Source organism: Leuresthes tenuis, unplaced genomic scaffold (genome assembly GCF_036924035.1).
Source record: "Leuresthes tenuis unplaced genomic scaffold, fLeuTen1.0.hap1 SCAF_7, whole genome shotgun sequence".
In the NCBI taxonomy this organism is placed as follows: domain Eukaryota; kingdom Metazoa; phylum Chordata; class Actinopteri; order Atheriniformes; family Atherinopsidae; genus Leuresthes; species Leuresthes tenuis.
Genome location: NW_027325361.1, coordinates 11,545,079 through 11,788,871, shown reverse-complemented (window position 1 = coordinate 11,788,871; position 243,793 = coordinate 11,545,079). Strand labels below are relative to the sequence as shown.

General features: G+C 38.9%; 1 protein-coding gene across 11 annotated transcripts; it reads right to left on the bottom strand.

Moving 5' to 3' along the window:
- Positions 1-1,260: 1,260 nt before the first annotated feature.
- Positions 1,261-218,512, bottom strand: ptprsa (protein tyrosine phosphatase receptor type Sa). 11 transcript variants are annotated; one of them, XM_072389314.1, is made up of 38 exons: positions 218,254-218,512; positions 176,068-176,152; positions 161,943-162,041; positions 120,474-120,685; positions 105,644-105,789; positions 103,372-103,513; positions 86,139-86,327; positions 78,379-78,396; positions 71,858-71,968; positions 69,495-69,506; positions 61,863-62,132; positions 61,066-61,647; positions 60,340-60,476; positions 60,099-60,243; positions 53,416-53,736; positions 51,576-51,769; positions 50,450-50,476; positions 49,232-49,349; positions 42,980-43,573; positions 41,852-41,946; positions 41,333-41,583; positions 41,018-41,105; positions 40,077-40,289; positions 39,684-39,847; positions 37,750-37,865; positions 33,311-33,358; positions 29,672-29,769; positions 27,209-27,332; positions 24,895-25,070; positions 22,934-23,053; positions 20,366-20,520; positions 19,200-19,485; positions 13,280-13,458; positions 12,909-13,035; positions 12,665-12,790; positions 8,225-8,379; positions 5,544-5,679; positions 1,261-5,431 (listed from the first exon to the last, which is right to left on the bottom strand). In XM_072389314.1, the coding sequence occupies exons 4-38, from the start codon at positions 120,568-120,570 to the stop codon at positions 5,363-5,365; spliced, it is 5,829 nt and encodes a 1,942-aa protein (XP_072245415.1). In that variant the 5' UTR covers positions 120,571-120,685; positions 161,943-162,041; positions 176,068-176,152; positions 218,254-218,512; the 3' UTR covers positions 1,261-5,362. The 11 variants fall into 11 exon arrangements, with proteins under 11 accessions (XP_072245415.1, XP_072245405.1, XP_072245409.1 ...); XM_072389304.1 differs by lacking the exon at positions 33,311-33,358; XM_072389308.1 differs by lacking the exons at positions 33,311-33,358; positions 50,450-50,476.
- Positions 218,513-243,793: the final 25,281 nt, after the last annotated feature.

The following is a 243,793-nucleotide window of genomic DNA, read 5'->3' as shown; positions in this document are numbered from 1 at the left end:
CAATTTATAAACCCAGTAACTACACTAAAAGGTAAGAGTAAGAACCATTTGTTTGCTGTCGGCCAAACAAACTATATGCACATTAGGGAGTGATCATCATACACAAGTTGTGTCATTATTCTAAAAAATGTAGAGATATTTTAAACTGCTATTGTTAATGTCCCTGGTAACTAATAAATATTTTACTCATAGACCTAAATATCAAGCTATGAGAAGAAGGTTGTAATCGAAAGCAACAGGAAAGCTTGAATAAGTCAAATGTTTGGCTCCAACATCAACCTAACCCAGACATTTTACTTGAAGGTTGACAGGTATCTGAAGAGTCTCTCTTGAGGACAAATGAGTGAGCAAATATCACCAGGTGAGGGTTTACCTCTGCTCCAATATAAGCCCGCCAAGGTGGCATTTATCAAGCTTGAAGAGGGGCTTGAGAACACACCAGGATATGTTTGCGAAGAGGCTGATGGATAAATATAGGAGGGAGCTAATCAAGCCAACTATCAACAAAAGGATGCACCATCTGTTTGCTTCATCACTTGTCCTGTGGCACAGATTTCTTTTCCAAATGCATGTTCCAATGCAGTTCCAGTATTGTAGGTAAAGAAAATACCTTATATGCGATATGAAAACATTTCCAAAAAAAGTTTGTATGCTGTGTAAAATGTAAAATGAAAAGAATTGCAATGAATTGCAAATATCTTACATCTATTTGAAAATGGCACAAATGTATGAAATCTTGAAACTGAGAAATGTTTGATCTTTAGAATAGATTTGAGAGAGGATAAGATTAGGTGATTAGCACTGTACCTCACAGTCCAAATACATGCATGTTAGGGTAATTGGTTATTCTAAAGTTAACCTTGAGCATGAGCATGCATGGCTGTCTGCCTCAGCAGCAACCCTGCAACAGACTGTATATCTCACCCCATGGCAGCTGAGATAGGCTACATCTTTCAGCTATCCTAAACAAGATTAGGCTATTTGAATATGTCAACAATAAATAAAAAGTCGGGTCAAGAGCAACAAAAGAATGTAGAAGTCAAATAAAGGAGAAAAAAGTGGTGAAACATCTATACAATACCATTAAAATCGATATCAAATAAATAATAGTCCTCTGAAATAAACTCTGACGATTTTATATATACACACAAATATGTATATATATATTTGTGTGTTTTTGTCACGTACTGGCTAGGTTTGAAATACTTAGCTAGGATAAGAAAAGAATAACAAAAAAACAATACAGACAATATGACAGAGTTTTCAGACAACATTTCTTTAATACAAAGTCAACATATCTACATACACAGTGGCTTTAAACCAATTATTGTTTCAGTTAGAAGTAACAGTTTGAAAGTGATAGCACTTGGCCCTCATACAAAGGAAAAACTGTTGCTGAGTTTGAGTTGTTTTACACATGTTGTTGGTATGTACCGTATATGTTCAATTCTTTTTGATGTCATCTTTTGTTAGTGTTGTCCTTTCGTTAGTCCCTCACCTCCCCCCGATTTTCAGCGACATGTTCCAGTAAATTTGGCAGATGTTTTCAAAAGTCTAGCATCTTTACACAAAGTCAAAAGAGTAACACATTGCACAAGCTTTGAACGACTCCCACAGATTCAGTTTTGGCATGGGCCTCTTTATCAGTCTGTTTGAATCCCAAAGGATTTTAGTTCATAATGAAACATCTCAAGGTTCCCATTGTTTGAGAATGACATGCTGGAAATGTGAATTTGCAGCAAGTTTTTGGTTTTCTCTGTCTGTCCTCGGTTGCATCACACACCTAGTTTTCATTGAGTCTTGATTTCTCTCTGCATCCCATAATGAATCATGGTTTGACAAAACACAGAGTATGGTTCTATACAAGCTAAGAAAATGCCCTTGGAAGAAAAAAAAATAAATCAACATGTCATGTTGCAGCTGAACCTTAGCCTTTAGCAAAGCTGTATTTCAGCTAATGATACATTTCTTGATTAACACCTTGGCATTATAGGTAATGCATAGGTTTGGACAGCTGGAAATTTTCTAGAGATTTGTCGGTAACTGTTAGAGTGAAGAAAAACTTTGGGTCTCATAGTAGAATAAGCACTAAGAGTCTACCCCGTTGTAATTTATCATCTTTTCTAACTTTAGAAGCCTAAATATTTTAACACAATGGGTTTTTGAAACTCTCTAGTTACTACTGTGCATACTAAGAATGAATCTTGAATCACATGGTTAGCATCGGCGGTATTCATGCAGCAGATCAGCGATGCTGAATTTTGTGCCTTTACTGAGGCTATCGGTGTGGGCATAGAATCTGGCATATTTCCCAGTTTATCTGCTAGTGGGGGAATATTAAAGGCAAAAAGTGAAAAGTAATTAAAGACCAGGGAGCAGGGCAGGACAAAGAGAGTTTGAGAAAAGAGGCCTCACGAACACATAGCAGCTGAACATGAGCAGAACCTTGATCTGTGTATTTCTGTCTGAAATATGAAATCTTTAGGGTCAAATGATACAAATACATATAATCTATATATTTGTTTATTTACAGGTATACTCTAGGTCATAATGGATATCTAATAAAATGAATGGCCACATTAAGTCTGAAAATATAAGAAAACCTTTTTTCCTTAAGATTGTGTGGGTCATAGTTTGTACATAAACATACAGGGTACAGTACGTCAAGTTGGTTTGATACAGATAACTAAAAAAGCGGAGGGTTAATACATTTTTGATAGATCATTGTAGATCAGATCAAAAAAGAATATTAATGTTAACAAGTTTGGGATGATAAAGAAACTTAGTTTTTAAAATGGCATTTCCTCATCCGCACAGGTTCTACCCAATGGGTACAGGCTAATGATTGATGAGTGGAGGCAAAAGATTCAGACATAGCGCTGACACCCCCCCCCCCAGCTTTCTTTAAGAGACACATAAGGTGTGTGGGACTACATACAAATGTTAGAAAAACAAAACAAAATGAATGAAAACCCCTTTGTAATTTCAAACATGAGAACTGACAAGTCTAAAAGATGAGGAGAAAAATTAAATTCATACTCAGGGTTGGATATATCTTCATATTCTGTGTTTAAATATATATATGCATGTGTGAGTGTGCTCTATACATATATCTATATCTATATAGATATAGATATATATAAAATAAATATGAGCACACATACACACAGACATGTTATACTTAACATTTCTACAGTGAAAAAATAGAATGTCTTTTAACATAATATGAACAGATAAGCATTTCTCTTTTGCTAATTAAAAAAAAAATGCGAGTACAACATCTCTGTTAAAAAAACGAAACCAAAAGGTAAATAAAAAGTCAGCTGTGTAATGTAAAGTAAGTCGTCATAAAACAACATTAATGTTCTTATAATGTTACATTAACAATAAGGCTTTTTTGGAAATAAGAAAAGATTACACACGGTTCAGTCCATCGCTCTGGTTTTTGTGCACATCCACTGGAAGCCTTCACAGAATCCATATTCTCTCTTATACCAATACACTTTCCTCAAAATGAAAACCTGGAGATTTCAAAAGCTTACTTTTTTTCTTTAAACCAGACACATATACATTAGTGAGTTGACCTGGAGGTCTTTTAAGGGTCTCTGTTTCAAGTGTATTCTTTGTTTGTCTTAGAGATGTGCAAGTAATTCGTGCTGAAGAATTTCCTGAACACATCATGGCATCAAGATCCAACATGGCTGCTTGATCTGGCTGTGTCACCCATAGAGACATCATCCGTAAAATGGAGGGCAAACAACAAAGCATCTACTTTTGTGTATCCTCCAGTTATCAAACACACATACAGTGGAACTTAGGGCCAATTCGTCAACCACATTAATGTACAGCTTTGCAATTGCAACAGACTGTTGCCACTCTTGAGTGTCTAGTACAATGACAAAGATGATTATAGAGGAGGTTGAAACGAACAAACAAAAAGAGAAAAAGAAAAAAAAAAGAGCGGTGGACAATGACGTCTTACGGATGCGCTTTCAGTCATACCCGCCTGGGCGTGAAGAGTTAGCAGAGCTGGCATCTTTTATTCATCAGTTTGCTCTCCTTCAAGAGTCACATGTCATGTACAGCATACACGAGATAAGCAGCATGTTTGGTTTTGACAGAAAATAAAACAAAAAAAAAAAATGGAAAGGAAAAAAAGATAGTTCCTCATAAGACAAAAAAGTTCCAAACGACAATGATGAGCATTGGTCACTGTACACAAAGAAAGCCCCAAGACAGCGGCAATCCTTGTTTGATTCATCCATTTGTTCGAAAGCCTTTCGTCCCACCAGGTGATGGAGGATGTTAACACCGCAACCCCATGATGCCATGGTTCCAAAGAGTGTTTCCGAAAAATCATGGGACACAGTTGCCATTTCTCTCACTTTGGTCGTCCAGCAAGAGACCAAGTCGAAGATTCTTGAAACAGACGATATTTCCCTCGATTTATCTGGTGACTGAGACATGAACTTCCTTGTGAGCTTTTTACTGTAAATATACTATTGTTCTCCTCAGCATCACTGTGGTTACCTGGCTTAGGACACTGATTTCACACAAGTTCACAACTCATAAAACTAACAGATTTTACGATATGCGTTGTTGTGTTCTGACAACCACCGTGAGTTCAGTGTGGTGATGTGGTCTTTAATAGTTGAGTATTTTCCACACAAACTATGCATAATATTAGAGGAACAGTGAAAAAACTGAATTTCTATTTACTGCCAAATTTAAGCGTTCTTGTTCTATTCTGTCTCAATGTGTTGTTTGCATGACCAGAGAATGGGAAAGAGCCAGTTGTGTTTACAGACGCAGTAATTTGGCCATTTCTCTGCATAACACTCACAAAAATTGTTGATAGAAATACTCAAACCCCATTTACACCCAAAAACACAAAAGTCTCCAAGTCTTGGCTACATCCATCTGCTTTTCATTGATTTTTGCTTTCTTTTTCTTTCATTGCCTGTTGCTTGTTACTGTTGTATCACAAAGATATTTTTGAGAAATGTCCACGAATGTTTACAATGTCCTCCACATTGAAACACTTGAGGTAAGGTAAGCAGTCTCACACTTTGATCAATAACCGCCCCACAGCTTGAGCCACAGCTTCTTGTCCCTCTCCTGCTGAGAATGTTCTTTTCTTGAAATTATGGGCAATTTTCTTGTGTCTCAATTGGAATTACTCTAAAATTTTCAGTTTGGGCGTTTTCTTCTAAAAATCTACAGGATCCTGTTTGGTGTGTCTGAATTGGGGGTGGTAAAGTTGTCGTTTGCTGTCGACGTTTCAAATATCAAAGTTTCTATGGCTCAGGACACTGTTGAGGTGGGTCTGGGGCAACAGGATTCTGGGGGAAGAGATGGCTTTTTACGTTGCATAGTGATCAAAGCTTCCTAAGTACTCCAGGGCTGCATGATAGCAGAATTGGTACTCATCCTGTAGAGAAAAAAGACACAAACATACGTGAGAAAAGAATCAGTAAACACCACAGCAGAAGGTTAAGAACTTTGCTGTGATTAATAGAAGACATTTTTGTGTTATGTCTGACCTCAGTCTGGACCATCGCTGGCCTCTGGGTCCGGAGCATCTTCACTGTTTGGAAAATATCAACCACACCTTCATAACGCATTCTTTCAAGGACAATGCTGAGGGTGATAAAGACTCCAGTTCTTCCCACTCCCGCACTGGGTAAACACAAGCACAAAGTGAATCAGTACAGATATAACATATGTCTTGTGTACACACCCACACAAATGGTTTATTCAACAGTAAACTATTTGGGCCAAAACATCAACCTTATTTTGTGCTCAAACTCCTAAGTTGGATCAACATCAGCCTCGCCAAGACAAAATGATAATTTTCCCATAAAATGCACGCTACGGCAACAGCAGGATTTTGCTCTAATGACTTTGCACATCAGCTGCTCTGACTACTTGTAAGAAGAAAACTTCTATAGTCAGAAATTCTTCTGCAAGGTAACAACAATGGTGGTGGCAAGAAGGCCATTTGTATACAAGAAGCTTGTGAATGCACATTGTGTGAACCTACATTCTTGTCCTCAAGGACACACATATACACACTTAAAATTGCACGTGCACACAACTATTTTGTCTCATCAGCCCCTCCTCCCATGTGTCAGAAGAAAAAAACTCAGTTTGCTGCTGCTCTCCAAAAATACTGTCTGAGTCTTAGCTCAGATCGTGAAATACTTGAGACTTGCCTCTCTAAGCTACTTTGCTGTGAAATGACTTCCACTTCACCAATGGAACAGAAATTGATATGACAACAGATTTATTTGGGCATCTTCCAGCCTCTGATGCCACTTTGTTGAATAGGGAGTGGAATTGATGGCTGCAGACACTTTTGGCTTGTGTGTGAGTATGTTGAAAAGTGTGTGCATGTGCTGGAGGACAAAGGACTAAATTTGAATGATAACAAACACAGTAGTCTAATCATGCAGAATATGCAACCACCCCACCATGTGGTGGTATCTCTCAGCCCACCCAAAGCTGCTTCCTGGGAGTCAGTCACAGCTCGTCACATGGGATCTTAAACCCACTCAGAGCTTCTCTCTCTTTCAACCTCCTTCTCTCTCCAGATCCAAATCTTAAAACTCGTCGAGCTGCTGCCGACTGAGAGGATTTGGTGTCCCCATTCACAGGAAGTAATCAGGCAATTAATGACAAAAAGCATGTGGGTCTATTAGATAGAGGCAGAGGAAAGGAGAAGAGGGAGGGGAGTGGAAGAAAAGAGGTTCAGGAGAATAGATGAATGGTGAGGAAAAGAGAGCAAGAGGATTAAGAAATTGGCAGATGACAGACTGAGAAGTCCGGTGATAGAAAACTAAAGAGTAAGAGAAAAGGAGGACGTAAGCTCCCTTGGAGAAGCCCAAAGGAGGAGGGATGAAGAGAGACGAGGAGCAGGAAGTAGTGGCTGCAACGACAGATATGACAACCAGCTAATGTCACTCATGAAAACTGTCTTTCCAAATTGAGATATCTACCTTTTGACACATGTGAGTAACCTGATCAACAGTGACCTACTCTTGTGACTGACTTAACTTCCACTACTTTGCTGTGGTAATCATCTTCTGCTTCCCTAAAAATTGACACCGAGTTTATCACGATGTGTCCATAATCCTTTAACTGCACAATGACCCGCTAAATATGGAGTGGTCATATGTCTTTTACCTTTAATTGGCGGTGGGCATTTTTTTTCCATTACTCAAGTCCTGCAATAAGTGAGCCTTTAACTGTAAGACAGCCTCCTTCCAATAACAGCTTCATAGAAGGGTAAAATAACTCAGTCTTATTGGAGTTTCCCTGACACATATTACAACTCCTAGAGGGCCATTTACTGGCTGGTGACATCATTTTACTTTTTAAAGCAAGAGAGCTAATGCTATGTTGATGATGATGTCACGCCGCCTGTGTGGTAGAAATGTGGGGTAAATGTGACACTCTGGTTAAAAGATGAAATATTTCTATGAAATTATTCAGTGTGTGAACCCACAATATAATCCCATCTAAAAGGAGATCATCTTTTTCTGAATACTAATCAAACAATGAACATATTAAAAATCACACAGTTTACTCACATTTATTTTTCTTTACTAGTACTGCAGTACACACATTGCCAGAGGCATAAACAAGGTCTATTGTTTTAGCCTCTAAAAGTTAGAGCTTATTCAGAAGAATCCCTTTCAAGGTCTATTCATGAATTTGAATAATCTGAAGTCTTGATGGGAATGTCTACCAAATATCAACTTTTACCCTCGTCCAGCATGTCAAGTTAATGATGTAAGTTACCTTGGAAGCTACACCTGAGGTGATAAAAACGCATTGCAAAGCGATCATAAAAGCTAAAAGAATGGCTGTATTGTTTCAAAGGTCTTCTATTTGCAAATGCCAAGACACATCTGAGCCTTATCAATTATGGAGAGGAAGAGCCTGCGGAGGTATAGAGGTAGTGGTCCACAGTGGTATAAAGAAGAGGAGGAATCATATCTGATGATGCATCTGGCTCTGCACCTCAGGAGGAACTGTGTGGCAAAACAATAACCATCTTGAGAAGTGATTTAATCTTGTCCTGATATTTTTAGCCCTATACTGCTTAAGATGGAAAGTGTGTCTTTGAGGTTCTGCGGGAGGCAGAAAATAAAAGGCATAGCCTCCCACCTTTCAGGAAACTAAAGAAAACAAGGTTCAACATGATGTGCAGACACCTCACCTGCAGTGAACAGAGATAGGTCCATCTTGTCCAAACTGCTCCTTGGTTTTATGCACCTGACCAATGAAATCTATGAATCCCTCCCCTGATTTGGGCACACCTTGCTCAGGCCAATCAGTAAACTGGAACTGCCTTACTGTCCTAGACTGGCCATCCTGTAATGAGAAAAATAGAAAAATAGGGTAGAGATTATAGATACTGTAAAATAGAGGAGAAAATATATGTATGAAGGCAGGAAGTATGTGATCATTAATGTCAGCAAAGCGTTACAATCCAACCAAAGCACCCCACACAAATTCTAAGCACCACTGTGAAAACTATGAGGCACCTACTCTTACTTATTAAATAAAAAATCCAAATATATTTTATAATCAAATCTGCAGATCCGGAGACAGATCTCATATCAGAAAAACAGAGCATCCTCAGTTCCTGTACCTCTTACCAAATCGTTTCCATTTTATATCCTGCTGTGTTAATACGAGTATGTGTGTGTCACAAGTAGGCTTGGGTTAAAGCTAATCAATAGTGTATCTGCCGTGAGAAGCGTCTTCTCCCAGACGCAGTGGTTGAATAGGATAATCCTGATGTGATCGATAAAATGACCTGATGGATGAGCACAGCGATGGAGGAAAGAAGCAAGAACGAAAGACGAATATGTGAAAGCTAGAAAAATGTCAGTCTTAACAAACTAGTCTTACAAAGAGTCTTGTGATCTAATCTTACTAGTAAAACAGTAGTATTAGCTGGCCACTCAAACTAAAACAGCTGAATACATCTTTGTATTTAACAATGGGAGTGATCTGATTTATTTTGGGAGAACTGATTATTCAGTCTGAAAGTGCACTGTTGATGCTTGTGTCCTTGATAAAAAGTTGTTTTCTGGATTCAAGAAAGAGAACAACTTTGTCAAGAAAGTCAGCTGAGAAAAGCAGTTTTGCACATGCAGGCTCTCCGCTTGAAGCCACCAGTAATTAAGACAACCAGGTGTTCATTTCTCCAGTTGTTTCTCACTTCTCTTCACAACAGACTTAAGTTCAGATATGATGTGTCATTCTCACACTTCCTCTTTCCATTTGAGAACACTGTAATCAGCCCAATCTGCTGAATATTCAGCTGGCATGTGGAGTGTTTTTTGTCTTTCACAGATCCTACTTTTAGCTGGGGAACGATATCAGATTCCAAAATGTGTTTAGTGTATATCTGGCTGAATTGTGTTTGGGTTAATGCAGTAAGAATGTTAAATTTTTCTCAACTATAGTTTCTCTGTATAGTTAGATTACAGTGACACTAAACTCTGGCAAAGAGCTGCATACCAGGTAAATACAAACAAAGGTAATGGTGTGTGTGCAAGAGCTTTTAGCCGTAAAAGCCATACTGCATGTGGCTGTATATCCTCCTATTCCTTAAGCGAAAAGAGAGTTAAAAAAGCTCCAAGTCATAAATTACAAAAGACGTAAGACTAATTGCAAAAGTGTGGACATAAACAAGTAAATCTGCAACATTACTTTTAGCCACGCTAATTTTTGCCATGAACTAACTATTTTCCTTTACTGACAAAAGGCTAAATGTATATAGTGACTGTAAAGTGACTGTACAACATGCACTGGACGTCAAAGGACAAAACATACATAATCTCTGCATTGACTTTGACTATTTTCCTGTTGCAGACATGTTTCTGTGCTGCTGTCACCACAATGTACTCTTTTAAATGATTGTTCCTGACAAATACAGGGATTTTAGTAAGTTAAGCTCCATGTACTGACTCCCTTTGTGTACCATCTCATGTTTCTTTCCCTATTTTATGGCGCATTGCATGTTTTCTTTCTTTCGCTGCCTTTGTTTTTCCTCTCAAAAACATTTAGCCTCAGCAGGGGGATTAAAAATGAAGAGGCAAAAGAGGGGCAAAGACAACAACACAATAAACCAAGCATGCTAAAGAAAGAGTGAAGGAGAAGAAAAAAAAAAAGAGGAAAATTTAACACACAACCTGAGGGCCCACGCGGCGTGTCAAATTGTGTGATTAAATACGTGACTGGCTCGCTAGATGTGAGTGTTGAGGCGTGGAGTCTTAGCTATTACTGTGTGGAGTCTATGCTATTACTGTGCAGAGACATGCAACAACACACACACACATTTTGTATCCAAACACAGACATGCATCTGATCTACGATGTTTGCGGTTAAACCCAATTTTACAAACACTTTTACATGCATACACAGTTAATAAAAAGGGTTGAGACCTGTTAAATATACACAAACACACTCGTTCACACAAGCCCATCTTAGACAGAATACTACACTATCATCTTCTGCATCTCTCCGCTTTATTTGCATAACTGTGATGATAAGCTTAGACTGTCTGTTTGCTGCTGGTATGCAGTTTGATGATTTGGTCTGCTTTCAGAGTCCTCTGAAAGAAAAATATTGACCAGCCCTCAGGACAATATGTTTACAGGTGTGTGTTTGTCCACGAGTGGGCGTGTGCTCATGTCCGAGCTGAGAAGTGAGACACAATTTAGCAGAAAGTCAACTTGTGAACACGTCTCCACATTTGTGTGTGCATGTGGAGAAGAACACATGTTCACAGAGGCATATTACAGTAGACTGAAGGAGGTTATATATTTACATAAATAAAAAATAAAATAAAAAATATTGTGTGTCAGTGCATGTGAATAAGTATGCATGGTTCTGTCTTTATGCTTAAACAAAATCTAGACCTAGTTTCCTCAATAATTCTTTCACTGTTGATTGTAAGCTTCTTTGTTTATGTGAAGAAATACATACATTTTTCCAATAGCAACAGAATGTGTGCTATCAAAATTAGCTGCTACATGGCCTAAAGAATCACTGGAGACATCATTGTGTTTGGCAAAGGGGTTGGAGCATTTTTATTTCTTTTCTATATTTATACTGTTTCCAACTGCCTGATTGTGGTAAAACATGGATCCTGAGGAAAAGAAACAACTACTGTTGTGTGCGACAGTTCTAAACATGGCAGGGCAATATAAGTCAATTTGGCTGTGAATTTTCATCTCGTTTAATGTGAAATTCCACCAAATTAGTTAAGAAAATTTTACTTGCAAAGCCAATTTAGTGACTTTATATGAAAATTTGAATTGTGATAATTCTGTGGTTAAGCCACTTTGTTGTCTTTAACCTGCCAAATTTCCTTAATATTTCTCATATCTTTGTGAAGAATTGCTGGCATAACTGTGCTAATGATAACAAATGATAACTAACTATTCAGGACATCTTAATATCTACTAATGATGTTTAAAACTGGTGACAACACTTCCACACGCACACGCGTGTGTGTAAAAATGCATATTTATGCCACAGCATTAACAACAAAAGAGAAGTATCATCATAAAGGCTGAAAACTATCTTTGATTTCCAACATGATTTCCCATGCTATGCTGTGAGCATATGAATCTGAACTTAAGTGTAGAGTTAACCATGCAAATCTTTATGTTAAAAATCGTAACAATGATTATCTTATATACTAAGAATATTATCAAAAACAATTGCTCACAAACTTTACATAAGGCTTTTTTCATAATTAAAAGAACTTGAAGCGTAATTCAACTAAAAATTACAAGGAGGTGGTGAGGGGACACAGGATCATCTGGTTGAGTGAGGGCTAGTATTACAATGTAATTATGACTGAAAAGCCCATCTTGCAAGAATAACCTTCTATCTTTGAAGGTGACAAGAGAACTAAATGGAAGAGATGGACCTGATAGAAGCCTAAGGCATTCGAACAGTGACCTGACTACTAGCCAGCACCTGCAACACATATTGTTCAAATACGACATGGTAAGAAACCCACAACAATATGGAGACAAACGTGTGCAAGCTTCCATTATTGATCCTTTCAATTTTGCCCATAGGACCCTTTTAATGACTTTTACTTCCACTACATAGAACAGATCTTGGCCCAATCCTTAGGCCTTAAAACTAAAACCTCACAGACTTAACTGATATCACATCTTTTAGTGCTTCAGTTGTTTTGTTGAAGTGTTTAGTTCACTGTGGTTCAGAATTGCCTGTGACAGTTTAAAAAAGACAGGAACAGGCCTTGAGAACGAGTAGATTGATTGCCAAAAATTCTTGACTTTTTGACCAGAGTCTCCTTCAGTCAGCTTGAGCTGACTTATTAATGACTGAGGTTTGGGCTTCGAGAGAAGGGCCTTCTGTGAAAAAGAGCAGTTTATAACAATGAAAAACAAGAGCGCGCCCCAAATTTTTTTTGCCTTGAGTTTCTTGTTTTCATCACTGTTGGAAAGACAAATTAGGATAAAACTGATCTCCTGCCATGTCCTTCTTGTCTGTAAATGTCATTTTCTTTCCTAAACAGAGTATGTCATTCTCTGATGCTGTATCTTTTAACATTTTCAACCCACAAACGTCACTGATGACCCCCAAGAACTTTATGTCTTACCCTGGCATCTGTGACCTTGAATTCTCGAAGGATGTACTGAGGCATGTTATACTCTGCCATGGGATCCACCACAAAGTACTGATATCTGGCAGAACGCTCTGCCGGCCAGTACTGGTGACACTTTTCCTGTGTGAACAAAAATGTGGACGAACAATTTGTTCAGAAGATTTTATCATGAAGCTATTCATTGCATTTTAATTCCATAAGTAGTTTAAAATAGAATGACATAAAATCAGATTCCTACCCGTCCCATCTCTCTAAGTTTGGTCAGCATGACTACAATAGTGGAGTTGTTCTCCCAGAGCATTCTCCAGAAGTCTTCCGTAGTCTCTGCCAGAGGGCCCTGTGTGGCGATGTAAGCTTTTTGCTGCCTGTTTACGACAACATTGTGTTAAAATCATCTATGCTTACCTTGTATATCCAATTTGTACAGCCTCAAAAAACACTGATGCAAATTCTTGGAACAAAATTTTCAATCGTTGCCAACCTCAAAGATACAAAGGTCTTGGTGATATGAGAAACTTAAGATGTTCAGATCACAATAGATCACAATAAAAAAAAAGGTTACATCATCTCCTACACATGTCATGTTTCCAGCTCTCTCAGCCCTCCTACCTATATCCATCAATGAAGCTAGAATTGATGTAGTCAGATCCTTCTAGGCCTCTGATTGGCTGAAGGCAGACACGTGTAGTCTCGTAGGGCATGATGTTGACCAGCCGATTCTTGAACTTGTTGCAGGGGAGGTTGGCACTGATGAAGCGTGATGTATGGGCTTTGGAGTTGGCCAGACGCTGGTGTGGAAAGAGGGAGAGATAGCGTTGTACCATCAACAAAGAATAGCTTGGTAAGAGAGTGAGGTAAAAACAAAAGACCAAAAAATAACTTTCCAACGGAGTGGAAAATAAGTTGAAAAGAAAGAACAGTGGTGGGAGAATGAGAGAAGGAGCTAGAATTAACCATAATAGTTACAAGTAGAGTAAAGAAGAGCCATGAAGGATGATGAAGTCAGAAAGAGAGAAAGAGGGAAAGGAATACAGGTTTGAGATAGCTAAAAAGACTAAAACATCAATAAAAGAAAGTAATAAAGCTGAATCAATCTTATCTGATCTTTCAATCATGCTAAAGCAACAATAGCAGAACTTCAAAGGAAATTTTTTATTATATTACTGATTATATGCAGGACAAATAGAAAAGGAATACAAGGTCTTTCTCCCCATTTGCAACTTCAGAGGTCCTGCAGGGTCAGATCTAACACTAGAAAATATAACACTCACCCTGACAAACAAGCCTCTGCATCAAGTCTGTACAGAAAACAGAAAACTCTCTAAAAGTGGGTCACTATTGCCTTTGAAAATAGTAGAGTAGTATGTGTGCATAAAACATAGGGGTGTCCAGAAAACAAACACACACACTACATAATGATCAAAAACGAAATGCAGTACTGCTACGTCATCATTGTCATAAGGACCTCACTGGGGGTTTGTGGATCAGCAAGTCCTTTGATCGCCTCCCTTTGGGCTTCAGGGCCTCAACAGTGTGTTTATGTATGTGTGCTTGCTTGTTAGCAAGTAAAAAGAGGACACCATTGTTGGACAGTTTAAGTCCCCTTTAAGACAGTGAAAAGAGTGAAGACACAAGCAGCAGCACCACGAGATGCGATAAAAGATGAGCTACCACTAAACCCACTAAAACCTAGTTTTATTCTATGTCTTTAACTTTAACATCAGTATTTCTGTATTAGTGGTTGTTTGGAGTCTGTCCAGTACTTTTCTTCTCCTCCTCACTTGCCTTCATTCCAGTCTATGTTTCTCCTTTTGATCTGTGTTTCACATGAGCGCCTGGAAAGGCTTGTGATGGCCTGGCAGCTCTTAAGAGATCCTTACCTACACCACGGCGCGCAGGCAAATTGAGCCAAACCTGGCAACCAACAAGCCAGAAACACACCTTCCAGTCGCTGTTGCCAGCTAATTCCCTTTTATAGTACAGTAAGTCTGGTCAGCTGGATGCTGCATGACATACTTTTGGCATGTTAAAACCAAATCTGTGAGAATCATTATTGGTTTTTCAGTGACATCTGTGGCATTGTAAAAATTGAAGCTAGTATATCTGAACTATTAGGTGAGTAGATTAACTGATCGCCAACAATCCTAAGATTAAATGTTAAACACTCTTTTCAACATATACAGCATGATTTGTGCATCATTCTTTTTTACATAATTCATTTAAGAGCAAAAAGGAAAGACGCAAAAGGAAAGAAACCACAATAATTTCGAGCTCTCGACCAACTTTCTCAGGCTGCAGCCTGTTAGAGCAATGGCTTGTTAACAATGATCATAAAGGAAGGCCAGGTGAAGCAAGCATTACAAATACTCTGACTCCTCAAACCATGTCCTAACAATCAATGGCCCCAAACTAATCTAAAAAGCTGCCCAGCACTCTAAAAATTAAAATAACTGATAACATAAAGGCTACCAGAAGACAGGAAAGTGTTTTCTGGAAGCCATTTCCTCAGTTTGTAATGAAATTAAGAAATGCCATTTTACAAGAATTATGGAGGTCAAGCTGAGTTCTGGAAGACCAAAATTCCAATGACTAGGTCTCTTGGAGCTAGACATAGGATTGCTAGAAAGGCAATTAGAGTCTTGGTTGACAGATAAAGACCTTCAAGAAGATTTAACAGACTCTGGAGGGGTGCACTGTTCTGCTGTGAAACAACTCATGTATACTATGACCTTTATGAGAAGAAAACATTTCCTGCATCCCCCGAACAAGATTCATATTCTAACACACAGAGTCTGCTGCCTTTTTGGACATAAGATCTAAAACAAGATCACAATAGAGCTTTTTGGCTGCAATGAGGAAGGATATGTGTTGAGACATAATGTTATATTTTAGGGAAAGAACCATTCTATTAATCACAGAGCAGATCTGTCCTGATTTGAGCTTGTGTGTCAACTAGTGGCATGCTAACTACTCACTGGTAGCGGAACGAAAGAATGGATCTAATTAAATGCTTGTGATCTTAGAAGCAGACATCAGGTCATCTATAAAAAAAACTAAAGCTGAAAAGACGATCGTCAACACACTTCAACATCCACATATCCTACACAAGTGAGAGCTGGAAGTTTGGCCTGGACACTCAGTGCCCCAAGCTGAACATCCCCTTTTTTTTTTTACTAAATTAGGGGGAAAGTTTAAAAGTGGGTATACAGCTAGAAAAAAACATAACAAGATACAATGTAATGTAGTCAAAGTGTAATGGAAAATGCAAAATTTCAGTTAAAAAAATCCAGCAAAACACAACCCCGGCACGTTGTTTGGTGCCTCCTTGGTTTAAAAATATCACCTGATTAATTCTGATTTCTATGTTACACTCCCAGCACTCTAGCCTCTTTTCGCTTTGGTGTTAACAGCAAATTCCCATCAGCAGTTCTTTACTTAAACTAAAACACTGAAATGAGCTGATATAATCTATCGCCTCGACCATAAAAATTCCAATTTAGCAGTGGCTCCGCTGTCACTAAAATAAATATGTCAACTTTGGGGAAAAGTAGACAATAAAAACAACAGTTCTTAATGTTAACCTATGTTAACAAAACTGAGGACTGGAGCAACAAAGAAAGCTGGGTTTTTTTGGAGACGATATATGGGAATCACATCATGTTTTTTGATCAGAATATGGAGCTACTGGCTGGCAAATACGCTCCGCGGTGCAGTGTTTTAACAGCCTGAGTGAGTTAAACACTGTGTACCTAAAAGAGGGATCAAACTATCTGGCTGAACAGCAGACACATCTGTCAGTACTTGAGAATGAAAAAGAAATTGTCAAGTATTTTCATTTTGGTGGGTTGTATTTTGAGCTGGGTTTGTGTGTGTGTGCTAGAGAGCAATGGAATGGTATAAAAGGGTCACTCTATGCCCCAAAACAGGCTGATGTGCATGTAAGTATAAATTTGAAGTAGAAAAAGAACCTCTTTTTCCATAGTATTTTGATCAAAGCATGCCACAGAAATTTTATTAAACCAAAGGTAACTGTGTTTAAATAAAAAAATCTCACTGACACATTCACTATATATATATATATATATATATATATATATATATGTATATGTCCTCAGAATTTTAGTAAACATGCTAGTCCATTCTCTGCATTGTGTACTTCAATGTATTAATTAGGCTGATGTGAACTTCTTGGAAATTACCACTATCTTTTTTGGTAGAATGAAAGGGGAGATTTGTCTTACTGTTTGCATTTGGATCCCAATTAAAACTCTACAGTTGAATTCCAAATAATTCCTTTGCTATCTAATTAGAAATGGATCCCAGTAGCCTAGTAGCTCTTTTTTTTGTTTGTGTTGTAATTCATGTACTGAATTTTGCTGAATATATTCTGCAAATGCATAAATATTTTCATGATCATGCTTGTTATTCAGACACATACAATATTCAAGACAGTAAATGCCTGACAGCTTCACCACAAAACGCTCTTCTGCAATCATTCTCTCTGCTGTTCTCTCTGCAAATTCCTTTGCTATGAACTTTGCTTCAACCAACCTGAGAGCTAAAATGCGCTCCCACCCATTCCCTACATTCAGGTATTCTCTGATACAACTCCTTTACTTCCAAGTTAGCACACAGTTGTCCCTTTGTTCATTAGCCAAACATTCCTCCTTCCACTTGCCCTGCCATCCACCTTTAGTTGTCATCATCAAGTTTTAATTACTAAGCTCCCCCACCTCTCTTCACACAAAGCTCACCCCTCTATCCTGACTGTGGTGTGGGCATTATTAATCCCAGTTCAACTCCCGAAGCCAACTCAGCATTTTGCCTGTTACAAATAGTAACAAAGATTTCCCCATTGTTGTCCACTGGTGAGTTAAAGAAAAATGAGGTAGAAACACACCAGCACTGTCACTGTTTCTTGGCAGGAGGGCTGTGTTGATGAATGGCAATAGGAAGGTAACGGATGATTTGAGAGTAAGAGTGTATGCAATTCAAGGTCAGCAGATAGGGACTGCAGCACAGTGGGGTGTGTTTATAAGCTGATGACTGTTAAGATCTTTACTAGATATCTATGTCAACACTGCCTTGGTGTCCATCCTCCTGCTTTGTCATGAATTTCTGTATGAAAGCATTGTTTTTTTTCTAAATCTATCCTGAACAAAAAGTAATTTGTTTTATGCCTGTGGGGTTAAACTACATTTCTTTGTTTAGACTTGTTATTCTAAAAACTGTTGATGAACGGCGAACAGCTTTAACATGTTCACTTCCTACAGCATAGCTTTGGAAAAATAATGATACTACTAATAATAATAATAATTCACATAGTGCGTGTCTGAGCGATTGAATTATTAAAGTAGGGCCCAAGAAAGTAAATCAAATTAGTTTCTTGTCTACCTGAAATCCATTTACCAGGACAGCATCTATAAACTGACAAAGAGTTGAAATGTAAATAGGTACGGTTTCATTTATATTCCACTTACCTGAGGCTGAAAGGATTTACATTTTCAAGATAAGTGTCTTTAAATTAAAGACTGAACTCTGTAAGCTTACACTGTGCTGCCATTACATCTATATCAGGCACATAATAAAAGAGATGTACACCCTGCCTAAGTCTAAACCCAAATTAATTTTTTTTCTGAAGAATTGTGTTTTTGGATTTGCATCTATACTTGACTCAGTTATTATCCTACGAGTTCCCCATTGACTGACAGTTATGGGTTATTCGCTATCCATACATGCACAGAAATATTTAGATTATTGACTATAATCTAGATGAGACTATATGTTGTTCCGAGTATATGTTTACATATTTCATGGCAAATATTCATGGCAGTTTGTTCAATGTCTTATGCGCTTGAGCCCATCAAAAGTCTTATTATATGTCCTCTTTTTGTGGCCTTCCTGTTCTGTAATGAATTCTGCTGTAGCTGGTGTAGGTGGAGCTTGTGTCAGAAAAACAACAACAACAACAAAAAACAATCATATCTGGTCTTCTTTTTAGGTTTTACAGTTTCTTGCTAGATGGAGTTGGTTAAAAACCACAATCAGTTGTGTTCACATACTAAAATGTAGAGATGCGTTATCACAAAACAAAATCCAATGACCACCACCAGTAATTAAGCACACTGCAATCAATGGTGAGGAGCAATAAGATAAAAGTCAAATAAATTAGATTTGCAGCCAATATTACTTTTGGGAAGATGATGTGGGCAGCCAGGCTCATTTAAAAGGCCTTTAAGGTTACATAATAAAGCAGTGTTGTCTGTGTTATTATGTCACGATAAAGTCTAAATACTGACAAGATAGACATATATTAATCAAGCATACCTACATGGTGTCGTTCTTTGACTTGGATTCAGATCAGCTCTTTTGCCAAGTGACTCACAGACTGAGGAAAACTACAAGCAGGTTGTTCACATCTTTTTCATGCCAGGGCCCAGCAGTATTTATCACTAAAAGAGGTGATGGAGCTTAAACCCAGTGTAAAATGACCACCGGGTTATTCAGGTAATTACTACATTTCCTGTACCTTGAACTCTAGCTCCATGCCAGTGACATGCTCGCCACTCTCCACCTGGGCCAGCTTCTGGATGTAGGAGTACAGGCTCCGGGCAGCCACTTCAGTGTTTCCACAGGCAACCGCCTCCAGCAGTGCATCATGAATGAAGCTGTACTGATCCTCCGTCTGCACCATGTAGTTCCGCTGTGAGCGCATCAGTGTCACATGGCCATAAATGTCGACTGTCTTCTCATGCTTGATACGCTCAAGCATGGCATCGATTACTATAAAGCAGCCTGTCCTGCCAACACCCGCACTGAAATAAGAAGGAAAGTAATGAAGAGAGAGTTAAATTTCTTCTTTGCGATTACATTTGTTGATTAATACTTCATTTGTGTGGTTATGCCAAATATTTCAATATGAAGGACTCTTATTACAAAAACTCCTACATCATTACAAACAGCATTTCCAGTATTGTTTGTTTAGTTGTTACAGTTTAAATAATATAATAATTGAGAAACAACAGAAATATATTATGAAGGCTACAGAGGGGATACAGAAAGGAGTAAAAAAATAACAAATAGAATAACAGAAGGACAATGATGGAGACTCAGTGTGGCAAACTATCAAATTTCAGAATGATTGTGCAGTGCTTTGGATTCACTGAAGTCTTTTTATATTGTCAAAAAGGAAGTTTTCAATTTGAATAAGCCAATTGAGAAATATAGCTTGTATAAGGAGGAAAAGCTAAGGAGCAAAAAGGAGATGAAGTAATGATGGGAAGGGATTACTGTGAGGCATTTGTCAGGAAAAAAAGGAGGCGGCGGTTAGGAGAGAAAAAGATGGGGGCTATACAGAGAAGAATGATGAGACCAATAAAATGGAGAAAAGATGGGGACATTAGAAAGTCATTTATGACAGAAATGTGTAGATAAAAGAAATAATAATTTAGAATTTGATAAAAAAAAAATTAAATTTTTTGTGGAATTAAGCTTTTTGTTGGCCCTTAACTCGTATCAACTGTTGCAAAGGCCACTCAAAAGTTCCTCTAAAGCCCAACTGTCTCAGATGGGTATTAAAGTTAAATCAGACACTATTGATCTCAATGGAAAAAAAAAAAAAGAGGTAAATGAAAAAAAGAAAAAAAAAAGTAGATACATATAAAATTGTTTTTATAGCACAACATGACTAAATACCTGCAGTGAGCGATGATAGGTCCAGCATCAGGTGGGTTACAAGTCTTCACCCTACGAAGGAAGGCCAGGAAAGGGGTTGGGTATTCTGGCACACCGTGGTCAGGCCATGCTGTGAACTGGAACTGACGAACTTCCCGCTTCTCACTTGAGCCATTCTGCAGAGCAATAAGTTGGAAAAATCAGTTATGTGTGAGAGCTATGTCTAAACTGGCTAACCTTCTGGTTTAAATCTTCTATTAAAAACTAAATGAAAATGATATCAAAATGAGAGTGCTCTTGATGAAATCTTCAAAATATATTAGGTATTTCAGACTGTTTTACTTTTCTCTATCACTATTACCACTAGCCTTCAAGTGATGCAGTTTGCTAGATTTACCTCCACAGAATGGGGTTAAACTACTGACTGACAGAGCCGAGAACTTCGGGCATGTACTGTGAAAATAAAAAAAACCCAAAACAATCTTTAGGCACAGGAGCCTTAAGATTTCCTCAACAGATAAACTAACTACTGGCGACCTGCCCAGGGTGTACCCCACCTCTCTCTGGATAGGCTCCAGCCCCCCCGCGACCCGACCGACGGATTAAGCGGGTATAGAAAATGGATTGATGGAGATAAACTAACTCACACAGTTAAACAGACAGGTGACCTTGCACAAGTAATCCACTGGTGTAAGGATTCATTCATTTGATGTATATGCTTTCTTGCCAGATGCATTAGGATGGGAATTTTTTTAATATTTTAATGAAATATTGGCTATGAATATATCGATATATATCTATGAAAGACCCAAACAAGTTAATTTTTTAAACCTCTATCAAAGAAAGCTTGTCACTGTAGCTGAGATCCATTTGAAAAAGATTTCTGGGGTTATCTCAATCCAATGTTCATGAAGCAACATTTTTAACTGGTTACTTAAAATCAGCTCCTGAAGCATCAAAACCACAAGCTGAGATCCAGAGAAAGGACATTTTCTCCAGCAGAATTATAAGAAGAAACAAAGATTAAGTCTACCTTGGATCTTGAGGTCCTTTTCTCCTCGCTTTACTTACATAAAGATTCTCTAATAGAGGGACTATTTACAGCTCAGTGCAGTGCTTCTGCTTTCCTGACAAGGACATTTTTCCTTGGTGAGTAAACGAATAACAGAGTGATAATTAAAGGCAAACTGAGCTACTTCCAAGGTTCTTTATTTCAGTTTGGACATTCCCTGTTTCTGCAGATGGGGTGGACTGTTTGAACATGACATTTTTGGCTCCTTGTTTCTATTTAAAATTCATTTGTGAGCAGACACAATTCTGTATCACTGTTGGACACACATGAATATATACAGTAGTTAGGTACCCCGGTGACTGCTTTGTAGATGCACTGTGTGCATGCCTGCCTCTGCTACCTTATTAATCACAAAAAAAAACAGCAAAGTGAGAACAGCTCAGAGAGGAATCACAGCAATGGTGCCATATTATAAGGAAGGAGGAGAGGAGAGATAGAGAAATAACCTTATCGGTGGATTTGATAGAGGTTCAGAATGTAAATGGGCTGGAATGTCAACCAGTCAGCTATAAAGCACCATGGCTGCTGATCTGTTGCTATCTTTACCGTCACGGGCACGCCTTGGCATTCATCGTTCAGTTGGCAATCCAGCTAAAAGTCAACAACGTTCTTTGCTTGTGTTATCTGGTTAGAAAGAAAATTCTGGAAATGTCTAATCTTTCAAGTGGAAGGTTCTCTACCTCTTTCAGCCTTCATTGCTATACTGTCATGTGGTGTCAAATTGGGCCAACATGCACTGTATAGCACATGTGCTACTGTTTTCTTTATCTCTACTGTTTAATCCTCCTTAAGTGCTTTTCAGTGTATTATTCATCTGTGTGGGAACATGGCAGTGTGTGACATCACGTCTCACTTGTGTATGAGCACGCATACTGTGTGTATGAGAAAACGCTTCATACTGAAAACATGTTTGGGAGATATGGTTTATCTGGCGGTGTATTTCAGTGTCTAAATATGCATGTGTGTGAGAGTGTGTGTGCACACAGAGGCATAAGAGCAGTCTGCCAATTATGTATATTGAGTTTCTCTTCTGCTCACTTTACCTAAGTGCTCCAATTTGGCAGATGCACATAAACAGATGATCTATTGAGGAGAGACTGAGGTAAAGGTAACAGGGCTGAACTGGAAGGACAACGGAGACAAAGGGTTATTCTTGTGTCGTGTTTACTCTGAAGAGAAAAACAGCCCAGGGTTTAGCACATTATTTTTGTTATCTGCGAAAACCTTTTTCTAAGATGTGTCCCTCTATTCAGTCATTGAATAAATATAAACATTTTTACTCCTTGTTATTCAGCATGATGATATTTGCTTCAGAATACTTAAGTTCCATCTACTTTATAATTCTCTTTGTGTCCTTGCTAGTTTGTTTAAATATTGCTGGGGAGAAGAAAATATGTAGACATTAAGCCAAATGGTTGCTTTCAGAATGCACTGTGAGTGGGTTTGAGTATTTACAGCCACACAAGCATACGCGCAGTTTGTCCATGTATATCTGTGCATTAGAGAGATCGTCCTACCTTGTGCAAGGAGAAAGTGCGTACACAGAAAGTGGCCAATTCTATGGTGTCCAGCAGGGTCACTTGGGTCATACCGTAGGTTTCGGTACCACGACTGGGCCAGTACTGGTCACACTTAATCTAGGACAGAGAAATTAAGACAGAAAGGCAGAGGAACAGACTGAAGTGTTAACAGCAATATATCACATTCTATTAAACAATTTCTCCACTAATGATCATAAATGGAATAGTGCAGGAAAATATAAATTGACACAAATGCGAACAATTTACACAGCACTCATTAAACAAACTGTTCTTTGGACTAAAACACCAGGCAGTGTTGAACACGAGGTCTTCTCTCAAATGCACTTCTAAGAAAACAGCATTGCATATAGCAAACAGATGTGGCTGTCACAACAACTGCTTTTTTACGCTTATTGTCACTGGCCTAACACAAATCCTGCCTGTCTCTCTCCCTAAATCTTAAAACAAAACCATTCAACAGGGATATAACATAAGTACTTTTAAACTGTCGAGAACATTATAACTGCTGTTTCAGATTCTGGAATTCTACCTAAAGCTAAGGTAAGATGGGTTTTAGAACAACTGCCGGACAGATTTCTTATCATGAATGTGAGGGTTTTTAGCATTTTGAAATTCTTTGTAGTTCTGAAAGCACAACACCTGCTCCTCCTCCTCTCAGCCCACCTAATAAAGATTCAGTCAGTTTGGGGTGTGATGCTCCAGCGGACATCTGATGAGATGTGACAGCTAGTGAAGGAGACGTGCTGCTCTACAGCTTTCTCTCCCATTTCCTGCTCAGGCTGACACTCAAGTTCTACTGCCTGCTAATCCTGATCACGTTTGACAGGAGTGGAATGCACATGTCGGGGTGGAGGATAGGTAAACAATTGAAAAGGGATGGAAGGAGGGACAATGAGTGAAGACACCTGGGGTGAGTGAGCTTGATGTTGACACAGGTTTGAGTTGACAGGTTGAAACATCGCACTTGGCTTTTTGACATTTAGACAAGCCCACGTCCCCATAGAACAGGATATTATCACTGTAGATGTAGTTGCAGAAGCAGTGATGGAACAAGTATTCACATCTAATTCTTAAGTGAAAATATCTAATATATCTAAAAAGCTTGATTTCAGGTAGAAATATTGCACTGAAAACCATATGTGAGAGCAGAATCTGATTAGCAAAATGCAAGCCAGCTGGATGCAACATTATTATGCATTACATTGCTGGGTTATCAATAATGCCTCAATGTCTCAGCACCATTTAAATGTAGTAGCTAAGGTGTAGATAATTTAAACAACTTGGTTTACAGCTAGATATTTTAGTGTATAATAACAAATGTAAATCTTTCATCTTTAAAGTAAGACGTAACCCGTTAAATAACTGCAGTTTTACAAGGAAACAGGCTTTCTTCGCCCAAAATTTTCAATCAAACTTCTTCTATCATAAGATGGTTCTGGGAGGCTCTGGTCACGGAGACCACTAAAAGTGCTTAGTGGAATTTTAGTTACTTGCACTGTGCTGTCTTAGATCAACAACTTGCTGTGCTATCATGTCTGTTGGGGACTTGCAACAGCTTGAAGTTTCCACTGAAAATAAGAAGAGAAAACCAAGCCAAGTCCATAATGATACTCCCACTGGACTTTAACTAATCAGATGTGCGCAGGTAGACTGTCTCTGAGTTTACTCTGCTTTATCACCCTCCTTTGTGATTTCCCTCTGGTTTCTGCAGCCCTCTGAAAGCAATCAGACTCAAGAAAATGAAGTCTGATTACCTACCAATGGAGTTTGAAGTGTGAAGCTTCTAAATCAATGTAAAGCTGTGTCATTGTCAGCACCTGTTTGTTGCATTTGGTCTTGTGAAACAATGGATTGATTTAGTAGTTTATTAAAAAAAAAGAAGAAAAAAAGAGTAACAGTACAGTGCATAAGCCCCAAAATAGGTGGAACAGACTTACCCGTGACTTCTCTTCCAGCCTGGTCATCATGACGACAGTGGCTGCTCTCTGTTCCCACACCATCCTCCAAAAGTCTCCAAATGTCTCTGGTAATGGACCTTGGGTTGCTATGTAGGCGTTCTGCTTCCTGTAGCCGTCAATGTAGTTGGCGTTGATGTAGTCACTACCAGATATACCTACAGACACAATAAAATGAGATTTTACAAAAAATGCAGTATGCTACTTGTGATTGCTTTTCCTCATTTCCTGCTTAATTTGTCAGTCTGTAATCAGCACATTTTTGTTTTGTACCCTCTGCTTTAACAATTCTCAGTATTCACCCCCCTCCAAAAAAAACACTGTAACATATTGCGAGCCACCGTGCCATTCCCACAACCTTTAAAGCCACTGGATTTGTAGAGCTGTTGAAAACTAGATGTGTTTTTGCCCGTTCACATTGCCTAAAATGAAGCAAATACCTAATTTTCAAAAAAACTGTATTGCTTTTGTATCACTGACTTTTTTTTTTTTTATACCTCTGTGTTTCTGCCTTAGTTTCTGCAGATACGCTGTGACAGCCTGCATCTGCTTTACCACCATCACGGATGGCGTGTGTTTGAAGATCGAGGATAGTGGAGAGTAAATCAGCCACTCAGCCATGACACCACATCACATCCCATTCCATCCCCCTACGGCTGCTGCCATGGTTTGTGACAGATTGGTCCTACTAAATCTTGTCATAAGGAGCCCCCTTAAGCATTGCTGTGTCGAGGGATGTGAAATGTTTTAATGCAGAGGACGGTGTGTACATAGCACTTCAAAGATATAACAAAATCCAGGATCCAAAAATTGTAGGGTGCAGAATTACAACAAGCGGAGTAGTTTTTTTAACTTGTTGTTGAAGAAAGGTTTGAGCCAAGACATCGTTTTTGTGATTAGAGTTTGCCTAGCACAGAGAATCTTACAGTTATAAGACATAACAATGCTCAACTTCATTTAGCCAACTTCTACAATCCTCCCAACTGACACAAGACTCCTGTGTTGAAGAGTCACGTCTCCTTGACTGACATATCTTAATTCACGCAACAAACAATAAAACACTCAACTGGGCTAATTCAAGAGTCGAGACTCAGTGAGAACAACAGCCATTTGGAGAGGAAGAGCAAGATAATGAAAGTCTGAGAGAGACAGAGTGAGTACAAGGAGAGAGGGGAAGTAAAAAGAAGAAATAAAGAAAGAAAATAAGAGAAGAAGAAAAGAACTGAAAGAAGCAGAAAAAAGAAAGAAAATTGTCATTAAAACGGATTCCACGTCGCACAATTTGACTGGTGCCTTGGCTTTAGTCATAGCTAAGTGAACAGAGAATGGTGGTGTGCATGAATTGTTCCACTGCTGCGACTAATGGCAAAATCACTGCAGTGTAAAATAGAAATTTCAGACTTGATTAATTTATGCATTTATGGACGAGGCAATTTTTTTTTTAAGGATAATGTTGTTATGCATGTTGGAGCATCGTCAAATTGGCCTGTCTATTGGTAGATGTCAAAATCTACTCTGTGCAGTTTACTTATACAAAAGCAAAGTAGTCTAGAGTACAGAGTATCTGTGAAGAGTTGAGAGCTCTTCTGGTGATGCAAAGCCAGTACAATGTCAGCAGTGAAGGGTGAGTATCTCTGACAATGTCCCTTAAGATTTAGGAGTTAGAGCAAGAGATTTTTCTGGCTCTAAGATTCTAAGCACTTAGTGTCTATAGAGAGTTAGAGGGAAGTCAAGGAAAGGGGTAGATCTGATGAGACAAATAGGACGTTGCTAACACTGGTTTAAGTCCTGGATTCCTTTGAGTGTGAGATGTGAGTGCCAGGCACAGTGATGAGCTGAAACAAGTCCTTGCCTTACTCCCAAAATAATTTGGTTGCATAAATGGTTTAGCTGTTACAAAGCAAGTTGACTGGTTGACTGAAGTTTCAAACACTATATATAATTTCCTTTAGTTTAACTTTTCACGATTCAAAACTACTTGCATAATCCAGCTTTTTATTGAAGTTCTTCATTCTCTCTTTTGTGCTCCTCCATTTTGTTCCTCCATGGTTATGTGCAAAATCAGCAACAACAGTCATCTCGCCCACTTTAGATCAGATATCCAAAATTTGCTATTGCTTCCACTTTCTAGAGAACAATGTATTTTTTTTCTCCATTTAGCCTGATGTATATACTTGGTTCAATGTCTTCATGACTAACACAGACTCTGAATGAGAATTCACAAAAGTAATCTAGAGTGAAACAAGCTCATCTCAGAAGTTCAGGTAAGGATGCAGAGTGTGCGGGTGAGCCTTACCCTCGATGGGAGCCAGGACGACACGGGAATGGTCGTAGGCAATGACGTTGGCGTAACGATTTTTGGGTTTGTTCACCTCCAGGTTGGAGTGCTCCCAGGTGAACTGCTGACCTGGATCAATGGACTGATGGGAGGCAGAGACAGGCACAACATGCACACATAAAGAAGCAATCAGAGGAGCCGTGAGAGGGGCTGAGCTTTAACAATACAACCTTAATGTTAGAAAAAAAGAGGGGGAGACTGAGAAGGTGATTTCATTTAAAGAAAAAAACGAAGTATGGAAAGAAAGTAGTACGGAAAGTACGACACTCAGTAAAATACCGATTCAGCTGGCTTCTTTATAATGCAAGAATTCAAAATAAATCTTAAGAACATTTCATGGCAATTGCTTTGTCTGGCATCTGGTGCACAAATGATGTGGAGGTTAGAAAGATAATTGCAGTTAATTCTAACATGCAATCTATATGTAAACATTGCAGCCATGAGATGTTTAACTCTATCTGAGCCTCATCCGTTTTATTCTCTACTTTTGCATTCTGTTTTCTCTGTCACCATTTCCCTTATCTGATCTCTTCATCTTCAAAGTCTTCTCCATTTTTTCCTCTTATTATCCTACTCTTCGTCTTCCTTTTCTTCTTCCACCCCCTTTCTATTTAACAGTCCTCCACCTACTCTCCTGCTATTTTCCATTGCTTTCTAAATCATCTTTGGCAATGTGTGTGTACTTGCGTGTGCAGGCATATGAAGATTGGGGTCAGTTCCCTGAGAAATCTTTTTTCATATTTTAAAAATTAAAAGCCACATCTGTGCATGTTTCTTTAATACATTTTCTTATTAAATAACAAAGAAACACATGAAAAACACCCACTGCTAATTTTGCAGGTGTAATTACCTAAATAATTTTTCTTATAATAATTTATCCATCTTCCTTATCTGTTACGTTGTGCTTGACATTGAATGCATTTCATATTGTAGCTATCAGATAGCAGAGAAGAATCCTCAGGTACTGTCAGGTAAAAGTGCTTTTTTATTGCTGTTTGTATGTCAGATCATCTCATCTCCATTCCGCTGCTCTCTTTCCTCACACTGAGTCCTCATCATTAACCAGACATCTCTACCTCATCTCTCTCTTCTCTCAACTCTTCCCTCCATTTCTCCCTCCTCTCTCACATCTAGCTTGGCTAGAAACCAATCAGTCAAAACCCTGTAGAGCTGTGCTTGGCAAGCCAGGGTGCTGAGACGGGCAGCCATTCATCAAGAAAATAACAAAATTAAAATTACACTTCTCTATTTAATTTGGTCATTTATTTTTCCTGGGGGCGTGGCAGTAGTGTGAAGGGGCAGGCAGACAGAGAGAGAAAGAAAAACGACAGAGATGAGCTGGCGGTTTAAAGACTCTCAAAGCCAAGTAATTAGAAGCTGTAGCTTCAATTTTGGCATTAAGTCTGTCATTACTCTTCCCCACCGGATGGAACAAGCTCGTCCGTTTGGTATACAGTCTGGATGTGGATTTATGAATAATAGATACCCAAGAAATACTGGATTGCTATGAGAAGTCATTATCCACCAACATCCACCAGCAGGCATAATGATGGCAATCTATGCTGGTGTACCGACTTCCAACCTTAGGCTGGCGAGCAGTAAGGCGACAGGCTCTGTGATTTAGGGATGGCGAGTAGGGCATATTGCTTGTATGCAAACGAGAGCTGATTCAGCGCTCCTGATTTCTAATCAACTCTGGTGTCATTTATAACCGCTGCGGTCTCAGAGCTCAGACAGCTCAGTTACCCCCTCTTCACATGCACATATGCACACACACATGCACACATAAAGCCTGGCTGCCAGTGTGAAGCTTGCGTGACAAAACAGACGTAATCTCCATTTTAGAAAGTCTAAGTCTAAGCTCATTGAAATGTGTGGAGAATTTCAAACTACTCACTTATTCATCTCCTTTTTGAGCAAGTCATTACATTTTCAAGTACATCTTTTTTAAATGGTTAAGGGTACTGATACACTGATCTACAGTTTTTCTGGTGATCACCATATATCTATTTTCTCTGCTGAATGCAGTAATCAAATATATTTCAGGTACTACGATAGGACACATTCTTTTTAAAAAAAAATGTTCTTTAAAGAAATATTAAGCTTCAATTCTTACAGTAAAATGATTAGCCTAGTTAGCCAGCTAAGTTGGAAGATGCATTTGGTAACAACTCACTAAAGGAAATTTTACATGACTGAATTTGACAATTGTCTCGTTTTGCCATGTGGGGGAAATATTTGGGTCAGAACAACTGATTTGTCCTTCAGTACCACCAGCTGGATAACAGCCAACAAGCAGGAATAAAAGACAAAAACATGGATATATGACATAATTGAATAGACTCCCATGTCATTTTTCAGTGAAAATACAAATGGGCAGAAATCAATGCTCTTGAACCGCTGAACCTTGGGTCAGCTCACCTCATATTCCTGGGAGAGTTTGAGGTTGTCGTTAGCCTTGAGAAGTTCTGTGTGTTCAGCCAGCTCTGAGATAGGAATAGGAGGATGATTCATCATACCTGTTGGCCAGAAAATAGAAGTAGGGATTCCACGTGGGACAAGAAAGGAAAAACAGTTCATTAGTTCAGTGCAAGGGAACTGGGTTCAAAACTTTAAACTGACAAACATTTATTAGTGAAAATTTCTTGCTTACACAACATAGAAAGATGGATTTTAGTGATGGGGAAGCTTGAGCACATGGTAGATGTAAAAAAAAGTGATGAGATGTTATGGGTACTTGACTGGACCAGGCCAGAGCTCCAAAGTTTGTTGAGCACTGTTGATTTTCCAAACAATACATTCATAGAGCATTTTTTTATTTTTATTTTGTCAATGATCAAGCTGCTGATGGATAAATGAGCAAAACAAAACAATAGTTGCTGCGTTTAGCCAATTATGGCTCAGACATTCAGAGGCATCAACAATTTTGACAGTTTGTGGAATTAGTTTAAAATTACACACAATGAAGTTTTTGATGGGAAGATTAAAGACAAGAAACACCACTGATGGTTTTTTACTCTTTCCATCAATGAAACCCACATTTTGACAAAAATCCTTTGTACTCTTTTTTTGGAGATAATCACAAGTCATATTTGTTTTCAGTACGGCTGCTGCCAACAAAAACAGAAGAAGAACTTGATCAAAGTAATTTTTTGGTAATATGAATCGATTTTAGAAGAGATAAAAGGGGAGATATCAGAATGAATAGGAAAAAAGTATAGAGGAAAAGTGTGTGAGTATGTATCCAATGATTTGACCTGATATCCTTGAACAAACATGCTCTTGATGTCTTTAGCATGGAGACCACTTTTTAATGTTGACTCTATAAAAAAGGCTCTGACTCCAGAATCGAGCCCTGACCTGGGGGGCTTATGGGAGGGAAGGTGAGTGGGAGATCAGGAGGTTTAGGAGTGTGAGTGATGCTGAACGACACAGTGAGCTGCTCCATTCCAGCCAGCATGAGCAAACCAAACAAGATATCCTTTCCACCATCTGCTGGTTCCTTCAAACCAGTGAGCACAAGTGCCAAGATAAATACCTCTTACCTTTCAGTATCACAAGTCAACATTCTCAGTTACATTTTCAATATGCACATTTCCAAAATCCTGGAATGATTTTACAAGAGCAAGCCTTCCACTTGGTGGGGAAACTGATTTTTTTCCCCCCTTTGGGCTTGCTCTACTATCCACTGAATATTGTGTTGCTCTTGCCATAATATTATCAGCACTGCTGTGCACTCCAGTCACTAATCCATTTAGTAGCATAATGCTGAGGCCATGTAATGGAATATGGAACAGCCATGGATTGAGCCTCTGTCCCTGCATGTGGGATAGCAATACATAACGCATTTGTATTTTTATCAAGAGACCTCTTTTCCTGTTGAGTACTGAGGTCAAAAGTCAGCAAAATCTTGACAAGCCTTCACAATAAATTTATCCAGGCTTAATTGGGCGTGCAAATCGGTATAATCAACTTAAGCATCCTTAATTTTTCCTTCACCGACACTGCTTAATATCCCTCTAATGTCACAGGGGTCACCCATGTTTTGGTTGCTTTTGTTGCACTTAAGATCACCCCAACTCTGTCTTGACAGTCTTCATTAGTAATGGTAATTTATTTTACACTGAATGAACAATGTGGCACTAAATTACATGAAGATTACATAGCTCACAATATATCAGACAAATGGAGATGACACTGGATGCTGTGACACCCTCTGGACATGGATGGACATACTACATTAACACGCTACTCGACAAGTCATACCACACACACCCACGACCCTTTTGACGGATCATTTACATAATCAACTAATTCTGATGAATTGGTTTCCTCCATTTGTACAGCTCAAGTAGAATTTCTGCTGCACTTTATTATCTTGATCTCAGGAAAAGCCTTGTAAGGTGATAGGAGGCCTCTTCGTATTCATGCACAAGTTTCTCAATAAGCCAAAAAAACATGAAGATCATGGAGGCACTATTCAGGGAAAGAGTTATTAATGTTGGAATTCAGATGGGCACGAAAAACAAAGGGAAAACTTGCTAATTAAAACTGGTCAGTTTCCTATAATCAAATTCAAAAAGAATGCTTGTGTTGTGCTTGTGCAAGTGTGGTTGTGTAATTTACTCTGTGTGGACCGCTATGTGTATTGGTGAGTGTGCATGAGTTGCAGACATACTAAAACTCCCATCATTTCATTTTCATTTATTTATTTATTTGCCTGTATTACTATCTTCATTTATAAGTAGCTGCTATGGAGACATACATCAGACCAAATTCTGCACAGCTCCACGAAGCACTGCCAGGGGGTTAGGCAGTTATTGTATACTACTTCAGAATTTGGTAGATTGTTTTAAGAAAGTTAAATTACTTTAAACTGTAAGGCGAGGGGGGGACCACCTCATTTTTCAATATTTTTAACACAATTTAAAAAATAGGAATTGGAATCTTTGCACCACAAAACTTGATCCATCTATTCCTCACTGTGTACTTTTCCAAAAAAAACTGCTTTGCTCTCCAGACAAATGAGCTGAAGGCACCTGGTTTGTCTGATTCATTTACTCATTCATGCACTGAAAGCACACACCGTATTTATCCAAGGAATAGAAAAAAAAATGTTTTCAAAGTGACCTGTAGTTGAGCGAAGTGATGCAAGGACACACTGTTGTTATTCTCTACCTCAAATCTTAAGATCTCACCCCTCTATTTAACCCAATCCCCTCCCCCCCACATTTTTCCAATCCATGCTGCCATTTTTTTTCACTGCAATCAACGTGATCAGTGAACACAGAAAAATAAACTAGCATCTAATTACACATTTCCAATCTCCCGATCTGCAGTCAATGTGCCTGAGAAATAAAATGATTCTTTTTGATAAGCTTTGTTAGTTTCTTCAATAGCCTATTTTATGATGCATATTTACATATAAAAGGGAAGAAGTCTATCTGTGGGTAAGCAAAGAAAATAAAGAGGGGAAAAGGGGAAAGAGGAAAATGAGAAACTGCATTGCTCTTGGATTATTCTTTTGCAGGAAGAGGGGGTGATCAAATGTTGAGCCATTGTTTGGCACTGCTTTAATTAATTCTGCTCGTTATCTCTGAGCACAGAAAAGACCCCGTTGGTTCAGAATGGAAATGGAGCAGTGGTGGTGAAAGACGAGAAGGAGGAGGAGGAGGAAGGAGAAGGGAGAACAACAACAGGGAGCTGAGAAAGACGAATGACACAGATTATACTTTGTAAAAAAAAATAAAAACACACTTCTAAAGCATCTATACATCAGCAGAAGTGATTGTACATGTTATTTATGCAAAGTGGATTAATGCACAGCCAACAGCCCAAGTGAATATCGTGACTGGCATCCAATTTAAAAAAAAAGTGTAGTGTACCAAGAGAAACCAACACAATTAGTGATTGAATTTTGCTGCATCATGAGAAAAAAAGCAAGTTATGTATTTGTAAATTGAGGCAAGCAGAGCTCAAAAACGCCGAAACACAAAGAAAAAACTAATCAAAATATAAAAATAAAGCTGGTGCACAAACTCTAAAACCATAGAGACTAACTTTCATAGTCAAAATCTGCTTCACTCTGAGGACTGCTTAGACCAGAATCTGTAAAGAACAGTAAACATAGGAGACAATGGTTTCAAATGGCTGTGATGCAACAGAAAATAAAATGTACAAAATTATAAAAGGCCATGAAGTAAAGCATAAAGGCAATATCAAATTTCTTATAAACAAAAAACATTACCCCAAGTTAACTCAGGCCTTAAAAAAGAAGGTTTTCAAGCTTTTATAGATAAACAGATACAAATCCAGTGAAACTTTTAAGAGCTGACCCGACTTTCCCTTCAACCAGCTAATACCCATGATACAAGCAGACCAGTTGGCCATTTATGTCAGCCTCTCTCACATCAACTGAGAACTGCCCTCTGCCAAGCCCCACATCAACACCTCTAGAGATCAGGGATTAGAAAATTTACTTGATATCTGGAAGGGTCCACTGAGAGGTTGGAGTGAGAGAAAAAGAGAAAAAAAAAAGCTTATTTTTGCTTTTGACAAACTCTGAAAGGTTTCTTTGTCCATGGCTTGGTGCTGATGCACTGGGAGTGAAAGGTGTGGAAAAGTGTCAGCATTCTTGGCTGACAGCTGTGGAGCCAGAGATGATGGGAGTCAGACCTCAGAGGAGTGTGGTGATGGCTCAAAATCCTATCTTCTCTAGAGGATTGGTCCTCTGAGGCCACATGCAGTGGGTGTTATTTCCGGGTTGACTTGGGTCTCTCCAAGTGTTTAAGGACCCCTGCGACTATATTAACTCTACATGTGGCTGGAAGATTAAATTTAGTGGGATGCTGCCAACCTTCCCATCAAATGAAGTCAAGGACTAACACTGAAATCATTTCAACAGTACTGCCTTGAAAAGTAAGGCAAAGATGACAGCTTTAATTTATTCTAGTGATATTTGATGCGGCACTTTGCTCCTCTACTGTATGTGAAAAATGGGGAGATTATTTGGGGGCACAATTAAGAAAGATTTTTTTTTTCAAAAAAGTTCAGGATTCCAGTTAGAAACCAATAGAGACTGGTATGCTAGTGACAGTCCGAATCTTTAAGTGAGTTTACCTTTCATAGACATCTTAGTGTGAAGATGTCAAACCAGTGGCATGAAGCAAGAGCAAAGGGATGAAAACACTGAGTATCCCTGTCTCCCTAATTGATTTATGACAATGACTAATTAAGCCTAGCGGGTGGTGCTCTGATCTCCTGTCTCAAAATGTCATTCATCACAGCAGGGAAGAGGTACAGGCATGTCTGATTCTGTTCAAGTGTAAGTGCATATTGTGTGTGTGTGATTTGCCAGAACTGCGAGTGGGAGGGCATGGTTGTTATAGCCGCTGCTGTAATCTAAGCATGAAACATGAGAGTTGTTGACACACGCGAGTGACTGGCTGGTGTCGGTTGGATTTTCAAGTGTGCAATGCTGTCTCAAAGAAAATATTTGATTTTTACATCGATAAAGAAGTAATTTCTTCTGTCAGAATTGTAGGGGTGTGAAGGGGTGTCAATTCATTGATGTTGTATTAAGTATATATTAACCAGTAAGACAAAAATGCATTAGATATTAGCTGTGGTATAAAACTGTACCACCAGGTGGAGCCTCTAAATGTTCAGTTAGCTGGAACTACAGATAAAGGTCATTAATTGGAAAGCAAGCACAACTTCTTGTCATCCAAGTTAGAAAAATGTCTGGCTCTGCTTACTGTGTCAGTCTTATAGATGAACCCTGCAGCACAAAAAAAAAAAATCCTCCGGTGGATAACTGTTACTACTGGAGGCTCACACAAAAGCTAAACTTGCATTTTATAATGCTAAAGGAGAGTAGAAGCTGTCTGACATTGCTGCATTCTAGCAGTAGTGAACTTGTCAATTCCCTGGAGTAATACAATTGGTGTGACAGTATCTATGGAAGCAAGTTCCAGCGGAGCATCGGGTTCCAGCAGAGGACTAAAGACATACTTTGCAGAATGTTTCTGAAAAACATAAAACAATGTCAGCCAGTTTCTGCTTGTGTATTCCTTTGTGGAGACACAGCCTTACGATAGCCGTTTTTTTGTTGTTGTTATGTTCCGGAACCTTTCAGAGCTGCAAGTATTTGGCCTCTCCATTTAACCCATCACAGAGTGGTTGGGAAGTGCAGATCATTTACCAACCGAGCCCACATTTTCCCAAAAGTCAGGGAAGCTGTCCACTGACATTCAGGTCCCAGGTTGCTCCATCAGGTATGACTATGAATTAAAAAAATACCTACATGACATAAGTGCACTGTAAAAACACTGGAGTAAATCATTGTTTAGAATTAATCAGCTTGTTAGCTGCATTAGGAGGATGAGTTGGAAAAAAAAGATAAAGAGTAAGAAAATTAAATAATAAAAATATATTAAAAGGGCAGGGCTTGGTCGGACATAGAGAGCAGATTTTCACTGAATTGTGCTGCTTCATTACTTTGGCCCCATTTGCCAATTAAACCCGAAGCACCAGAGAAGATAATAACAAAACTAGACACTCTTTGCCCCAAGGAGTTTTGGAATGTCATTGTGCAGCCGTCACATCACCTATGGGCTTTAAAGCCTGAATACCCAAGCATGCACACACCATCAGTGTACACACTTTCCCGAACATGCTGCTTTAGAAACATAATCGAAGCCATATCTTATGTTCTTCAGCACTAGAGGTCATTGAGCACACACAGCCGATGCAGCATATGCTCTGCTGGCTTGGAGAAACCTTGGATAACTGCTCCGTGAGTATGCTCATTTGAACAATGGTCGCTATTAGCTGATGGGGATGTTCACAAATGCTCACCGGCCCACTTAATTGGGCTAAAATGTCCATTCAAATTAAATTCCTGGGGTGTAGAGATAACGACTGCATCCAATTCTGCGGAACAGTGACAAGGCTGCTGAATGAGAACACTTGTCATATATAAAAAGAAGTCTCTACATGTAGTGCAGAGTGTTATGTTAAAGAAGCAAGAGATTGTAACAAGAGCTTCAAATATCAGGACGCATGCAAGACAAGTGAGAAGAAGGTGGAAAGCATTGGAAGTAAAAATGGAAAACTGGAAAGAATAGTCATTGTATTATTACAGAATCACCTATAGAGCTCCTTAAAACCGACCATCATAAAGATGAGGGTGGTTAAATACAGATCCATATTTCTGCATCTAAGAGGGTTTGAGTTTGAGCTTTTCTCCTCTCTCAGGTAAAGAAGTCTGTTTTTCCCAGGAAAAAAAAACTCAAGGCAGCATGACTGGGTTCCAAGAGAAACTAGAGAGAAATGCACTATTTTGAAATCCGAGCCTTTTGATGATGCAGAAACTGGCCGTGGATGACAGATGGATGGCTGAAAGACAACTAGGCTAGGAGACAGAAATGCAAGAGGCTGAAAAAAAAAAGGAGAACAAGAAAAAAAGAAACTAGATTGGGTGCTTTCCCCCCCCCCCATCTCTGGAATATTTGCTTCTTCATTAATTTGCTTTTTTTGCAATTTTGCTTCAGCAGGCAAGAGATGTATATATATACTATAGATGTACTATACAAGAAACACAACAAGTGAACTTGATTCAACTGTGAAACGCAACAAACTGATGCGAATGTAGCCAAATTACAGGAGGCTTCGACAACAGAAAAATAGCCTGATGGAAAAATGAGTCTGCAAGGGAGGCAGGAGGAAGATCTCAGACAAGCTTTGGCCATTGAGGCCTTAGAGAGCGCGTGCAGGATGTAGTGTGCGCTGTTGCTAACACCGCACTTTAGCTTGGATGAAGATCAGAAAGAAAGGAAGACATAAATGAAAGCATGTAAATCCAGAGCAACAAAATGGGATTTGAATCCAGTCCAACAAGCAATGTCATTTCTAACAATTTGTTCGTCATCAATAGTTAATAGTTACACAGCGAAATGGCATAACGCATAAATATGGCCTGCAGGCAGCGATGAAGGCAAATAATCAAACAATGTGATATGAGAGCACTCAATTGACAGAACAAATGCTGCAGTACACATGTAACATTGTGGAGCTTTCTGCATGTGTGTCAATTTACACATAAATTATTAAAAAAATAACAATAATTCATACATTCATCTTAATTTTCTGACTCACATACATAAATACCTTTTTACACATTAATAGTTATTTTCAGAAGGAATGTGTTATTTTGTGTTGATGCTACTATACATTAATTTTCTTTGTGAAATTAACTTGCCACTACATTAGGTTCCAAAAAAGAAGATGATTTAAACGATGAAAAGAGTCTTAAAAACTACGTAGTCTGTCAAAGCCACTAAAACAGTGATCTCTATTACGTTCTCCATTATGGTTTATGTAACTCTTTCCTAATAAAAACTACAACCTGAATGTACTTATATGATGGAATTTACTGAATTCTACAGTTGGATTGTTTATATTACATGAGTATATTACATTCCGAGTTTTTCCTGTACCTGCAGTTTGGAAGTTGATGCGTCTCATCTCCACGGGGTCTGTAGGGTGGTGGGGGGTAATGTCTGCATTGTTCAGCAGACATTTTGTGCGTGGCTCTGACTCTTTTCTTTTGCGGCTGGACAGTAAGACAAACAAAGAGCAGAGAGAGGGAGAGACATACAACAAAAACATAGAATAAGCGAGCGATTATTCACATGAAACATTTACGACTCACTCATAACTCAATTGTTTCAACTAACAGGAAGCTCAGCAGGTTTAAAAAGTTAAAAAATGACATCCAATCAACAACTGGAGCTGTGTGCTCCTTCAGATCCCACTAATTAACTAAAGATCTTACTTTTGTTTAGTCTTTTGTTTGGGCTATTTTGTCTTATCTTATAAATCCCACTGAATCTAAGTAAAACTACACCTTACCTGTCCGGTTTGCTGTTTCCCGAGAAAGCAATAGGAGCCAAATAAATACGTAAAGATGGTAAAAACACAACACACAAGGAGAAAGGGAGAGGGGGAGGCAAGAAGAGAGATAAATCAATAGAGAGCAGTTTAAAATTCACTGGGGTCACTGCTGGGCTCGCAAAAAGTGAAATAAAGCTCATCAGCATTTGGAGGTGTGTGCGTGTGTGTCTGCGCTTGTGTCAATCAGTGAGAATAAGTGAGTATTCAATGCACATGCATTTGTGAATGTATGTATGTGTGTGCACAGGGGTACAGATACAAATGGGGGAGGAAAATGTCAGGGCCAAGGGCAGACCAGGGAAACACTATTCACCAGGGAGAGACTGGGTGGGGGGGAATTTAGGTGAAGAGAAAGAGAAGAAGAAGAAAAAAAAAGAGAGATCCAAAGAGAGATGTTACTCTCCCCAACCACCAAGATGTAGGTAAGGCAAGGTCAGACAGCAAGGGATCACCTGACAGCAGCACGCTGCACATGTGTTGCTCAAACGAGCCCTGGCCCCCTTTAGATAACTCAAGGTTCTCCCCTGGTGCATAGGGACTACATCTTACATTCACTGTTCAGTTCTGACCTTTAGTCACTAAAGCTAAGGGACACACCAGATTCTAAAACAAGAATTACATATTGACCTTGTATGCATGCCCCACCTGTTCCTGAAAGTTTTGCAAGGCTTTAAAGAAAAGCCATAAATTAAGGTAAGATTATAGGTTGCAGAATATAGTGATTCAAACAATGAATAACCAACTTGAACTACACTGAAACAGATTCAAACAGTCTGCTTCAAGAATTGATAAGTATTATTTAAAATCATTATCTCTAAAAATAAAAAAAAAATGCTGCTGATTAGTACCTTGGTAGTCAAGTTATTGAGCATCATCTCAAAGAATCTCATCGTTTTTTCTTTATCCAACCACCTCACTTCCCACAGCCATGTTTTTGTCCAGAACAAGGCCTCTTACACATTTACATGCAACAATGTCACTGGGTCTTTGAATGTCATGCTGCCATGAACACAAAAAATACTCCTGTTTGAGCATGCTGCCTCACATGCAATTGTTTCCCAACGACCCAATTCCCTGGTTACACAAAACAAAAAACTGGTTCAACATCAAATGATGAGAAGCTCCTGTGTGGTTGCAGAATTTGACTTCCCATTTACCATGATTCACAGACAAACATGGACTGCAGTTAAAGCTCTTGTGGACCCATGGCTTGAGCAGGTATCAACAATAAAATAATTCAGTTTCAATTAATTCTGCATCCAAATGATATGGTCACAGTAAAAAGGATTAGAAGATAAATAGTTTTCAAGATGCAAGGTTGTTGAACTGGTAACCCATAAAAAAACTTTAAACTTTTGACAACTATGCCAAAGCATGAGAAATATTTCCTACCATTTGAGGTTGAACAGTTTACTATTCATATATATATATATATATTGCTAAAAAAAAAAATACAACTGTTCTAAAGCCAACTCACTTCTTATATAGAAGAATGGCGATGACAATGCAGATGATGAAGACCACAGCCAGGACAGGGCCCACCACCCATATGAGTCCATCACCTGACTCAACTGGCAAAGGGTCAACCATCAGCTCCGGAGTCATCACAGTGTCAGTGTACGGGCTGGTAGCAAACATTTTCTGGATAAAAAAATTGAAAAAAAATATACAGACAAAATTTATGTTAGAGAAATGTAAGTGTTGGAGTGATTTGAACAGGATTATGAGGACAGAAGTTCAATGAGCTGGAATGCCATTAATGAGATTAAAGCAGACAACAATGAAATAGAGAAAGCTGAAATATCAAATCCCCTCAGACAAATGGAAATTGACTTTGACAAGTCTTAACTGAGCAGAGTTGTAAACTCACCCCTGCAGTGGTATTGAGTTCAGCCATTAAGAAGAAGACATATTCTTGACCAGGTTTCAGAGGCTTGTTCTCACAGGTGCTGTGGAGGTGGTCAGATCCCACCATGAAGCTGGTCGGAAGCTGTTTGAAGCAGGCTGTGATGTAGGGCTCCCTCTGGTCCAGCTGAGCCAGCTGACGGCGAGAACGACGCTTCGGGATCAGCTCTCGCAACAGCTGCTCAATGTACAAGGATATGTTTTACTTCTGTGTTCAGTTTAGCATGCTTACTAGTTTCTGCAATTTCTGAATATCTTAAAAAAGTCTCAAATCAATTAGGACTAGATCTAAAGAACAATTAGGTCTGACCTAGTAATGTTCTTGAATGTTGTTATTTATAATTTGCAGTACATGTAAACACTAGAACAAAATCAATATCAAGTCATACTCTTCAGTTTTAATTATGAGGACATCTAGATGGATATTGTCAGTTTCAGGAACCCCATGTTACATTTTCTTGTGCGTAATTACTTGAGGGTCTAAATCAGCTGACTAAATTGGCTTTGAGTGAACTTATCAAAATCAGCAAAAAAAAGCAAAAAAGAAAGCAAAGAAAAAGGAAAATCCAAGGCAATCTCATTCAGCTCTAACTGCAGACAGAGGCAAACACTAAGCAGAGGGAATGTGTGTAATCCCAAATCCAATCGGGATGGCTGCTGTTGATCTGGCACTCAAGGTGACCCCGAGCTATGGGAAGAGTCGAAGAAGACTGTGTAATTCTCTCTTCTGCATGCTTAGGAGGATAAATTAGCATAGCTGAGATGCAGTTATGTCTGCGTTGTGTGCCCCCATTTCTGCTACATGATGTTCATGATACAGCTCGCATTTGCTACTACATACATACGGTGTACTTTATACCATTTGATGCAGTGCCATGATTAATGTTCAAGATTAAAAGATCTAACCTCTTCCATATCCATCTCATCAGGGTTTTTCAGGTTTTTAACGGTTCCTGAAGACATCTTAAGTGGCACCACTACCACATAGAAGCTCCTGAAAATGAAGAAAAAGCACACAAGTATGTATCATATTCAACTGATATCGTATGTCACCTGTAAGTACTTGCAAGGGGTCTAAGGGTGGTCACTTCCTCAGGAATCTGTACCATCCCACAGCAAATTTGGTTTGGTATTTCAACTCATCTCCCACCAGATCTCAAACATCTTGAGATCTGATCAATTTCAGCATACTCTTCAGACACTGGATTTCATGATACTCACTTGATGTCCTTGCTATTTACTGGTGAGAAGGACATGGTGAGTATGCTCTCTGGCTCAGCATAGATATCCAGTTTTGGTTTCTTGACTAGGATGAGTGGTGCAGTCCGGGCCACTACGCGATGCCGTGGCCCACCATCCATGCTTTCTTGGCAGGTCACCCTGAACTCGTAAGTGGTGTTGTGTCTTAGTCCTGTGATGTAGACCCTCATTTGCCTGGCATCCACATCCATCTTCTGTCGGTTGTACTCAATCTAGAGTTATAGATCATTCAGAAGTTGAATTCAAAGAACAGCAGATCTATGGTTAGATTGGACTGGTAAGATGGAAGGTGCAACCAAGGAATGGATATCCATTATAAATGTCACATAGTGAGGAAATCAACAAAAAAGACATGATAAACAAATTGTGATCCAGTCATTTCCAATTTCAAATTGAGGTAATTTTGATTACATACTTTCCGAACAATTTCAATTTAATACATAACTCAGCTGACAGTTTCTCCTCAAAAAGTGAACTCACCGTGCATTTGTATGGAGATGTGCTTTTAGAAAACTTCCATGCAAGAACTACTGTGGTCTTTGTGGCCCACTTTACTGTAAAATTCTTTGGAACATCTGTTGAATGGACAAAAAGAAAAGAAAAGAAAAGAAAACAAAGAATGCATCTTAGGACAAAGTATCATATATAGAGAGCAGAGAAAGGAAAACACATGAAGATCCTTTGGGCTCATAAAACAAAAACTTTTCTTCCCCTGCAACTTTCTTCTGGGTTGAAGAGTGAATGCATCTGTGAGCTGTGATTGGCTGTGAGAAGGGCAATGCCATTGGTTAAGACACACAGCACATAAGACTCATGGACAACAAACCCATGAAGCACAAGGGTGTGCCCTTTGCAAGCCATCGTGGGCAGTGCCAACCCATCTCACCACTGACTTTGAATCATGACCACTTGATGATTAGCGACCGACCCATCTAAACCCGATGTCAACTGTTCTTACAAGTTAGAGTTGGCACTGCCAACGTGCTGCCACACGGGCAAAGAGACAGACCCAAAACACAACATGCCAACAGTCCTCAGCAGTGCATCTGTGGAATGCCATGCCACAATCTGTCCTGTTTCGGGACAGGGGGGAGGGGGACAAAGCTTCAGTAGAGGAAAGGAGTTGGGAAGGGAACAATTTCCCAAAACAAATAAACAAACTAAAAGTAAGTTAAACCAAAATCTGATTTCATATAATCTTAGAATAGGCTCAACATACTTTTGGAGTGACTGGATTTGACTGAGCTCCTACCTTGTTTGAAAACTGGGGATGTGAGATGGTAATAGTCGCGTGAAAGTGCTTGGCAAAGGGCTGCAAAGACTGACAGGAGTGTCCAGAAAACACTTACCTTCAAATTCTAAGTTGACCTCCTCTTTCTTTTACTGACTGACTATGACTTACTGACTTGCGCTTTACCTGGTTTGAGTTAGTGAAGTGAGTATCCCACGTCAAGCACTTAAAATATCAATCTTTCCTCATTTTGAGGAGAGGTGGAGGTGGCTGAAAGAGTGGTTGGGGCTGATTTTCATTAATGTGTCATTGCAGATTGTTTTTAGCCAATTTCCAACCCCTGCCACTGGTTTGGAAAAGAAACAGGCAAGCCCTACCTGATGGATCAATGGCCACCGTCCGATACTGGATAGGCGGGCTGTAGGGCCCTGGACCTACACTGGTGTGTGCACGAATTTTCACATCATATGCCGAGTTTGGTTTGAGGCTGTTGAGCACATAGCTGGATAGGCTGGGAGGCAAGTGGAGTTCATGTGGTGCTTCTCTTGCGCCGGCTTCTTTATAGGCCAAAGTGTACTCTGTGATGACCCCATTCCTTTCTGCCAGCACGGGTGGAGACCAGGAGAGTTGCACTGAGCAGCACGTTACATTGGAGCCCTCAATAATTTGAGGGTATCCCCCTGGCGTATTCTCAGGCATGGTGAGTTCTGCCACAGCTTCTTCACCAAAGCCCCCTCTGCTCTTGGCTGAGATTTTAAAAATATAAGTGGCCCCCCTGTGAATGTTGCCTACAGAGTACTGCCTCTTTTGGGGAGTGAATTCCAAAGTGGCCAAAGGGAGAAGATCTTTTCGACCAAACTGGAGCCGGTATCCTTGCAGATCCATGCCATTGGTCAGATCTGGAGGATCCCAATGAACAACAGCTGATGTCTTTGAGTCTTGAGCCACGGACAGATAGGGTGGACCAGGCACTGTACAGACAAAGACAAAAAAAAACCAAATAAACAAAATAAACTATTTCTGTGACTTGCATGAGAACAGAATTGATGTTATGGATTAAATTTAATTACACTGTTTATATCATGATTATACACAGGTTTTGTCAATGACATCAACATCCTCCTTAAGAGACAAATCAAGATGGAGCAGCCAAAGTGCATGAATCAGGATGTATGACTGCATTATGTTTCTAAATATTTCACTGTAGCTCATAAGTATTCAAGTCCTCTTAGTGGCTGTGATAAATATTAAAAGGATAACTCAAACTAAAGCCATAGTAATAGTTTTAATTTAATCAATTTATCAGTTAAACTGAGTTAGTCAGGTTGTTTTGCAAAAAGATGTGGAAGATCCCTATGGCTTATAAATTCAAGAGTGATCACTGTGCCCATTATCATTTCATGATACATGCTAGCTCCGGTCAAAATACTTTCAGTACTGCAAAGCATCAATAAAAATCTAAGCAAAGACCAGTGCATCTTTCAGCTGTGAACATCTCTTGTAAAATGGATGATCTACTCATAGGGTCCAGTCACCATTCTTCAGAGCGGCCCAGTTTAGCTGCTCTTGCAGATGACACATGTCTAATCTGAACCCCTCTTTTAAAGACCCATTACTCAGATGGAGGCAGTAGGAGTTAAGAAAAGCCCTCAGTTCTCAAGGGGCTGTCAAAGCTTTCCGAGAGATGAGTGTGGCTGATGAGACCCATTTCTCTGTAAATAAATTCTAACTTGACTCAATCATCTATCACTCTGCTTTCTTAGAAATAAAAGGCAGTTTTAGGACAAAATACTGACAAATATTAGTGAGACATAAAAATTAGATGATTTCAGACCACAGGAACTTTCATTTTTTAAGGAAGCACTTCTCCGAAGTTCCTGCCATGCAGACACAACACTGGTTGTAGGGTCTTTCTTGGCCTCTACATTGGAGAAAATATTCTTTCAGCATAAGGGAAACCATTTGTGATGTGGACTGTGCAGTGATTGGTCCAGAAACTTACATACAGGCATACACCACAGTCATTTGTTGAGTATATGTTGGCATCAACCATTACAAAAAACAATTGTCAACACTGAAAAAATCAAACAAAAAAAAAAAACACCTGTATATACAACTGTTCTGAACATTGAAAAATATCAAACAAAGGAGCGAGGAAATTAACCAAACCACAGCATTTATTAAGACCAAACGCAGTGGAGGACTTGCATGGTTTTGACTTGTCTACAAACTGCCGGAAGGCTGTTATGTGACATCAGTGTTCTTATCTGCGGTGCAAATGCAAAGAGAAAAACAAGCTCTTGAAGGTAAGTAGTTCTTCAGGGAACTCCCTAGTCCCCATTACCCTTAGTGAGCCCCTCGAGCTGTTGACTGGATCAGTAACATTGAGCAGGTAATGAAACACTTTTCAGTTTGTTTACCTGCCTGAATTTAATTTCATGTGTCTACATGAGACTGGTGAGAAGATTGACAATCTGCGTATATTTGTGATTCAAAAAGCTTGCCAACTGGGTCGACAAACTGGGTCTGCAGCTTTCTCAGCATAAATTTAAAAAGCTGAATAAGCTGAATACAAATTATTAACTCTAGTCAACTGTGTAACATACATTTCATCATTATCTTAAGCTGCTGAAATTATGGATGGATTTGCTTTCTTCACGACTATGCACCCCAAGTTTAACTGTTACACTACATGAATTAAAATTCTTCAAAAACAAACATCGGACCTTTGAGCCTTTCCCTCCTTCCCTGTTTGCATCTTATGTAAGATGGTTTTCAGCCAGCTTCATCTTCTATATCACAATTCCAGCTGCACACAGAAGTATTTGGCCTGTTGCCCAGTATGGACTTAAAGTAATTTGGAGAAGCTAACATTAGTCTGAGGCAGCAGAACTCTCAGTGGAATCATATCATTGTACATGTATATGTGCATGGATTGGAAACACACACAGAGCAAGTCACGCCATACAGTCTTATTCCTCTTCCCTTATTATGCATTTCTGTTAGCTAATGGTTTTCTTTCTGTTGCTAGTAGAAGATGGGGGTGGATGGTTAGAGATGGCTTTTCAGCTGAGCTTTTGCCTGTAATGGAAAGCCGGGGGTGCCGCATGTTGGGTGAGACAAATTCTCCTAACGCTACTTGGCTACACACTACAACTCAGCTTGGTGTCATTTAAAAGCCCACTCTGCCTTCATGCCCACTGTTAATCAAGGAAATGAAATCAGAGATAATTATCCTTTGATGATTCTAAGAGAATATTCTCCATTTTCCATCTCTGTGCTTAACTTCTCAAATCAACAGGCTACCCTATTCTTCACAGCTTTTGTAGCCCGCAAACAGTTTTATTATTTGTGAATTTAAAACTGTGGTCTAATGCGCTCTGGGGGAGAAGGATCAGGGGCACTGAGGCAGCAGATTGCTGTTGGGTGGCTAGGTGGAACATGCTGTTTGTATGTGTGTGGTGCTTCAGGGTGATGATGAGAGTGCGAGGGCACGGTGAGGGGATGAAAATGAGTGAATGAGGGATGATGAAGGTGACTAGGGACAGGGAGCAATCAGCTGCAAAGAGGGTCCAACAGGAATATAAGGAGGCTGCAATATTAGTGTGTGAGAGTGTGTAGGTTTCTGTGTGTACACAAGCGTTTCTGGGATTGCTGGACACCTTGATTGTCCCTCTCCTCTTCTCCTCTGTTTCACCCTCCCCCGACACACGCTCCCTTATTCTTTCCTCATTTCTTCCCTTCTCCCTTTGCACTCTGCCAAATCACCCTCTTTTGATTTCCAAACCTCCTCCCCATCCCTCCCCCTATGTCCATTTCAGGGCTGACCCTGGTTCAATCCCTCCTTGTGAGACTCCCGGCACGTTTCCCATCAGGCCTCAGTATGAACAGCCTGCTGTTGACATTCACTCAGCTTGACTGAAAAAGGGGTAATCAGGTTTTTTACTCATTAACACCTCTCTTGTGCTCACCAATCATGTACACTCATACATACACTGTGAACACAAACATAACATCTCTGTGCACAGGATGAGAAGAAAAGTGAAAACTTTTAATCAAGTCACCATGGATGTAAGATTTACAGTAAGAAAAAAAAGCCCCATAGATAAAGCTGTGATTACTGCATATCCACGGGGACTCAAAATATCGAAGGACATGTGGAGATCAGAGGACGATCTTTTTTAAGCTTAGAGGTCAAATTCGCCTCTCATCCAACTTTTTTTCCTCTTTTCTTCTTTCAGTGTAGTCAGCTTACAGTTGGAAAACATGTGCGCATGTGCCAGGGGTTCATTTAGGTTACTGTCATGACAAATCTACAACTACTTTAACATGGACCATTAGGAGAGGAAGAGCTTTTTTTTTTACAGGGCTACTACAATAAAGATTTGTCACTGAGCCAAAATCATGATAAAAAATAAAAAAAACTCCCTATATATCCAAATTACATGATTAGGGCTGGTCTTAGCATTGGGATACTAATAACTTTTAGAGCTTGCACATATGCACCCCTCTGCATCCTTGACTGCAAAAAGTACAATGAGGCAAAGCAACAGAGTTTAAGTACTCATGACTAAAAGATTAAAAGAGCGAGGTACCATTTCTGACGGCCAAAAAAAAGACTTTTGAATGAATTTCTTTCATCTATTCATTACAATAACATCATATTTACAGATTTAAAGTATTGTCCCAACTAAGTAAAAATCTGTAAGCGTTATTGCATAACATAATATATGTGCTTATAAATGTGTTGAAATGGCATCTGTACAAATACTTCATTCATATACATACCATATTTAAATATAGCAATTCATGAGTAAGGTAACAAGACTTAAGCACTTGAGTTTTGCCGAAGACGCTTGAATGCATCATAGGATTATAAAGTAATTCAATTAATATATTTAGCATATCTTGCATTTGAATTATCTTGTATAATATGTCAAAGTTAAGATACACAGTATTTTTGAATTTTTTTCTTCCATGTAATTTGAATTTTACTATAACATTTTAGGATTCTGTTACCAGAGCGCCAGTGTGAGTTCACGTGAGATCATGTTGTTAGTGTTCAACTTTACTTTTTAATAAACTGTCTAAAAGCTGGGCACTGAAAAACAAACAAAAAAACCTTTTGTTCACAGCTTAATACAATCCTCAAACTTCCATGTTATTTCATGTGAAGTGAGAACATTGCTATCTATTAACCATTCTAACATCATGCAGAAAATGAAAGACTGAAACTGCTTTACCTAAAAAACGAGGGTTGCATCTTCCCTCCATTCCCGTATTTTATTTGTCTTAGCATCTGACATAAAACATTTTTTTTTTACACCTCAATCAAAATCTTTAAAAATAAGCTTTCCCACTGAGAGACAATCAGAAAAGCTTTAGACTGGCAGTCCCACAGGAGAATGAAGTGTGACAGCTTTCATTCAAACCTCTTTGGCAGCATCATGCTCTTTGACACCTGTGACACATACACACCTGTCAGGATCTGGAAATATTACCTACGTGGGAGTGTAGGTGTGTTGGGTTTTGGCAATGCACTGTGTGTTCAGTAGTGAACGCAATGCCACAGCATAGGCCAGAACATACTGTATGCTTTTGCCTGTAGTGTATGAGTTTATGAGTAAATGCAAGTGTGGATACAAGCATGTTTACAGTAGTGTGAATGGATTTGTGTGCATATTGGCTCACTGACAAAAGGTAATTGGTATAAATACTTACATCTTGGCCTTAAAGGGGAAGTTAGTTTTTTTTTTTTAAACCTGGACTTTATTTCTGGCATAAAATACGTTCATCTACTCACAGATAACCACTCCATATAACGGAAAAGAACGGGGCTTTATTATTATTATTATTATTATTATTATAATTACCTTTATTTCACCAATGCTCTACCATTATATGGATATACGCAAATCTTGAGTAATCTCAATGTCTTCCGAAGTACGCTGACTTTCACCAAACTGTTATCGGTGAGTAGATGAACGTAGAAATAAGGCCCATGTTTTTAAAAAACTTCCCCTTTAAATTGTTTAGAATAAAACTTTTACATACTTAGAAAGGCAGCCTCACGCTTCAGATCATGTTCATGCAATTTACAAAGGCACACATGGTCCATTAATGCTGTGTTCGCCAGTGCTTACAAGGAGGAGTGAAGGCATTGGCCTCAAATATTTTATTCCTGAACCCAAAACTAAAGAGCCAGTAGGAGTTTTCATGCTGTCACAGTCTATCTGAAGAATCTCAAAGTAACTTAAATTAAAACCTTGATCTCCAAAAAATCTGTGGAAATGATAAATGCAACACTAATATAAGTCAACATCCACTTACAACTTCGAACATTAAATACAGCAGTTAATAAAAAGCCTGACTTAACTTTCAAATGAAGACTAATGTCACGAATTCTCGCAGTTGTTTATGTCTGCTTTTCATACATTTGAGATATCTTTTATCAGTAAATACACCACCTTGACTCAATGGTTTATAACAGTACTGTTGATCAAATACAGAAGCAGCCGAACCTAGCAGTAACAGATGGGTCAGAATGATGAAGAAGTCTCTAGTTACAGGCTGAAAAAAAAAAGTTTCTTGACTAAATGAACAAACAAATGAGTCATCTCTGTACTGACCTGCCCCTTTGGTCACCACCAGTTTGGGTTTGCTTCGAGCTCCATCCCCCTTGGTGGTGTATGCCGCGACCGTGATGGAGTAAGTAGTATCTGGCTTGAGTCCTCCAATGACCATTTCCTATAAAAAACACATGGAAGGGATAGGGAAAATAAAAATGTCAAAATGTGTTTTGAATTTTTTATGATTTGACCCCACTCTGTGCAGCTATGACTGCCATGTGCTGAATATAAATCTAAGGGTCTCTTTATTATTTTCTTGAGGCATGTAATAAATGTAACGTTTACCCCTATGTAATAGGAGCCCATTCCATTACGTAAATCCTTAGAGTTGCTGAGGCAGAAAAGGGACATCATGTATGTAAATAGAAAGTGTTCCCCCCTTATTCCTTAAGCAATATTCCAATCAGCAACTTAACTTTGATAAATGCAGTCTGAATACATCCTGCCCTTTCGCTTGCAGTTTTTACCTAAGCCATTAAGTTTCCTTGAGTCCTCTTCAAAGAGAGGCTTCCGATCAATTCTAATGAATCTTTCAGGGGAGCTGGTTTGAACGAATGCAGAATGAGGTTTTTAACAGGCGGGTTGGCATAGGGATGGGGGAAGTCAATAAAGGTAAATGAGCTATAAGTACTGTCTTGCACTTGACTAGCTATTCATGTCACACAAATGGACAGAGGCTTCAAATATGGGTTTAAAACAAGGGTACATTTGGTTGAAAAAAATATGTGAATGACTATCAGAGATGTGGTGAGGATTAACAGACATTCTGCAAAGTAAAGTTCTTAATATGTATTTTGCACTTAATGCAGCACAGCAAGTCACCACATCGTAAATTAAAGTATACATACTAAAATCAAACATACAAAAATTGGAAAAAAGAAAACAGAAGTACACACTTTACCACGGCACAGGAAAAAAGGCTGTTTCAACACGCAGCAAGTTTCAACTAGCATTAGCATTCCACACACAGTGGCCAGTGGTTATTGCATCAGCCAATCTTTTGTACAAGCAACAGAAATTTGGCCTATTTTCCTTAGTGGCATGTAGATATAGTGTGGAGGGTGACTGGCCAGAAGCTGAAGTGAAGCTTTTGTGCCACTTAGCTGTCCAAAAATAAATAAAGACAAGAGGGGACATGAAAACTGTGAATCCAATCAGGTTGATGCAATCGCCGCTGTTTCAAGCACACAAAGCACACAGGTTAAACTTCATACTCACATATTCAGCGATATCGTCCGTTTCCCACTAACCCCCCCGCCAAAGAGGAGAGTGCAGGAGAGAAAGAGAAGAGAGCAATATTTTTTTTAAAGAAAAAGAAAGAAGTAATGGAAGAAATTGGATTGTCTTGAAATAGGGGCAAAGAGTGGATAGTAAAAATAGGTCACTACTTTTGGGTGGTCAGGAGAAAGAAAAGCTGCTTGAAGCTTTAGAGAGGCAACAGAAACAGAAGTGTGGTATAGGTCTGCCAATTGGCCTGAAGAGCTTTCATCGATAACTAAATCCAGTAATAACACTAAGGTGAAGCTTTACGTGATTTGATGATATGATTGCTTGAGAAATTTCTAAGAAAATAAATACAACATAATAGATATTTACTCCAGCATTCTGTTGACTGCAAGATTACGTCATTTTTTTAATCATAGCATTTTGATTGTAAGAGGTCTTGAATTCATTAGGGCCAAAAATCTGATGTAATGTTTTTTATTTGTTCCTTCCCAGTATATATATATATATATAAATATATATATAAACACTGCATACAGATTGTGTTTTTTTTAATGTTTTTTGCTTTAATGTTGCTATTGCTTCCAGGATGTAATTTCTATCTGAATGACTGTAACTGAACAGAAGCGTTACACTTTTCTAGGATCTTTCCAGAGCTATGTTGACGGATGTTTTGTAAGTTATGGCTGATCTTTGGTCAAACATTCTGATGACAATTGTATCCCTCCACTTAGGCCCATGATAACATATTAAGAATTTTTTCAAGTGTTTGCATTTGAGACAATCACACGATTCAATGCTTCGTGGCAGATTCTGCCTTTAAAGCTAAATCAGAGTCATGAATGCAAAGGGAAGAGGAAAAGATGAGGGGAACTTTGATTGTAGTGCTTGTTGTGGGCTGAGGCAACAAGAATATTACAGCATTATGAAATGAAAGGGAGAGGAAAGAGGAGCCACATTTCTTCCCATACACCGGTGATATTTGCTCAGCCACAACAGTGAGGGTTAAGTATGCAATTTATAGTCTGTATGAGAAAAAAAAAAGTTGTGCAAAGTACAAGTTTACTCTGAGCTGGAATTATCACATATCAATAATGGGGAAACTATGAGAATGTCATACCTGGGCATCAGCAAGCATGACATCCTTGATGAGTGGCAGGCCTCGTGACTCGCCATTTTCCACACGTACATAGTGAACCTGGTAGCCACGGATCTGACCGTTCTGCTTGCCTGGTGTTAGAGAACGCCACATCACCTTAATTGCAGTTGAGTTGAGGACCTCCACCTCGACCCGCCGTGGTGGAGCCCCCGGAACTAAGGAGAAAAAGAAAAACAGTAGTTGGAACATACTGTAGATGAGTTGTCATTCTGATCCATCATTTTCTGATGTATAAGAGAATATGTGAAGCATATCCCCCCCCCCCCCCCAAAAAAAACCCCACTCTTGCCCACTCAAATACATGCTAAATTGATTAAATATACAATTGGCAAGAATGGTAGAGGCATTCAAAACCACAAACACACACCAGTGCCAGTCGTCTCACTATAGCACATCTCCTATCACACCCACACGCTGCATCACCAATGTCTCATGTCATTTCCACCCTTTCATTATGTGTCTGACTGTGGTGAGCCTTGCCTTTCAGTCATAATGACGACCTTTATCGCAAGCCTTGCTTCCAGGCTATTCGGGGTGGCATGGAATGTCCCTTACCAAGATGGATGTGCAATCAATTGAACTATTCCTCTCAAACTGCTTCCTTTTGCTCCTCCACAAACACTTTGAGTGGCCTTCTTCACCCCCTAAATCACAACCTCATCTCCCCTCAACTTTGCACCAGTCTTTGATACCTGTTAACTCTGGCTCTTATTTCTTCAACAGACACATCTGTCACGGGCTCTCATTGTAATGACACCAGAAAATTTGTTACAGCTATTAGCTTTCACTGCAGATTCAGATGTTTCTAATACTGGTACGTTTTAAACATACACTGAAGCTCATCTTGTGCTGAGCATTGTTTACATCACTGTCAGAAAATTGCTTAAAAAGCTGTGGTAATGGCTGCAAAAAGGATTATGGTGAACAGAAGATAGTGTCAGTCATTCATCAGACATTAAGATGTGCCGTGACATGCTCACAGCTTCACTTCTTAGTTTGTCATTTAGATGTTGCTATCCAACTCAGCCGTATCACATTTATGTTTTGTTCTGTCATAAGTGAGTGTTTTCTGCAAGCATCTTGACTTTTCTTACTTCCCCCACAAACAGTTTGTTGTGCTGAACTGGAACAAAACAACAAAAGGAGTGGAAATGAACAAACTCTATTAATGTGCAAAGAAGTTGTCCTTTCTTTCCAGGGACAGTCACTCGGGCATGTCTTCTCAATTTAACAGCTTGGTTTACGCTAAAACAATGACAGCCCGTGGCATTCTGACTTTTTTTAGTGACCTGAGTTGCACGCTCAAGGGCATTACAACAGTAGTTACGAAGCACAGTGAGAGCAATGTTCATTCTGTTTCGTTAACCTAATTTTCCAGTCAGGTAGATTCTGCTCTAACCTTAGATATGTATACATCTTTAACCTCCAGGCTGCTGTCTGTTATGATCATAAATGCATGTACAGATATGGCTTTGCAGTGAATATCAGTGATACAGTAAATGCTTATGACTCTCAGCTGAGCAATGGGATACTTTTAAAAAGGCTAAAGATAAATGTGTTCTATCTATTGTAGAAGCCATTATAAATTTATATATAGTTAGTGAAAAGCTATGTAGTGTATTCCCTAAGTGTGCTAGCCACAATATTTAGAATGTTGCAAAACAAATAGCTCATGTAGCTGCATATAATCATGTTATTTAGAACTAAAAGCCTAGTATACATTTGAAAGACATCTGTCAAAGGAACACTGTCAGTGAAACTAACAAATAATGACTTTATCTCTTGATGAAGATTCACATACCGTCTTCATCTGTCCGACAGATCAGGGCCTCACTCTCAGGGCCTGACCCAATCATAGTGGAGGCAGACACAGTGATACGGTACTGGGTCCACTTCTCAAGTCGCTGAAGCAACACCTGCTCTTCAGTTGGAGACACCATTGGCTCCTCTATGAGATCCGTGTTGTCACCAGCCCCTTCTGATGGGCCAACCACCTGGTAGAGCACCCTATACCCCGTCAGGTCACCATTCTGACTCTCCAGTGGTGGAGGGCGCCAACTTACCAACAGGCTGGTGGAGCTGGTGGTGCGGCACTTAATTTCTTGAGGGGGAGCTGAGGGTTCTGGTGAGGGGAATAAGACAGGAAGGAAGGGGGGAGCAGAGGACGAGGAGGATGAGGAAGGGGGAGGGAGGGGTGAGGAACATAAATATAAAAAGATGGGAGAGATAAAAGAAAATGAAAAAAGGAAAAATTCAAAACTCATAAAAAAAAGGAATAATTGAAATAATATTGTTAAACAAAAACAGAATAAAGTGCAAAAAAAGAAAAAAAAACCAACAACAAGCAAATGTCAACATAAAATGGCATAAATGGACAACAGCACAAGGCTATGTAATAATGAATCTAGATGGCTATTCATTTGAGATACCTTGTCTTGTAGTTTAGTTAAAAAATGTATTAAAGCCATTTTAGGTATTGTTGCTAACTCAAAAACTATCAAACACCAATTTACCCATTTAACTGAAACAAAGTAACTTGGCTGTCAACATGGCCAATACAAAATTTATATTATTTATATCAGGCCAGTGAAAAAATGTACTTTACCCAAAATAAGTAATAAGCAAATGGGCAATTGCATCACCCGTTCTTCTAAATTTATGGGTGTTGAGGCATTTGACTGTTATTCGTGTCTGAAGTGTTCATTGAAAACACGTTAAAACCTACACATTTGTGCAGTCTCCAAATCAAACTCAGTGCCAGGTTCTTAGACAGGCTGTGCTTAGTCAGAGCGAGTGCTGTGCATGGGCTACAAAATGTGTCATTTTTCATTTACAGTTTTATATCATAAGGAACTGAGGACATACATGAAAGTCTTTTTTTCGTTGCCAATCCCACATAACTGTTTTTTGTGAAAATATACAGTTTCCTTCTTGATGAAGCAAATCCAAATTCATTATTACATTTTTGTCTTTTAAGAAGGTGAACATAACACTATAATGAAAAACAAAATCATATATCATCAGTAAAAAAAGATATCCTACAAATAGTCAAATTAAGGAGAAAACTTAAAAGAGGACATGGTGGAAACAAGCAGCATGTTTTCATTCCAAAACAAAGACCGAAGACATAAACTATGAACTAAAGAAAGTAAAATAAATTCCTCTGTAAACAAAGTGACTCAAAAGGAAATTTCACAACAACAATTAAGACGCATGATGACAGCTCATGAGAAAACAAAAAAATGTACTCAGAAAATTCAACTTATAAAACAATAAAATAAAAGACAAAATTCACAAGCTTTGTCTGCATCATACGTACCTGATTCCCAAAAATACAAATTTCAAAAGACTTTCTTACCACCAGCACTTGACTCCAGAGTGTGCTCACTCTGGAGTCAGTGAACAGCAATGCTTTCCCTTCCTCAAAGTATACCATCAATTTTTAGATCAATTCCTGTTACTGAATCAGCAAGCGCCTCTAAAATTTACCCACTAAGAGTTAGTTTGGAACCCACTTTGAGGTTGACGGAAGGGAAAGAGTTGGCTCTGTGCTGTAAGCAGGGCTGTTTAATACTGTATAGTTGGGCCTGAGGGTCCACAAGACTGTGAGAGAGGAGGCCAAAGGGGGAAAACTCACTACCAAGATATTGTATGCTTGAGAAATTGGCCAAGCACACAAATATCCTTCCTTGTTGACAATTTATAGAAATGTATCCCATTTCATAGCCTCGTGCCTTCATATCTCCTTTGTAGTGCCTACTGCCATTTTGAGAGTGCCAAGACACAAGAATAGGGTAAGAAAACTTGTATAATGGAGATTGTAAAAGTTTAATGATAATGTTCCTAGTGTGGAGAACAGTTTCAAAAATTTAAATAAAAACTAGTAGTTTTGAGTATTAACGGCTTCCACCAAGGGAAAACTGAATGTTCCAGTTCACGAAAATAAGACAGGACCAGTTAAAAAAAAACTTCTCTGTGTCCAATGGGCTTATTTACTTAAGGACTTACTGGATTTTGAGCCTTTCAGCTTCTTTCCTTCACCCATATTGTATTGGCAAACTCTCCACATCAAAAATGATTGCTCAGTTCTCAATATTTGTGGTGCAAAAAAGGCTATGAATCTGACAGGGACCAGGCTATCACAGTGCACAGACATCCCAATCCCTGATAACAGTTTAAGAGTGGCTGGGGCACAGCTTTGATAAAGTGCATATCCCACGAAGGCGAGTAGTGGGATTATGGATACAGAACTATACAACCACAAAAGAAGTATCTCAGCTAATGCTTCACTTGAAGTTCTTTCAAACATTCCTCCGAGAAGCCTTCCTAAATTCTATTTGACAAATAATTAGTCATGTCTGCATTCATATTCTTCCTTTTGACTTTTAAGTCTCTTGTGATGTGACCAGGTGCTCTGGGTCTGCAATATCAAGCATTCATGACATACATAATCATTATGACTACCTGAGCATTAAAAAGGTACTTTTAGTGCAAAATTGGTTAAAGAATAATGCCAAATTATAGCAGCAATGACCATTACTCATTTCTTGTTGTCAACGACTAAAATAATGGATGCTGCCAATGCTTTTTTTATGAGAGTTTAAGCACATGTCTGTGTTTGGATTGTATTCTATCTGAAGCCTCAAATGACAGGATGTTTGTATTTGTGGATCATCATGGAATTAATCCCTGAAATGCCAAATGGCCATGGTGTAGCTTGCACAAATATTCCAATATATCTAAAAACCTCCTGCAATTACAATAAGTGGGGGAGCTAAACTGCTTGTTTGGTTAAATACAGAGGATTTAGAATCTGCCACATTAATTTCAGAGATAGCTCTTGACTGGCTACTGGCAGGTTCTAGGTATAATCTAAATGTGTAACAAAGCCTGACAATCCAAGGCTTAGGCTTATGGCTCAATGGAAAGCATGAAATTAATTCTGACGCTATGAAATGGGATTCTTATCTGCCACTCTGTGGCCCTACAGTCCTCTAACACCGACTCCCATGGTCTATCTGAAGTCCCAAAACCATGCACTGCAACTATGTAACAGCTAAAAGAAATACTGGGAGCCCTCCCAGCTCTCGGGTTGTGGACCCACTTCGACCACGTCTGAACAGTTTCACAAGAATGATCTCAACCTGGTCTGACAAAATGGTAGCATACCATATGGGGCCTTGCTTCTGAATGAGGGCTACTGCTGCCAATACCCAGTAATAATTAGAGGCAAGCCTAATAATTGTTCTACCTTTGATAAGGTATTTGGCATGAATTACACGGGAACAGTTCAAGAATGAACAAACATTCAAGGATTTCTTTTTTTCTGTGTTTTTGACAGAGTGGTCCCCATGACAAGGCCCCTGGTAATGCTACTTGGACTGAACATAAACTTCAACATTTGATTATTAGGAGCATTGATGTTATTGAAAAAACAGATCGGAAAATTATGTCATACTGTCTCTTTTCACTTTGTGGCACAGTGCTTCAGTCTGCCAGACATCGCCATCAATCAAATTCAAAGCTGGTTCGGATTTTGCAACTAGTGTTGAACTTGAGTTTGTACACCAAACAGAAAAACTGGATGATGGAATGGGCTTGGGCTACATTTATTCATTTTGTAATTGTAATTACATGTGATCCATACCGTAGGCTTTCTCTGGCGTGTATTTGTGTGTGTGTGTGAATGTATGCATACATTGCAATATTAAAATAGTTAAAGCAAGCTTAATGAGTCAAAGTGCTTTTCTTTTATGTGGATGCATAGAGATGCAGCTATTTCTGACCTGTGTAATAAGCCAAACTGTAGATATGAGAGTTCATTATTTTAAAAAAAAAAAACAACACATAAAAAATAAAAAAAATCCAAGCTTATAAAGAACAAAGAAGTTGATGTGGCAGACTGAATCCCTGAACCACACAATCACTTACCTTGAGGTTTCCAAAAGTTAGATTTGTGTTGGAAAACATCTTATTTTGTCTGACTTAGTCTTTGATTTTTCAGGCTTCAGTACTGACAAAGTGATGGGTGTATTTTGCACCTGCTGATACTGGGACTTTTCATTGCATTAAAAAAAAGATGAGAAATTGAGAAACTCTGAGGTGAAAACACTCCAGTAGAATAAATTAAAAAGGTAAAGATGGCAGTTAACCAATTTTCGGGATTTCCATGGTGTGCAGGAAGATGTAATCGACTAGTAACCATGTTTTCTGTCTCTTGTTATTGTATGGACTAAAGAACTGAAAATGAATAGCCCCTTGTCTCAAGCAAAGTTAGACTTATCTCCTTCATAATGCTTAAAAGGCAGTTCTGATATGTATATGATGCTCTGTCAGTTTTGTTGTAGTCACTTGTGTCTGTCATGGACTTACAGAAAGATAAAATTGGGAGGGATGTCAAACCAATGCCCTTTCAAGGTTACCCGAAATTAATAGAAAATCATAAACAAAAAGATCCAACTCAAAACTTTTATAAAAAAGTCAACATAAATGGAAGAGGATTTTAAGAGTGCAAAGTGGTGTCAAGCCATTCCAAGGAGTCCTTTTGTTCCAATGCACAAGGAAACAAGTGGCAAAGAGAGAAACAGAGGTGGAATAGGGTGATGCAAGAGAAATAGTTGGGGCAAATTCAATCCCATCTGCTTGAGGTTTACAGGTCAGCAACAAATGCAAAAGCAAAGGCAAGGACAATACAAACACACACTGACAGGTGAGGATGTGCACAAAGTTTCGAGACACACCCAGACTGCAATGGGGATGGATAAACATGTATTCTCATGCTTGATGTGATCAAAGATCAACAGTGTGACGACTGCTTCTCAACAGCCCCCAAGTGGAAAGGAGTGAGTGTCACATGCGAGTGGCGCTCTCCTCAGTGACTCTGCAATGGCTATGAAGCACGGCAGCCTCGCAGCAACAAAAAGAAGTGTGAAGTGGTTGTTCCAAACCCCCCACACCCACATGTGGGGGCACAGCCAACAAGTTACACTGGTAGAAACAGAAAATGTGTTAAAAGAAGTGTGCTCCCACCGCCATGGCTCGCCTATATGACTGTTAGAGGTTCTCTGGTTTCACTTTCAAGATCTGCCAATTGAATCTATTCAGTTTATTGAGAACAAAAGCAACCATTCCAACAATATATTTTTCTTTATTTTTTCAATAATATCCATAATCAAAGTCCATGATAACTCGCTCAGATCTGCCCTTAACCTCTTAAATCCAGCCACAATTTTAATGCTCTTTATCTTTAATGTATTACATGTCGATGAACAGCATCATTGTTAAGCTTTATGTGCAGTGCGAATCCATGAGATATGAATTCAGTGCCATGTAATACCAATGATACTTATTTCTACTGTTGGAAAATCAACTGGATCCATCACAGTATTTGTGTTTTCCATACTGCTCTTACTCCACTTGCATTATAAATCACTATTTTGTAGAACCCTTGGGGTCACAAAGGATGTCTTTTCTTTTTGTTATTTAAATAAACCTCAATCCAAATAGTTCAACCAAACAGTTTAGGATCCGAATCTAACAAAGACATTGTCTAATCTAAACTAATGGCATCTGATCAATTGTACCCTGAATGACCAGCCATAGAAATCCTGACATAACATAGCAACTGCAGTATTTGACATCCTGGGATGGGAGAAGGTTATATTTTTCATATTCTGTTCCTGCTATCTGTTAACTAAAATAATGTGCAGAACTAATTAAGAGTAAAAAAGTAAGGAGAAGGCATGGAAGTATTTTTTGTTGAACGTTTCCTTAATATCTGTACGGTTCATATTAGAGCCTTGACGGTCTTTGAGGAGAACTGGCATTTGTTTGTGTCTGTCAGTTAGTAAGTGCACTTGCTGTTGAAAAAGGAAATATAAGTAAAAGTATAAGCAAAAAAAACTACAAAAAATAAATTACAAAAATTGTCTGTCTACATAGACTTAATATGTTGGACAGAGCTGAATACACTCATATTTCTGCACCAGAGCCAAGTTAGAAAATAAAGCAAATGCAGTAAAAAAAAAGGTAATAAAACCCTCAGTACAGTAAATGTCTACAGCTCCTTGCACCATAGTTTTAACTGAAACTCTCCATAAAACTGGGTCTTTTCAGTGAAAATGCCACCTCATATAAAGTTGAAAATAACACTGTTATGCTACAGTTAGCAAAATAAAGGTCATATAGAAAATCACAAGCTTCAGCAAGAATTCAACAATATAACAATGTAAACCAGTTTGTTGCATAGTCTCATAAAACTAAAAAACAGTCATAACCGAGAGGTGATGAACCAGTTGACATCAGAGAAAAGTTTGCAAGCTTAAGTCAAAAGGAAAGAAAAAAACATAACTTCATTAGAAATCACTTCAGTAAAGGTCAACAAAGACATGAAATCATCAGCCTTTAATGACTAACTGGGGAAATCCTTTGTTAGCATGGCCGCAAAGAGAACAGGAGAGAAAAATCAAATAAAAGGCTACATACTGGCTTGCAAGGTCTTCTGTGAAATTTCATTTGTGAAGGCTCCGATGCCTTTGTTAGAGATGGCTGCCAGGGAGAAGCGGTACTCTGTATTTGGGCGGAGACCTTCCACAACATATGATTTTGTAGGTCCAAATGTTTTCATCATCTGGTGATTCAGAAAGAAGTCATTGAATGGCATGTGATGTTGGATGACTAAAACAGACGCAATGACAGAAAATCAAACAAACACTGAAATTCTTACCTGGGTGCCAAAACTGCCTTGTGTGTAGCGAAGTTCGTAATTTATAATTCCTTCTTTCTCATAGGCTGGTTCCCAGGTCAGTTCAATGCTGATGTCAGACACAGCCCCAACCTGGAATTTGGATGGCTGACCCGGAACTGAAGAACACAGCAGAGAACATGTTACAAGAAATTAGTGGCAAGGCATCGAAGTCCATATTGTCTAAGTTTTGGGGTGACATCACAACCCGTTGTTTAGTCATTTCTGAACAATAAGATGAGGACAATACAACTGGGGAAATTTGATAGACAAAAGCCCTGCTATTCTTATTCTTTTGACCTCTGGAAGCTTGACATTTAACCTTTCTGCAGCATCAATAGAATGTTTTTATTCAACACTGAAGCTAACCTTTGAAAGTTATCAGATGTTGGTACTTATTAGACTACCATGATCAAACAGACTTTTGTCATCATTAGAAAATAATGTGTGGTGACTTTTGCACAACAGGAAGGAAAGAATTATTTTAAGCAATCACAGTGTCATTAAAGTTTTAGAAAAATTGCAGTTGAAAAAAAAAAATAACAATGGGTTTAAAGATATTTTGCTTTACCAGAAGGCTGGAGAATAAATTTACAAAATATCACTATAATATACCCTAAACTTACCAAATATATTAACCTGGTGTCTTTTGAAGGCAGCACCAACACCACTAACTAACTTAGTCAAAATCTGTCTTTATATCCTTACCTCCTTGCACTACTTTGACATGAATGGGCTCTGAGAACGGTCCATCACCAACAGAGGTGAATGCAAGGACTCTGATTGTGTATGTCTCTTGAGGGACTAGGCTCTGGATAGTGGTGATGATGCTGTCCTGGACATTATGGATCTGCCAGAGGCTCATGGACTGGGAGTTGTCCATGGTGTAATAAACTCGGTAGCCTTTGATCTGCCCATTGGGCTCCTCTGGTTCTTCCCATTGCACCATCATGGTGTTTTGGGGAAGAATCTGGGCCTTAACGTTTCTTGGTGGGCTGGCAGGAGCCTGTTCTCCTGTTCGGGTTTCAACTGGCTCACTGGGGGGACCCTGGCCGATTGTGTTGACAGCGGAGACACGGATTTCATATTCTGTGTTGGGGTAGAGGCCACCGATGCTGTAACGTGTAGTGGTGATGTCATCTACCGTCTCGTACTTGCTGTCTGGGGACTTTGCCCTATACTGTATGATATAGTGTGTCACTGGATCTGGGTTTCCTGAGTCCCATGTAATGGTCACACTAGTTGCAGTGGTTTCAGTAACCACAGGGGTACCTGGAGGCTTGGGGAGAGCTGTTGTTGTAACATAATAGAGAAAAGAGAGGATAAAGTCATTTATAATGACAGTGACTGTGGAACTTTGTAGCTAAAAACAGAAAGCTTGGAAATTTCCACTGAATTACCAAAGAACATAATTAGATAAACTGTGATAGCAGCTTTCATTGTGTATCAAAATTTAGATAACCTTCTCATAAATACTCTTCATCATAGGCAGAGTTATCTCTTACATTTTACAGTGATCTGCGCCACAGATTCGATGATGCCAAGGCTGCTCATGGCCACGCAGGTGTAGTTGGCTGACTCGTGGACGCTGCTCAGTTCAAGAACATTTCTGCCCACTGGCATCTCATCTTCTGGTGTCAAATCCTCAGAGTTCAGCATCCACTTGACATAAGGCATGGGCGACCCCACTGCCACGCACGTTATGTTCACACTGCCACCTGGCATTATTTCCTGACTCGTTGGTGGAATGGAGAAGCGAGGAGGCACCCGCCGGACTGGGGGAAGGCATGAGGAAGGGAACAGGATGACAAAAAAGGGCAAGGGTGTCAGAAAGGAAGAGAAAAAGAGAGGTAACAAGAGAGGCTGATGAAAATGGACCCTTCTCAAGGAAATACTTAACGCAAAAGGTTCAACATGGTAAATGTGAACTGAAACACAAAATAAAACTAGACTTTTGAAAACATAAAAAAATATACAAATAATGAGAAGGAACTAAACTAACAAAATTGCTTCAACAACAATATAGATTAACAATTAAGCAACGATTCATAGCAACAAGGTTCCATTGACCAATATTTGACCCATCACAGCACAATTAAAGACACAAAAATCTATTATGAGTTTCTCATCTTTGGGACTTAACTGCTGACATATATGCAACTACAGCATAACCTGATCACAGAGTATGAGGGTCTGTTGTAAAGGCCATGTGATAATGTTATCACATAAGCCCAACATGGCAACCTGGAACTTCCTGTCCGCTCAGGCACTCATGCCAGTCAGGAAGTAGGCCTTTGCAGGCTTCTCCCACAGCACAGGAAGTATAAGGTTACTGATCTATTGACCATCTCTGTGAGGTCTCTAACCACGTTCTAGTCTATATTTGTACTTGACACCTATCTCTACTTCCTAGTTATCTTAAAGATGAGAAACTTTAATCAGATTTTTGTGGTTTAGGGTAGATCCACTGGACAAAGCCTTTTTAAGATCTGACACGGTTCCATTGATAGATGCAGCTATCAGTTTCACAGACAGCATGCATAAATAGATCGAGGTAAATTAAGGAGTAAATGATAACAAAATCAGATAAAAACTTGAGATAAAATGCATAGAGGAATATAACTGAAGGGTCGCTAGCATGCCCAGACAAAAGACGATTGGAGAGGAAAATAGAAGTACAAGATAGAGAATAGAACATCTGAGGAAAGAAGAAAGAGAGAGAGGGAACAGAGGAGCAAATAGTGACAGAGGAAGAGAAAGAGAGGGGAAGGTTGGAGGAGGGTAGAGGGGGGGTAACCCGCTTCAGTGCTGTGTAAACTTTGTTTTTCTTCAGCTAATGTGACAAAATGTGATGATTGCACATTGTCACATCGCAGTCCCAGTTAACACAAAATAATTATTGAGGAACAAGGTGTGTGTCTGGAAATACAGAGAAAAAGAATTATAGCAACTGTAGCTAACTCTCACTGAGTGTAAGAGGAAAACAGATCCACAGAGTGTAGAAATTCAGAGAGATTCAGAAAAAGATAGATGGCAGGAGAGAGTAGGAGAGATGAGGACAGAATGCCAGCCTAGAGAGGAAGACAGTGAGAACCTCTAAAGTCATGGATAGGACTTGAAATTGGAGTGGAAGCATAATGAACCTGAGACGCAGAGAAAGTGCGTGACAGGTACAGTGTACTTACATGTGTGTAAATGTGTAAGTTTATAGATGTGTACATTTTTGTGTTAGTGTAGCATGAGTGTGCGTGTGTACAGTATGCAAAAGTTAAAGAAAAAAAAAAGTGAAAAAAAAATGATGTGGCAAAAAACACTTTGTTCATGGGAGGCATCCCAGCAAGCACTTGACACGTACTGACAATAAAAAAGTGGTCAACTTGCAAATTTTTTAAAGGGTCATATAAAGTAATGATTTTTATCTGGACAGACTAAGTTAAGCTCATTTTTAAAAATAATGTTCCCTTTATTTTTACATGCCTGGCTGGCTACAATGTCATGTTGAACTAGGACATGTGGTATTATGTTCCAATAAATAGTTATGTAAGAAGTTGTATTCAAACCGCTTTGAACATATTTGAACAAAAAACAAACAGTCTTGAATTCACAAAAATGACTAGCAAGCAAAAGCAAAAGCTGTGGCCTATTTAAAAGTTCTATCATTTCCATTTGTGAGCTTTAACAGCAGAGCATACCATGGTAACAACATTTATCCAGTGTCAAAATGTTTGTTGGGATGCAGAGGTTAAAGAGAGAGAAGGAAAGTAGTAAAGATTCAGAAGTAAAAAACGATGAACTAAATGGAAGAGATGACTTTAGAGATAGATAAAACAGGAAAGACAAGGCTGAGAGACAAGACACGAGGCAGAACAAAACAGACTCAAGCAGCAAGACAGCAGACAAGACAAACAGAGGGAGACGGATGGACACGCAGACATACTGTACAATACGCAACAGGGTAGGGGAGAGTTTGGGTTGTTGGAAAAAGGGGGAGGAGGAGGAAGATTTAAGTAGGGGATAGAATAAGTAAACCATGATTGTCAATAAAAAAAAAGGAAGACAAACAAGAGAAGATCATGGCTCAAAGTGGGTTTGGAGGTCTCACACACTGGGGCTTAAAATCAAGAATCAGGTACACGTCCCCTACTCCCTACTTTAAAAATTGCATCGCAATGCAATAGTAACTAAATCTTGGGATGTGTGGATGTGACGCGTGTGTGTGTGGGAAAAAGTAGGTAGAGACGGGGGGCGAGATCTGGGGAGAGACTGAAAGGGGCCTCCAGGATAGATAGCATTCCAAAATACACCGTGTCGATCCAAATGGGATTCATATGATCGTTGCGTAGCACAATCTAATTTCTCCACCAAACTACAGCACAAATATCACCTACACACACTCTGATGGGGGTTTTGGCCTGAGAGCTGACATGAATCCTAAATACGGCAAATAGAGACATGTTGTCCATATGTGCAAAGTTTTTTGTTAAGTAAAAGCAAGCTGACATTATGTGGAATCTTCAAAAGGGTTGGTTTTAACAGTAAAGATATAATCAGCCATAGAAAATGCACTCTGATTTATATTTTAAAAGATTAGAAAAAAATACTGATTGTCAATTCCTATCTTAATGAGGGAAAGTCAGATGGAGACCTTTTCAGTTACCGTTGGGCTTTTGATCTGTCATCTTCTGAGCTACTCTTTATGCATCCTCTCAACAATTTACTGTAAATGTCAACTACTCTACTACCCTAGGCAAGACATGGCCTGACCTTGAGGGCAAAAAATTCATAGCTGACCTTTGAAAACTTGTTCATTTGTGGTTCAATAAGTACAAACAGTAAAAATTTACCAAAAAAGTCGTCAATTGGGAATCTGTTCATAAAAAAAGCCAAATCTCTACATTATAGGCAATTGTGGAGCTTGAAAATGGCCTATTGGTTGAGATAAGCTTTGTTTCAACATAACAGTCATGTAGTGATTTCTAAAAGATATGCAAAAAAGAAGAAATAGTAGAAAAAAAATCCCATAACATGGGACACAAAACTACATCTCTACATTATAATTTAGCAAATAAATAAATAAAAACCTGACTACACAACAAAGGTGAAAGGGCAGCCCATTCCTCACACAGACATGCATGGGTGTGGCTATGGCACGAGTGACATATACAGGTGCGCCCCCATCCGCTTGGGCAGACACCAGAAAACCAATACAATCCAAAAAAATGTCACCCAAGCCCATCCAAGCATGCCATTCATTCCTAAAAACAGCATTGCTCCAGACACACACACGCACAAAATCAAATGAAAAGAAACAAATGAAATTGAACAAATCCACAAAAAGAACTATGTCTGAACAGCATAGACAGAACCAGAGTGCAGCTGTGTTCACAAAGAGGTATGCATCAATACTATTAGATGTTCTCAGTTATGACTTGTTCTCTTGAATTTGGATTCCAATCCAAAAGAATTGTGAGACTCGAGTCGAGAAAACAGATTTGTTTGGTGATGAAATGTCCAATCAAAGTGTGCCAAACGGTGCTCTTCTCTCCCTGGGGCTAAGGTCAGCCAATGGACCGGGAGCTGTAGTGGTTGAGTGAATGAGGTTTCCCCACAGGGAGATGCCTCTGTTTATCTCCCGAGTACTACACTCTCACGCATAATGTGGTAACTTACACTGGTTAGCCAAATGCTGCTAACTTTATGGCAGTGAATTTAAATGATATGACTCAATGGGACAACATACTAATACTTCGTTTTGATACTTTCTGATATTGGGGGACATTGTAATTAGTTACAATATGCGATCACACTGTAATTTAACTGTAACCTAGGAGAGTTGACTTGTAAAGGACATTCATCATGTGTCTAACAGGAGAGTGAATTTGAATTTCCATTAACTTAAATCAAGGACTTTGTTATTGCTACAGCACACTACACTATCGACTGGGGGAGAAAATAATAAATCTGAGAGTGCCGAGAACACTCTGGGAAACAAGATTCACTAGGCATCTACATCTCAGTGTCACTTACAAATGAGTCAATGCACTATAACTGGACACAGGCCTGAAGGATATGACTAAATGTTCAATTGAACTGTCAAGCCGATGGTTTAGTAAATCTGCACAATCTGTATATGAGTGTGTGAAACCCTCTATTACACTATCAAAATATATAGAGAGCGAAACAAACAAACACAAAAAAGAATCCCAATTGCATGGACAGGCTCCTCATTCACAGAGACCAAAGCCCAGCCGGCCCATTTGGAATTGAGAGAAAGTAAAAGAAACATATCTTTCATTTGGTCTAATAACAACATGTAATCTTGTTTCAAGCCCCAATGTGGAGAGAAAGACAAGAAGCCGTACACTGGACGAGGTGAGAAGCAGTCGAGAGAGAATGCCAGAGTACTATACTAACTAACAGTGGGCAGTGTTGTGGAGGGATTTGTGCCAAAAAACAGAGGTCAGAAGGTGGACATTATCGGCCATTTTGGTGAGGCAGATTTTGCTGCCCCAAAATGAAGGGGGAAGCCAAAATAATGTGCAGCCTTTAGTGTCACCTTGAAGCTGAGATTACACCCTCTTTCTGCCTGAGGACACAGGCACAATATGGAGATCCTTTAGTCACACTTGCCAGGTGAGTCCTACAGCATTTACATTTAAGCCGCAGGGGTCGGCCTGTATCAACATACCTTGGCTGTGCCAATGCTAAACAGTCACTATGGGTGGCTAATCAAAATGGAAATTATCACCTAAAGGAAATTGACAAGAATCATAGCAGGGGTACCCAATAATGGCAAGCACTAGACTGAGGAGATTTTAGAGTCAATCATATTTTTTTTTCTGTTGCCTTACAGGTAGATGACAAGCAGTGAAATCAAACTGCAAGTACATTCCCTCCCTGTGGTGATCCCTTCAGTGAATACTATGAGTCAGATTGAAAAAAGGAGTATTTTCATGTCTTTGCATTTGGATAAGAGGTAATGAAACAGAAGTATGAAACAAATGAATTTCTGATAGCAACATAATATTTGAGGGGTGGCGAAATCCTCTGGGCTCCTTAAGACAAACATCTAATAGAGATGACAGGGTTTGCTTTGGCCAGTGAGAACATAAGGTGTAATCTAGCTTTCTTTCCCAACATCACACACAAATGCGTAGCAGGACATGCAAGCACATTCAAAAACAAGCAGATACCATTCCAAGTGGGTAAACATGCACATGCATACATATCAGCACAGTCTTTCTGCATCAGTGTTTTTTTCAGCGTTAACTTAGAATTAGACAATAAGGCCAGATGTAGAAATGGATTAGTTTCTGTCAGTTCGATTCTGCCCCTCTTTGTGTACACTAATACATGGTGAACAGCATAGAAAATGATTAACTGGATTTTGCAGACTCTATCATTGCCTGATGACTTGCCTTAAAGACAAATGATGTTTGGCTGCTGCAACACAAATATATAAATAACTGTCTTCTTTATAAACTTGCTTGAAACTGGTAAGTTTCCAAATGCATATTTAGTTCCAGTTCTTGCTGTAAAAAAAAAAATATATTTCTATAAGAAAATAACAGTCACCTAAAGCTGTGACCTTTTTCAGTATGACTTCTAGATGATTTTGATGAATACTCTGGAGATTAGTATATTTTAATAGCCACACATACAAATGCTGTCACTCTCAGAGGAAGCAGATAGCAGGAAAGGGTATTAAGTCCTTTACCTGCAAGAATGATATGCCCGACCTATTCAGACTTGCTCAGACACATGTAACTCTGAGCAAAATGCTGTTGTATTTTCCAAAAACCACGTATCTAATGTATTCATGGGAATAAAGGAGCTGGGAAATTTACGGGACAACTCACATCAGCAGGTGATATGTGATTCAGTAAAAATCTGATTACATTACAAAACGAACAGAAACATTAATTCTAAACGTTGCTTGTATGATATCTAATTGTTTAGCTCATTCTCTTCATCATCGTTCAAAAAGTACATTGTGCACAATAAAAGCTAATGTCTACTTTCATTACTTACATCACATCAACCTGAACTTTATTCTATTCTGTGAGAGTGTAAGTATGTGCGTAAAAGGGGAAGAAGGGCTTTTGAATAACTCATGAAAATTTGATTGAGTGTCATGGCAGTGAGGGAACAGTGAGGGAACAGTGAAATCAGCGGTCAACTAGCTGTTGCTATTTGAGTAAAAAAGGAATCTTTGAGCGCTTTCTAAGTAACACCATAAGTGCTGTAGAAGTCATTATATCGTTATTGATCAATGACACTATAAATGGCAGCCCTTAATGGCTGCCTGAAATCGCCATGGAACCCAATCAGCCCCAATCACGTCCAATTTTTTCAGTAATGGATCACTATAAACAAGATGAGGAACACTGGCTGTAAACACACTTATTGTTTCATTCGGCATTTCCATTTGCACTTCGAGACTCAAGAAGCAGAGCAGCATCAGTTTCAAAAAGAAACACAAATCTCACAAACAAATAAACCACAAAAAGACAAACACCTTTAAAACAATAAAGAAGGTCAAGAATGGAACTGAAACAAAGGGAAAACACACTAACACAACACCATAATCACAACATAAAAACATAAAAAAAAACTAAGGTAAGCCAAGAAGGGTTATATCAGGGAAAACACTGAGAAACCAAAGAAAGAGAAGGAGATAAAACAAGAAACACGGGGAATGCAGAAAGAAAAAGACCATTGCGGCCAAAGGGATTTTCCACAGGCATGCAAGCGCAGTTACATTCTCCCATCATGCAACAGGTCCTGTTATTCCCACGTGCTGGGTTTCCATAACAACACGTGCAAGAAAGCCTTTAGGTGCGGAAGCAATACCAAAGGATGCAAAACAAGAAAAGGCCCCACAATGCAAACATAAAAGTAAATTAACAAGACCCGAGCTAATCAGGTTTGCTTTCATCATTTCTTCCTTGTAAATAAATATTTTTTTCTTCATAATCATTTAGCAGTGTGGATTAGTTGCACTTTTTTTTTTCTCTTCAAATTAGTAACTAATCGAGCTCTTCAGTAGGCAAAGTAAAGTTAGAATTTTTCAACACGTTGATTTTTTTTTTTTCAAATGTGGGTTAAAAAAAGTAAAAAAGAAAAAACACACCAACCTTCTCGAAGCTCTGAGGGATGTAAAGGGGTTGATGCAGAACACAATGACATGAGGAGAAGAGAAAAATAGGGGAAACACAGAGAGAGTAAAAAAAGCCACCTCAAGGTGTTTAGCTGCAGCTACATTTCCCTTTTTTTTTTTTTTTCTCTTTCCCTTGGCCATGCTATCAGTGACACCCGTCTTGAAAGTACACTTGCCTGCCCTCCCCCTTGAATAAACTTTGAACCAAAACAATCAGATTCACCCCAGTGGCCGCACAGTCGCCTGCTAAGAAAAACACAGTAGCTCGGTGCCACTGGAGTCAAATCAAGCGTACCATACTTATAATTCAAAATTTCACAAGCTCCTTATGGCCACAAGCAGAGGCTCCTGTGGTGGCCGTATTTGGTTTTGTTAGAGGAGGAAACCAAATAAAGATAAAATAAATAAAAAAAACTAATGAGAGATTAAAAGAAAAAAAGACACAGTTTGGGATGAAATTAGCAGCTGCAGTTTAAGAATGTTAACATTTTAGAAGCCACTCAGCAACACTGCCAATATGATTTCTGTTTAGGATGTATTGCTATTCAATCCAGTAGAGTTTGCCCCATTCACAAATTAAGAGTGTTGCTTTGGTTTTGTTCCCTTTAGAATCGATCCCTACCACAGCTGCTAATCTCAAGTGCATTTTGATTTGTGAACAAAACATAGTCAACATCAAGTATCAGAATTGATTGACAAAAGTTAACTGAAAACAGACAAAGGTTGACACCATCACAGCATAACAAGTGTGTTACATAGTGTGACAGTACTTAAGTAATTATCACCCGTGTGTACTCTTTTAAAGGCATGCTGATGGAGCCGGTGTTCATGGAAAACTGCATGAACTGTTGGAAATTATATAAGAGTGTAGCTGTGTGTTTTTGATCAAAAGAACTACTAAACATCCCAGTGCTGTCAATAAAGTGTCCCCATCATCGCTTCCTAATGATTCCTGTAGAAGGCTCGAACATAATTTCCATTGAACCTTTTAACTTCCAGCATTCTGCTCATAAAATAGGTGGATAGCTACTTGACATTGTCACTGAATCACAGTGGAGACAGCATAAGCTTAAGGGACGTAAAGGAGTCGCTAATTTTGATTAAGGATTTTTTAACCTTCACATTCACACAGTTTTTCTTCCCTATGGTTCTGTTTCACAGACTATGATAATAGCAATAATAATGAAAAAGCAGCTCCCTGACCTATTTTATTATGTCAGAGTAGTGAATTATTTATTGGGAACAAAGTTATTTGGTACACAGCAGAGGGAACAAACTGCGTAGATACCAAGGCATCTTTATTTAATATGCACAATATAAATAATACATGTCGAAAATGTATCTGCTTCAATTTATTAAAGCTCCCTCGACAGAGAATCACTGTCATTTAGCATTAGTGGAAAAAGAGAGGCTTTTGTCTTCATTGTGTGTTTCCTATGAAACTCTTCAGTGCCTGTGACTGATTGTTTTTTTTTTTTATATCTCCACTTTGCTGGAACATGGCAGCCAAAATTACTACTGACTGTAAAAGCCTTTAAAGATAATACACCAAAGCAGAAACGGGGGGACACTATGGATTTACGCTCCAGTGCAGCATGGGGAAGAGAGAGAGTGCACTATTTATAATCTATGTGAGAGATCATTTGTTGATTTGTGATACATAGTGGCTAACTGTGTTAGCAGTCCATTTCTAATGAGTTTTCTCCCCAGAATCTGGCGAAAAGTAAAAGGGGTTGAGATTTTGATTGCTGGGCAATAATACCTAGCCAATCAATCAAAATCGAGACTTACCGTTGTGCTCCTTTACCTGAAAAGAGACTAATTAAAAAAGAGGTCTTTCCAGACTCTTTTTAAGGTGCAACTTTGATGTAGGGGGACACATTTGATCGGGAACACAGTTACAGGTCAAAGGTCTTTTACAACCGATGAAGTAAAGACATACGGCTTGTAGCGCTACACATTTCCTTCCGAGTGAGTAGGGGAGGGCATTGAAAGACAAAATGGAGCATAACATCATAACAGAGAAGAACATTAGTTGGTCAATTATAGTTTTACATTTGGAAGTTTCAGTGTATATGAAATTACATTTATGGGCAGGCAATACTATCAAAGCTAGAAGATGTATATTACTTGGGTATTTCTATTTTGCAAAACACATTTAGTGCAAATACAGTTAGACTAGAAATGGAACTGAATGGAAACCATTACAATTTATTAAGCTCAACAGTAATGGCACTAAAAGCTGAGCTGCACTGTGAAGACATTTTATTTAGAATGGGTAGATGTTTTTTAATTCTTTTTAATTTTTTGGCCTTTCTCTGGAACTGGGTTGCTTCCTACCTCGCACATAAAGGTTAGCAGGGGACGAGTAGCGCACGCCTTCCACATTAGACGCCACACACTCGTACTTCCCCTGGTCTGTCTCCTCGCTGTTCTCGATCTGCAAGGCACCTTGGGAATGACAACATCCGACAAAGACAGAAGGGGAGGGAGAAAGAAAGCAAGGATGAAATTATTAATCAATAATCAAAAGCATGAAGGAGTCAGACAGTTTTTTTTCTTTATGGTGGGTGCATTTGAATTTCTCGCCAACATTTCGTCAGCAACGGTTTCTATCTGCAATGCTTATACACACTGATATGACTAACAGAGTTCCACTCAGGCCTCAGCCGTCCATTGACAAAAATTAACTAAATTAGTCACACTAAATTTTCAGCCACGTTGGTATTTCCACCTCATCTCAGACTTGAGGTCTTTAACAAAAAGGAGCTACAAAGAAATGGTGTGTGATGAAGCGTAATGGAGGGGCAGTGTTGAGATGATAGTATAAACGCTGTAGAATTAGCAAATCATCCTCACCAAGGGAGTGTCTGTGTGTGCAGAGGGGAAGAGGGGTCATGGAAAAATATACACAAATAAACAACAGTCCATGTTCATGGTGCATAGCAACTGTCTAATACCTTCTCATGAGAAAACTGACATTTAATACATATGTATTGACGCAGTTCATTAACTAGTTAAGTAACCATTAAAGCTGGATTGTTTTAACTAATTTGTATTCTCTTTTTGTGACTAAGGTGCTTGAGAAGTGCATTAAAATGAAAATCTTTCTCTCATTTTTGCACTCAATTCACATACAGCTCATCTGCATTCCCATTCTGTCCCTTTTTGTCCAAAAGTCCATTTCTTATCACTTTGTGAATTCTATCTCTTGTCTGTGTCATACCAGACAGCCTAAGTGCTCAGCAGCAACACGGCAAAAAAAAGGGAGGGAGGTGAAACACCAGGCCTCAGATCATTCCTCGTTAGAGTGCTGTTGACGGCACTTCCTGATGATATCATTAGGGCTGCAGGCTGGCTCGGCAGACAGATTACAGCCCAGGCCTCGTTGACAAACACAGCACCATCGCTTGTTAATGTTAAGCCAAAAAGCATCAATATCCCAGCAGCTTTCTAACATATTAGAACCTTCTAAATCGCATCTGCAAGTTGAGTGAACACAATGTTGTACAAGGCTACTATTCTGGAACATTGGTTGAATAACATGTTTCAGCTCTGCCACAAATGAGACAATCGATCCTGGTTAATTAGAAAGATTAGTCACACTTCCACTGTGTCCATGGCCGAATAGAGAAACAAGTATTTTAGTCTGAACATACTTACCCTTTTAAAAAGAAAACAGACCTGCAGGTACAACAATCTATAGTGCACCATTTTTTTTTCTTCCTTTCTCTTCATTTCCCTCCACAGTTCAGATCATCCTCATTGCCCAGAGGGCTCTATTCCTGGCACATAACTCACGAACCGAATGAAAACGTCTACCTGCAGAGTGCAGGTGGTGCAGTTTTCACTCCCAGTTTATGCAAGCATCTGATTTGGAACCGTTTGATGTGTGCTTGGAACAGCAAATGCCCGTGCGGTGGCAGGTGGGTTGGAATGTGCTCAGAAGCTTAGACCACAAAGTAAGGATTGTGTGAAGTTCAACTCCAGATGGATAGTTCCAGAGGGCTCTGCCAGCGACTTGTCTGCTTGTTTCCCTCCCCTGAATTATAACGCTTTTTGAGGTCCTCCTCTGTTAAATCCCAAGGACTGTTCAGTGTAGGGTTACATATGTTTTCATCTCAAGTTTGCCAGGTGTTGATGATTTGACAGTCCAATTGCTTCCAAGCAACACAGATATTATTTTAAAAATCATACTGAACAAATGTCAATTGGCAGTCATGAAATTGCAACAATAGACAGCCAGATATTACAAATACTGGTTGCAGTGAACTGTGTTTACTGAAGGAGACAAAGCAAACGGGAGAGAATGATAGGAGGCACTGAGGAGAGAGGGAGAGTGTCATCTGATCCTACACATCTTTGGTGGAGGCTTCTCACCGGGTGGTAATATCTGTGTTTCCTAGACCAAACTGGCTTCATAACATATTCATATAATTTCAATATGGAGTTGGAGTTTTGAGGCACGCATATGCAGTCCTTGTGTTTTCATAGCACAAAGAGTTAAAAAAAAATCAAAAAGGAGAAGCAAGAGAGAAGGAAAACAAAAAGCACAAAGGATGCAACAAATGTAGAGAATGAATGAGTGAAAGCCCGAAGCAGAGATTTATTATTGTAAATATAACACACCTCTTATTTATCATCTTATGCTCATCTATTATTCTGCCGTTTTCTTCGAATTGCAGCTTTTTCTTTTGCATGCAGTACTTCAAATTCAAATTATTCTATCAAACTAATTGGAAAAATATCTGTAGCCAAAAAGGAAAAAAAAAAACTAAATTAACCAGTGACCAGGCAATCATTTTAAAGGCTGATAATATAAGGTTTAATTACATACTTCTAAAGAAATTATTCAAACAAATCCTTTTTGAGGTCGTATCTCTAGGGGCAGCATGAAGTTGAATGTCTGCAAACAAAACAAGCTCGACCCATGCAGTTCTTTGCAACCATTCCCTTTTGTCTCCCTTTTTTTAAAAGTTGAAGCCGCTCTGTGTTCTGCATAATTGTGCCGTTTCCTCTGCCAGCCTGTGGCTCACCAGAGCGCATGTGGCCAGTGGCAATTTCATTTTCTTTTATCAGAGAAAGAGGAAACACAAGGTATGAAATAAATGTAGAAAATAATTTGCTAGGAACACACACAAAAAAAAAAAAAAACATGCACAGAATCTGTTCACATGCTGAGCATTTACTGATAAAGACATGCCCAGTGACAAACAGCAATTTTAAGTGTCGCTCACAAAATGGCCGTACTGGGCTTATTAAGTAAGCCCTACATGGGTCCTCATGGCATGTCATCCTTGTTTACAGCTATTAATATGGCAATCCTGAAAGGAAAAAAAACAACAAAAACTATAGTTTTCTTATAAAGAGATTGCATATAGAATAACAACTAGTAAGAAAGATATTCTGTGAGCTGTTGTGAGAATAGACTTGTAGATGTCTGAGTCTCAACCCACTTCGAAGGTTACACTGACCATCAGTTAACTGCAGGACTGCCCCTGTTGAGTTATAATTCATGTTTTACTAGGTCAGTAGACAAAAGATTGGATCTTCTGTGTGGACCAATTACTCTCCATCTCAATCAGATCAACCGAAAAAACACTCACAACCTCCTGTCCTCTACTGCTTCACACTCACTCCTGGCTGTCTTGCAGTATGTTCCCTGCCATCATCCATTCAGTAAAGAAGACTGTAATGGGCAGTAGGGCTCTAGCATTCGTTCTAGCCGCGACAGCTGCCCTGGTTAACTGCACTGCTTGCTGCAGGCTGATCTGATGAGCAGTGAGGTGCCAAGATAACAAATTGATCTGCCTGAGCAGTGTTCAACAAATACATGGTTTTGGGACAGATATTCTTCAGAAATTGTGAGAAGCAGATAGTTTTCACTCATTCCACATAGAAAAATTCTTTAATCATAGAATTTTTACCTTTCTACCTTCTGGTAGGCAAGCTTTTTAAAACTTGTGGGTTTCTGTGGATGCAGACTAGCAGGAGGTATCACACCAGACAACATTAAAATGAGAGAGAATTAGGGAGAGATGGAACAAAATAATTATCGTAGAAAGAGGTGGAAGGAAGAGTTGAAGAGAGACAAGCACACAAAAAAAGAGATGGATAGATTGAGCGAATAAAAGAAAAGGAAGGAGGGGCCAGTATGGATGATTAATTTCACAAAGTGCCTGAAGCTGTGGTCTGCCCACCCCGGTCGCTGCGTTGTAGCAGCTTTACTGTGTATATACCACCCCCCCAACCCCAGTCCCATTTGTGTAATTCAATTAGTGTGCTCCAGTGGGCCTTGATTGATTTGTTTAGGCGATCAACAAAATGGCTGGCCAAGTCTCACTCTTCCTTTCCATCCCTCCCTTTCTCTCCTTCTGCATCCCACTCAGGCCTGCTGGTGGCACACTGCTCTTTTCATCATTTTATCTCTCTTTTTCAGTTCATGGCTCTCATTAGTCGCTCATTTCTCCTCTCCTGTCATTTCCCCTCATCCCAACACTGCTCACAAATGCTCTTTTGCAGTCCAATTACAGCTGCAAATTAGCACCTTACTGTATTAGTGAATACACGCAAATAATAGCCTTTTTAATACAGGAATTAAACCCACTTCACTGCACAGATAAGCGTAGGATATAATACTTTTTAATTAAATCTTTTAATGTTTCACTTTTCTTTATGTATTGAGAGATAATAAACTGTCATAAAAACATATAACTACATTATCAATGCACACTAATTATATGTTACTTTCACAAATCACACCTGTATCAAAAGCTGAAGATGAAGAATTCCTACAGAGCTGCTGTATTTTTTTTAATCCGTCATAACTAAATAGACCACTGGTAACAACATGCTGGAAGTCACAGATTTAAGCCGTAAACTTTTGATTTCAATAGCTGCACAACTGAAGACAACCAGTGTTACCACATGGCAGTTAAGTTGGCCATTCTCCCTGTCTCTTTTCTTCGTTTGCACCCTGCCTGTCACTCTGACAATGCTCTGTGACCATCCCAAGGTCATTATACTGTGATCGCACCAGCATGGAGCTCTGCGTATGATGCCATTGTTGTCAGAGCCCATCTGGCTGCTTGTAATGCTCCTATTAAATTCGTAATGACAAAGGAAGGGAGTCGGGCTACCTTTACACCTGTCGCTTAGCTCAAGGCCAGCACCTGTATGGCTTTGTATGGAAGTAAAAGGAATTTCACATTCACACTTTGGGAATTAACTCTTGCAAAGTGTGACATAAAATAGTTAGGCAATTGGACATGAATGTCTTTCCCTTATTGAGTAGATCAAACAGCTTTAACTAGATAAACATTTGTATATGATTATGTACCTTTGCATGTAAATGAGCACCAACTCCTACACTCCCTTTTCTCCTTTCATATACGCCATAGATTTGTACTTGCGAGGTAGAGAGGGCAGGGGGTAATTATATTTTATTTTTTTAAGGCTGCTTATCCTATTATGCAAATGCAAAGTTCATTAGAAAGGCTTGCTTTTCTTCACAGCAACATGATTTATGAGCCTCTCTTAAACAAACAAAGGAGATGAGGGGAGGGATTGGCTATGTCTTTCATGAGTGAAGGTTTAAAAGGAACAAAGCATTTGAAATGAGTCTAAAAATCATGAATGGCTGCGGATGGAGGACCTTAACCTGTCAAAATGATCACTGCCTTGGCTGTAGTGAGCTGTAATCGGAAAACCAAAAGCATTTATTTCATACCCCTGAATACATGGGCAATCCTGTCAAACTGAGATATTCACTTACCTGTTCAGCCTGTGGAACAAAGGCATCTTACAACAAACACACTCAATCACAGTGAATCACCTGGAAGCAATAACACCTGAAGGACAATTATAAGTAAAAGTTACACTCTCGAGGGAAATGGGGGGAAAAATTAAGGGAGAAGATTAATTATTTGAACAATGTTTTTTTATAATTCACAAGAATCACATGACTTTACATCTTTGTCATTCCAGTCCCTCCTTGAAATCCTTCCGTTCATCCTATGGCATCATGAAAGCTGTTTTTTTTTTTGTATGGTAAAAGGGTGTGCATGTTGCCAGGTTTAAAAAGTCAGCCAGTGCACCCAGAAGCCTCCCTGACTTTGCAGTTAGAAGCAGCTGTACAGCAGAGTGAAGGGAATTAAATCAAATGTAATTTATGCCAGCTTTTCCCCTGACATCCCATCTCCAGCTATGAGGGAGGTGCATTAACATACATGATATTGCTAGTGCCCTGGTGGTGAACGGAAAGATCAAAGCAGAGAAGGAGAAGGAAGAAAGAGGGTTACTAAAATTGCCTTGAACAGTTTACAGTAAAAAAAAATATAGCTGGTCTTATCAACATTCAAGGCCACAATCATCAGCCCTCTAATTTCCTTTACTCTTAGGCCACAGGACTAAACCTGAAAACTTAAATGCCAGAGGCGCCAAGCAACCTAGCCACCTTGCCATCCCTCCTTCTTTTAACCTTCCAAATCCTGTATCTCAACCGGCTGGCGACACAACTTGAATTCCTCAGTAGCTCCCTGACACTGATTATGTGGAGGAGATAGAGGAACAGCACAACACAGAACGCACACATACATGGAGGAACAGTACAGCAACAATGACATAAAGTATGAGAGTGTGAAACACAGGAGACTGCTCTCACAAACTGTACAGAGAGCACAGAACAAAAACACAGATGACATACTGCTGTTAGTAGAATAAAACATTTTTTTAAATTCCTTTCTTAGTCCTTTTAGTTCAAGCATTTGGTTCCTTTGTTGAAATTAGGTACGGTTATGTCTGATTATGTGTCAGTTAATGTCATTTCGTCCTGTTTTTATTGTGATGGTTAAAAATCTTACCTCGAATTGGGGTACCCTCTGGAGGAGACACAAAAATGAAGACACATCATCAGTTCAAGTCTGGGTTAATGTTAGTTATAGTTAGTGGAGGTTCTTGGGTTGAAAGATTCACTGAAACTAAGTTGTGAAACCATTAAGTAATCTCTTACAGAGATGGAGAAATTTCATTAAAAAGGAAAAAGAGTTTTTTTTAATTTTTTTTTTTATTGTTGCTGGTATCACAAACGAATGTGCTGGGTTTTTTTTTTCTATGGTTGGGACTCTCCTTTAGTATGCCATCCTTTTTCCCCTCTCCATGCCTTAAATATCCCATAATAGAAAGATAAATGTTTTGATAGAACTGGCAAGCTTTGGGGTCCTATTCCATCATGGCTGCAGTTCAGGATGATAAGCAGAGTATGAGAAGTTTGGTTTCAGAAATTGACATGGAATGTTCCAGTATAGGATTAGGACAGAACAAATTGACCTGTAATCGGAGTCTGTCAAGCATTTAAAGATGCCTTAACTCAATACCAGGTATCCAGATAAGTATTAAACAAACTTGCTGCATCAAGACTGGAATCCTCATTGCAATATAATATCAGACTGTACCTTTAGGCAACACAAATAAAGTCTTACTGACTTAAGTTATCATTTATCCCACAATTTATAACTGTGACAGATATACTTTTGATCTCGAGATTCATCCTTTCTACCTAGTCATACAATCCTTTGGCTGTTTCCACTGTTTCCTTTCAGTGATAGTTGTATGTTTCTCTATTCATTGTTTATTGTGAGTCTGTATTGTGTTACATCCTTGACTGCGAGCCAAATGCCCCATTAGGGACAATAAAATATTGAGCTCTTCCAGTTCTGGTGTGGTGGGCCTTTTAAATGCAGCACGAACTGTTGAAATGTAAAATGTATCCCTTAAAGCGGAGCTTTGGGTTTGTGTAGGGGCGCCAGCTTAGTGTCAGCCCCTTCAAAATTCACATTAAACTCTCCTACTGCTCTTGGCTGTTTTTCTTAATTCCTTTTTCTCTTTCTTGAGCTGTTCCTCCATTTATACTCTCTCTTTCCTCCCATTTCTACTTTTTATATCTTCATATTTCACACAGTTTTTCTCTCTTACCTGTCTCTTAGTCTCTCATTCTGAATCTAACAGTCATTCGAGGCAAAGATGTGCCCCGGCTCATCCCTTGAGAGCGACAGTAGGATGGTTCCAATACAGGAGAAGTTCCCTATTTGGCAATATACAAGCTGAAGGCACAGTGCAGATGGTAAATTATTTAAATTAACATTACAGACTTGGCCTGTATACTTACAGGTAATTTTCCACATGTGAAATTTCACATCCAATCTTATTTCCCTGTCAGTGATCTTTAATCCAATTATTTCATAGCTGTAAAGTATATTAATTTTCATTGTCCATTTTAATAAAGATGACTAAAAAAAAACACAACAATGGCAGTTTAAAGTTCAGTGCGATAGATAAGTGATGCCACAGCCATGTGTAGTTGTTGCGAGTAAAGACAGCTATTCTACTATTGAAGAACCTTCTCGCAGTGACATGACATTGACACACACTTCTTTATTGCAATTGTTACGAACAGGTCTAATGAGTAGTGGAGCAAACACAAGTCTCAACTGGAGACTAATGTTTAAGGGCGCTTCCATATTGATTTATGGTAGTAAATGTGTGGTTAATGCATGACAGTTTTTAAAACAGAACTGCTGCGTGCGTATGACTTTATAAGTCTGACAAAAGAAAAAAAAAAAGATTAATTTTAAGAAAAAGAGCACCATATGTTAATGTCTCTCAGTGTGCACACTCATTTCAGCTGTGAATCTGCCCCTGGTGTTTAAGATGTAAAGTGGTGCCAGCAATTTCCATTTTCTATGCAGTACAATAAAGGATGTGGGTGGCTCTGTAGAGGGGATGAAACTTCCTATGCCTTCTGGTCAAATTGTTATTGCATTTCTCCATATAGAATCATCCTTTGTGATACCAGCAATCAGGATTCTGTCACTGAGTCTAAAGTTATGCCTGGTTTGCAATTGACTTTCATTTGTACATAATTCATTTTTGTAGAGATTTGATGTTAGATGTTGCTTTGGTTTGTGCTTATATAAAAAAAAACTATGCTATGCTGTCAATCCCTATATGTATATGACATGTGATTTTTCACATGAACCTAATGCACTACATTCTGAGTATTTACTTTGTCGTTGCAATTTTCAACTCTGATAAAGTGAAAAAGCAGTGTATGGATAAATTCAACATTTCTTATCTAACATATTTCTATAGAGAGTAAATATGTACTAAAAGAAGCATAAAGCTTAGGGAAAAGTGAAAGCTTGGTGTCATTGAAAAACCAGGCAAAACCAAAGTGACATTTTAATAATTTCTGTAATGAAAATCCACATGATCATAGGTAAATCACAAGACAAAGCACAACAGGGCTCTGGGAAGGTTACATTGTTATAGAGTTAGAGTTTGATTAGAGGCTGCAGGAAGCTGGTTTACTTTGCTTCAGATAGATGAATTTTAGTCGGGAGTTAAAAGGTTATGAGCTAAAGGTTAGAGGTTAAGGTCAAAGTTAGGTTAGGTTAGAGTAAGGTTAATGTTAATAAAGCAGGTTGGTACGAGGCAGGGTTATCACAAGGACCTTCTAAAGAAATGAGTGACAAAAGAAAGATGATAAAAAGAAAATGAGTATTGTTATGAGATGGATAAAGGAAAGCAGAGGTTGTTCAGAGCCAAGGTTCTATAGAAACCCAAAAAAAGGGGAGAAGAAGTGATCTGTTTTAATAATGTTGACTCTAATATCTCAATAAGAAAATTTTTAAACCAATTTTCAATGATGGGACATCATGAAAAGATCAGAGAAGCCAAGTCTGCAGGAGCAAGCCAATATTCAATCACAGTGGAAAATCCAACTGTATTAGGGTCACGCAACCTAAGCTAACGACCATAAGCTCCCCATCTAAGCTTTGGTCATCAAGGGGTTGATAAGATTAGGGTGACAATGACCCAAATATATATCAACATGCTGCTGTCCTCCTAACATTATCAAATGTGGTAATATTCTTCCCACAGAACACCCAGCTGTTTTGTTAAACAACCCTCTGAATATATTAATGAATATAAATAAAGACTATATTCTGGCCAGAGGCAATCTGGCAGGGTATATTGCACATCTGCATGTGAGGTGAATGGGGTTGCGTGATTGGCTGAGTGTCAGAGAATGACCACCCACCAGAAGGCATGTGGGTGACCTTCTCCTCGACAGACCCCACTAGGATCCTGGTGAAATCACAGCAGGTCCGGAGAAAAAAAAGCCAATTGTTACCACATCTGCAGAGATCCCAGCCTCTCCCTCTAGAGCTGCTCTGATGCCAACATGTGAGTGTTTTCCTGCAGATTAAGTGCAACTGAATAACACATGTGGATAAATCTGTGACTGTATAGGCTCCATGAAATGTCAGATAATGATTTAAAACCTTTATATTAAAAAGGACTTTAATCTTTGTGGATACTCCTCTACATCCTCTCACTGTCACCGTGGCTTGTGGTTAATCTGTTCTGGCTGACGAGGCCAGCGAGAGCCTGGGGTTTGCAGTCATGGGAACTTGGGCAGAAATGTCAGGCTCCCTCCACACCTCTAAAGGAACCCCTCAGGGGACCCTGATGCAAATATCACTGCCCCACCAGCACAGCATGGTCTGGAACATAAGGAATCAGTCTGCCAGCTACTCAGCCATCTTTAAAACCACAGTTAAAAAATTCAAACCTGTTAGAGTGACGTTATCTATTTTTTAGTGTGAATGTCAGAGCCACATTTGTCTCATATCACAGAATGAAAGATATGTGAAAAAGGTCAAGGGGTTTATATACACAAACTGGAAATCGAGAGGGTTTTTGAAGGCATATCCGCCGGTCCACTTATCACGTTGCCATTACCCCTCCAACCTTTCTCTTTATTTTACCATTTCAATCTACCAGCTTCAGAGCTTTCTTCTAAGATTTAAGTGAGCCTGATCCAAAAGAGCAAACGGTAGGGACCCAGAAACTGTCAACAGCAATCTGATCAACAGAAACCCCTGACAAAAAAAAACAAAAACAATTTGTAAGGTTGTTTCTCAAACTTTTAGCTTTTTTTCTGTTTCATTTTGCTGGAATTAATACTAAAACCCTAAGGCCTACGATGGTTGCTAGAAGGGGCGAGGATATGAGGTGATGGCAGAATAGGGGGCCTGAGCACCAGACTTTTTTCTCATCAGCATAAATCCTAACTGGTGCAGAGCTTTCCAGCAAAGGCACTGAAGAAAAAAGGCTACCAACAAAACTAACATTAGTTCACAAGAGTCTTATTGAAACAAGGAAAAGTAATTTCCTTTTCTGCCTTCCAATAAACATATATATTTTGAATTCTAAGTAAAAAATACTGTGCTTAAAGCAGCATGTATGTTTTTGCATAGAGTTCAAAAAGTTAGGAAAACTGCAAAATGTGGAAACAAGGGGGTGAGGCCCAAACTGGCATGAGAAAAAAAAAGTACAGCCATATAGAAGGGTTGTAGCCTTCTCCTTGAGAGAGCTCAAAAGTTTCTCAGCTCCTGTCAGTACATTCTGATCATTACTGAAGTGTTTGTGGGCAGCAATGCTGTTATGAGAACTGTGGTTGAACTGGTTTAATATCTCAATATACATAAACAAGTATATAGGAAGACAAAAAACTGGCAACATGTGCCTGAGTTATGTCTTACTAAAGAACCTAAACCTACTGTGGGCAGTAACGGCACAGGAACTATTGTCTATGAGAAAAAAAAATTAAAATAAAGAGACGTGACAGGGACACGTGAAGAAATCTAGTTAATATGGTAAGGAGAAAATACATAAGATAACATTTATTTCTAGGGAAACCTTGTGAACCCTTTAAGAAATGTGCCAAAATACTGCAAAAAGGTGTCTGAACTGTGACATTCCTAAGATTTAATATATAAGTTAGCTTTACTATGAATTACCTTGTTTCAAAAGACTTGCGCAACAAGTCATCCTGATGAAAAAAAGAAAAAAAAAAACTGGGCTCACTCAACTCGTACAGCTTCTCTGCTTTAAGTTCCAAAGTGGTGATATAAAGGAAAACAAAGTTGAACTTGGAAAGAGTGTGGGGAAAACAAAAGTAAAAGTTTAGAATAAACAGAAGCAGATAACAGGGAACAAATGGAAAAAGAGGGCAAGGTGGTGGGAGAGGAAGGGATGCATGCATTTTGGAAACTAGTTTAAATATGCCATCTGTGTCAAGGAGTGGGTTGGTTTTATGAGCTTTGCATGACACTTACCAAAGGTTTCTGAAAATGACAAAGCAAGAAGAAGTAAATAGAAAAGAAAGGAAGAACAAGATAGTTCATTTTAGATCGAGGTTAAAGGTTATGGTTACCCAAGAGTTACATGACCTACAGTTTAATTAGGTGTTATTTTACAACCATGATGCGCTATAGAAGGAACAATAATTTTTCACTCAACATTATTTAGAATTTATTATTCTTATTATTCAATTTGTTTATCTTTTCCAAAATAAAACATGTGAATCAAACATGTAAAATATTCCAGATTTAATTCTTATTTATTCTCATTTTAATGTTTATCATTTTGTTTTTGCTTTTAACTTGTGTTAGTGGTCAGAACCAAATGAAATGTGTTTGAAGACTCTGCAATGTGCACTGCAATGTGCACATCTGAGTTTCAGACACAGACATTACACTTTCAGAGAGAGCAAGACCACAAAACAACAGTTTGTGTCAGTAAAACAGGAAACACAAAGACAGCTGAAGAAATCATGAAACAGAGAAAGACAGATGATACAGACGTTAGACAACAGGCAGGCGGCTGCATTTTTTTGTCCATCATCCGCCAAAGCTTGAGACTCGCAAAGCCATGTTGAACAAGTAAACCGTTGAGTTAGTTTTTAGAAAATAACTGGCCTTTTTACATGATCAAATTACAAATACTGGTTGAGAACAAAAGCCTATCATCTGAGAAATACACACCAAAATTGCAATATTAGGTTTTGATGTTCTAAAAATAAAGTTTTTACAAGTTCTTCATTCGTGAATTGTCAACAAATTACGGTTAACAACAAATCTAACAATTCTGAATATCATTAAAGAAGATATATCATCCAGCAATTGAAATATCACATAACTTAAATAACAGCCATCTGATTCGTACACAGCATATCTATGAAAACATATCTTACTGTGCCACTCATACAGTGCAAGCACCTTCCACAATATAGAATTATCGATAAGAGGAAACTGTATTACAACAACATACGCATGACTCTTCAACTGCTATGTGCAACAAGATGCCCTGAATCCTATCCTATATACAGTTTGTCTACGAGTACCAAAGGGAAAAGTTTGACAATCCCATTCTTTTTATATTCCTCATAATACAAATGACACCCTTACTTGGTGTTTCACTAATCAAAATTGATATCACACCAACAACTGCACTAATGCACCAAACAATTTAATTGAAAATAAAGCTACAGTAGCAAGCGATCACAGAACTAAAAAATGCTAAACAACATCGGCCACCTATGAGTTCAAAGGTCTGTATTTTCAGGAGAGAGCTGTCTGGGCAAGAGATGAACATTAGAGTAAAAACAATAATGTGAAGGCTCTCTCCTAGAAAGTCCTCTCTGAAGGTTCTTTGTCCTCAAACTTGGGTCAGGAGCACTGGTTATCCACCTTTACCAAAAGCTCCTCGGGATATGTTGTTAAAGATGCATGGGACCACATAAATCTACAATACATATCCCAAATAGTCACACACTGAAGGTTTTGACTTGAAATTCTAATAGTTAAAAGGTTTGCCTCAAAACCTACGACAATTTCAAGAAAAATATGTCTAAAATTTAAAGATTTTATATCATTGTGAACTTGCTGTCTTTGGTAAGGCTTGAATAATGAAATGACAAATCGATTCTTTTGACTGTACAGCTCTTGAGGGGCACAACTAGGGCAGAAACTCAATGGGAACAGACTCTTTATTTAGTGGTGTCTACCCTGATTTACGTTTGTAGCAACAAATCAAATGGGAGTCATTGGATTTTTCAAATGGTGACAAATCATCGACCTAAAATATCTACCCTTATCGCCCAGAGCCACTTCAGGGCCTGCTCTTAATTAGCTATATAATTAGACTTTGCTTTACTGGGCCACTCAGTAGGCTTTAATCAATGGGAACAAGACAACATATCCACATCTGAGTTTTGTCATTATAATGTGGACATTGTTCTCATTGTCAGCCATGACACACTTGCGGGATGTTGCATATAATTTGACCTCATTCTGCAGAGTTACACTCTGTGAAAACAAACTGCACAATGACAACAGCTGGACTTCATACTGTGTGATGAACTCTATATCCTATATCTAAATAATTTACAAGAAAAAAATTCTATTGATGCATTTTTAAATTACCCCAACTGTATACTTTAATCAAATTAAGTAATTCTCGTGACACTTGGTCTACAGCAGTCCTGTCAACTTAGTTTTTTTTATGCAAATCCCAAACTGGCGATATGAATTAGCCTATTCTCACTCATATTAGTTATCTGAAAATAAGGAAACAAAAGGGAATCCTCAGAAATACTGACATGTGAGCTGCAAAATACAAAACAACCATGTTAGATAGTATAGGTGTTCATTAAAATCAGAAAAGTCCTTCTTGAGTTGCAAAAGCAGGGTTATAAGGATTGAGCTTTCCTTACCTGAGCGTAGCTGCTTGATTCGCCCTTTACTTGCACTGGGGTCTATGGGCAGGAAGTCTTTGTACCAGGTTATTTCTGGGTCAGGGTCACCACTGGCAGCACACAGCATGGTGGCTGTTCGAGTGCGTTCCACCACTTTGAGTTGAGGGCCCATGTCGATGTTAGGGAAGCCCGCTGGAAGAAGGTCCTCTGTAAAAAGAAATGGAAAAGAGAGCATGTGAGTCTGCTGATATGACAAAACAGAATTTCACATGAAAAAGATACAGTCAAGATATGGGACTTTGCAGGGTTCAAGTTGTTCAGAAAAGTGGAATCGATAAACATCTGAATCTGTGCTTGCAAATTAGTTGAAAAAGTGAACATTTAATAATTGAATAGCAGGGTTGGAATGGCTCAGTAAACAAAATCCAGTGACTGGCAAAATGTGTCCTAAGAATCAGCTTTGTCACCAAAGCCTGCATGCGGTAAATCAAAAATAGAATGTCAGAATGAAGAACTTACTGAATGTTAACAGTACATGCACTAATTTCAAAGATAATTTTTCTTGTATTCTTTTCATGAAGGTCATTTTTCGTATAATAAAGATTTCAAGCTTCAAACAAGCTTTTAAACCAAATACTTTCAGGCAGCGTACGCAATTTGCCAGTCTGTGCTAAAGATTTAGCATTCAGATACCTCAGCTTGCTCATTTCTGCCCTGGGTTTATAAATCCATATTCAAATGTTCTTCTAAACCAGATAAAGATTGTGCAGAAAAACCATCTTTGACCCAGGGGTTTGCAGAGGAGTCTACAATCGCCTATCTCTTGCCTTGCCTTTGTGTTTTTTCATAAATACTTTTACAACATGTATTTCTGCAGCTCATGTTAATGATAAGAAGTAATAAAATGCCTTTAGAATCAAAATGTTATGGGGATTCAGTGAGACCTAATCTAACCACTACTTGGTTAATGCTCTCTTTAAATCCAAATGGCCTGTGACTGAATATCAGCAGAGGTGTAACAGATCCGATATTATACATTTTTATAAAAATGTGCGAGAATTGTTGCGTTAGATTTAGGTATATTAGACATCGTTATCATTCCTATACCAATTTAAAAACCATCACGCCAGAACGCAAATACTGCTCTTTCTCTACAGCTAATAATCATGCATGATTGAACCTTAATTTAATTTTTAAGAGATGACAGTGTAGTGCTCTCTGTGGTCACTGTTCTCCTCCCTGCTGTCTTTGAGCAATTAGTCCCATGGGTCAAATTGCCTGAACTCTACCCCGTCTGGAGCCAGAGTAATGATTTATTCTCAGATGACAAGGGTGGAGGGGGAAGCACCCCGAGCTATAATGCTCATCAGAAGCCCAAGGCCACATCACAAATAGGAGAGAATTGACTGACTGAGCTACTGGCCAGTGGCATGGCAGAGCTCACTTGGTAAGCCAGTGACCTCATGTCCTCTTTTGCAGCCATCATAGTGGTCTTGTTACCATGCCACAAGCTCTAAATTAAGAGAGTTATTATTATTATTTCTATTTTTGGAACATTATGTTACATGCAATCTAATTGCAGACCTTTAACAAAAAGTTGCTTGTGTGATATCATGAGAGATAAGGGTTATAAATATCTGAAAATCATCTATTCTTGCCGAATGATTTCTTTTTAAACGCTGATTCATTAAGCTTACATAATAAATTAAATCTATGTTTTCTAATCTTTTGGTTTTTAAATAAAAAAAGAGCCAAATTAAACAAAACTGTGTGATTCTTTTTTTTATGTCCATGCATTACATTCTACGACTGTGTGGAGACGGGTCATGTTCACATTTTGAAATATTGAGTCTTAGAAAATAAAGACACATGACAAGGATAGGAGAAAGAATCAGATGGTCTCAGAAATAAGTTCAGACAGGTTCCCTCTAAGGCTGACATAAGAGAACAATGAATATTTCAGTAGTAGGTTCAAAAAGTACAGGCATTTACTCTGTTTTAGGTTTTTGAGCTGTATCCTCTCGATCATTTATTTATGACCATCCCTGTATAATCTCTTTATACCAGTTCCCCTGAAGCGCAGAGAAGCTGGGACCTAGATTTCACTTTGCAAAGTTACACAATATGTTCTCACAAACTCTCATCTCTGTGTGTCATCAATGATCTACAGTATGTATGAGATACCATCTAAGGTGCCGCATTCTTGTATCCCTCTGGCTAGTTCTGTCAGCTGGAGAAGCACATCTGCAAAGGGTAGGTCTGGCATGCACTGTGCATCAGTACATCACATCACAATAACTCTTCGTGGTATGAAAACGTTACACTGCAGCCTGCAAATAATGAAGCTGGAAAATATATACACAGGATACGTGAATTTACACTGATTAAGTAGATTTAAAACAATTCAAGAAACAAAGGGAATCTGCACGAAGGGGTAAAAGTCGGCTAAAGTGGATGAACAAACAGGGAAAAAAAATAGTAAATTAGAAGCCGGGATGATGGATTCATGGATAGATAATGCTATAGTTGCTGCTGCTCTATCCTGATAGAGCACCAGCAGCCGTTTCCTGGATAAATGGCATGTATGCAGGCTGCTTGTTTCCCTAGGAATAGAGTCTGATACAATCTTTCTCTCAAGAAGCTTGCAGGCTCTGTCGATAAAGGCGGTCATGCAAAAATAAATAGATCACTCATTGAGGGAGTGTTACTTTAGGGTTATCCAGCCTGACTGTGAATGGGAAGACAGAAACTAATGACATGAACTGATCATATCCATATTCTCACAGGGTCAGTCCCTGTAACGGCACGGGCATTGCAATTCTATGATTTGTGCGCTCTGTGATGACAGATCTACACAGCTCCAATAGAAACAGCCAATAACTAACTGGTTACTTCTTGTCTGATTTGCTGGGAACAGCCTTTGTCCCTCAGGTCAACATTCATCACACAAAGGCGCTGTGAGATTCATTGTACAGTTGAACCCTCCATTTGGGCATGAATGTTCAAAGCCCTACTTAATTTTCACTATGACTGCGCAAATAATGAAAATATAAAAAAGCATCAAGTTAAGCACTACAATCATATACCTGGTTTTAACTAAATAAAAATCAACCACTTTCACTTAAAATTTGGGACACTTGGGAGAAAATAGTAGTCAGTCAGTCATGACAGTGTTTTGTTCGGCAACTTTTTTATTCAAGGGTTCAAAGGTCATTTTAATGTATGCCACTGACACTGATTAATTGGTCAGTTTTTGTATATTTTTTGCCTTTTGATGAAGGTTGGCATCTGGGCAGCACAGCTTGTAGTGTGGTGTTCTCCACTTTACAATGTGCAGAACTTTGTCAGCAGTTAAAAAAAAACTGAAAAGAAGAAGGTTTATCAGATCTTAATAATTTACTTATTTATTATTTTATTTATATCCTCCACACAGTACTGTGTAAAAGTCTTGATCTACCCCTGATTTCTGTATGTTTTTCTTCCAAAGACCCAGACTTTCTTGTAATCTTTAAAAGTGGTCTTGATCATAAGTTTCTCAGGCTGAAGGCATTTTTGTGGGATTTTGGAAATTAGACAAGCAGAGGACAAAATAAAAAATGGCAGGTCTGAAACAAATCCAACAAAGACCTGACACAGGACCTGAGAGACACATCTGGACATTCATTTGAGATATGAAGTGTTCGCTGAAGCCTTGTCAGAATTGGTCTCCATGGAAGGGTGGCTGTCGAAAAGCCATTCTTAAGGAAGGGAAACAGGGACAAAATGATGAAGTTTGCCAAATGACACAAGAACTGAACTGAGACCCTTATGGTGCAATGAATCCTCCCCAGAGCCTTGACCTCAACATTATCGAAGCAGTGTGGGATCATCCCCACAGTGAATGAAACCAAAGGGCAGTCAACATCCAAAGAAGAGCTTTGGAATGTCTTCAAGAAGCCTGGAGAACTATTCCTGAAGACTACTAAAAGAGATTAGAAGAAAGCATGTCTAAGAGAGTTCAGACTGTGTTGAAGAACAAAGGTGGTCACATTGACTTTCAAGTCTGTAAGAACTGCACAAGCTACACTGTATTTTCATTTAGATTTCCATTTATTTCTCTTTTTCTTGGCAATATATACTGAAAGTTGGCTCAGCAGTGAGTAATGTGCATTTTTGCACAAGTCAATCATACTTTGGATAATATTCAAAAGGATTTGGAAGGCTCCTAAAATCACAACTTGTTAATCAGAGCAGGGTTTGAAGTCATTCAAGGTAAAGTACACTAACTTAAGGCAAGGTTGAAGGAAAACATATGTCTGCTGCACATAAAAGCTGTTTTGATCAACATGACTGCAAAGCTAAACCTCCTAGAGGCTATGCATGACCCTCTTGATTTTTGTTATTCTTTTGGCTTTTAAGTTTTTTAAGGGTTTAGTAAGTCATTAACCATAATTGTCTTTAATTTCGCTTTGACATTTAATATCATTATACAAGTGACAGGTGCAAAGCCTTTAATCAGCCACTGGTTAGCTCAGCCACTGCCCGGCTGTTAATCTGCCAACTCACGCCTGCTGTTGCATTCTGCTTTCTATCATGCTAACCATTTCCCTCTTAAAAGAGCCGTCCTTTAGACTCATTTAACTCTCCTGACAAATAACATTTCCAGTGATTCACCATTAGTAAAACAAGTCTAAAGTTTGTGGTCTCTTCCACCATTTCCACTGTAGTGAGCAAGTAAAGTACACTGATAGTATTCTTCAGTATCAAAGACCTTCACAGCATCACAAATAGTCTATACTAAATGAGCACCCTGGTGGTAGACAGTTCCCATGTCTTTCTCTTCCCACATATCTACAATCCTCCTGGAAACTTTCATCATGCTGCTAGCTTGCTCTGGCCAAATTGCTACAGTATCACACTTGAGAAAATTTTACATTATCATACTGCATATTTCATTCATTTTCAAGTAATTCCAACGTCAGTGACTTCAAACAACTTGCTTTGAGACATCATTGACTTCCCAGAAAGAAGAGCATTAAAACAAATGGTGAATCCTGACTGGCTGGGACTGCAGCAAAGTGCCATGATGCGCTACACCATATCCCGCACCCATTACTCATATTATTATTTTCACTTACTGCAATGATTTAATTTCATCAGCAATTTAATCAGGTTAACTGATTACCCAGTGCCGCAGCAGACAGAACACATGCTTTAAGCAAGTCTGTGCACTAATACCGCAGAGGGACAGAGGCAGAGTGAGAGAAGGAAAGGAGGAGCAACAGAGTTATAAAAGAGGCAAATATAAGTAAAGATGTTATGTTACAGAGAAAGAGGGTAATAGAGATAGTCAATGAGGATAAAGAAAGCCAATGGCACACTCTCTTTTATACATATAAAAGTATTCTGAAGAAAATAGATGTTTAACTAATAGACAGACCCAGCTGCTCAGACTCACCAAAATGCAGTTCATTGTCTTTGCGCTTACCCCACAGCCAGAAGTGTTCACATCAAACTGAGGGGGGGGGGGGGGGTTATATTATACAGATGAGGTACTTCTGGAGTACTTTTGAAAGTCTGTTTGCTTAAATGTATGTGTGTGAACACTCAATGTTTGATTAATTTGTAGGATTTGCAATAAAACATAAGGAAACAAACCCACAAAAGGCATTTGCTTGTACTTCCTCATTGTGGTTGGGTTTACGAGGTTTCCACGCCAAATGACAATGACATTTTTGACTCGGTATGATTTCAAAACCAAGTAAATGTTTTCTATTGTATGTTCAAGTCTAAATTTGCTACTCATTCTGTTGCAAAATAGTTTTGCTGGTTTTTCTCCTGCATCTGTTTGTGCTGTAAAGAAAAGCATCTGAAAACCACTAGCTATACAAAAGAATGTGCAAAAGCTATCTGTGGTGATAGTGCATCCTAAGATACATCATCCAACCACACTAAATGGAAGTTAAAAGAAAATTCTGTGCATCTTTCTGTGACATTCCTTGAATTCTATTACCAGTGAGATTCCTGTTGAATTCCTGAAGTAATATAGAGAGGAAGACAGGGGAGAGTGGCACAGAAAGATCCAGTGACAGAGAAGAATAGCAACACCGGGGAAATCTAATCACATGTCTCTGGCCTTGGCACTGATAGCCCTCTCTGTATATCTCAGTGGAATAAGGGTTATTATACAACCAGCTCTCAACCTCTAACCCTTCCTCTATTCCCAGGGAGACATCTATGTCTTATTGGTATTCTCCACATCTGGCAAATCTAACCACCAAGGGAAACATTTATATACGCATCTTCAAAAATACAACCCAAGAGAAACAATCAAAGACGAAATGAGAAAAAGAAAGATTGACAGAGGAAAATACAGAAAAAAATTATTAGTCTAAACTTAGTCTGTTAGGTCAGTTTTCTGTTGGCTGCTTAAAGACCATGCAGGGTAAACCAGCATGCATTTATTTATTTTTCTTTTAGTAGAATTTTGGACAAATTTAAAGTCAAGTTTTTTTTTCTACCAAAGAAAAAGGTGTTTATCAGCTGTGATAGTCAGCTGGAATAATCTCTAAATAATTAATTTATGACCATTTACATGATGGAGCTGACGTAGATAATAAAGGGGTAATAAAGGGGCTGAGTTGAGCTCTGAGATGAATGAAAAAATTCAGTTTGGCATGCAGACTTACTGTGCTGACAGTTCTGACTGTGATGGTTTTGCTACATGTTCCACTACACCACCAAAGCGGAACGCAGTTCATTTAAGGGCCACGATCAAATAGCTGATGTAACCACAGACAAATAAATTGTCATGCTAAAAACTGAGATCAGCCTAATCTCATAATTGGGCTAAATGAATATTCATTATTACAGATTTTTCTCTTAAAAATAAAGATGACAGCTGCTGACAAGTAGAACTGTTGGCAGCAACCATGACAACATATGCCAATGAGTTTTGTAAAAAAAAAATATCGGAGAACCAAAAAAAAAAACTATCAGAGACTGTCGGAAATGAAAAGAAGCCCAGAAAAGCCACTTCAGAGATAACAGTGGGCACAAAAACTTATTTTTTGTCTTCCAGGTGGGCATTTTATTGGAGCGTACTATTTATTGTACCAGCGTAACATCAACACGATAAAAAAAATCACAAATGATTGGATGTTAATAAGGTTAACTGGAATTAACAAACGCAGGCTGCCTCCCTACAAGCTTCCAACTGCCCCAAATCCTACACTCCATCTCAACCTAAATGCTGGAAAACCAGGTCCTATCTTAGAGGGTAAAAATGTATTTCGTATCTGTATACAAAAATATATATATGTATATGTAACCATTCATATGCACTCATGCTGTTTCCCTGATGTGCTGAGCCACCATGATAGAAACAGAATAGACATGAGAGGGGAGTAATTGTAAAAAGGACGGCTCAGACTATGCCCTGCCTGCAAGCATAGGGAGGAAAGAAAAAAAGAAAAAAAAGGTAAGAAAATTCTGTTTACCTGTCTCAGTGTGAAACAGTTTATCAAACACAGCCTCAAACGCAAACAAAAAACACACAGTTCTCTCCGTTTCCTTCTCTTTCACTCTTGTCAGCATCCTGAGGTGTCTGGGGTAAGACAGGCGAACTCCAGGGGAGACAGGAGATGAAGCCAGGGCCATTAAAGGAAGTGCCCCTCCATAGAGAAACGTCAACCAGTCAGGTCTAGTTTAGTGGTGGGTGGCTCTGAGTGTGTGTGTGTCTCTGTAAGTATAAGTATCTGTAAGTGTGTGCATGCATGAGAGAAAAGGACTGTGTGAGGAGGCGCACTGGGCACCTTGAAACCCGACTTCAGTTAACAACATAATGTGGGTGGTTTTGCAGCTGTGCAAGCATTTTATAGGGCAAATATTCTGCTTTTTAGAATGTTAAGATAATTTAGAGTTTTAGGGAAGCTAATTCAGCTATAGCTTTATCCTCTAAAATATAACTAAAATGCCCACTAATACTGTATGAAAGACATAATGATATCAAAAGACATGTTTTCTCATGGGATTTTCCTCTGCATTGTGACAAAAATAGAAGCTACATGAGAGCAAAACTTCTCAACCAATGACAGTCATTTGGATTCTGTCAAAATATGTAGCTGGGTTGCACAGTTTTGTGACATACGTAATTAATGATGACACTGATGAGTTAGCAAATTTGGGAGGTGCCTTGACAACTTACTGGAACATAGCATACTTCATAAGATCAGCAATCATGTTGGAATAAAAAAAGAAAGAAACCAAAAAGCCTTTGCAAAATATGTTGAGGAACTATGTAAACAGCTGAGAATATGAATCTATCCTTAGGTCAATACTTTCACAATGCCACCATTCATATCATAAGGACTTTCGTTGTGGTGAATAGTAGAACCAAGAACGGTTTTGTCTTTTGTTATAAAAGTCAAAATGAATTTGAAAACCAGTCAGTAGGAAAGATATCTGCTGTGTTACAAGTTCCATCTTTGAACAAGGTTTGTGTGTGACAGAGAAATCAACCCCTGACATGTGAAGCAAAGGCCTCTCTAAGCTAGCAAAGCAACTTGAGGCCAAAACAACAACAGACTGAGAGGGCTGAGCTGCTGCACTGTGCTACCAAAATAAATAGTCTAGTCCAAACAAATACAGAGACTTCAAATCTAACACCGACAGTGAGTGCATAAGTCTTGATGAAGGTGGACGGGTGGGGCTGAGGGGCAAGGTTATTATCTTGGTGGACCATTAGTGCAATCAAGCCACTAATGACAGGTTTGGAGGCACCTTTAGTGAGCAGAGCAACAATTATGAATATGCAGTGGCTTGAAATGAAAAGAGGACCGGTCAGATGAGCACCTCGTAATTGCTTAATGTCACTTTGAGATGTGGAAAAAAAAACAGATGTGACAACAAGGGTCACAGAGGATGCAGGCCTGCACCCATGGTGAGAACAGTTGGACTGTTGGAAAAATAAGTCACTTAAAAGATGACAAGATCGAGAGGTTGTGGCTAGAATGCTGATGGGCTTGGTAGGAGGCAGGATTATTAGGAGGAAAAGTGGACAGAATACATGGGTGAGTGGCCAGTAAAATAAACGTACTACAAAGGAAAAGCAAAAAGTTTTAACAAATTAAGTTTTCCTTGAGAAGAAATGACCCAGTGACAACTATGACACGATTAAACTGGACTCCATTCATTTAATTCAAATACTATTTGAAATAATTTGAAAACCAGTTCATGCAGGTTTGTGGGCAGAAGATGAGGACTAGAAGTTAGAACATGAAGGGCTGAATGCACTGTTAACCTTTTTGGGCGAAAGTACACTGCATTTTCTTTTTTTATGAACAGCTGCTATTAAATCCAATAGCATCCTGGCTGCTCTCCAGAGCACAAGCTTTATAATCATGAACAAGTCCTGGGTAGTATCTCAACCTAACCTCTCTCTCAAACTGACATTTTATTCAATCATATTCTCTATCTTTTGATAAGTATCCCTAACATCTCTAGAAGATTTGCATGTATTCATGTGATATAAGGCTCAGGTTTTACAGGACTTGAATATTTCTCTTGATTACACAGTGTGTCATCTACCTTATTTGAGGTGTATAACATATATCAGGCCTCTTAAGTCTTCCCTTTCTTCCACTCAGTCTTAACTGAGGATGTGAATCCTTATGCCAAAGAGGAAATACTAATAATCATGCTTTTAAGCTTTCCATCCAACCTTTAACACAAGAAGCACAGGTTTGGCACTTGTGAGGCACACCACACTTTAAAGTCTCATCAACTGTCAGTCCTGCAGTGTCCACAGCACAACCCCTGTGTTGTATGAATTCAGTCACCTGGGTTTTTGGCTGTTGTATATGCATGAGGCTGGTGGTCCAGGCCACATCCCTTTGCTCCTCTTTATGCATGAGCTGGGCCACTCCAAAAATCATCACTCCTACAGATTCCACAGGAACCAGATTCCAACTCTCATTTGGCATGAAGCAAAAAGTCTCATCCCATCCTTGTCATTTAAATAGTAAAGTACTATATATGCTCTGCTAAAAAAAAAGAAAAAAGAAAAAAGACAGGATTTGCATACAGTTCATACTCAAAACATCTCGAACACACTGTCTTTGTCATCTAATTGAGAAAAAAAAAGTATTTTGTAATTTAATTATTTTAATTCATTAATAAACCAATCATTGTGACAGTAACCCTCCATGCTTACGATCATCTCAACTTGACTGGCCACAGTCAATATGAGATGTCTGCAGTGGTCAGGATCACTCTACTTGAGCAGAAATCATATAAAATGGATGGCAAAAGTTCAGTTGCTGGCCACCTTTGACAAGGGGCAAGCTCTGTCCACTTATCCAACTCCATCACCACCTCTGTGACTCTTTCCCCTTCTTTCTCCTTTATCTTTCTTGCTACCACTTAGCTAATGTCTCCGTTCTTCATCCTCCAATCACACCTGATTACAGCACTGCAAGTTCAAGGGATCAAAGGATTCAGTGGCCATAAACTCTCATCTGAGTGAATTTCCTCTGGAGGGAACTTTTTTTTTTTCTAATAGAAGAGAGAGATGGGAGACTAATAGTAGGCTGGCAGGCAGAGAAACGCCAGAATGAGGGTGGAAAGTGGTGCATTGGGAGAGAAAGGTGAAAGGTGTGCAGAGATATAGCTTCAAAGAGTGGAAAGAGTGCTGGAGTCACTGAAGAACAGCAAAGGGGATATTTTGAGGAAACAACACAAAACTTCTTGAGCTTCCAATAAGAGATCAGGGGCATCAGGGCCATCCATGTGGTCAACATCCATCTATTGATCTGTTTTTTTTTGGCCTTGCCTGCCCTCCACTACAAACCAATAACAGAAAAAAGAGCCCCGGCTCAGCACAATAGAACCTCAAAACCACAATCACTGAGAAAAACAATAAATTAACTCTGCATGCAATCCTCGTAAAAAAAAAAGAGCCAAAAATAACTGCAAAAAGTAAAAGTGTTTTCGCTGACTTGCTGAAGGCATGAGCCACATGTTAAAATGGACTGACTGTGAGGAGGTAACCTTCAATGAGTTTAAATCTTAACAGCGCTAAAATAATGTATTATTTACGGATGGAGGCGATGGGTGCTGCTTGGGAATGAGAATTGACTTGTTTGTCAGGGACAAGGTAGAGATAATGCAGTTGGCAAACATAGTGACTAGCTCTGTTTGCACTTACTGTAAAATATGAGGAATGTCAGGGTCTTAGCTCTGCTAAGACAGTCATTTCTTATTCGTTTTCACTCAGTTTCAGTCAACCATGAACTTGTAATTTTGTTAACCTTTTCATCCTGTCTTGGCTGGTAGCTGAACAATTAAACCATGCAGAGTATGCCTGCAGAAATGCATGTCAAAAGTGAAAAAAAGATATGTAGTGTGGAAACTTAGTGTGGTTTTCTGCTTTATGACTACAAGCATCTTCCCTTGAACACTTAATCTGACAAGTCAATTTTTACTACAACGAGATACAGATTTTTCTGTTGTTTTTCTTCTCACCGATCTGGCACTTTCCTCTATATTTTTTGTCTTTCCAGCAAAAGATGTCAGAGACTAGTCAAAGGGGGCAAAGGTCATTTCAGAGGCGGACAGAAAGGAAGAGAATGAGCAGAAAAATCTGTTGCTGTCACTGCCAAATTTCATTTTCACTGTCTCTTTACTGGGTGGCCACTACCTGCCTGATGGCTCTCCTTTTTTTCCTCTTTCTTTTTCTCCCTTCTTCTGCTGCACACACACATATCATACATAAATACTCCACAAACCATAAACTTTGTCTGACGATAAACGCTGACAATATGCCATGCACACACTTCAAGAAAGATACTCTACCGCTCTCTCTCTCTCTCTCTTACACAAACAACTTGTTCTTTTTTTTTCACTATGCTTTTTATCAATTTTTCATCCAGTCTGTGCCCTAGACTCACTCTGTACTCTAAAATAAAAAAATAATAAGAATTCAACCCTGCAACACCAACACACCGCTGCATGTGTGCTACAAAAACAAAAGAAAGAGGAGAAACGGACTGCAAACAAATCAATCCCAAAAATTAGATGTAAAAAAAAGAACAACAACAAATAAACAGTAGCATCTGGGAAAAGTATGTTTTTTTTTTCTTTTTACCATATATTTAAATGTGAGGAGATGTAAAAAGGGAGTTTCAGTAGGTCACGAAAACCCAGAGGACTATAAATAAAGTCAAGGAGAACACACAGAAAGTAATATCGTGTTGGAACATGAACACAAAGTACCACAAACACACATGATGTGCTCATGATGGTACTTTTTGAGGGGAAACTGAAAATGTGAATAGCAAAGAAGATAAATGTTCTGTTTTCATTCTCATCATCCCTCTTTTCCTGAGTGTAACTTCCCCTCTGTTGTAGCCAGGACTACGAGATTTAAAACCTGAAGAAAAAGAAACTGAAATCATACTATGTCGCAAACAGATAAACGGAAAAAATTTAACTTAAAAAAAAAAAAGTATAGCACGCGGTATGAGGAAGTGAACAGTTCATAACATGCGTGCTGTCATTTCACTGTTTTTCTGCCCCAACAGAGCTTGACCGTAAATCGCTCAGGATACAGAATCTAATTAAAATTCACCATAACTTGCTCTGTCATGAAAGTGGCCAAATTGCAGACAGCCTGATCAAACAGGAGGCCATCGTGCCAAACTTGTCTCCAGGTAATGACGGGTGCCTGCTGAGCCTGGCCAGTACGCTGCTAGTTTGTGGCAAATGGTTTGAGTTTTCACTCTATTCACAATCAGCAAATGAAACAGTACATGACCTAAATCCATCAACAACCGTTTCTGCTATGAGGGGTTAGAGGTGAAACTAAGAGAAAAACAAACTTATGAACTAAATAAGTCTAATGAGTCTTAATGAGTCAGTGGATGAAAACTAGTTTTGGAAATGTTTTGGATAAGGTAAGAAAATGATGAGACAGAGAGCGATAAGTCTGACTGCTTCCACCTGGCTGGGAGTGGCAAAAAAAAAATAAGGAGGATGTGAACTTAACTCTGTGTGTGTGTGAGTGTGTGTGCACGTGTGTGTGTGTGTGTCTGAGTGTGTTACACAGTTTCTGGGGCACTCTGGTTCAAGCACGACAGAGCAGAGAGTTCAGTGGCTTCAACACTAAGGCTTAACTTAACAAACTTGATTATTTCTGCCTCAGGAGCTGCTCCATCTGACTGTAATCTATGAAAGGCTACTGTGAACACAAGGAGAGCGTTTTTAAAACTTTTTCAACATTAAGAAATAGAACTGAACTTGAGACCAAATCTAATCAGTCCTTGGAATTCCTCAGGCAGAGTCCATGCAACTGTAATCATTGGGGAAAAGACTGCAGCAGGCTAAAGGACAAGCACTCAAAGGAGGATAACCCCATAGCTGACAGAATCCCAGTTGCAACTTTGCCTTCCATATGATACAGTAAAGAGAAAAAAAAATCCAAAAACCAGAAAGTAATGTTACTGTGACAAAAAAAAAAGAAAAGAAAAACAAGCTTCAAGATGTGTCACATCTCAGGAGTGTGCTTCGTGTGCTCGTCGGTCCCCCTTCAAGGACTCCCAGAGGACTGTGTGAAAGTCTCAGTGAAGCCAGATGGCCCCAGTTTTATGTATTCAGCTGTAGTAGTGAAGTAACAACCAAGGAGGTGTCACAGTCGGTTTTTAATGCACCCTGCCATTGCCATCAACACACCCAAACAGAAGAAACAACAGATGAGAAAGTGAGGATTTGCCATTGTTACAGTACAGTTTGGGGAAAAAATGACACCACGTGATATAGCTTTAAGTTGAAATGTGTCCTTTTTGGATAAATAAATGTTTTTGCAAATTTTTCGATGTTCTAATATGTGTACATTTTTCATTTATGTAAGTTGGGTGTGGTTATGTGCAAGTACGTAGCTGTAAAGTGTATGTGTATCATTTCGGTATGTGTTTGTGTGTGTGTGGTGAGCAATGTGCTGTTATTGATTTAATTTCAAACTGCAAACAGATCTCACATGCTGTGATGGTTGATGAATTCTCACTAGGACAGAAAAAGATATACTGAACTGGTATGTGTGTGCATGCACTGATCTGACTATGCATATTGTCCATACTCAAAGGCATGGACGCACCTTTCGATGAAGACTACACGCATAAACACTGAAATATACGGTTATTCTGAGTAAATGTCATTCAAGTTTGTTCAAACAAATGTGTTATGTATGTGGATGTCTGTGTGCATGTAGCCGCATTTTCTCATTTGTGTGTCCCATGGCTTTCTGGCCAAGTTACCCATCATGTCGACCCATTTTCTGCCTCTCTAAATCCCAGACCACATCCCCTCTGTTTACTGGAAATGTGTCCCTTGTGCCTTGTCCCATATCCCATAATCCTTTGTCATGTTCCAAGAGCCCATGTTCAGCTATTGTCCTCCTCACCTGTTATACATTGCCAATCAACTGCATCACCTCCTGTTGTCTCCGTTTATCTTCTGCCAACATTTTTCACTTTTTCCAGTTTGTTCCTGTGGTTTGCTACACATCAATCTCTGCTGCATTCTCCCCCGCATTCGCTGTTTTTGACTTTCATCTCCCTTCATTCATACACGTTTCTTTGTTTTCTTGACTGACACTACATATTTTGCCACTCATAGTTTTTCTTTTCCTGTCTCCTTCCTAATATCGAGTGGTTGATTGAACATAGAAAACCGACAACATTCTGCTCTCCTCCTCAAATGCTTAGATTTCAAATTCACCCCAATCATCACCCTCCCATTCCTTCAGTACTGGGATCTTGCCTGGACATGAGAGTAGCTTTTCTCCTCTGAGGCTAAAGGAAGCCTGAGCTGAATCCAATAGCTATTCATTTATTTTTTGCACATGGAGACTCCTCTGGATTTGTTCAATGCCCTTTCTGAAACAAGTGCCATGCACATGCCTGAGCTTGTAATTTACAATGTTGTGTGATTGTTCCCTGTTGTTCAGTTAATTTGCTGGTCTACTCTTTCTTTGTGAAGGACTTTCCAGACTAGTTTTTCACTGCCATCTATTAATTAATTTGACTGTACTATGAACATACTAACCAGACCATATTTGACCACTTAAAATGTGTTTTACTATTCAAGCTTCATGCTTCAACAGCTCCCTGGAAAGCTTAAATAAACAGGTCAACCCAGGTTTTAGCAAACCATCTACTGTATCTCTGGTAGATTTCTGCTCTTGTCACACCTCATTATTTTAAGGAACAAAACCATGGCTCACATATATTTTTCTTTAAATGGTATATGTCCTTTCTTTTGTTTCAAATTTAAAGTGCAAAAGTAAATAGTCCTAAAGATAATGCAGTTATGACATTAAATTAACGATGAAGGCTGCAAGTCTAGTTCCTACCCAGTCCTGTAATACAATATAAATAAAAATAACAATTTCCTACAAGGTGTTTTGGATTCAAGCTCACTTGCTATTCTGTAAATGGTATAGTTGCATGCATAGTTGAGTTAAACTACCATTACAAGTTTGTCTGACAGCGTGACATTGTGGACTGAAAAAAACTTTCATGACATTCCACGGCTTCTTACTTCTTCTGTGGGAGATCATTGTACATGCACATAAGTGTAGCCAAATTCACTGTTAACTGCATGGTGATTTTGTCAGAGACTGCTGCAGCTGTAAATTCAGGATATTTTTTGAACAACAATTGGCCAATGTTTTACACAACAGTGAGCTGAGTTGTCTCAGTGGGCTGATTTTCAATCACAGTTTCTGATGCATTCAGCCGTCTGACAAAAGAAAGCTTCATTGCGAATTTGACGGTAATAATATATACTTAGGCTTTACCATTTTCACAAAACAGTGCCAAAAGATGTAAGTTTGGAGCGTGCATGGTGCCCCAAAGGCTATTTAAGTCTAGTAGACGGTGAACATATAATTTGAATCACAACTGAATTATTTGGTTGAGTTGATCTAATTTTGGGAAGCTCAGTTCAGTACGATTTCATGAAAAACTTTAACAATTCAACATAGTTTCCACTTAACTTTGACCCGTTTGATTGAGTAATCAAACAATTATTTACAGCAGCGCCACACCTGAGGCACTCACACCCCAGTCAAAGAACTCTGGGATGTTTTTAACAATAACTAAGCCAGGATGTTGGGCCAGGCTTCCACTCTCTGGTCCAACGCTCCCACCAAACAAATACTGCCTGTGGATCTGAACGCCAGGAAGGCCTAGCTTGTGCGCTTCCAGCCAGCTTCATCCAGCCCTGGGAACATGGCAGATGGCAGTAGGAGAGAACAGAATGGAAGAAAAACGACACAGTGGTTGTGCTTTTGTATGCAAGGCAGAAAAAAGGTAGAATGAGGGAACAGAAAGTGTGAGTGAGTGTGTGACCGCATGTCTGTTTGCCCATGATACCGTCCTCAGTGACCTCTGAGCTTGAGCAAACCAAATAATGTGCTATGAACAGCACTCTTATAAACTCCTGATCTACTACTCATCTGAATGCTACTTAGTCACTTCACACTTCTTGTCTGTGTGCGTATGTTTGTGTGAACATCCCCAGGCACATCTGTCAGCTGCTGTGTCCGACTGTCTTTGGATGGTCAATCAATTTATTTCATTCAGGGACACTATGGCTTGTCAACCAGTGGTTCAGCCATTACATGAATGACAGTTGATTAGTGCCATCAGTGTAATGTGTAATTAACAGCCTTCACACTGTCCTTCTGTAAACACGTCTGGGATAGGCTGCGATAAGCACCTTGACAAACAATATTCTACATTTTCACAAGTATGAATATCAAAATGGCTCCTCTGGCTGATTAATTTGAACATTTCTTAAGTCCTCAGGACGTGAAAGCTTTTCAGATGATAGATAGGCCTTTTCAATATATTTCTCAATGTGTCTAGCATGAATAAATCAGACAAATTATGTTTGTCATAAATCAAAACTTGGATGAATTGTTGCAGTTTGATGTAGAAGCACAACTTTATAATTAATCGTAGAACCCATTGTAGGAGTATAAGCTACTTTCAAGAAAAGGGAAGAGCATTACGTACAGAAACTCTAAGCAAAAGGGCCTCACTCACTGGCAATTACAGAAAAAAAAGCTCTTGGATGTTCGTTTTGTCCCCTCTTATGACTCATTTCTCATTTATTCCTCAGCTACAAATGTCAGAATCATATTCAGATACTTCTCTTAACCCGTTTATTAACTATTCGTGAAGTACATAAGTGAGTATTATGTAAGATTCACCTCGGATGATGGACAGCTTCGCGGTGACAGTAATATCGGCCTCGCTGTTCTCAGCTACACATTCGTAGATGTTCTCATCACGTGGGGCTCGGAGAGGCTGGATTCTTAGTACAGCACCAGCACCCTCATCAAATTCAATGGTCTGTGAAGGGAAAACAGAGGGAGGTTAGACACATTTGGGTTTTCAATCAAATTACTTAAGAATTCTATACGTAAAAGCCAAGTGTAAATAAAGTGAAGCCCCAAAGTCAACTACGTTTTCTGAGAGATGAGAATGAACTTGGAAATGTTTGTACTCCCTTGTTCATGTAGTTCACAAACATTTTCTGTTCCAACAAGATATCAGTGGCTGGACAGGTTGCCACGATTCTCTCATTTCTAACCTGACATTTAAAACAAGAAAGAAAAAAAGTTACATGGTTTCATTTCCTTTTTATCTCTAATCATGCCCTTTATACTCTGTGAAGCCTCTTGTTTTGAGCCTTGTTGAAAAAGCCACTTTGATACAAATCAGAGGACACACACTCATTGAGAATACTGACTTATGCTATGAGATAGAATGAAAGGCTATCTCAAAGCAGCTGTATAACCAATAACACTCTTTATGTTTAAATCAGTAATACTGTATCATTTGTTTGAATGAGTCACAGTTTTGACATCATACTCACAGAAACTGGCAACCAGCCCGCATTTGCCCACCCGTGTTTGATCTCTCTGAACACCAATAAATCAACAGCTATTTATCCTCCAGCAGTATGCTCACCATGGCTAAAACACAATAACTTAAACCATCGGCATTTCTGAACTAACTGCCCATTGTTTTTAAATAAAAACAGTATTTTTCAAAGCCTATTTCTTTGCTCTAATTTTGGATGAATGGGTAAACAAAGCTGGTCAGACTGTCAGTCTCACCGTAAGTGAGTATCTGTTGTTCCCCAGGGAAGCTTACACCATCTCAATGAAGCACTCGCTGCTGCGATCTTTGAGCAAAGCATGACTTTGAGACACAAGTAGAAGTCTTCAACAACCCTGCTGTTCCACTGCTGCATATCTCAGGGCTGAGCTGCTAATTAGGCTAAAAACACTGCAGAGCATGGCATCATGATCAATATCAAAGCAGCTGTCTAGAGGGTAGAACACATAAAAAAAAGAAGAAAAAAAAAAAGAACTAGCACTTCAAAAAAACCTTTAACTTTTTTCTTTATTTCATGCTAAACGGGAGAAGAGAAGTGTCCGATCTAGTGGGCTCTTTCACGCCCTTGGCTTTGTTTTCCCCACTTAGCATGCAGAAGAGGAGAATGCACAAATAGAACTTGTCTTTTTATTTTTTCCTCGTTGGGGATGCTGAGCTCCCCCAATTGATGTTGTTGTCATTATTTTTGCTTTTCAGAGCCCTCCCCCATCGTTGTCTTCGTGCTGCAGAGTGTACAAGTGTATGTGTGTATCTCCACCGTCACTGCCGTCACTGTTAACGAAAGCAACTTTTTAATTAAGAGACACTGAGCATCAATCAAGACTTTTAGAGATGCCATCTGGGATGCCTGCCGAGAAGTGAACAACAAACATCATGAATAACGAACAGACACAATCACATAGACGGGGCTGGATGAAGGGTAAAAAAACAGCACTGGAAAAAATGTGACAACAGCAGAGTCACTCAAGTGCAAAAAGGACAGAGGAATAGGGGGGTTCTGCATTTCATTAGTGGGCAGCTGTAGCTAACAGTGGAATTGTAAATTGTTTTAAAGTCAGATAAGTCAGTTGGCGAAAAGTTTGGTGGCTGTTATCCACATCAATTTGTGAAAAATGTGTTGGGAGAGCTAATGAATTTACCCTTTTCGATAAGGTTGTGAAAGGTTTTGGCTGCTTGTAGTGTTAATATGTTACTGAAGAAACACTGGAAAGAATATAAGTTAAAAAAAAAGTTGAAAAGTTTGTCATTTGGGCAACAATATCATTTGAGACTTATCCTTTCTCTAACTTCCTTCATTAAACTGCACGCTACACCTTAATAGCAACTTAAGATCATAAAATCATCACTAGAATTGATCTTTTTAAGTTAACTTTTACAAAAGCATTTGAATCTTCAAACAAGTAGAATTAAAGGATTTTGAGCCACCATTAAAAAACTTTGCATTTTCAAGACCTGTGTGAGAAAAATTGACATTTGTGATTTTATAATCTAGTGTTGTATGAGATGACGATAACATGAATTTAACTTTTAAGTCACCACACCTGTTTACAGCAGCAGAGAGTGGCAGGCTTTACTCACCTCTATACGTTGTGAATTAACTTTCTTCCCCTTCTTGTTCCAACTAACCCTTGGCTTGGGGTCACCAGTTGCCTGGCAGACGAAGGAGACCACGCCTCCTGACACGCCAATCTGGTCGACAGGAACTTTAGTGAACCTTGGCGGTGCTGAGGAGCAATAAAATAGAGAGTGGGAGAAAAACAGACACATTAGTCCAGGCCATGAGACAAACGTTGCACCAGTGGTGCTAACTCAGTTCCTTTAATTACATTTCTGAGAGGACACACTTCCAAATGCCAACTGAGTGTGTGTGCATGCATCCACACAGACACACAGTTCTTATCTCAGTCTGTATTATTCTCACTTTGCACCTAACAGTTGTATCAATGCTCTATAAGTGCTCTGCAATGTTGTAAATTTTTATGCTAATGCTTTGCCAAGATGCTGATGATAAGAAGCTTAAAGACATCACTCCATAGGGATCCGAGTATACTATCAGTGCAGAGGAAAACGCTTCAGGAAAGGTCTTTAAGAAGATGAGCCAGTAAAAGTGAGTTTTCATTTTAATTTGACAGTCACTAGCTGGACCACACATACTAAAAATACACAAACTGTACAGGTTTCTACAACTAAAACCCTTCAGTTAAACAGTCCATCAAAAGTTTCACTCGTGCCTGAGCTGCAGTAGGTTTATGATTACAAACAAAGAGAGAGAGAGAGAGAGAAAAAGAGTAAAAACAGAGTCTCCTGGGGAACTCGTTAAATCTGAATCATACAGATATATGGGGATGATCAAACGGCCAGTGCAGAACATCAAATTAATAATTAAGGGACCATGGCCCGACCCAAGTCTCCAGGCACTGCTAAACACATATGAAGGAGAGTTCCAGCATTAATTATCGGGTGAAGGGAGACGTGGAGTGGGAGAATGAGGCAAAGAGAAATGGTGTGAGACAAGGCAAAGGGAAGCAGAAGTATGAGTGTACTGCCTCAAGAAAGCAGAACCACTACATGGAAAGTTCAACTCACTAACCCGAAATGTCAACCTAAATGTTTCTGATGCAAATTACAATTACAATGTGATGCACAAGCTAACTAACTGATGGCTGATTAAGCCTAAGAAACCGATTTCACAACTTCACAAGCCAACTGAATTATTAGTTCCCAAGCAGAATATGGGTTCTCCAGAAAAATGAACAAACACAAAATGTGTCTTATCCCGCCAAAAGAGTGCCGGTGATAACAATTATTTACCTTTATTCTACCAGCTTAGATGCCAGCAAATGCAAGATTGTTGAAGTAGACAAGCATACGAGCTGGTTATGCTACCCACAGTACATTCATTTTCTTATGACAAGCATGCAGCTCACCTGTTCATGAGAAATTAATTGTATCAAAGACTGATTTTTGTCTGCTCTGCCACATCATTCACAACAGGAGCAGTGACAGCAATGTTTCTCCCACTACGAACACCCCCTCATGCTAAAATTTGTAATTGCTTTATAAGACTTTAATACTAACTGAGAAAAAAATGATGGTGTTGTTAAAAAAAAAAAAGGCTAATAAAAGAAATCTGCAGTTGAAGAAGCCATGTCGGTGCTGCGGAACGACATTTTTTAATTTCCCGTGGACTTCTATTCAGTGATGAACTTGATGTAAAAATAAAGAAATCATGCACTGCAGACTGAAGGAAGTTTTCTGTATTTTTTGTCCAATTTATTAATATCAAATTGTTGCACACTATCAACAGGAGAAAAAAAGAAATACAAACACAAAAATAACAACATGATATCGGCATTATGCATCAGTTATTGGCTGCCCCGCTGTCTAGATAATCTATAACGGCGGGGCATATAGAAAAATCCTTGAAGTTAGACCATTTGAATTGCTATTTGATAGCACAACATCCTGTAAGGCTGTGAGGACTGGACACTGACCCACACCACACTAAGCTTGATAAATCAGCCAAAGAGCAGATATTAAACTTTAAACTTTATAAGAACTATCAAAGACCCATATATATGCCTGACAGTCACTTTATTGTGGGAACTATTGATCCCATGACTTCTGATGGATGGAATTGATTATGGCATACGTTGAAATATTATTCAACACTAAAAAAATCTACATTAAAATAATGCAATGAGACCAAGCTGTTACAGTATCCATGTCAACTGACAAACTCATTGTAGTTTTGTGTGTCTGGCACTCACCTCAGATATTCAAATGTATCAGATATTCAACTTTCTCAATCTATTTCTGTAACATAGCTTTACACATGATCCATCCCTCTATCACACTATCAGCGCCAGTGTTAATCAAAATGTAATCTATATCCGTCCATCTATAAAAGAGGAAAAAATATAATAAAAAAATGTATAAAATAAAAGTTTAAATGACTTTTTGCTGTATCTTTCACAGAAGTATATATCCAGAATACTGTAAAGGTTGGGGTATGATAGGAGCACCTCAGTCATTCTCTGTTCTGAAGAAAGGGGCCAACTTCATTTGTCTGGTGCATACAATGATCCCTTCTGGCATTTTACACTTTCAATTTCTATTCTGAAACTACACAGCATAGCTTTACACAACACATCTCCTCTGCATTTGACCTCCCTTTACAATGTGCCCTCTGTTGAGACAGAGGGGCTTTTTACACAGAGCAGGCCCGTGGCAGTGGTTCGACTGAAGGCCAGCATTCTTTGATTAGTTTTCCGTGGACCATTTGACATTTCCACCCAGTCGCGTTTACCTCCTCTTTCTTGTCTCATAGAATGAGAAAGACGTACAATAAATATGAATGCCTGCCTGTCTGTCTGAATTTAAATCATGACAGATTCCAGATTTTCACATCATGCACTGTACATAGCTTTTTTTTATTTTTATTTTTTTTACATTACCAGAAGTAAGTTTCAATGAAAAACAAAATAGGCAGCTAGGAGGAAAATGGAAATGAAAGAAAATGGCATAGTCGGGAATGACAGAAGGAGAAGTATAGAAAGAGGAGGAAAGGTCAGTGGTGAAGAGAATGCTGGAATAGGAGAGTGGAAAAGGTGACAGGATGTCCAGAAAATATGAAATTGATGTGAGAAAGAGCAGGGGACAGAAAGTGCTCAGCATTTCACCAAAAAAGAAAGTTTTTATAACTTTTACTTTTTGCAGTTGCTTCCCAAAATTAACCAGCATTTGCTGTGCATCCTGTACTTTGTATTTAAGAATATGCAGCAGACATTTATGACATGCACTCTTAAGATACTATGGTTTAAGATAGCATGGTTTTTAAGAGTGAAATGAACCCTACTGCCTAATTGAGTTGACTGGTGAACAAAACCTCATATTTTTCAAATAAAATTCTGAATCCTTCTAAAAGTAGAAAATAGAAAGCCATTCTAAATCATGTGCTTGTGTGTATATCCGTCGCTTACAGAGGAAATGCACTCATTGTGGCACCCTGCAAAATTTCACAACTGACATATTCAATGATACTGCTGTGTGTCCCCATTAACACAGAGAGGCATCCAAAAGTAAGGTTTCATAGGCATTACTGAAACACTCAATAAAATACTACTATCTTACAGAAGCAGTTAAAAAAAATCTGTTCCGTCGTTCATACACTTATTCTTTTATGTTAATGTTTTTGTGGACTCTCCAGACATTTGATGTTCTCTGAACGTCATCAGCATTAAAATCCAGTCACTGCTGACCTTTTAGGTGTGCTTAATGCGATAAAGAAAAAGAAAATATGACATGTGCCTGTGTGTATGTGAGTGAGTGAGTGAATGTGTTGACATTCAAGGACCCCTTCCACTGGCTGTGGGTCTGCAAATCTCTATTTAAGTGTATTTACAACAGAGGTATGTGGTGGGTGATTGCATAAACCCTGATGAGCATAATTAACCTCTCCCCCCCTTTAATTTCCCTTAGCTATGTGCCTCTGGGCTTCTGTTGCCACTTACTGCTGACTTTAAGCTGCTCTTTCTCTCTGAAATTTTTACCTTTCCACGAGACTGTTAATTGTGGGTTAGAAAAAGTTGATTGGCATCAGGTTTTCAAATGTTTAAAATATTTTACAGTGATGAGTGATTGCACAGACCAGCCCATAGAATAAAAAGATAGGTTATCTCATAATGTGTCCTGCCTTTTTGGTTAGGTTTACATACAGTAACAAAACTACTTGATTAGGTTTATGATACATTATGTTTCAGATTAACATAAAACCCCTTTCTGAGCTTACCTACATGACACACCATAGTTGTTTTCACGATGCACTTTACTCAATACAAACTGGTATTCATAAAGGAAGAAATTGAGAATTCAGGTGAGAATGTGTGCACCTGACATTTTTTCAGATCTATCAAACACACATATTTATGGCAATGTAAACAGGATATAAGGTAAACTTGGAAAAGAGGGCCACGTAATTTACCATAAAACAAAGACAGACAGTTTAATAGAGCTTGCCCAGTGTGATAGTTTTTTTTTCTAGTATTAATTCTGTGTTTTCTTATTATCACAAGTTAATCTTATTCACAGTCATTCTGAGTGCTTTAAATAGCTGCAGCAGTGCGTCTATTAATAATGGCAGTGGAAGACCACTCTGAGACTTCAAAAAGAAAACCAATATTTCGAGTGTTCTGATTTTCTGTCACAAAATTATCTGAAAGGCTTCCAAATGCTGCTGAAGAAAACAGCAAACATTTTGTGAACCACTTGTAGATCTGTGTCTCCTTCCTGATCATCTCCAACCATGACTGTGTGTACTATGCAGGCTATGCGATCATCCATTACAGATAAAACAGGAGTTATTAGTCCTCCGCTCTAGCCCTGATGTGATCTGAGCTGATGCACAATCTGGTTGCTGGATTATAATCCAACCAGATCTTTTCTCCCTCAGAAGGATGGTTTTCTCTGAATTTTAAGAGTAACTGCTTCTTCCTTTTCAAATTCAGCAATAATTGTTTTGTATGTGATTACAGAACTGAGATCACTGTATAAAATCGATTTCTTTTTTCTCCGCTTCACTGATAAGAGTCTGTTTTATGCTTTAGTGCTTCTTCGCCATTGCTGCTTTCATTATAATGCTTATTTGGTTGTGGTGCAAATGATTTCTTGATATGCAAATGAGAAATAAGAAGAATATCTGCATCCATCATGGCTAAAAAAAAAAATGGGAATAGCAATTTTGTTTGGGCACATACAAAATTTACAAAAGAAAACCATACGTATGCACAGCTTAATGAATCTGATGAAAATAACATATATGCACACAGCTTTAGTTGTCACTCTACTCACAGTTTTATCCTTCTGGCCACTTAAAAAGTGAATTATCGGCATAGCCCCATTAAAAGACTTATAATAAGCACATGTAATGTTAGTCTGACTAAAATTGAACAAAGCTGAATTCCTAAATTAGTCCCACCCAGATAATGCACTTGAGGATCGATTCAACCTGCATGCTCACTCTCAACTAGCCTCAAATGACCGTTGGCACCCTGCACATGCTCCAAAGTTCTAACGTTTGGCAACATTAAAGCATTAGTGTATATTAATCAGTGTCGTGCGAGTTCATACTTCTCACGCACTAGTTCAAAGGTCAGTTACCACAGGTTAAAAATGAATAGTTCACGTTCATTTTTCAGCATTTCAATTTTGAACTAGTTCAAAGATCAGTTCATTTAATTTTTTAGAAGTGAGAATGAAAGACTGAACTTGAGAAAGAGAAGAAATTATAGAGTTGCAGTTAGTTTGCGATGCATTGTGGGTAACAGTGTGAAGTTAGTGTAGCACCTGGAAAATGTAGGCAGTGACAACAACATGCTGTTGTAGGGTCTAATAAATCTGTTCAAGTTCTTTATTTGCAATATGTTGCGTTCAGGTCAAATGTGTTAAACGAACGTGTTCTTTGGAACACTGATATTAATACAGCAAAATTTCCAATGAATCTGCTTTTGCACGTACTTCTGTTTCCGTTTTCTTTGTCAGATGATTAAATGTTTCAGAAATTGTGACTGAAAATCAGTCCACTAAGAATATGTGTCTACTTGCTGTCCCTTAAAGCATTTCCAGACCGTTGCTCTTCTCTAATGGAACCCTCATTTTATAACTGCAGCATCATCTAACAAAAATCACAATGCAAGTAACTTCCATAAAACATCTGGGCAGTGAATTCAACCACAAAAACATATGTAATGATCTATCAAAGAGAAAGCAAGAAGCTTCAGAATGACATGGAATGTTTTCTCACACAGTTCATAATGTCGAGCCATTGGACATACTGTACCTCTGTCAAAAACTCAATTCTGCTCCTGTACTCGTCTACAGGAAGAAGGACCAGGGTACAATTTAATGGCCCAATCAAGTTGTAACCATAGTTGAAGTCAACAGTGCAAGCTCCCAAGCTGACTGTATTCTGTTCTGTATGACAACCTTTAGAGTGACATTGAACAGGAGCATAGATGTGTTATCCAAAACACACAGTACACTTGGGGTTCTATTCCTACTTGTGTCACCTTTTCTAAAAATGTATAAACTTTTATTTGCTGTCAGGTGTTTTTTTTTATAAATCTCCAACAAATCGCATGTGTTATGTTAACAGAGATGACATTGAAAGGACACTCCTCCTGCAGTGGTCATTTGTCCCTTCTAAAGTCCCCCTCTATTCCCTAAGCTTCTCTCAGACAGGGTGAGGTAAAGCACTGCCCAGATAAGCACACAAGACCAGTCTTTATCTGCCTGGCAGGGGGACAGGGCCTGGGCTAAAATAACCAGCAATGGGGGCCCGGCTATCTTCACATGGCCCCGAGAATAGAACAGATCAACGCAAACAGGACTGACTAAAAAGCAAAAAAAAGACTCACACTGTGCATACAGACGCTTGTTTAGCTAATACAGAATCCACCTGCTACTGGCTGCTACCTCTGCCGGACCCGATAACAAAAAACACACCAGCACGGTGATTATAAAGCGGGAGAGTGGGAGGTAGGAATGTGAATATGAGACGGCTCCATTTACAGTACTTTACTGCTGTCGTTTGGTAGGGGGCTGTAAGAGGAGGGAGGGGACTGGCTTTATGACTAATACCATAATTGACGGAGAAAAGCTTCTCGGGTCATAAATAGGAGCCATCATCCACTGAATTAGCAAAGTGGGAGACAAAATGATGCACAACCATTCAAGTCATTTGCAGAGAAAGAAAGAGAATTGGTAAAGAGCACTTGTTATCCATCATGCAACAAATAGGTCTTTCACAGCAACATCTGAAAAGAAAATCTTGTATTATTAGAGGTGTTGCAACTAGAGCCTAAATCCGGTTTCAACTAGTACTCATGTGTTACTCATACAAAAGGGTATAGGGATTCATAATTACAGTTTTTTTGTTTGTTTTTCACTCAAAGAAAAGAGTAAAAAGAGCATAACTTCGTCAGCATATGCTCATCCCACTCACTGACACTTTATCCAAACAAGCACTTCACTGCCTGCATTCACTGATACGTATAATCTTATAAGATTGATCCACTGATAAGTGGATGAGACCAATATGAGCCACGATGTGTTACCAATTTACCAGTCGATTTAGTGAAGCTAAACCGAGATTAAACTTAATTTTCATATTACCCAAACAACAAAAGCATGATACACACATGCACTGCCTACACTACTTGGAAGTGAAGTAAAAACCTGTGAAAAAAAAATATATATATACTATTCAGCTCACTGGTATGAGCAGGCGGCACATGTACAGAGGCCCAATCAAAGCCATCTTGGGTTAGATTCCAGCCCTTTGCTGCATGTCTTCCCCTCTCTCTCCCTGTACCTTGTTTCCTGTCAAGCTACTTTCAAATAAATGCCACTAGAGCAGAAAAAAAATATATATAAAAGAAAACATTGGAAGACTCCAGCATTTGCAGTCCAACAGCAATTTGAAAAAAAAAAGTTTCAGGAGACCATCAAGTTGCTGGATCGGTTTGTCCGCTAGAACCTAAGGAAGACCCTGGACTAATCTAGTTCATTTTGAACACACACCTATGTAGATGGATGTATACAAGCAAACAAGAAAAGGAAGACAAACCAAAAGACAGACTGACATAGCCAAGCGTGCTTTCAAGTGAATGCATGAGTAAATACAAGCATGCACACGTACACACATACAAACACTGTGTAGGTCGAAACAACCAAACCCCATCAATCAGGACCAATTCTCACAGGCTGCTTGGGCAAGCTCCATTCCCATGGAAACCAAGCCTTTACCTAAAAGCTGCCTTGCTTTATCTCAAGTGGAGGTTTTCACACAAAATCACTTTCAAATTAGACCAGCAGACCCAGGCAAAAAGTTGAACCAGGTGAAAAAGAGGAAGAGGAAAAGAAAAAGAAGAGATTGTTTATCAATTTCTAATGGGAAAACTGTTTTGATTTTAGAATAACACCTTGGTACCAAGAATAAAAAAAAAACTGATGAAGAAGTAAATATTTGATCACAAATTTAATCCTATTTCACTGGTATCTGATTTGACATACTCCTAATATTAATACTTACAAATATTCATAATAGAGAATAGCAGAAATGGATGTTTTCCCTGTTTGAAAAACTATTCAAATATTAGTGAATTTCTTGATTAAATATATCTGTGTAAAACTGTAAAAAAAAAAAATCAATTTAAATAATATAAAATCAAACCAAATCACATCAAATAAAATAAAAAAAACAGTCTAAAGTAATCTGCAGACATACTCTGTGGGGCACGTTCGTGTCAGCTTCCATCCCTATATAACCCTACTTTCACCACACAAGCTTAAGGCTTAATGAAACAGTTGCTTTTCCAATTAAATCATTATGAAGAAAGACTAATTGGAGTTTGCTCTTGAGGCAAATGGGGGTGCAAGTTTTTTTTGCCTGCACCGTGCACTTCGTTCCCAGTCTTTAAATTGTATACTCTCTTTTCTTTTTTATTCTTTAATCTAAGACCTTTCATGTTGCATACAATATCACTGATATAACTGAATATCACAAATATCACTGGGTAATCTATTTTAAACATTTTACAGACAAACATAACATTTTAAAGACAAATATTAAAACTTTGTCAATTATTTACGAATTTTTGCTTTGAATAAAAACACGTCTTCTAGCAATGCCTTTGGAAATAGGCAACATTCGCATATTGAAGTCACAAAGTTCTTAATGAAGCATTAACATATTAAGTAATAGATTCTAAATTAAATAAGCATATTATCAGAAGAAGGAACAAAACTGCATCATACAAAGTCATCATACATACAGCCATCTATGTTGACTGAACTTCAAACTAATTCAAAGACCAGACCAGATCAGACCAGTCCTCAAGGGACTCATGGCAGGAGATGAGAATTCAGTGTGAAGTTTTAGCATGGTGGTATCCAGAGGTGAAAAACTCTTTCTAAAAAGAGTGGTGCACTAGTAATATGCACAAATTGGTCCCACTGAAACCACTGTTGAAGGCTAAAGAAAAAAAGCAAACGACACTAAGTATCTTTCAACCAATTGAAAAATAAATAGGCTCAGTTCCTCAGAGGGAGAACGGAAATTAAGTTTAAGAGTGTCTGATATCAAAACAGCCACGAAGCGCACAGAGAGGTGAAATGAGAACAATTTTGTGTCATTTAAAGACTTACTTGAGGCAACTGACACTTGTTGGCTCATCAAATCGAAGAGGGCAACTCAAATTGTTAAAGGTGTTATAGGTCTGATCAAAACAAATGACAGGAGAGGGAAAATGGAAAGGAAAAAAAGATCTCGGTCATTCCACTGAAAACAACACATAAAACACTGCTATACATAATTTTTCTGCATTTAAATAAAAGTGAAGCTATATTAAAGGAAAAGCAACTAGTGCAGAATCAAAGAAAGATGGTTTAAAGATTTACAGAACCAACAAAGCATCAAAGATTTATTTTTCTCTCTTAAAGATGTTCAAAAACTTTCTGTGATCTCAACTTTCCCATCAAAACGCTGGGGACAGCATAATTTATCACCTCTGTGATGTGTTGGACTTCACTTTACTAGCAGGTAGAGGAAAAGCACCTTTCACACACTTCAATCTCATGTATCTCTCTGTCAAACTGAGTTCATGCAACATCACTCAAACTACTGGAGCATGTTAATGAAAAGAGGCTGAGAAGGAGAGACGATGGCAAAAAGAGAAGATACACAGTGCACATCATCATTGGGGTGTGAGGATACCTCTTTTATCCAAACTGGGTTTTCACAGGATTCCTTTCAATAAAATATAACCCTGTATTCCAAAAAAGTTGGGACAACTGTCAATGTAATAGCCACAATCTGACAATCAAATAAAACAATAACATAAACCGATATGTTATTCACAACACAACACAGAAAGCATGAAAATATGATACTGAGACATTTCAGCATTTCATGAATTTGACAGCAGCAACACATTTCAAGAAAGTTGTGACGGAGTAACAAAAGGTTGGAGCAGTAAGTGTTCGTAAAAATAATTTCAGAAAATGTTCCCACGCAAAATTGAGAAGGCTTTAAATATTTCATCTTCTGCAGTACAAAATATAATTATAAAAGATTAAGAAAAAATCCAAGAATCTGAAGACATCTCTGTGTGCAAAAGACACAGTTAAAAATCAATGTTTCATGCCTGTGATCTTCAAGGCCCTCGGGTGGCACTGTATTGAACGCAGATGATGATTTAGTCATGAAAATCACTGCATGGGCTCGGGAACACCTCCAGAAATCATTGACTGTAAGCACAGTTTGTCGTTATATATATATATACACACACAAATACAGGTTAAAGCTCTATCAAGCAAAGAAGAAGCCATTTGTGAACATGATACAGAAAAGCTGTCATCTTCTCTGGACCAAAGCTCATTTAAAATTGACTGAGGCAAAGAGTAAAACTTCTTCAGTCAGTCGAATAAAAATTTGGAATTCTTTGTGGATATCATGGACCCCGTGTCATCCAGACTTAAAAGCCTGCATTTCTAATGGTGTGGGGGTGCATTAGAACCATCAACGCTGAAAGGTAAATACAGGTTTTGGAGTGACATACGCTCCCAACCAGACAACATACTTTTCCAGTAAGGCCTTGCATAATGCACAATGCTAAAACACAACATCTATTACAACAGCATGGTTTCATAGGAGATAGGCCTGGGTGCTGGACGTGGCCTTCCAGACGTTTCCTCAACTAAAAACACAAAATATGACATAGAAGACCCAGCACTGCTGAGCAGCAAGAATGAGACAACATTCCTCCCCAGGTCCAGCAACTGATCTCCTCATTTTTCAGACATTTACAGACTGTTGGAAAAACAAAAGGGAGGTGAATGACATGCTTCTCCCATAAAATTTGAGAGGAGTTAATATTTTTCATGAAATAGTATGAAATTCCATGAATAAAATCTTAGTTTATGATATCTTTTTTTATTTTTATTTATTTATTTATTTATTTTTTTTAAAATCGGTGTTGTACATTTCACCAAAATGTTTGTCGAATACTACTACAATACTACTACCTAGTATTAGCAAACTATCTATAAAGCAATGAAGAGGACAGCATGATCCCCAGTGCATACAGTTATCTACCTTCAGGTCATTTTAATTGAATATTATTATCAATGCAGTTCATGAATCTAATAATTGGTGCACGTTTTCAACTTGTAGATAGGACATATACAAGATGGTTACCTAGGCAACCGCAACTTGAAATGTCTTCTTTTGACTGTCATCTACAAAGCCATGGCTTATTAGCAAACCAGGTTTTGGTGCCTGGTTGTCCTGCTTGGCAATTCCCTCACATTTAAAGTGAGATGATCAAGTGAAAAACAACTGTTGACTTTATAGAAACAGAAAATTGAGAGTTTGAGGTCCTCCTGCACCGCTAAATAATAACTTGTTGCCTTATGCTGTTTCTGACGATCCTGCTCTCAGAATTCAACCAAATATCAGCACAAACAGGCTACTCGAGTCGGATGCCTGTAACGCAATTAAAAATTTACTTGTTTTCTTCTCATCTCAGACATACAGAAACAGAAAAAAGCCCATAGAGTAAAATATGGGGCCCTGCATGCTGCAGCAGGGTGCATATAAAACTGAATTTTACATATCTAACTTGACAGTGTTGCCTCAAACATAATTTGACTGGAAAAGATATAGAGTGAGTGAAGCAGAAGGAAGGACAAAGACAAACAGGGGGCCAAGATGCAAGAGTGAGAGATGGCTCTACTGTGGGGCTTCATTTTTTTTTCTAATAGGCAGATTCAAAGGGAAATAAATAATTGAACACCCTCACTCCATCACTGCGAGTTCTGGCCAATTATTATTCCGAGTTCTTTGCCAAGAGTATCACTGTGGAGAACTTTAAAAGGCCAAAAGAAACAAGTGAAGGGAGAAAGAGGTGATATGCCAGATAATAACAATAATAATAATTAAGTCAGTCCACTTACACAAAACCTCACATACAAACAAATGTTGCAATATCAAATACCTCAATTCCAGAAAAGACAATGAATTACAATTTATTGAAAAATTAATATCAACTAATAATACATCCAACTTCAAGCAGCAGCTTTTTGGTTGTATATTTTGCTACCTTTAATCAGGATAAAAAGATCTTGGATTACAATATTGCACAAATAGTATCTTAGCAATTGAGCAGTTCATTCTTGTTTCTGCATTAGCATTTATGTAATTTTTTGTACTGTCAGTATAAGTTATTTTGATTAAATATTAATGAAATACCAATATATCTGTATTCAAATCTAAATGTTATTCATAAACTCGTAAATGAGACAACAAATAGGGGAAAATATGTGTGCATATTACAGTAAAGAAAATAACTCCCGGTTTTACTCAAAACAGATGCATTATAATGGAATCCAGTTCTATAGCCATGCCTCAACAAATGTTATAAGATTATAATTCGATCAATATGCCATAGCCACCCATGACAAAGCCTGGTGACAATCCACATAAGTTTCTTTCAGCACACACACACACATCTGAATACAAACGTATGCAAACATGCAGACAAATATAGACTTGCACACAAGCCACGCATTAATATGGTTGGGGAGGTAGGATTTATTGAGCCATATTTCTTTCTCTTTTGATTAAAAACGTCTCCTTCTCACTGTGATTTATGAGTGTAAATAAAAAGAATAGAGGGCAGAGGGGAGACAGAGAGAGGGAGGGATGTGAGAGGAAAGGATGACATCATGCTTTCAAATGGGCTTTTCTGCAAAACGGTGGCATCCTTTCAGTCCACCGAGTGGGAGTGAACATAATTGGACAAATGCACTACTGTGTGTGACTGTGTGGGTTGTGCTTGTGGGGGGTGAGTCAGAGGGAGGAAAGGAAGGTAGTCTTTGCGTGTGCATATTATTATTATTTTTTTTTTCAAATATAGTGGTAAGGCAGTGCTGTGTGGCCTCCCAGAAAGATGAGAAGGTTGGGAGGAACAATGTGTGTTTTGCCAGAAGGGGAAGGATAAGACAGAGAGTAAAGTGTTGAAAATGAAAGACAATGAGAGAGAGTGCAGCTATCATTACCACAGGCAGAGTATACAAAGATAAATGTAGACAAATGTTTCTCAAACAGAGGCAGTGAAGAGGAGAAACTGATTTATTTCACACATTGGGCAAATTAAATGCTGACAAAAACATCTAAGCTTTTAAACATTTGCTTCACTTTCACTCTTCATAACTGCAGCCCTGGTGTCAGCAAGATGGTCAAAAAGGAGGACAACAAAGACATCTGTCTGACATCTGACTGTTTGCAATTTATGATATTCTTTTGCCAGTCGGGCTGAGCAACTGTCCAGTTAAGCCGCAAGGCACTCAAACCACCAGGCAATCACAGGTAGACATCTTTGCTGTGACTAGAAAAAGAAATCAAGTGGTCCTCATGTAATCATGAGCCTTTCAGAATAAGCTGAATGTCAAAACTGAGACGAAGGAAAAGACAGAGGGAGCATACAAGGTTAAAAATGCAATTCATCTTGCAAATTACATTTAGAGTCATACACAAATATGTACACCCTTTAATATACTATTCATTTACTCAACAGTACACTAACACACACACTTGCACAGGATTTACAAACAATGAATCCCATGGGGAAGCCTCCCCACCTTGCCATCACTCTTGTTCCATTTCTCTGCAGAGCCTTCTCTTTGTTTTGTCTCCTTAATGCTGCTCTAAGCCCATCTTAACAGGGAAATGGTGCAGAACAAATCCAAAGCAGGGGTTGACAGGGTGGGATAAGAGACTATTGATGCTTCCACTCTTACTGACATGGGAAGTTAAGGAGGAGAAAACTGTATACAGCATCCGATATATATAGATAGACAAACATTTTGAAATATCAATGTTTTGAAACTGCATGTTAGAAGCTGACTGGTATCCATGAAAACATGACATCTGAAGTCCAAGTAAATGTCTATCAGCAGCAGCATGTCCTGGATTCCATGAGGAAAATCAGTGAGAACACATTGGCCAATCATTGATTACATATACTATGCTACCAATAACAACTCAACGTTGGAAACTGCAGCATGCCCATATACGATGGAAAACATGTTAGCCATGACTTATTAGTGAATGGTCCTTCTGCACGAGCTGCACATTATACAGATAACAGTCATCTTAAAATTCAAAATGTAAATACATGTTTTTAAGAAAAAAGCAAAGAATGTACACCAAGGTTTTACTAACTTGCCATCCTCACATTTTCAGATGGACTCTTTGTCTCCAATCAGTGTACAAAATATGAATGATCAACCACTGTGGGGCATCATCTTGAAATGCTTACAGTTGTAGTATAGCGGTCTTGGTACTTACATAAGGCGGTGGAGCAGGTGAGCAGCAGTGATAGCAGCAGACTGGTCACAGGCAGAAGAAGTGGCATGGAGAGGCGTGGGGTACCACTGGTGGCCATCTTGGCTGCAGCAGGAAAGGGGGGCAGGGTGGGGTTGTACGATGACCTGGCCGGGGAGCCGAGGCCCCGACTGCACAGGGAAGCTCGGGGTCTTCGCACAGGATGGCTTGGCACTCTGGAAAATAGACCAATAATACATTTGATGTTTAGAATATTTTCAAAAACCACAATGAACTGTATATAATTGCCCACACCAACAATGGCATATTGACTTGTGATAAACACACAGACTATAATGGTGTCCCATGCTTGTCACAACCTCTAAATGCTACTGACACATAATTGGAAGTAAGGTCATGAGATGTTTGTGAGACTACTGTAAGCAAAGGTGCCATATCTCCCAAACCTGTAACCTTTGCATTTTGCAACCAGCATCTCCTCACATCCCTTAATTAGCAGGGCAGTCACAGTTTTCTTCTTTTTTCCTATCCTAATCACCTAATCATGCCCTTATTTACTTATCTCACTGGCTTGTAATTACACAGACACCCAATGATTTCCCAGTCATTGTCTCTTTGTTTTACTCAAATTGCCATTAATCCCCCAATTTACACACGGGAAAAGGGAATGACACCCAACACACCAGCTCGCTCATTGATATGTCTGATGCAGCACAGAGCCACCATCAAGTCATTATACATACTCTTTAATTAAAATGAAAAGCATGATGAGAGAAAGAAGGAGAAATCCAGGACACTCCAGCTCAGCTGAGACACTTTCACAAGCACTTTACTGTGAAATATTAGAGCAGGTAAGCTCTAAAAAGGTACAAGGCCACGGAAGACATGGAGCGTAGTCTGTCTCAGCAATCAGGCTACAAAGATAAAAAAACACAAGACTGTTCATTCCCACAAGATCCAGATCACAGAAAGAGGGTCAAGCCCCTGTGTCAGCCAGGATCTGCCCTTCTTTAGTGTCCTTCTGAAGGACAATGAACTCCCCTGAGCTCCAGGGATTCCTCTACTCAGTTGAGACTACACAACGGGTGAAGACGATTCTCTACAAGGGAGATTAATCACCTGCACACTAGGTGGTTAACATGGTACACCAGTACAAACTGTGTGGACACTGTGCAATTTATTATCATTTTGCACTGTATCACACAGGTGTAACACACAGGTAATATACTATTCTGCCAACAAAGGCTGAACCTTTTAATCCTTTAAGCAGTCACTTTCAATTGGTCCCTGACCACACTGTAAAGTCTTCACAACAATACCAATTTTGACAGGAGTGTTTGTGACCAAGTTGTGAAATTAATGCACTTTGAAACAATGCATTTCACGGAGACAATGTGTATCATTCATCTTCAGTTAGGATCGAAGGCTTGTAGACAAGGACAAAGTGAATTTACAGCAAGCTGTTGATTAATCACCAAAAAGTATAAACTATCTCTGTATAGTAAACATATCTCGATTATTAATATATGTTGTCAGTTACCCTCACCAGCTTCAGTTAAATGAAAACTAGAGGCAACGCTGACAAACTTCTCCAACAGTTACAACAACTTAGACAGAGTGATGAATATGAGTGGGATTTAACATGAATAAATTCACTCGACTTAAAACTTTTTTTTTTTGTTAAAGATGCCAAGCTGCTAATTTGGCAGAGGAGTGAAAAAGTTGATGCTGTGCAGCTGTTTTACAGGGCTTCATTTTTGACTGTGGCCTTGTGAAAGGCAGAAAACCACAGCTAATTGCAGTGTAACCGAGCCCCTCAGTCAACATGCATATAAAAGTGCCCCACCCTCCTTTACAACTCCTGGACTCAGCTCTTCAACTGGCACAAAAACACAGCAAACGCATGCTGCAGGCACACTGAAAATAAAACCACAAACAGAAAGAGTAAAAACAAGACCTGACAGAAACTCTATTCACCTCTAAACACGCTCTCTTTTCACATACGCAATTTAAATAGAGAAATTCAAGAACACATGACCTGAGCGCACTTACAAAACCACAAAGGGAGAGATCGACAATGGATCTTTTAAGGCAACACAATGCCAACAGAGAGTGGGAGTTGTTCAGAAGCTCCGCTCATCTTTCAACACAATGCTATGCACACACGACCAACATGTGTGGGCCCCCTTTGTTTGCTGCTTTTTACTTTCTTTTTCTTGGCTTGGAGGGTAGATGATGTCATTGGTGAGGACAAAGAGAAACACTGAAACATTTATAAAGAGAGTGCGGGAGTATCAAAGTGTCTAGGGGACTTATGAATGATGCCCCTATTGTTCTGACTGTAAACACTGGTGCAGGTAGAGGAAATCTTGCATGCCTGTAGGGAATTACTATATCTTTGCTCACAAGATGCCAAGGTTATGATTTATGACTCTGCCCCTTAGGGCATGGCTATCCTCACCTCTGGTTGCTATATAAACTGCACAACACAATTGCAACAGCTATTGTTGTTGAACAGCCTCAATGTACATAACCTTAGGGCATGTGTGGGCTACAGTTTACTCATTTACGGTCTACAATGCTTCATGTAACCTTCCTGAAATGTGAATTGACAGGAAGGATTAGACAGGAGAATTAGGTAGCAAGATGGATATTTACACAGTCTTTGGAAGATAAAGCCTTTCAAAAGCGAAGCTAAACTTATTTTTCACTTAGTAATTATTGCATATAAGTTAGTGTAATTCTCCTGTTTGTCAATGACATGTGTGGTGCTAAATTCTATAGAAATGAAGTAGGATGACATGAATCCTACTTCTGTCCCAGCATTCTGGCAATGCTAGCCGAAAAGGCCAATCAATTGATAAACCCTCAGCTGCTTCTACATTATAGGCTGTGATTATGGGGAAACTATTAAAGATCAACTACTACAAAATTCCAATGCTACTTGTATGAACGGAAATTAAGGAAAACATAGACTGCATATAGACTGCACTCCCAATTAACAATGTATGTCAACCGAGAAACTTGTTACAACATGTGACAAAGGAAGGCAATTACATGCAGAAAAAAGGTAATCTGTCCTATAATTTCAAAGTCAGTCCGGGTTTGCCAAAAGTTAAGCAATTTTCAGAGCAGTAATCTGTTTTAAGTGCAGTGTCTTTGCTGTTACTCAGAGAGAACATTGCTTTCCAGCACATTACCACATGATGAACCTTACAAACAGGGGGAACAATCAATGAACTGATGGCATGGCCACATTGTTTAAAATTTGAAAAAATAAGTTTTAAAATATATATAGACAAGTACATCATAAGACAAGACTTAACATATTTCTAAATACAATGATAAAAGAAATGTGATTAATCAAAGCGAGATGTTGGTCATCTGCTGTATTAAAATCAAAAGTCTTCCAATGACCAAATCTATTCATTAAACTCTGTTCTATTTCCACTGATGGGCAGTGAATTTATTTAAAATCTTTTATCCTATGTGAAAACTGCCTATCACTCCAGATATTAACCCAGAGCTAGGCTTCAGTGATTACGGCCAAAATGACAACACAATTTCCACTGAGTGGTAGCAGTCACTGGCTATCAAGGACTCTCTCTTTGACATGGTCAAGCTTTAAATTCCGCTCGTTTCCCCATGCAATATTGATACTAATGCATTTGATTACTGAGATTGAGAAAGGCACAGAAGGGAAGGGGAGATGGGAATCTGCACCACTGAGATTACAAATGAGAGTAGAAGCCGTAGATATAAAACTTTACCACAGCTCACAATGGGCCACATACAATTTAAAAAGGAGGGAGTTATTGCATCAAAGCTAATGAAGGTATATTCCTTGTAATAATGAAATCAAACAAACAGACAGACATCTTGATGAGATGCATGACTTCAAAACACCATGCAATTCCCATCCACTTGTGCACACGTTACTGTTCAACACACAAAACGATCTAAACACACACACACACATTTAAAAATAGGTGAAGTTGCACATATTTGGAAAAATTATATATTACCTGAGGGATGGCATTAATAACCCTTTTTATGTGATGAAACATAAGCTCACTTCATACACATGGTTAAAAATAGCACTTGAGTTGCGCTTGATGATTAAACCTCAGTAGAGTGTGTAGACTTTCAAAAATACTATTTAAAGTTTTTGATCTTGTACAAAAAACATTTTGATTTTGGACTTTGTGAAAGAGGGTATTTCATTAATTTTGTCGTCTCAAGAGGTTATGCTAAAAACAGGCTCCAGGATACAAACAAATCGTGCCTACAATGGAATTCAGTGCATGGGTGATTCTTCACTGGGCATTAGATCCCAATATCATGAAAAACTCCTTTAGACAAGTCAGTAAGTTACAAGACATTTAAATTACAATGCTTGATTGTTTAGTATTTGTAGAATAGCTAAATCAGAATTCAGGGTAGTTAGATTGCTGGTCTGCTTGAAAATTTCTTCTATTAAAAGGTATTTGGGGCAGGTGGAAGGAGGTAAGGCCTACAGACTAAAGTGTAGCTTACACTGACAACAACACTTATATTAGTTGCTTTGACAATTTAACCATGTTAAAAATGAACAACTCCATACTTTGGCTGTCAAAGACATAAACAGAAAAATAAAAATCCACCTGTAGCTTTGTTAAGTGGCTAATTTTCAAGGCTCATTAGCAACTAATGTTACACTATATTTACTTGGATCAATTAACTAATCTTTGTGTATGATAATCACTGAAAGTCCAATAATGCACTGCTGACCTTCTCAAACAACACAACTGTAGCATCCTGTAAGCATTGTCTGTGCCGTGTGATATGCCTTTTCTTTCAAGCGAGCAGTTCCCACATCTCATTTAACAGTGGACTGAGGGTTAAGCAAAGACTTACTCTTTTGTGATAACTGTAGGTATCACTGTAAAAATAAAAAATAAGCCGTGTTGCATTGCAGGAAAATGCCAAAATGCAAATTTTCAAGCAAACCCTGCCTTTTTTATGGCTCTTTTTAAACTCTGCTGTTCATGCTCAGCCTTCAGCTGCTACCTCTACCTCTGCAGTCTTTCACCTGAGATGAAGTTTTTATACGTCAGCTCTGACTCCCAGGGGTTTTACCTCAACCAGTTTACGGCTTTTCATTGATTCATACCACAGACAGCCAGCAAAATGAAAATGTAAAATTAAGGTTTATTCGGGTTATCAATGTAACATTAGTTCATGTGCTTCTACATAATGACTACGCAGTGTGTAGGTGCCGGATCTAATGAACAACACCGTTCATATGTCTTTGTGAGTTATCTTAATGTATTTATCTTTGCATGGGGTGCATATAGTACTTTATATTTCTCCGAGTTTGGATTTGCATAAATGTACTTATGTGGGTCATTTTATTTAATGTTCTTATACGCATGCATTAGGTATAAACAAATCTATGTGCTCTCATATAATTTGTTTTTGTGTTTGAGATTATCTGTATGCGCCAGTCATTATGAGAAACAGAGGTATGCTATACACACAAGTTCACAGAGCAATAAAAACAATGTTTTCTTTCTTACAGTGGTAAAATGTTAACAGTACTTATTCCACAGGTTATGAGTATGCAATGACACCAATCATATCATTTGTCCTCACCACCTTGCACCTTCTTTGCTCTCTGCTAAAGAATATTACACATTTCAAGGCAAAATCTTCTTAGAGGTGTGTGCGTGTTGCAGAAGGTGTTTGTCTCCAAAGTATTTCCACCCGATCATACAAGCCTTGCCCTTCCAGTCCTCTGTTTTTCTTACTGCTTCCCTCCTCTCCCATATTTCCACCCTTGTGAACTCATGCATACTAAACTATGCTTGCATTGCAGATGTTTGGTAGAGAATCACATGAATTTTCATGGAATTGCAGGACTATTATGTAAATTTTCCAGTGTGTTCTTATCTCCCAAATTCACTCTTACATTGCCATTCACTCCATCCTGCGAGATCAGTGTCAAAGGAATCTAAAATAAGGTGCGCTTTGTCATTAACCATGTGTCGGGAAATAAATCTTACACAAGGAATTTTCCCAAAGCTATGAGATGTCTGATATTTTAACATTAAAAGCAAATTACTCTGACTTAAATGTACTAACAATAAAAAATATTATTTATTTGTTTTTGTCTCTGACTTTTCTCCAATATCACATTACATGTGTAACTATGTGATTTATTCATATATAAGCATTTGCTTTTTTTCTTTAAAAGTGGGGGTTGTTGTCAGATCTGTAGCTCTGTGACCTCATTAAGAGATTTCTGACCCCCTGCCCTGGCAACCTTTATCTTGAAGTAACTTTCCCATGAGCTTTTGCCTTCTGCTCTTCGCAACCTCTCGGGCCCAGGAATGGTGCCTCACACCTCAAGAGAGATATTGTATCTGCCGTGTGCTCCACCCCTTTGAGGACCTTAAACTTGCTTTTGTTTTGGCAAAGATTTTCTCTAAATTCGGATTATAACTCCTGTGGCACTTAAATGGTCACTTGAGATATACATCTGACTCAGACTAAAAATTCCTTCTTTTATATGTCAGAATGGGGTTTTTGGGAAAAAACAATCTACTCAATGTTCAGGCATCACATTTCCACGTGGAGCTCTTGATATATGCTGGCATTTCTTTGCTGTTTACTGTCGAGGACGGCGATTATTTGTTTTTTCCTTGATTAAAGTTAAAAATGCCACAACTTCGTCCTCCATCCACACAAACCTTCCATCGTCCGCCGTGTTTGTTGTCTTGTGAGTGACCCGCAAACACTGGAAGCAGTTGGGGTGAAAGTGCGTTACATCAGACTTGATGTGAACACAGCTGTTTCCATCCCTTTCGAATCAACCAAAACCTGGCGCTAGCAAGCGTATCTTTATTTGTGCAAATCAGGGCATTTTAATTTGAAATATGGTGTTTCCATCATAATTTTCCAATGCGATACTTCTCGATGCGCATCTAAACAGGCTGATGGAAACGCACTTTTTTTTTTGTCTTCTGAACTAGCTTCCAAAGATGATAACGGCCAAAGGCTACAAGTGGCACTGTCTATGATAGATATCTCCTCGGGTAGGAAGAACCTGAGAAGGGAGGACTCTTAAATATTAAGTACTCTAAAAGATGTTTTATCATAAGATACAGTGGGGTGCAGCAGAGTAGAGGTGAGATGGGGTGTGAGGCGGTACTAGACATTATGGGGGAACTGATTAAAAAAAAAATACTATGGAAGTTGGGAGAACAAGGGGAAGGAGGGGTTAAAGGGGTGACATCAGTTTTTGGCAGGCTGCCGATAGTTAGACAAGCCTTACACCGTCTGGCCAGCGGCTTGAATGCCCTTTTAAAATTGCCACAGGAGGGGAGAGAAGTTTTGAAGGGCGGCTGGGACAGCTGGGGAGGCACGCTTTATATTCATTCTGGAAATGGGATGCGGATGGGGGGAATGAGATTATTCTAAGTGATCAAGTAGGAGGCAGAGCAGAAAAAGACTGGCAGACCAGAGTGTTCAGAAAATGTCTCTTCTCTGAAATTGGCAGGGCTAACATTTGCTGTGGCGTTTGAGAAGTTTAAATTCCAAAATGATATATGTAAAAGCGTGACACCTACACACCAAAAGGGCTGCTGGGATGTTAAAATCTTTGGCTGTTCAACTTTAAAAACTTCAACTTTCACAAACACCGTTTCTTTAAATGTAAATAAAAAAACATGCCAACAGAGTGAAGAGCAATTTTCGAAAGGCTTGTTATTTAAATGAAATATTCACTAAAGACTGAACATCTCATAAATTCTACGAAAATATTCTATCACATCACAATAAAAAGGCAGATGGCAAATGCACTTTACTGTGGGGTATTTCATTTGGCAAAAAACACGTTGTTTTGGTTTTTTTTGTATCACTCACCAGACAAACAAACACTGCCCTCCCTTCAATGATCCTTCAGAAGTCCCCAAATTTACGGGAGTGCATTGCCATGGCAACATCACCAACAACTGGGCTATTTGACCAGAAAACATGACGAACCCTAGTAAACCAGTACATTTCTTTGGCTTCGGCCACCTTCATGTAGACTCATGCCTTTGTTTCTCTGTAGTTTGGCCAGCCATATAATTATGCAGGCATGTGAGAGAGATGCTTTGATCCTTTTAAAGAATTGAACCACATAATTCTAAACAGTGGCCAAAGGGTAAGTCAACTCATTCAGGAATTGAGTGCTGCTCAAATTGGAACAACGGTGTCATTTGCTTCTGATCTAAGTGAGTAAAGCAGAAAACATAATTTCATTTCTCCAACTTTTTCTCAACAAAAAATGGACCAACATTTTCTTAAATAAATTAATGCCATGATTTTATGCAAGGGACACAGTATTTGCGAGCATGGCAGTTATGCCTTTGCTTCTCTTCAGTTTGTTTAATCTATTTCAGTCTATTAGAAAGAAAAAAGCTTTATGCCAGCAGCTGCAGTAAATTAGGTCCATGATGTGTCTTTTCAAATTCAGGCTTCAAAACGCTATTCTCACCTGCTTTGATAGTGATCATTGAGTTAAATATAATATGAGGCTGCATTGGTTGCTGTTATGAGTAGGTTTACATCCACAGCTCTTTTTAGGCACCTATTTAATTTTGTGAGAGTGAAACAAATGCAAAATCGTTCACTTTTATATACAAAGAAAAAATACTTAGTATATTGTGAGGAAACACACAGACACAAATACTGGAACACCCTATTGGCTCTGTTGATTAAAAGAGACCCCTCTCTTCATCGAGTATGGTCAACTTTTTCAGGCTCCTTTTTACAGAGAATTGATTAAAAATTTAGCTAATCCGTATAATATGCTTTCTGAAAACGGGCCAAATCATATCAGTGAGCTAAATAGTATTGAATAACCTCACTTCAGTTGTCAGATTTAAGATAAAAAAAACTTTTTCCATGAGTAATTAGGGGAGGTATACCTTTATTTGCACTTCTTTGTGCTATAGTCAGATGATTTACTTAGAAAATGGAGAATGAAAATTGTGGATCTCCAACTGATATTCAAATTTCCACTGTGAACAAGTCAGCAAGAAAATACACTTAACTGGATATCACTAAACATCCTGCAAGCACGCTTATTTCTGCAACTGTGCTGAATGCTTGTAATTTTTAAGTTAATACATTCTGGCAACATTGTTCAGATCTTGCTGTATTCCCTTTTTGGTTTATGAAAGGCACTCCAAGGCTGATTATATGGTTCAGTGTACAAGAAAGAGTTCCTTCCATAGCAATTAGTGTTGTGCAACAAAGTGTAGCAGGCTGTTTGGGCTGGTTTGAGGCGAGGTTTGAGGCATGCCTGAGCCCCAGTCAATCACACTGCTCTGGAAAAAGCAGAGACAGATGGAGAGCTTGACCCACACCATCTTTCTGCCTGTCAGTGCACCCATCACAGCCCCACCATCAGCACTACCACAACAGCCTGTGGAAGACAACTGCTTTTTACAACCACTTTAAAATGGATCGAGGAACAGACAGCAGCAAATGTGACACTATGACCTGGGACCCCCTTCTGAAATCGTACATGTTGATTTTCTGTATACTGCAGACAGTCAAACATAAAAACAAGATTGAAAACTGAAAAAAAAAAAAGACAACGTGACCTAAAGCCTACAATTTTATGCCAAAGAATAAAATCAACTAATTCATCTGTTGCATCTATGTTGCACCTTCACACCCAAAATCGTAATCTAATTAGTTCATTATACTGTCAAAATATGTTTCATGGTGATGGCAAATCTTTATCCTGTAAAAATATAATCAGCAGGTTACCATTTACACAAAAGATCACCTATATAACAAGAAAGTTTCAGTGAACATATTTGAGACCAGGACAGAAATATTTTCTGTTAAAAAATCCCCCCTGTGTTTCCAGATAACTATCAGACAGCCCAGTGTGATAAAATGTTGTGTCCTTTGGCCGAACACCGAGACTCAAGCCACCTCATGTGACCTGCATTTAGTCAGTAGCTGGTAGATGGTGTACAAGTGAATGGGGGGAATTCAGTGGGATGTTATAATGTTGCATGATCCATATTAATGCAGTCCTTCACAGTAACGTATTCAAACACAGAGCCAGTGTTGTGAGTTTCCTCTCGACCACTGGAGAGAAAGAGTTTGTTTGTGAGGCAGACAGAAGGTTATTGTGGACAACTGGCATGCATGTGGGCATAAGCCAGACGATGGGCAGTGATAACGCAATAGGTTTCCAAGAAACTCGCTCTCACACAAAGAGTATGTAGAAACCCCATACAGTGGCCACATGTCGCTTCCAAACATGTGTATACATGCTGGTTCCCTCGTACAAATTCACACACTCACTGCAGTAGGTCTACAACATCAGCTATCACTTCTTTGAGTACCCGTCCACCTTCTGGCCCTTTCACTTCAGCAAATGACCTCCCCAACTCAACCATCCTTTTCAACCCCCACCGTGCGCATTGTGTGGTGTTGACTTGAGAATTAATTTCACATGGGCCCAGGGAGGGATGGGCGTTAAGGAGGGTGGGTGATGTGCTGAGGTCAAGGGTGATGTGGTGAGGGGTCAGACAGCTGGTAAACCTCTTTAAATCCTCATTTTTCTTTTTTTAACATCACGCATTCCTTCACAAAAGGGCACCTTCAGCCATCCATCCATCTCTGTCCAGTTTAGCTCTGCTGTGCTCAAGTTCTTTTAAACCATACACTGTATGTGTGTATGAGTCAGACAAATGCAATGGTATACATATAAATTATTTTTACTGGGACTGCCAAACATAAAAAGTAAATGTGTTCTCTAGTATTCAAAAAAAGCAACAACCTTGTAGCCATGGGATGTTGGTGGTTGCTGGGTTTGTTTTCCTGTCTGCAGTACCCACATTCTTCTTAAGCAGTGGTAGGCGTGGTGAGGGTCTTTTAAGTACTAAAAGAAATTCATAAAAAAGACCCCCCAGCTCTCTATCTGTCTTGCTGTCTTTTATTTTCTCTTTGCATTTTTTTCATTTCACCATTTTTCATCCCAATACTGTGCGTTGTTGGGCTGTGAGCAATGGTGCATGGAGTCAGTGGATGAGGGAAAGAAAGACTAAGCGAAAAAGGATTGGCCAAAGAGTTCTACTCTCCTGCTTTAACTTATTTATTATTACTTATTTCATTTTGCCACCCACACATATGTAGGGAATACATACATATTTTATATATATATATATATACTCTATGTATGCACATATGTTGAATGACAGTGACAAGAGCGGAAAACAAGGTGAGCGAGAAAAAGACTGAATGCTTGTTTACATGTAGAATTACAACACAGAGAGAGAAGGGAGAAAACTGCAGACACACCCCTGCTCTTTAAAACACAATAACACTAACAGAGACTCCAGCAGAAACCACATCCAGGGTATATGTGTCTGATTGACAGATGATGAAGCCATGTGACGGATGTGGGAAGTGATATGGTTTGCGATGAGGGTTTGCTGGAGACAGATGTATTATATGAGACCGAGATAGGGCTGTGGAACCATTGCCAATTCCAGTGACCTGCAGAACAATGCACAGTATACAGAGACAGAGAGTGTGGGAGAGTCTGAGGCCAGACAGCCTGGAGTATGCGCAGACGACAGTCACTTCTTCGTGTAGTTGCATTGGCATTTAGCATTTTGCTAAGTAGCACTTTGGCAGTCATGGGGAGGTACTGTAATTCCTGCTGTCTTTTATTGTCACAGCTCAGACAGTCTTCTTGTTAAAGGATTAAACAGGAACATTTATTTTTTAGTGATTTTTTTAAACAATACAATGCTATACAAAAAGCGGAATTGTGGTGCACGGCTATAAACGTAATGAGAGAAACCCCTTCACTACAAAAAGAGGTGTTTCCAGTCTAATCCATTTTACATCCTTAACTAGGCTGATTCTAGGACTCAGACGTATGTTAAGTCATGAGACAGATTTTCTATCATCTTGTACTTGTCTGTTAGGGCTTCCATACGGTTTAGCCACTTATATAGGCCATTTTTCGCCTTGTCCTCCTTTTAATCTTGTGATTTCTCCCAAAGAACTATCAGAGAGTAAAGACTAAAGTGCAAAGCCAAATGTAGCTTAATTTCAAGCTAAATTGTTTCGTAAAACTTATGAATACGCAGTTCAGTCGTCATTCATGCACAAAATAGCTAAGGATAGTTAAAGATAGAGGAATATAAAAAGAACAAATAAATGTAATAACGTGTTGACTTTTGTCTCCTAAAATTTGTCCAGCCTACAATTTTCAGCATTTTGTTGTTATGCATTTTAATGTTGTATTAGACCTATACTGTTCTTCCTGCATCGTTTCACCCTTTCAAAACAAGTTTGTGATTAAATGGATTGGAGGCAAATGTGCTCAAACTTGTTTAACACATGCTGCTCCTTCAACCAAGTCAGGAACACTGTGAAATCACTTCATGCAGGGTTTTGTGAAAGCTGGAATGAAAACATGCACCCTTTCAGGCTTCTGAAGAACAAGATGGAAGCTTTGCACCAAAGCGGCAGCATGCCTCTGAGGACTTATCAACAGAACAAAATCAAAACATCAGGGGGCAGAGGTACAAATGTAATGGGAGAGATATCAAGAAGCTTCAACAAAAAAAAGAAAAAATGAGCAAGAGCGTAAAATATGCCATACAAGCCAGGCTGCTGTGCCACCAGTCTGCTCATCTTCTTGGCGCCTGGCTGAGTGCTGGCTTTTATTCAATTGGGAGGCCTATTTTTTCCTTCCTTGCTTTGTATATTTCCTTTTGTTTTGGTTATTCACCATAAGAGTAGTGAACAACTTGTTTGCTTGCTCTCTTTGCATTTTTGGATCACCCTCATTTGCCTTTCTTTATGGAATTGAAAAAGACGGCTGTTATTTTGCAAAGCCTCCTAGCCTTGAAATATATGCAGGCTGGAATCCAAAGCCCCTAATCACAGCTAAGGGAATAGGCTGAATTAAGAGTCACGATTTGATGCAAGGGAGAAATGGAGGGAGGAATGGAGGGAGGAACAGAGGAGAAATGTAGGAAGAAAACAGGAGATATAAATGAATAGATAGCGAAGAGTAAAGGAAATAGGACAGAAACCAAGCCAACATCACAAAACCATTGATACTGTAGCTTTTAATTATACACAAATAAAGCTCGACTGAAAGTTTTGTCGGTTAAAACGAGTTATGGGAAGTGTATAATGTGTATAATTCAGTTTGAGCGCGTTTGTTCTCTTTGTCAATGTGAGCGTCATGATCCATGTGCGTGAACAGTCTACAGAAAGATGACTGTATGATGTAGGGTTGAATGTACTCGTGCAGTTTATGTTTGTGTGATCTGTGACGGTGTCAATGTGTTTGTGGCCTGCCACTTCGGTGTACCTCAAGCTATTCAGCTTTCGTCAAGCTCGCTCAGCAAGAGGCCGGCTGCTCCATCTGGTCGACCGTCCCTCCTCCGTTTTCTCCAACGACTCTGCATGTACTCTATGACTGTGTACTGTCTGGGTGAGTTTGAGTGCGACTGTTTGTAAGTATACATTAGCATGGCATTTGCTATAAAACACATTAATGACATTTCAAGAAAGCACGACCAAACAAATAATAAGTATGTTGTGTTTTTTCCTTCAGATCATTGCCATCATGCTCCCATCTCATTGCACAATTATAACATTCTCTAGAGAATTCCTAAAAGACAAAATACCCATTTAAAGGCTCGCTTAATTTACCAGCAGTACAGCCAATTAAGACTTTTAAAAGCCAGATTATAACTTAAGTTAATGAAATGACAGCATCGGATGGGATCTTTTCTGTTTTAGAGACATCAAAAAATAGAGATAATGTAAGATGTTTGGAGTTTGGGGAATTATCTGAGCCCCAGGTATCAAATGTAGATGTGAAATGATTGTTTGGTGCATGTCTTTGTCACTAACAAGGTCCCCTGGGGCAGCTTCAGTCACCTGGGCATTACAGCGAAGCTTGTAGCCGGGTCAACTGATGAATGAACCCAGAGTAACAACAGTAGTGTACAGCATCTTCCACCAGAGTGACAGTATGTGTGTGGACACGTGTGCGTTTGTGAGGAGCAGGCAACATCAGAGCTGTAGTGCAGCCGACTCCCATCTCACTGCATCATGGAAATGTGAACCAGATTCCCCTTCTTTCCTCATTACCTGCTGTAGGTAACATAGGAGCTATTGTGCCTCCCAAAACACAAAAACACCAACTTTCCATGTCTCCTTGGTTTCATTAGTTCATTTCCTCAATGTCATTATTTCACGAATGACTGACATCTGTTTTTGGAAGCATAAATAGAGCCAACCCACAATCAAAGTTATCCTGTGATTGTGTTGAACCCTGAAGCTGCAATGGCCATTTACTATGAGTGAATATTATTTGTTCCGTACACAATACATACTCTCAGGAGATGTGAATCACATTCCAACCAATGGTTCACACTGGTCTACTGATATACAGGTGGTGACAGCCTGCCAACAAATGCACCAATCTACCAGCAAAGGCAGGGCTGAAAATGACAGACCAAACACATGGATATGAATACTAGGAACACATGCAAAGAAAACATGAAGAAACAATGGAACTGATTACTTTTGTCATTTAGAGAAAGGGAAAGCACATGCAAATCTGCTGGAAAAAATAGTTCCAACTGTTTGTTCCTTTCATTAGCATTAATTGCATTAACTTAACTCATTAACTCACCAAGACAAAATACCTTGGTCAAAATAAATCTAAACCAAGTCTTCTGTTTTCTTTCTGCAAATGCTGGTGTACACAGAGACCTCTATCCTACAAAACATCAGGCAAAGCAAATCATTTCATATTTCAAGTAAATGTTCCTCATTCACACATTAATCAGGAAGTGGCAGGAATTTGCTAGATAAACAAATCACTTATTCAGAAAACCAACCAAAGACTATTCTCTTTCATGTTTATGCCTCAAGATTTTTTTTTAAGTGGGTGGGGTGTCATATGTTCTATCATTCATCTCCCTTCATACTCTGCATGTCCTCCTCTAATTCCTTTGACGATCACTTGTTTTCTTTATGTTTTTTCCCCCAAACTTCCATGATCCTCCTCCTTTCCTCTCCCTCTCATCTTAACATCACTCATTTTTACTGCTGTTTTTTTTTTTGTTTGCTTTACTTCTTTCTCTCAGTCCAACGCCCGTCTGCCTGGTTTTCACTCCTCTATATAAAGAGGAAGAGGAAGAAACAACAACATGATGACTAGTCTTCACACAGAAATGCTAACAGTGTCAGGGTCAGACCGGACACACAACCACACACATGCAGTGGTATCTTAAAGGGCTTCGAAAAACCCTCTGTGCTGACACAATCAAAATTTAGCTCAAGCAAGAGATACACACACACACACACTAACACATCACAAGAACAAAGACACCTATGCACAGACAAGCCACTGTGAAACAAACAGATCAGAGCTTAAAGCAAACAGTGATTCCCTCAGTAAACAGTGGCAGGGATGCAGCCTCCTCATTAAGAGGAGGAAAGCCTGTTGTTTGGCATCTGGAGTAATGAGAAGATGGGGAGGTGTGTAGGGTAAGGGAGAGAAGGAAAAGGGAGTGCTCAAATGACACCCTGACATTTTAGCCCGAAACAAACGAATCGATCAGGATTAAATTATTCATCCATGTGTTTACCGAGGAAATGGAGGGTTTTAGGGAAATGGAAGGGAGATGAAATGGAGGGGCTTCAGGGAAATGGAAGGGAGAAGAAAAAAAGAAAGTGGGAAGGGGACAACAGCTTGGATGTGAACCTCCCTAAATCATTCTATAATAATTCTAAATTAACAATGCAGTGTACTCTGTAGATTCTGTAGCAGGTGTAATTGGCTATCCTGTGATTCAGTGATATTCAACACTGAATCTATAAAAGCTTTCTGTGTTTCACTTCCAACCCTTCAGAGAACCCCCAAGTGTACTTTAATCCTGAGATTTAGAGGGAACAAACTTTCCATTTCCACTTCGTGTGACACGTTTCAGTTTTTTACTAATTCTCATAGTCTGTAGATTACTATGTTTTGCTGGATTACGCACTTCCATCCTGTCTGACTTCATTTAGTGGGGAATTAAGAATATGCCATACCTTGGTTAACTCCTTTGGAGACAATGTTGACCCCTGATAAATCATCCCTCCCTACACAGACTAAAATGGACTCTTTCTTGGTAAACTGAAGCCATGAAGTGTCATCTTGCATAGTTTCTAAAACAAAAGAAACAAGATCAGTTTTTTGGATTATTGACTTTGTTTATTCAAGTAGGGTGTTTCTCAATTCACTAAAAGCAGAGCTATTTCAATTTTATAAGGATGCACTTTGATCATTTTAAAGAGGCTAAAGCTCAACTTGGCCATTTAACTGGACCATTGTCATCGAGTTCCTGATTGAAGCAGATCTCATGCCCAGATGCTATGTGTTCAACAACGTTCAAAATACTTAAATTTTGTGCCTTTCTGCATCTTGTTCTACATAAGCTCTTTGGTTGTAGACATTACTTAGAACTTCTGCATCAGCTGTTGTCATTTTATCAGAAACATGGTAGTAATGAGTGAGTGAAATGGCAGTAAGTGAAATGGTTTTTTTTTTAAATGTTGTTTTTTTTAAATGTGCCATTTTCAACCAGAAGAAGCCCAGTGGTTAAATGAATTACTGCAAATCCAAAGTCCAAATTAGGTATGGGTATGAAGAATGTTGGCTATAACTTAATTTATTCTTTTTTTGCAGCAATTAATTTGTCTGTCACAAGTTTTCACTTCCTGCCGGGTACTTTTCATCCACCGTGATAGAGAGCGCGATTGCACTGAGCAGATGTTTTGGAGTGAAAATGAATTTGCTAAGCATGGGTGACTTTTTTCAACTTGCTTCGGGTTGTCTTCTCAATCAGTTAGCTGGCATGAGAAACAGGCCCCTCTGATGATTAACAGTTCTTGACATCTCAACACGGAATAAGCATGTGGGTACACACCGGCCACAGCATAGCCTATATATTAGCTATAATGGTGTTCCTTACTGATGTATGACATGAACAACCATGAAACTAACAATAAACGTCACACTACAGTCAAAAATATGAACAATTTATATTCCTGGCTATTGATATGAGCCAGAAAAAATAGGAGTGGGTGGGAGGGCCACATTATGTGTTGCGCAGTCCCCCCTCTGTTTTTTAAGAAACTCAATATGACTGCGCTCTCTCTCCCTCCCAGCCTTCTGCATTCCACAGATAGAATAGATGGCCCTGCTTAGGATGACATTTTAATGAGTGTGTGTGGGAGAGAGCCTCCAAGAGGGTGGTAATAGAAGGGAACACACATGCACAAGCCCCAATACACAGACACAAAGCCTTACTGAGCACGAGTGCTACTCACATGCAAACATGAATGCACACAAACACAAATTCACATGAATAATAGTGCTATTATGGACACACACATGCATTTTAGCAGGGGACAGACATTCATCAAAAGCCCCTTATCGTGTTAACCGAAACCTCAACCCTTAGTGATAGGCTACATCCTAAATGTCACGGTTATGTACCACATTTCACTGATTTAATAATCCCTGTAAGCAATTCACCAACAGTAAATTCACTGCTAAACTAAAGCCGAGGAAGAAATCACAGCTATGCTTTGACACTAGCGGTGAGTAAGAGATTTTTGCTCCTGCAGCAGGGAGTCGGTGTGTTTATATCAAAGTTTAAAAAAAAAAAAAAAAGAGATACTCCCCACAGAAATCAGAGGGCAAGGCCAGCAACGGGTCAGTCCTTCTGGATTCAACAAAAAGCTAAAAATCACTTTGAGTAAGTTAGACAAGAGTTTTCCATGGTTTCGAGGTTAAACTAATCTTAACTCAGGGCCCATTTGTGAGAGTACAGTGTGGCTGTAAGTGGCAAGCAAAACTGAGAAATATTCGAAGTCTGATTCAGTATCAATTACTTTTCACAGCATGCTGTTCACTCTAAATTCTAAATTCTGCCCAGTTTACCTGCTTTCCATGTTTATGATAATAAGCACTTAAAAAGTAATTTAAGGGTTCACTCATAATTTTAATAAGGGCAATACCAAATTGGTTTAAATAACATAAATTCAAGACATAGATTTCCCTATGAGCTATCCTCTATTTCGTATTTTTTTTTGGGGGGGGGGGGGGGGGTTTGTCACAGCATTTAACAAACTTTTGTCATTACATCAAACACTATCCAATTTGGATTAACACAGTTTTACATACTGTCAACTGTGTTAAAATACTATGCAAGAACCATGTTTCATTCTTTCTAAAACATTAATTAGATTAATTAAAAAAAAAAAAAAAAAGGATGGACAAAATGTAAAGCAGGGTGATGTGTTGACACGTCATTCTTAGGGGGTATCCACAAATAGTTAACCTCAGCAGTGGCAGATTATATTAACCTTTTAGAGGAAGTGTTTGCATATGGAAAAAAAGTAGTAGGAGATGGGGAGAGAGCTTGCACTGCAGTATAGCCGATGGGTTGAATTAATGAGATTGTAGGTATCTGCGTGGCTGCACATTTTGACTGGGCTCTGGATGAAGACTGAGAGAGGGAGTAGAAAAGAGGTGGATTGGGTAGTGTGTGTGTGTGTGTGGGGGGGGGGGGGGGGGGGGGGGGGGGGGGTCTGAGCGAGCAAGGGAGGGGAATAACCTGCACACGAACACGTTACCATTGAAAGACTCTCATCTCCAGCTGCCCAGTTATAACCTTCAATTAACCTTCCTCCTGAATACAGTAGTGTAAGAGTAGTCTGGGTAAGTGTGCATGTGATTGTGATGTGCTGGCATATTCTCCTGCACATGCTTGTGTATGTGTGCCTGCTCACTGGCTCCCAAGCATCTGCTTTTGCTCAGCCGAAAATCAATTTTACCTACCCCCACTTTTCTACACGCATCTGAGGCTCATTGAAATTCAAAACACTTAAAACACACATCTCTTTATTAGTTTAGCGTTGCTGAGTTTTGGACATACAACTAAAAAAAAAAAATTTTTAAAAATGGACACATATGGAAACACTGAAGCACCAGAAGTATGTCAATATAAAAACACTGGATTAGATCCAAACGTTGGTCACGCTCTGCAGTAAGATTCCTGTTAAGTCAGATTTATGGTTGCACTTTTGTATCAGTCGAGGTAACTCTCAGTTAGAAGTAAGCTACACATTTGTGGGAGTTTAACCAACATAAGTGTTGAAGACAAATGAGCTCTGTGTACTGTGTACAGGGTAGATTGTGCATAAAGTCAGGGAATACATTTTTGAAGAGTGCGTGGCGTAAAAGAATGTTCATTTTGAAGTTTTCTCTGTTGCATTTAGCTTTTATCCAAAGCAGGTAAGGGGAAGTTCCTGGGCCTCATTTTGGAACCCCATTCACCTATCAGCTTACAGGATGATTATGAAAGCAGGATGAAGGAAGGAGACGAAGGCGCTAGATGAATAGAAAAATAAAAAAATCAGGTTTGTCATTCCTTGAATAAAAACTCTACTGTCTGTCCCTACACTCTTAGCTACTTTACTACACTGTGACTAAAAATAGCAAGTTCCAGCCAGTAAGTATGTGTGTGTGTGTGTGTGCGTGTGTGTGTGTGCACTTTATATAGCACCTCAGGGAGAAGGTTGAATTAAAGCTGATGAAGGCAATATATAAATAGTGTAACATCTGTGTGAGCCTATTCATACTGTAGAAAAATATAGTAGGTGGTAAAGGGTTTGTGTGTGTGTGTGTGTGTGGGTGGGTGTGTGTACATGCATTCAGAGAACCACACCCCACTTTAGGAGTTTCTATCCAAGACCCAACTGCATTTGCCCATCCCCCACTTTGCATTCCAGACTTGAGGGGCCCTCAATGACTTCCTGACTGCCTCTTTCTGTCTCTCATACACCTACCACTTATGCACACATGTCATGCTGATGTTTGTAAATTTGTGATTTCACAGCAAAGTAGAGTGGGCCACAGGGCACTTTAATATTCAGAGGAACTCATTATAACGTGAATATAAAGAATGTGTTCATGTATGTATTATTCATTATTTGTGTATTAGTCAAGCGGTACTACTATATCTTGACTTGGATTAATACATGTACTAATAAAAAATATTTTAATATTTCATGTGTGCACATATTCAGTGGTATGCAAGTTTATTGTGTTAAGACAGTCAATAACAGTTGGCTGGATGTGCCAAATTACTTGACTGACTAATCAGCCATCTATACAGTGTTTCAATTAAATTAACGTTCGAAACTGCACATCCATGTTCTGCATAAGAGCATCTAATACAATGACTCGTCTCAAACACATCTTATCTGAAATCAACACAACACAGAGGCTACTTTTGTGTGTGTGGGCGAATGCTGTGTGTTTTCATTGGCATGTTGAACTGTTGGTGGTTTGTTCATACGTAAACTAATTTTGTGCAAATTTAAGGTCTGGAGCTATGCGCTAAAAAACAAAACAACAAAAAAAAACAGAGCATCTGTTCGCAGCATGACCAAATCATATACTGTGACAGCAGTTTGAAAAATATGGTTCAAATGTGGGTTGAACACATTCAACAAACATGCATCATGCATAAAATGGGTATTATTATGTACAGACAAGAGGGACATAATTTGCCGTAATAGACTGGGGATAGTTGGCCTTATGCATGTATATGCATGTATGTGCACGTATGAGTGCGTGTTCATTTAAGGCAGCCACTGCACTCTCTGTATCACATAGGTTGGAGGTTGATCGAGACAGGCGATCTTGAAGCAGCAACACTGGAAGCCAAAAAGGCAGTATGAAAAAATAAGGGTATCGCCATTAAGGCTTGTTTTGCACTGATCATTGTTGAGCAAACACAGGGAGGAACTAGCTATTAATAAGATTAGGAAAGCTTCTTGGTTGTGAAACTTGGAAGGTGAATTCAACATAAAACCCTCTGGAACCATAAAAGATCAGCACAGGCACCTTGTGCAACAATTTGTTATATCCCCAACGCCCCATCTCTTTGTCTCAGTCTTACTCATAAGTTTTGGGTTTTTCTGGGTTTTGCAATATGGAGCAAAGACAACTTTCAGATTTTTCCTCCACTGAATAAACCTTATTTGACTAAAAGGCCTCTCACAAAGAGAGGGATGATAACTGGAGTTGGCATTGCGCTAGCTTTCTCATAAATGTAAGCTTTAGATGCTTGAAGGGATCCAAGTCAGATTTCAGAATCAGATAAGGCTCCAAATTCTTTTAAGCAGCATGTGAGAATTTTAGAATTTGAAAAATGTCTTACAACAATTAAGGTCTAACACTTAAAATATAAAACGTTTCTGTTCGCTTCCAGGATAAGGAGGGATCCATTCATCACCCTAACACTGTTCATTACTCTCTGCTGCTTCATGGTGCTTAAATTTAAAACACATGATGAAATATAAGGTTACGAAGAAAACAGCAGACCAATTGGAAAATTTCATTATTGTACATTTAAGGAGAAAGGGAGACAGAAACTGTGAGCTCTAAGGCTGTGAAAATTGCCAAATATTTGTTTTAACTGAACCATAAAACATTTTAAGAAAAAAAATAGATAAACAATTGAATTGAAAATAGCCTTAAAATTCAGTTCTTGTTTTTTCTACCCTTCAAATTTAAGATAAGCAAACAAATGTATTTCAATAGACTATGAAGGTAATTTTGAGCACTTCAATGTAATATTAGTCTTTTGTCAAACCAAGCAACAAACTGTCACAATTTAGTTTTTTTTTTCATGTCTTGTCTCGTCATTTCCTGTTTTATTTTGAAAAGCACTAACTTCCCTCTCGTTTCAGATACCTTGCCCTTCCTCCTGTGTCAAGTGTCTGATTGTCTTCCCTGATTCCAAAGTGTCTCCATCTGTTCCCCATGGCTTCCCTTGTGCTCAAATTGTCTGCGTCTCCCTTGTCTTGTGCCAGTGTGTTGTGTTTTCTGTCACGAACCTCACTCTAGAGTCCTTGATCCACAGTTTCCACAGCCATAGATTCCTTGAGCCTGCAGTCGAGCGATCCTCCTGCGGAGCGTATCCTTTGTTTGATCATTTATTCTTTAGCTCTAGTTTATCACGAAAAGTTTCATAGTCTGTTTCGTTCCTCCGTTTTGGGAATGATTTTGATTTGTAACCTTTTCAGAGACACCTCCATTAGTGGAGCTTTGCGTTCGTTTAATGTTAAAGTTTCATAGCTCCTCCGCTAGTGGAGTGATTTTGTGTTTTGTTCTTAAAGATCTTTGTGCCGCCGTTAAAGGTGTGCTTATAGTTAATTGTTAAGTTTCACAGTGCCTCTGTTTTTTTTAAGAGAGCGTCTTTTGTTTCAGTCCGCCTCATTTGGAGAGTGTTGAGTTTATTTATCTTTCATAGCCTTTCTGTTTTCCTCCATGAGTGGAGAGAGTTTTTGTTTTTTGATCATTTTCATAGCTGCACCCTCCTCAGCCATAGTTATTGAGGACAGTGCTTCAGGATTTCACAGCCCTTTCATTTGCTCTGCTTGGAGATCCTCAACCTGTTTAATTAAATAAACAGTCTTGACTTTGAACTCGACCCTGCATCTGTGTCCCGTGTCCAAGGCCCTGACATAAACATGTTTAGTCAGTTTAAAACTGGATCTAATATGTATCATCATTAACATACAACATTGTAACCAGGGTAGGACTTGGGCAAAAAGATTGTTGGAGGGTCTTGATTGTTGTCAAAGCAGGCAAAGGTCATATGAAACTATTTAGTAGACCACAGTCAATCAAATGATCATTTATTAGGCTTCATCCCTAGTGAGAGCTAAATGCATTCACTGACGCAAGGTCACAAGGTCTTTAGAGAACCTGAAAAGGGGGAACCAAAAGCCCAACATGTCTTGGAGACATCTATGAAACAAAACAAAGCACCTGCTCTGAGAAGTAATGATGGATCCCGTTTTCCCTTGCAAAACGAAAATGTTCACTTTTAAAATTGTCTCAGTGGACGATGTACACGCTCTAGCTGGGGCTCACTGCCTGAAGAATTGCCTGACCATAAAAGGAAATCTGGGAACAGTGACTTTATAGTGACCAGGTTGTACAAAAAAGCCCCATGAGCAAGAGTTTCAGATTACTGGATAAAATTAGTTCCTTCTGTACAGAAATGTTAAAACATGCATACATCTCCTTTACTGGGCTTTTAGGGATGTTTAAGGTGATAACACATTGTTTTAACATTGCAGATAAGCCAGAAAACATGCCAAGGGTCCTTTAACCTTTTACCAATTATTTTGTGCCCTGACCTCCTAACCTTAACCAGATTGCCAAACCCTGCATGTAGGGATAAAAAAAAAAACACATACAAACAGAATGTTGACATTGTACGCATTTATGTTTCCCAGAAACTTGAATGCCAGCATATTTTTTGTTGATTAAAGATGGATGAAGTTCATGGATTATTTAATAATAACAAGCAGTGAACTGGAAGAAGCATAGAGAAGCAATTTCAGTCCTTCTCTAATCCTTTCACATATTCTATGATATCATTTCCAGTATATGTGATAGCTATTCAAAAATATAACCAGATCTATGATCTTATAAACATATTGTTAAGTTAAAGTACACATGGATGTATTGTATGAACATGTACAGGTATATTTAAATTAGCATCTGTACATCTTTTGTAGAAGCACATTAAACAGCTCCACTGTACTGATCTCCAATTTCAGAGAAGAAGCCTTCTGCAGAATTCCTCCTACACATTGCACAGCTCCCTGCATGGTCTTCTTTTTTACCACCTGGATTGAAAACAGAATGTCAGCAACTTCATCCTCTGCATAACAAGAGATCAGCTGGTTGACAACCAGGCACCCTGAGTCAATAAGGTGAGCATTATTTTGGTTACTGTAATTGAATTGCATTCTTGTTACTATTTTTCTGCTTGAGTACCATCCAGAGCAGGAGAGATTGAGAGAGGAGTGATCAAGCACTTTGGTTAAGCAATGCAAAAGCAAAAATAAAGCTGAAGTGAAGAAAAACAAAAAGGAGGGCAGGAGAGAGACAGAGAGAGAGAGAGAAAATCAATACCTTGCCTTGAAGAGAAGCCTACACCAAAGGTGCAATTATGCTAAATGTGTTTTGTTTATGCTGCAGAGGGCCACATAAATTTTACAACTGGGGGTCTAGAGCTAAATAAAAACATTATGTCCCCAGAGTAAAACAACTCCAAAATAATTCATCCAGAATTCCCTATCCCATTTTACATTTTGGGCTTTTTATAGGAAAACAAGCTGACATTAAGGGTAACAAAGGCCTTTGTACATGAGTACTCGTCCAACATTTCTTCTCTTTGGCATGCTTTGATATGAATGTCCTATCCCCTGTTGTATGACTTTAAGAAACTCTTAGGAGGTTTTTCCAACCAAGCCAATACGGATTCAGTGCCAAAGCATAACTTTGAACTTGTTCTTACTGTTCTGACTGCCAAAGAACTTACTCCAGCACCTACAAACCGGTGCTATACTAACACAACCAGATCAGCTAAAATGTTGTACCTGCCTTGTTTAAAATCTGCTTAATTTAAGAGAGAACAATAAAAACTGAGCTACAGCATTAATGTTAAGTTAAAGCAGCAGCAAAAGAAGATAAACTCAGGGTCCTTCTTATTTTTCTCCAGTTTATAACACATTTGTGAACTCTGCCCAGAGTGCCATATAGAGCAGTATTCAGTCACCATTGGCAGTTTTTGAATAATATTTGCAGACACATCTGTTCACTTTTTCAGGTGTTTTGATATAGTCAGTTGGTGTTTATAGAGCCCACTCAAAGCAGCGTCTTGAATCCTTCCGTTTTACCAGTTAGCTTTAGGAAACACTGGTCTGCTTTTTGTGTGATAATGTCAAGGACCTACAGGGCAACGTCTTGCTATGCAGCCATCTTGAAAATGCTGTTGGGCCATGATGTAGAGGTAACAAGATGTAGTTCCTAAATAAACTACACAACTACTATTTCAAGGCTGGTTCAATGAATCATCATTCAGATTAAAAGTTGATGACAACTAAATCAATGACCGCACCATTCAGAGTGCTGTGATCAAGGTGAATAACATAAGAAGATATGAAGAAGACCAAATGCTGATTTTTCTTTCTAACCCTAATATTAATGTCCTCTTCTTCCATGGTCATTTGAGGCAAAGTGTCTAAAGTCTGTTAGCACTCTCACTGCATAGTTATAACTGTGTAAAACATAATGAAAGTGTCAGAGGAAGCCCTTTCCGAGCAACTTAATGGAAAAAAAACCTACCTTCAAGCATAGAAAATCAACCCTGACAATTCCCGTTGCTTTTGTCAGCCTGCCTTGAACTATTACGGTCCAGAGTTATTCCTTACTTTTGTTTACCATATTTCAATATAACTGTTCCCTCCCAAGAGGCAGGGTGAGGAACTGGATAGATATAAGAATACGCTTTCTATAAACACTCTATATCCTCATATCATTGTAGATAAATACAAGAAATAGAAACAGGATCCTTTCACACTATGAGAACAAAACCCAAGTCCAGAGGGAGTAAGAGCTGTCAGGCTTTATGCAGTTGTGCAACAACTATATGAACAGAGTGCTTTAAATTGTGTGGAATTTAAAGGCTCCCAGTTCTGGATATGCACAGTTCTGAATAGAAAAATAATTTCAGTAATACATCCAGCTTCATTCCAGTCACTGCATTCATTCTGTCTGAAAATCTGCATGCTTTCAGATATGTATCTGACGACCATGTGACAACACAACAGCTGGGGTACTAAAATCAAATAAAAACTACATGGCCACATGAAAGGTTATCGGAGCAAAGGGCACCTTTTTTTTTTGGAGGCCATGTAACAAAGCTGCAGAAGCGCCACATGCTTTTTTGAGATGTGGCGAGTTTAAAAGGACATGGGTGTGAATTTAGCAAGGTTAGCTTCAGAAAACACCGCCACATTGGCACAGCGCATTGCTGTCACAAGGAAACCCATAATTATAAACAGCTGTTCCATTTTCTTGCAAGAGTTCCACCTACTTCCTAAAGATATCACAGCTATGTTCTGACACTAATCCAATCAACAGTCTTTTGAGAGAGTCACTTGTTCAACAGTGTAAAGTCCCCGTTTGTCAAAGCTGCGGCCTGCTGTGAAATTTGAGCTGACGCGTGAAGGACAAGTTGTCAGCGTCAGGTGATATTAACTGCCAGTGCAGTGTTACAGACAGCCCATGCTGGAAGTGATATGAGAGGTGAGGAGCTACACTACATTCAACTACATTACCCATCATGCTTCACTTACTAATAACCACCACAGTCCAATATGAGATGCTTGACAGAGGGTAAGAAGAAGCCTGGTGGTGGCACATCATGTTGATTGAATTCTCGGCAGATATTTGCTCAGAAGAATGCAGAAACCACAGTTCATATCAAGAGGTCTCATCTTATCTCTTATAGAGTGTATGGTGATGAGTCAGTCGCTGCTAAAAGATGAAAGCAGAGGGGAACACAACTGACCCTGTATCAACAACACTACGACCCAGTATGACATCATTTCAGGAACTAGATGAATCGTAAGGTATCATGTTGCCATATTTACTTCTAGGAATCGTTCAAACATAATTAAACAGGTCTTTTATAGTCCAAATGCAACCTCTGAATCAGGTGCAGGAAAGGGGAAAAAATCCTGTTGAGACTACATTCATCTGTGGCCTGCAGCCACTCTTAAAATGGGGGTCACGCAAAGATGGTAAGTGCAAGAGAGGCAAAGAAAGCACTCAGGAAGTTGCTGAGGTAAAAAAAAAAAAAAAAAAATGAAACATGAAATACATTATGTCTGAAATTAGGGGCTTGTTGTTAATTAATACTCAATGTGGAAGATTGCGGCAGTAAGACTGAACTTTTTTTATCCATTAATACTAGGGTAGAGAAAGGGCAGCTTTTCTTGTGACAATGTCCCTCAAGTGGATTTTCTCTCTACCCTGCAATTTGCTGACTGCTTAATCTAAGAACTGCCCAGTGGCAAAGTGAAGCATCATTAAAATCGGACAAGTCACACATCAACAAAAACATAAAAATAAACTCTGCCAAAGTACTAGAAAAACTAATAACACGTCTTTGTAATTTTTCCCCCTCTGTCATGCTCTCTAATTTGCCATAATTTCCTCCTCTCATTCACACACTTCCTCCCCTCTTGTTTTGATGCTTTCTTTCCCTCCCTCCCCAGTCTTCTCCTTGACAGCATTGGTCTCAGAGGAATCCTTACATATACCCCCCCTCCTCCTCCACCACCTCTTCATCCTGTCTACATCACTCTCTCCTTCCTTCCTGGGAAAAAATAAATACATTTTTTAAAAAAACCTGATAGTGAAGCGCGTACATCTTAGGATTCTTCACCCTCTTCATCGCTCACTCTTGTAGCAGTGCCCAGTGTTGCCCACGGTGCCTGCACTAACAGGTCAAGTGCATGCAACAGCCACAGCAAACGACCTGGACTGACTCCGATCAAACAAGATCATGGCGTCCGGTTAAAAATATCTTGAACTTTCGGCTGCTATTCAAAGCTGAGCTTTGTTAGAGGGTACAAGTGTGCAAAGATTGTAACTCATGAAAACATCTTAAGCACAGATGATTCAAATCTACAGTCAAAAATAAAGCCTTTATATTGAGTTTTCTCAAGGGCAAATGGTGTTCCTGTTTGTCATTTGTGAGTCAATTACAGTGTTGTTTGGACAGCAGATAAATTGAATACGAGAGGATGAAAGGTCAAAGTCAACTGCGGTATAAGACAATTGGAGGAGTGTAGTGATGTCTGCCTACTGGCGCTGGGTGAAAATGGGTGATGGGCTGTGAAGGAATCACATAATAGACTGACCAGGAAGCTGGCAGATCGCTTACCCTAAACTATTTCTCGTTATGACTCTTACAGATGAATGGTACAAAAAAAATAACAATAATAAATCGGCCATTGTTCCAACATCATGTTGGAACATCAAAAAAGAGGCCCCTCACACATGCATACAACACTACAGCTGTAAATTGTTCACACATCTTTGTAAGCACAGATGGTTGTTAGTACAAATTATGTAGTGATTGCAAACTAATACAGACAGTTGAATATGCACAACATGCATGAGCATGCACCTACACACACGCACACACACACACGCACACACACACACACACACACACACACACACACACACACACACAGTCTCTACTGCAGTTAGTGGAGAGGACACCCTCATCTGTTTACAAGCTTGTATGCTGGTACTGGCTTCAACTATCAAAGTGGAAAGCATCAAGCAGAGGTTTCAATTACCACTATTGGAAAAATAAAGTAAAATAAAATAAAGTAAGGGCTTAAAACCACTAAAAGCATTGCAAAACATTAATTGACTCAGTGTAGACACCATAACTGCACACAAGCAAAAGCTCAATTCCCACGGTGGACTAACCATTTCATTCAATGCTTGCCTTTTATCTCACTGACATCAAAATCATTAGCACATGATAGGTTTTAATGTAATTGGAGGATGTCTGGTTTCACAGACTTGGAATGTGATTTTCAGTTACTTTTTTTAGCAAGACCTTCAACTTCAACTAGCGAACAGTCTTACTCACCAACCACATTAAAATCCCCATTTTTAAACATTGAACCACAGGGGTCAAACCTATCAAACCACCACTGTACACGTGGCTGATGGTCTCTGGATTCCATCTTGTTAACAAAAGCAAAACCTCAAATAACCACGAGCATCAGCAGGCCTCTTTGCACAAGATCACACACGCAACTTTGTGGGCCCCACAAGCTGTCAGAGGCCCAAAAACATGCACACAGATGGAGTCATCTAAGGTTACCAATACCTCCTGAAAAGGCCTTTACAGACCTGTTTTCTGTAATGTAAACTCTACACAAATAGGTGATGGTTGAATCAAAACATTTTGCACAAAATTCACACTATGAAGCTAACTTCAAAGAGCAGGACAGGGTCCTCAAGTTTCCTCCTGGCTTATTCTAATGAAAAAATGATAATTAAACTGCAATACTGAAAGGCTTATAGTTGGCTGTCACCACGCACAGGTCAATTTAATATATCTTAATTACATACATATTAACTATGAGGTCAAATACATTGATAAGGATTAAGGCATTGATAAGATGGTGAAGCTGGGTGAAGCTGTTCTTGAACTGAGAACAAAGTTTAAATGCTGCTAAAAAGTAACTGCTCACTGGACCAAAAGCGTAGGAATGAGTTTAACATGAGTTTAACACATAAAATTATTTTTGACTGTCTCCCCCGGTTCCTACGCCTATGCACTAGACACATTTCCATCAAGTAGTTTGGAGCTGACAACTAGGTTACCTTGTGTCACCAGAGGGTGACACTATAGGGTTATGGGTTACAGGTCAAGTTAGCGTGCCTGTCATAAAGTAACTGAAAGACGTGGTCACAACTGGAAACAGAAGCACATGGAAGAAGAAACAGACCAAACCAGTTGAACTTGGCCATACACATAAGAAAATTAAAAGAATCTTTAGGGTTTTTTTCCCACAAAAATGAGAAGCTTTTTCCAAGTTTGTGATTTCACATTAAACTTTTCCGATACACAACTTCGATGGAGGCCTGACTACTGACCTGTCAGGTGTATGGGAGAAGTGTACGGCTCTATGGTATAGACTAGGATTTGTTCACAAGGAATGGAAGGTAGAGAGGTGTTTTGTGGGTCCAGTTCAAATCTCACATGCATCAGACAAGTCTGTGCTCCCTGACAGTAAAAGCCCAACTTGGATAAACATGCCAATATCCTAGAGGATAAACATGACAAACAACCTTTGACTGAACATAAATATTAGACACGAGCTCATATCTTAGCTATTCAATTCTATTTTAATATTCACATCACATGTGACACAAACAGAATCAAAGGCCGCCATCCATCACACTCGACTCTGTCCTCTTTCTTTCTCTGAGAGTCTGGCCACGCTAAAGCTAGGCTGCCCTTCGTAACACATGTTATTCTCAGCAATACTCCCAAAGGCGTCAGGCAAACAAGATCCCTCTTTGATTTACAATGGAGGGGCCCACTTCATTATTTACTGGCAAGGCTCACTGCCTAGGAGCCAGACCATTACCTCCACATGGGTGTAGATGCCACAGGCAGCAGTTGGTCTCTCCGTGTGGTAAAACAGCACGTTGTAAAAATAACAGATAAAGGCATGTAGGAGGAGACTAAAGAAAACTCAGACTCACTCACAGGCACTAATCGTCAAAACCAAGGCACTAAAAACAGTATAGAAAGACTGATCATAAGATGTGGTCACTTTCAGAACTTCACACAAATGCAACTTCTACGTGTGCCATATTCTTCTTAGAATTAAGCAAACAAACAAACAAAACAAAATAATCAGTTCATACACACAACTGGCTTTAAATGTTCAAATTCCACACTCAGCTACAATATCGTGGCCCACATACTGATGCACCAAAATCAGTGGAACTTGTACACACAGTGCTGTGCAAATTAAATAAATAAAGTTAGATAGGATAAATGATCTTGTTGGCAAAAAAGAGCGCTTCAAGCCTTGCCAGTAAGGCACATCTCCTTTGGCATCAAATCCTCTTTGAGCCCTGGCACAAGTCACTGCTGCGGCAGTTGGCAAAAGTGGGAACGACCATCTTAGTGTTTGCAGAATTGTGAGCACCCTTGTGTGACTAAATGACAGTTTGGCTTTAGTTTAAGAAGAAAAAAAAAAAAAGAAAAACCTAAAGCCCAATCTGCTCCTTCCTATCTCTGCCCTCATGGTATATCCCTGGAGGGCATTGGTTCAAATACATTAGTGCTCTTTTATCTCCATGAAAATGGGAGACCCCTCTGCTCCCCATCTACCTCCTGTTTCTAAGCGGCTGTCTTCATTTCCCTTCTGCCTAGAGTTGCTGTTGTTCTCTCCATCCCTTTCTGACGTGCACGCGCAAACACTCGCACACAATCCAACTCCCACTGTCATTTCTGCTTTCATTGTTTTATGTCTATCCCTCATTTTCCAGCACACTAACCCAAGGGCAAGTACAGTGGGGCTGTGAGCAGCAACCCCCATTTCCATGCCAAACCTACATTAGTCTTTCCTTTGATGTTTTTAGCCCTACCTCCACCCTATTGGGATTACAGATTGGGGTAAAATGATAAATGTCATAGGGGCTGCCTTGAAGGGAGGGGGCATGGGTAGGATTTATCTCCAAGCGGCTACAAGACTAAATCACAGCAGTTGATGGGGAGCATTACTGCCAGGCCCCAAACGTTAAACTTTGTGCTCACTTTTTCACTGTGTGGCTGACATTATTACTTTTGATAAATTACTATAAAAAGTCTGTAGATGGTACTTGGTGCTTACGCATCACTGGAATTAAAATATTCAAACATATATTGAAGCTCTTACAGCAGATACAGCAGTTATGTCTACCAATCTCTTTAGTGCTTTTCTAACACTTTCACTTCTTGTACCCACTTTTTGGCATCAGCCTTTGAGCATCTGTCTCACTATCTAAATGCCAGTAGACAACATTATTTGCTTTTTTCCCTCATCTCTGCTTGTCCAGTTGACTCTTTCATCAGTTAGACATTGGACTACATCTAAATAGGCATACATCTTTTTGCCTACATTTAGTTTCATTGCTTGATAACGACGCGGCTAAACATCAGCACTGCCCCAACTCTGACACGTTCACGCTGGAATTACTGTAAAACCCCTCAGAGACTTCTCTTCAATGAAAATAAGTTACCATATACTCTGGAATCAGTAACTCTGTCCTTTTCTGTCACAAATCATAAATATGAAGTGGTTTGGTGTCCAAGAATATCTTCCCAATAGTACTAAAACCAGATGGGGGAAAAGAAAAAAGATCCAAAACTCTTACTCTGCCAGGGATTTCATCCATAAACAAACGTGTGACAGCGGCGCCCACACACACACACACACACACACACACACACACACACACACACAGACACACACACACGGCACTAATCTCCCCAACTGTGGCTGGTTTTTCTGATTGCCATGTTGTCATTCTTCCCTCAACCTCAATCACTCTTTAATCAGGATTATCTTCTCTGACACTGAGATTTAGGAGTTAATTAAGGGTCCAGCCAGTACAGGTGCAAGAACCATGTTAGAAATGCTTGAATCATTTGTTAAATTATTCTCCAGTCCTAAATTATCCTTATCTCGAAATCTGTAAACCCTACAACAATCAAACAGGGCAGACTTCAACACAAACATATTCACTGAAATCATGGGTACACTGACAATCTGGGGTGTGGTCACGGTTCTTTTGAGATAGTTTCATAGGTCGCTTTATGCGTACATGCATGTATGTGCTTGTGAAAAATGCACAGAAGCATTTCCTTTTAAACACTGAGCTACTAAAGCAGTGTTTTACCATTCATCTTTTTACCACAAAACCAACGTCAGAAAAACCACTGAACTAAATTGAACCTCTCAAAAAAAAAAAAAAAAAAAGGAGGACAATGCCTAGTTGCCCATTCTGTTTCCTGTCAACTGGAAAACAGTGGAGAGTGCCTGTCTCCATTTACATACAAATGTCACCTTCTATCTTCCCAGGGGCTGGGTGAGGTTTTACTCTCTTCACCGCGATGCGCTTGACAAACCTTCTTACCCTGTCTGGGAGACAAGCTTGTGTTGCACAGTGAGAAAGTGAGAGGAAACTCAATGCATTTTGCCTCTGGTGCCTTCTCCCTGCCTCTGCTCTCTTTTACGCGCCACTGGTACACTGTAATTCGTGCATCCAGACTGGAGTAAATTGGCTTTGTTTCCATTTAACTGAAAGATGAGGCAGCATGCTGTTTGAAAAGGCGCCCAGGCTGCTGAGGTTGTAATAGCTGAGGAAGCCTTATAATTGAGCTTTTCGACGAAGGAGTTTTGTTGTGGTATGGGAGTCATTAATACAAAATAAATGATTTGCATGAGCCAGGGTACTAACAGAGCACGCAAAATGAGAGCTACTATTGTAATAACAACCATCTTGCATGAAGGGAGGTGACATTAGCATGTATCTGAGGAAATCACCAGCTCAGAAAGCCCAACCTGGCAGTACAGCTTGTATCCCCAGAGATGCACAGGAAGCCATTTTCTGTGGTTAAGTGGCCCACATAGTGTTTTCAGCGCCATCTCTCATAAACCAGGACATGTATCCCCTGTTGAATAGAGATGAACAATCCAGCCTGACAGGCAGGTAGTTACTCCTTCTTAACCCCGGGTAGCTCTGAGTGATGCAACAGAACAGCAGGCCTCCTCCCTGCTGTCTCCCTCTCTCCCAGTTTCCTCACCCTCTCCCCATCGTTCTTCTTTTCCCTAGCCTGCTTTGCACGCGCCCTCCTTTCATTATTCTCATTTCTCTCTTTATCTCTCTCCTTTCACTGATACTATTCACCGCTCTCTCATTCTCCCGACAATCTCGCTCTTTCCCAGAGGCCCATGTTTCTGTGCATGCATTACACACAATTACTTCCATCCATCAATTATCTGCCTACTCCTCTTTAGCTACCCCACTTCCCTCTCTCCATTCTTTGACAATAACCCCCACTATCCTGATTACACATGTTTCTCTGTGACCCACCCCCCACCCCCTCGGGCCAGCTGAGTGTGACCCCCCCCTCCCTTCTTTCTCTTCCCTCAAAACTCACCTCCCCTGTAGGCCACCCTCACACCAGATGTCCCCAAAGTCTGGGTGAGCATATGCATGCGTGGAGAGCAAGAACAAAAGCACAAAGTGGTGGTGGGGGTGGGGACACAGATGGGTGGTACAGGTCTTTGGAGGGGTGGGAGAGTCATCTGAATGGTACCCAGTCATCTTGGCCTTGGCTTTCCGTGCACATTAAGCACCATCGGATTACCAGCATTTAGCACACAAACCCATTCACTTCTCTAATAACAGTTTTACATCAACGCTACTATCACACACACCAAAGAGAGCGTGGTTGGTTTGAATTACTCAGCATTGTGATAATACTAATCACACAGATTTTTTTAATATATGGTAGTCGATGAAAATATTTTACCAAATATTGCTACTTAAATGGCTTTGAGCTGCTAAAGTTGAAGCATGTAACTTCCAAACAGAAGCTGGCATACAAATCTAAAATTAGTGCCCCATCAACATTGCATATGATGTCTAAAGGTAGATTGCTTTATAAAAAAAAAAAAAACAGGATTTGGCCGATATGGAAAAGCTGTCAAGCTTCTGAAGCTACCATGTCTCTGTGGCATGTGTGAACTACCAGAGAGGAATAGTGGCAGTATAAGGAGTATTTTTCAACAATGAGGCATAACTGATATGCATGTTTAAGATGGAGCGTTCAAAGCAAACACTTATATATGTATCAAGATGGGAAGATCCCCCTCATTATGGCCCTGTTGATTATATTCAGGGCATATATTCCACCAGGGTAGCTCTCCCTTCCACACAGATGCTGTCTCTGTGATCACGTCTGCAGCCCACACAGGAAGTGCAACACATTTGCCCCTTACTCTGTATGTATCGTACAAACAACGAGGCACCAGCATTTGGCATTAACAGTGTGAAAGATGTGTTTTAAATACAGACTGTAGTGACCCGAGACCACGATAGCAAAAATCGTTCAACTGAATAGTCACTTTGTTATATTTGACCTTTTCTGCTTCACTTTTACCAGCCATTTGTTCAGAAGACAGTGGTGTACATTGATAAATGTAATTTATTTGTGCTTACTTCTCATATTGTTTAACCATCAGTCAGTTGTCAGAGCTGCAATTGGTTTTCTACTTGGAATGAATGACACCTTCAACTCAGGAAATGAGTATTTCTTTCAATTCCACACATAGAATGAAATGAGGTGGATTATTAAAATGTACAGTTGAGTGTGCATCATGAATCACGTTCATTGGCCACACTAAAGGTTATCAAGTGCTCGACAGACAGAGCTCTTTAGCTGCTTAGACCCCCCCCCCCCCTAAGAATTTAAATAAACATCCAATTAAGTAAGCACTCATGTTTTAATTAAATAGCAAACTGTGTGTGAGCAAAGAGTGTTGACAGGTTGCCTTAATTACTAATCTGTTGTCATGCACACAGTTTCGCCCAAAGGTTAATCTTAAGGCACTTACAATTTAAGTGTACACACAAATATAAAGCGTTTTTTGAAAACCTACTCTTCAAGACACTTCAAATACTCTTCACACAGATGGTACCGCACATCATACTGGTTCAACAGTATGATGTGCAGTACAGGTGTGAAAATGTCTCAGTTTGCAGAAGCATCTCGTTCCAATGACAAAACACAATTGTAAAGTTGAAATCTACACAAATAACAGTACACAATTAAAAATTGGCAGTTTTCAGGCCTTTTCTGGAGTCGCATACGTTAGGTTATGTTCAACTACTGTAGGACACTTAAGAAGAAGAAGCAGCAGAAGCAGAGCAAGAAACATGCAGCTCTTATGTCATGCTAACATTATTACAATTTTGGGTGAGAGTGGAGGAAGACTTTGGTGAGGCTGGATAGCACAAACTAGATAAAACACGCACAGTACGGAAAATCAGCATCATACAAATATATTACTGTAGGAATAAAACAAATATGAGAAGGAATTTTAGCTGTTTTTGCCCTGACCAAATGTTGCAACCTCAAAGAACACAGCCAACCTGTCTCATCCATCAAAAATGAATGAGGCAATGCCAACTTTGAGCTTCAACTCCAACACAGGGAGGAGAATCACCAAATTTATGGCAGCTTTTAGAGATTATAATATAGGGACATACTCAGTTGTGGAGAAACCCCAGTTTCATCAGCTGATGGAGTTCTTAAAGCTGTAATGTGAGCAGGCCATTCCCTAGAGAAACAGCTCTACCTGCACTCTGCAACCAAACTAAAGTCGAGATAAAGGAATTAATGAGCAAAGCTATTAAAATAGCTATTGTATTAGCTTTGAGTTCAGAGATGACTGACTGGTATGAATCATACAGTATGTACAGTACTGAGGTGAGTCACTCAGACCCCGGTTTTAATAATAGCAGTTTGATACTTAAAAGGACAAAAGAAAGAAAAATCTGACGGCTTATATTTATTAACCAAAACGTAGCTATGTAAAGTCATACATTGATTTAAAGATGCAACACTGAACACACTTAACTGAAATGAATATTTCAAAAATCCCAGTGGGAAATTATATAACTGCAGTATTGATTAAAAATTTAGCATTCACAAAAAGAAAAACTGAAAAATAGATAGACATAAGAAGAACAAATAAAAAGGCCGATTATGTATATCATCTGAAAAGAGGCCCATCTCCTGGCATGGTAATTAGACAAGGAAATGGAGATGCATAGAAATATAAATGTAACCCGTTTGATCCCTCTGACATAAGAGTGGGTTCCTCATGCCCACCTACTCCACTGCCCACAACCAAGTGGGTGCATTTAGCTCATTTACACCTCCCATGGGTCAAACTGCCAATGCACAGGGCAGCCCTTCCTTCCACATGTAGTTTGCAAAGAGGCGAAGGAAGTGCCCCAAGGGGAGCCTCTGTGCATCGATCTGTGGGAAGCCAGCTGGTAATCACACTTTGCATAAGTACAGCCCAACGGCAAGCATCAGAAGACGCCCAGAGGAGATGCAGACAGACAGGGCCAGACACGCCCATTTGGTGTTAGTCCCAGACTGGGTGTTAATTACTTCTCACCATGTAACACCAATTTACATCAACCCCATGTCCATAAAGAGGATGTGATCTGTACCAGAGGGAAAGGGGAGAGGATTGACGTTAGTGTGAATAGTTCATGTCTCGTAGTTTTCTCTGGCTGGCTTTAACAAACTATGCACTATATTTGTTCAAGGGTGTTATACGTTGAGGGTAGTGAATGGTGGGGTCTCCTCATGTGCATCTGCAAAAGCAGATTACCGTCAGTTTATCAGAGGGTGCTGAAGCAGACCTGGCAGTACCAATGGGACAGATAAGAGGCTACAGGGAGGCCATTGTGTGAATGTATTCCCAGAAGATTTACCAGATAGTCTGAAAGGGATTAGCAGATTTTTGTTTATGGAGGGACAACCTTCACCTAAACACATGAGCATATGTTCCCAAATTAGGATTCCCTTTTCACTTAGCTTGTTGGGCTAATACAAGGGTAAAAAAAGAAAGAGAAAGGTATTCAATACAAATTCACACATACAAAAAATATGATGCCAGAGATGGAAATTGACAGGTGATAGAAAAGAGCTGAATTTTCTGTTTATCCACATTGAACTCCTGACAAGTTTTATACAACAGTGTGATCTATGAGAAGGACGTCAAGCAAGACAAATTAAAATAATACCAGACTGAACAAAGAAGGGATTGACAATGGGCCAAGATGCAAGGTAGACTTAAACTCAGCCAGTGAAGTTATCAGTCCTGTCGAGGTCACTCGCTTTATTACAGCTTTGCCTTATCTGACCCTTGTTTCATAACGACCTTTAAATTTCAGATGAAGTCTTGTGTTAATACGGCTTATGTGTGGTGCCAAAAGGTTCATGATCATTTCTCTCTCTCTCACCAAGTTCTGATGAGGACTGAGCCACAAAGAAAAGCAGTGGTGCCTTAGTGGGGGTCTATAAACCCCACCACTCCTACGTTTTACCCTCTACAGCCACAGTGAGAAAGCAGGCCTGTAGAAAAGAACAGAAACACCAGCCCCAAGACGTTTTGCAAAAAACTAGCACTGAATCATCATCTTGACTGAAATCTTCTGTTTTTCTCCAGGGCACAAGACAAATTGTGTTACTCCAGGTGTAAAAGTGTAGACATTTCCTCTAAAATTTCTATTAAATAAGTGGCCTCCCTCCACACACATATGCTGTAACGTTCAGTTATTTAAAACCCGTCACAGCATTCAGACAGGTTTTAAATAAAGTAACAGTCATACCTGTTTCTTTATAGAGTGACTTCTTCACTGTAGTGAATGTTAGTCAAACTGAAAACATAACTTAAGTTCCCAAAAACAGTATCAGTTCAGGAAATCTATCAGTATTTATTTCTACCACAGAATGTCACTGATACACCTCATCACTTTAGTTTAATAACATTAAGGTGTCCTGGAGCTTGTTAGCAGCAGAAGTGGCTGCAGCTGCTCTCTGCTGGGCAATGAGTTTCTCGTGTTAGCCTTTGAAAATCTAAGTATAGTATTAGCATTAGCCTCCAGTTGCTTTATAAATCCCACAACTGCCAGCAAAGTGTCTTGTTTTCCTTACTTGGACAGCAGAGCTCATTCTTCTTCTTTTCTAATTTGCATGGCCATTATAAGCATAAAAGATCTGTAACGTCATGTTATTAAATATTTATAGGCTCCACCTGGTGACGAACTCAAGTAATACAGCAAATCTGCAATAGATTTTCAGCAACACCACACAATTATCATCTTTAGCCATTCCAGTGCACAGATTCCCTATTGATTAAACTGAAATGTAATATTGAACTGTTCATTATTAATATATCTAAAGCCACAAACAAAACGTAAGAGACGAGATGATACAAGCAAAGATATTTCGTTAGCATGAACTTTCCATCATGTTCATGTTGACAGCCATACACTAAGGCTGTTCGTCCTTTCCTCAGTCTGGTCATGTGGTGAGAAAAGAAAGGAAAAGTGAATTTTAATGAATGGCTTATCCTCAAAACAAAGAAGAGAGGAGGGCACTTTAAGAGACACACTGCCTCATGTTTCCACAGCCAAACTAATTGCACCTCATGTTGCTGGAAGAGCACTGATTTAGCACTCCGAACAAATTAAAATGAATAAACACAATTAACGTAAAGTGCAACAGTGCCTCCACATAGCAAACATTTCTCTTTTTGCCTTTTCCATTACAGTCACTACAGCGGAGCTATTATTAACATTGGTTTTGCGTCAAGTACAATGTAACTAATTGCAAAGCACTCGATACAGTCAAAACGCTGCTAATTTTGCACAGAAAAAAATAAACAGTGCACAAGGTAGTAAAAATGGGTGTAAAAAGCCTTGAACAAAAGGGAAATTATAGGTTGATGATTGATTTGGTAACAATATGACTATCAAACCTTTCGGAGCCTTTGTTTGGAATACAATATGAAACAAAATAGAAATACATGTTCTGTCTTTGAAGCTTGTAAAGTAATTAAGGGATTTTAAGAGTGCTAATCACGTTAAAACATGCAACTAAACTTGCATTTAATGTTTGCACTAATTCACTTAGATTGTATGTAACATTAGCAATGGCGGAGATCTCATACTGAAACTTGAAAATGTCAGATTCAGTTTTGGTGCACCATCTGGAAAGATTTGAATAATGAAAGCATCTTTAAGCAACAAGAGCTTAGCTTGTGCTACTCTACATAAATCTATTAGTGCAGTGGTAGGCTGCAGTGGTTGAATGTCAACAATACACTTGATGTTAAAAATCTGGAAACATCAAAAACTACAAATACCAGTTAGAGAGAGGGAGGGAAATGTACAATGTGACTAGCTTTCAGCCCAGCCCCCCCCTCACATGGCAAAAAAACTGAGAGTATACACCTTACTGTTGAGGTGGGGAAAATGAAAGAAAACAGCTTAGAGGGCAGTAATTGCAAAGGAAATGAATTTGAAAACCCAAAGGAGGACACTTCTCCACGACCTTCATACTTGGGTCTTAAGAGAAGTGCTTGAATCATATCCGGGGCGCAATTCAATTAGCTTTTCCTCCAAATGTAGGAAAAAGTACTCCAGGGAGAAATCAAAAGTTTTGTCCAACAAACTAAGTTTTCAAGGATGAAATGTTCTTACTGCACCCCCCCCCCCCACTATACATTACCACTACTTACAAGCTAGCCACTCACAAATGCATTGATCTGTTATTTCAGATCAATTGCAGTAGATGAAAACAAACAAAAAAAAAGGTAAATCTAATAACGCACACCTTCCTGATTCTGCCTTAATAGACACGCCGGTCACGCTTTGCTGACTGTGCCTGGAAGCTTATCCCTGGCATTTCCTTTCCTTTTCTATTTCTTGCCCAGTTATTTGACAGTGATCACGGGTGATAAATTGTTCAATTAAAACAGTATTGAGAATCCAAAACACACTTGACATGAAGCCTCTTGGTTTAGGTGTTGTCCAATTACTCCGAAGGACAAGACTCCTTCTTGCTACTGACAATCAACATGTGACTCTCATCATAAGACAAATGGGGTTATTTATACAGGATAGCAGGCTGATTGAATACTGGGATACAAGACTGATGAGCTGGAGTTCCAAAATAGGTAAAACCTGAACCTTAATTACAATGTGGAAATGTACAGAGTGCCGTGGAATTCCTGCTGTTTAATGAAGAACAGCACGAAATAACAGGATACATACTTATTCTGTATTTTGTTGTAAGTTACATATCTATTTCAGCAAGGTGCAAGAAGCACAAAACATGTGGTAAACTGCAGAATTTCTTCCTGAATGCAAAATGCATCCTTCAGTTTGACTGCATGCTGCCATTCTGTAGCTGACCTGACCTTAGAGTTCAAGTTATTTATTTATTTATTTTTTTTTTTTACTAACATCAAGAAAAAATGTAATTTGAGCTCCTGTGTTCATCAACCCTCTGTAAAACTAAAAGGAGGAGAGCCGTAGCCTGGAGCTGTATCCCTGCACATGCAGACAAAAGTTACCCCTCAAGGCTGATAATTACCCTCGAATAGCAAGAGGTGAGTCTAAAATTGACAAAGAACTTCCTCCACAATTGTAAGAAATCAACTGAGGGAGCTACTTGTTGTACATAAACAACAAAATAACTCAAGTCAATGGCAACAAACACCACACAAATGTCCGCAATCCGTACTAGAGGCACTTTGCATTTCACCAAAATAGCATCAATGATCAAGCACTGAATAAAAACAGTTATCGGTTCTTATTTATGGAAATATAAGTTTATATATATCAGTATATTTGATCCTTTTTACCCTTTGGTGTACCACTTAGTAATGGTTACTCTTTCATGCATAATATGTACAGCAAGTGAATTAAACTGATTCCCTCTTTGTTTTTAAATGCAATAAAGGCAGTTTATAGCCAAAATCACGCAAGAATGGAGGTGTGTGAGGTCCTGAACACGAATACTGAAATGAACTTATTCAGTGCAAATAGTAAGACATTAATGGCTTCTTATAGTAAATGCATGGACAAAGTGGACTAAATCAGGTTTCCTATTAAAGACACAGAGCAAAAAGTAGAGCAATCGTTTTCTTGATTTCTCCATCAGACTGACGTAGCAAACATAATTGGAGCATACTAGAATGTTATATTCTAAAACTACTCTTAGCACTTTGATTGACCTTAAACTATCTTTAGTCCCCTAAACTGATTTCAAGAACATGGGAGAACAGTTAAGAAGAATAAAAGTTTTAATCACTTACTTCAACCGCGTGAGAAAAGTATTTCTGCGACTACCCCCGAGTTGGTTTATGGGGGACAGTTTTAAAATCCGTATTCTGTGTATCTGTCCAGGTCAGTTCCTTCGGAGAAAAAAAAGAAAAGAAAGAAAAAAACAGTAACGTTGCATCCCAGACTGCATAAAAAACCGCTATATTCCACTTTCTCGAGCGCCCGAGATTCACTTGTTAGAGGGGGGAGCGACTTTAAAATACTCCTATTATTCTCGGTGCGTTTGTATTCCTTTCCCCGCTCGAGATCAGACGCTCCAAGCCCGAATCTCCTCAGAGAAAGAAAAATAAAATACCCTATATTAATCCGTGCGCGACACCGCCGCGCGCGGATCTCCAAACGTGGATCTCTTTATGGGTGTCTCTCGTTATCTCCGTGTACCAGGTTTGGATTCCTTTCTTCCTAAATCCACCTCATACGAGCTGGGGGTGGGGAGACAGGAGTCAAATACCCCCCATTCTCCCTCCCCTTAAAGGGGGGGTGGGTTGGATACGGAGCTCTGTGCTGCGTTCAACGTCGCCTCATAAACTTCCGTCTCTTGATTTCTCCTCGATCGCATAGCCACCCGCTTGGTGCGTTCATGTACGTTTAGCCAGAAGTCAGAACACAATGGGGCTTGTAACGAAACAAGTAACTGTGACTGATCTGTCATGTAATAAATCTGGGCTGCAGGCGTGAATGAAGAGGAGATCCAGAGAAATTGTGCCACGGCACGGGAAGCTCAGAACAGCTCGCCGGCTGTGGGTTTTTTTTTACTGCAAAGTTGTGAGCAGTCTAGTTGTTCAAATTTTGTATTTACCGGATTTATAAAAGTATGTGCATTTAGAAGAAGTCAGATTAGTAGGATGTTGATATGGTCACAGCAACACTGTGAGTTCTTCTTCCGATTGACGGAATTATCGTTTTTTTTTTTTGTTAAATACCCATCAACGCATCATAATTTATTCCGTACCAAAATACAGTTTGTGCGTGTGTTATATTATTTTCTGTGAGCGCACTTTAGAAAAATAATTGTTCTTTGTTCTTTCTTTGACATGTTCACTGTCTACTTTAAATGTCTTAATGTAATTCCCATGAATATTCATCTTCGCACCATGAGATGTTTGCATAAAAGGTAAATGCACAAAAAAACCCACCAAAAACAGCCCACTGCTTATAAAAATATCATCTTATTAATTAGCCACATTGGTTAAAATAGAAACTCTGTCCACTTTGTAACATAATTCCACCCAATCACATTAGCTTTTACCTGAAAGACCTATTTTCATTGGCTGGTCGAATTTGAATTCTAATTCTGCCAGCTGGTGTCTGCTATGTCCAGCAGGGAGGATAAACACACGAAAGACACACAGTGGAAGAGTCCTTCCACTGATCAGCATGCATTGAAAATGTTACTACAGCTAACTGAGGTCAGCCTTTTTTGTTGAAGATTATGTTAGTTCAGAACACCTCCTTTGTCCAGAGTTTGAAAAAGGGACTGATTTATGATAGTTTTTACGGCTTCAGAGCAAGAAAAAAAACTTGTCTCTTTGCACAGAAACAACTGTTTAGCTGAAAAATGTTGAAAACTGGCTGAGTATAACCACCTTCTCAAAGCAATTAGTTCCAAGATGTACTGTATGATGAAAGCATTAAGAAAATGCAGTGGAGTGAACCATTCATTGGAGGGTGCCACTGTTTTTTGAGGCACAGTGCATCGCATAAAGGGCCTATTCTACCCAACTGGAGGGAGAGTAGCAATATATTTTGTGTGAACTTTTCAAGTTGTGCAGGCATTAATGGATGGGAACAAGCCCTTTTAAAAAGACCTATTTTACTGGGTTTTGGCAGAAAGCCATCCTGAGCCACAAGCAATCCTCCACTGCCCCCTTTCTGCTCTTTGTTTAAAACCCAGTGTGACATGTAGCACACCATAAAGAGATGTTAAAGGTGTGTGAGTGTGTTCTTGCGTGGGTGGGTGGTTGAAGACGTAATCAATTTACGGGTGAGTAAAGTAACATATGTTTATGTTGCGTGGATTTCTCCCTTGGCCTCTTATTCACACTGCAGTCCCTTATTTAATCAAGGGGGTAAATCTTTGCAGCAACCCAGAGCTTTCACCACCATTCCCCTGGTGCCGTGAGCCTTAACATGGTAAATTTCACTGAGGGTAGTGCTTTGGATGGATAAAAAGAGCACTTACTGCCTGACGTGTGCAATCCATAACAGAATAATGAGACTCCTCCACTCTAGGAGCTCTATTCCCCTGCTCTCCCTGTGTACTTTTTTTTTTTGTCTTCCTTGTGCGTATTCATAAATGCCATGTAAATTCAGCAAGCGGAAGATGTGGCAAGTGCTCCAGGGATGTTACCGAATCTCGCAACAGAATAGAGAGTGTGAAGATGCCCCAAACAATCAGCGACCCATGTTTGAAAACTATTAGCTTTCTTCTGTCAATTGCTATTCTTGAAAGCAAAGCTAAATGTTATCATCATATCTGCTTATCACTGTTGTTAAAAAGATTGCGCTCACGTGCAAGAAAAAGCATTTCAAGGAAGACAAATGATTAAAACAAAAGATGGAAGTTAAGTGTGCAATAAAAAGTTATGAAGTCATGAAACATGCTCCATGTCATGAGGAATGTCAATGAAATAATACAAATATAAAGTTTAATGCCATTTTTAGAATATCAGCCAACTAGATTGAATGTCTCATTGCAAGACTTTAAACCACAAGCCAGCCATCATAATTCTAAGAACTTGTTAACACACAGAAAGTTTAGCCTGTCCAGATTTACATGCATACCGACAACTCTTCCTTGCTCCCATCCTATTTTAAAACCCCAAGAGACTATAAAAAGAACTCTGCTTCTGTCTGCATTGTCTCCCTTCTCCCTTTCGTTCATCTTTGTCACCCTTAGGGGTTGAGGCACAATCACCTCCGAGAGCAGTGGGCCATTGCTCACTCTGTCCCTGGAGGCGACAGCCCACTTACTGCCAGCTTGTGCTCAAATGGAGGACATTTCATCACCCTACTGAAAACACAATTAAAAACGTGTGCACGCGCTTGCCTCCCCTCGAGAGCCACCCCTTGACACAAGTTTAGTTACTCTGAGACTGCCTCGCCCTCTCAGATATTTACTTTCCTTGTGACTGAATGTTTGTCAGTCAGGTCGGAAAGCGTTATGTGTTGTTTTAGGGCTCACACAATGCTGGAAGAAAGAGAAGAAGTGGCTCAGTGCTCAATTTCAAATGCTCTTCTCTCTGAGAGACATTTGCTGCCTTGTAGCATCAGCAGTTTGCTGATAAGTAATGATGCTTTTTTTTACTCCTATTTTCCTTCTTCAAAGCCAAAATGGAGGATTTTGCCCAGATAGAGTTTTTGGCGATGGTTGGTCTTAATAGCATACACATACTATATGCACAAATGTACACACAGCTCGCAGGAACAGATGCAGACTGATGGCTATTAGAGTGCAACAATGTTTGCCCTTATCTCCCATAATGATAGAGATCTACAAAGAGCTTGGGGAAAGATTATGAATTTATTACTTCGATACACAAATGAGTGCTGCAATAGGCAGGAGTTTGAGCATAGAGATAGGAGCCTGGTGTGTAAACTGGTAGGAGCACGGATGGGAATGTAAATGGGGACCAATTTTTACTTTTTTTTTTTTTTAACACTTTTAAAATTTTCTGTTTCAAAACACATCCAACATCTCCCGCCCTGTGTTTTTCCTTCATATCCAATGCATTTCTTCTAACCGGCTTTCTCTCTATGTCTGAGTGTTTTCCCTCCAGCTCTGTTGAACTTGGTTGACATTTGGAGGCTGGTGAAAGAAAGCAGCTAAATAAACCAAATGATTTCAGACAGAAGGAGACAGACAAAGATGTAGGCACGCTGAAGAGGGAGTGTTTTTGTATTACTATGTTTCACTCAGAACATTTAGCTGCAAAGTTAAGTGTAGCTTGACTAGACCATTTAATCAGACTTAATTAGACTACCGTCCTTGTCCCATTATACAAGCATGGGATGGGAACTGATTTATTGACGGTGTAGCTGGTGGCAAATTGTTACCATGTCGAACAATGAATTAAAGAGTTTTACAGCCCTGTACATTTCATAAGATGCATGCAATTCCTTGTGGTTATTCGCTGTTGTTACTGACTTCTCCCTTCATGTACTAACTTCTTCGAGTACTGGATGGATACTGGAGCATGTGCAAAACACCTAGACCACTTTAATTCCCTTTGAACGTATGCATGCAGGAGTAACAACCTCCGATCACATTATTTAGGGATGTTAGTCCAACTTAAAATTTAAATTTATTGTGCTTTCAGATGGTCTAACACCTTTTCATATATAATGAAAGTCTGGTTTTAGTTGAAGTAAAACAATAATTGTTGACTGAGCACAGTTAATTTAACAGTGAATGGTGTTAACTGCAGAAGGACCTGTATGCTTTAGTATTACATCTGTGTTTGGATCAGTATTTTTTTTTTTACCCAAACAGATGTTCCGGGGAAAACAGATCTGATAGAATTTTGCCATATAGCTGACCTCAGGCAATGTGGTAAAAGTGATCAGGAATCATCAGAGCTAAAAACTTAAGTTCTAGCAATAGTTATCAAAAAGCTTGTTTGAGCATGTTGTAGGTATTTTCACGGTCAGATGAGTACAAAAATGTTATAGCACTATATAAATCTTTCAGCAAAAGTTAAACACAGTTTTCTGATTGTTTAGGTCAAGTCAAGCCAAGTCAAGTTTATTTGTATAGTACATTTCATGTACGAAACAATTCAAAGTGCTTTACATAAAATAAAAGCATTACAGCGGGGAGTGGAAGAAGCATTAAAAATACATAAAATAATATAAAGAGAAAGAAATAAAATAATTAGAATGAATTAAAATGCTAAAAAAAAACAAGCAACAATCTATCCATCCATCCATTTTCTATACCGTCAGTCCGTTAATCGGGTAGCGGGTGGGCTGGAGCCTATCCCAGCAGTCAAGCAACAATCTAGATAAGTTAAAAGATATCGTGTATATTTCATGCATAGACACGTGAGAAGAGAAATGTTTTTAACCTGGATTTAAAAATGTCTACATTTGGTGAAAGTTTGATCTCCTCTGGCAGTTTGTTCCACTTGTTTGCAGCATAACAGCTAAATGCTGCTTCTCCGTGTTTAGTCTGGACTCTGGACTGGACCAGCTGACCTGAGTCCTTGGATCTAAGAGCTCTGCTGGGTTTATATTCTCTGAACATAATCACAGATGTATTTTCGGCCTAAACCGTTCTGGGATTTGTAAACCATCAGCAGGCTTTTAAAATCTATTCTGTGACTGACTGGAAGCCAGTGTAAAGATTTTAAAACTGGTGTGATGCGTTCAGATCTCTTAGTCCTGATTAAAACTCGAGCAGCAGCGTTCTGGATGAGCTGCAGATGTTTAATGCTCTTTTTGGGAAGTCCAGTTAAAAGACCATCACAGTAATCGAGTCTACGGGAGATGACCACATGAATGAGTTTTCTTTAATTCTGTTGATGTTTCTGAGTTGGTAAAAAGCTGCCTTGGTGACAGCTTTGATGTGGCTGCTGAAAGTCAGATCTGAGTCTATTAACAATCCAAGGTTACGAACTTGGTCAGTAGGGCCCGAGTCCCAAGATATTTACCAATGCTGACCCTCCTCTCTTTGCTACCAAACAGAATGATCTCAGTTTTGTCTTCATCTAATTGTAGAAAATTCTCTCTCATCCAGGTGTTTATTTCCTCCAGACACTGATACAGTATGTCTGCTGGGCTGCAGAGAGGTTAGAGACAGGTCTGTAGTTGTTCATCATAGAGGCGTCTAGAGTTCTCTTCTTTAGGAGTGGCTTAATGGCAGCTGTCTTTAGTGACTTGGGAAAAATGCCTGATGCCAGTGAGCTGTTAACTATTTGTATAATACCACTTTCTACTGAAGTAAAAACTGTTTTTAAAAAGTCGGATGGTATTATGTCCAGAGTGCAAGTTGTTGATTTCAGATGCCGAAATGTTTCCTCTAGGATTTTTAAATCAACAGTATTGAATTGTGACATAACATCAGTGTTATGTCCAGGTTTTAGACAAAGATTAGTTTTCTTGTTTGTCTGTGCGGCGTGAATGTTTTGTCTAATTGGAGGAGGTCTGGGTTCGACTGTTTAGGAAGATTTGTGAGTTTTTCAATCATAACAAACAGAGTTCGAGAATTGTTGGCATTCTTATTTATCATTTCAGATAAATGCAGCTGTTTGGCCTTGCACAGCTCATTGTTGTAAATACGCAGGTTTTGTTTGTACAGCTCATAGTGAATCTGAAGCTTTGTTTTCCTCCACTTAGGTTCAGCTTTCCTGCATTCTCTTTTCAGTTTTTTGACCGTAGTGATGTTTCTCCATGGTGTTTTCTGTTTGCTCAAGGTGTTCTTGATTCTTATCGGTGCAACAGCTTCCATTACATTCAAAATTCTTAAATTGAAATGATCCAGCAGTTCGTCAACCGACTCTGCGCTCATTGCTGCTAACATAGCTATGGCCTCCCTAAACTGGCCATTAGTTTTTTCATTAATGTACCTCTTCTTAACTGAGAAGCTGGTGGTTTGAACATTCTGAGTGATCAATAAATCAAATAAAATACAAAAATGGTCAGACAAAGCCAAATCAATAACCACAACAGATAAAAAATATCAACACCTTTAGAAATGACCAGGTCCAGAGTGTGACCTCGAAGGTGGGTCGGTTCTGTTACATGTTGCCACAAACCAAACATGTCCAGCACAGAAGAAATTTATTTGGCATTACCATCCGTCATATTATCTATGTGAATGTTTAATCCCCGGTTAAGATAAAATGGTTAAAATCAGCCGAGATAACAGACAATAATTCAGAAAATTCATCAATAATCCACACAGGATTATTGCACAGTATCCTGGAGATCTGTAAATGATTAAGAATAGAATTTTAGAAACACCCTTTAAAGTAAAACTAAGATATTCAAAAGAAGTTAAATCACCAAATGAGATTTCTTTACACTGGAATGTATCTTTAAAAAAGGCAGCTTCTCCCCCATCTTTCCTCCTATTTCGGCATTTATCCATAAAACTAAAATTTGGGGGTGCTGTTTCATTAAGAACAGTAATACTTGTGCTTTCTGTTGACCATGTTTCTGTCAGAAAAAGAAAATCTAGATTGTGTGAAATTATGAAGTCATTAACTAACACTGACTTATTGGACAAAGATATAATATTAAGTAAAGCTCGCTTTGTGGAGTTTACACTGGTCTCTGTTGTATTCTGAGTTGTACATGGAACCGTTAACAGATTAGATAGATTCACCCAGCAAGTTGATTGTTTTTGATTCCTTCTTTTACTAACTAATACAAGAATCCTACTGGGTCCCAGCTTGTTCACAGAATAGCTGTCAGTAGTAGGACTACTACAGCAGGGACCCTGAACGCATCATGGCGTGTTATCTTTGTTTTGAACTCTACTGCTGCTCCTTGAACATCCTGCACCAAATCAATCAGTCAAATCAAATCTTCTTTATCATCATTATACATGAGTACAACGAAAGATGGTGGTTGCTGGAGTCCTGGCTGGGATAGAGACATCCTTTGGAGACCTTGGGTGATGTGGAGTAAAGGGTTTGGTGAGGAGGGAGGGCTGGGGGTTGTTTGTCTCGCTGCTGTGTCCTTCACTCTTATCTGTACACTGATGTTTGGGTTTGCCGTCCCAACAGCATGACGTAAGTGTGCACCAAGTAATCTGCATCCAGTTAAGATTTTGATACACGCCATCAGGTCTGAAACGCTCCTTACAGTTCGGAAAGATATTAAAGTTATCAATGATGCATGCATTTGACAGCCATGTGTTCAGACCAAGAAGTCTGCTGAAAAGTTCAATTCCTTCACCAACAATAGGAATGGGCCTTTAGAGGCCTTGCCACATCCACACTGAATAATTTATATTGTGAAAAGGGGTGTTTTTGTGTCATGATTTGTGCACATGTTGCCTGCATGCGTGGTGTCCCATCAATATTCTCTTCTATCTATGCCGAGTGAATTTTCTATGTGCACTGCGTGCATGTTTCTTTCACTGTGTGTGTGTGTTCCTTTCAGTGTCTGTCATTGTACTCATTATACTGTATTTGAGTGGCTTTAATGCTTTTAGGTCACTGTACACGTGGTGCCTTGTGCATGGCTGTGGGCTCTTTTGTGAGTGTTTGTGAATACGGTGCATTTCTACACCAAGGACAAGTGGGTAGAATCAGAAAGGCTAGAAGTGATGAGTGATGCCAGAGGTGGTTTTCTACCAACCTCCTCACTGGCTTGTTGACTTCTTAATGGCCACCTCAGTGGGTTGGCTGACCGATTTGCTGACTCTCAGTGGCTCGAACTTCCTTATTTGGTTGTGAAAGCAGGGGGATGGTGGTGGCTGGGTAAGGGATGGGGGAGCAGTGGTACTCTGTTTACACGCAAGGTCAAGAGGTTAGAGCCCCACAGTGCCATGGAGAAAACGCAGATCACTTAAAGACAGCAAGAGAGTAAATGAGTCGTTGCTCCATGGCTGTCAAGGCAGATTCACCATAAAAGAGAGTGAGTGTGTATCTGAGTAAGTGTGAGGGAGAGGGTGGATCAGAGCATGCTTCGGTGAAGCCTGGGAAAAAAGATAATACTACAGGTAATTTCCACTCACATGCACACTCTGCTTTCCTCTCTCTTGCTCTCAGGCCCTGGACAGTTGAGAGGAGTCAGTAGAAAGGAAATTAAAGGCAACCACCCTTATAGTTTTGCTCTTGTCCGCTTGACTGCCTGCATGCCTGCCTACATTCCCTGGGCAATGTTTATGCTGTGCCCTGCCCAGGACAGAATAGATTCGCCCACACAGCACTGTGCGCTCAACCAGAACCTAAGTAGGTCTGGCAAGCCAGAGCAACAGAACCATGCACTTTCACTCCTCTGGATTAGGCCCTAAGTCCTAGGGCAACATAGCAATGACTGCTTTAATAGATCTAAGATAGCATCTCTCTACCCCTTTTAAAAATATACATTTTTTCATTCTTTTCTGTAACATTAGTCCACATCAGCAAATTTCATCCATCAGCTTCACTAAAGTTTGGAAAGACAGCTTTAAAAAAACCACTGGTGGGATTTCAGTGTTGAAGTTTTGGGTGTCTGAAGGCCTCAGCCAAAGTATGAAAATAATGTTGAGCTTGAACTCAGCATAACAGGTGGCCTGACCTCATTCAGCCACTTTCAGTGATTGCTGTAAAAAAAAAATTAAAATGTCTTCATTCAAAACATAAAACAAAAAAGAGCACCTTTAACATGATTCACACTGCACATTATCTCAGAAAAAAAAGTATTCTCGGCCAAACATCTTTCGTTCCCAAATACCATGAAATAGCATACGCTGGTGTGATCACATTCATTACCTCAGAACTTGAAGTCAATTTACATTTCTTTAAATGTAGCTGCAGATAAATGGAGCGTATATAATTGAATAATGCTAATTTATTTCTGTGTTGTTTTTTTGTCTTCTTCTTTATGATTTAGATTAGGTTTGTTGCTAGTACAGCAAGTGTGTGGTACATGCATCACTGTTGTGAGGGGGCTGGCTGCTCGCAGGGCACATTATCCAGCCTGTCAGACTCCTGGTGCCATGTTACAGAGAACACTGCTCTGAGAGAACAGGGTACCTCTTGACGCCAGCCATAAAGATTAGCAGAGCTTTGTTTAATTGTCCTGCTAACGTCCTAGGAGCCACTTAAGAGCTGCTACTCTCTTTCCTGTAGAAATTGTCTTTAAAGCTCAGACAGTGGTGCGAAGGTCTTAAGCATTTGTCTAAGTCAGGTATACTCAGGGAATAGTACCTCTCCCTCTCTCACGGTCTTGAAACAACAGATGAAAGTCTAACCCAAACAGGTGTCAAAGGGCAGCATTTAAGCACAACACACATCAGGTCGGGGTGTTAAATCAATAATCCCAATCAGGGAAAATGCTTTTATCACACTCACTGGGCAATTTTAATCTGAAAAATCAGCCACAAGCTCCATTAGCGACCCCTACAAGCCATGTTTCTATTCTAACTCAATCAAACTGAAGACTTTTATAGCAAGCACCTGTCAAACAAATGTTATTGACATTTTTCCCAATTAGAGGCTTATTTCCTTCTGAGATTGATGTCGCATTTTAAGGCACAATAAAAGTTGCAAATTAAACCTGCTGGTAAGCTAACACTGACTTTTTATCAGTACACCTGTAATGCTTCTCTCTCAGGCTTAATGGTGGGTTTGTCTGGTATATGCCTGAAGCAGTTCAGCCAGCAAAGCTGTTGTTGAACTTCAAGTATAGCACTAATCAACCATTGCTTTTTTGTGGTGACATGCATAATTATGTGTGATAACATGCAAATGAATGGTAAGTATCATTTTGGCAGATATCATCTTGTGTTATTTTTGACAAAAATGTGTAAAAGTTTTATTTTTTTTAATCTTTCATCTAGTTATACTCGAATATTCAGCACACATCATTGTAGTTTTATAAGAAAATTTGTGTTTCTAATTATTCTTTGTTCTGAGCAATTTGTGACTGTTCTCTTGGTGTTACCAGTGGTGTGCAGGGTAAAGCTTCATTTATACGCTTCATTTATGCTCTTGCAGAGCGTCGACAATGTCAACGTGACGTCGTCATTGAGCATTCGAAGTTCTGCGTCGAGGGAACACGTTGCTCTGCAAAGCACCATGCCGGTAGGGAGATGTGGCTGTATGTTTGTGTGCTTTCAGGGGTTATAGCTGAATCCTTGCTTTTTCTTCCGGTCACAGTTAACAACAGTAAACAATGGCAACCGAGGTGGAGCAGCTGTATTTGCAGTTGTAACTTATCAATATTGAAGAACAACTGCTTAAATTGCAAACGTTGAAGCGCAGGTGACAGAGAAGACATTCGCGGGGGTGATCAGTACAACTGGCTGAGGCTGGAACGGATGACTTTACAACACTGGTTGTGAATTCACTGCTGTGAATTTACAACCTGGATGAACACATGCACTTTAGATAATTTCCAAAGTCAACGAGCTTCTTCGCCGTATACAACCATTAAGACCGGAAAAGGCAACTGACAGAAATTACATTCTGAGCAGACCAATCACAGCCCTTACGGCCCGCATCTACGCGACGTGTAATTAGAATTGTTTGGAGGTGCACGTCAGGCTACGGCGGAGGGGTCAACGTCCACGTCGTAGCTACGTCGTAGCAATTTAAGCATCGAAGCATAAATTACGACTTAGTGGATACTGCCTCTTCTTATTCAGTTACCCTGAACATACCAACTTTTAAATTCCCTTATAAGCTCATCATATTAAGTGCTGCGAGTCAATTTTGTTTTCCGAAGAACAAGAAAAGAATAATGCTTGTGATGCTACAGCTAACTGGTTGTTAAGAGATGGTTAATGATGGCATTTCACTGCTTTTAGTGATGTCATGAAAACAATAGGTTGTCATACAACGTGATTCTCTCATCAGAGAAACATCATAGTCTTGCAGACTAATCGGATTCCTTTTTGGGGTTTAATATACAGTGTTTTCTGTTGATTCATTCAATTTAATCTACTTTGTGAGTTAGAGGTAATCTTTCCAGAACCAAAAATTTTCTCGATCCTTTTAATGCATTTAATTTCAAACTTGACTTAGAAAAACTGAGTAAAATGACAGTGAAGGCAGTGTGTTTTGAAAATTCATTGATTATGTTAAGAGGTGTTAGTATCTACCCAAAGAAAGCCATGAAAACATTTAACATGCACATGCTCAGTGGAGCATCTTCAACAATCAGACATGTGGTGCCTTGTGTGTAAGAGCAAACCTTCAGTTGAACCAACAGATTAATACATTTAGCAATTAACACAAATTTATGAATACGAATTTAAAAAAAAACTTTTTAATTATTTCCCAATACTCCTGTGCTGATGTGTAAATGACAAACTCTCAGGCCATAAAAGCAATTGATGAATCTTAAACTTTCCTCTGAACATTCTACATTTCCAGCTTGTTGAGTCCATACGTAAAGGGGTCCAGATGGCCTATCTTGTCTCTCCACAATTCAGACAATCACACAAAGCAGGTCACCAAGGCCTCGCTATTATAGTGGCACAATTTGCCTGGTTATACTCTTAATATGAGGCTGGTGGCCTTCGATGATTTGAAGCAAGGGGCTGCACGCACACGAAGAGGCAATGTCTAGACTTGCATCTGCTCTGACACTCATTTGCTCACATTCATTCAAAGTTTGTGCATGTCTGCTACTCTGCCAGCAGTGCTAATAATCAAGAGATGATATGGAAATGATGATATGGTGTGCAGCGTATGTCACGGCAATGGAGTCAACTACAGTAGATATTTCAGATCAAAATTAAACCACCCACTTGACTGGAGCTGTAGAGATGAGGATGTTTCATAACACATTGAAGAAATCTAATTTTGACCTAATGCTGTGATATTCGGATGAATAATATGTTCCTACCCAGACATGAGGTGTACATATATCCACAATATGATTGGATAAAATGAAATGAATAAGATTATTATACCAATAATGGCGGGATTAAACTCCGCAATTGATAAGTATTTACTATTTAAGAAATATTTATTTAAAAAATACTCAGTTTGAAAAAAAACAATGATTAAATTTGTTAACTGAGAGTAAATTAGCACAGAAGTATTTGTTTATGCATGTGTTTTATCCATTCATATTGTAGTTTAGCTTACATTTACCACTGGTCAGAGACTTGTGGCTTACTCAGAAAGTAAGCATTAATGAATGATTGAGATGAGTAATAGTAATTTAATTAGTTTTTACCAAGCATTGTTTATATAGTTAATCTTGCTTATACAGGTACTTTCATTGTCACCATGTGTATTTGCTAAATGTACTGTATTATTATCTAAAAAAATTGAGATTTTAATGTGTTTTCCCCCCAAAAAAGGAATAAATAAATACATATATAAATTTGAAAACAATTACAACTAAAAGCAGTGCTTCATTTTAATTAAATGAAACCAAGAGGCTTCAAATCTCCAGAGGACTTCAAACGGTGGATACTGTGGGGAAAAAGAAACTGTTTTAGGTAGAATACTTGCAGATAACTATTTAAAAAGAATTAGACTCTTTGTCATATGTACCAGGGCGGAAAACAGAATTTGGATGAGCTTGAAAAAAGCCAGACAACTGGGCAAATTATACGTCTAAACTGACACGCGACAGCTTCCAGATCTGAAAATCATCCATTTTCCATGTTTGTTGAATGAAAGAAATGCAGGGAGAGCTTCTCAGAGCGTGCCTGCTGTGACAGGTAGATGATCACTCTCTCTCTTAGCCTGAGCTAAGCTGTCAATTTGGATGGATGGGTTTGACACAGTGAGACAAGAATGTGTGAACAAAGATGATGGTTTACTTTATGCTACATCATTGTCATGATCGGGAACAAAAAGCATAGAAAATGGACCTGAAATTAAATTTGAACCAAACTTGAATAAACTTGTACACTGTTTCGTGGTTGCATTTTTCCAAAGTTGTTTGAATAGACACTTGCAAAATGTACAGACAGCAATTATTTGGGTGATTAAACACTGAATTGTTTGACTGACCAGCTTTTTTTTGCAAGAAGCCTCAGGATGCACACTATATATGTAAATTTTTTTTCTAGTTTTAGTTAATCTGTTGCTCTGTTTCGTGTGAGTGTCCATTAGCGACAGCAAAAAAATTTATCATGCATGGATAATGGGTGCTTATTAACAAAGTTAACAGTTTGCATTGAAAAGCAACGGAGCTTCAGGAAACTGTAAAGTGCTAATTGTAGTGGCTCAATGTGAATGTAAAAGAACATACTTAAATGGGATTCTGGTAAACTGTTACCTCCAGATTTTTATAACCAAATGTAGACAATACTACAGAAACGTAGGGGTCAAACAGAAATGTAGGGGAAACAAAGCCAAAAGTAATTCAGAGACCTGAGAAATAAGAAAATATGAATTTGTGGCCAACAACGTGGAATCGAGTTCTTCTGGACACTTTTGGCCATGTGCTGTGCAAAAGATTTGTTGGCTTACTTACCACTGGGTTGTTTTCAAAACCTCTTTAGCCTCATATCTTCTGCCGCTCTACTGGCTTCTTCTTCTTCTTGCTCACTCACTCGTACCTTTAAAGTAGACAGAAAAGTGGCAGGGAGGGAGAAAAAGAGGGAAAAATAAAAGAGAAACATTAATGAAAAGGGCTACCAAATGAATTCTCATCAAGTAGGAGGAGGGGGAATTCGATAACTGCTGAGATGAATTTCTGTCTCTTTCTCTTCTTTGCCCTTTGTGACCACAGGACAACAGTTCTCGGGTGAGGAGGAGGCTTGCTGTTGATTGCCTGAGAGCTGTGAGCTTTGAATCTGCATTAAATCCCTCCTGGCTTTATTTCTTTCCTTTTTTTGCTAATTTTCTCCTTCACATCTCTAATGAGCCTGGTAAGAATCTGTGGGTGCATGTTTCTGTGTGGGTGTGTTCATTCGTGGGCATGGTTGATACATGTTTTCATGATCATCCGTGTGTGGATGAATGAGTTTGTGATTTCTATAAAAATATATATATATATATATGCAGGAATAAATGAAGATTTTCTATGTACCTTAAATATTATTTAGGTACTCTTTATGGTAATGTAGTTTTGTCTGTTTGTACATGTAATAGTACATGTGCTTGTGTGGGTTTCTATACATCTGAAGATCTAAAATGTTTCAGTCAATACACTCAGATTTGTCTGCAGCAAGGAAAATTACACTGAAAAGCTGAGGAAGCTTATCTCCAGCGAAGGTCAGTGGAGCTCATCATCCTGTGCCCCAAGACTTCTTCAAGATAACAATATAAATATGATTGCTAATGTGCAAAGTGGGTGCACGATGGCTTTGATAGGACACAGAGGCTCCTATGTGTTCTCAAAAAAGCAGAGTTTAGAGTTTTGCAACAAGTTTACTTCTTGATAAGTGGCAGAACTGTCAGCTTGTTATAGTCTGTTTCCATCTTTAGTCTGACATTACCTCCACTCCAACCTATTTCTGTGGGGAATAAGATTCAGTCTGTTCTAACTAATAAGCAAAGACCAATATGCGTGTCACATTGCTTTTACTTGACACCCATGAGACGCTATGTGGGTATATTTATTTTGCCAGGGTTTTAAAAGTGGAGTGAAGTGAAACGAAAGAGGATATACTGTGATGTCAAGTGATACTGAGAGTAGGCTATTTCTTGTCTATGTGAGACAATTCTGTCGATTAAAGTCTATCTTCTTGGTATTTTCAATCCTCCATAGTTCTGGTGTACAGCCTGACAGAAGATCTTTGTCTTTTTTTGTCTCCCTCTGTCCTCTTTCCTTCATCCTGTAGCCTTTGGCTTAGTAATCAATCTCAGCTCAACATCTTAAACAATACGTAGATTCCTCAAGAATATCCTTAGAGAAGAAAAGACTAGCCATATGAAAGGGACGTGGTGCATTACACAGCATTATGCCGAATTGCCAGAAACATAGAATAGTAAGCTATACCATATTATACTATAACAAACAAAATGGATGGCTACAGCTCTGCCACATGTACTCCTCACTCTGTTTAAAGCGACAGCTAAGAAAGGATGTCTCATTTTATGAAACGCCTGTTGCCTTGACTCCTCTCACCTTGTGCTTCTTTATCACCGCCTCTGCTTGTGTATCAGGTGGGAGGGACAAAGACACAAGAAGAAGAGAACGGAGAGGATTTACAAACTGATAACTGGAAACAGGGCAAATTCTTCTCCTCCCACAATGTCCCTGCTAAGAAAGTGACCCTATCATGACCTGACACCATTTGAGTGAAGTTAATCGATTTGGATGTTTAGATAATTCAGTTTGTTTTTTTGATGTTCAGAGAGAACTGAGTGGAAAATACATTAGTTATGTAAGCTGTGCATACCTACATACAATGATAATGCAGATAGAGTGCCAGTGCCAACTGTAAATGCAGTGTCTGTAACATGATAGTAGAGCTATGGTCAACATTAAGCTTATGATTATTTCTTTATTGATAATTTAGATATTAAAACATCAGAAAAAAAGAGAAAAATCTAAAATTATTTCATTTGGAACCAGAATAAATTTCTGACATTATAAAATAATTGATGATTAACTTTCAATTGCTGGGCTATTAAATGACCAGTTAACAGTTGCAGCATTATATGACATCATCATCCGCAATAGAGATTTGATGAATATTGATTTGACTGCTGCTCTCTTCTGTGCTCTGCTTCTTTAATTAGATAAAATCTGGAGATTTATGTAATCAGGTGTGACAATAAATAATAACTTAACCTGCCAATTCAAAGTACAAAACTTTTCGGAAAAAAATAGCTCTTGTTCTTCAAATGTCATTTTAAATCTAGATCTTAATAAAACAATTTCATGCTGTGTTGTAACAAGAAAAAGTGTTTGATCCCGGAAAACAAATTTCTGCTCACTCCACTCTCTCTTCAGCTGATGTGATGAACCTTTCTCATCTTCACCTGCTATGTTGTGATCTGGGTAAAGCCAGTAGAAAGTCTCCTATTGCTTCTTCTGTGGACATAATTACCTCAGTCTCTGATCGTCAACACAACCTTTTATTTAGACAGGACACAAGGGTCAGACTGGTCCTCACTGGCTAATCAGTGTCAACTAACAAGCTGGCTGCAGGAGGATCTCCTGATATACTGTCTGTTGCACAGAGAAAGATGGATATTGGAGGTGCATTTGTGTAAGAGGGAAGCAATTCAAGAATTATTTAGTCTGTATGGTGGCAAATAAAGCACACACTGCACGTGTAGCTGCTCACGGATGCAGGCATGCATCAGAGAGACATACTGTTGAAGAAAAAAATTCTGAATTCTGTCATACTACAACATGCTCGCTGCCAAGACAAGCGCGGGGAATTTGTTTAATGTACAGCATTTATTCACTGCACACACGCTGCTGCACTACCGCTTCCTCCATTGTATGAGACACTCCCTTAGCTGGGCAAATCGCCATTAATCAGCCGGAATGAAGCACTAGCCAAATAGCATTGAAGCTAAACCACATTTACACCAACATCTAAGATAGGTGTCATCCCATTAGCTTGCAGGTGAAAGCATGGTGATCAATCTCAGTGAGCGTATCTTTTTTTTTTTCACTATCAAGGATGGTTTCAGTTATTCTTTGTCCACTCATGTGGAAAGCAACTCTGGTTTGTTTTCTCATGACCCTGCCACATATTGGCATTGATTTTAGTCACCGTGCTGAGACAGATGGCCGAGCATCATGGTGCAAGGCAAATTGGGAAATGAAAACATGCATGATCTGAAACAAACCTATGTCGTTTCTCTCCAGCAATGTGTCAACACAGGGTACGTTCAGATGAGGAATGTTAGACTGAGATCCCTTGAGTAAATATTATGAAATAAAAATGAAAGCATAAGAGTGAGAAAGCACAAGGCTGAGCTTCCATGTGCAACAATCAATAGATTTGTGACTTTAAAAGTAAAAAAACAGGCAAAAAAATAGGTAAAGAGGTTTAAATGTCCTCACTTTACTGTCACTCACCCACCTCCTCACTTTCTATTGTTCTCGATGTAGAAAATAGATCTTCACCACAAACTTGGGAAAAGAATGGGTGTGAAAGGAGAGTACGGAGGAGGCGTAAATGAAAAGGAGAAACGAAATGTTAAGCTCAGGTAATCAATATAGGGTGGGATGTGTTTAAGTGAGAAAAATGAACGGAGAAATAAGAAGGAGGTGGATGACTAGCTTAGAGTTAAGAGAGCAGACAGTGATGGACAAGAGCAGGTAAGTATAGAGAACAAAGGAGGAAAGCAGAAGTCAAGAGAGTTGAGCAAGACGCAAATGGAAAACAGTGAGGAAATGACGGGTAAACATGATGGGGCAGATGAGAAGACAGGGGGACAGAAAATCAAGTAAGAAAACTAAGAATGAGGATATACGTTGAGGGTGAAGAAGAGAGAAAGAGCCAGGAGAAGGAAGGATTGGACTAGAGAGGAAAGACAAGCTGAGAAATACGATCAGAAAACAAAAAAGAGGGAAGAAGGAGCTTAGCGTCACTGTATACATCTCTGGGAATTTCTCCACAGAACACACTTGCATAGAATTGCTTACCACTGCAGATGGACTCCAATGTTAATTGTATTAATCCTTAGAATAATGCAATATTGAAGCAAGTTGTTTTTTTATAAAAAGATGGGCTGTTGACAGAGAGACATCACAAAAGTCAGAGCCAAAACATACAATTGTGAATTATTTATCTAATAAATGATGTTTGGTAACAAGAAACATCTTCTCATTCATATCAAGGACTGCATGTATAAAAAGATATTCACTCAAGCTACTTTTTTGACTGTACATTATTGGGACATTTTTTTTACCGTGGGTTTTAAAAAAAAAGCTGTCCCAGTAGCTCTAAGTGTCCTTTTAAATGTGTACAAATTAAATGTGCTACGAATGTCATGGGAATGAATCTTTCAGTGGTTACAATATGTAGCTGTCAACAGCTATGCAAACTTTCCAAATATTTTGTGCTTGAATAAGTCTCTACCTGATTCACTGGAAGAATTGGCTAAATTATAGAAAAAGGAAAACTGATCGTTGTGGAAATTACTTACAATTGAAAACTATTCACATCTATTTTAGGCTCTGAGAAATAAATGATTTGCTTGATAATAACATAGTCACTGAACTTTACTTCTGCTCCAGGTAGCATTTTGACAGACACAAATGACTGCATGTCTACATGTCTTGCTGGTAGCCTTCATTTGATTTTTTGTTATGCTTCAGTTCCTGAAGTTACGTGTTGTACTCGTGTCCTTAGGCTTCAACAGCATAAATTAAGAGGCAAAGGTGTCTCATAACAATGAAAAACACCTATTCATAAACATCCATATAAAGGTTGGGGTAAGTGGTCCGAATCAATGTCTCTTCCCCATTGTTCAGTTTAAAGAGGTCATAATTTTGCTTTGTGGGTTTTCTCTTTCACTTAGGAGTATTCAGTTGCTCTTTTGTGCATGTAGAGGGTCTGCAAAGTTACAAAGCCCAAAGTTCATACCAACTGATTAATCTCTCTCACAGAAGACACAGCTCCTGAACTGCCTGCAATGGCTTGTTTTATAGTCCAGACTTTACTTAAAAGATCACTATGTGAGATATTTATAAGTTGTTAGTATTCATATAGGTTGGGTTTTGGGTTAGCCTGTTTCAAAGTCAAATTTAGTACAACTGGTAAACTTCAAATAACACACCAAAACTATCCCTTTAAAAATGTTCACCCTGCAACCTAATAATTATCTCCAGCTGCTAACTGACCTTATACCTCTGTGTTCCTTCAGAGATCTTCCACACACACAAACAAGGCAGTTTTCAAATAAAACACTCAAGCAATGAGCTACTCTAACTTAAGTTTGATTAGCAGAACCTGTTTTGAGCAGTTAAGTATAACAAAGTCCATTATACTTACATGCATGCAGAAGATTCCTTGTCATTATAACTGCCATGTAACATTGCTTAAAAAGTCTATGAGATGAACCTCTGCTCAGTCGTTCTTGGCGTTTACTTGAGTTGAGAGAGAGTTCACGCATTCAAGTCATTTTATCTTTTTTTTGTGTGTATATATGAGTGGACTTAGTCATGGGCAACTGGATGTCTATTGGCATGCAGTGACTTATATTCAATTAGTCCACCTGCCACCTCTACATGGCTCGGCATTCCAGAACTCAGTAAATCAGCTCACCTGACAGCGCACAGGTCGATATTAATATTAACGTCTCCATAAATAATGTTATTGTAGGGATGCTTGTTAATGGTTCATGAAATGATGGACATGATAATGTAGAGTGTGTGTTCCATTGTGAAGGTGCATAGGTTTAAATGGGGGAGAGTGACAGAGACAGACTAAATCCTCAACAGTGTCCTTCAATAGAAGCGCTGGTGACATTGGGTTGGAAAGAAGCCGAGGTGGTCACAGCTGTGTTCCCAAGCTTGAATGGCTTGGGAGGGGTGGGGAGGTTGTGAGTAGGTATTATGCATGTGGTGAACTGGTAGAGGGTGAGAGTGGGAACTGGATGCAGTGGATTAATTATCATAAATCATCTCCGAGGCCACATGTTTATGGCTGCTACTCAAATTAGAACCTGACTATCTGATATCCATCTTGGACATTGCAGTGGCCGGACTGTATTTGTATATATGATAGTAAAGGTCCGGGGTTTAATAAAAGAATGGCTTTTCTGTTTTGTGACAATGGCCCATATTTCATTCTGACAGCAAACATATCAGTATAACGTCTGTATGTGGTTGCAGCAAATCTGTAGATTAGCCATTGGCTGCAAAGAGATAGTTGTCGTAAACTGAGGGGGTGTCTGAAATGTCAGCTTGTTAACTTGACCTTGTAGGCAAATCTAGGGCATCAGTCATTACATTTACTAAAGCCAAAGCTTCAGTGTGAAACCAAATCCTTTAGGGACAAGAACATAACTCTCCACATCAGTGAACAGTGCAACATGGTCCAATACAATGCTTTTTTAATTCAATTTGATGTAAGGGATGAGATTTGCTGAGAATGTATTCATTTTTTCTTTATTGCTCTGCTACACACATACACAGTTATACACCTTTTTTCTGAGTAACTTTTCGGCACACACTCCTCTACTTGCTGGCCTTTATGTGGCCTCACGAGTTAAAACGCATAGTACAAGGGAAACTCATCACTTGTAGCACTTGAAGTGAGGAGTTTCACTCCTTCACATGCCCCTGCACACAGACGTGACAGAATTTCCAGCATACAAATTCAAACTGTTGATGCTCTGGTCACATGCCTCCCTGAACCTCTCTCTTAGCTGCGGCTGTGATCAGGAACTCACTACAAAAATTCACGTCTGAAAGAGCAGTCTTATCAACAAAAGGGAAAAAAAATACACAATGGATCCAGCCTCTAATTCAGATTTGCAGTTCATACTTTTGGAGATGCAAATATTTAATAACAAAAAAATAATAATAAAAGATTTTCAGCAACAGCTTGCTATTAACCGAATGAATAAGTAAATCGTTGCAATTATTAATCAGTTCTTAACTCTCATTTGCGAGGGAGGGACGGAGGGAGCGAGCGGCTGACACACTGTATGGTGGTTGGTCGGCAGAGGAAAAGACACACATACACAGAAACACAAACACACCTACACGTATGTGGTCAAGCAGTGCATTTTACTTTTCCAAAATGATTTTGAATTATACTGCGATGTCACCTCAAATCACCGCACACATGCACGGATACACACGTAAACACAACCGCACAACACACCCGAGCCGTGGACCAGGGGTTTTGCAAAGCCCGGATCATCCCTGCTAATCCACACTCATTAAGGATGAACTCCATGATAGTATGCCACCACCAGCTTTTGTGGCCCCTGCCCCTTTTACCCCAGTCCCAGATGCACACTCAACACAGTGGATGAGTAGCAGCTTTGATAGTGATTTTAATAAATTACTGCAGATTGTTGCATGCACGTTTGTTTTTGCTCCACAAAACAGAAGACCTGACACACCTCTTGGCGCTAATCAGACCCAGCTTGATTTAAGATAACTAAGCTTTTATTCTACACAGGTGAAGGTGACGTGTTTGACCACTCTTTATTGCACTCCACAGTGATCTATGTCTTCAAACGGAAGGGTAATTTGAGATGAGACAAACTGTGGGGTGGTCACTTTGCTGTGGTGAAATGTAAAAGGATTTAAAAATAAAAAAATCAGGATTCAAATTAATTATTCAAAGACCTTTATTGTTCCTTTGGATGGAAGATAAAAATGTCTGCACTCAACAGTTTTTCCTGAGGACTGGAACATAAATAGAATGTTCATCCTCATGTTCCGCCACATCAGAGAGAAGGTCATTTCTGAGTGGAGTCTACCTGCAAGCCCCCTGAGCAGAGAAAAAAAAAAGAAACATAATAAGGAAAAAATAAAAGCCAGATGCTTCCTTTCCAGCTCTCTGTCTCCAAAATAACTTTCTCTCTGTGGGGTTCTTAAATAAATTAAAGACATGTTATCCTCCCAAGATGCAATCTCTGTTCTTCTGCACAAATTAAAAATTTAAACCCATTTAGGTTGGTGTCCAACGTAACTTGAAACAGTGTGGTTACAAGTGATCACATCCAGCCAGAGTTGTGCCACGATACTGCTGAGAAGTGATGCTTGTTGCCCTGGGCACTTCATCCAGGAGAGGAAGCAGGATGTCAGAAGAATATCACAGAACTGTGAGGTCACAGGCTGGACTGGCTGCTGGTTCTACCTGCAGCTATGTGTCAAGTCAAAGTGTCCACATGTTGAAGTCTGACTGGCTCACTCAGAGTGAGTCAGTGCATGTGACATCATCTAACCCAGAAGCAAAAAAATGCAAACCCTGCATCTTCAAAGAAAACCTTCCAGCCATCCTATTCTTTAAGATAAACACAAACACATTTCAAACATCATGAAAATGACATATTTTAGAATTATTACCACCCAAGGCATATTAACCTGGCTTACATGTTGTTGATGTTAGACATGTTTGAACTTCAATGATAATCCCTACAATCTCCCATGAAGAAAAACAGATGTAGATTAGGTATAACAGGACAATGAAATATGGAAATTGTGTAATTTTTTTCCATAGATTCCACATCAGAATCAGAATGACTGATGATGAATAAACTCACTAACAATGAGCCACAGCACTCCTGAGCAATGTCTCAAATAGCCTGATAAATAAGTGTCCAACTATCAAACCAAAAGTCGTCTTTTTTTCCATAAAATATTTTGCAGAAAGTGAACGGTCTAAAAAACATATTCATTCAAATAACCTAAAATCAATTAATAAACCAAACTAATCCATTTGTCCTGATAAAAAAAGGCAGTAAGCCACAAAAAAGAAGAAAAAACAGGATTACCACCAATCTCTAATGCTTGATTATCAAAAATAAATAGACTATTAAATACATTAGAGGATTGCCTGGGAGGCATGCATATATGCACATCACATCCTATTTATTTTGTGTTTAAGAAATGGGGTGAGACCAAAAAGGCTAATTAAGCAGAAACTATACAAAGGCATTATCCGACAGAACAGGAGACGCAGTATGAAGTAAAAGTCCTCCAATCATTAAGCAGAAAAGGGCTTAAAAATATGTGTGTAAGAGAGTATGTGTGCTGGTGGGGGCCATTTAATAGACTTAATCATACTATGAACCAAGCGAAAGCGTTTGTCATTTGACCTTCATTAACATCTTCTATTCATGGCTCCAACTCTGGTGATAAATCAGGAAATGGCTCCCATTGTATCTTACAGTGGCATGTTGTAAAGCATTCTCATATACCTGACTTTCATTAACTTCTGTCCCCTTAAACAATAAGCAGAGCTGTGATCGAACTTAGGTTTAAAAGGGTGTTTGTCTTGTGGAGCCTCTACCAAAACATAAAGCAAGGGACAGAGCAGATTGGAAGAGGAAACACAGCCCTAATGTGAAGTCTAGTTCAAAACACTTTCATGTAAAATGGGGCGTGTGATGAAGAGCAACACCTTTAACCTTGGACTGCAGATTATCATAGAGAGACCCAATGAGAGCCTGAAGGGGAGAAAAAAATAAAACTTTTTTTTCCAGAGGGGGTTGGCTTCCAACCATGAAGCATTGCTGGATTAACCTAATCAGAGGATTAATCAGAATTGAAACACTGGAGGCTGTGCCGGTGGCCTCTTTATCCGACCGTGCTGGGCAGCAGAATTAGGATTGAGAGGGGGAAGATGGTGATCCCACAACCCCTCTCTCCAGTAGAGCTCTGTGTTTGCCAAAAGACCTTGGAGGAAGAAGGGGAATTAGAAGCTCCCAGCTTATTTAAAATCAACGAAAATAAAAAGGCATGGTGGACAGCCTGCACTTAATAAACAAATAAAACGTAGTGTACTTATCTGTCTCCATCTGTCTTCCTTGAATAATGCTGCAACTTATCTCACTTCCTAGGCTAAGCAAAAGAAAAGTAGATCTGCACATATCCCTGAGAAAAAACAACAACAACAGAAGCCTACAGCGTGAACAGGGAGGGCGTCATTGATCCCGGTTCTCCAGTAGGCAGGTCATCGATTGCAGCATACAGATGTGATACTTGGCACACCTTGCTGACTGCAGCTACAACCTTGAATGTGTAGCCAAGAGCAAACATTTTCCCCCTTATTCAGTCAGTGGACCAAAAAATACAGAGTAGGAATGGGAGGATGAGGTCCTAACTGTCATAGTATAATTGTGTGGAAAAAATGTTTCTTTTCTTTTTTAACCACACCTTTGCTTCCCTATTCCCAGTAGGCAGTTTTTCTCAAACAGGGATCGTTATGTTATAGCGGCAAAAAGTTCACCTGGAGACACTGAGTGCTGGCACATACTCCTTGGGGGTGTAAAAATGGGAGAGCCACGGTAGGGGCAGGAATAACAAGAAGGTAGACGAAAAGTAGTTGAAGAGCCCAGTCTTATTTTTATTTTTTTTCTATTCACTTGAGATTTATTGATCCTTGAATCACATCAAGCCTTCTTTTGGATGGTTAAGTGAACCTTTAAAAGATCAACTTCTTTGCACCCCTCCTTCACACATGCTTCTCCGACACCAACTGTTCTATTTAAAGATGAGGTGAGCGATAAAAAACACTTGCGAGAAATAGCAGAGTCCAGCTAATCGCTGTCTGATCAGTCAGCATTTCATTTTTATTCATCATTTCGAAATTCAATATTGGCTTTTCAAACAATCTGAAAATACAATGTATCGAAATTCTTCAGCTATCTGTGAATCCAGGCCAGACTTACTTAGTATTCCACCCTTTTGTCAGTGACACCTCTCCTTGTCTCCTTAATCCCTGGCAAAACAAATCACAGTACATGCAGTTCAAATATATGAAGCTGAGGTATAGACGTTGATGTCTGGTGTAGAATTACAGTTTCTCTGTATGTTAGATGCTCGTCCGTCAATTCACAGCCCGTCTTTTTATTGACTCTGACAAATTCCGGGATATTACTGATAACGTCTTGACAAATGGGCCCCACTCTTCCTCTTCCAACATCCAATACATCTCCCTATGTCCTCCTGTCGCCCATCTCTATCAGATTCTATTATGTGATATGATATCACACCCTGGATGAGCACAGCCAGTAAGTGCCTGTGAGAACAGAAAAAGCATGTGGCTATGATATGAAAATCCAGTGCATTTGCGAGGAACATAAAGAGATCCAAAATCAAGATCACAGGCATAAGACTGAGGAATGACTGCGCTAGACGTATCATTTGGAACAAGAACATGATTGGTAACTTGGTTAAAAGAACCCGGTGGTACCTTGAGTGAACTTTTCAAAAATATGTTAATTAATTTTCCATCCATCCATCCATATTCTATACCTCCCTAATCTAATTCAGGGTTGCAGGGAGGCTATCCCAACTGCCACCACATGAGAGACAGGGCAAACCTGTACAGATTGCCAGTCAGAGACGCAAGACCAACATCTGAGGTCAATTGAGAATCATCCATCAACCGAAGATACATGTTTCTGGACATTAGGAGGAAGCCTGGGGACCCAGAAAGAACCCAAGCTGGCATGGGGAGAACATGCAAATTTCACACAGAAAGGACCCAACCCAAACTGGAACCTTCTTGGTGCGAAGAGACAGTGCTGAACACTACACAATCATGCAGCCCACTTTTTTTTGTAAATGGGAAGGGAAAATACAGGTGATCATACTAGCAATCTGTCAGTGAAAGCGTGTTGGCAGAAACCAAAGCTATGCTGAGTACATCTCTGCAATTGCTCTGGTTCAAAGAGAATGGGCGTGGCGTTATTAGAAGGATATAGTGTTACAAGTTGCTTACAGCAAAAGACAATTGACGTGACATTTTTAGTGCTTGTTTTCAACAGGAACAATAATTGAACTCAGGTTTGTGTGTGGAAGAGTCATGTATTCAAAAAGATGCTCACCTGAATCAAATTGGTTAGCACCAGTCAAAAGGTGTCGAGATTCACTAAGGAGCAAGCCCTCTGAGAGAAGTTTCGAAGCTACTATTCATATGAATTCACACTATTCACGAGATATGCCTCCATAGAAAATGCACACTGGTGTTACCGATCTTTTGAAAGGTACTATCATTGGGGTATTTTTGTTTTCCTTTTTTTAAAACCCATCATCAAAGTGGTGTAATATGAACAAATGTTTATGTGAAAACAATTAATTCACAGTTATTTAGCTTAGTGAAAAATTCAACATCTTTTGTAGCAACTACATTTAATAGCTAAATGACTCACTTCAGCACAGTTTAACGCTACTAAGTTGAAATATTTTCATAAAATATAATGACATCAAGCCACTATTTAGCCACTATTTAGCTCCTATCTATACTATCTATATATCTATACCTAGAATCATTCAGTCAATCAATGGATTATCACACAGAGCTTGACTAGCATGACTCAAGACTCAGGAAGTTAATCACAGTGCCCACAAGAAGCACAGCAGAAAACATGCAAACTGAAAACAGGGGTATGTAATGTTTTTGAGGAGGTAAAAAAAGGCAAAGTTTAGGAGAGCCAGATGTTGCAGTAAGCAATGTAAACTTAAGATTCACCTTGGTAGGTTTTTCAAGTTAAATAATTAATAATATATAGAGTGTATAATATCTAAGTGTGGCTGAGTTTGCATGGTTTGTAGTGAGGTGTTACAAGAAAGGAGTAAAAAATATCTAAGATGGATCTATTTATTTTTTAAGTTACACAACCAGCTAATACTGAGATTGTTAAAAACGCAGGAAGTTTTTATTTTTTTGTGTCATTCTTACTATTCATCCTGCAGCTATATCCAAATTTCAACCTGTGACTTGTCCGGGAACCTCTGCTTTTAAGTCAAACTGTTTATGACATCAGACAATGAATCGTGCAATTCATTTAGAATTCCTGTCAACTGCAGGCACATTTCACTGGAATGAACCCTGAAAACACCTCACAGTCAGCTCTTGACACTTAGCTCTCTCCCTGAAATCATCCAGTGACGGTGCATAGCACTTATTATTGCCCAGATGAATGCACCGCAATGGCAAATCTCTGATCTATGTTTCAATTTTGCCAGAGTATGAGGAGTGACACCTTTCATTCAGTTCTCTATGCAGGCTGATAGCCAGGCAGGCCAGGAGGTTATATTATTTTGAATGGTTTAATTCATTTATTCATTTTGTTCACAATTGAAAAAAATCATGAAGTCACCTCTCCTTTCAGAGAGCCAACTGAGAATATTTCCTGTGAGAATATACTAGGGGCTGTTGACCCTTTTTTTCAAAGCTCTTAATGATTCATATACTTGTTTTTGAGTAGTAGAGAAGTATTTTGAGCACAATTTATACACATCTGGTCCACAAATTATTTAAATTTTGAACAATTATTCACGGAGCTGGAGAATTGAGATAAAATGTCATTGCTCTGATTGCTGTCCCATGGTCAGACCTTAATCTAAAGTATGGTGTTTCTATCGCGGAGTTCAGAGCATCAGAGTTATTATAAGAGAGAATGAACACATGTAAAAAAAGTCACATTGTGCTTTTTTAATTTCAACATTTAACATTTCCAGTTTTCCTGGTTTTCCCTCCTGGTTTTTGTCACCAATGAAAATTATACGATATGATGACCATAAATAAAAGTTCTAGTCAGCCATTCTTATCCCCAAATTTTAAGCTCTTGATCATATATTGAATGCCTGCAAAGTTCATGGAAGAACGAGTGAATCAACCCGATTTTTAAGAAAAACATACCCATGGCACATGACACAGCACCAATACACTTATTATTATTTATCTGTAATGGTTATTTTCATAGAATTTCATCATTGTAATCTGAACTGAGCCAAAGTCAAACAGGAAAAAATCAGCAGTACAGCTTAGTATGGAATGATACACCAGGGCAGAAGAAAAATGATCTGTGAGGATGAAGGAAGCAGCAACAGATAAGAGGATTACTCCATTACTATCAACCCCAGGGGCTGTTACCCCAGAGCAGAGGAACACTGTTAAAAAGGGCAAGACCTTGATTTTTTTCCCCTCCTGACATGCTCATATCGTGTGAGTGAAGCAAAGTCACTACATGACATACTATCCCACTCTGAGCAGGGCAAAGGCATGTTTTTAGCCCATCCCCACATGCAGAAACCTGAGGTGTGACCTTGCTCTTCTGTCAACTTTCCTCTAAACTTCCTCCAGAGACACTAAAATATGTGATATGATATCGGTTGGGAATCTGAGCTTTAAATAAGCTTGAGATTTTTGGAAAATCCTTCTGGATAAAATGCTTGCTCTCCAATCTATTAAGATACATAATTGATATACAGAAGATATCACAAAATATGAATGTGCCTTTTTCAATACAGACATTTATTCTTGTGATCTACAGTGAATGAGGTCCCACTGATACTTTCTCTTGATGTTATGACAGATTAGATGCATTCAAGCTGTAAGGAGTGTGCCTTGTGGAGCATGGAAAATATTTCATGGGGTAAAGGCCAGTAGAGGTAAGTTAGCTACTGTGGGTGGGGGTCACCTTGAAAACCCCTGCGATATGCAAAGTCCTTTAATAAGCAATTATGGATTTAGAGCATTCTGACTAAAAAAGACTATTTGTATATCTTTTACTTTGATGACATAAATGAGTGGTTATTATGTGCCTTTGTATAAGTAACATGTATGTATATTTGTATATTTTATATTAAAATGTACAGAATATAAAAAAAAAACAGTTCCAGGAGCTGCACAAGCATGTTTACAGAATTTTCTCCCCAATGTTCTCTATAAAACATTTTCCCAAAGGTCAACCTTTACATATGTAAATTTAGATTTATTCACAGATTCTTTCTCATTCTTGTTGAAGTCTACACACACAGGCACACACAACGATGCAATCAACTAATCTATGGTTTGTGTTGCAGCTTGAGTTTGTGTGGGCGACTGAGGCAGGGCTATCACTTTGGTTTGAACAATGACATCAGAAGTGTTGGTGTCTCCACGTCAAGTTTGAAATGATAATTACTGTCATTCAAGCAGAAAGCTCATAGCACAGGCGGGAATTAATGTGCGTGATTGTGTCTTTGTGAGACAGACTTACACCAGCTGTCTGAGGCTTCATTTCAGAATCTGCAACTGTCTCCGTACTTTAATTTAGCTGTGTATGTCCCCTTTGTAAGCATAGCACACGGTAAGTATCCTTATTGCGCTGAAGAAATTCACAGTTCAGCAACTTTCTGATGTTTCAGTAGCTATAAGTTGAGACAACAAAGAGAGATAGAAGGTAGAGTTTAAAAAAAAAGATGTCTGAAGTGATACACTGTTGTTTGAAGATTGTTAGTTGAAATATCACATTTTTTAAGCTTTAAAAATGAAAAACGTCTCATGATATCTTTTTTTTAAATTTGCATCCATAATGTCTTGGGTTTGGTTAGGTTTTAGCAACAGTGACACATTTGAATTTTGGGTCAAGTGTGGTTAAAAAATTTTCAATGCTCACTTTTTCTTTGCTTCTTACAGACAACAGTGAAATGTGACATGAACTCTGAAGACTGTTGTTATGTGTCTTAACAGACATTTAACTAACTTTATGAAAAGTCTCCAGATGCATTTGCTAAAATTCAAGATCAAACAAGAAAATTGCTTTTAGTCTAATAATATCAAAGCATGAAAAAGCATTTATTTTAAAACAAATTTTTCTGCTCTGTCATTGGCCAGATCCAACTTTTCAGGATAACCTAAAACACAGCTTTATTCCTCTGTAACCTTAACACCAACAGCAGATGAACCTTTAATATTCCAAACACAACAAAGCCAAGAAAATTAATTTGGCATCAGCACCGGGCTTTGCAAATCAACAATAATCTGCTGTGGAACCAGGTCACGGACTCCACGCAAGGCCTTGGGCCAAATCCAACCTCGTTTTCGTGAGGAAGCGTGGTCGAACCCTTCAATCCCTTTACTTGCATGAAAATCTACAAATGTATTTAAGAAAAATAACAGCTGTTCTTTAATGCATTTTGCCTTTACGTTGCCTCAGATTCATTGAAGCTATATTAGTAAATGTATACTGGGGTGAATAACAAAATCTGTGTTGGTGTTAATACTGACAAAAAAAAATCCTGATACATTTCATGAATTGAGAAGGACTCATCCCAAGCTTTGTAAAGTCATCGCTGATATAAGTCATTTTTGCACATGCACAGGAGCCTCAAATATTTGATCAGGACTCTGGTACAAACCAACACTCCAGCAGTGAAACCATACTTTTATCTGCTGGCTTATATATTGCGTTCACTCAGTCATCAATGTTTATCCAAGTACGTGGAGAGTAGATATCAATAGAAAAACAGTCATCAGTACATAATTCTCAACATACTGTCGAAAAAAGTCATTGCAATTTCTACAGCATGCATTTGCTTCATAAGCTACATTCTATAACCTTTAAAAGGGAGTCTGTCGAATATTTCCTGTTTTTAGTATCTCTTACTGTGTAGTGTATGTTTGAATGGATAATGCTGAAGAAACACACGTATTTCTCAAGATCTTTCAGTGTTCATGTATGAAAGTAGATAGAATCAACAGTTTTTAAACACCAATGTTTAAACCAATGTTCATTTTTTGTAGCATTCTAAAAAAGTCAATCCACAGGTTTAAAGTTGCACTTTCAATCCAGGACAAGCGGCATGTTTACCAACTCTCTGGAGTAGATCTTTAATATTCAGATGTAAAAAGTGTTAAAAAACATGCCAAAACCCAATCAGAATGTACCTTTGTGCAATAGTTTGAAGCTGAAATTTCTAATTAGTTTTGATCACTGAAAGATATTAACATGAAATAGATAGAAGAGCCAAACATCTGCATAATTTCTGATGCTGTGAATAAAAATGAATTTCAGATGCTGGGAAATGTCTTTCAGTGAAATGAGATAAGACGATAAAAAAATGACGAACGTGATCTCAAAATAGTTGATAAGAGTAAGGATCTTTTTCAAATTCAACAATGAACTTTTCATAGAAAAAAAAAGAAATGTAGTTCCTGAAAAAAGAGACATATCATGCAGGAAAGCCTGCTCATTGGTACAAATAATAATTGTCTAATGTAGTGTATGCAGCGGGTGAGATGTAACTGTAAAAGCTCAGGTGTTCCTTACTGAACTCTCAAAGGGACTATCAACAGCAGAGGAGAACCTTGAGATGGTGGAGCGTGTGCATTCAGTAGCAATGTACAGAGGAAAATGGAATTTTTGTTATATCTTTTACAAGGCGAGTGACCCCTGCCCCCTGGGTGGCTCTCTCCTCCTATTTCTCCATTAGTACATGGAGACACACAGACACAGCACTCACAGACACACACAGGCATTTGCAATATCTCTCTAAAGTAGTCCCCCTAATACACACGCAGGCACTCACTGTCCAGCAGTCAATATTTTCTGAAGGATGGCCTCTTTCAAGAACTAGAAGGCGATCTGAAGGGGGCCCCTGCGATGAAAGGGCCCGTGATTGCATTCGACCGTAGCCTTTACAAAGATGCCGTACATCAAATGCCAACAGATAAAACGCCATCCACAAAGAGTTAATCAGCAGAGAAGCTTTTATGGCCACACGGCAATTTGTCTCAATATCACGAAAAAAAGACTGGCTCTCACAAAAAAGGAAAAGCCAATATAAATAAATACATAGTTGAAATGCAGTGCTATATTTGTGCTTCTTGTAATACAGAGTATGATGTTGTCTCAGACTACTTCATGCCTTCAAGTTATGGTCTGCTTTTATCTTACCATATGCCAATATTGCCTGACCTTGAGAGTGAGCCAGCCAGTTATGTGTGTATGTATGCTTTTGTATACTTGTCTGTGTGTGTGTGTCTCAGTACACTGATGTTCCCCCTCCCCTCTCATTCAGCTGATTCAGTTGGGTTTGAGAGCCTGACCAATTTGCGAGTCACAGTGGAAATGCCTGCATTAGAGGCTGTTAAGCATTTTGCATACTTACCACCTCATACCTGATAGGATACACTGCTGATTTTCACAGAATGGCATACTAGGTGAGAATGAGGCTTAATCACAATAGCTCCTGACCCTTATTTCTGACCCCCTTGTACGAGTCACAGCATTTCAACCAAATTGACATGCTTGCCCTGCCAGTGCTGGAGAAACAGACGAAAAGATCAATGTAGGAACAAAGTATTTAACCTAAGGAAGAAGCTTGCCAAACACTCCAAAAGGCACAGTGAGCCTCTTGAACAACTACTGCTTGTCTGACTGTTTTGAGGATTACAGAGGAGAGTACTAGATTGTAAAGAAAAAACATGTATTGTAACATTATGTTTAAAACTATGCTTTCATTAATGTAGATTCACTTAACCTGACATGTAGTGGGACTCTGTAGCAATCTATGCAAACACCTGAGATCACAATTGTCCTAACCTGTGCTCCCACAGAGAACAAGTGAGTTAAGAATGGAACAGAATTATGTGTCACAGCAAGCACGTCACATTTCCTGTGAATTCTTGCTAGCAAATGTGACCTTTTCTGGGTGGACAATTGGCAGGCATACTGAATGCAAGCCAGAGAAGCATTTGGCATGCCCCTATATGATGACCTAATACAAAGGGAAGATGCAGCATAATGTGATTGACATGTGTGGCAACGAGCATTTTGCGTTTTCTTCTCTGGATAAAAGAAGATCAGCAGGCATACTGAATGTAAACCAGAGAAACTGTTGGCAAGGCACAAAGAATCTGACTTGATACAAAAGAGAATATTTTATGTGAGGGCTGAATGTGTGATGAGAAGCATGTTGAAATTCAAATGGATTCATATGGAGCAAGAGAGACAGACTATAAAAGATATAGGGGAAAAAACTGAACATAACAGAAGAATATAGACAGAAAGATGTCAAGACCCATCCGTGAATCACTCACCAAATCAAATGCTTTCAAACTGTTGAACAACCATTTGTCTTCCTCTCAGAAAAAAAGAGGGTCATTTAGATTTAGACTTGTTGCATGAGACAAACAGCAATCAAAATATACCTAAGAATTCAGATGCAGTCTTTAAAACTAGCACAGTGACAGAAGAAGACAATCTGCCAACAGATGTCCAATGCTTAGTGCCTGCCAAGATTCCCATGGCTCACTGTGTGACATCATCAAGTTAGAGGTAAAGAAAGGATTAAAAATGTAGCAACATCAGAGGTCAGTCATGTGGGGGGAAAAATGAGAAAACAGAGCAATTGAGACATTTCCTTCACAAAGACCAGTAGATTGACTGGATAATGTATACATCTGACGACTGAACTGAAGGGAAGGACTCAGCGTGGAAGCCCATACTGATGTGGAAAAGAGCCCACACCATGGTTGGTGTTACATAACTGATGATCAACCAGAGCAACCACCGGCATACTGCTGTGAATCTCTTCAAATCTTGTCTCTTTAGAAAACACCTCCTCTCTACACACCCTAAAACATCCAGCCTGCACTTGCAACTTGCATAGCTGTACATGTTCCACTGATACTCTGTCATTTAAATGGATTTCTAATGACTTAGCACTTATTGTTTAGACCAGGTTCTTACTGCACTGAAACTTGAATGTTGTTTCCTTACTTGCTTTTGATAAAAGTATCTGCTGAATGACTGAATGTAAATGTAAGTTTAATTGACAAACAGAATGAATCAGGGGATAAACTTAGAATCAATTAGATCGTCAAGCTATAAGAAGGATAAAAAAACAGCAATGTGGTGACCCCAGAGCAGAAAAATTGAATAAATGCTGTCCTGTTTATAAACTAACTGGCTGAGGTAGAGGGGAGTTGGTCACGGAGGGAGTTATGATCCCCTTGACTACACACCTGCTTGAACTAAGACATGAAGTTCTATGAAACCTTTTTTGGTTACCTTGAAAGGAGCATTATATATCTATAAATGGTTCAGATCCTCTTCCTTGTCGTTTGTCATGTTTCTGAGAGGAGAAAACCTGAATGATAACTGCTGAGTTAGTTTTTTTTTGTCAGCCACTCTAGTTTTTTCGACACACGTGGAAGGGGAGGGAAATGTGGGTGATTCAGGTAATTACAATCTATAGTTTCACCACTAGATATCCCAACATCCTCAGCACAAAGCCTTTACACAGTCCTTAGAGAAACTCTTCTGAACTCTAAAATGATCAAGACTCAGGGAGGTTTTAATTTTGATATCTAATTTCGATCAACTCAGTTATTTTCAATACACGAATACACTTAATGTAAGATAATAACTTTGGATTATTTTACTAATCTTGACAATGCAGGGCACAATGGAGATGTGTGGCTTTCCAGCCCGGTCTCATGTCTTGTGACCCAACTTCTTATTGGTGCTGATGAAGACAAAATCTTCATCAACAAACAAGCACTACTTTAAAAGTCAAGTATTTCAAAAGTACATCTAATTTCTTGTGTCAGCATATTTTGTGTTTAGCTGAGGGGTTGGGACTCTTCATCCAGTGATCTAGGAAAAGAATATTTTGATATTTGATTTTAAGCAAAGATGTTTTCTTAACTTTAATTACCTCGTCGTTAAAGCCCAGCTTTGGCCAAGTAGTTTGTAATGGAGCGATGAAACATCAAGTGAATGCAAACATACCCTGTCAAAGCAAAATTTCTCCACCAGCAATCAGGATGAAATTGATCTCGACTCTTCCGCTTGGCGATCTGGTGTGTTGTGCCATCCTCTAACCTCCACATTTGGAAGTTTTTGCCTATTAAATGTGGTGGAATTTGTGATTACTGGTATATTAGGTAATGCTGTCATAGCACAAAAAATAAAATGAAGCTGAATAAAACAAAATAATAAAAAAAAAAACAGCGAAAGTAACGTCTGTAGACATGCTTTAAATGACTATTTCACATTTTGACTGGGTTGGAATTTCTGTGATTTAGAAATCATGAATTTGTCATCAATATTGTGGGCTCCACTGAACACCCCACACATAGTACTTGTGATTATCAGCATTATAATTACCCATACTTCAAGTTCAAATTAACAACATCTTTAGTAGTACTGAAAGAATCCTGTAATCTGTCGTGCCACTTAATCTTACAATCCACAAGCCATTTACAATAAGAGTAGAAACTGTTGCTGTGTCATTCAGTTTTAAAGTTACATTGTGTATTTTGAAGTATACGAATCCAAACACTAACGGCAACCCTTTGTTTCAGTAAATGTAACAGATTCTCTACTGTTACTGTTGGAGGTAACCTTGGTTAGTTGCATACAGTTTGGTATGCTATCCACATTCTAATCTTGTTTCAGCTTTCTTTGGAGCAGTCCATCCACTGTGGCCAAAGACAGGCTCGATTATGTTCAAGGCTGAAATGTCCCAGGGGGAAAATTCTTCGTCTCTACCTGAAAATGTAGACGGTCTCTCTTTGACTCTCAGGACACGTCAACACACACTGTCAGCATCAGTCATGTCAGTCTGAACTGACATTAGCATCTGCCAACATCTATTAACCTATACAATGACGGCAAGGCACGATTCTACTGTAAATATTAGACTTCTCCATGTAGTTGTGCAACGACATTAAGTCTGAGGCTGTCACAGTGACGGATGAAAAGCATACACACTTTAAAATGCTGGCTGTGTTTTCAATGTCCACCTCTGCAGGAATATTACTATATTTTCACATTCCACTGTGTCAGAAATTACTTTAAGTTTGACATTTTTTCTCTAAATTCGACCCAGGAATTTAAATACCTGTGAACAAATTCGTATTTCATGTTTTCAAGTTTGATGCTTTGTACTCACATAAACATGCACATCTTGCCACAGATCTGGTACTGAGGGAACGGTGTCCTTGGGAGATCGAAATTTCGTCAAGCTGTACATCAGACATCTGCTAAGCGCCTCATCATGAAAGGCCTGAGGTTTATTCCCTTGCGCCGCCGTGCCAAGAACAACTGGCAGGCGCCAAGAAACCTTCGACTCTGCCACAAAGGTTAGGTGAATGACAATGCTGAGTTACTGAGACTCAAAATGAGGAAGGAGACATCGCAAGAGGGGCAAAGAGAAATCAAGAGAGAGAAGCTACAGTCACATCCATCTTTTCTCCTTTTAACTTCCACTTTTTGTTGAGTTCTATGTCCAAAAAACTAAGAGCTTCCCACTTAGTTTCTCTGTAATTTTCTCTACATTTTCAAACTGCAATTCTTAACACACTGAAAAAAACAAAATGGAGTCGGTTACTCTGTGTGTTAATTGCCTTTATCTTACTGCTGTCTCATCTCTGTTTCTTGTTTAAGAAAAGACGGAAGCTAATGTTGTCTCTGCATTATGAAACATCAGACAACAAGGAGCAACAGAATAACCCAAATGAAGGTCGAACAGGTCAGGCCATGAACCCAACCCAGCTACCACCCACCCTCTCTGTAATTCTCTCATCACTGCCTCGCTAATGAAACGAGAGACACTGAGGTTCATTGCCCTTTATTAGATAAAACGTGTGAACAAAAATTTAGAAATTAACAAAAAGAGAGACACAAAATCTCAAAAAAACAAACAGAATGTAGAAAACGGAACAACAAAGCAGCCATCCTTTAAAGCAATCTATTGAAATTTAAGTGAAATATGAATAAGATCATCTTAAGTTTATATAGAGAATCATGACTTAAAACATTTGTTTATAATCACATTTAATTGAATCCTTCTACACTGTAAATTAGTGCAAGGACAGGGCTGTTGTTGGTGTTCTGTCCAATCATAAACAAAACCTGTCATCTATAACCTTTCCATCATGTAAAATGTTATTGTATTTTATTAAATCTTACTATTCTTTAATATTTCTTTGTTACACACTGTTAGGTTCTTAAGTTCTGGCTTTCATGCTGTTTTATGCCTCATGGCCAGCTTGGTAGATAGATGAAAAGAAAAAAAAATGCAAGCATACTGTGCTACTTTCTTTAGATGCAACTCTAAGGAATGGCTTCAGGTCCTTGAAAACAGAACTTAAACTCAACAAACAATGAAACAAATGTTTTGTGAATGTAAAGAAAGTATGACAATGTTGCAGAAAAAATTATGCTCTCCTCAATTGTTTAAACAACCATTAGACAAATCTGATATCTCCAGCTGTAACTGAAGAAACTATGCAGTCGTATCAGATCTGCTCTCAGCATGGAAGTTGCTTTTGATGCAACTAAAAGCAAAGTTTATACACGGTTGCTGTGTTTCTTTAAGCTGTGTGATTTTATTCCATTACCCACTGAGCTGTTAGACCCTATTTTCAATGTTTTTTTTAATTCATTCTGACCAACTATGTATACCTTTTACTCATTTATAATTAGAAATGCAACCCACCCCCCGTTAATTGTCCTGTTACTGAGACATATACAAAAGATGCTTTAAAAAACAAAGTCTTACATGATTATTTCACAACTTTCCATGCTATATTGACAGATCCTCTGTATTATACCTATTGCATGTATGTACATTGTGTTTGTTTACAGAGTCAGGTAAGTGACATAACAAACAAAAAAAAAGCAAAAAACATTTCCAAATGTATTCAATTTTTTCAAATTCCACTCAAATCCAACTTCTGTGTGTGGTGTGGGAAAAAGACTTTGTCACATTAATACGTGTCTTCATGAAGACTGGTGAGTATCCTTTAAATAGGTAAAGGGTACACACAGCACCCAGAAATCATGCAATGGCTGTTTCTCAGAACTGTCAATTTCCCAGGGCAGTTCTGAGACAGGGACAGTGCATCCACTATCTGCAAAATAAATACATGAGGAGCCACACTGAGTGTCCTGAGATATATGGGCTGTAGACTAAGCTCGGGATTCCCCAAAGGGTCTCTGGCTTGTCGATAGGGTAAAGTCCTTCCCTTAAAATCCAGGGGAAGATGAACCATCCATCAGGCCTCAAGTCACACTACATAAAGCGGGGGGGCGGGAATGATTAATGTGCCCTCTGTGTGGTCAGTCGTTTTCTTCAGCACACAGACAACCAGAAACCCTGTTGTGAATGCATTCTCACTAAATAAATGAAATAATAACAATGCATTTACGCACTTACCTTCATACACGAGTGCTTGCACAAAAAAATTGCACACGGACTCACATCACCAGAGGACTAGACTCCAGCCAGAGGATAGTAGATGAAACATGTCTTAGCTCAACTCTGCTCTTGGCTAACCTCCATGGTGAATAGAGGGTTATTGACTAAAGACTGAGGCAGCCAGTCTTTATTTATAAATGCTACTGCTGAGCCAACTGCAAGCATCACAACACAATGAGCAAAAACACACATTCTAAAACCCCTCAGAGCACTGTGAGTCTGTATGGTGGTACTCATCACCACAAACGGCCATACCTCATCAGCTGATGAGAGACTGGCTCATGATGATTATGGTCATCCCATAACTCTGCAAAACCTACAGAAGAGGGATGATAGATAGATAGATAGATAGATAGATAGATAGATAGATAGATAGATAGATAGATAGATAGATAGATAGATAGATAGATAGATAGATAGATAGATAGATAGATAGATAATTCATTTGACATATTTCATTTTAATTTTCTGCATTTGACAGTGATTCAGATACCTATAAACTGAAAAGCTTCTCTAATTCTTCCCAAATTGTTCTTTTTCACATTTCCTGCTCTGTTCAGTTCGTGAATACAATGGGATCTGTTCCATTGTAAAATAACAGGATTGTTAGGCTATTAAGAGAAGCCGCACTCAAGTGGATTCATTTTTGTCTGGCCACAAAGGATGCCGGAGAGCTTATAAGCTGCACATTAATATGACCACAGATCAATGGGGCTGTGATGGTATATGTCTGAAGGTATTGTTGATGTATTGGCTGGATTTCTGAGGGAGGAGAGCTAGACATGTCAAATTGGCTAGTAGTGCTAAAGACTTCATATCTGTTATAATGCCAGCATTACTAGTTTTAATAAAGGGTATGTTGAAAAACATTAAGAGAATTGAATATAAATGACATGCTTTTTTTTAAAAGCTCAGAGTGATCAGATGATTTTTCCTTTGTTTTTACAAAGAACGTAATAGTTAACAGACTCATTGATTTTGCTAAGTCTTAATTTACAAGTGCAACAAAATTAAGTTTTCCACTGGCATTTTACGAAAAAAGAAAATTACATAAGAAGATAAATATAATTAGTTGTCAATTTGAATAAATGAGGGTATATGTTAACATTTATTTTTTATCTACAGAGCTATAAGGCTGAACAAAATGCTCTGTGCCTGATCTCAGAAAATCGTGCTGCATCAGAAACAATGCAAATCAGTACAATGACACTTTAAGAGCATTCATGGGAATAAAAAACTGTTACAACATGGTGTCCTTTGTGGTTAATTCAAAAGCAACATGTAAATGATCATACTGCAAAGCCTGTTCTCTTGAATAATGAACAATTTCACTTTAAGACTAAATGCCACTCTCTATAACTTGCTTTTTGTTTCCGTTCATAATGCTACTACTCATTCATTTTTTCTGCACAGCGCTTTCCGAAGATCACCTGTCAGTCAAGCAATATGATTGCTACTCAACTCTTTTTTTTCTCCATCTGATTTTTTTCCTTCTGTACTCTGTTTAGTCACAGTGAATTGGCATTTCAAGCAAGGTGATGTTTGGGGCATGCTTTGAGTTTGACTTATCTGACAGAATAATGGAAAAATATTCAGTAATAGCGAGGCTACAGTGTTTTTTTAGGATCATTCTGTCTGCTACTCTGTCCCAGTCTGGGCGGGGCGCCACTGGCCCCGGGCCCTGGATTATCAGTCAGGCTGATGTATAGGTCCACAGGGTCCAAATGAAACCTGTCACAACAAGGGTAATGATGTCAGAGTCAGTATAGCTCACCATTGTGGCAGAGGGAGGGAGATGAAGGGATAAGAGAATGTGGAGAGGAGAAGAGAGTTGAGTTGAAAGAATGGAAGGGAGGGAGAGAAGGATTAGCTGAAAGAAAGGGAGGAAGCAGGAAGTCTTGAATGTATGGAGGGCAAGAAAGAGAGAGAGGAAAGAGGGCAGGTAAGGAGGAAAAAATGTGGGGACATGTATAAGAGTGGAGAGAGAAGTTGAGCAAAGATTAAAAAAAAGATAGCCAATGGTGAGGAAGTGAAGTCAAGCGGCATTAGAAAAGAGCATGTTCACAAAACAAGGAGGAGCAATGACACATAGACTGAATGTGTGGAAAAGTAGATATGAGTGAAGGACAGGAGCAGAAGGGTAGGGTAGGCATTAGGAAAAAGAAACAGAGAGGCTTTAGCAGCCGGAGATAGTGGGAATACAGGTGATGGGACAAAATGGAGAAAAGGGAACAGGGATTGGTTTTTGATAAGTATGAACTGATGGAAAAGACTAAAGGAACAAAACATCCTATATTTATTGGTATGGCCGTTCAGCTTCTACCTCTTTGATTTTGAAAGTCATCTATTGATTTTGTTGCAGCTATTATCAACATAAAACAAAATTCACACTCCTGAGTCAGTGTTTTGTTTTTACACATAACTTCCAACCTGAGTTTGTGAAAAATAAGGGAGAACAAGGTGTGTGAGCAGTAGTGTGTCCCCTGTGGAGGAGTACAGTAGCTTACATGGACAAGATCTTAAAGAGACCTGGGGTCTCTTTGTCTCACTCTTTATCGTTCTCAGTATCACTGCATTTCTCTTCCGCTCTGATACCTCTGTGTTGGCTGAACCTTCCTCCGTCTATCTTTCATTCTCCTTCTGTCCTCATCTTCCATTATCATTGACATCATCCTTTCCATTGCACTCTCTACACCATCCCACCCTATCTGCAACACATACATACACATACATACAGTCGCTGCCTGCATCCTTGCCGCCTTTGTCTCTCCAGCAATCTCTCCCATCTCAAGCCGTGGCTACTAATGGATTGAAAGTCTTGGAGAAGAGGCAACAGTCATTTAAAGATTAATGTCAGCCTTAGTATTCTGAAGGGCAGTCAGCCAAGCCTCTGTGTGTGTGTATGTGTGTGTGCGTCCAGTAGAGGACGTGCACATGTCATCTCTACAAAGATGCCCTCTTCATTATTGGTCATTAGGCAAAGACTCAAAGAGGGAGGAAGCAAGAGAGGGTTAGCTAACTGGCCCATACAAGCACACATTACAGCTTGTCACTTTTTTCTCAGTACTCACTACTACAGAGTCATAAACCAAGTACTTTCATCAGTTATCATATCTCACTTCTACATATGTATCAAATATTTAAAATCAGATTTATCATTATTATTAATGTCACTGAGCCTTTAAGCTGCCGTAGGTATATTTTGCAAATATTTATCAAGATGAAGTTTATTTCTGAAAAGCTGTGGATATGTTCAGTTTGTCATACTTTTTTTTTTGAGGAGATGAGACTAACAGTGAGTTGGCACTACAAACCAGAGAAAGGCAGATGAACTGATAGGTTTCAACACAAGAAGAAGAGGTGGAGTGGGAATGTGGGGGTCAGTCATGGTTAAGGCATACCTTCACACACCAGATGGATTGTTAAAATGAACCATCTGGAAAGAAGAGCAAGGAAAGAGTTTGAAAAAAGGTTTCTGCCATTTTCATGAAATGAAATACCTGGCAAGTGTTTAGCTGAAACACCTATATATATATCCTGTATTGCCACATTAAACTTTATTCTGTGGTCCAATACAAGCCAATCAGAAAGAGAACAGCAAATGGGAACATGCAGGGCTAAATAATTACCCTATGTGGAAGTGCCAAAAACTGCAGGCTATCCGATGGCAGTTGAGCCTGACTCAAAGAGCAAGGACTGAGACTAAAGACTGCCATGCCCAACTCCATAGCAGAAAAGACAGCCTAATAGAAGACTATCACTACCAGTAGACTTCTCCCTTCATGACAACAATGTAGGAGTCAACGATTCTTCATATATACCACCCATTTGAATAATATCTGATATCTTGATAATATCAGCTTATAGAATCCAGGGAGAATTCTGATGAGAGAGCTAAGCTCAGAGCTATTCCCACCAAAGGGACCACAGGATAGCATATTTTCACCATCCAAAACAATATAATCTACAAAGAATCTACAGAGAATGCCCATGTTGCTCTGGCATCACTCCATGCACCTGTTCTCTGCTTGGTTCTAGGCTTTATGTTTCTTTTTTTAAGGCTTAAAATATGGTGTTTGTGCCTTCTCAGAATTTTCACTCACTTTTACTGTTTTGTAGTTGGTATTTTAAGATTAGACCAGCAGACTTTTGAGTGACAGCTGATGAACAGCCACGTTAACTATCCACTCTGCACACAGTGATGTATTTAAAAACATGAATGTTTTTTGGTTGAGGAAAAACTGAAGAACTGTCTATTGTTAAAGTTGAACCATGTAAAATTTATTATGAACTGTATAGCGTTTGCTTGAACTGAGATGGCACTTGTTAAATCCTGAGGTGCGATGTTTTAGATGGAGAAAATTTGCTAATAAAAGCCTTCATTATCTTTTTTCAGTTTTCAAGTTTTCTGGCATGATTTACGCTATGGCAGCAACTATGCAAACCTCTTCATCGGTGGCCTTTTTCCCACTTAAAATCTATCGCTCCCTGTATTGAATACTTTATGGTTGACACTACTGGGCTTTCATCATGAAGGCTTTTCTTGGACACTAAGAAAAGTTGATTGGGATCTTCCAGGTCTTGCAAGAATCAAGGTGCTTACAAAGCTAGGTTTTGACTTTGTTAGCACATATTTGATCAGTTACTTAATGTGTGAATACCAACCATTTCAGCTGCTTCAAGTCCTAATTTGAAATTTGGTATAACTTGGTACCTTATGGTCATAGTTCTTGAGCTTAACACAGAATGGGGAAAACACGGATTTCAGAATTAAAATGGTATTAACATATAAAGTGTTTCCCAGTAATTGAAATACTCACACTGAAAGCCCATGGAAACACGTAAGGACATCCAAACCAATTTCTAATATAAGATCTGATTTAAATTACCTTGTGGTTGCAATCTGATTAGAAGAGCCATAATAAAAGGAACAGTACTTGACATTTGTCAGACTTCTTGGAGTTGTCATTACATACTGGCAGAGATGGACTTGCATTTAATTTCTAGAGCAGTCAAAACATCCTTGAGCAAGACACTGAACCCTTGGCTGTCTACTCGGTTCAAGTCTTTCTGAATAATAACAAATGAAACAACAATACTCAGTTATGCTTCAAGGCCACAAAGACCTCAATAATGAATGTAACAGCTTCTCAACTTGTAAACTTTCATCAATACTATATATTATACTTAACATTAGATAGAACATTAAAAACAATTTCAATCAAATATAGGAATGATCTGTAGTTTTTCCTGACCGATACAAACACACATAGAAGTAAGAGTAATACAGTTATGAATTAAATACATCTTCTTCTGTATAGTTATATGGTCTTGCACTGGAGTACTGATGCTTGGATTTGAAAATCTCAAATGTAACAGTCAAAAGACAGATAATTTGTGAAGCTAATATCCGTCAGTGTTTTTCGATAAATCAATGGCAGGGGAGCTTATTTATTGTTCTCTCAAGCAAGTGATCATTCCAATTCATCCTGCAGTGGAAATGAAGGGTGGACTTGCATATAAATTTTCTGATATTGAACAGCAAAGTAATCTGAGGGGCAGCCACTGGAAAAAACACACACACAGCACACAAATAAATGATTATAGCAGAATATACAGCACAGGGACCAAGCATACACAAACAGAAAAACACCAAATGCATTTACAAGCACACAGAGCAGTGTCCTTTCAGCGCACATGCTCTACACATACCCTGTGTCAAACAGCAGCTTTTATTTATCTGCTCCTCAAAAATACCTGTGTACAGCCCTGCTGCAGAGGAACTGACACTTCAAATGTCTGCGGTGTGTGCCCCTGAGGACCCAAGGAGAGCGGCAGCCTGAACTCTACTAAATATTTAATGTGCCTGTCTGATGGTCATAATCGCTTTAAGAACAATAGATGAAAACAAAGGGCGCCACTGAAAAACTGCACCAGAGGTTAAAGCCACATCTCAGACTGACAGCACGGGCTGGTTAGGGGGAGGGGTGGGGAAAAAAAGAGAGCATCGAAAAAAAGAAAGAGGCTCTCAGAATGAAATATACACGACAGGTGACATCGATGATAAGAAGGACTGCTGTTTGACCTGCGAGCAGTGTACAGGGTCCTATGACAGAATGCGAACATGGAGGTGAAATGCAGAAACAAGTGGACCTCGTTATTGCAGTGGAATAACACCAAGTAAATGATATACAATGTCATTTCAAGTAATGTATCATTTCTTTTTATGGTTTACCAATTGGACCTATTTATATATTCAGACAAGGAGTTAACTGATTAAAGTTTTGGAAGAACAACACTGATATTTTCATCCAGATCAGAGGGCAACATTTTGGTGAAGTTGTACAATAAAGCAGTCAAATTGTTTGTAGTCCAAGTATCTCGGTGTGGGAATGACAGGTAAAGCAGAGACTGGTTGCTTATTGTGTTTGCAGCACTCAACACACCCACAAGTTAACTTGAAAAACCAAACAACTTTATAATACTTGGTCAAACCTTCCCAAGAAAGTTTGTATGACAACCGTTTTTCATTGAAAGTGTATTTTCCTCTGCCTCAAGACGCAAGGATGGAATCACCCTCTTATGACCACAATGAAATGGATGAAGACACTCAGTACTGAGGTGTGGTGGGGGCACGTCTCTATCTTAACAGATCTATAAGGAAATGTATTAGTTTCATTTTCAGGGCTGAAAAGGCCGAACGTGGGGAGAACTTACAGAACTGTCAATCAAACAAAACTCTCCATGTAGGACTGCAGGATAAGAGGTTGTCCATTGACTTATCTCTGACATGTCAGATGTCTGATATTGCTAAATTGTGATGATGTGACATCGTTTTTCTCTCCAGTGGTATAATCAATTATTAACAATTCTATATATAGACATGTAAATAATTGAATATGTTTTGTAGATCCGGTATTAATGAGTTGTATGTAATTTCAAAACCATGACACATCTTTTGTTAATCTTGAATAGGTTTTTTCATGAAGCACCACGTGAAAATGATTCAGAAATGATGTCATCTTTTGCTGTAGCTGAATGTGCATAAATGTATCTAAGAAAATGTGCTCATAATTTGATACATTGATGCTTGAATGTCATGTTAAGTACAAGAATTATTGTACAAATAAACAGTTTTCAGCAGGTGCAAATATCTATAAGTTGTATTCAAAAGTAGAACAATTCATAAGTCTTTTACTGAGTGTTCATTGATTTATTTTCCAGACTTGTAACACCGATTTTTATTTTTATTTCAGAACAACTTTATAAAACTTTTTAAATCAGATTCAAGAAAAAAGCAGAACACCAAAGACAAGCCAAGACAGGGTGAGCAGCAGGGAGATGTAAATCAGTAGAGAAGGGGTTAGAAGGAAGAGAGAAACACCAGAGGCCACCAGTGGGGAGTGGGATGGAGCTGAAACCGAATGAGGAGCGAGGCAGATAGTAAGAGAAACACAAAGAAGGGAAAAGCCTTTGAGGACAAAGGCACAGAGAGAGGAATGATGGACAAGAAACAGAATGAAAAAAATTAACCCATGACATGATACAGTGGCAAGAAAACAGATAACTAGAGCCTTTCTTCTTAATGTCAATTAACACAGCACTTTACAAAGGTTTACAAGAGGAGGAGAAAAAATAAAAGGGTGTAGTTGAGCTGAGGTGGAAAAGAGGTCAACGTTTCAGCCCATCCTGTCATTCTCCTGTCTTTTTTCTGCTTTAGAGCCCACAGCAACTGGTGTTGCACTCAAATGCCTGCTTTTCCAGAAGACTGAATGCAATGACCTGCCTCTCTTGCTAACTTACTGTCAGTAGATGGGTGTGTGGCGCTGTGGTGGTGACACAGGAAGATATCACGCCTTCCATCTCTGGGAAGATGAATCAAAGTGATGAAGGGGACAGCTTTGTAAAATCGGCAGACCTATTTGGGGTTTTGTCAAAAGTATGACTGATTTATTTGGCTGGAAGTGATGGCAAGAAGGGCTCTCCGTTTCCATGTTTCAATTCCAGATAAACAAGGCAAGCTAAGGACAATTTCAAGGATATTTTGTGTGCATTTTTTGCATTCCAGGCAGGCCTCAACGTAGAAAAAAACAAGATGGAAGTATAGTAAAACTAATGGTTAAGGAGTAAAAAGGGTCAAAAGAAAGATTGAGCTCAGAAAAGTGAAAGTGATAGGGACAAGAAGTAGGAGAAAGCAGAGAGAGGGTGTGAGGGGAGCAGATGGAGGATAAGAAGCAGATAGGTTCACCTCTCATTAGCTCGCCTGCCACACACTATGCCACAAAGCAATGCACCTCCCAAGGACATGAATTAAACAGAGAGCCAACTACCTCAGAGAAAAGCAGCCCTGCCAACACTTAGCCAAGCCTCATAAACAACCAGCTCACATTTGTCACTTCCTCTTCACCCAACAAAGCGACAGCAGAAATAAATTATCTTAAGTAGACCTTGTTCCTCCTCTACCTCAGCATCCTGTTCTTGCCTCACCAGCTGGTTTGAGCAAAATGTTGAATGGCAAGAAGGTAAAAGTCATCAACACAATTCAAGCAGCGCATTGAGACCTGAGACAGCATAAAACCTTCTGCTATCATACATCATCTTTTTAAGTTATAGGATTTTTTTCCACTTTTAATTAACTCACAGTTAGGTCAGAATTCCTATATAAAGAAACAACCAAGCAGTGTCACCGCAAAAAAACCCCAACAAAAAAGCAACAACAAATATGTTTTAAAGCAAAGATGAGAGAAACTAGGGAAAGCAAAATGATTGAAACCTTTAGAATGGGCTTAGGCGTTGCAGTTCTTTAGAGCATTTCTCTACCCTCCCTTTCAGAGTCAACAATCAATCACAGACAAGCCAGAGAGCAGAAAAAGTTTTGTCAGGTGATTTAACACCGCATCCTGCATTACCAAGAAGTTAACAGCACAATAAGAATTGCACTGTGTTTAAAAGAAAATACTTAAGGCTGCTAGGTGGTTATATGGTGTCACAAGAATCAGTCAAAGGCAAACGTGAATTGCTAGACCATTTTTTCCCAAACGTCCCTTTAAGTACAGCAAGTGAAATAAAGCTTTTGTCAGAAAATGTGGTTAACAGTCTCTGCCGTCACTGTGCAAGTTTATGGGCTCATGTTATGTCCTATGCAGACAAAAATTCACACCCTGCTAAGACATGAGAGTTCCTTGTAACGCGTGACAGCTCACTATGGATTTTCCCAACACTTTCCACGGTTGAAGGTCAGAGTTCGGTCAAGCCGTTGCAATAGTGGGGGGAAAATGGCGGATTCAATATTCAATCTTTGTAAGAGGTCATAAATGAAAAGAAAAACCATCATACTGATATCAAAAACTATGAAAGGAGATTTGTAAATTTGAGTAATGCACAAGAACACTCGCATCCCCCACCTATTTGCTCAAATCTATCAAAACCCTAAGGTGCAAATCAGGACAGCAAACTGTTTAGAAATCTCTCCATCACCCTTTTCCACTTTCACATTAGTTTTCTGTACCTCAACGGTTGGAATGCATACTCCTTTTCACTACATATCTGTGGAGCCTCCCTCAAAAAAAGAGTAAAAAAGAACGAGAAAAAGCAGGCTGCTAAAATTCTTGACATGCCTGTGATACTATGGTTTGCACAGCCATCCATGCATCTGTCATCGATCACATTGCACGATACTTGAGAAGAACTGCAAAACACAAAGCACCTGAGAGCATCAGCCAGAGTGACCACCCACGTCCAGAGATTTACAAATGGAACAATTTACTGAACACCCTCATCTTGGTTAATGAGTTAAGATGTTTTTGTTGGTGCAGAAAATGTTCCCTCTTGACATCAATATGAGTAAATTAAAGTTTTCCTCCCCCTCCCCTGGTATCTTAATTGTTATAGTAATACACTTATTCTTGGGATTGAAAGTTTGCCTGGGTATTTGCCAGTAAAGGTTGTTATTGAGCTAGCCACCAGAGAAAACACAGGTTTGTTAATCAAGCAAATGCACAACAGTTACTAGAATCCTATAATCAATGAGTGTGTACGAACAATGAATTTTTGGTGGCAGCTTGGGAGAGTGATAAATGGTGAGGAACAGGATTTTACTAATTGAGAGGAAATCTGCTGGTGTGCTATCGCTAGTTAACAGCGTCAATGTTTCACCATTTAGCCCAACTGATTAAGCTGTCTTGACTTGTGTAATTTTCACTTTTCTCCTTCTGCCTGCTCTCTTAATAAGTACTTGACTATTTGTTCAAATCCACTAAGGACTTTGAAGTTGCTTTTCCTTTTGTTGACTATGAAAACCTTGGGTGCAATGTAATGCAGTTGAGAACCATGACACAGGTCGACTGGAGTTTTTGTTGGTAGAAATTTTGAGTTCTTTCATGCTTGTGGATAATATTAAGAGACATATCACCGACATAAAGAATGTTGTCCAACAAACGGCAAGCAGTAAGTTCAATAGTTCACCATCATCCTCCAATTCCCAAGATATAGATGTGACACTACAAGTCCATCCATCATAGATAAAAAAAAATGCAGAGGACTGCCACTGATGAGACTTACCTACAGAGTGAACATCCAAGTTAAAAATCCAATTCTAAATGCAGAATATAGAACAGGCAGATGGAGAAACGTTTAAACGTGAACAATTCCAGTGTGCTACAGAGCGTGCTCTTACAGTTTCTGGTGACAGCTTAAAACTGATGAAGTGATATTGTCAGAATAAAGTTAAATCCTGTTATATATCATTTACACTGACTTTGTCCTGCAAACCACAACAGTGACAGCAAGACTACTGTGGACTTTTGAGAAGGCAGCAAAAGAGGTGAGCGCAGCAGAAATAATGATCAACCGAGCGCTTCAGGCAGTCACGCTAGCATGTCTACACTTACCACAATGGCAACCATAACTCTGCCATGATCAATGGATGTTCATGACTTGCTTTAAAAAAGCCCAATCTGCCACCCTCTTCCTATCCATCTGTTCCTGCCTCGGCTTCAGTCTTTTCTTTCTCCCTGTGTTGTTTTTAGATTTACCACTCAGGGTTCCTCACCTCAGCTAGATAATCTGTCCCTCTCTACTACTCCTCTAGTTTTCTCTTTTAACACTTGTATCTTTTTTATTGCCCTTCATCTTTTCTTCTAATTTCTAATTCTACTCTTTCATCCACTTGAATATTTCATCTGCTCCTTCCGCATTGCATTATCCCTGCAGTCCCCTTTATGACAGCTGTCCTTTCCCATTCTCCCTTCCTTCTTCCCACCACTTATCCTCTTGTCCACCGGTACTTTTCCCAGTAACCTTCTTCCTTCTTCTTGCTTCTCCAGTAAACTTACCTTCCTATCTCCTTTCTTATCTTCCCCCTTCTTCTTGTCATCTCAACACCTTGTCATTACTCTTTATCTGTCATTTCTCAAACTATCCCTTTCCATTTCCTTCTCAGCTCTTTGCACCCCTTTTACGTGCCCTCTGTGGTCTCCTTTCTCCACCTTTGATTTTCCCCATCCCCTCTATCTCACACCATCCAGTCCTCTGCTTCCATCTGGCCTTCCACATTCTCCAAGCTTAGTGTCTCCTCTGCTCTTTTGCAATCTGCAGTTCACAGGTTTCACAGGGCACATTGTTGCATCCCAACGGAAGCTTGAGCAGCATTCTTCCATAAATAATTGAAGAGGCCCCACATGGCCAGGCACACTCAGTCTAAATGGATTATTCTGGGAGAGATCAATGCAGGCCTGTGAGGGTTTTATTAAAGCCTGAAGATGAAATGTACAAGGCCACTCCAATGCACTCCTCTCTCTGTCTTAATTCTGCTCAGCTATCATGTGACATTTTCTCCATCGCCCCTCTCTTCACCTGCACCTTCAACCATCCACCCACTCCTGGTAATAACCTCAGCACACCTTTTGAGAGCCAACGCTGATATCTTAAGTAACCCTTCTGAATTAAACTCATGATTCCAAAGTATGAATCATTCATTCTTTGTTAGTTATTTGGCTATGATGAAGCACTAAACAAGTGTAACAGTGTTTTGTTAATCTTGCTGTTGTCACAACTCATCAGAGTCACTGACCCCTACCTTTGTCAGCCACCATTCACTAGCTCGGCAAGAAATATCTGGCATTATTCACTGGAATTATCATGGCCAAGACAGAGAAAGAAGTGAAATGCTACAATGACCTTCAAGAGGTACAACCCTGGGGAGCAGATGGCAGCAGCAATGGCATATAAGCCTCTGCAAAATTGTGTCCCAAAGGAAATTTACATCTGTTTCATCCAGTGAGGGGACCCTAATTGTCAGCTTCCCAGGAAACATCCTGCCCAACTGAAAGCATGGGTCTGCTTGTTAGTAGTTGAAATCTGTTGGGTTCCAATGATAAATAGGGGTCAAAATATGATAGAATATCATATTCTATCATAATAAACTTTTACTTTCTACTATCTTAATGCAGTGGGCTTTTATATCCTGCGGAATATTATTATGCATTACCTACATCCCCATTATTTATTCTTGCCACAGCCACAGTATATTTAGTAGTAAAAGAGTAAAAGTTTTAAGCTGCATTTGAATAAAGTAAAGAAAAAATTTAATCATCTGAAGTTTTTTAAACCAAAGGTCAGTGGTATGCAGTAAAAGTGAGATTAAGTGAGATTTTATTTTTCTTAACAAGATGTCAAGCTGTAGTAGACAGCAAAGCTATTATTGACTGAAATCCTGTACTTCCTTAAGACTTCTGCAATAAAATAACATCTTGAAGTCTATATACAGAAAATATCTGCAGTCACTTAACCTTTTCAAATCTGATTATTGTAAACCAGATGGGGCTCGCAAATGAAAGAATGAGCTGCTATTTACCACTATTATTGGCACTGGTACAAGTCCAATACATATTTGCTCTGTAATGGTGCACATTGCCAGCAGCACATCTAACACACCATATTGGACAAATGTAAATTTGTTTTTACCTATATTGCCCGATCAGTCTGAACTAATACAAATCTAAAACAAAATGCTGGAAATTATACTTTCTGGGGATTCTCTGACATCCATTGCAATATACTCCATACCACTCCAGAGCTGGGTTGAAAAACCTGTGGCTTTTAATCACTATCTAAGTAATAGGTTGACAGCTGTCAACCCTGACTGCAAACATCCTAAATTCGCTCATGGTTTTCATTTGTGAAAAAAAAATAATGATAATAAATGTTCAGCATTAAAATCTGGATGTTAAATCTGGATGAGTATAATTATTGAAATTGATATTCGAAATTGCATTGCTATTTTTTACTATTATTGTATAAACAAAAACCCTGTACTAATCTCAGATCATTTAAACTCTGCATTTGGCCTGTGTAAACTGTGCAGATTTGGGCACTCGTGCAGCATGATATCTAGTGCAACAACAGGATGAGCCTCCAACATATTTCAACATTTTTTATTTAAAAAATGTCTTAGTCTAAGCAGACTGAAGAGGCAAATCTGTTTTTGACTCTAATGAGAGACCTACAGCTGGGGCAGGTATGCAGGACTGAAGTAAGCCAAATATACCATTTAAAATGTGTTAGGTAGTGTCACTAAAGCCATTCTGGACTGATGTAAAGAGAACTCAAGGTTTCCTTTTGCCAACTGATATTGTTTTATATGGAAAATGTGTCCTTAAAAATAAAGTGTCAATTGAAGGCCATCAACTATAGTTATAATGGTAGTTTAGATTGGAGCCACAGGTCCCCATCAATAGATCCATCACCTATGACTTTATAATTTACCTGAGCACATTATTTGTTGTCTGTTATAAACATCAGGACTGCAATTATCTTTGAGTAAAGAGCCTTCCAATGCTTAACATGCTGCTTTAACCTGAATGACAACTCCACGTGATTACGATGTGTTTTACTCTCGAGTAAAACTGAACCATGACAAAGTTATCCTTTTCCCTCTACTTTTCAAACTTCAAAGCGACATAATCAAACATTCCACAAAGAAGATGAAGGGCTGTGAGATGCATTCTCCTACCACTTATATATTCTGTCTTTTGTAATTGAGATTTGTGGACATGAACAGACATTGCTCAATGGGAGTATTTTTAAAAGAAGCTATCCACATTAGTCAGGGAGGAAAGAGCACAAAGCCTCTTAAACCCATACTTTACTCACAATTTCTTTCTTTCCTAGAAATAGAGGAGAAAGTTTGCTTCATGTCAAGACAACCCGCCTTCTTCCCTCTTGTCATATTGGCATGTACCAAGAAAAAGTCTACATATCAAAGCCATTAAAGTGTCAAGCTCAGGGGTGGAATCAAATCAGGTCAGAATCCTCATGGAAAACTTGTACATGGTGTATTTTGTCCCCATTCTGACAGTCAAGACCTTCTCTAAAGAGCTTATATTTGAGCCATTTGAGCCATTTGAAACAACAAACCAGTGTTCAAAAGACGCAAGGACAGTTTCTATCTTTATTTGTTATTTGCACAAGATTTCAGGCCCATATGCTTCTTGAAAAGGCTTTACTGTGCAATATGGAGGAGTTGAACATAGGGCTGAGCACAAAAAAACAAATCTCTGTCACATTATTCAATGTGCTTTTCTATCACAGTTAACACCACCTATAGTTCACTTGAAATGGAATCTGTTTGTGTTATATTTGTTGTAGATGACGATCTTTCACTATTTTTCATTTATCCTGATCATTTACATGTACTGAAGTACATTACATTAATGAACATGTGGCTGAAGGCTTGGAGGACAGGCAGGTATGGGATTCATTGAAATCCACATTTTTCTACTTAGAATTTCAAATTGCGCCACAGACTGTGGGAACAGATGAAAGAGTGGGAGAAAAAAAAACAGCCCACTGTTTATCTGGAGGTGACAACTAACAAGCGCTCTCCTGGTAATTAGACTGCCACAGTGCACATAGGCGAAACTCTCCATAAAGTGTGCTTATGATTAAATATTTTCTTCTCTTCCGTCCAATTCTGTATTGGGGTTCCCTTACACAGCTCTGCCAGCAATCCACATCCATTTCCATTTTGACTGCATTAATGACATGGCCAAAACACTTAGGCATGGTGGCCTGTAATGAGACTGCAGAATGTGTGACTTATGGTTCATTTGGTAAATGTAATAAACAGATATATCTGCACGAGTGTGTGTGCAAGCACGTGCACATCTGTCACCATCTTTCACAGTATTGGCTTCTCTTGCGTGCCTGCAACTGTTGACAGGTAAAGCATGATTAAAGTATATTTATACTGGAGCAAACAAGGGATGCTTGAACATGCCATCCAATCACCCATCTCATACATACAGAAAGGCAGGTTGATTGATGTCAACCTGTGATGTGCACACAGGGAAAATGTCAACCTGTAAATCTTATTTTACCAAAACCCACCTCACTAAATGGTGAAGTTTAAAATTGATCAAAGCATTATTATGACTGCTTTGTAATTTAAGCTATTCACATGTCTGAGAACCGTGTGAATACAAAGTAAAACAAAAAAAGTAGCACATCACCTTGTAGATGACCTCCTTAAGCAACCAACCAGTATCTTTAAAAACGCTTTTGTAAAACCCTTGATTATACGATGATCTTTCACAAATAAAATCCCCAGTGATTACATAAAGATGTTTGCAGAACCAATAGTGTACCACTATGTTTTAGGGAATGTGATCCCTCTGCATGTTCAGTGATTTAATTTCTCTGTGAAAGAAAACGGTGGCTGCAGAAATGCTTCATAACATGTGTCCAACCCATTGAAGAAAGGACTCCAAAAGGGCTCCTTATGGCTTGTCTGTTCAGACAGCAGACAGACATCCTCTGTCGTCATTGGATGGCACCACTTCTTAATAGTAGATGACGGAACACCTACAGCATCATGACTGTAATTAAAACCAGCATATTCACATGTGCAAACACTAGCCTAAACTTTGTTAAAAATATATAACAAAACAATCAGGGACTAAATGTGAATCATTATCCTTCTTTGCGTGTTGAGTGTACACCAACTCATGAATTACATCATTTGTTTCATTGCTCAACACGTTTTAATCTTGCAGGTGGCCAAATTTAAGGATTTGATTGAAATAAAGTGCATGGGATATGAAAAACGCAAAACTCAAGAAGCATATGATTGGTTGCCAGAGTTGCCATGAAGTAAAATATAATTTCGAAAGGGCTGTGGGCTATTTCCAGATATGTTTGACGCAGGGTAGGGGTGTGTTCCTACTTCATATAATGTTCTAAGCCTTGTTCAACTTGTCTCGTTCTGATATTCCTGAGAATTCTGCTGTGCGTGTATGGAGGATGAGGGGAAGCGAGGGCGGAGGGAGTCACTCCAAATTTCTCATGTGACGGAGCATAACAGGGAATTGTAATACACAGCAACATCATAAATTTGATTACATTACATAGCTGTGCAAGCCTGTAAGCCATTTCCAGGCACCATAAAAAAGCTATAACTAAGTTACCACGGGCACAGAGAAAAATGAATAAAGCCATTTTCTTTTAACAACCCGGGCGCGGGCGAGATATTGTTCTCTCCTCTGGCTTTTATGAGCTTTGCAGACCCGCGATGCGCTCAGTGCGATCGAAGAGGAGACGGAGAAAGATGGGAAATGCACAGCTTCCTGCATATGCTAGACATTTTTTTCTTTTCTCTCTGATTTCAACACGTACATCTGAAATAAAATCAAGTCTGCATAGTCAGATATCCGAGATATGTGCGCTTCAGCAAAATTAGTCAAATTATATAAATGTTTGTGACTGGTTTTCGAAATAATGAAGATACAGATGGCTCCGCCACATTTTTTTTACTTCAACTTGCTATACTATTTATAACATGGGAAGCGAGAGCATTACTGCGTGATATCAAAATAACAATGACACCGGTCACATATTAAACTATAATTTAAGTATATATAAAATATCTTTAAAGAATGAATCCTTAAACGCAAATAAAAAAAAAAAAAACAAATTTACACCAATGGCCATTGTATTTCCAAGGGGACAAGTGGAGCGAATTTAATTCTTATAGGACTTTCCAGCATTCAACAAGGGCATCACAAGCACTTGGAGAAAGAAGTCAGTGTCACTGCCGTGCTGACTCCACCTCGGTGAGGTTGTGGAATGCTCGAGTGGCGCACCTCGACATAAGCTCCTTTCCACACGCTGCTGTTAACGTGGTGCGCTAAAGCAAAACCTTCGCAGGGTGTAGACCAAGAGCGCTCTGAAAAGTCAAACGTTCACAGGCCTGGGTTACGTTTGTCTTTAACATCACATTAAACAGCCCATCGGAACTCGCGAACACTCAGGGAGAAAGGGAGAAACATCGAAATGCCATTTGCGATCGACACCTGAAATAAGGATTGAGTGTGTCGGGGTCTAGTGATATGCTGATATCAGATTCTAGTGCAAAGCATCTCACGACAGACTTGGTCAATGAGAAACCCTCCTGTGGAGATGCGTTTACTAGATGGAGAGTATCCTTAATGTTTACACACGCGCAGATAAATCAGAAATGTGCTTCATGTTCCCCAGCTAAAGCTGTAACGAATCCAAGAGTAAAGAAATCATGAAGCAGCTTCGCCCGTCTGCTTGCTACAGCATCACACTGGATTATTTCATTTAGAAGATTATAATTGCCATAAACTCTTAATGACGGAACTGAAAATGAAGCCCTGTCTGCTCAACGCTCGTTTACAATGATTGAAATCTTTGTTTTAAGTCAAGCAGCAGGCATCCCTTACGCCAGCGGAAGCAGCAGCTTTGCGGTGGTAGAGTCGCATCTCTCCCTTACTTCGGCACCATCGGGCATTTCGCCCCACTACCAAGCTCCGTGGCAGCTTGAGCGAGCCTCTTTGCGGTATTTTTGAAAAGCTGCTACTCTGTGGGTTCTAGTGTTCGCACTTAGTCTGTGCAGGTGGTAAGACGGCACATTAGCGCGCGCGTCGTGCGCTCAGAAACCAGCTGCTCATAAGCAATTTCTAAAGCTTTAACACAATGACAAATCCGTGACTCAAAATAGCTCACAGTGAATTAAAAGTAGCTATCATAAAAAAAGAGAAGAAGAAGTCAGCCTACCTCTTGGTCAGCGTCGGAGTTCCAGTGTCTTTCCTTTAAGCTTATAAACCCCTCACATCTTCATGTTTAAAAGAAGCAATAATCCCCTGGTTTGTGATAAACGTGTGAGTCCCTGCGGCAGGTCCAGTGACGAGCTGTAGACGGGTTCCCCTGCGGGGTTTAATAATGTTTTTAAAATCCACCCCGAGAGCGCAGGTCGGTCAGGACGCGCTTGGGTACGGCAGGAGGAGTCGCTCCCTCAGAGGTAGCCGCCGTGCGCACTTGGAGAAACCAAGCTCTGTCCGCGCAGAGATGCTGAGGGAATGATGTCATGCGTCCGGCCCTCCCTCTCCAGCCACCCCTCAACTAACGGCTCTCTCCATCATCTCTTTCCCTTCTGTTATTGTACCCCCTTTTCTCTATGCCAAACTGTCTTAACATTTTATTTAATTAGCTTTTTTAAGGGGGAGGGGGTGCATTTGAGTTATTTTTTATTTAATACATTGGTTCTGGTAATGTAATCAAATATTGCCAAAATTTAAATAAGCTATAATGAATTGGCACAGCAGTCTGTAATGTGTTTGGTGACCAGTGAAACAATTAGTTTAACTAATGTTTTCGACTGGAACACAGCTTGTTTTGGCAGATGCGTTTTTGCAGTGCTCCACTTGACATGATGAAGTCATGCCTCTATCTCCCGCCTCACTGACGCTATCGCCCAGTAGTATCGTCAGCCTGCCTTTAGCCGGGATGAGAGGGAAGGTAAGATAGCATGAAACAGACCAATGCACGCAGCGCACTGTGGCAAGACTGCCTGCCCCTTCCCGCCGTAGCAGTTTCATCTTAAAGATAAAGCAGCATATCTTCATGTAAAAAAAACCCCAAATATCCCAACTATTAAAACATTTAAAAAATATACACATTATCATAAAAATGTATATAGATTTTTGCTTTATGATTTGGTTCAGATTAAGGTCAGCGACAAATTTCAGTTGTTTTTATAATGCATTCATACTCCTCACAATAGTTGAGCAGGGATTTGGTATTTTTCTGCATTCTGATTTTGCTGCCAGCTGCTTTAAAAAAAAAAAAGAAAACTGAGAACAAGACTGCAAGGGCATTTAATCAATGCAGGTTTTACTTAACAAATCTTTAAAGTGACAGGACTGCATCCTTCATCTCTAAGATGTGGTGCACAAATGATTACTCAGGGACTAGCTGGAATGTATGACCTCCTGGAGCTTGGTCATTCATGCTTCCCCAAAGCGCTGTGAAGGAGGCATTTTGCCTCAAGTAGCAAAGGATTTCAAATTGATGGACAATGAAGACCACGGTTTAGTGCTTAATGCTTCACAGCCATCCAGAAGAGTATCACGTTTCCTATAAATATAGACACATTTTGTCCTGTGGACACCAATGGGCAAATTTTTTGTCCAGTGGAGGACTCCAGATAGAACTCCAAATATTACAAACTGCATTGATATAAGCCAAGCCAGTACTGGAGATGTTTTCTCTCACTGGAGCATGATCTCCTGGTGCCTGAGTGGGTTCTCTTTAGGTACTCTGCCTCCAACAATCCAAACACATATGTGTCAGGGTAACTGGGGATTCTGAATTGACCCTGGGAGTGAGTGTGAGAAAGCATGGTTGTTTCTCTTGTTTATCTGTATGTTGGCCCTGTGATGGATGGGTGACCACCCATGGTGTACCCCACTTCTTGATCAATGGCAGGAGGAATATGCTTCAGGCCCCCTGCGACACTGAACTGGATAAAGCAAAGAATGTGTAAAAAAATTACTAAATGCAAAATGCAAAAATGCTAAATGTGTCAAACATGTTAAATTTGCTTTGGTTTACATACATTCATCCATTGTCTTCTATGCAGTCTTTGAGATAATTTTTACAACTGGATGTTTATGCACCTGTTTGATACTGTTTGGTGAGGTACATCACCTCGATTTTTGCTTTCCTGTGTGCCTGCATAGCGTTTTAAAGAGGGCTGATTTCTGTGTCATGGAGAGGTGGAAAAAAAGAGCCAAGGATGCCTACATTAATAAGTGAAAAGCACCCCATGAGAACCAGCAGTTTCATCATTTGTGGTCCCAGCAGGGATCAAACTCCTAACCTTGGAAGAGCTGATGCCTCTTCTCTACCTACTGAGCTAGACAGAAGTATGTGTGACCTTTAAGCCAAACTAAAGCCTTTAAGTTCCTTGGACTGTTAATTTGATTGTCCTTTGCTTTTTTTGCCTTTACTTCACATAATTGGACATTCCTTTGATAATGTGTCCTCTTGTCAGTAAGGGGGCACCAGATGCTGTCAAAAGTCAACAAGGTAAACAGAAGAATGTGGTTTCATTTTTCTTCTCACATTTTACTAATGTCAAGGCGTGTTTAGTTGCTCAGTAAAACCAATCTTTAGAAAATTTAACATATGAAATATTCTTTGGAAAAAAATGTCTTGTGTAAACTTGTTACAGTGTCAAGGTGGATGAATCAGTTAGCTTTTTCATGGCTGTGGCACTCTCTAATACAAAGTATTAATAAGCCAACCTGTCCCTGCTGCATCAGTTTTTTTCAGAGTAACAGCATTGAGAATCTTAGACACACTGGTGTTCACTGCGAATATTTTGCAGTAAATTTAAGAATGAGAGGTACAGAATTATTTAATGTGTAATAGAGTCAATTCAGTCTTGAAATCATTGTATGAAACCACCACTCTCTCTAGTTTTCCTCTATGAGACAAAACCCACTTCACTTCTAATAGATCAGACCTGATGTTGCCAAAGCAACAGCAAGAAAAGAAAATCACACAGCAGACGATAAGATAGAATTAACTCAATGAAACTGACATTTGCTGTTTGGCTAAAGGTTTGCCGACTATTGTCAAGTTACAGTCAATGAAAGCAGTTGACCTCATTTGAGGGGGTGTGTTCTTACATTTTGTCTAGTTATGAACTTGCTCAAAAAGTCAGATGGCCTATATTAACAAGGACTGGACAGTTTTGATAACTGTACTATGGGTAATAAGTATGAAATCACTGGGGTTGGTGTCTGTTTGCTCATGAAATGACTCATAGCCTGGACTTTAGGCACCAAACATTTCCTCTGGCACCTGTCAGCTTTCATTTTGTCCTAATAAAGATAAAATAAACTGTCCACTCAGTAGAATGCACCTTTTCTTTGATTTTCTCAGAGCAATTCTCTGTTCTTCCCATGTCAGAAGCTCTTTTTCTCATCACCCACTCCCCTTCCTCAGTCGCACTTTCCCCTTTCTCTCTACTGGTTATCCTCAAATGTTGACCTCAGTTCTCCCTAACTTCTTTTTCCTTCTTTTACATGTAAGCTGGTGTGTGGGAAAAAGACGCCAATCAGACTGGCTGGGTGAGTGGTTTAATTAAAGGAGAAGTAGTGTTCTGTCACCTTGCACTGAGCACCGGCAATCAAGAGCCACTGACTGGAAGAAAAGTCAGACAAGGCCATTCATTGATTGGTGATTTCAGCAAAGTGACTTAGTCCACATGATACGCAGAGAGAGCTTTGACTTAGAAAAGGGATAAAGATAATTCACCACAATGGATTTTACCAGACCAAATGAGAGCCAGATTTCTATTCTATCACACTTTAATGTAAACCACGTCAACATGACTCAATGTTATGGTGCTTGAATAAAAAAACTTAACTCAAACTTAAAAATGAACGGTGCTGTCACTTAGAAGTAATTCATTATTGTAAGTAAAGGAGATTTCAGTATGAATGTCTTTTTTAAACATCTTCTGAAATAAAACCCTTTACTATTCAAAGGATGTGGCTAAAAAACAAACAGCAACAGGCTTTGGAATATTGGTGACAATAACTGATGAATAAAGAATGAAGGACCTTCTCAGCTTTGATCAGTGCCTCTGTTTTGGTGTGACGGCTAATGTGCTGGAAGCCATGTTTATTATACACCACTTTCACATCTTTAAAAAAAAAAAGCCTTTTGTTGGGACAGATAATCCATAATTCAAAGATGTCATTGTTGCATAAGTAACTATTGATTTTGTTTGCAGAGAAAATATGAACATCACACAGATATTTACTGGCCTAGAAATACTAAATGTGCCCACTTTTAAATGTTGTTAACCCATCCTCTGTGCAGCTTAGTGGCTATATCGTCTAACCGATAATGCATGTGATCAATTCCCAACAAGTTGCCATGCTGAAGTGGTGCTCATCATGAATGGTGCTTTGGATAAAGTGTCCCACAAATGGCAAATGGACTTTCCAGCTGTCTGGATTGCATTTGATCAGCCCCTCACTTGAGCTAAGAGTGAACAGTTTTGACAATGTATACAAGAAATGATAATTAATTTGAACTTTGAAGAGAGATCCTTAGACAAGTTGATTTTACACAATGATAATTGTGACATGTTTTGCAATACTTGTTTGCGTTGATTTAAAAAATGCCCGTCAAATTTAAAGTCCTTTTAACTTAAAGATCAATTTTAAAAATATGGTGTGCAAGTCTAATTAATTATCATAAGAATTAAGAAAATGACAGCGATGCATCTGAAATCATAGTACCACTAATCCCAAACCAGAGAGTGACAGCTGATGTAATGAGACTGGGCATAGAGTTGAATCAGTTTGTAGGAAAATGTATTATTACAGCACAACTGTTTTCATATATTTCGTATTATTGCTAATGCAACACCACAAAGGCAAACAATTATGTTGAAGACTCTTCACAAGCACACTGCACTGCATTGCATAATGCTTTGCTGCTCTACAAGTAATTCATACCATCAATTGTCTTTGTTTCAACCAAAATTTTCCATTTATGTATGAACATAGATGGTCTTCATAAAAGATAATCAAAAGTTTGGCTTTCATGTATAAGTGCAAAGAGTCTCTGATAAGGTCATGTATTTCTGATTGAAATGTGTCAAAATGTGCAATATTGGAAATATAAGCTCTCAACAACCACCAAGCATACAGCAAAAAGAGACTTTGTGCATAGATGGACATGATGATACATAAACTAGTGTATAAGGGGGGTTGAATTCACATTGTAGCAATTGCTATACTGTTATGTTTTGAGATAATATCAGCAATGCAGATAGGATTTTGAGGTGAAATGCTTTGTTACCGTGGCAATCAAATTAAGGTCAATCCAGACAGCAATTACTCTCAACAGTTTAAGCATCTTAGACCTATGCAGTGAGTAGAGAATGGTGAGAATACTACCAGAGTTAGCGACTTTTGATACTGTGACATTTAGCAGAAAAAGAATGGGTGAAACTCTCAATTCACACCAGAAGCAACACCCTCAGCCCCAACTGGGCACGATACCAGCAACCATTCCTCCAAACCCACACTGACTCTGGCTTTCCTTTTACTATTGAACATACAGCTGAGTTCAATATAGCATAATTCAGAAAAAAGATTTTGAACATCTAAATGGAGTGTGTTAGTCTTTCTTGGAATTTGTCATGCAACCAACTCCCGAAAGACTTTCAGATTTCCTTTTATTTTTGACTAATAAAAAGATAAAACCAAGATAAACAAATGAATCCTCTTTTTTTGAGAGGGAATCAACTTTCATCACTACAAACTAATCAATCAGCCTAAACAACTGACACAAAAGTCCTAAACTTATTGATGGTTAATGCGTCAATCTTCACAGCAAAATACAGCAAAATATTGACAACTTTATTTCTATGGCCCCTTTTAAAATCACATGATGACAGCCTTATTTGACATTATATGTACACTTGGAGCATATAAAAGGTATAAAAACATGAAGTCATATAAGATATTAAGTAAAGTAAAATTAAAACAGAGAAAGACCATTCAGAGATAGACCATTCAGAGATAGACCATTCAGAAAATGTTCTGCAATATAAAAGATATTACACATAAAGAAAAGAAAAGGTTTCCACTTATTTTGGCAGATTCTATAGATAAAAAAGACCTTTAATTCAAATGGTGATATAAGTTCATACCTCCCAATATGACTCAAATCGCCCCTACAGGCAGAAGAATGGAAATTCAACTAATTCGTTCAGACAAACCTCATATGTTTGTCTGATCTCAAACATATGTGCTGTCAAAACATTTCAAATATGTTTGTCATTTCCTGGTTTGAATTATGCGATAACATTACCTGATTAATGTTAGAGAACAGCTTGTGGGTTGCATAGAAGCAAAACATGGTAAGATGACATGTTGTCACTTTGCTTTTGGAAAACAACATCACATGGTTGAAATTGTATGGATGACAAAGGCTACACGGCAATGCTTTAAGGAGAAGGAGGGGGAGGACAGTCTTGCTCTAATATATCCCTGATATATTTTTATGTACAGAGCATCCCAACTTCCCTGGTTGTCTCAACTTAGGCAGGTTTAGCTGTTGATGTCAGCATCAAAACTAAGCAAGGTTAGCAATGTTTTTATGGTCTTTGTGTCCCAAAAACTATTTGCTTGTTTTTGTTTCTTATTTGACTGTTTTTTTTTTAATTATCTGGCGCCGCAAGGCACCTAATATTATTATGTGTATGAATGGTGTCACATGAATATAGTGAACAGTAATTAAGAAGATTATAAAATCAGTTTGAAAACAAATATTTCAGGTTTTAGGGCCTTATTCGTACGACATGAAATGAGTGTCATCCACTTAGGAATAAAAGAGGACAAAATGCCCAAGAAAAAAATTAAGTGTCAGTAGAATTCTCCAGGAACATGAAAAGCAGTTTCTTAAATCAGCACACCTTCTTCTTATCAGAGTATCACCGGCTTCAGTATCACAACTTTTCACTCACACAAACTCAATAGTTGCCTAGAACATGTTTTTTTCACATTTTGGTGGTGGTGGTGGTGCGGGGGGGTAATAGGATACTTAGGAATAGGATGGCTGCTGATGAGGTCAGAATAGTCAAGCCCAGGTTTCTTTAAAAAGAGCTGATCAGTGACAAGTTCCAGATAATCAAGAACAAATCTTCAAGACAAGTGGGTGTTCACAGTAAGCAAAGGCTGATAAAATCGAGAGCTTCAAAAAGCAGATTCATGAAAATAGAGTGAAACGGAGGTACTGCTCATGCTTTTTAGTGTAAAAAGAGATATTAAAGGCTAATTCTTTTTGAGGTAATTCTCTTTTTTTCTGCCTCAGAAAAAGTGGCGAAAAAAGAATAAAAATATTATGTGATGAGAGTAGACATAGAAACTGAGGTTGGAGTTATTCTGAAAGCATGGGAAAGAGAAAGAGAAAAACCGGGCAGAGCTGCAGAAATAGCACATGTTCAGCATAAAGGAATATAGATTAAATGAGAGAAAATATATCTTTCTAATTGAGCTTCAGCTGCACTTCAACTGAGTTGTAATTTTCAAATATATCCGTAGAGCAATGCAAAATCACAAAAACGTGGTTACAATTTTCTGGCTATAATGTGACCGTTTAGCTGGACCGCCATCCCTTTCCAAGTTTAAATGAACAGGAGCGCTACTGAGTAAACTGACCAAAGTTGTCAGGCACAACAAAGCTGTGGAGTGTGTCACTAAACATTCAAGACACTCTGCCACTTCCTTCTCTCCCAGTGGAAGACTATTGTACATGTAAGTATAACTAAATTCATTGCACAAACATAATCTTTTGGTTCCCTGAGTGGTGATTTCTTTGCAGATAACGCTGCAGTAATAAAAATCAGGATTTTATTAGAGTTGAGCAACAGTCTGGAAGTGCATTTAACCCACTGCAAGTTGACACGGTGGTGTTGACATGTAGTAGGCTAATTTCCAATCACAATTTCAGACACAGTTAGCTATCTAACAAAAGTACAGCTTTGTTTTCAATTTGACTGTATCAGTACAGACTTACCTTTTTTCTTACAAAAAGATGGAACTTTGGATTATATGCAGAGTGCCTAAACCTTATGACACAAACGATATGCCCACTAGCAATTCTAATAAATAGCAGATAAATATGCAGAAAAATAGCCCGTCTTTGTCTTTGCGTTTAAATATTTCCACAAGAGATACCACTATGTAAACAGGCAGGTGACTGCAAAATCAAGTCCCATCCCATCCCATTTGCAATAGAAATAAACCACTGACCAATTGTCATCTGCTGTGGCATGAGTGAAAATCTTTCCCTGTTGAGAAAGTTGGTGAGCAGTAACACAACAGTATGAAGGTTTCAGGTCATGGTAACAGAGAAATAGAAATAGAAATGGCGTGTTCAGGGCGATAAATTGTCGCCCTGTAAGGCAGACCTATAATGGCTGTGAGACGGTGCTGGTGTATTGCAGAAGCCACTGAGAGACACTTGGCTCATTAGTTTGAGGTATTGAGGGGATGAGTGTGTGGGAGCGAGTGAGTATATGACACGACAAGGCTTTGATGCGCTGACAGGTAGAGAGCTCATTCTCCTGCTCTTCCCTTGTCATCATACCCTCTTTTCACTTCTCACACTTTCTCTCATTCTTGATAAAGTCACTACCAGATGGATTATTCTTCCCCTTTTGGTCTCTTCACTGTTTCACTCGTTGTAAACTCTCTCTGCTTCCTGACTCCATCTCTTTTCGGCTTCATCTCTTCTTCACTTTTTTTCTTCTAACTTTTTCTTGCCTTCTCCCCCTCACTGTGCTCTATGTGGATGTCAATAGCAGAAGCCTGACAGGACATTCAGTTGGGTGAAAGTGTGAACATCCCTCAAGGGGAAAAAAAATGCAACAAAAAATTATGTCTGAGTATCCACAGGTTCCTCACAAATTTTGATAGTCAAGCTAGTACTGCAAATGCTATAGTTGTAACTGATATATAGGGTAATGTTTGTTTGGATTCATACATTAACAAATGGGAAAATGGTTCGATAAGAAATGTGCATCTCCCATGGCTGAATGCTAAATCTGGCCCTATGAGCCATTATAATCCAGGGCTTTCTTTATTTCAAGAGAATCCTGGATTATGATGGAAAACCCTGGGGGGGGGGGGGGGGGGGGGGGGGGGGGGCATTTTGCCACAATCTTATTCTGTTAGACAACTGAGGAGACAATATGACTAGCAAACTATCCATTCATTATGTGTACCTAAACACATAATTAATGATATTAAGTCTGTGATTTTGTTGTTTTACTATGCAGGTGGGATTTGTCATTTTGCCAGTTGAATGTTTTATTTGTGCTACTAAAGGTTCCTAAACCTTCAGTCACACCTCAGTCAAAATGTTGTCACAGTTCATGTCCAAAGCTTCCCAGGCTGACATGCCCTCTACTTACCACTTGTATAATGTGCTGTATCAAAACAGTCCTTCATATAACTCATGTATCAGTTTTGTGTCTTAAAGTATGTAACCTTTCCAGATCTGTACTTTTTACCATAATTTAGAGACCCCTGGCTAAGGGTCTTTGCTCAAACCTGATTCTAGTTTCAAGGATGCCACATCATCAACCCGCGCTAAAACAACGTTCCAATGTCAAGGATCCTTCAAAGGACTTAGTCTTTCATTCCATTAAATGTCAAGGATGCTTCTACATCACCTTGGTGTTCTCAAAACACCCACAATCCTCTGAGCATATGTTGATGTGATTTTTGAGAACATCCCCAAGATGGCTGGATGCGACAATGACTGTGTAATATGGATGTTATTGCATTTACATGGTAGGTATTTAATATGGATGTTTATTTACATGGTAGCTGTTGTCACCATAAAGTTGGTAAGATCGTTATCCGTTCCATCAAAGGACATTGAAGCATGAATTATCAATATAAATGGCTAATTAATTGCAGTTAATGGCTATTCACAATTCAAGAGCCATGTCAGCTTTTCAACTGTTGTGTGTGTAGGGTGTAATTGTCGGTGGGACTGTTGATGTGAAGTTTGTTAGGACTCTCCAAATATAGAGTCTTTCCAAGCCTAAGAATGTTCCTTTTTACTGAAGAAGAACCTTAGACTTTGAGAGGCACTTTGTCTCGATCTTCCCACAATAAGGGCAAATGTTCCACTCTGTGTATCCACAAATTCACCTTCCTTCAACAAGTTACAATATAAATAATGACAACTAATAAAAAAGCTAATTCCAGAAGTTGAGTTAGTGAAGCCTTTGCTACTCATGATCACTACAATACCGAAGCTCACATTCTGTACTTAAAAAAGATTACTTTCACTGTATACTGAAAACATGAGCACATTCACACATGGCACCTAACCTTGACACTGTATGAAAGGGTTTAGATGCCGTGCCTAAATCTTTTGGTGATATGAGACATAGCAGAGTGCAACTTGGCTTCTGCTTTCTTAAACTGCTCTCATATCTAACATAGCTACATTTTGTGAATTTTTTCAACTGACTTTTGATCTTATACTGCCTCAAGCAAAAGCTGTAAAGGTGACATGGTTCCCATTTCTGTGCAGGCTGTAGCAGAAAGAGATTTTTGTTTCGTATACTTTTTTGGCACTTTTCTCTGACAGCAAACAATGAAGAAGCAGAGAAAATACAGTTTGGAAGAGGGGGGTGCAATACACTAAAATCTCTGGCTGAAATAAAAGTGAGTACACTACAAGATATGTGACCTCCTTACAAAAAAATGTGCAACATGCCTTTATTTTGTTATTTACTCACTCTTTATGGGGCAACACAGATGCACTATTATTTTATGTATGTAGACCATGATCATTTGATTTGTAGTACCTTGTTGGGCTTTCAAGCTCAGGAGGGAAACAAATTATTTGGAACACATTTTCCAACAGGCTTGTTTTAATGAAATTCTGGACTGTTGAACAGGAGTAGCTAACAATTTATAGGTAATATCAAACTGTTTTTGCTAGTAATTTTATCCAAATTAACGTGGTACTTGAAGGCTAAAAACATAGAGAACACAACCTGTAACCGTGGCTTTAGTTGTACCTTGTATCAATGGGTAATGCTGAAACACATCCTTACAGTCCTAAAATATGCACTGAGGCTTTAAAAAAAATATGACTGAATCACTGAGCATGACGGCAGCTCATCAGTATATTATTACTCAACCTTTAACTTTATTCTTTGCTTCACTACAACTGCCTGCAACACAGTACCTCTCTCACACGGTTGCATTGATAGGATCTGACTTAACCTTGGTGAGGTGCATCACCTCCAACAATCACAGTTCCTTGTCACAACTAGAGAACATCACCTTAAGGGGATAGGGGTACCATTAGAAGAGAAATGTTGGCTCTAGATAAGGCTTTATTCTAGTTTTCGGCTTGCATGTAGCATGCAGTATTTAGTTCAGCTTCATTTCCTCGTCATGGTCTCTTGTGAATGTTCAATCATTCAAAGCCTGTAGACACAAAACTGTTATTTACAACAGATACTGAGACTTATCTGGTGAATAAAGTTCAAAATTGTTGTAATGATTGTTTTTGGATTGCATTTATGTTACTATGTTATGTTACTTCTCCAGCCAGAAGCTACCTATTACATGGGGTAATTTATCAAAAATAATCTCCACTTTCAGTTCTGCTCCGATGTTTAGGGAAATAACACCAGTAGTGCCTTAGCTCCTGAAGTAGTAGTAGACCATTTGCTTTTCCACTTTTATGGGAGACAAGCATGCAATACACCTCATGTCTTTGGATCCAGCTCTTTTAAACTGGCTCACATACCTTGAGGTCCCTGGACACAAGGTCAGGACCCTTCTCAATGACTTTGATGATTCCTGAACTATTCCTTTAGGGCCACCATGAAAGCTGAAGTGTTGTTCAAATGAAATATCCCATCAACTGGCTATGGAATCTTGTACTATAATTAATGTCCCCCTCAGTGTGAATTCCAATTAGTATGATGATTCCTGACCTTTCTCTTAATGCTATCATTGGGCAAAATTTTTTGAATGTCAAATTCTTTGGGATATAACAAGGCTACTGCAGAATTAATGCCATTCTCACCAACCTCAGCAGTTGTTTCTACATTGAAATTCTTAGTGCTTAAATAGCAGGAAACTGGTCTTATAATTGTTCAATTAAATTAAATTCAGTTTTATTTATATAGTACCAAATTACAACAAAACTCATTCCAAGGCACTTAAATAATATAGTCCTATTGTTGTTGGGGCACTCACACTTGAAGTGAAATCATAAGTGCGTTATTGACCCACCCACCTTTTTATGGGTTGCTGTCACCTGTTTATGTAACTGCCTGGCCAAAATGTGAGATGGTCTTATGAATTACTGCAAGTGTTTGGGGATTAGTTTAGGGGATACCCGAGGCCCCCTCTTATGTTTGAAGTTGTTATATCAGGTTTCTTTCACATCACAAACTATCTTTCTTACCAGTCCAGAATTTGTTAATTAATGTCCTAGTAAGTGTCCCTTATCCTTGAGATGTAGGTGGACAAATGTGTCTTAAATTTTGGACTTAGTCAAGACTCGGCAATGACTCAGTGATCAGTCTTGCGCAGAGTGGTGGCAAAATAAATTAAGTTATTAAATATAATTCACATTGTTATTCAATTTTGATAACAAATACATTTATTAATCTTTTATGAAGAGCTGCTATCCCTCCAATTCTCGCTGCCAATTCCCTGTACATATTGTGTGTCTTGGTCTGACAAGTAATGATGAAATGGGCTGAGCTATTATTCAAGGTTTTCATAACAGATGAAACCCTGAGTAATTGAAAATTAAAAGGATCCCCTTTAGTGGGTACAGTAATTAAAAGTTAATGGAAAAATCGTCAGAGTACAGACACAGCAGCAGTTGTCAGCTGGAACACATTATAGAATAATAATTCACTGTGGGTTGCCAGAGGTCGCAGCAGAACTTTCTGAATGTATCTTCGATCTGAAAAACATCTGTAGGAGGCGTACCTTTGATTACCTAATGATACCCCTGTGCTCTATGATCAACATTAAATATATGCACATGTCATATTTGTGAAGAAATACTTAAACTGCTCCCATTTTCAGACTGTACAACACATTATACATATGGTGCTATAAGATAGATATTGTATTGTACATTTTTCTGCAGATAATTTTGTCATTCTCCTCAGAATAAGCAGACAGGTTGGTTTTGAATATTTTGTCAGATAATACTTTGCTGTGACTAAAGTTAAGACAGCTACTGACTGACAAAAAGATATGAGAACTTTTTTTTTTCAAAGAATTGAAACTGAGTCTTGTGTGTGATTGCTAAGATGAAATGTACAGTCTCCTGATATCTTCTGAGGATTGAAATAGCTTTCACCAGGAAAAATAGATGTGTAAATATAATGTGTGCAAAAGAACAGAAATTGAGTGCAATACACATTCAGCAGAATAAATGTGGTGATCATAAGCAGCAAACATCCCCATGAAAGTTAAAAACTGGGTAAAGCAGAAATAGATATGCATTCTGAGAAAAATGTGTTTTTAACCATCCTGCCAAACATGACTGACAAAAACAATCTCCAAGTAAATTAAATAGTTTTCAAATTCATGTGCAAAATGAGCAGTATTCTCTGCTCTGAGATGCCGTTGACACGTCTGATGCAGAGGCTGATAGATAAACTCGAACCATCTTAAATGAACCAGATTAACTGGGAAAAAAGAGAAGGGATATTTTAACAAAAGCAAACTGCTTCAATGTGAAATTACTAATGCACACAACAAGAATAAATTAGTTCAGTGAGCTCCCTGGCGTGGATTTTGTTACTGAAATTTGTAAAATTGTGCTACCAACATTTCATTTGTGGGCATGTTCTGGCAACAGCTGCAGCTGAGCTGTCTGAATGCTATATGAAAAACAACAGGTGTTGGGGAAGTTTCTGTGGGAGAAGTTTCTCCAAAAGTTTGCAAAAGTACCAAGTGAAAAATTAGATGGGTATTGGGATTGATCCTCAAGTCTATGTGGCTGAGGCCACCAGATGTCCACTGGCCAGTTTCGACTGTAACTAGAATCTTCTTTGTAGGTCCACAGCCCTTTAACCTAAATGGTTTGGTGCTGGCTCTTCAAAAATGAATTCAGTGACTCATTCTTATTTCCATGTCGTCAGGCACTCACACTTGGTCAAGAGCCCTTCATATAATGGTAACCTTTTACCATTAGTTTCTGAGACACAGGAGACTGCTGCTTATCTCCAGATATCCCTCTACAGTGCTAGCCTGTGCCAACAGTAAACGCCAAGAGGAAAAGTAATTCTATTATGCTTCCTTATCAACAAATAACACGGATCATGTAAGGAAGCTGGAGGGGAGGGGGAGACTCATGTTTGAGTCTGAGCCACTGACTGCAGGTGCTTTACTTAATTTCAATTGTCTTTACTACTATAGATCTCTGTCATTCATTACAAGAACATGGTTAAGGTCAGGAAAACATGGTTAGGGATCACAATGGTAAGGCATTATACAATAAAATACATTTTATTGCAGAAAGCTTTGCAAACATATTTTGCGTTGCCATGGCAATGTATCCCATGAACATCATGCTACCAGCTCAGGAAACCCTGCATGTCCACAGGAGACACATTTATACGTTGCAGATTTATGGAATGTTGTAAGACTGTGTTGGACAACCACCATTTCACAAAAAAGTAAGAATAATGTTTTATCGAGTACGTGAATTTCCCACTTTCACTGTCTTACAGTACTCTACAAGTGGCACATTCCAGTCCTGAGGAAAAAAGGACCAACGGTCCTAATTGGGAAGAAAAACTTAATATGTTAATACCAGAACCTAACTGTGGAGATATATTTTTGCAGGCTACCTCTCTTTTCAGAGAGTCCAGTATCTGATGATCCTTTTTTTATGTGTCAGCTTAGAATAAAGATTCTAAGTCTACATGCAGACAATAGAAATGTGAAAGCTACTTAATTTCCAAGTAATGTGGCCATAATAACATTTCCCAGAGGTCTCGTTGTCTTCTTACCTTTCCTTTATGAATAAAATGAACATCTACATTCCTTTGGGATGTGATTGTGGTGAAAAAGAATGGCCTTTAGAGGACTATTATCCACAGCATCTACAATGTTGATATGGATGGGTTTTTTTGTACGATAGCTTCTACCCTCCGCTTCTGTCGACGTCATCTCTATCACTATATCTGCTTCCCAGTGTTTGGTTTGTGTCAACAATCATTAATCATCCCTATTCACTACGTCAAATACTCTGGGACACTTTCAGTTTAGTACAGCATGACAAGTTTATTATATCATACTGTACATTTTGTATATATCCATACACAAGTAGCCTACGTGTATAAGCATATAAACCAAACACTATCACTGGAATTTTCACACTTTTCCAACTACAAGCCTAAGCACAAAATGACTTGTTACATTGACCTTCATTAAATCTATCCAAACACACAAATGTACATTTCTTACAATAAATGGGCTTTTTTTTGCAACACACTGTTGTTGCCATGAAATGTGTTTTTCTTTTTTTTCCAGTACACATTGTAAAATATCAGGTTTTTCTAACTCGTTATCTCCTAAGAAAGGTTTACATGGGTACCAAAAGAGAGAAAACCTGATCCAGTATCCTTTCTTTTTTTTCAGTTTTGCAGTGTATTTGGCTTATGTGACTGAAATACATATAATAAGATTTATGTAAATTAAATCAAGATGGCTAAATAAATAATGCAAATGACATCAAGATGTCATAACAGCTAATGGTCTTTGTTGCTAGGCGACAGTGCCTGGTTAGACATACAAGATGAAAACACTTGTGGCTTGAAAGCAGCTTTATTGTGTCAAGCAACTTTTAGGTTGTGCTTTACGAAAGGAAGAAACTGAACAGATTTTCTCTCTGTATGGTTGATGGTTGGATAGATGCAGGCTTTATTTCTACTTACATATTTCCTACGGCACTTAAACCTAACTGTTGTTTCTCACTTGTATGTTGTTTTGGATATATGTGTCTGATAAACAGGTTATTGTTCCTGTAATAACGTTTTATCTTTATTTTCACAAATGACTCTGTACTTTTCATTGGCTAGAGTTGCAGCATCAGACTAGACTGAGACTGAATAGTGCGTCTGATTTATGGGGCTGTGCATGCACATGAGAAAGTGACAAATTATATAAGTTGGAGGATGGACCTTTGAATGATTGCCAACATTTTGAAATACTTTCTTCATACAATAAATATGCATTCATTTTGAAATTTAATTTTCTAACTTTCAACATGATGTTATGACTTGCTATGTTATGGCTTGCTATGCTACCAAGGATTTGGGTAATTGAAGTTGTTTTGTCGGTTTGTTTAATGTCATCTGTTTCTGTTTAAGATTTCTAATGGCCTTTATCTTATTCCTGGCCATACATTTGATCACCATATCAGTGTTATCTCTTATAACTCACTTTTTAATGGTCGTTTAGGTCACCTTGTCAAGCCTTTTCTGTTCGTTTCTGTACAGTAAATTGTTGTGTTTTCTTTTCAGTCTGCTAATGTTTCACATTTTCTGAAAAGCCTTGGAGCATTTTTTTTAGAAATCTTTCTTGGTAAACATTTTTCTTGCTATACCTCTAAGAAATAAACATTTCATATTATTTTGTGTTATTCACTAAGTTGTTAATAATGTAACTCTATGCTGAGAATGCCTTTTATGATGTGTGAACAATGGTGCTGTAGCTCTTACAGCTACAAAACATTTCCAAACAATATGGTCACCAGCTCAGAAGTTGGGAAAGCCTTCGACTTTGCATGACCACATATTCACATCGCAAGTGTCATCATCAGTTTTCTTCTTTTTTGTATTGCGTGGTCAAATATTTATCAAGTTTATAAAACTTTCATCTTTCATCACTGGTAAATATTTTATCCTCTGGAGATGTTGGGGTTTGTCAGACTTCTTGTTTTGTTTTTCTGTGTTTTGTTTCTGTTCTTGAGTCATTGGTTTAAATTTTGGATTTAATCTTTTTGTATTTGTCTAGTCTTGAATTGTCTTTAAAGGCTTCTTTGTTTTTTTTCTTGTCATTTGATTTCCTACTCTTTTCTCTGAAATCATTTCTTAGTCTTTTGTTCTGAGTTCTTGGTAAGGCTTACTTTGTTCATGCATTCAGTCCTGTGTTTAGATTTTGTCATTCCTCCTTGTATCCTCAGTTTCCCTGTTAGGTCATCAGCTCAACTTCCACACCTTTATCCAGCTCAATCAACCACAGCTGCATCCACTTCCCCATTAGTTCCCCCTGAGTATATTCACTCCTTTGTTCAGCTTTGTCTTTGTCAGATCTTCACAACCCTCTGGAAATTCTCGGTAGTTGTTTCACTTGCTTGTCTCGGTTCATCTGGTTTGTTTTGTATTCAAGTTTTTTGTTTTGTTTTCACAGTTTAGTTTTTGGTTATGCTCTGCCATGTTTTTGGCTTCTATTTTCTAATAACTTACCAGTCAAGCTTTTCATCTACATTCAGTCTGCTGATTTGCATTTGGGTTCTCTTGTCTCCACCACCATGGACTGTAACGACAGAAAGTTACCACCTGTTAGAATCTCTCTCTTAGTGGTTGCTTAATTGACACTTTATAAGTGAGGCAATTCCAAAGTAGTGAAAGCACTAAATAACTTATAGTACACCAAGACAAGTGTGATATGATTATATAAGTATTAGTTTGGTGCCAAGTGAAATCCAATAATTTAACATTTAATTATATTGCCTTCAACTGCTCTGCAACCCTGAATTTGATTAAGTAGGTATAGAAAATGGATGGATGCATTCAACTACTGACCCTAAAAGTATGCCGTCTACTCAACAAGCTTTTCACAAGCCTGCATCAGACCTTCTAGTTCTGCTCAGTCTGACTCTTTTTCTGTTGAGTCTTTCTAAACCTCAAGACTGCAGATTTGACATTGCAGCAGAGGGCTGATGTGATCCTATGTCCCACCACTGATCCAGCACACCGACCATATTACACAACTGCCATGTTGCTGCCAAACCAAAGTGGCAGCATGATCTGTTTCCGAGTCTTAATCAAAATTTACAGTTGGTAGCTAATTCAGTCTGTGTATTTATGTGTGTGTGATATAAAAAGTGTATTTGGTACAGTTCTTGTGTCTTGGGATAAATAAACATACTTCTATACCATTGTTAACGACCCTTAAAAAATGTGTAACTAGCATAAGGTCATCTTTGGAGTTCCCACAGTGATTTCCAAGTAAAAGTAGTGCTTAGTCAGACCCATATGTGGATGTTGTTGGGTTGATAAATGAATGCTGTGTTTAGTATGACTAGAAGCTGTGGTGATGCAGCAGTGCTTGTACAATATTCAGCTCAGCTATATTTATGCAGCACTTTATCTAGCACACAAATGCAACCCAAAGTGCTTTACAAAGCAAAATATGAAATGACACAACCAATGAATAAAAGAAAAATGTAGAGGATTGTATGTTCTATTCTAAAACATTTTTGAAATACCAATATGTTCTGATATAAATAGTGAAATAAGGCAGGGACCCAAAGTAAAACAAATAGTTAGAAGTTTAACAAATACTAAAGTGTTGTTCTCTGTTCTTGGATATACCATGTTGTTACCTCTTGGTATATGGAGAAGCCAAACACCTGCTTTTTATACATTTTTGATGGGTGATTTGTATATATTGTGATGAGATGTAATCCATACCTGACACCAATTCAAACGACACTTGAGCTCATAGCACACTCAAATTGGCCAACACAGAAACGATTTAATCACTGTCACATTTTGTGGTTATTACAACTCACCCTTTGTTTCTAAATATAGACTTGTTCACCCGATTTCACTGTCAAGCACTTCCTTTAGCATTATATAAGGTGTCTCTCCCAAATAAGATTCATTCTTTATGTCCATGTCACTGAATAAAATAAAAAAAAAGAGTATAGTGAAACACTCATCAGCACTATGTACTCACTTTTAAGATGAGGTTAGGACTCACAAAAGCTAGTGCTTACGTTGTACATGGATTACATTTAATTTATTCTTTTTTTATTGTTAAATTTTGTACAGAGCACTCACAGGATGATTTCACAACTAATTATTTTCTTGATTTGTCCTCCTATACGAAGACCCAAAAGAAATAGCTTTCAATTCAAACATAGGGTGAATATTTAACAGCAAACACACATACAAACACATCTTATATTCAGGTTGGCAGCACCAAGAGATCTTACAAAGTCCACAGATACAGGTAGGAATTATCAAAAGTGAGCAACTTGACTCATTTCTTTGAGACTCTTTGAGTCGTATTTGACATGTTGGTGGATTTGCTCTTGCTCTCCCTCAGATATTGGATGCCTGCAATGAATCCTTTCATCCTATGATTCAACTTAAGCAGCTTTATCATAGCATTGTATTCTGGCACAGTAGAGCAGACAGGGGAGGCTGAGGTGAAAGTTGCTTTCCAGCTGGTGAAGTTGGGTGTGTCTTCTTAAATACCATCCAAGCAGTTGAGTTTAAAGACTTTCTGTCTGTATGATGCAGGGTCACTGATAAGAAAATATCCCATTTTATAAAGAAAGATATTCTAACTTTGGAATTACACCAATAAACTGATCCTATATTTCAGCAAAGAAAGGGGATGAGCAGAAGACGTTTCCCCTGTGTGCATGCTTCATTTTTTCACAGATTTCTCAACTTACTGCTTTGGCAGATGATAGCGGTTTAATATAATGAGGTAAGAAGGAATCAACCTTTGTTATACTGTATGAATTCAGCTTTTCACGTAAAATACTTTTGATATACTTTGATTGCTACACAACCACCTGCCAATTATTTGATGTGATACTCTCTGATTTAAAAGGTTCAACACAATACATCTTAAATCTTAATCCATCCATCCATTATCTATTGCTTCTCTGGGGGTCGGGTCGCGGGGGCAGCAGCTTAAGCAAAGAAACCCAGACATCCCTGTCCTTGGCCACTTCCTCCAGCTCTTCCAGGGGGACTCCGAGGCGTTCCCAAGCCAGCTGAGAGACATTGTCTCTCCAACATGTCCTGGGTCTTCCCCAGGGTCTCCTCCCAGTGGGACGTGCCCGGAACACCTCCCCAGGGAGGCGTCTAGGAAGCATCCTAACCAGATGCCCAAGCCACTTCATCTGGCTCCTCTCAATGCGGAGGAGCAGCGGTTCTACTCTGAGCTTCTCACCCTATCTCTAAGGGAGAGCCCAGACATCCTGCGGAGGAAGCCCATTTCGGGGTTCACTCGTGAACAAGACGCCAAGATACTTGAACTCCTCCACTTGGGGAAGGACCTCATTACCAACCCGGAGAGAGCATTCCACCCTTTTCCGGCTTAAATCTTAAAGGGGAACTCCGGTATTTTTAAACCTAGACCTTATTTCTGGCATGACATACGTTTATCTACTCACTGAGAACAGTTTGGCAAAAGTCTATTTAGATAACTCGCGATAGGCGTGTATCCATATAAGGGAGTGAACGGGGCAGGGTCGATGCAGCCTCTAAATAAGGCATTATCTGTCTTTATTTCACCAATACTTTAAGAAGAATGAATGAACGAATGATGCTCTGTTAGCACACGGCTACTGTTATGTGGCTAGTTGCAGCTATAGGAGAGTTAACGGAAGGAATTTTAGACACACCTCTACTGGCATTAATGTATCTTCAATTTTTCACATAAAATTGTTCACAGAAGTTTATTGGTGATTATGTAAAAGTATGGTGTTTATCAGTGAGGTCACTGCATTTCCTCTTTTTTTTTTTTTTTTTAGAAATTGATAATAAAGAAACAGCATCATGGGGACTCGTTAGAAAACATTCCTCAATTAAACCAACCATATTACATCCTTGCGCTTCACATGTTTTTATGTTTAGCAAAATGAGAAATGAAAGGGGCGAAATATGTCATAAATTGTATGCTCCTTTCGTTGACTAAAGTGGTTTATTTATCAGCCGGTTTTGAAAGTATCCTCAGAGTACGCAACAAATTCTCATGCAAAACCACTGCCTTGTGTCTCACCACTCATTGTTATCCCTGAATATGATTTCAGAGGCTAGTGGAGACACAAGCGCTGCCAGCGAGTGTGTTTGGGCTATCGCCACAGTCTATTTTACACCTCACTAGCTTTGGATGAACTCATAAAATTGCTGTGTCGGGCCAACCCCAGCTTGGTAAACCTGGAAATGGCAATGCTCCCCTGTGCTTCATTGCCGTTGAAACTCATATAAATTCATGACCTCTTCTCTTCTGTCTGTGCCACGAGAAAACAGGAACCTCTCTGTTGCCTTATCAACGAGATGCCCTGCACATCTTCGTTTAACAATATTGAATCAGGGCTGTGTATATTACTTGTTTTTCACTTGATGATATATCCAAAAGGTTGAATTTAAAATTGAATAGGAATTGAAGAACGAACAGAGAAAAAGTGAAAATATGTTGGGAAGTGGCTGTGCTAATGATGTTGCTAATTTGATGGACATACACAAACACGGTGGAAGGGTTGAGATGGAGGGGTAGTTAGGAACATCACAAACACTTGATTTATGCATGTGGTGCTAATTAGCTGTTCAATTTTCTGTCATTATTTACTGGCCGCCTGAGATGTCTGCTGGCAAGGAAGATAGATAACACACACATCCATAACTAATCCTTATTTTCCAACTGGAGATTATTATTTCATAACAGTTTCACCATAGCTCTTTACTTTGGTCTAGACGTGATGACTGAGTCCCTACAGTAAGACACATTTTCACCACAAGAACTGTCCTTTTAACATTGTCTCCATTGGGGTGCATTGTGGGTGCATTGTGGAAAGGCTTCAGTTCTCTATTTACTCTGCGTCTGCACAGGGAATGCACAAAAGGAATGCTGAGTGGAGCTCACCTGTAATTTGGCAGTTATCAGAGTTCAATACAGAAAAAGAAAATAGCTGAAATACTGTTCAGGTCAAGTCTGCACACAGATATAAGTAGAAGGCTAGATTATTCAGTATTCCTTCAGAGCCCATAGTAAAATTTAGATCTTAAAAAAAAGAAAATAGTTTAGCATTTGAACTGCAATGTCCCCTAGGCAAATTCCGGAGATGAAAAAAAAAGCATGGATGGTAGAGTTGCGCTCAAAGATTAGTATGATTCCTATAAGAATTATTGAGTTTCTGGTTAACATGTTGTGATGGAAGACGTGTGAATATGTGCTAAGTTCTAGGTTTCAGTTTGGGTTATCAAAAGAAGGCATTGTTGAAATATATGTCAAGTTATTATGACAAATATTTAGAAAGGCTTACCCTTTCGAGGGAAAAAAAAGCCCATGGCCTGTGTTTGAAGAAATACAGTATTCACTTGTAGGTGTGTAATATTGGATTATGCTCCTCAATAAATGTATAATTGATAAATCATTTGTTTAACTGTGTAATCTGGAGGTTGTACTTACGTGGCTAACAAATGGTCATGAGGTGAGGCAGCATCTACACATGTATAGTTCTTGTAACTTTTAATTAGCTGGAATGCCAAGTAGTTGCATAACATTATCTTGTAAAAGAAAAAAATAAATGCAAGATAATAGTAGCATTTCAGAGAACAAAGTTTGTGAAAATGATCTCTTTTTTTGGCTGATAAAAGTTAAATTGCCATAAAATTTTGGACTGTTTACTTGGGACAGATAATTATATTCATTTATCAAAAAGCTAAATTATCAGTCATGGAACTATAGATAAAAAGAACTGTAATGTGACTGTGTTGTTGTTGCGTCTTCATGTGCGAAAACAGTTTCAAATGCCACTGTAGTCTCATTCATCCTCAGGCAAGTTTGCCTAATCTCCATGGGTTTTTGGATGTGGTGGAAATGCCATGAGGATTTGTACAAACTGCCGGGTTCATAGGGCTAATAGTTAATTAATACGGTGAATGAAACAGATCTCTGGGGCATTTCATAACTTCAGATCTGCATCATGGAGCTAGTCGGGTGTCCTGTGGTTTCCTGGAGGGGAAGCTTTTTGGATGGTTTCATGTGAGAATAAACTATCTTCTTGAACAAGCTTTGTTCCGAACAGAAATGGACACGTGTATGTCTTCATAGCAAATGTAGCTTATCATAGCGCCAGGCAAACAGCACAGACTAAGATCAAGGTTCAACAAGAGGTTCATACTGAAGATATGTCAAATTTTTGCTACGACAACGGTCAATCTCTGCTGTTGAGCTCCTGCTCATAAATGTTAATTAAGCTTGATTCAAGTGTCAAACTTGTGGAGAATTGCAAATTACTTTTCAATATATCGACAATAAGATTTCTCAGTCTAGCACAGAGGATGCACCGAAGAGAAAAAAAGTATCTGGTGGAAAAACAATTTGCACTATCGTATGCATGGTGACAGTTAATAATCTCTTGATAAATTACCTGTGTCAAAATAGCCTAAAATGAACAGGGAAATAGAAATGTTTAAATTGAGAGTTGAAGAAACAGACATTTGGTGAGAATATTGTTTAATTAACTAGTCCTGATGTGACTGTTGAGTGAAAATTCAATCATCCTCGCCTTTATGTGTAAGATGAACAACCAGAGCCAGAATTCAAGTGTAAACATAAATCAATTAAACTTTCCAATCATTACCTGCTAATACAGGGAAGATTTCAGAGCTTCGCAAATGCAGACATCTTCCCATAAGATATTGTCGTGTTTTCTTACCTCAGATTCAGCAGTTTAGAAAGACTGTAACTATCGGTCTTATTAATCCATTGTTCACTCTCAAATTTGAACAGGGATCATAAGCCACTGATGAATTGGTGCACCTTTTCTCACCTGTTGGTTCAGTATAAATGCACTTAGATTTTGGAACATGACAGAGGTACGGCTGACACTCGGCTACCCTTTTACATTCTAGCTGCTTTTGTGTGGTGTTTAAAGTATTGTCTTGGCACGAACAGGTTGTAATTACAGTGCTGTCACTTCACGGCAGCCTTCCTCTGACGGCCTTCAAATGGATTCTGCTCCGGTGCATCGGCAAACACCTGTCAGCCCCTGGACAAAGAGAACACGGCCTGGCTAGTCCTTCTATATTTCAGTCATTATTTCATTACCCATGCTGTGCTTACATTTCTGTCTCGCCTCAGGCATCCTATAAGCACCCCACGACCACCACGACAAGCACAGACACTCTTTCTTTCATCTTTAAAGTAAAGACTGAATACAATATGAAAAATTAATAAAGGATGTGTGGGGGAGCAGAAACTGAGGAATACACATGGGAAAAAAAAGAGCAAGTAGAAAAAAATGAGACAAAAGAGGAAGTGCCTTCCTACCAGCCCAGGTGAAGTTTGAGCCTGGTCTCATGCACTCCTGGGCTAACATATGACGCCAGGACCCCAAGGGTCAAAAATCAATGTGAAGTGAACCTAATGTACTGGGTAAACATGGGAAATGGTGTGTATAATAGGTACATAAACTAATCAAGTAATTTAAGTGCTGTAACTAATTCATGGGTTATCCCAGAGTGGTCTCAAACGCTGGTTTCATTAAGTCTTCTGGCTTAATCCTCCAGTACCCCTCCAACCTCATTTTACAGAATAGCTGTCCCATTATATATATTCTTTTTTCGGTGAGGAAACACTCAAGAATGACATTGGAGAGTTTGTCCTTGACTTTTATCACTGTAATGCCAACGAGTCCCGTAACCCATGCAATGTCATTTCTTCACTGTCCACTGAGGCCTACATTACACTTCTGATTTTAAGCCATTTTTTTTATTCCCGGCATATGTTGGACATTTCAGACAAATGGCCAAAATGGTAGTTGCTAGTCACTATCAGAAGATGTGATTTGAGACACTTGTGGATTTGTCTTGGCTCTGTCAGAATATCTGACATGTTTGTATTTTTCTGTCTGCCTGGGAAATTAAAGATAATTTGTTTAAATGTGAACAAGAACAACTATGCATCTTTGATATATCGATTGGGGGAGAGAAGCAGTGGGGAGAAACTGCCACATACTCCTCAACATCCAGGTGAGCAAAACAGATTAAATCTTCTCGTATCATGTTTAAGCTAACATTAATGACCAGAAAGAGACTTATTGGCATGACAGCTGGAACTGCTTGACAGAGACCAGTCAAATGAATCAGAAGTTAAGTCTGGCAAAAAATCTTGTCCTGTGTGACTGTCGATCAGCCATGTTGTGGGAACATGTTAGGACTTGTGACAGAAGGTGCATCACATTTATACCTTAACAACCAATAAGGTTAATTTATCCATACACTGACATAGGACTTTTATGAGCATCTGTCTTTGCACTTCTTTGTTGTAATTCATTCACACTCTGTTTTGGTCATTTTTTGCTCACTCTGTCCTTAAGTTTAGCTCTTCCTAGTAGGTTACAGTTACGCAACATAGTTTCCTGCTAAGGCTTATGCACTAAAACCACATTGTTTTACAAATCAAAATGACTCAGTTAGAATTTGGAGACCATCCTGGTTTGGGCTTAAACACAAACTTCATGTCACCACTGTGGAAAAAAAGAGGGCAGGTTTAAACTTAGCAGCCTGTCTGTGAAACACAAATATACAAAGTGTGAGTGTGTGAATAAACTATTAGCTTTGTTAGGGGCATGGTAGGAACTTGACTGGTCATCAAGAATTACTATCATTGTTGTGATAAAACAAATTCTAAAATCTTTAAAAAAGTTTTTATATTAAGCTTTGAAAGAT

Excerpts from the sequence above, each read along its gene's own strand:
- ptprsa (XM_072389314.1), bottom strand. The coding sequence starts at position 120,570 with ATGGCCACCAGTGGTACCCCACGCCTCTCCATGCCACTTCTTCTGCCT. Across the intron at positions 49,350-50,449 it reads CGGACGATATCGCTGAATAT|GAAATGGTCATTGGAGGACT; the intron begins GTGAGTATGAAG and ends TGTTTTTTATAG. Across the intron at positions 13,459-19,199 it reads GCATGGAGCTAGAGTTCAAG|CGTCTGGCCAACTCCAAAGC; the intron begins GTACAGGAAATG and ends TTTCCACACCAG.